The sequence below is a fragment of the Pongo abelii genome, chromosome 23 (genome assembly GCF_028885655.2).
Source record: "Pongo abelii isolate AG06213 chromosome 23, NHGRI_mPonAbe1-v2.0_pri, whole genome shotgun sequence".
Classification (NCBI taxonomy): Eukaryota; Metazoa; Chordata; class Mammalia; order Primates; family Hominidae; genus Pongo; species Pongo abelii.
The window spans coordinates 48,407,598-48,612,226 of NC_085929.1; the positions used below are offsets into that span (position 1 = coordinate 48,407,598).

The 204,629-nt window shown below is 48.3% G+C and overlaps 9 protein-coding genes, 2 long non-coding RNA genes, 1 other non-coding gene and 2 pseudogenes across 49 annotated transcripts; 5 read left to right on the forward strand and 9 right to left on the reverse strand.

The window, feature by feature from the left end:
• Nucleotides 1-597: 597 nt before the first annotated feature.
• CENPM (centromere protein M) lies at nucleotides 598-10,718 on the reverse strand. Of its 4 annotated transcripts, none has more exons than XM_002831196.5 (6): nucleotides 10,535-10,718; nucleotides 9,932-10,011; nucleotides 9,421-9,513; nucleotides 8,066-8,145; nucleotides 6,454-6,545; nucleotides 598-1,057 (listed from the first exon to the last, which is right to left on the reverse strand). In XM_002831196.5, exons 1-6 carry the CDS (start codon nucleotides 10,589-10,591, stop codon nucleotides 917-919), a joined length of 543 nt encoding a protein of 180 aa, XP_002831242.1. In that variant the 5' UTR covers nucleotides 10,592-10,718; the 3' UTR covers nucleotides 598-916. The 4 variants fall into 4 exon arrangements, with proteins under 4 accessions (XP_002831242.1, XP_054399502.1, XP_054399501.1 ...); XM_054543526.2 differs by lacking the exon at nucleotides 598-1,057 and adding an exon at nucleotides 5,622-5,753 and having other exon boundaries at nucleotides 10,535-10,686; XM_054543525.2 differs by lacking the exon at nucleotides 598-1,057 and adding an exon at nucleotides 5,622-5,777 and having other exon boundaries at nucleotides 10,535-10,686.
• A 5,824-nt stretch (nucleotides 10,719-16,542) lies between these two features.
• Nucleotides 16,543-23,192, forward strand: SMIM45 (small integral membrane protein 45). 3 transcript variants are annotated; one of them, XM_054543548.2, is made up of 3 exons: nucleotides 16,581-16,886; nucleotides 20,288-20,402; nucleotides 21,628-23,192. In XM_054543548.2, the coding sequence occupies exon 3, from the start codon at nucleotides 21,925-21,927 to the stop codon at nucleotides 22,129-22,131; it is 207 nt and encodes a 68-aa protein (XP_054399523.1). In that variant the 5' UTR covers nucleotides 16,581-16,886; nucleotides 20,288-20,402; nucleotides 21,628-21,924; the 3' UTR covers nucleotides 22,132-23,192. The 3 variants fall into 3 exon arrangements, with proteins under 3 accessions (XP_054399521.1, XP_054399523.1, XP_054399522.1); XM_054543547.2 differs by having other exon boundaries at nucleotides 16,593-16,886; nucleotides 21,911-23,192; XM_054543546.2 differs by lacking the exon at nucleotides 20,288-20,402 and having other exon boundaries at nucleotides 16,543-16,886; nucleotides 21,911-23,192.
• A 2,705-nt stretch (nucleotides 23,193-25,897) lies between these two features.
• On the reverse strand, nucleotides 25,898-33,419 carry LOC129052679 (uncharacterized). Its single transcript, XR_008517790.2, has 2 exons — nucleotides 32,979-33,419; nucleotides 25,898-26,210 (listed from the first exon to the last, which is right to left on the reverse strand). It is a non-coding gene; the product is annotated as an uncharacterized LOC129052679 (long non-coding RNA).
• Nucleotides 32,761-61,287, forward strand: SEPTIN3 (septin 3). Of its 4 annotated transcripts, XM_054543528.2 has the most exons (12): nucleotides 32,761-32,914; nucleotides 35,680-37,202; nucleotides 45,936-46,127; nucleotides 49,887-50,015; nucleotides 51,112-51,193; nucleotides 51,524-51,661; nucleotides 53,445-53,562; nucleotides 55,459-55,554; nucleotides 56,554-56,653; nucleotides 58,184-58,235; nucleotides 58,515-58,608; nucleotides 60,818-61,287. In XM_054543528.2, exons 1-12 carry the CDS (start codon nucleotides 32,889-32,891, stop codon nucleotides 60,881-60,883), a joined length of 2,616 nt encoding a protein of 871 aa, XP_054399503.2. In that variant the 5' UTR covers nucleotides 32,761-32,888; the 3' UTR covers nucleotides 60,884-61,287. The 4 variants fall into 4 exon arrangements, with proteins under 4 accessions (XP_054399503.2, XP_054399504.2, XP_024095771.1 ...); XM_024240003.3 differs by lacking the exons at nucleotides 32,761-32,914; nucleotides 35,680-37,202 and adding an exon at nucleotides 41,008-41,304; XM_054543529.2 differs by lacking the exons at nucleotides 32,761-32,914; nucleotides 49,887-50,015.
• On the reverse strand, nucleotides 53,040-62,649 carry LOC129052678 (uncharacterized). Of its 2 annotated transcripts, none has more exons than XR_008517789.2 (2): nucleotides 62,495-62,649; nucleotides 53,040-53,545 (listed from the first exon to the last, which is right to left on the reverse strand). It is a non-coding gene; the product is annotated as an uncharacterized LOC129052678 (long non-coding RNA). The 2 variants fall into 2 exon arrangements; XR_008517788.2 differs by lacking the exon at nucleotides 62,495-62,649 and adding an exon at nucleotides 55,094-56,559.
• A 4-nt stretch (nucleotides 62,650-62,653) lies between these two features.
• WBP2NL (WBP2 N-terminal like) lies at nucleotides 62,654-122,542 on the forward strand. 14 transcript variants are annotated; one of them, XM_054543538.2, is made up of 11 exons: nucleotides 62,668-62,812; nucleotides 83,081-83,189; nucleotides 83,434-83,575; nucleotides 83,775-83,867; nucleotides 85,950-86,057; nucleotides 90,478-90,848; nucleotides 93,810-93,895; nucleotides 94,588-94,694; nucleotides 104,774-104,871; nucleotides 107,422-107,514; nucleotides 107,768-107,916. In XM_054543538.2, the coding sequence occupies exons 1-6, from the start codon at nucleotides 62,751-62,753 to the stop codon at nucleotides 90,765-90,767; spliced, it is 804 nt and encodes a 267-aa protein (XP_054399513.2). In that variant the 5' UTR covers nucleotides 62,668-62,750; the 3' UTR covers nucleotides 90,768-90,848; nucleotides 93,810-93,895; nucleotides 94,588-94,694; nucleotides 104,774-104,871; nucleotides 107,422-107,514; nucleotides 107,768-107,916. The 14 variants fall into 14 exon arrangements, with proteins under 14 accessions (XP_054399515.2, XP_054399513.2, XP_054399512.2 ...); XM_054543537.2 differs by lacking the exons at nucleotides 107,422-107,514; nucleotides 107,768-107,916 and adding an exon at nucleotides 121,712-122,542; XM_054543535.2 differs by lacking the exon at nucleotides 107,422-107,514.
• Nucleotides 64,882-65,963, reverse strand: LOC103888982 (ADP/ATP translocase 2-like; annotated as a pseudogene).
• Nucleotides 121,794-134,312, reverse strand: NAGA (alpha-N-acetylgalactosaminidase). Of its 3 annotated transcripts, none has more exons than XM_054543531.2 (10): nucleotides 134,217-134,312; nucleotides 133,736-133,820; nucleotides 131,884-132,019; nucleotides 131,210-131,381; nucleotides 130,558-130,735; nucleotides 130,155-130,249; nucleotides 129,183-129,344; nucleotides 126,274-126,471; nucleotides 124,365-124,508; nucleotides 121,794-123,856 (listed from the first exon to the last, which is right to left on the reverse strand). In XM_054543531.2, the coding sequence occupies exons 2-10, from the start codon at nucleotides 133,749-133,751 to the stop codon at nucleotides 123,722-123,724; spliced, it is 1,236 nt and encodes a 411-aa protein (XP_054399506.2). In that variant the 5' UTR covers nucleotides 133,752-133,820; nucleotides 134,217-134,312; the 3' UTR covers nucleotides 121,794-123,721. The 3 variants fall into 3 exon arrangements, with proteins under 3 accessions (XP_054399506.2, XP_009232699.3, XP_009232700.3); XM_009234424.3 differs by having other exon boundaries at nucleotides 133,736-133,827; XM_009234425.3 differs by lacking the exon at nucleotides 134,217-134,312 and having other exon boundaries at nucleotides 133,705-134,195.
• A 4,252-nt stretch (nucleotides 134,313-138,564) lies between these two features.
• Nucleotides 138,565-144,037, forward strand: PHETA2 (PH domain containing endocytic trafficking adaptor 2). Of its 3 annotated transcripts, XR_653348.3 has the most exons (4): nucleotides 138,763-138,937; nucleotides 140,165-140,246; nucleotides 141,883-143,091; nucleotides 143,633-144,037. XR_653348.3 is itself a non-coding variant. In XM_002831201.5 (3 exons), exon 3 carries the CDS (start codon nucleotides 141,897-141,899, stop codon nucleotides 142,674-142,676), a length of 780 nt encoding a protein of 259 aa, XP_002831247.2. In that variant the 5' UTR covers nucleotides 138,565-138,937; nucleotides 140,165-140,246; nucleotides 141,883-141,896; the 3' UTR covers nucleotides 142,677-144,037. The 3 variants fall into 3 exon arrangements, 2 of the variants coding, with proteins under 2 accessions (XP_002831247.2, XP_002831246.2); XM_002831201.5 differs by having other exon boundaries at nucleotides 138,565-138,937; nucleotides 141,883-144,037; XM_002831200.4 differs by lacking the exon at nucleotides 138,763-138,937 and adding an exon at nucleotides 138,968-139,068 and having other exon boundaries at nucleotides 141,883-144,037.
• LOC112130706 (small nucleolar RNA U13) lies at nucleotides 140,653-140,756 on the reverse strand. Its single transcript, XR_002912937.2, has one exon. It is a non-coding gene; the product is annotated as a small nucleolar RNA U13 (small nucleolar RNA).
• A 95-nt stretch (nucleotides 144,038-144,132) lies between the features above and the next one.
• On the forward strand, nucleotides 144,133-204,364 carry SMDT1 (single-pass membrane protein with aspartate rich tail 1). Of its 12 annotated transcripts, none has more exons than XR_010139475.1 (7): nucleotides 144,133-144,553; nucleotides 146,463-146,603; nucleotides 191,816-191,899; nucleotides 192,290-192,332; nucleotides 192,639-196,620; nucleotides 203,357-203,623; nucleotides 203,868-203,952. XR_010139475.1 is itself a non-coding variant. In XM_054543550.2 (6 exons), exons 2-6 carry the CDS (start codon nucleotides 191,464-191,466, stop codon nucleotides 203,896-203,898), a joined length of 870 nt encoding a protein of 289 aa, XP_054399525.1. In that variant the 5' UTR covers nucleotides 186,229-186,479; nucleotides 191,304-191,463; the 3' UTR covers nucleotides 203,899-203,952. The 12 variants fall into 12 exon arrangements, 7 of the variants coding, with proteins under 7 accessions (XP_063578985.1, XP_002831249.2, XP_063578983.1 ...); XR_010139473.1 differs by lacking the exons at nucleotides 144,133-144,553; nucleotides 146,463-146,603 and adding an exon at nucleotides 191,355-191,571 and having other exon boundaries at nucleotides 191,816-191,974; nucleotides 192,639-193,167; nucleotides 196,384-196,620; nucleotides 203,868-204,364; XM_054543550.2 differs by lacking the exons at nucleotides 144,133-144,553; nucleotides 146,463-146,603; nucleotides 203,357-203,623 and adding exons at nucleotides 186,229-186,479; nucleotides 191,304-191,571 and having other exon boundaries at nucleotides 191,816-191,974; nucleotides 192,639-193,167.
• Nucleotides 150,083-158,502, reverse strand: NDUFA6 (NADH:ubiquinone oxidoreductase subunit A6). Its single transcript, XM_002831202.5, has 3 exons — nucleotides 158,193-158,502; nucleotides 151,623-151,738; nucleotides 150,083-150,875 (listed from the first exon to the last, which is right to left on the reverse strand). The coding sequence occupies exons 1-3, from the start codon at nucleotides 158,407-158,409 to the stop codon at nucleotides 150,744-150,746; spliced, it is 465 nt and encodes a 154-aa protein (XP_002831248.1). The 5' UTR covers nucleotides 158,410-158,502; the 3' UTR covers nucleotides 150,083-150,743.
• LOC100452446 (obg-like ATPase 1) lies at nucleotides 175,288-176,647 on the reverse strand (annotated as a pseudogene).
• Nucleotides 194,322-198,518, reverse strand: LOC100458527 (cytochrome P450 2D6). The gene is made up of 9 exons (XM_024239645.2): nucleotides 198,339-198,518; nucleotides 197,462-197,633; nucleotides 196,773-196,925; nucleotides 196,524-196,684; nucleotides 195,926-196,102; nucleotides 195,591-195,732; nucleotides 195,197-195,384; nucleotides 194,599-194,740; nucleotides 194,322-194,500 (listed from the first exon to the last, which is right to left on the reverse strand). The coding sequence occupies exons 1-9, from the start codon at nucleotides 198,516-198,518 to the stop codon at nucleotides 194,322-194,324; spliced, it is 1,494 nt and encodes a 497-aa protein (XP_024095413.2).
• Nucleotides 204,365-204,629: the final 265 nt, after the last annotated feature.

Below are 204,629 nucleotides of genomic sequence, written 5' to 3' on the forward strand. Positions count from 1 at the left end.
GCTTTTTTTTTTTTTTTTTTTTTTGAGACGGAGTCTCGCTCTGTTGCCCAGGCTGGAGTGCAGTGGCGTAATCTCGGTTTAACACCACCTCCGCCTCCCAGGTTCAAGTGATTCTCCTGCTTCAGCCTCCTGAGTAGCTGAGACTACAGGCCCGCATCACCATGCCTGGCTAATTTTTGTATTTTTAGTAGAGACAGGGTTTCACTATGTTGGCCAGGCTGGTCTCGCTTTTTTTTTTTTTTTTGTGGCAGAGTCTCACTCTGTTGTCCAGGCTGAAGTGCAGTGGCACAATCTCAGCTCACTGCAACCTCTGCCTCCCCGGTTCAAATGATTCTGCTGCCTCAGCCTCCCGAGTAGCTGGGACTACAGGTGCCCACCACCACATCTGGCTAATTTTTGTATTTTTGTAGAGACGGGGATATACCATGTTGGCCAGGATGGTCTCGAATTCCTGACTTCAAGTGATCCACCCACCTCGGCCTCCCAAAGTGCTGGGATTACAGGCGTGAGCCTCTGCACCTGGCCCACCTTGCCCTACTCTTAATTGTTCTGAGTCAGTTTCCTCATCTACAAAGTCAAAGTGGTGAATGAGACCAGTGATTTTTAAACTTTTTTTAGCCACAGACCTTTTGTTCAAAGGAAACCTTAAATGGAGATGTAACACGCCAGCTGCTTAAAGACACAAGGCTCTGCAAGAGTGAGTGTGGGATGGGAGGGGGCTACGGTCTCACCAGCTGGGTCCCCTCGCTGCTTCTGCCCAGCTCTCCCTGCTGCAGCACAGGCACTGCAGGGAACCTTCGCAACCACTGGGGGCTGAGCCTGGGCCTGTCAAGCCCTGACTGGACATCCTCAACAGAGAATGTTTATGGAGTCAGCACGAAGCCATGAGGAGGGGCAGCCCAGGGGCCAGCCACCCTCACAGGTCCTCCAGGGAGGGGCCCTCAGAGCTTCTCAGCAGGGACAGCAGGTTCAGAGCTGAGACACCGGGCACGTGGCCAGCGCAGATCTGCAGCACGCGCACCAGGCGCTGCGCCATGGTGGCCCGAAAGCCTTCCACCTGCGGGGAGAGCAGAAAACAGTAGTGAGACAGAATGCAGCAGCTGGCCCTGCTCCCTTACCCAGAGCAGCTGCAGGGGCTGCCAGAGCAGGGCTGGGGGCGGAGACTCGGGGGTAGCTCAGGTCACCACTGCCCATCACAGCCACGCCCTCATTCATGCCACACCTCAGAGTAGCTTCCAACTGCCTCAGCTTGCCCAATCCTTCAACCTCTGGAGACATCCAGAGCCTGACCTCCTGCTCAAGAGGAAATGAAGGCTTAACAAGGCTGGCTAGGTTGAACAAGCTGTCTAGGGTCACCCAGCTAGTGACTCCAGAGCTGAGCTCTGAACCAGGGCTACTTCCAACCAATGCCCGGGCAGCTCGGGCCACAGAGGCTCAAGACCAGGGAGCAGAAGATACTCACAGGGATAGGAAGGAGGGAGGGACAGCGGGTGGCCCTCACCATAGATAAGAAGGTGCCATCAAAAAGGAATGGGCCCAGGGGAGCTGTGGAGCCAGAGAGGGACAAGACTGCTCTAGGCCTGGGCACAGATGCTCTAGACACATCCGCTGGAAGAACACGATGCTGCCCAGTGTCTTCCCCTGGCCGACATGTGGCCTCAGAAGCATCTCGTCTTCTGTTTCCTCTCTAGCTGGGGGCAGGTTGGGGTGTCACCACCCACCCAAAGTACAACACTAGAGACCAGGGCAGCCTCAACTTCCCTGCTCTTACTCCCACCACTTGCCACCATGACCTCCTTGGTATGAGACCCAGTGGCAGCTTCTCAGTCCTCACTGCACTGGTGCTATTGACAGAGTCCAACACAGCTGTTTACTCCCTCCTTGAAACGTTTTTTCTGCCTGGCTCCCAGGCCCCCACACTCACCCAGGGTTCCGCTCCCACACAGGCAGCTCCCTTATCTTTGCCCAGTTATCTATATGCTGGGGCTCCAGAGCTTGGTCCTTGAATCTCTTCTCCCACACTCAGTCCCCCAGTGACCTCATCCAGTTCTGTGGCTTTAAAACCACCTAGTTGCTAATAACACCCAAATTACACCTCCAGGTCTTCCCTCTGAATGTCACACATGTATGCAGCTGTTTACTGGATTTCTCCACCTAGGTGACTAATAGAAGACCCCTTAATCTTTGCATGCCAAAAGCAGAGCCCCTGAAGCCCCCCAAAACCTGCTCCTCCTGCAGGCTTCCCTATCTCAGCCAAAGACAACTCCATCCTTCCAGTCAGCTGGCAAAACCTTCAGAGTCGGCGAGGACTCTTCTTTCTCTCATGCCTCATATGTTGGCCACAGAACGGTTGGCCGGCTCCATCCTGGAAACAGCCGGTGTCACAGACCATCCCACCATCCTCTTCCCTGGCCAGCACTGAGTCCACGCTTAACTCCCCTAGAAAGAGCCTCCAGGCCGGGCGCAGTGGCTCACGCCTGTAATCCCACCACTTTGGGAGGCCGAGGCGGGCGGATCACGAGGTCAGGAGTTTGAGACCATCCTGGCCAATACGGTGAAACCCCGTCTCTACTAAAAATACAAAAATTAGCCAGGCATGGTAGCAGGTGCCTGTAATCCCATCTACTTGAGAGGCTGAGACAGACAAATCCCTTGAACTCTGGAAGCGGAGGTTGCAGTGAGCCGAGATTGTGCCATTGCACTCCAGCCTGGGCAACAGAGCGAGACTCTGTCTCAAAAAAAAAAGAAAGAGCCTCCAGACCTGTCTCTATTTCTGCCCTAGTTTCCCTTCAGTCCACTCTCCTCCCAGCAGCCAGAGGCGTCCATTTAAAACCCAAGTCAGGCCACATCCCTCCCTGGCCCCGAGCCCTCTAGCAGCTCCCCACCAGGCTCCAATGATCCAGCCCCACCATTCCTGATTTCTACACCCCAACCCGCCCTTTGCTATTGTGCTGCAGCCACCCAGGCCTCCCTGCCAGACCTTGAGCACACCAGGCAAGTCCCACACTCGGCCCATGCACTTGCTGTTCCTCCTGCCACGAGGTATCTCCATGCCCTGCCCGCCTACTTCCTTCAGGTCTTTATTTATTTAAAAGTCCTGTTTGCAGGGGCGTTCCCTAGTTACCCTGCCTAACTCTTGCCTGTTTACCACCACCTGACACGCCACGCCTCCACTTTCCAGCACATCATTTACCCCATTTGTTTCCTTGACTAGAACAAAGCTGGGGCTTTTTTTGTTTTGTTTTGAGACAGTCTCGCTTTGTCACCCAGGCTGGAGTGCAGTGGCACCATCTTGGCTCGCTGCAATCTCTGCCTCCCAGGTTCAAGCGATTCTTGTGCCTCAGCACCCTGAGTAGCTGGGATTACAGGTGCGTGCCACCATGCCCAGCTAATTTTTGTATTTTTAGTAAAGACTGGGTTTCACCATGTTGGCCAGGCTGGTCTCAAACTCCTGACCTCAGGTGATCCTCCCACCTCAGCCTCCCTGGGATTACAGGTGTGAGCCACCGTGCCCAGCAGGAAGCTGGGGTTTTTGACTATTTTGTTCTGTGCTGTGTCCCTGGAGCCTAGAACAGTGGCTGGCACCACAGAAACTCAGGAAGTATTTTTTTAATAAATCCTCTAAGTTTGGTGGCCTTTGTTCCTGAACTCTATCTCTAGGCTGCTGAGGCTCAGGTTCCACAACCTGCCTCCTGCAGCAGCCTCGACCCAGCCTCCTGCCTCTGGCCAGGCTTCCTCCAATCCACGTCACTCCAGAGATGTGACCCAAATGCCCGGGTCTGACCACAATCATGACTTTGCTCATGACATCCAGGAAGAAATGACCTAATTCTACCGCCAGGTTCCCAAAGCTCAGCAAATCCTTCTGCTGTTGCATATGTTACATGTCTGCTTATTTCATGAGATTCTGAGAGGGCAGGGCCAATATCTGACTCATTTGTGTTCCCAGGGCCCAGCACAGAGCCCTACCAGCAGACCTAGGCAATTATTTCACTGGGCCAATCACACACCTTCCTGTGTTTCCTCATCTATAAAACGGGGCTGGTAATTCCTGCCACGCAAAGGCCTCAAGATATATGGTGGGGCTCAAACTCAATTATGAAGAAGAGTGTTCTGAAGAGGACAACACCAGCACGAAGAGGGAGGCCAGTTCAAACCCTGGATGCTCCATCTGAGGGATGCAGGCCTACGTTCTGAGCAGGCATTTCTGCAGCTCCTGCTGCGGCTGGAACCAGGCTGGGACCTCCTGCTTCCTGCCCGGGCCGTGACAGAACCCAGCACCTGGCCTGGCCCGCCACCTCATGGCCACAGACAGAATTACACCACTTGTCACAAGGTGAGTAGGCACCCCGTCCCCCACCAGCATCTGAACTACAGAGCAAAGATCGTGATTCCCCTTTAGAGATGCTTTGTGGCAGACAAAGTGACCTATTCAAAGTCACACGGTCAGCAGGCTAGGATAGGAGAACAGCTGGCTCTACCCCTCACTCACGAGCTGTCTGATCCTGAGCAAGTCGCCTCTTCTCTCTGGGAGGAAAGCCTGGCGGGGCAGGCACTTCAGGTGTGCCCAGGCCTCAGGGTACCATCTGTGAGATCAGAGTGCTGATCTGGTCAGGGGTTCAAAAAGTAGTCATCAAATAGGAAAACAAATGCGTGACAGAGTCAAGTGTGTATCACGATCGATGCATCGACCAAGGGGCAGGCCTAATGGCTGCTGCCACATGAGGCAGTGATGAGACCTGCCCAATCCTAATGTGGTATGAAAACATCCCCATTTCTACTGGCAACAGCCACAGACTGCTATCCTCTGAATTCTGCCCTTAGACCAGAGGAGCGCCCTGACACCAGGATAAGGGACCCCGGTCTAGACAGTGGTGACGGATTGGTGGTGGCAGATCATGTACTGACTCGGTTCTCCCTGCATTTCATCACTTTGCTTTCGGTAACAGGCACAAGACCCAGAACAGAGCAGAAACACAACTCTTCAAAATGTATCTCAAAACCAATAAACAGGTTTCCAAAGGAATGGAGCAGGCCTGGCACATGGGTGTGGCAGTGTGGGCCCTGTGACTCCTCAGTAGACCCATCGGGGAGAGCACATCAACTCCTGCTGAGGCCTCTTTAGCAAAAAGTCATCAGGATTTATCCTGCATAAAAAGCGGCTAAAGGCCAGGCTCGGTGGCTCACGCCTGTAATCCCAGCACTTTGGGAGGCTAAAGTGGGAGGATTGCTTGAGGCCAGGAGTTCAAAACCAGTGTGGGGAACACAGCAAGACCTCATCGCTATATTAAAAAGTAAATAAACGGTGGCCAGGCACAGTGGCTCATGCCTGTAATCCCAGCACTTTGGGAGGCCGAGGCGGGCGGATCATGAGGTCAGGAAATTGAGACCATCCTAGCTAACATGGTGAAACCCCGTCTCTACTAAAAAATACAAAAAATTAGCTGGGCGTGGTGGCAGGTGCCGGTAGTCCCAGCTACTTGGGAGGCTGAGGCAGGAGAATGGCGTGAACTCAGGAGGTGGAGCTTGCAGTGAGCCGAGATCGCGCCACGGCATTCCAGCCTGGGCAACAGAGTGAGACGCCCTCTCAAAAAAAAAAAAAAAAAAAAAAGTAAGTAAATAAATAAATACTTAGCTAGGTGTGGTGGTGCATGCTTGTAGTCCTAGTTACTCAGTAGGCTGAGGTGGGAGGTTCACTTGAGCCCAGGAGCTCGAGTCTGCAGTGAGCCATGATTACACCACTGCAATCCAGCCTGGGCAACAGAGCAAGATCTTATCTAAAACAACAACAACAACAACAACAATAAAAAGGCTACTTTCCTACACCTCGTGGTTAGTTTCACCTTGTGAGAAACACCAACAGAATCCAGTTGGGGCAGAACACCCTACATATGCATCCAACCATCTACCCACCTACCCAACAAACATCCCTACTGCCTGCTGGGGACCCTGGCTTGGGGTGAGACTAGACAAGATCTGAAATCCAGAGAGTTAAGGGCAAATCAGGCATTTTGACTCCCAGGGGACACAAGGATGCACCAGTTAATGAGACGGACATACGCCTGGCCTCACAATCACTTACACCCCAGCAGGAGAGTGGACTCACAAATACATACACATAAGACTTAGTTATAACTGAGTATGCAGAAACTCAGCAAAAGGAAAAGCAGGGCAGTACGTGCTAGAGCCTGGCATATAAGATGCACTCCAGATGAAAGCACATCACCCTCGCTTCACACCTGTGCACCCCAAGGCTCAGGGTGACCTGCCCAGGTCATAGCCAGTGAGCAGAAACTCCACTCAAACCAGGATCCTGTGTCTCCCTCCTCTTCAGGAGCTGCCTCGCTCGGATACTGAGTCCTTCTATAAGCATTCCCAATGTGCCCACTGTGTACTGACCACCCTTTCCCCGCACCCGAGTGTAGCGTTGGTCTCTGTGATCAGCATGCTCACCTCCAGGTCACAGTAGAGCAGGGGGCTTTGATAGGTGTGGGCCAGCTTCACCACGGTGTGCCGGTGAATGCTGCAGTGGCTCTCCCGCCCAGCTGGAAAGAAGCCATGAGTGCTATAGCTGCAATCTCAACCTTCCTGGCTGGAATTCAGGAAGTGCTGGGCAGAGTCACTCACTTCCCCACTCTAGGGCTCAGTTTCTAAGTCGCGAGGGTGACAGTCCTATTCTACTTTCTTTTCTAGGTAGTCAAGAATATCAAATTAGACAATGAAGATAATAATAGCTCCTACCCCACTGAGTCACTCTAGAGTCAGTGAATTCGCATCTAGAAATTACTTGGCCTGCATTTGCTCACCAATGCTTCTTGAGAATTATCTGTGCCAGGCATTCTGCTCAAGGAGCTAACAGTTCAGCTGGGAAGGCAGACAGGTTAGACACCTCATGCATGCCGGAGTGACACTGGGGCTGAGTTTTGAGTTATTTGTAGGGGTTAGCAAGACAAAGAAGAGGAAACGTATTTGACAGAAGCCTAGAGTAAACAAAAAGAGGAAGGGCTGGCCGGGGGCTGGGTGTGGTGGCTCACGCCTGTAATCCCAGCACTATCCACCTGTAAACCCAGCACTATCCGAGGCAGGTGGATACCTGAGGTCAGGAGTTCAAGACCAGCCTGGCCAACATGGTGAAACCCCATCTCTACTAAAATACAAAAATTAGCTGGGCATGATGGCGGGTGCCTGTAATCCCAGCTTGAACTGGGAGAATTGCTTGAACCCGGGAGACAGTGGTTGCGGTGAGCTGAGATCACACCACAGCACTCCAGCCTGGGCGGCGGAGTGAGACTCCGTCTAAAAAAAAAAGACGGGCCCTGTAACAGGTCTTACCTAGGTGTAAACCTTGGATCTACCACTTTTTACCTAGGGGCCTTGGGCAACTTAACCTCATGACTCTAAAATGGAGGTAATACCTACCTCAAACATTAATATGAAAACAAAGCAATTACTGTGTCTGCCTCACAGTGAGAGCTCAAAAGATGTTAGCCATTATTATTTTCACTGTTAATATTACAAAGTCTCAGGAACAGCAGGACTTTTTCAGAGAAAGATAAGCTGACCCAGAGAAGGAGAGTAACTGGAGATGAGACTAGCCCAGACGGCAGAGGCCAAACTGCAAAGTGCTTTGTGTCTTTAGAGTTTGGATTTTACTGAAAGTCACGGGCAACCACTAGGCAACTGCAAGCAATGGCAGAGTTATCTGCTCAGATTCACTCTTAGAAAGGCTGACAACAGGTCAGATTCCAAAGTATGTGTATATGTGTTCTTTCAGTTTTTAAATTTAACTTTTAAGTTCAGGGGTACATGTGCAGATTTGTTATGTAGGTAAACGTGTGTCATGGGGTTTGTTGTACAGGTCATTGTCACCCAGGTATTAAGCCTAGTACCCACTAGTTATTTTTCCTGATGTTCTCCTTCTTCCTGCTCTCCACCCTCCGATAGGCCCCAGTGCGTGTAAAATACATGCTCTTTCCATCACCCAGGGTGCCTCAGCAAGAAGCTACCGCTGCCCCAGCTTTCCCTTGGCTGGGGGTGGGCAGTAACAGGCGAGGAATGTACTTACCACCTGTGGCGAGGAAACACACCTTCCCCAAGAAGAAGCTGGCATCCACATGGCGCAGGGACTCCTCTGTGTTCTGGAGGCTGGGGTGGCCAGGCCAGGGTGAGAAAACAAACCAGAGAACAAAACTTTACAACAGAGAAAGCAGAAGTCCTTGCTTCTCTGATCCTAGAGGCCAGAGAAGGACAAGAGGGTGACTTTCTCTGGAGAAATACTTTGTCCTTTAATTTTTTTTTTTTTTTTTTTTTTGAGATGGAGTTTCACTTTGTCGCCCAGGCTGGAATGCAGTAGCGCGATCTTGGCTCACTGCAACCTCCGCCTCCTGGGTTCAAGTGATTCTCCTGCCGCAGCCTCCTGAGGAGCTGGGATTACAGGTGCATGACACCATGCCCAGCTCATTTTTGTATTTTTAGTAGAGACAGGATTTTGCCATGTTGGCCAGGCTGGTTTCAAACTCCTGACCTCAAGTGATCCACTGGCGTCGACCTCCCAAAGTGGCATGAGCCACCACGTCCCGTTATGTCCTTTAATGTTTTTAAAAAATAACTTCAACTTTTATTTTAGATTCAGGGGGTACATGTACAGGTTAATTACATGGGTATATCATGTGATGCTGAGGCTTGGGGTACAACTGATCCCATCACCCAAGTACTGAGCATAGGACCTAATCGTTTTTCAATCATTGCCCCCTCCCTCCTTCCCCGCTCTAGTAGTCCCCAGTGTCTATTGTTGCCATCTTTATGTCCATGAGGACCCCATGTTTAGCCCCCACTTACAAGTGAGAACATGTAGCACTTGATTTTTTGCTCCTGTGTTAATTCACTTAGCATAATGGCCTCCAGCTGCATATCCACAGTGCTGCAAAGGCCAGCTCTCATTCTTTATTACGCGTGTACTTTAATTTTTTTTTTTTGAGACAGAGTCTCGCTCTGTTGCCCAGGCTGGAGTGCAGTGGCCCAATCTCGGCTCACTGCAACCTCTGCCTCCTGGGTTCAAGCAATTCTCCCGCCTCAGCCTCCCGAGTAGCTGGGACTACAGGTACACACCACCACGCCCAGCTAATGTTTTGTATTTTAGTAGAGATGGGGTTTCACCATGTTGCCCAGGCTGGTCTCGGGCAATCTGCCCACCTTGGCCTCCCGAAGTGCTGGGATTACAGGTGTGAGCCACTGTGCCCGGCCGTTGTGTATTTTAAACATTGTGCACTGACCACTGGCTCCTCTCTCCTCACCTTACAGATTGACCTCAGCCAGCCTCTCCCATCCTCACCACTTCCCATCACAAGTTAGGTCACTGACCCAGCACAGTCCTGAGCCAGGCCTGCCTGAGCCCTGACTGCCCCTTCCTCTGGCTCTCACCTGTATTTGCTGTGAAGATTAACCACAAACACGATCAGGTCAATTCGGGGCCGATTCACACTGGAGGGCAAAGGGAGGGACTTTGCCAAGTGGCTGAAAAACAGGAAATTGCAGGACTCAAGATATCCGTACCCCCCTCACAGCGACCGTTTAAATGCTGCCCTTCATGTGGAAAGAGGCCGTCAAGGGCTCCCCACCTCATCCTAGCCACCCGAGGCTCTTGTGGCCACGACTCCTTGGGCCAGCACAGAGGAGGACAGGTCCGGTCCTATTCAGATTACTCCTGTCTGATTCCCTCTGCCAGAAAGGGGCTCTGTTTAGTCACCTAGTCACCACCTCGGCAAGGGGAGGTTGGGATATAAGACGGCATGGGACTAGCCAGCTACGCTGCATGCTGGGAGAAGGACCAGCCTCAGAGGAGGGGGCGCTGGGCTTCGGAGTTTAGCAGCTAGGACCGAATCCCTCTGGAGTGACAGACACGTGGGCCCAGGCCACAGCGGCGACTACTTACACCTTCAGCTCGGAGGCGCAGTCCTCCTTGAGCATCGAGTCCGCCAGCTGCTGCAGAAGAGCATCCTCCGTGCCCACCAGCTGCGCAGGGAGAGAGAGCGGACAGTCGAGCCCTAGGCACAGCACCCCCTGGGGAGGGCCTGGCCCTTCGACCCACTCCCAGGGGGATCGGGACACCGCCAGCAGGCGGCTCGGAGGACATTTCCCGAGAAGTGGACCCCGCGAAGCGGCACGGGCTGGGGGCCTGACGTTTGGACCCGCTGCAGGCCTGTGGGCACCGCACTCTCTACTATCCGACCCTCGCTCCGACCGCCGGCCTCTCCAGGAGGCCAGACCCCCAGACGCGGGAAAACCAATTCCAGGCGCTGGAACTCGCCAATCAGAAGCTGGGAAAGAGTCCGCCGAGCACCTATTGGTGGGTGCGTCCCTCAACCTCAGAGAGCGGCTACTCCAATTGGTTCAGAGCATGGCTCTCTGCCTATTCCCCGCCCCCGCCACGGTAGCGCGCGCTGGCTTGGCGCCTCAGGGAGCTCAGTTGACCTAGTGGCTGAAGCGCCGCCCAGGAAGAAAAGCCGGTGGGGGAAGCGGGGCCGCCTGCACCTACCAAGATGGTGGCCGTGTTCAGGCCGGGCAGCTTGTCCAGCGGCCTCAACACCGACATCCCAGCCGCAAGACCAACCGTTTCTCCTGCGGTGCGCGCCAATCTTTCAAACCGCCCTGAGTCCAGCCCCTAGAGCGCGGCTTGGGGGCACGTGCCTCCTTATAGGCGGGGCTTCGCGGGGCGGGGCGGGGCCTCTTAAAGGAACCGAACCTTTATCTCCTTTTCTGAGGGGCGTTCCAGCGCCACCCGTGGAACAGGCCTTTGGTTCCACGCTCCACAGTAAGCAGGTTTTTAGTGATTCCTTTGTTCACTTTCGTTCATTCATGCTCATACACAGTACTTTTTTTTTTTTTTTTTTGAGACAGAGTCTCGCTTTGTGGCCCAGACTGGAGTGCAATGCGCGCAATCTTGGCTCACTGCAACCTCTGCCTCCCGAGTTTAATCGATTCTCCTGCCTCAGCCTCCCGAGGAGCTGGGACTACGGGCGTGTGTCACCACGCCCGACTTATTTTTTTATTTTTAGTAGAGACGAGGTTTCTCCAAGTTGCCCAGGCTGGTCTCAAACTCCTGGCCTCAAGTGATCCCGCCTCGGCCTCCCAAAGTGAGTGCTGAGATTACAGACGTGAGCCACCGTGCCTGGCCTTTTTTTTTTTTTTTTTTGGAGTGTCACTTTGTTGCCCAGGCTGGACTATAGTGACATGATCATAGCTCACTACAGCTTCAAACTCCTGGGCTCAAGTAATCTTCCTTGCTTAGCCTCCTGAGTAGCTGGAACTACAGGCAAGTGCCACCATGGGGATCTGGCCATGTTGCCCAGGTGGGTCGTAAACTCCTGGCCTCAAGCAGTCCTCCTGCTTCAGCCTCCTGAGTAGCTGGGACTACCGGTGCACACCAGCAGGCCCTGCCAATTGACTGCTTTTATAGTGAGTGGTAAGCATGCTGTTCTTTGTCCAGTGGGAGACTTTACCTCATCTTTCAAGGTTCCTTGCTGCAAACACAGCCTGGGTACAGAGCTGTCAGGATCTTGCTTTCTTGGCATACCCAGCAAGAACATGCAGGGACGCTCAGGGCCCATAGCGAACTGGTTCTCTCAACAGTTATATAATAACTTGTTTACTGTCTCTACATCTAAAATGTAAGAAACAAGAGGTTAGAGACTTTGTCACTTTGTATGTCTAGCACTCTAAAAGTGCCTGGTACATCGTAGTTAATAAATATTTGTTGAGTGAATGGATGGATTACATTCATCCATTCATTCTCAGCAGTCATTCATTCATCATTTCCTACGCCCAGACCCAATGCCCTACCCTGGGAAGACAGTTGAATCAGACATTATTGATTAACTTAGTGTGATGGGGGTGGGATAGGCAATGATGACAGTGTGCTCATTGTTGTAGTATCTGGGAGAGCAGAGACACTGTCTAGCCGAAATCCTTCTTACTGCAGACTAAACTAACTATGTCTTGCTCAGAAAGATCGGGATGTAAATGGCCCCATAGAGCCACTGCCCTCAGCACAGATACGGCTTTGATTCCTCATGGCATGGGGTGTGGAGAGGACTTCCTGAAAGTCAAGCAGTAGTAGGCACTATGACAAGAAAATAAAGTAAGCTGAACGCTGTGGCTCACGCCTATAACCCAGCACTTTAGGAGACCGAGGCAGGTGAATCACTTGAGGCTGGGAGTTTGAGGCCAGCCTAGGCAATATAGTGAGACCTCATGTCTACAAAAAAATTTTAAAATTAGCTGAGCAGGGTGGGCATGGTGGTTCACGCCTGTAATCCCAGCATTTTGGGAGGCCTAGGCGGGCGGATCACCTGACATCAGGAGTTTGAGACCAGCCTGACCAGCATGGAGAAACCCTGTCTGTACTACTAAAAATACAAAATTAGCTGGGCGTGGTGGTGCATGCCTGTAATCCCAGCTACTTGGGAGGCTGTGGTAAGAGAATTGCTTGAACTTGGGAGGCAGAGGTGGCGGTGAGTTGAGATTGAGCCATTGTACTCCAGCCTGGGCAATAAGAACAAAACTCCATCTCAAAAATCATAATAGCCTGGGCGCAGTGGCTCATGCCTGTAATCCCAGCACTTTGGGAGGCTGAGGCAGGCGGATCACAAGGTCAGGAGATCGAGACCATCCTGGCCAACATGGTGAAACCTCGTCTCTACTAAAAATAGAAAAATTAGCCGGGCATAGTGGCGTGTGCCTGTAATCCCAGCTACTTGGGAGGCTGAGGCAGGAAAATCACTTGAACCCAGGAGGCGGAGGTTGCAGTGAGCCAAGACCGCGCCACTGCACTCCAGCCTGGCAACAAAGCGAGACTCCATCTCAAAAAAAAAAAAAAAAATTAGCTGGGTGTGGTGGTGTGTGCCTGTAATCCTAGCTACTCGGGAGGCTGAGGCAGGAGAATTGCTTGAACCAGGGAGCCAGAGGTTGTAGTGGGCCAAGATGGCACCAGTGCACTCCAGCCTGGCAACAGAGCGAGGCTCCATCTCAAAAAATATATAATAATAATAATAACTTAAAAAAATTATTATAAATAAATAAAATTAGCTGAGCATGGTGGTGTGCACCTTTGGTTCCAGTTACTCAGAAGGCTGAGGTGGGAGAATCACTTGAACCCAGGAGGCAGAGGTTGCAGTGAGCCTAGATGATGCTACTGCACTTCAGCCTGGGTGACAGAGTGAGACCCTGTCTCAAAAAAAAAAAAAAAATACTGGGCACGGTGGCTCACACCTGTAATCCCAGCACTCAGCACTTTGGGAGGCCAAGGCAGGTGGATCACCTGAGGTCAGGTGTTCGAGACCAGCTTGACCAACATGGTGAAACCTTGTCTCTACTAAAAATACAAAATTAGCCAGGTGTGGTGGTGCACACCTGCAATCCCAGCTACTTGGGAGGCTGAGGCAGCAGAATTGCTTGAACCTGGGAGGCGGAGGTTTGCAGTGAGCTGAGAATATGCCCATGTACTCTGGCCTGGGCAACAAGAGCGAAACTCCATCACAAAAACAAAAAACAAACAAATTAGCCGGATATGGTGGCAGTGGCGGGCGCCTGTAATCCCACCTACTCGGGAGGCTGAGGCAGGAGAATCGCTTGAACCTGGGAGGTGGAGGTTGCAGTGAGCTGAGATCGCACCACTGCACTGCAGCCTGGGTGACGTGTGAGACTCCATCTCAAAACAAACAAACAAAGAAAGATAAACTAAAGCTGGCTGGGAGAAGAGATGGATGGGAGGAGGCTACTTTAGAGCAGGGAGGCCTCCCTAAGATGACATTTGAGCAGATGCTTGAATTCAGTGAGAGAGGGGCCCCTTAAGTATGATGAAGAAGAGGCCTCAGGCAGAAGGCAGTGCAAGTGGAAAGCCCCTGAGTGGGAAGCACTCCTGGCACTTCCGAGGCGTAGCAAGGAGGCCGGTGGCTGTGGCAGATGGAGTAAGAACAGGGGAGGAGGTGAGGCCACGGAGGTGATTGAGCTCCAGGAGACTGAGGCCCTTAGAGAGCGGTGGGCTGGGAAAAGACTTTGGACTCTGGTGGGGACTTTCCAGGAGGGGCCGGGCTGAGACCCGTTGGGACAGCATGTGCCTGCCTCGGGGACCCTGGTCCCAGAGGGGCCAAACTGCTTCAGGGAGTTACCACTCGTAAAGAGAAACAAGGCACTGCAGCGGGGGAGGCCATCGGGGAGCAGCCAGGAGCAGCAGGAACCCAGGGGAAGCTGCTGTGTGTCCCTGGGGAGCCTGCACTCCACTTCACCGGGGCAGTGATCATTGGCTGAGACGTGGGCAGTGGGACAGAAAGTAGTTGTGTTTAAGATCCATACATGATGAAGGGTAGGGATGGGGAGGAGGCCACATAGAGGCCTGGAGGTTCTTACATCCTGAACACCCAAGCTGGCAGGGTCATCAGAGTCCTCTGGGCCAGCATTTTTCAAATCGGCTTCTGTGGAGCCCTGGGGAGATGACTTGGGGTCCTGTGACAGACGGGGGATTCCGAGTGGGTGGGGTCCAGAACCCACCCCCACCCAACCATTGAACCGAAGCAACCTTAGCTTTATCTCTGTTCTGTATTGAGCTTCCCATAAGCTTTTGTATGAATAAGGAGTCAGTGGCTAAAACAATGCCCACAGGCCATGGATCACATACTTTACAGATTTATTGAGGCATAAGGGACACATATAATCAACTACACTTATTTCAAGGATACAATTTGATAAGTTTGACATATGTATATACTTAAGAAGCCACCATCACTATTAAGACCCTGAACATACCCTTCACCCCAAAAAGTTTACTCCTGCCCCTTTGTGATTCTTCCGCCAACTCCTCTGCTCTCCCACCCCAAAATGTTAAGAAGCACTTTGGCCAGGTGGTGGCTCACGCCTGTAATCCCAGTACTTTGGGAGGCTGAGGCAGCAGGATAGCTTGAGGCCAGAAGTTCAAGACCAGCTTGGGCAATATGGCAAAATCTTGTTTCTACAAAAAGTACAAAAATCAGCTGGGCATAGTGGCATGCATTTGTGGTCCCAGCTACTCGGGAGGCTGAGGTGGGAGGATCACCTGAGCCCAGGAGGCAGAGGTTGCAGTGAGCCATGATCACACCACTGTGTTCCAGCCTGAGTGAAAGAGCAAGACCTTGTCTTAAAAAAAAAAAAGCAAAAGGCCAGGCGCAGTGGCTCACGCCTGTAATCCTAGCACTTTGGGAGGCCGAGGTGGGCGGATCATGAGGTCAGTAGATCGAAACCATCCTGGCCAATATGGTAAACCCCGCCTCCACTAAAATACAAAAAATTAGCCAGGCATGGTGGTGCGCGCCTGTAGTCCCAGCTCCTGGGAAGGCTGAGGCAGGGGAATCGCTTGAACCCGGGAGGTAGAGGTTGCAGTGAGCTGAGATTGCACCACTGCACTCCAGCCTGGCAAACAGAGCGAGACTCCGTCTCAAAACAAAACAAAACAAACCTTCTGTGAACTCACAGTCACCCCCCAGTCCCGCATATGCTGGAAAGGACCCATCATACCTGAAGAGCCCCTAGACGGCCCAGAGGTGTCTGTGTTGGGGGACCTAGGTCCTGAAGCCACCTCACCAGAAGCTTTCCCCCTGCCCATCCCCAGGTTTCTGGGAACAGATTCCCTAGGGAGGTGGTTCCTGGAAGCCCCATGGGCCCTAGGGGGCTGCTCTCTCCGCCTGAGACAATAGCCCTCAACACATGGCAGATACCTTGTCTATGGCTTAGGGGGAGGGGGAGGATCCATGCTTGCGAAGGTGGACCCACCCCCAACGCCAGCCCTTGGCTTTGAATTCCAGCTCAGTCACTGAGAAGCTGAGGGCTCTGGGAGAAGGAGGAGGCCAGCAGCTTCACCTCTCTGCCTCATCCCAAAATGGGGTCTCAACACCAATCCAGCTGGGAGGACTGCAGGAAGTGATGTATGGGGCCAGCTGGAAGATGGGAGTGCTCAATGCCTGTGCCGGCTGTACACCAGCCAGGGGTGCTGTGGGGTAGATGAGGCAGAATGGGGAGGGGGAGCCATTTGCGAGGGTCCTGAAAGCCAGGCAGGGCTCCGACCCTGGCATTGCTACTTTCTTGCTGTGTGCCCATGAATGAGAATTAAATGAGTTAATATAATCAAAGCGTTGAAAACAGTGTCTGGTGCATAGGAAATGTTACATTGAGCCAATGTGTCTGAACTCTCAGACTCAGTCTTGGTTCTTCCTTCTATAACATATGACCCCCTTGAGCTCTACTGGTCACTGATTCTGTGTCCCCACCCGCTTGCCAGTTACCCCAGTATCTGTCTGCTCCCCAAATGGCAGACCATCAAACCCTTAGAGTTATCAGCCACGGTCCTCTCCTCTCTAGGCCCACCAGGCTTGGGGTGCTGCAGCCTGCTGGGTGACTTGCCCTCCCCGCACTCCTCCAATCGTGCCACCCTGTCATCTGCTGTACCACGTGCACAGTACCAGGGATCCAGAAGAGAAGGCTGGTTGCCAGGGCAACGGAAGATAAAGCCCTTGCTCTGCCAGGCTGCTGATTGGCTAAGACAGGTCCCACCTCCTGCCATCCTGAGAGTGGGGGTTAGGGGGAAGGGTCTCTGATGGGCAGGGAGAGGTACCAGCGTGCTGAGCCAGTCCAGGACTGCCCCCTCCTGGCCCACTCAGAGCCCCCGGGTGTGAGAAGCTCCGTCTCCCGTGGGTAGCATTGGCCCTGCCCTATCTCTGCCTCCAGCACCCAGGGCGGCCGCAGATGGCAGTGTCTCTGGGGACAGCAGCTGCGAACGAGTCCACGGGCCGACGCTGAGCTGCTCAGGCTGAGGCGGTGTGCTCAGCACAGAGCCCCCGGAACTGGCATCTGCAGGGCGTGAGGTGGGTCTTTGGGCACACGGAGGGCACCGAGTGGTGCCAGTGGCTTGGGAGGTAGGGAGAGGGGCTCTGCAAACTCACACTGACTCAGGCAGGACATTGGCTGAAATGAGGCTGGAAAATTCCATATAGATCATCTGGTAACCCCATCCCCACCCTGTCACTGTGCACAGGGGACCCTGAGGCCCAGAGAGGGTAAAGAAGGGGCCAAGGTCACACAGGAGGCCAGTGAGTGTGTTGCTTTTCCACCTAGGTCAGTACCCTGAGAAATCAAGGAGAGACCACGGGGTCCTCAGTCAGCCTCAGAATGCCTGGGATTTTGTGCACAGGGCTGGAGAGATTGGGGGACCTTGATCTCTATTCCACACCCCCCAGCACTGTGGCTGAAATGGCTTCTGTTCTGCCCCAGCCCCCCATTCGCATGTTTAAGCTGGAAGGAAACTGGGGGGCCTGGCTGGGCCTGGATAGGGGGCACGAGTCACCTTGGACACAGTTAAGCCACACAGGGAGCAACCTCCCTGCCTGAGGTGCTCCTTCCCTACCTTTGCCAACCCTGGCAGCACCAGACAATCCTGCACTCTCTCCAGCTCACCAGAAAGGCAGCTGGGTAAGAGGTGCTGGGTCCTACATGCTCCCCTGCCCTGGCTGCACTAGTCACTTTGGACAATCAGTGCACTCTTCATTTTATTCCTTCACAAATAGGGCACTTTAAGACAATGTCGGTGCCTCAGAACAGCCAGTGAGGACCTTTGGGGTAGGAGAGGGGCTCCGGATGGATGCAGGACCAGGAAACAGCATCTTTCCCTCCCCTGGGGTCACAGCTCCCTTCACAGGCCCACCTGGGAGTAGAGAGACAAGAGGAGCTGGAGTTTGGAGACGGAGGTCAGAAAAGTGAGGGCTTCTCTCCGACCTACCTGGAGTTTTTCCCATCCATCCCCCTGCTTCCCTCCCCAGAAGCAAGGTGGGCATCTGCTCATTTCATCCTGCTCAGGTGCCTTTCCCTCCCCTGGAGGACGCAAGCCTCAGGGCATCGCTGGGGTTTGGCGTCTAGCTCTGCCACTTTCCAGTTGGGTAAGCCAAGGCAAGTTAGTGAGCCTGTCTGGGCCTCAGTTTCTTCATTTGTAAAATGTGGATACTGACACTTGCCCCATAGGCCTGTTGTGAGGTTTGTGGAAGAACTCAAAACAGTGCTCTACCTGCCGGGCAGGCAGAGGCGGGCTCCTCACGTCACCCCTTTCTTATAACTAGGGAAGGTTGGGGGTGGGTTCAATAGAGGAGATGATCTGTGATCTATGTTTTTTTTTTTTTTTGAGATGGAGTCTCGCTCTGTTGCCCAGGCTGGAGTGCAGTGGCGCCATCTCGGCTCACTTCAAGCTCTGCCTCTGGGGTTCACACCATTCTCCTGCCTCAGCCTCCCAAGTAGCTGGGACTACAGGCGCCTGCCACCACGCCTGGCTAATTTTTTGTATTTTTAGTAGAGACAGGGTTTCACTGTGTTAGCCAGGATGGTCTCGATCTCCTGATCTTATGATCCACCTGCCCCGGCCTCCCAAAGTGTTTTTTTTTTTTTTTTTTTTTTTTTTTTTTTTTAACAGTCTCGCTCTGTTGCCCATGCTGGAGTGCAATGGCACCATCTTGGCTCACTGCAACCTCCGCCTCCCAGGCTCAAGCGATTTTCCTGCCTCAGCCTGTCGAGCAGCTGGGATTACAGGTGCCTGCCACCACCCCTGGCTAATTTTTGTATTTTTAGAAGAGACAGGGTTTCTCCATGTTGGCCAGGCTGGTCTTGAACTCCTGACTTCACGTGATCCACTGCCTCGGCCTCCCAAAATGCTGGAATTACAGGCGTGACCCACCACAGCCAGACTGTGATCTGGCTTTCTAAGTATGAGTAGGAATTTGCCAAGTGAACAAGAATGCAAAGAACATTGTAGAGAAAATAAAAGCATATGCAAAGATGAGGACTGCATAATGTGCAGGCGCATGTAGGTGACGGACAGGCAGTTCCATGTGACCACACATAGTGCGTGAGGTGAGGAGGGGGAGGTTGGCAGGGAGCAGATGGGCACCTTTGGGCCATGCTAAAGAGTCTGGGTGGGCCGAGCACGGTGGCTCATGCCTGTAATCCCAGCACTTTGGGAGTCGGAGGTTAGGATCACTTGAGGTCAGGAGTTTGAGACCAGCCTGGCCAATGTGGCAAAACCCCGTCTCTACTAAAAAATACAAAAACTACCTGGGCATGGTGGCAGATGCCTGTAATCCCAGCTACTCACAAGGGAGGCTGAGGCAGGAGAATCGCTTGAAGGCGGAGTTTGCGATGAGCCGAGATCATGCCATTGCACTCCAGCCTGGGCAACAGAATGAGACTGTCTCAAAAACACAAACAATAAAAAAGAGTCTGGGTGTATATAAGGTTTGTGACGCACCTTACACCTGCTGCCTTCCACTTTCCTGCCTTCTCCGCCTCTGGTTCAATGGAAATAACAATAGCTGATATTGACCCAGTGCTGATTCTGTGCCAGGCAGAATGGTGCAAAATGCTTTTTTATTTTAATTTATTATTTTTTTTTGAGACAGAGTTTCACTCTTGTTGCCCAGGCTGGAGTGCAATGGCACAGTCGTGGCTCACTGGAACCTCCACCTCCTGGGTTCAAGCAATTCTCCTGCCTCAGCCTGCCGAGTAGTTCGGATTACAAGCATGTGTCACCACACCTGGCTAATTTTGTACTTTTAGTAGAGACAGGGTTTCACCATGTTGGTCAGGCTGGTCTTGAACTCCTGACCTCAGGTGACCCGTCCTCCTTGGCCTCCCAAAGTGCTGGGATTATAGGCATGAGCCATCTGCCCGGTCGCAAAATGCTCTTTAGGCATTGTCTTGCTAAAAATGCAAAGTACCCAGGCTGGGTGCGGTGCCTCACTCCTGTAATCCCAGCACTTTGGGAGGCCGAGGCGGGTGGATCACGAGGTCAGAAGATCGAGACCATCCTGGCTAACATGGTGAAACCCTGTCTCTACTAAAAATACAAAAAATTAGCTGGGCGCAGTGGCGGTCACCTGCAGTCCCAGCTACTCAGGAGGCTGAGGCAGGAGAATGGCGTGAACCTGGGAGGCGGAGCTTGCAGTGAGCTGAGATCACGCCACTGCATTCCAGCCTGGGTGACAGAGCGAGACTCCGTCTCAAAAAAAAAAATTCAAAGTACCCTTAGGATGTGGGTGCTATTTCTATCCCCATTTTACAGATAAGGAAACTGAGGCTCAGAGAATAAGAACAAACTTACTATGTAGCACTTGTTATGTGCCAGGCACTGGTTCTGAATATTTTACATAAATTAACTCATTCAGCAGACACAAAAGCCCTATCCCCTGGGTACTTGTTACCATTCCCTTTTTTTTTTTTTTTTGAGACTGGATCTTGCTCCAGGCTGGAGTGCAGTGGCGTGATCACAGCTCACTGCAGCCTCGATCTCCCAGACTTAGGTGATCCTTCCACCTCAGCCTCCCGGGTAGTTGGGATTACAGGTATGTGCCACCATGCTCAGCTAATTTTTTGAGTTTTTAGTAGAGATGGGGTTTTGCCATGTTGCCCAGGCTGGTCTTGAAGTCCTGGGCTCAAGCAATCCACCCGCCTTGGCCTCCCAAAGTGCTGGGATTACAGGCATGAGCCACCACGTCCAGCCCCATTCCCATTTTATAGATGTAGAAACCAAAGCTCTGAATATCTTGCCCAAGTGTTTTGGTGCTAGGGGCCGTGTCCTTATAACTATGAAACTGGACTTGTGTAGACTCCATTGATATCAACCAGGTCTCCTTCGATGGGTGTTTGTTCACTACACTTTCACCAGGCCACACTTGGCTAGGGCGTGCAAGTGGCTGGGAGAGCTACTCATCTCAGGGGCCGGTGCTGGCAATTGGCAGCCATGGCAGCTGCAGTCAGGGCTGGTCCCCGGGGCTCAGGGGCACAAGGAGACCAGAGGAGGCATCGCCCAACCTGTCCTTTACTGAGTGCCCTGCACAGGCCCCATCCAGGGATCAGTCACCGCACTGAATCCTCACTAGGACCAGTGTAGAGGTGTTGCCCCTTTCCCCTTCCATAGGGGAGGAAGCTGAGGCCCTGCGAGGTTAGGCAACTTGCCCAAGGGCACACATCCTGGCAAGAGACTGAACCAGAACTGCTCATGGCTAAGTTGCTCTGTTGCCCAGGCTGGAGCGCAGTGGCGTGATCTCGGCTCCCTGCAACCTCCACCTCCCAGGTTCAAACGATTCTTCTGTCTCAAATAGCTAGGATTACAGGCGCGTGCCATCACGCCCGGCTAATTTTTGTATTTTTAGTAGAGATGGGGTTTCACCATATTGGCCAGGCTGGTCTTGAACTCCTGACCTCAGGTGATCTGCCCACCTCGGCCTCCCAAAGTGCTGGGATTACAGGCGTGAGCCACCGTGCCCAGCCTAAGTCTCCTTAAAGGGTGAATAGGAGCTGGGTGTCCCCATGGCGTGGGGACAGCTGTGTGCTTGTCCATGAGGCCTGGGCTGCTGAGTCACCACGTGGTCTTTTTTTTTTTTTTTCTGAGACGGAGTATCGCTCTGTCACCCAGGCTGGAGTGCAGTGGCGCGATCTTGGCTCACTGCAAGCTCCTCTGCCCAGGTTCACGCCATTCTCCTGCCTCAGCCTCCGGAGTAGCTGGGACTACAGGCGTGCGCCACCACGCCCGGTAATTTTTTTTTCTTTTTTTTGTGTTTTTAATAGAGACGGGGTTTCACAGTGTTAGCCAGGATGGTCTTGATCTCCTGATCTCGTGATCCGCCCACCTCGGCCTCCAAAGTGCTGGGATTACAGGCGTGATCCACGGCGCCCGGCCTACCACGTGGTCTTGATCAGCCGCTTCCCCGCCCTTGCTCTCCTGGACCTCAGTCTCCCCATTTGTAAAGTGATGCTTGGGCCTCGGGCTCTGTGAAGCCTGAAGGTCTCCCTCTGGGTGGGCGGGACAAGGAGCACCTCTGCTGGCCCTCACCGCCCTGTGTCTCCGCAGCCAAGGCCGCCGCGATGCCGCACTTCCTGGACTGGTTCGTGCCAGTCTACTTGGTCATCTCTGTCCTAATTCTGGTGGGCTTCGGCGCCTGCATCTACTACTTCGAGCCGGGCCTGCAGGAGGCGCACAAGTGGCGCATGCAGCGCCCCCTGGTGGACCGCGACCTCCGCAAGACGCTAATGGTGCGCGACAACCTGGCCTTCGGCGGCCCGGAGGTCTGAGCCGACTTGCAAAGGGGCTGGGCGGGCGGCACCGGGCGCTCTCCCCCAGCCCGTCCAGCCCGGAGACCCCTAAGGCAGAGGGAGGCCGGCCTCTTGGCCCTCCACGCTATCCCTCTGCAGCCTGGGCCCTCCCGACAGAGGCCCCAGGTGCGCTGGCAGTGGAGGTGGGGCACTTAGGTGCCTGGCTGGCCCAGGGCTTGCTCTCCGTGTCAAGCCGACTCACCCAGAGCCCACCCTCCCAAGCTCAGGGGCATCCTCCGCTGGGCCCCAGTGCCTTTGTGCTGCGCAGCACTCTGCCCCTCCACTGGAGTCAGGCATGTCTATGGCTGCCTGTCCTGAGGCTCCCGAGCCCTCATTTCTTCGTGAAATCTCGGGTTTCCCCACTCAGCTCCCCTGCCTCCACTCAATGGCACCGGCCCTGCAGCTTTAGGCGGCAGGCGTTGAAGCCAGCCCAAGGAAAGAACCTAAGAACCTCGTTTGGAGGGATGTCAGCTTGGGCCAGCCCAGCCGCACCCCGCAGGGCTCAGGCTTGGAACTGGTGAGGGTGTGTGGTGGGGGTATGCAGAGGGGTAAGACCGTGGTAGGGGAGAGGGTTGGGGAGGAGAGAGAGAGAGAGAGAGAGAGAGAGAGAGTCTGGGGGGAGCGGGCAAGCACGGGGAGATGAGATGTGTATATGTGAGAGAGAGCGTGGGGGCCCCAGGCAGGGCAGGAGGTGGTGGAAACGGGCTGAACTCCGTGGGCCGTGTGAGGACTGTCTATAATGGGTCCCAATCCCCTCCCTCTGCTGGAGTTTCCTAGCCCTTCCCCTCCCCAAGACTGAGGCAGTAGGCAGGAGCCCCTGCCCTCCCTCCCTGTCCTGTGCCACACTTCTGGGGCCAAGCCCAGCCACCTTGAGCCAGGCCCTGCCAGACTCCAAGCCCACCCTAGAACCCTTCTCCTGTGCAGAGACTCTGTTGCCTCACTTTGGACACAGATTGGCAACCTGCCTCACCCTGCCCCCTTCGCTGGGGCTTCCATCTTAATTTATTCTCAATAATAAAGACTTCATGATGATCTCTGCAGGACTGTGTCTTTTCCTGAAAGGAGCATCATGTCTGTCAACTCACTGGGTCCTCATGAAAAATATGACAGCTCCATAGTCCCCATTTTAGGGATGGGAACACTAAATCTCAGGGAAGGTAGGCCAGGGCTTCCCAAGAGCTGCATTACTGACATTTTGGACTCGATCAGTCTTGGTTGTAGGGGGCTGTCCTGCCCATTGTAGGATGTTTAGCAACCCTGGTTTCTACCCAGTAGATGCCAGTTGCAATTGCCCCCTATCCTGTTAGGACAATCAAAAATGTCAACTGGGCTGGGCTCGGTGGCTCATGCCTGTAATCCCAGCACTTTGGGAGGCTGAGGTGGGCGGATCACCTGAGGTCAGGAGTTTGAGACCAGCCTGGCCAACATGGTGAAACCCCATCTCTACTAAAAATACAAAATTAGCCAGGTGTGGTGGCGCATGCCTGTAATCCCAGCTACTGCAGAGGCCGAAGCGGGAGAATTGCTTGAATCTGGGAGGCAGAGTTTGCAGTGAGCCAAGATCCTGCCATTGTACTCCAGCCTGGGCAAAAAGAGTGCAACTCTGTTTCAAACAAAACAAAACAAAACAAAAAAACCCCAAACTGTTAACTGGAACTCCTGGAGTAGATTACCAGTTAGGATACAAATTCAGGCACAACCAAGATGCAAAACAACAGAGCCTTACACTGTCAACAAAAAGAGTCCAACTCTTTTCGGCTGGAGCGCAGTGGCATGATCTTGGCTCACTGCAACCTCTGCCTCCCAGGTTCAAGCGATTCTCCTGCCTCAGCTTCCCGAGTAGCTGGGATTACAGGCGGCCGTCACCACGCCCGGCTAATTTTTGTATTTTTAGTAGAGACAGGGTTTCAATATTTTGGCCAGGCTGGTCTTGAACTCCTGACCTCAAGTGATCCACCCACCTCAGCCTCCCAAAGTGCTAGGATTATAGATATGAGCCACTGCGACCAGCCAAACTGCCTTAGTTTCTCAGAGAGTTAGGGGTGTGGGGCTGGGATTAGAAGCTCAGTACAGCCCCTGTTCATCCAGACAACTCTTTCCCAGCCATGGTCAGAGGCAGGACTGAAAAGGGCCCAGGCAAATCTAGTTAGGAGTGATCATTGCAAGGGACAGAAACTCGACTGTCCTAGCTTGGCCAAGGAAGGCCAGATACCATGAGGACACTGGGGTGTTCTGTCCCTTTAGGACAGGAAAGTAGTGGGCTTAGGACAACTAGAGCCAGGCATGCAGACCCCCTTAGGATTCTTTCTCCTGTTAGTCACCACTATCACACCCTCAGCATGGAAAACACAGCAGCCAGCTGCTGGCAATTTCTGTATCTCACAGCTCCATCCCCTGGAGCTACCAGTCCCTCGCTCTGCCCCCAGTGCAAATATCTCTGGGGTGGGATTCGTTGCCTCATTTTAGGTCAAGTGTCTATGTTAGGCCAGTCACCCAAGGCTGGGGCAGTGTCCTGTGGGTGGTTCAGCATGGGTCATCTCAGAACAAGGCAGATCCCTTGGGATGTAGGGAGAGGAAAAGGCAGGTTTCAGGAGAAATGATGTAAACTCCCCTATCCCCAAACCACAACAAACAGACTCTTTTGGAGGTAGATTAGGCTCAACTGGCTGAACGAGGGAGGGCCTCCAGGCATGATCTGGCCTGCAGCCAAGTTTGATTTGTCCCACATAGTGTTTTGAAAAAATGCAAATTAGTTGCCAATATTCACCAGTCAGGAGATTTCACACTAGAATCTCTTTTTCTGACTCCTCCTTAAAAATAAAAATTCTAGCCACACAGAGTCTGAAGTGTAAATGTGTTCATGGTCACGAGCTTCACAGCCTGGGCAGGGAGGGTGCTGACTGTGACCCTGCTGGAGGTCTCAAGGTGGCCAGTCCCCCTCTCAGGAGGGCCGCCTCCATTCAAGGGCTGTAGCAAGATTTCTCACCCTAGGCTGCCATCAAAGGAAGGGTGAGAGATTCATCCAAGCCCACTGCTCTTCAACCTGGATCCTTTCCCAGACTTCTCCCCTGGGCTCATTACATAAATGTTTATTTACACCTGTTCTTCCCCTAAAAGATTCAAGGTTTCAGTTGAAGGAGCCACATAACATGGGTGTAAGGAGGAAATATTTTAACTCTGACTCCTACTGTAATGCTGTTATTATTACTTGTTTCTAAGCCTCCTGGCAGCCAGAGGGAAAGGAGAAACACAAAGAGGTCTTTATTTGTTTATTTTATTTATTTATTTATTTATTTTTGAGACAGAGTTTTTCCTCTTGTTGCCCAGGCTGGAATGCAATGGTGCTCAATGCAACCTCCGCCTCCCGGGTTCGAGCGATTCTCCTGCCTCAGCCTCCCAAGTAGATGGGATTACAGGCATGTGCCACCACGCCCAGCTAATTTTGTATTTTTAGTAGAGACGGGGTTTCTCCATGTTGGTCAGGCTGGTCTCGAACGCCCGACCTCAGGCGATCCACCAGCCTCAGCCTCCCAAAGTGCTGGGATCACAGGCGTGAGCCACTGCGCCCAGCCTTTTTTTTTTCTTTTTTAGAAATGGGGTCTTGCTATGTTGCCCAGGCTGGTCTTGAACTCCTGGGCTCAAGCAATCCTCCCACCTCCCAAAGTGCTGGGATTACAGGCATGAGCCAGCACACCTGGCCCATCTTTTTATTGGTATGTCATAGAAGGGAGAGATTCAGTCTTCATGAAAGACAATTTTTTTCTGTTTTTTTTTTTTGAGACAGAGTTTCGCTCTTGTTGCCCAGGCTGGAGTGCAATGAGTGATCTTGGCTCACTGCAACCTCCGCCTCCCAGGTTCAAGTGATTCTCCTGCCAGTAGCTGGGATTACAGGCATGCGCCACCATGCTCAGCTAATTTTGTATTTTCAGTAGAGACGGGGTTTCGCCATGTTAGTCAGGCTGGTCTTGAATTCGTGACCTCAAGTGGTCCGCCCGCCTTGACCTCCCAAACTGCTGGAATTCCAGGAGTGAGCCATGGCACCCGACCTTTTTCTGGTTCTAAATATGAAAAAGAAATGCCTCAGATGGGATAGTAAAAACAACACAGTGGAGGGGAGGGAAGGTTTGACCCAGATGGCAGAGCCTACAGAAACAGGCCATTGCCCGTGGAGGCAGGATGTTTTTTCCATCTGCGAGGGGATGCCAGAGGACTGGACTAGGAGCGATTCGAGGTCAAGACCTGATAATAGTAAATCCTATAAAACCATTGATTTAAATTGCACATCCTTGGACAAGTTTCCTGAGCTCTCAGAAACACAACCAAACATTTTTGTGTCAGGCACTGAGAATCACAGATGATTAAAGCTCAAATAAATGTCCCCTGCCAGTGTCTGGCATTGTGCTCAGCTCCTGTCAGGTTCTCCGTATAGCCCTGTTCATTTCTTTTTTTTTTTTTTCTTTTTTCTTTTCCTTTTTTTTTTGAGACAGAGTCTCGCTCTGTCACCAGGCTGGAGTGCAGTGGCGCGTGGCGCAATCTTGGCTCACTGCAACCTCCGCCTCCCAGGTTGGAGCAATTTTCCTGCCTCAGCCTCCCGAGTAGCTGGGACTACGCGCCACCACACCCAGCTAATTTTTGCATTTTTAGTACAGAGAGGGTTTCACCATGTTGGCCAGGATGGTCTCGATCTCTTGACCTTGTGATCTGCCCACCTCGGCCTCCTAAAGTGCTGGGATTACAGGCATGAGCCACTGTGCCTGTCCAAGCCCCATTCATTTTCATATCACTCCTGCCCTACCTCCCTCATCGGGTGATGGCAAATGTTGGAGATAGTGGGGAAGAAAGCACTGTATAAACGCCATGTATCACATAGCTATCCTCTTTTTTTTTTTGAGTTGGAGTCTCGCCCTGTCGCTAGGCTGGAGTGCAGTGGCGCAGTCTTGGCTCACTGCAACCTCCGCCTCCCGGGTTCAAGCGATTCTCCTGCCTCAGCCTCCCAAATAGCTGGGATTGTGGGCACGCGCCACCATGCCCAGCTAATTTTGTATTTTTAGTAGAGATGGGGGTTTCACCATGTTGGCCAGGCTGGTCTTGAGCCCCTGACCTCGTGATCTGCCTGCCTCAGCCTCCCAAAGTGCTGGGATTACAGGCATGAGCCACTGCGCCCGGCCCATAGCTATCCTCTTGAACTCTACAGAGGCATGTCACGTACCTAGGCCTGGCACCAAGAATGTAATAGAGAAGAGGATGTCCCCGCATCAGAAGAGCTCACAAACTGGAGCTTATAGAGGTATAAACAGACGAACTATTATTATTAGTAGTAGTATTTTTTGAGAGGGAGTGTTACTCTGTTGCCCAGGCTGGAGTGCAGTGGTATGATCTCAGCTCACTGCAACCTCCACCTACAAGGTTCAAGCGGTCCTCCTGCCTCAGCCTCCCAAGTGTCTGGGACTACAGGTGCACGTCACCATGCCAGGGTTATTTTTGTATTTTTAGTAGAGACTGGATTTTGTCATGTTGGTCAGGCTGGTCTCAAACTCCTGACCTCAAGTGATCCACCCACCTTGGCCTCCCAAAGTGCTGGGATTACAGGCGTGAGCCATTGTGCCCGGCCAACAGACAAATTATAAAACTGTACCTGCAGCAAGAGAAGTATGTGTGCAGAACTGAAAACGGAACCGAAGAAGTGCCTAATTTTGGGGGAAGGGGGTTGTCAAGGAAGGCTTCCCGGAGGGTATGACTATTAATCTGGGTTCTGGAGGTGGAATAAGAGTTTTCCCTGCAAAGGGAAAAGAAGGCTGCAAGTGTTAAGCCATGGACTCCGGAGAGAACCTAGTCCTTTTTGAGGACTGTGAGTGGTGTGGCCAAAACACAGAATGCAAGTAAGCCAGTGGCAGGAGGGCAGGGGGATTAAGCAACCAGAAAGTGGCTTTTCAAGGAAGGCTTAGACTCAGACTGAGAACCCAATGACCTTCCCATTACCACCTACTCGAGGAAGCCTTCCCTGGCCCCACTAGCGGCTTTCCCCATTACAATGCTAATCTTGTGTTGTGATTTTGTTCACGTCAGTGGGGAGCAGTGACCACATCTTCTCATCTTGGCTTGCAGCCTTACTGGCACTGGGCAGGGCCTCCTTAAAAGCTTGCTTGTTGCAAGAATGGGGCTAGTTTCTTTGGAAGTCCTGCCAGGGGTTGCCTGTTTGCTTAGAAACCAAGATTTCAGAAAGGCTTGGAGGTTTCCTGGGCGTCAAGCTGTGTGCAGGTTTTTAAAATGCTTTGAGAGGTTTTGCAGAGTCCTGGGAGCTTTCCCATCATCTGAGAGCTGTCAGGATGGGGAAGGGCAGGTGTGTCAGGGTTCGGCACAGAACAGGAGGACAGGAGGCGGGAATGTACAGGGTCCCTGAGTAAGAATGGCTGCAATGTTCGGATTCCAGCCCTGGAGGGTGGCACAGGCTCCTCATTGTTCCGCCCCCTCAGTTCTTCACACTGGCTGAGCAGGAACGGCTTGGGAAGGCTGAGAGACCAGCTTTGGGAGAAGAGCAAAGGCAACAGGCTCCCTCAAAAGACTATCACAGTCTCAGTCAACCACCCTTACAGAGAACCCCTGGCAGGCAGAGCTTTTTTCTCCCTCCCTCATAAGGTACGAAGGGCTCAGTATCTGGAGCCTGGAGACCTAGGTGTCCAGCTACTGATTCACTGTGTGAACCTTGGCAGGTCCATTTCCCTCTATTTCTGCAGCTGTAAACAGCTGGAACTGATGAGAAAGTCAGAGGAAATCATGGAAGATACATAAAAAAGGAAATCCGAGTGCCAAGGCAACAATTTGAATGGCTAACATGGACTGAGCTCATGGACTAGCAATTGCCCATTGCATTTTTTTGTTTGTTTGGAGGCAGAGTTTTGCTCTTTCGCCCAGACTGGAGTGAAGTGGTGTGATCTCAGCTCATTGCAACCTCTGCTCCTTGGGTTCAAGTGATACTCCTGCCTCAGCCTCCCAAGTAGCTGGGATTATAGGCACCCACCATGACGCCCGGCTAATTTTTGTATTTTTAGTTGAGACGAGGTTTTGCCATGTTGGCTAGGCTGGTCTTGAACACCTGACCTCAGGTGATCTGCCTGCTTCAGCCTCCCAAAGTCCTGAGATTACAGGTGTGAGCCACCGCGCCCGGCCCCCATTGCATTTTGTGTGTGTGTGTGTGTGTGTGTGAGACAGAGTTTCGCTCTTGTCGCCCAGCTGGAGTGCAATGGTGTGATCTCAGCTCACTGCAACCTCTGCCTCCCGAGTTCAAACGATTCTCCTGCCTCAGCCTCCCAAAGTAGCTGGGATTATAGGCACGCGCCACCACGCCCAGCTAAGTTTTTTGTATTTTTAGTAGAGACAGGGTTTCACCATGTTGGCCAGGCTCGTCTTGAACTCCTGACCTCGTGATCCGCCTGCTTCGGCCTCCCAAAGTGCTGGGATTACAGGCTTGAGCCACCGCACCTGGCCCCCCATTGCATTCTTATGGCAGCCATGCAAGTGGGTCCTCATTGCTGTTCACCAAAGGTATCTGACTCTCCAGCTGTCAACACATGGTAGGATTAAACTTCCCTGCCTCCTTGTGATAGGTGGGGCCATAAGACTAGTTCTGGCCAATTCGTTGTAATTAGAAGTGAGTACAGGCCAAAGAATCTAATGGCTAGTCCACAATTTGTCACTCCTTCCTTCCCTCTGCCACATGACTAGCAATGCACTAGAAGGCAGCCTGGGTCCCAGAGGGAAGGGGGCACAGAGCAGAGCCTTAGTGGACCCAAATTACCGTGGACATGAGACATGGATGAGAAATCAATGTATCATTGCAGCCATGCGTGGTGGCTCAGGCCTATAATCCCAGTACTTTGGGAGGCTGAAGTAGGAGGATCGCTTGAGGCCAGGGGTTTTAGACCAGCCTGGGCAACATGGCAAAACCCTGTCTCTACAAAAATTAGAAAAATTAGGCTGGGCGCAGCTCACGCCTGTAATCCCAGCACTTTGGGAGGCTGAGAAGGGTGGATCACTTGAGGTCAGAAGTTTGAGACCAGCCTAATCAACATGGTGAAACCCTGCCTCTACTAAAAATACAAAATTAGTTGGATGTGCTGGCACATGACTCTAATCCCAGCTACTTAGGAGGCTAAGGCAGGAGAATTGCTTGAAACTGGGAGGCACAGTTTGCAGTGAGCTGAGATCATGCCATTGCACTCCATCCTGGGAAATAAGAGCAAAACTCCATCTCAAAAAAAAAAAAAAAAGAAGAAGAAGAAAAATTAGCTGGGCGTGGTGGCACATGCCTGTAGTCCCAGCTACTCAGGAGGCTGAGGTGGGAGTATCACCTGAGCCTGGGTAGGTCAAGGCTACAGTGAGCTGTGATTGCACTACTGCACTCCAGCTTGGGCAACAGAGTGAGACCCTGTCTCAAAAAAAAAAAAAAAAAAAATCAGTATGTTGTTATCAGCCACTGGGATTTGGGAATGGTTGTTACTGCAGCATAACTTAACTCATTCTGACTGATATAATCTCCGTTTTACAGATGAGATGGGAGCTCAGGGGGATTTACTTGTTTGAAAATCACATAGTTGTAACAAACCCAGGCTTGAAGGACTCCAGAGCCTATGCCACTTGTCTGGGAGGCCACCATGATGGTTTTGTGGTTGAGTGGAGGCCTCTGTTCTCTGAGGCCACTTCCAGGCCTATGGATATTTCCTTTGATGGGAAAGCACCATATGTATAGATAGGAGAGGGCCGTTGTCACTTTGGGCCCCTAGAGGGCAGCTGAACCTTGGCCTGTAATTACTGGGCAGGCAGTGTCCTCTAACCCTCTAAGCAGGGCACATGTGCAGGAGGATGAGGAGATGAACACGACTCAGGCCTTGCTCTCAAGGCCCTAACAGGGAGCAAGATGGAGGAATTGTAGATCTTGAAGTAGAAGAGACCGACCACATGAGGGCATCTGATCCCTATTTTAAAAGGCAACTGAGTCCCAGAAGCACAAGTTAATCTGATAGATGTTGCCTGATGAATCGTTGGCCAAAGTGGGGAGAGAACCCAGGGCCCCTGATTTCAGCCCAAGGCTGCTTATCTCACAGAGATCACGTAATCCAATGGGGCTGGGCCCAGGAAAGGCTCCCTTGCTCCAATCTGTCCAGGCAGAGCTGTGCCCTCTCCTTCCCAGCACCCTCTGTTCGTCCTTAAGTCAGGCCGGTTCTCAGGGCCTCAAAGCAAGGAAGCGCCAGATAGCTCCCCTCCCCCATCCACTGGGATCCCAGCACGTTGCCCTGGTAACCAGAGCCCAGCCAAGTTTGAGAACCTAAAGCTGTAAGGGGAGAGAAAGGATAAGAAGAGGGATAGGGGCCGAGCACAGTGGCTCATGCCTGTAATCCCAGCACTTTGGGAGGCCGAGGCAGGCGGATCACGAGGACAGAAGATCAAGCCCATCCTGGCTAACACTGCAAAACCCCGTCTCTACTAAAAATACAAAAAAATTAGGTGGGCGTGGTGGCGGGTGCCTGTAGTCCCAGCTACTTGGGAGGCTGAGGCAGGAGAATGGTGTGATGGTGTGAACCCGGGAGGTGGAGCTTGCAGTGAGTCGAGATGGCATCACTGAACTCCAGCCTGGGCGACAGAGCCACACTCCGTCTCAAAAAAAAAAAAAGAAGAGGGATGGGTGCTAGGCCCACACAATCACCATTCATTCATTCATTCATTATTTCTTTCTAAAGAAATTTACTGGTTGGGCACGGTGGCTCATGCATGTAATCTCAGCACTTTGGGAGGCTGAGGCAGATGGGTTACTTGAGGTCAGCAGTTCAAGACCAGCCTGGCCAACATGGTGAAACCCCGTCTCTACTAAAAATACAAAAATTAGCCAGGTGTGCTGGCACACACCTGTAATCCCAGCTACTTGGGAGGCTGAGGCAGGAGAATCCTGAGGCTTGAACCCGGGAGGCGGAGGTTGCAGTGAGCTGAGATCCCGCCACTGCGGTCCAGCCTGGGCGACACAGTGAGACTCTCAAGAAAAAGAAACTTACTGAAGCCAATTCTTGCCAGTCCCTGGGGCCCAGAGAAGAAGATCCAGGAACTTCAGAACTGAGCTATCCACCCAGGCATGGTGGATCATGACTGTAATCCCAGCACTTTGGGAGGTGGAGGTAGGAGTATTGCTTGAGCTCAGAAGTTCGAGACCAGCCTGAGCAACATAGGGAGACCCCCGTCTCTACAAAAAATAAAAACTTAGCTGGGCGTGGTGGTGCATGCCTGTGGTCCCAGCTACTCTGGAGGCAGAAGCGGGAGGATCACTTGTGCCCAAGAGGCTGCAGTGAGCCATGATGGCGAAACTGTCTTCCAGCCTGGGCTACAGAGTGAAACCCTGTTCAAAAAATCTAATAACAACAACAACAACAACAAATGAAACAGAGCTGAGCTAATATGGTAGCCACAAATTAAAATAAAATAAACTAAAAAATCCAGTTCCTTGGTCACTGTAGCCACATTTTAAGTGATCGGTAGCCATCTGTGGCTAGTGGCTACTGTACTGGACAGCACAGACATAGAACATTTCCATTATCACCGAAAGTTCTATTGCCCAGCGCAGCTCCAGAAGCTCACTCGCTAAAGAGAGAGACACACAGGAGAGCAGACCAGACAACACAGTGTTGTGTGGGCTGCAATGTCCTCCTCGGTAAAAAGCAGGTGATGAGGCGATTAAAGGAGATGCCAGGAGAATGCTTAGCCTAGTTCCTGACTCAGGGTGAGTGCTCGGAGGACATCTGCCATCACTGTACAGGATAGTACTATAGGATCTGTTTACATACCTATCTTCCTAGCAGACTGTGAGCTCCGTCCAGCCCTGGCATGGTGCCGGGCACAGAGCAAGTGCTCAGGAAATAGTAGCTGTTATCAGCACCATTGTTATTATCACCATTGCTATGACAGAGGCAGCCGAGGGCTTTGTGAACACAGAAGAGGGCTCCCATCCCAGCCCCAGGGCGAGGGGCTGGTGAGAGTCTGCATTGCCAGAGCCAGGCTGGGTGGCTTTGTGGTCCCCTCAGGGGCAGGCCTAGGGCGGGGTCCTCTTCACACCCTTAGGGTCTGGGTACAGGGTCCGGCTGGAGCAATCTGGGGCTCAGGGAATAGTTGTGGAAGGAGCTCTAGCCTCCAGGAACTCCAGCCCCCTTGAGGAAAGACCAGGTGAGTGGGCAAGATGGCCTGAGGGTTGCAGAGCTGAACAGGGCATGAAGGGCACAGAGGCAGAGCCGGAGGGAGATTGGCGCTGGGACCACCAGAGTGCAGCCATATTTGGAGTACCCCTGTTTTTACTGCAGACTCCCCAGGCATCGGAGTCTGTGGGAGACAGAGCAGACTTGGGGAGGGCAGGCTACAGGGAACCACCCCGCAGGTGGCCGTGAGTGCCAGCCTGGCCGTTACCAGCCTCCCATGGCTCTTCAGGATTCCAGAGGCTCAGAGCAGCCATTCACAGCCGCCCACTCCTAGGAAGCCAGCCCCTCCCTGCACCAGAGCCCAGCCCAGCACCGTCTCTGGGGATGTAGCTGGTGGGACAGTGAGCAGAGGGCTGGGCCCTGTGCCTGGGCACTGTGGCCTAGAGGCTGAGCAGGAGCTGAGGAGGGGACCAGAGGGACAAGGCCCCTAAGCTGGCCACCGTGGCCAGACTCTGGGTGCAGGGGAGGTGAGGGGCCTGCGTGTGCCTTATCTTCCCAGACCCACTGGATCCTTCTTGTCCTCTGATCAAGGTAGGTGTGTGGGGGGGTGGGAGGGTGTGGGGGTTTGGGGGGGGTGGGGTCGGGAAGGACCAAGCAATCCATGGAAGATGGGAGTGCAGTGAGGGGATGGGGGTCGGGTGATGCCCTCGGATACCCTGTCCTCTGGCCTGCTCTGTGTGTGGGTGTGCACACTGAGGGGAGCTGTTTGCGGCTAAGTGCAGGGTAAACGTGTGTGCCCAAGTGTATGTGGTTGTGCAGGAGGGGGCAGAAGTTCAGGACTCCAGCGATAGGCCAGGCGGGAAAGGCTTGGAGGCCAGGACAGTCTTGGATACAAATATATGGCTGGAGAGGGATGAGGGGCTGGGGGCACCATTGTGAGGGGTGATGCCTTCCCCGTCCAGTGTCCTGCCTTCCCCGTCCCTGCTGCAGACCTCAAGGACCTGGCTACATGATCACTCCCCTCCCCATGAGCCCTCTGGAACTGACTCCTCCCATCAGCCCTGGCCTTGTCCCCCAGCCTGCTGTGTTAAAAGCAACCAAACCAACTTTGTTCCAGAGGGTGAGTTACTTGAAGTCCAGAGTAGCAGGGAGTGGCCCACCTACTAAGACCACAGCCAGAGTCCTGAGCTTCATCCTCGACACCCCTTTGTGCCCACTCCCTACCCCTGGCAGTCCCGCTGCTTCCACCCCTGTGCAATGCAGCCTCCTCCAGCCCCAGCCTTAGCCCTGCCCCTTCCACATCCCACGGAGCAGAGAGTTTCAACTATGTCCTCATGGGATCCTTGCTTCAATTCTGTTCCCATCTGATCCCTCTGTCACACTGCCCGAGTGGCCGTTCCCACCTACAGATCGGAATGGGTCACATTCCCTGGCCTAAGTTTGCTGTAGCCTGGCCTGGACCCCAGCTCACCTGCGGCCTTGGCTCTCCCCTCCCTGCTAGATACAGCCTAGGAGCCCCTTTTTGGATTTTCAGAAAGATGCCACACTTTCTCACCTTTGGGTCTTCTGTAGGAATAGCCTCAGCTCAGGTCTAGCCTCCCGCCTTTCTACCCTTAATGCTTAGCTTGGCGGAGCCCTGCCTACTTCCTTGCCTGGCATCCCTGGGCATGGCAGGCTCTTCAAGGGTGGGGACCGTGGCTTGTTCACCAGATAAGCTCCTTCTGTGAACACTCACTGCCTCTCCATTTCCCAACCTCACCTTCTCCAGGGCTGGCTCTGTTTCTGACTCCAGCACTAGGCCAGCTCAGGGCTCTTTCTTGGTTCTGGGGCTCTAAGCCAAATTGGTCCTCTCTCATCCTGCTACCTGGACACCTGAGCTCCTATGTTGGCTGCTGTGGGTGGGAACCCATAGCCCTTTGGTTCTTTCTGGAAGAAAAAGGAAGAGAGTTCTCCAGTAAGCACCGCCCTCCTCTGGAGTCCCTGAACATGTATGTGACCTCCATAGAGCTGTCCGCAGAGACAGGGGCCATACTCAGGCCCAGGCAAAGGGAGACATAAGCCTGGCCTGAGATTCCCCATGCTGGAGGCAGACTGCTCACCGGACATGCCCACCCCACTGTGTGGTGGCTGGCCGGGGTGGGGTGGGTATGAGGTACAGGTCAGTCTGCAGCAGGTAGGAGCCGTAGGAGGACAGGAGGAAGTTACATGCGTCCTCCACTAAGGACTGGACAGTCCCCAGAACCAGGCCCCTTCAGACTTGCCATGCTCAGCTGCTGGTCAGGAAGGGGAGAGCTGAGACCTCCAGGCCTGAGCTTCTCACCCCTGCCTGGCCCCTTCTCTCTGTTGACTGCCTCAGGGAAAGACAAACGACCTGGATGGACCACGACTTTGCTCCTGCTCCTCCAGAGATGCAGTCGCATGGAGCTCCAGGCCCGGGAACTTCCTTCTCCCATAGCCATGTGCTGGGGCGCCCTATCCGCCCCTCGAGACTCCCTGGAGGAGGGTCCCCCCTCACCCCCGTCCTCAGGAAGACCATCCATCTGGATACCTTCCCCCAAAGCCATATCCCACAGACCTCCAGCCGGCTGGGCCTTGGAGCCAGGACCCGGAGTGTGCCCCCACAGGAGATGGGCAGTGCTCTGGGTGCTTCCTTGAGCCCCCTGCCCACTAGCAGCCTTGTACCCAGGAAGCTCAGCTCCATCTCCTTGACTCTCCGTCAGAACAGCCAGGCACGGTCCCTGGATCGCCCACTTTCTCACTGGGAAGAGTTGCCTACCCCAGGAAAGAAGGCTGCTCCCCATGAAGGAGGGAGGGTGTCCTCGCCAGGCTCGCCACCTGTGACCCTAGTGCCAGGGCGCAGGGTCCACTCTGAGGGCCCAGGGAACCCAGGTCTGACCAAATCCAGCAGGATGCTTGCCACGGAGAAGCCCCTGGTGAGTTCCTACCTAGCCTTACCTTTCCAATCCCGGTTAGCCCAGAGTGCACCAGTCCTTGCAGAGCCAGGCTCGTTGGGCCAGGGGCACCTTGTCTCAGTGACTGACCACATGCCTACCAGAGCTTCTCCAGGAAAAGGCAAGCCCCGGGTCAGGGGGATCCCCAGACCCCGGGGGCGTCTCCAAAGGGCCAACACGGCTGTGAATTTGACTGCTATGGACACAAGGACAGACCCAGCCAGACATTTAGCCCCAGTGGCCACCAACAGACCTAGCTTGGCTATCAATTTAGCCACACCAAACACATCTGGACTGGACACAGGCACAGAGTTCCCTGCTCTGGATATCAAGCTGGGCACAGCCAGAGACTTGTCTTTGGTAGGGACAGTCAAGTCAGGCAAAACCATGAACTTGGCTACAGCAAGCACAATCAAGCCGGGCACAGCCATGAATCTGACTACAGTTGGGACAACCAAGCCAGGGATGGTCATGGATTTGATAGCCTCAGAACCAGACAAGCTGGGCAAAGCCATGGCTACAAGAAGCACAGCCAACCCAGATATGACCACAGAGGGTACAGCCATGGATTCAGCAACATCAGACCCAGTCAAGCCAGACACAATCACAGCTACAGTGAGCATCAGTAGGTTGGAAACAGCCATGGCTTTGGCAAGAGTAAACAGAGCCAAGCTGGGCACGGCTATGAATTCCCTTCCCTTGGACACAAGCACGATGGGCACAGCTGTGGGTTCAGTTGTGCCAGTAACCCCAGACCCAGCCACTGGGAAGACCACACTGGGCAGTGTTAATAACCTAACCATATCAGACGTTGTTACATGCCTGCTAATGCCAAGCAGATCCACAGACCCAGCCCTCAACAACACTAACGCTGCCACGGACAGAGCCACAGAGCCTGCCTCACTGGACCTGGCCACAGAATACAAAGGTAAATGCAGAAACTTGGTTGGGGATGGACTAGGCTGCCGGGGAGGGGGAGGTGTGTGAGCTTGGAGATGGATCATGCTTGCATGGGTTGGGAAAGGGAGGAAGGACTCTAAGGTCAGGGTTGAATGGGTTGGGAGAAAAGGAAATGGGGATTGTAGGGACAGACATAGGGACTGTACCCTGAGCTGGGTTCTAACCTGCCAGTCTGAGGTCAGGCTGAGGGAAACTATCAGAAAGAAGGTTTTGGCCAGGTGTGGTGGCTCATACCTGTAATCCCAGCACTCTGGGAGGCTGAGATGGGAGGATTGCTTGAGTGCAGGAGTTTAAGACCAGCCTGAGCAAAATGGTGAGACTGTCTCTACGAAAAATAAAAAATAAGGGGCCAGCCACGGTGGCTCACGCCTGTAATCCCAGTACTTTGGGAGGCCGAGGCGGGCAGATCACGAGGTCAGGAGATCGAGACCATTCTGGCCAACACGGTGAAACCCTGTCTCTACTAAAAATACAAAAAAAAATTAGCCGGGCATGGTGGTGGGTGCCTGTAGTCCCATCTACTTGGGAGGCTGAGGCAGGAGAATGGCGTGAACCCGGGAGGTGGAGCTTGCAATGAGCCGAGATCGCACCACTGCACTCCAGCCTGGGCAACAGAGCGAGACTCTGTCTCAAAAAAAAATAAAAAAATAAAAAAAAATAAAAAATAAGGGTTGGGCACAGTGGCTCACACCTGTAATCCCAACACTTTGGGGGGCCAAGGCGGGTGGATCACTTGAGGTCAGGAGTTCAAGACTAGCCTGGCCAACATGGTGATACCCCGTCTCTACTAAAAATACAAAAGTTAGCCAGGTGTGGTGGCATATGCCTATAGTCCCAGCTACTTGGGAGGCTGAGGCACGAGAAGCACTTGAACCTGAGAGGCAGAGGCTGCAGTGAGCCAAGATCGTGCCACTGCACTCCAGCCTAGTGACAGAGTAAGACTCTGTCTCAAACAATGAAATAAGATAAAATAAAATAAAAAATTAGCAGGGCATGGTGGCATGCATCTGTGGTCCCAGCTACTGGGGAGGCTGAGGTGGGAGAATCGCTTGAGCCCAGGAGGTCAAGGCTGCAGTGAACCATGATTGTGCCACTGCACTCTAGCCTGGGTGACAGAGCAAGACCCTGTCTCAAAAAAAAAAAAAAAAAAAAAAGAAAAGAAAAGAAAAAGAAAGGTTAACAGGGTAACTTGTGGAGGAGCAATTATGGTGAGTCCTCCTTTTAGCATCTCCCGGGGTTGTTTGTTTCCTGAAGACCTGGAATAATCAGGTGATCAATAGGTGTGTCCAGCTTTAAAAGCAGTGGCTCACACCTGTAATCCCAGCACTCTGGGAGGCTAAGGTGGGTGGATCACGAGGTGAGGAGTTCAAGACTAGCCTGGCCAGGCCAGGCGCGGTGGCTTACGCCTATAATCCCAGCACTTTGGGAGGCCGAGGCAGGTGGATCACAAGGTCAGGAGATAGAGACCATCCTGGCTAACAAGGTGAAACCCCGTCTCTACTAAAAATACAAAAATTAGCCAGGTGTGGTGGTGGGCGCCTGTAGTCCCAGCTACTTGGGAGGCTGAGGCAGGAGAATGGCGTGAACCTGGGAGTCAGAGCTTGCAGTGAGCCGAGATTGCACCACTGCACTCCAGTCTGGGTGACAGAGCAAGACTCTGTCTCAAAAAAAAAAAAAAACAAACTAGCCTGCCCAATGTGATGAAACCCCGTCTCTACTAAAAATACAAAAAATTAGCCAGGTGTGTAGGCTGAGGCAGAGAATTGCTTGAACCCGGGAGGCAGAGGTTGCAGTGAGTGGAGATTGTGCCACTGCACTCCAGCCTGGGCGACAGAGTGAGACTCCGTCTCAAAAAAAAAAAAAAAAAAAAAGCAAGCCTCCTACCTCCTACGTGAAAATACTGACTAGTGCTTTAGGAAGTTGTGATTTGTCTAATAGGTAGTCTCTGCAGCCTCCTCTGGATGTGAGATAATGACCTCACCCGAGACTTTCCAAATCCATTTACACTCAGCCTTTTAGGAAGGTATCTGTTGCTTAAAAGTTGTCTTACCTGGATGTCTCTTTCTTGGTCCCCCACCCCCAGCCCTTTAATCCTGAAAGGTAAGTTGGAGCCTTGTATATATGGAAGTCCTACACAGAACTCTAAATAGGGCAACACAAGGGCTGGACATTCATTTGGTCTTAGAAAGCCTGTGACATGCCTAAAGTCACACCAAAGCTGGCTGGTGGCAGTAAGCTGATTGGAATCCAGATTGTTGAAATTTCTACTTTGGGCAGCCTCATTTCCAACATTTCAAGGGCTCAGAGTTTCTGGGTCTGGAAAGGTGCCTAGAAGGCATCCAGTCTAATGCCTGAATTGAGTCATTAGATTGTCAGACCCCTTTCCCTCCACCCTGCACACTCAGTCTGGGCACCTCACCTAAATTCTGGTCTTCACTTCTCCCTACGAGACCTCAGCACTCCCTCCATCTGCAGCCCAGCCCTGTCTCCTGAAGTGCAGATGTGGGCAGCCAGCAGCCTGCTAGGCTTATCTACCCGGATGTCTCTGGGGCATGTCCAGAGGTAGCCCTTTTCTTCTTGAACTGACTCCTGCCTCCCTGACCTCACTGTCTCAGCTGTAGGCATCACCTACCTCCTGTCAGGTGCCTAGAAACCCGGGTATCCTCTTCTTCCTCATCTCTCTCTTGCCATCTCATCCAGTCTACTTCCTATCTTGTTGGTTTACCTCCTCAGTACTCAACTATCTCTCTGGCTGTCCCCTCCTCTCCATCCTTCTGCCCCTGTGAGGCCACCTCCCACCCACCGGCTTGTTCCCTGTCCACACACAACTGCTGCAACGACTCACATATTGAATGGCAGCACTTTCGGCTTAATATCCGTCAGTGACTCACCATTACCTTCCATTAAAGTCCAGCTTCCAAGACTGCGTGCGGACTTCTCCAGCCTCTTATTTAGCTCTACACACCTGTCTGGAATTTTCTCTGCTTCAGCAACACCAAGGACTCTAGGCTGTCCACTAGCACCACGCAGCCCTCACCTCTGGAGCCCCTCACCTCCGCTGTCCTCTCTTTGCCGAATACCTCTCCCTTTCCATTCTTCCCTTCCACTCCCATTTGCCTTTCCATCTGGCCCTCATCTCCTCCAAGAAGTCTTCCAAGCCCCCTCTCCCCAGGGTGCCCACCTGCCTGCACCCTCAGTTCCCTGTGTGCACCCCAGCCCCTGCATTAGGACATTCCATCTTCCTGTTTCCTCCACTAGACCCAGAACCTTCGAGGGGAGGGATGGTTGTTCTTACCCCTGTGCTCCCAGGGCCTGGCAATATGCTGTCCACTAGCATCCACTGAATGCATGAAATCTTTTTCTAATGGGCAAATTGAGGCTCAGGGAAGTTCCTGTCTGGCTCAAGGTTATTGGTTCATCATCCTGGAGCAGGGCCTGGAACCCGGGCCCCTGACTCAGGGCTCTACAGGCACCCGCGCAACACCCCAGCCCCCGCGTGACTCACGCGCGCTCACGGCCGCCCGCGGCTGCCACTAGTCCCCTGCGCACCCCCCCGCCCGTCCCCGTCGCAGCCTAGCGGGTAAGGGGCGGGGAGCAGGTCCAGGGTGAGAGACGGGACTGGGATGCAGGCACCTTTCCGGGCCAGGCACCTGGAGCCCGCGGGTGCGGCTCCTGGACCGCCCGCAGCCTGGTTCCAGGGCCAGTTCCCGCGTGCGGGCGCGGGCACCGCGGGAAGGGGAGGGGCCCTCGGCGGGGCCGACGGGCGCGCGGTCACGTGGTGCGGGTGGCAGCGGCGGCGGCTGGCGGCGGCGGCAACGGTGCGCGCGGACAGGGGCGGCGCGGCGCCGAGCGAGCCGAGGCGAGGTCCCGGGGAGGGCGCGGCGGCGCGGGGCGCAGGGGCGGTGCGGCGGGGCCGCGGGCCGGGCGGGTGGGAGGAGAGCGCGAAGGGGCGAGGCCCGGTTGCAGGGGCCGCTCGGCCCGGGGGAGCCCGCGCCCCGCTCAGCCTTGCAGCCCCGCGCCCGGAGCATCTCCCTGGAGGAACGGAGACAAAGGAGGATTCATGTCCAAAGGTAGGGCGGCCGGCCAGGCCACCGGCACCCGCCAGGAGGAGGCTGCGGCCCCGGCCAGCGCGGCTGGAGGCGCTCCCGGGGGAGGGTTTCCGCGCCGAGGAGCCCACGCGCGGTGACAGATGCGCGGACACACGCACATACGGTGGCACCCACCTCGAGAGAGACAGTCTCGGAGAGAGGCAGACACAGGACGCGGGGAGACGCAGGGACCCACGGACAAGCAAGCAGGGACCCAGATGCGCACAGAAAGCCCCATGCTGGAGTACACCAAGACACGCACACACACACACACCACGCACAGGTGCCAGGGCGATGCCAGCCGGATGAGAGACCTGTGCACTGATACATACGTCCCCTCCCCCCCAACCCCCACAGGCACACGCTGAGACAGGCACCAGCTGGTGGTCTCCAAGGGAACCCGTTGGCCTCCAGAGGACTGGGATGGGGGAAGGGGTGTCCCAGGGCCCTCTGCTCCTGCGAATAGGAAAGGACCGAGAGAGCTTTCGTGATTCCTTTTTCCAGAGCCTAGGGCTGGAACTGGGGTGGGCTGGAATTGCCTCTGTGGGGGGTGGTGGGGTCTTGAAGGCTGCAGGGGGCTGAGGAAGATCCACCTTCAGGGTGGAAGGAAGAGGGGGGCCTACACTAAGCAGGTGCTATTTTGGAAAAGTACCCTCCCCCAGCTGCCACCTTCCTAACAGAGGGGTGGGGTCCCTGGGCCAGACAAAGCCAAAGCCATTCATTTGCCCGTAAAAGGAAGTGCCAGGGTCTTTGCTTAGCATGGGAATGGAGGGGCTGTTTCTGTGGGGGACTTGGCTGCACCGAGTCAGGTGGATGGTGCCTCTCCCTGGAGCACTGATGGGGCAGGTAGCTTCTGGCAGAGGGTGCTGCAGGCAGATTCCCCTTCTCCAGGGGCCCTGGGAGAGCCAGGAACTGAGGGGGGCCCCAAGGACCGTCTAGCCAGGATGGCAGACTTGAGCTGCACCCTGCTGTGACCTGAGCTCTTCCCCACCCTTGGGGAGACCCCCTCCAATCCTTGTTGCAGAGGAAGGAGGTGGTCTCAACAATTCTTCTCCCTGGACTGTGGCGGAGACAACAGCCATTGCTCACGGGGGGGTCATTGCTTACTGGGAGTCATTGCTCACGGGGGTCAGCTGCTCTGCACGGGGAGAAGCATCTGAGAGAAGAGAAGGGTGATGTCTCTGATACCTGCCTCACTCTGAAGCTCTCATTCACTCATCATTCATTCATTCATTTATTGAGGAGTGCCTGTGCAATGCTAGGTAGACTGGGGCACAGAGATCAATAAGACACGGCCCTGCCCTAAAGAAGGGTGAGAACTAGTACGTATTTGTGCCAGATAATTCACATTCTTCATTCTATATAACCTTCATAGCAACCCAGCAAGGTAGGTTCTATCCTCAGTTGTCTGAGCAGAAAACGAGGCTCATAAGGGTCACCCAGTCAGGATTCCAGCCTGGGTCACCTGCCCATCTGAGGTTGACATGGTGGGACCAGGGGCATTGTAGGGACACAGGGTGGAGCTACAGAATCCAGCTCCAGAGCAGCGTTGGTTCTGTGCCCCAGAAGTCTTTGTTTATTTGTCAGGCACCCTTACCAGACAGGGGGCCCTCAAGGGCAACAACCTTGTCTGGGGTACATAAGTGTCCTTGGAATTTAGCCTAGGGCTTGGCTGGTGTAGACCCCCATTTGATAGCATATGAAATGGCCTGGATGCGATGGAATGAATGAATGAGTGAATGTGATGAGTACCAGAAAACCTGCAGCGGGCACAGAAGAGGGCCATCCATCAGATGGCAAAGCAGAGGCTTTCCTGGGAGTAACAGTGGGGTTGAATGCTGGAGGAGGAGGAGGAGGAGGAGGAGGAGGGAGCCAGGGGTTGGAGCGGGAACAGGATCTTCCAGCAAAGTTTGTGGCACAGTGACCTGCACACATTTGCTGTACTTGGGGCTGATGGGTGGCTCGTTAGCATGTGACTGGCATGTGACTGGCATGTGACTGGCATGTCACTGGCATGTGGTGGGGAGGCTGACTTGCCAGCAGGCACTGTGTACGGTGCACACAATGGGTGCTCATATGTGCTTGCTGGAGGAATGAAAGTGAGATCTACCAGGTCCTGGTCCTGTAGCGGGCCTGTGGTAGCCCCTAGATGCTGCTTGGGAATCTGGTAGGACCCTCTCTCCATCAGGGTCTATCTTTTGGGAGTGCTCTTTTAGGATGCTGCAGTTGACAGGCCAGGGCTGAGCAGGCCATGGTGAGAACACACACTTTATAGGAATCTTTACACAACCTCTCTTAAGTAAATACAAGGCATACTTTCCAAGTCTGTAAAATGGAGATAAGACCACCCCCCTAAACCATGTGGCTCTATCTTATAACACAGGTTGAGACAAAATGGGCTCAGCTGCAGAGGCATAAGGGGCAAGGGAAAGGCCCAGCATGTGTGAGCAGCTGGGCAGGAAAAATGGGGCATTGGTCCCAGTGCAGGTGTGCTGAGTGGGGCCTGTGAGCCACGTGCAAGAGTGGAGGAGCAGGGCCAGGCTGCTGAGAGTCAGCTGCTGCAGGGCTGGGCCAATCTTGCTGCTGTGTGGAGCTGCCTGGCTGGGAACAGCTTCTTGGGAAGTAAGAGAGAGCCATGCCAGGCCCTGGGGAGGTCCTGAGGCTTTGGTAGATGTGGCTGTGCCTGGGAGTGACAGAAGAAAGAACAGTTTCCCATTGGGAGAGAGGGTCTTGCCAGTACCGGTGGAAGGACCAGGTGGAGGGAGATGAGAGTAGACTCCTGGCTGGGTTTAGGGGTGGGAAGGGAACACTTCTGTCCCCTCTCCCTCCCGCCCATCTGCTGCTCCATCAGGCCTCCCTGTAAGGTTGAGACTCTGCAGGGTATTAGTCATGAAACATAGGATTCTAGAACGGCAGAGCTGGAAGGTGTCCTCAAGAGCACATGGAGTCCAATAACCATGCTTGTGTAACTGGCATCTGGGAACACCTTCCTTCAACCAATGCTTTCACATGTACTGTTTCATTTCCCCTACAGACCTGAAAGGGGCTGGCGCAAAAGGGTCTGGGACTTTAAGATATTGCTCAGTGCCTTTTTTTTTTTTTTTTTTTTTTTTTTTTTTTTTGAGACAGAGTTCGACTTTTTTGCTCAGGCTAGAGTGCAGTGGCACGATCTCGGCTCACTGCAACTCCGCCTTCCGATTTCAAGCAATTCTCCTGTCTCAGCCTCCTGAGTAGCTAGGATTACAGGCGCCTGCCACCATGCCTGGCTAATTTTTGTGTTTTTAATAGAGACAGGGTTTCACTATGTTGATCAGGCTGGTCTCGAACTCCTGACCTGGTGATCCGCCTGCCTTGGCCTCCCAAAGTGCTGGGATTACAGGCGTGAGCCACCGCGCCTGGCCATCGCTCAGTGCTTCTAAGCATCACGTCTCACGAAAGCTCACCACAGTCTCAGTGATGATCTTTTCATTTTACAGAGGGGGATGCAGGCTCATAGTAGGGAGGTGGTCTTCCCAAGTCCACAAAGCTGAGAAGTAGCAGAGCCAGGCTCTTTCCACTTCACCCCACACCCCAGTCGTATGGATGGGGAAATGGAGATGCTCTATTCTGGAACCTGCCCTGGTGGACGGTGGCCTGATAAGGAAACCCACAGATTTCTCCTGTGTGTGAATACACCCATGATCCACTAAACCCAGGGGGATGTTTGCCCTTCCTCACTAGGGAAGGGCTGGTTCCTCAGCCTCCTCTTTCATCTGCCATCCACCACTCCAAGAGCACACTGTGTTGTCTTAGGCAAGTGACTACCCTCATCTGGTTCTCATCCCCTCCCCACTGGTTCCACATATTCAGAACAATGGCTGGGAGGGTGTCTGGGCTCCTCCAGGTACAGACACCCCTACTTTGCAGTGGTGCTCATGGTACACAGAGGACATCGAGGCTGGGAGATGAGAGTGATAGCCACTCTCCAGAGAAGGGTAGCCCTGTTTGCTTCTAAAAGATGAAGCAGCCAAGGTCAGTGACAGTTAATAGATGTTAGTGCAGGATCCTAAAAAATCTTTGCCCTTTATTCGGGGAGGGAGGCATGACTCAGGTCTGAATAACCCCAGACATTTCTTGGACCAGTGGTTCTCAGCCAGGGCAATGGTGCCTCCCAGGGGACATTTGGTACCATCTAGAGACATTTTCAGTTGTCACAAACTGGGGGGCTACTAAGGTCAGGGGTGCCACTATTCATCCTGTAATGCACGTGACAGCCTCCCACAATAAAGAATAACTCAAATGTCATTAGTGCCAAGATGGAGAAGCCCATGGGTTAGACGCACAGATGTGGGCTTCAGAGCAGTGAGGTGCATTTGAAAGTGCCCAGCAACCAGAGAACCTGGCACTGGCCCAGATTTTACCTCTGACCTGCTCTGTGTTCTTAGTTGAGTTCTTTCTCCTCCAGCCCTCAGTCTCTTTGTCTATGAAATGAGAGACCTGGACTGGATGATACTAAGATCCTTTTCAGGCCCAACTTTGTATGATTCTGTAGCAAGAGAAAAATACCATGCTTTCCATGTGACCTCTGCTGTCCTCCTGTTCACCCCTCCGACCCCCCCACTTTGGCTCTGCAGGGCTCCCAGAGACCAGGACGGACGCAGCCATGTCAGAGCTGGTGCCTGAGCCCAGGCCTAAGCCAGCGGTGCCCATGAAGCCCATGAGCATCAACTCCAACCTGCTGGGCTACATCGGCATCGACACCATCATCGAGCAGATGCGCAAGAAGACCATGAAGACCGGTTTCGACTTCAACATCATGGTCGTTGGTACGGAAGGCTGTGGGGCTGCTGCAGGCCTGGTGGTGGGCAGCACCAAGGATCCCATTTCTTTCCCCCAAATGGCTGTGACCCTGGCTCTTCTAAGATGAGCTGTTTGTAGAAGGGAGAATTTCACCATGCTGATCACAAAGGCCTGACCCCTGTCTCCCCTTAAGACTAGCTGACCCAGGGGTAGGAGCTTCGGGTGGATGCCAGCCCAGCCCCCCATCACCAGCTGGGTGTACACAGGCAGCGCCTTCACCACTCTGATCCTGCTTTCGGGTTTGTGACATGAGAGAATCAGCAATGTTCTTCCTTACCTCTGAGAGCTGGTGGGAGGATTGGATGAAGGGTGGTCTTATTTCTACTCTTTTGTAGTGCTTTAAAACTTTGAGAGAAGGCTGGGTGTGGTGGCTCACGCCTGTAATCCCAGCACTTTGGGAGGCCGAGGTGGGTGGATCACCTGAGAACAGGAGTTCGAGACTAGCCTGACCAACATGGTGAAACCCTGTCTCTATTAAAAATACAAAAAAATTAGCTGGGCATGGTGGCGCATGCTTGTAATCCCAGCTACTCAGGAGGCTGAGGCAGGAGAATCACTTGAACCTGGGAGGCGGAGGTTGCAGTGAGCCAAGACCGCACCATTGGACCCCAGCCTGGGCAACAAGAGTGAAACTCCATCTCAAAAAAAAAAAAAAAAAAAAAAGGGTAGGAAGGGACCTTTGCCCCGTCTCAGTGAGATGTCCAGTCAGTGCTGAAAAAGGAATCTGGCATCATCCTTTTGTCCTCTTCCTCCTTCGTCCCCCAATCAGTCATGCAGTCCTGTCCATTTTATCTCATACATATCTCTTATGTCTGCCCACTTCTCTCCTCTCTCCTGCTGCCACCCTATACTGAGCTAGGTCTCTCACCTGGCTTGCCGTGGCCGCCTGACTCTGTGCTGTCAAAGTGCTAACTGCAGCAAGATAAGCTCAGCTGGGGCTTGGGCCAGAGTATAAATCATCTGGAAAATCTTGCTATAAAAAACCTCCACTGAGCTAAACGGTGTGCTCAGTGACAAGGTAGATTTCTCTCCTGAGGCAGACTTCTTATCTCAAGAACCGGTAGCAAATGGTTCAGGGACCCTGGTAGCTGGGCTACTATGGGCCACACTCAGAGTGGCACCAACCCTCCTAGCTCTCTGTCGCCTTTCCTCTCCAATCCCTTGTCCACCAGTGACCAAATAATCTTCCAACCTTGCAAAACTTATCAAGTCACCCAACTTACTTAAAACTCTGTAATAACTCTCCTTTAACCTCAGGGTAAGTTTAAACTCACAGACTGTCCTGATGCTACCTCTTCAGCTCATCTCTGACTGCTTCCTATCTAGCATTCTACTCCTCACTCAGAAGAGGCAGTGCTCTTCCACATGCCATGCTCTCTCCTACCCTAGAGCTTTTGCATCTGCTTTTCCCTCTGGCTAGAACTCATGACTCTTTTGAAATCAACCTTCCGGTTTCAGCTTAGTTGCATTTCTCCAGAAGTCTTCTTTAGTCCCAGAGAGATTGGGTTGGATTCCCTTGGCAATGCTGTTCCAATACCCTGTGGCTGTTCTCTTTCACAGTGGTTATTGCAACATACCATAACTGTCTGCTTATGTTTTGGTCGCTCTCACACTAAACAGCTCCTTGAGGGTAAGGATGATGTTTTTTTCACCACAGTACCTCCAAATTTTAGGACAACACTTGGCACCTAAGAATAATTAATGAACGAATGTTCTTAGAAAACATCTCAGAGCAAGCATGGCAAATCCAAGACCCGTGAGCCACTTCTCTCCCCAGTGGTGCGCGTGGCAGACTGCTAGTCAGTCATGGCACATGTTCAGTGCTGAGCCCAGATGTAGCCTTTTTAACATAATGATCTAGGTGGCTACTACCAGATAAGCAGCAGGAATGAGAAATGCACCTTATTTACCATCCCTGGTCTTGTCCAATTTCCTCTCTCCTCACCATCCTATCAGTAAAGAAACCAAAGCATGACTAATCCAAAGGCATTCAGGGAAAACAACGCAGGTGGGTCTGGAACTCTAGGCCCTTGTCCCCCAGCATGGTTCTTTTTCTAATATAATCACAAGAATGCACCAGCCCAGTATTTCTTAGATCTTACTCTCCACAGGACTCTTCTGGAAGCCCAGTTAAAATGCAGATTCAGAATCATAGGTCTGGGGTGGGGCCTGAGATTCTGCATTTCCTACTAGTGTCCGGGCAATGCCAAGGCTGCTTGTCAATTGCAAGTCTTTCTTGTGGGATTCTTGTACGTGTTGAAGTTTGAGAAGCACTGCTCAGACCAGCAGGTTTCTTTCTTTTGAGACAGAGTCTCGCTGTGTTGCCCAGGCTGGAGTACAGTTGCGTGATCCCGGCTCACTACAACCTCTGCCTCCTGGGTTCAAACGATCCTCAGCCTCCTGAGTAGCTGGGACTACAGGCATGTGCCACCATGCCTGGCTAATTTTTGTATTTTTAGTGGAGACAGGATTTCGCCATGTTGGCCAGGCTGGTCTCGAACTTCTGGCCTCAAATGATCTGCCCGCCTAGGCCTTCCAGAGTGCTGGGATTACAGGCATGAGCCACTGCGCCTGGCCTGACCAGTGGTTTTCCTTTTTTTTTTTTTCTGAGACGGAGTCTTGCTCTGTCGCCCAGGCTGGAGCGCAGTGGCGCGATCTCGGCTCACTGCAAGCTCCGCCTCCCAGGTTCATGCCATTCTCCTGCCTCAGCCTCCTGAGTAGCTGGGACTACAGGCGCCTGCCACCACGCCCGGCTAATTTTTTGTATTTTTTTTAGAAGAGACGGTGTTTCACCGTGTTAGCCAGCATGGACTCTATCTCCTCCTGACCTCATGAGCTGCCTGTCTCGGCCTCCCAAAGTGCTGGGATTACAGGTGTGAGCCACCGCACCCGGCCTGACCAGTGGTTTTCAAATGCTCTTTAGCTGTGAAACTTTTCCTTGAAATGAAATCTTCTGCAGATATGCATCTGGAAAACAGGTGAAAGGGAGCCATAGCGAAGGAAGTGGATGCAGAGGCCCTGCCTGCCCAGCCTCCTCCTCCTCCTCTCACAGTGCCCTCTCTGGCATGTATCTTCACAGGACACTAAGGCTTCTGGGAGCACAATCTAAAAACCGCTACACTAGAACAAAGAGTGGATATAGAGCCAAGATGTTATTTGGGTTCGAGTTCCTGGTCTTGCATGTATTAGTTACATTGCTCTGCACATATTTTGTTAGAAGAGGATTCATCTCTCTAGGACCACCTCAACTGAGGATAAAGATAGTTCTGCTTCAGGGTCCACAAGGCTGATATAAAGATGAATCTGGCTAACAAATGTGAATGTACAATATGCACTGTGAGGCAGTATCAGGATGCAAAGTCATTCTATTTTTCCTTTTAGTATCATTAAAAAGTGAAAACCTAAGCAAAAAATGGAATCACAACAAAACAGAAAACCATGACACTAGACGTATGCAGAGGGTGTCCCTTTTCCCAGTAGTCCTGTGGCTCTGGGAAGGAGAGAATATGGAATCCAAGTGATGTTTCCCCAAGGCCCTCTGCAGTAAGCAGGAAGCCATTCCCACCTGCCTGCAATCCTCACTCAGCCTGGCCATCCCCCAGTGAGTGGTCAGACAAGGTGTTGGCCTGGATCATGGCTCTAGAATTCTGTAAGCTTATGGGGAAGTATTAGGCTCAGGAGGTGGATGCAGAGTCTCCCTACCTCCTCCTCCTGCTTTGCTGTAGGCCAGAGTGGACTGGGCAAATCAACGCTGGTCAACACGCTCTTCAAATCCCAAGTGAGCCGCAAGGCCTCCAGCTGGAACCGGGAGGAGAAGATCCCCAAGACAGTGGAGATCAAAGCTATCGGGCATGGTGAGGACCAGGCAGGGACCCTTATGGGCTTTGTTCAGTGAGTGCCTCTGCTGGAAAGGGGAAAGAATGGGGCTTATTGAAGAATAAGACCAATAAAAGGCAACCTTAAGAAAGAACAGACTTCAGCACTGCACTCTGAAGCAAACTCCTTAGACTGCAGGTTCAGGGAAGAGAGAGCAGGGAGCTCGAATGGAAGGAGGTGAGATTTGAGGTGGATGATAAAGTACAGGATTTAGACAGGTAGAAAGAGGTAAGGAGAGGGCAAGTATGGTGGCTCATGCCTGTAATCCCAGCAGTTCGGAAGGCCAAAGTGGGAGGATCGCTTGAGTCATGGAGTTCCAGACCATCTTGGTCAACACAGTGAAATCCTGTCTCTTTTTTTGTTTGTTTGTTTTTTTGTTTTTTGAGACGGAGTCTTACTCTGTCTGTCGCCCAGGCTGGAGTGCAGTGGCGCTATCTCGGCTCACTGCAAGCTCCACCGCCCGGGTTCACGCCATTCTCCCGCCTCAGCCTCCTGAGTACTTGGGACTACAGGCACCCACCACCACGCCTGGCTAATTTTTTTGTATTTTTAATAGAGATGGGGTTTCACTGTGTTAGCCAGGATGGTCTTGATCTCCTGACGTCATGATCTGCCTGCCTCGGCCTCCCAAACTGCTGGGATAACAGGCGTGAGCCACCGAGCCTGGCCTGAAACCCTGTCTCTTAAAAAAAAATTAGCTGCGTATGATGGTGCGTACCTGTAGTCTAGCCATTGGGGAGGCTCAGGCGAGAGCATCGCTTGAGCTGGGGAGTTCGAGGCTACAGTGAGCTGTGATCGCACCACTGCACTCTAGCCTGGGTGACAGAGTGAGACCCTGTCTCTTAAAAAAAAAATAAAAGAAGAAGAAAAAGAAATGAGTAGAGAGGGTATTCCAGATTCCAGGTACAGGGAACAGCATAAGCCATGATATTGAGATGGAGAAGACCCTAAATTTGACTTTTCCAATAACTGATCCTGAAGAAGAGGTCTGGGTCCCCCTAGCTAGTAGGCTGCCAGGTACCTGGGGTCAGCTGTAGGACTGACCTCTCTGATACATTTTCTTTTCACCCCCAGTGATAGAGGAAGGTGGTGTCAAAATGAAGCTGACCGTCATCGACACCCCAGGCTTTGGAGACCAAATCAACAATGAAAACTGGTATCTGTCTGCCTCTGAGATCTTTGCCCTAAAGACTCTGCTGGGAAGATACTTACTATGGTGCAGATTCATTCATGTTGAGAACCATCTGCACCCTCCATGCTCTGTAGTTCCCGGTAGCCCAGGCCAGGGCCCCTGGGGAGCTCCACCCCTGCTAACTAACCATCCAGGAAAGCCATCGGTGCGGGGGCTGAGGGGGAATCCAGCAGCAGGTATCCTAGGCCCACCAGGGAATGACATGAATGTAAGGAGATTGCTACCAGATCATGCCTAAGCTGAACCCTAGGTCTTGTTCTTCTGATGCATCTATCTACTTTCCCTCCCCATCAGCTGGGAGCCCATTGAGAAGTACATCAATGAGCAGTACGAGAAGTTCCTGAAGGAGGAGGTGAACATCGCCAGGAAGAAACGCATCCCTGACACTCGTGTCCACTGCTGCCTTTACTTCATCTCCCCCACGGGACACTCGTATGTACCAACCCTACCCCTATTGCCAGGCCTGGTCTGGTTCGCATCATCTGTGCCCATTCTGGATTGGATGATCCATACGTTGACTCAGCTAGGGAGGGCAGATGGGCTGGAACATAGTCATGGCCCATGACCTTGGGATTCCCCAGACTTTCCACGAGGAAGTTTGACTTTCTTGCTAGGAGGTTAAAGCTGTCCAACATCAGCCACCAATATCTGCCCACTGGTGTCCCAGCAGCATGGCACAACTGTATCAGCAAAGAGGACTTGGTGAATGTGAGCAGAGGGCACTTCATTTATTCACCAAATACCTGCTTTGGAAAAGAATTGGAGTTGAGGGGAGCAGCAAGAAGGGTGAAATAGGGCAGGGCAGGGCTCCTGGATTGGGGCTGGTGTTTGGAGGGTAGGGACCCAGTTGTAGGCATTTAGAAAGTACCAGCCTGGAGTGAGGCATTGTGTATCCAGAGATGAAGGCCAACCATTGTCATGAAGTACTATCTGATAGGCAGAATAAGACACACACAAGCATGTTGGGAACTCTGATTGTGAGTGACGGGTGGGCCCCATGAAGGAATTGTTGGGAACAGGCAGAGGATGGAGATCCTAGGGGGCAGGCCAGAAACCTTCCTGCAGAGACAGGGGGAGGGGGGTCCCATAACATTACTAAGCCCAGCTGCTGGGCCATAGTTAAGCTCTTCAAAGGATGGCACAAGCAAGGTAGGCCCCAAATTTTCTAGGAACCAGGCAGTGATGGTAGGGGGAGGAGAGAGATGAAACAAGACCCCTGGGCTAGGCCCAGGAACTCAACAGAAGGCTGGTTTTATCCCTCCCTAGGCTTCGATCCCGTGGTCAGAATGAACCATCAGACAGCCTGACTTAATGAGTCCCTGAGATTGCAAAATAGAGCCAAGTTGGGGTCTCAGAGCCTGAGGTAGGATGGGGGATAGACTGTCACATTGTGGGAAGGGCAAGGCCTCCAGCTTGGCCCTGCAGGACTAATTCTGGGGGCTAGGAGGAGACCTGTCAAGAAGTAGTCTGATAGGCAGAACAAGACATACACACTAGGCATGGTGGCTCTTGCCTATAATCCCAACACTTTGGGAAGCCGAGGCAGGAAGATTGCTTGAGTCCAGGAGTTCAAGACCAGCCTGGGCAACATGGCAAGACATTGTCTCTACACAAAATTTAAAAATTAACCAGACATGGTGGTGTGCAACTGTGGTCCCAGCTCCTCTGGAGGCTGAGGTGGAAGGATGGCTTGAGCCCTGGAGGTCAAGGCTGCAATGAGCCAATGACCATATCACCGCACTCCAGCCTGGGCGACAAAGTGAGACCCTGTCTCAAAAAAAAAAAAAAAAAAAAAAAGACACACACAGTGTTGTTTTTTTTCGTTGTTGTTGTTTGTTTTTTGTTTTTGAGACAGACAAAAAAGGAAAAAAGACACACACGCACAAGGACATATGAGTAGAGACAATAGTCCACAGATGCTCCCAGGAGAAAGAAATCCCTGAGTCAGAAAAGATGTCATGAAGCAGTGGTTTGTGGGGGGCTTAAAGAGAGGCAGGATCCGCATGGGGACCGAAGAAGAAAAAGGCAGGTGTTGAGGCTCCTCGGCAGATGGCAAGGCAGTGGGGCTGTGTTGGAGAGGAGAGGTAGCAGCCTCTTGGCTTCAGCCAGATGCCCAGCCCAGTGCTCTTCTCCTGTGGGTGTCCTGGAGTGGTGGCGGTGGCTGAGTTGGGGAGGGCAAGGTGGCTCTGATGATCCCGCCTTTTCTGTGCCCCAGCTTGCGACCTCTGGATCTCGAGTTCATGAAACACCTCAGCAAGGTTGTGAACATCATCCCTGTCATTGCTAAGGCTGACACCATGACCCTGGAGGAGAAGTCTGAATTCAAGCAAAGGGTGAGAAGGCCCCCCTGTCTTCTTTTCCTGTTCCCATCCCCTCCTTTCTCTCCGCTGGGTTCAGGCCATCTCCTAGCCCTCATCATTCTGCCTTCACCCCCACCCTCAACCCTCCCCCAATTCTCCACCCCAGCCCCCTTCTTAACCATTCAAGAGGCTGAGGTTGGTGGTATCTGGGGACTATGATGAAGAAAAGATGGCGCAGCTCCGGGCTGCCTTCTTCCCACCCTCCAAACCTACCTGTGAAGACCACTGAATACATGTATCACTGTGAACATAAGAAATCACTCCTCAAACGTTAGCCTAATTGAAGGACTAGACTAATTGACTAATTAGTGAGTCAGCTGGCCACTAGTCCTCACTGGCATCTTCTCTTTTTTTTTTTTTTTTTTTTGGAGTCTCTCTCTGTCGCCCAGGCTGGAGTGCCGTGGCATGATCTCGGCTCACTGCAAGCTCCACCTTCTGGGTTCACGCCATTCTCCTGCCTCAGCCTCCTGAGTAGCTGGGACTACAGGCACCCGCCACCACGCCTGGCTAATTTTGTTTTTTTCTTTTTAGAAGAGATGGGGTTTTACTGTGTTAGCCAGGATGGTCTTGGCTAGTCTCGATCTCCTGACCTCGTGATCTGCCCGCCTCGGCCTCCCAAAGTGCTGGGATTACAGGCATGAGCCACCGTGCCCAGCCCTCACTGGCATGTTCTATAAGCTCAGCCCTGTGCTGGATGTACAGGGTTGGGGAGGGGGGATTTGAGAGAAATGAAAAGACAATTGCTGCCTTTAAGAAATTTACAATCCGGTTGGGCGCGGTGGCTCATGCCTGTAATCCCAGCACTTTGGGAGGCAGAGGCAGGCGAATCACGAAGTCATGAGATCAAGACCATCCTGGCTAACACGGTGAAACCCTGTCTCTACTAAAAATACAAAAAAATTAGCTGGGCGTGGTGGCAGGCGCCTGTAGTCCCAGCTACTCGGGAGGCTGAGGCAGGAGAATGGTGTGAACCCAGGAGACGGCGCTTGCAGCGAGCTGAGATCGTGCCACTGCACTCCAGCCTGGGCGACAAACCGACACTCCGTTTCAAAAAAAAAAAAAAAGAAACTTACAATCAGCTAGGGGTGGTGGCTCACGCCTGTAATCCCAGCACTTTGGGAGGCCAAGGCGGGTGGATCACCTCAGGTCAGGAGTTCGAGACCAGCCTGGCCAACATGGTGAGACCCCATTTCTACTAAAAATACAAAAATTAGCTGGGCATGGTGGCATATGCCTGTAATCCCAGCTACTAGGGAGGCTGAGGCAGGAGAATCACTGGAACCCGGGAGGTGGAGGTTGTAGTGAGCCAAGATCGCACCACAGTACTCCAGCCTGGACAACAGAGCAAGACTCTGTCTCAAACAAACAAACAAACAAACAACAAACAAATAAAAGTTACAATCAAATAGAACAGTGAAGAGGTCCTGGATGGTTTCCTGGAGAAGGCAAGACTTAAGTCGACCTTGAAAGAGAGCAAACAGTCTCGGAGTAGGGGGAGCCTCACCTTTCTTCCTTCCAATCAGGAATATAACATGCAGGGGTCTAAGCACTCCCCAGAGGGCTCAGCTGTGCTGCTTGTGTAAATCCCAGTCTCGCGGATCCTGAGATGAGCAAGCTGGTTGCGAGGTGCCTGGGACCTGAAGTTGCACCTCCTGGCCTCTTCCTCCTCTCAGGCTAGGTTTTAATTGTATAGCTGGGGCTTGCATTTATTCACCTTCTTCCTGCTCAGGGTCTCAGAGTTCAGAGATGACTGTGGATTATCCAGGCTGGATTTGGCTCTCTGCCCTCAGCTCACGCACACAGGTGCACACACCCCTCTTTTCCATTACCCTGACACTTGACTACTTTGTTTCTTCTCCTCGCCTCTAGGTTCGCAAGGAGCTTGAAGTAAATGGCATTGAATTCTACCCCCAGAAGGAATTTGATGAGGATTTGGAGGATAAGACGGAGAATGACAAAATCAGGGTGGGTGCCTGGGGTACTGCTGCTCCACTGATGCCCCCTTGGGACCTCTGGGATGTGTATCGTGCACGTCCTCTGTCTTTTCCCTTTCTGTACTCCCCCTAACCTTGCCTGACCCAGACCAGAAGTGACATAGGGGGATGGGGAGGACTATGGCCCTGGACTGTGAACTCACAGAAGGGCTCCCTGTACCCAGAAAGCCTTCTATCCTCAGACCACACAAAAGCCTCCTTTTCCCCCACAAGTTCTGGCAAAAACAGTATGTGGGGTGATGGGAGGGGCAGCAGGCAGGAAGAGCATCAGGCTGGGGTCCAGGAGGACCTATGCTGTGGTCAGACCCTGCTTTAGTTTCCCGTCTATGAAATGCAGGGGTTAGACTAAGTGAGTGGCTTATAGGCTTTTACCCCCACTAGAATAACTTAAAAAAATTAAATTGGCTGGGTGTGGTGGCTCATCCCTGTATCCCAGCACTTTGGGAGGCCTAGGTGGGAGAATCGCTTGAGCCTAGGAGTTCACGACCAGCCTGGGCAACATGGCAAAAATTTATCTCTACAAAAACTGCAAAAATTAGCCAGGCATGGTGGTGCATGCCTGTAATCCGAGCTACTCGGGAGGCTGAGGCAGGAGAATTGCTTGAACCCAGGAGGTGGAGGTTGCAGTGAGTTGAAATCATGCCATTGCACTCCAGCCTGGGCAACAAGAGTGAAACTCTGTCTCAAAAAAGAAAGTACAAAGCGCTTTGCAGCTGAAGGAGAGCTGATTCCTGAGGCTAACCAGTGAGGCAGTGGTACAATTGGGACTAGACCCAGGACTCTTGAATCTCAGTCGGGTGCTCTTTTCAAGAGACTGAGCCTTGCCCTTGCCATCAGTGGTATCTCTGAATGAGCATCAGAAGTGTGTGGTTCAAGGCTAGAGGACCATATGCCGTCCTGCTCCTGAATGTCCATGTTGTTGGAGGATGATGGTGCACATGTGTCTGGTTTGTGTTTCTGCCCCGTACAGCAGGAGAGCATGCCTTTTGCCGTGGTGGGAAGTGACAAGGAGTACCAAGTGAATGGCAAGAGGGTCCTCGGCCGAAAAACTCCATGGGGAATCATCGAAGGTAATTCACTGCATCTTCTGGAAGAACTGGTTGCTGATCAGTTATTCAGTCCCATTTATTAAACATCTATAGATCAAGGCACTGTCTCAGGACATATGAAATGAATGCCAGCCAGATTCTGCCCATAAGGAGCTTACAGTCTCATTGAGAAGGCAATGCTCACAGGCAGGAGTAACAAGAGACTGATTTAGCACCTGACTGGGTGGCACTGACTTGGCGCATCAAAGGAGTTCAGAACACGGAGAGATTAGTAAGGCCTGGAAAAACTGAGAAAGGTTTTCACAGGAAGGGGGATGTGATCTGACAAACTGCCGGAGGGTTGTTCAGGTGTTGCCATTTCCATTTTATTATGAATGGATGTGACCTTGGGCGGGTCTTGATGATTCTGAAAGTGGTCAAAGAATCACTTTAATGACTTCATTCAATATGATAACCCTATGAAGGGAGGAGAGCAGGTGCTCCTGTTCTCAGAGTATAAGCTACCAAAGCACCGGAAGCTCAGGTTAAAAGCCTTGTCCAAAGTCACATAACTTGTTAGTGGTGAAACTTGATTTCAGACTCAGATTTTTTTTTTTTTTTTGAGATGGAGTCTCACTCTGTCATCCAGGCTAGAGTGCAGTGACGCAATCTCAGCTCACTGCAACCTCTGCCTTCCAGGTTCAAGTAATTCTTCTGCCTTAGCCTCCCAAGTATCTGGGACTACAGGTGCGGACCCTGATTTTTGTATTTTTTATTTAGCCCAAAAAATTAGCCCAGCTAATTTTTGTATTTTTCGTAGAGATGGAGTTTTGTCATGTTGGTCAGGCTGGTCTTGAACTCCTGACCTCAGGTGATCCATCTGCCTTGGCCTCCCAAAGTGCTGGGATTACAGGTGTGAACCACCATGCCTGGCGATTTTATTTTTATTTTTAATAGAGGTGGGGTCTCACTGTGTTACCCAGGCTGATCTCAAACTCCTGGGCTCAAGTAATCCTCCTACTTTGGCCTCCCAAAGTGCTGGGATTACAGGCATGAGCCACGGCACCCAGCCTCATGTCTTAATCCTCATTCTGTTCCAACAGTGCTTGGCCAATGATTTGCAAATACTAGGTATTCAATATATGTTGAATTGGATTTGTCATGTAGTGCATGACCTTTCTAAAATGGCTTAATTATTATTTTCTCTGTGTTACTTCCAATCGGATTATAAGCTTCGGAAGAATGGGAAGTGTATCTTAGGCCTTGGCCAGTTTCTCAGACTTGGTATTAGTTTTCTCTTCTATAAAATGGTAAAAATTATAGTCCCTCTTGGCTATTATTCCACAGCGTCTAGAAGGATGTTGTGCCCATTGTAGCTGCTTAATAAATATTTGTTCAATGAATCAAATCCAGTACACCCAAGTGAACAAACCTCTGGAAGGGTTACAAAAAATAACCTGTCCCATAGCTTTCTCCTAAATGCCTCCGTGACCCAAACAGAAGTTCACCTCCTGGGTGTTGCTGTATTAATAAACTGACTACTTGTTTTGCTTTGTTTTGTTTTGTTCATAGTGGAAAACCTCAACCACTGTGAGTTTGCCCTGCTTCGAGACTTTGTCATCAGGTAAGATGTCTCCCCTCCAGCTGTCCAGATAGCAGGTTGAATTATTTGGGGTCAGGGTCTATCTGTTCAGATTCACCTCCTGCATCTCCAGGTCTCTCTGACAGAGCTTTCTGCTCCAGTTCCAACTCCTGTTGCAAAATGGAAGGGGCTGTAGAAGAATCCTTAGCTCCTGGGAGTGGGTCCCATTCAGTGGGTCCAGTCCCTCGAAGTGATGTGTGTCACCGCCTCCTCTTCCTGCCCCTAATTGCAGCCCTCTTCTTCTCACCCTGTGTCCTCTAGGACCCACCTCCAGGACCTCAAGGAAGTGACACACAACATCCACTATGAGACTTACAGGGCCAAGCGGCTCAATGACAATGGAGGCCTCCCTCCGGTGAGCGTGGACACAGAGGAAAGCCACGACAGTAACCCATGACGACCACTTCTCTGTGTCATCACACATACCCACTTCACACACACACATCCCAAATACCACCACCAACCACCTTCTTCCTCTCAACTCTGTCCCACAGGCCTGTCTGGTATTTGTGGAGCATCTTGTCTGTGTGTGTGTGTGTGTGTGTGTGTGTGTGTGTGTTGTGTGTGTGTGTTGTGTGTGTGTGACAGAGAGAGAGCAAGAGAGCCTGTGTGTGTGCATGCAGGGGTGAGGTATTTTCACTGCCCTCCCTGGAGAGTCCCTTGTAAGTTTGGCTCCTCCATGCCTGTCCATTATCTGTCTCCTTTCCTTGTGTCCCAAAACAAAGCTGTTTGCCTCACTCAGGAGATCTGGGGGAGGTTTCATTTAAAAGTGTTGGGAACAGGTGAGCCACAGGCAACTCTTCTCTCGGAACCTGCACACAAACTGGGGCTATAGAGATTCTCCAAGGACAGATGGCAGTGGAGCTAGACCTGAGTAGGGGGCAGGGAGTTCAGGACAACCCTCCCTGTAAGTTGGGGGTGGTCTGGGGGTAAGGCTGGGGCTTCCTGGGAAAAGGAAGGCCATGAGAAGGCAGAGAAGTAGGCCAGAGCTGGCTTCTTGCAGAAAGCATCAGTGCCTACAAGTGGAGCTCCACCTTTCAGTCTGTGTCGTGTTCAGTGTCACAAAGCTACCACCTGTCACCAGAGCCTACTGCTGCTCTCCACTCAACTGGCCTCTGCTGCCAGGCCAGTGCCTGTCTCTGCTTCCGACTTTGTCTTCTTTCTCCCTTTCCCTCCCTCCCTCATACGTTGCTTTCTCTCCCTCTCCTGCCTGTCTCTGACATCTCTCACTTCCTTTTAGATGAATCTACTTTAGGTTCATTCCTATATTTAGCATTTATGCCCAGTCTACTTCCAGAAATGACTTTAGACTGCCTTCACATAAAATCACAAAAGTACAGGACAGTACAAACTGAGATTGCCAGAGAAATTTGGGCCAAAGAAAGGAATAGGAAAGAAAGTTTCTGTAGTCAAGCACCGGAACAGGCCCTGAGCTCATAGGCAGCCAGCGTAAAGAGGGAAACACAGTGAGTTATGCAGTTCCCAGTGTCCAATTAAAGGAAGCACACATGCTAGTCACGTGAGACAACCTTTTATGGGGACATCAGGTTCTAGAACTAATTCTAAAGAAGTATCAGAAACAATATACATTATTTGTCTTTCTTAGTAATTTGGCTTCAAAGACAAATTTTTGACCACACCTCCCTTTTCTCCGTCAGACTTCTCTCCCTTCTAAGCAGGCTTCTCTGTTGCTCCATTTGCCTCATACATACTAGACCTCTCTTTTCTATTCCCCATCACTTTTGTGCTGCAGCTAATTATATTTATGTCTGTCTTTCTCTATTTTTCCCTAATTCCCTCTCCTCCTGACTCCTGTAGACATTCCCAATGATACCCACCTTCATACATTTAGGCTTTTCTTGCCTTTCCCTGAAGCCCTGTATTTATTAATGCATATATTTCCCCTGCTTGTTGTACAAGTAAGTTACTCTTTTCCTTTAATCTGTAAGATTCATGAAATTTGGGGCCGGGGAAACAGTTTAGCCTTAGGGAAGGGAAAACACCAAGTGAAACTGTTTACAATAACCTCATACAACCTCCTGTCCCATCTCCTGGTTCAGCCTAGGTGTTTCACTGGTCCTCTATGAATCCCAGCACTTATAATCCCAGTCTTTTATCACTCAGGTGCTAGGAAAAAAACATAGACTCAAGACCCAAGATTCAATGGACCAGGAGAAAGGGGGGCGGTGATCAGGTCACCGGTGACCCCAAACCTATGGTCTCGGTCTTTCCTGGAGGCTGCCAACCCAGCCCTCATCCTCCCTTGCTCACAAAGTTACAGGGTAGGCACCTGTCAGGATAGAACAGCAGCAGCGCTACAGCCCAGAGGTTATACATTTCAACAGAACAGGGATCCTTGGCTGCTGTAGAAGCAGTCCTGTATGGAGACCTTGGACCAGCAGGAGAAGATCTATGGGCATGGGAGGTGGGCGTTGGAAAGGCTGAGTAGGAATGGTGCCTGGCACCCCTGAACCATGATCTCAGCCTCCCTGGAGAAGGTATTTTATATGTCTGCTGCCAGCTGCTGGTCTCCACACCCTCAACTGTTCTCAACCCCCCTGCAGGGAGAAGGCCTCCTGGGCACTGTCCTTCCACCTGTGCCAGCCACCCCCTGCCCCACTGCTGAATGAAGGCCATTTCAAGCGCTGCTTCTCCCTCCATTCCTCTCAGCTGTTATTGCTGCAGGGCCAAGCCCTTTTTAGTGCTGTGCTCGTCCAGCTCACCACCACAGCCCCTCTCAGCCCTCAATAGGTGGGAGGGGCCAGCTGCCTCTTTAGGACAGTTGCATCCTCCATTTATCCAAACCACTCCTCTCCTCCCAGTGGAGTGGTGTTCTGCCAGCACTGCCCTACTGCATCATCTGTGTCAGCCGGTCTTAGCCCATCTGCAGGGTGAAAGAACTCATCAAGAGCTCCTTCTGCCCTTGTAAGCCCATCCCAGCTACTTGTAACCATTTCTAAGGGCAATGGCATTGCTCCCTACCCATTCATCTGCATGAACTACTCTTGGCTTCCTTAAAGGGTCAAGAAAGCAATTTTTCTGCTTACTAGATTCATTGAGATCAGCTGTGTGAGCCCCAAAGTGGGACAAGGGTGTCTCCTTCATTACTTAAAGGTATTAATGAGGGTGGGTCACTACAGTTGTTGGGGAGCAAGGGCTAGGATCACTTTTTAAAAAATCACCACTTGTGGCTGGCCCAGAGTGCGGTTGTACATCCTCCCCAACTCATAACGCAGCCACTGAGGAAGAGTGGTTTTCCTAAGAAGACATTGCTGGAGTTGACTTTCTTCTGTCCAAACAAACAAACAAACACTAAACACACACACACAAACCCCCAGAAACCCACAATACGTACACGCTAAGGAAAAACTAGCACCCTTCTGTCCACTCAGCAATAAGAGGGATCTCTTCCCACCTACCCTACCTACTCCTACCCCCAACCCCCTTCCCCATTAATGTGAGTAATGAATTAGCCTGACCACAGGTGGTCACTGTAGGCTAATGGAAAATACCCAAGGGAGGGCAAAGCCCCCCCCCCCCCATCAGATGCATGAATGTTTGCGAATGTTGACTGCCACTGCCCCACATGCTGTGTCTTTATAGAATTCCCCTTTGCCCACCCTCTCCCTGTCTCCACCTGGACACAACTTGCTCAAAGGCTGGTGACTTGTGGGCCATTCATCTACAACCAAGTCCTGATGGAGCAAGAGGCCCACGCCTAGGGGATGCAAGAACAACCCATTTCTTAAATGTTACCAGTCCCAGCCAATCTTATGGTGACATCACAGTTAAATTTCCCAATTGAAAACAAGCAAACAGACACTCAAACTGGTCCTGTAATTGTTGCTAGACTTTATGTGTTGTACAACTAAACATTGCTGTTTGAACAGTAACTGCCTGGCCTGTCTTATTTGTGCTCCTTGACCAAATCAGCCATTATGTCATCTCACCCATGTGTGGAGGGTGAGACTCTCTTGGTAAGAAATAGCCACAGATATTAGAGATGAAAACACTTTGTGAGGTCAGTTCATCTTCAGTTGGCGTGAGGTCGGGCCTCAGTCATTATTTTCTAGTGTTTCATATCCAAAGTGAGTAATGGATGGGAGGTTGAGGTGGGAAGATGGCTTGAGCATGGGAGGTTGGAGGTGCAGTGAGCTGAGATCATTCCTGACGGTACCAACCCAAGTTCATACCTAAAGGCAGGGGGCTAAGGGGGCAGGTGAGGTCGGGAGGCCACTCACCTATCACTCACCCCTTCGCGCTCCGAGCCAATTCTCAGGGCCCGCCCCTTTCTCCCCTTTCTCCAGTGGGGGCCTTTATCCTGACTCCGCCCCGTCCCCCGCCCCCGGCACTGCCCCGTCACGTGACCCGCTCTCGCTCCTCCTCCTCCTCCTCCTTACGTCATAATCTCTGCCCTCCCCTTCAGAGCCGTGCCCCACGGCTCGGCGCAGGTCCCGCCCCTTTCCATCTGCGGGGCGGCAGGAGGCCCGAAGCAAGATGGCGGTGAATCAGAGCCACACCGAGAACCGCCGCGGGGCCCTCATCCCTAACGGTGAAAGGTGCCTGAGGGGAAGCACGGCGTGCTGTCGGAGGAGAGGAGATGAATGGGATAGACACGGCGGCTCGCAAACTCTGAGCGAATCAGGGACTTTGCCGCCTTTTTTGGGCGCGGCGCTCTAGCTCCGCCCCCGACTGTTGGGAGCGCGCGCCCCCTCACTGGTGTTCTGGCATGTGAAGGTGGCGGAGGCCGGAACCCGTGGCCTCGTGCGTTTGAGGGGCGGGGGTGGGAATGCGCCTCTTCAAGGCGCGGGGCCCAGACGCGTGTCTCCTCAGGGCGGGGTGGGGAGGGGGTGCGAGACGCGTGTCTCCTTCGAAGAAAGGCCGGAGCTGACCGGCGGTCGTGAGCAGCCGGGGGCCTTCGGTGGCAGCGCGGCTGCCCTTGGGTGCCTGCGACTTTGTTGGATGAGGACAGGTACTGGGTGTGCATCTCCTTCTACTCCCACGAACAAGGTGTTGCACTTTGGTAAGAGGGATGAGGTGGTGGAGTGTGGATCATTCTGGAAAGATCTCAAACTGTTGTGGGGCTTCTCCTTGGACCTCGGAACTTTCTAAAGCCCTGTTTCCTCCTTGCTCCAACCAGGGAGATGTCTGCTTTTAAAAACAAAAGATTGAAAAGATTGAGGCCAGGTGCAGTGGCTCATGCCTCTTATCCCAACACTTTGGGAAGCTGAGGTGGCCCAGGAGTTTGAGACAAGGCTGGGCAACATAGTGAGACCCCATCTCTACAAAAAGTAGAAAATTAGTTGCCATGGTGGTGCGCACCCATAATCCCAGCTGCTTGGGAGGCGATGGTAAGAGGATCGCTTGAACTCAGGAGTTCCGGCTGCAGTGAGCCCAGATTGTACCACTGCACTCCAGCCTGGGTAACAGAGCCAGATCCTGTCTTAAAATAAAAGATGGGACTGAACAGATGCCTGGGCACAATGAAGCACTGTTGGTCGCAGGAAGCTGTGGGGCTTACACCAGTTGCTTTGCTCCTTGCGGTGCCTGCTGCTGGCCCCTGAGCTCTCTACTGGAGCAGACTCAGCCAGAGGGGTGCCCATCTCCACCTTCAAGGTACACTTGTTCACTAAGGCCTGACTCCACTGCGCTCCCCTCTTTACCTCACACGCCCCCTTTCCCGTTTCCCACGTTCAATCTCCCGCGCTGTGCAGTTCTAAATTACGCTCCTTTCTGGGCTCTGACTTGCCCTCAATTTCCTTTTCTCCCAACCAGCATTGAAACTCAAGCTGGATGGTGTGCTTGGGGCCAGCACACTCAGGTCGGTTTGAATGCAGTTGTCAGGAAGATCGAAGTAGACATTACCACATGCTGATATCCAGATCTTTCTTCTCTCTTTCCTTCCTCCAGAAAGTTTTCTTGACAGATTTATATGGGCCTTAGGGGTTGTATGTCCTCACCTGCTTCTTACGTACCTCTGCTGCTTTGTTCCATTTTGTGGTAGATGATTGCTCACCACTCTGACAGTGGTGTCCCCGTGAGCACTTACTGAGAGCCATTTGAGCACTTGTCATTCCATGGTGTGAAGCCTTTTCTTTTCTTTTCTAAGATATTTTTGTTTCTCCAAATTTGTTATTTATTAGGAGTGACTGAAATAAAAAACATAATTGAGTCCCATCATCATCATCATCATCATCATCATCATCATCACAGAAATCGCTTTAAGAGAAAATGGTCAGATGAATATTATTGCTTCCCATTTGCAACCAGTAAATAGTTGCCACTGATAAATTGACAGCGAGGAGTCTGTCAAGAATGCTCAAGATAGCCGGGCGCGGGGGCCCACGCCTGTAATACCAGCAGTTTGGGAGGCCCAGGTGGGTGGATCACAAGATCGGGAGTTCAGGGCCAGCCTGGCCAATATGGTGAAACCCCGTCTCTACTAAAAACACACACACACACACACAAAAAGCCGGGAGTGGTGGCGGGTGTCTGTAGTCCCAGCTACTCAGGAGGTTGAGGCAGGAGAATTGCTTGAACCCAAAAGGTGGAGGTTGCAGTGAGCCGAGATTGTGCCACTGCACTCCACCCTGGGCAATAGAGGGAGACTCCGTCTCAAAAAAAAAGAATGCTCAAGATATGTTATATAATACAACATGCCTGTTCAAAGGGGGAAAAATCCTAGGAAATAACTTACATGTACTTCTTGGTTTCATCATACAAGACAAGCACAAAAGCACCACCCATGCCTCTGAGAACATTGGACCATGCACCCTTGAAAAAAGCTTTGCTTCCTTCATCATGAGTAATCTTCCTCCAGCAGTCAAATGTGCCTGTGTACATGATGTCAGTTCCTTTGCATCCTGACAGCATCATCATGCAGCGGCGAATGGTGTTAAATGGATAGGAAGTCCAGCAACGGCAGTGACAGTCTGTGCATCATCCAACTGATGACAGTGTGAGTGTTCTTGGGATCCGGAAGCATTCCCTTTGCAGTGTCATAGATACCGAAGTAGGCAGCAGGCAGCTCGGTAGATAATACCCTGCACAGACACGTTAAAGCCTTGGTACAGGCTCTTAATCCCATCAGATTTGTAGATCTTAACCAGGCAGTCACTGAAACCTCGGAATTCCCTTTCAGCTCCAGCTTTGCCCACATCAGCTGCTACACGAGTATGGGCAAAATCAGGAGGGTACACAAAACACAAGGATGTGGCCCCAGTGGCACCGCCTGATGCCAGATTCCCTGCAAAGTAGCACCAAAACTGGGACCTCTTGTCCACACCACCCAGGAAAATGTGCTTGTATTTATCTTTGAAGGCGAAGTTAAGAGCCTGGGTGGGGGAAGTATCTGATGACATTGGCCAGGTTACCGCACCAGAAGGACAGGACTCCATGCTCTTTGGGAATACAGACCATGCAGTCTCTAATGCCCTTGTATTGCTTATCTGCAGTGATCTGCTTGCTGGCATGCTGCACCTGTAGCAGCAGCTTGACCTGCTCGATGGGTGCTGCCGCTATCTTGGAGATGGCTGTGGCCACTCCACCTGCCAGGGAGTCCTTGACGAAGGACACAGCAGCCTCTGTCATGTTGAAAGAGGAGGTAGGCAGCTGTGGGATGGGACTGGTCCGGGAATCGGCTTTGACTCCGGGGCTGCCTGTGAAGTCATTTCTAATTTGGTGTTTGGGTGTCTTCTCACTCGGGCTATGGGTGTCTCTCTACTTTGCTGCTTGTGTGTTGGAGGAAGGGAAGGAAGCATGTTTTAAAAAACAAAACACAGAAACGCTGATTTTTGTCGTCCTTTGAATTACCTTTATGGGATCCATTTTGTGCTCCTGAATACTTAATAGCATTTATTGAACACTATTTCAAGTACTGTTCTTAGTTCTAAGAGCTTTATACTGTAGTTAAAACCACTTTACCGGCCAGGTGTGGTGGCTCACGCCTGTAATCCCAGCACTTTGGGAGGCCAAGGCCAGTGGATTGCATGAGACCAGGAGTTCAAGACCAGCCTGGCCAACATGGTGAAACCCCTGTCCCTACTAAAAATACAAAAATTAGCCAGGCATGGTGGTACACGTCTGTAATCCCAGTGACTCAGGAGGCTGAGGCACGAGAATTGCTTGAGCCTGGGAGGCAGAGGGGAGGTTGTAGTGAGCTGAGATCATGACACTACACTCCAGCCTGGGTAACAGGGTGAGACTCTGTCTCAAAACAAAACAAAACAAAAAAACTCAGTCTATCTACAGTGAAGATCAGTACTGTTTTCCCTCATTTCACAGGTGGGAAAACAAAAAGAAGTCATTTGCTTAAAGTACATGTGGGAGAGCTTGGATTTGGATTTGAACTTAGGTACTGTGCATAAACTCCTGTACTCCAGCTGTCCCTCTAAAAAGAAAAGGACTCTTTCTCTGTTTTCTTCTCACCAAAGAAGGCTCTATTAGTACCATAGCTTCCTGGATAGAAACTACTCTAAAGAACCAGAGATAGTGGTGCACATCTGTAGTCCCACCTATTCGAGAGTCTGAGGTGGAAGGATCACTTGAGGCCAGGAGTTCAAGACCACACTGAGCAAAATAGTGGGACCTCATCTCACAAAATGAAATTTAAAAAAAGAAAGAAAAAGAAAAAAAAAAGAAACTAGCCAGGCATGGTGGCACATGCCTGTAATCCCAGCTACTTGGGAGACTGAGGCCGGAGAATCGCTTGAACCCAAGGAGGCAGAGGTTTCAGTGAACCGAGATCACGCCATTGTACTCCAGCCTGGGCAACAAGAGTGAAACTCCATCTCAAAAAAAAAAAAAAAAAAAAAAAAGTGCTAGCTTATGAGGTAATTACATTGGTTCTCTGCAGAGGTAACCTGCCAAGAAGAGTTGCTATAGATGTTACTCTTATACTGTAAAACATTGTGAAATCAGATTGCTTTAAAATGATGTATTACAAAGTTATGGAAAAAAGCAATTGTGACTATGGAAACCCAAGGCTTATATCCTAGCTCTGTCTTACACTAAATATGGGTACAGTGTTCCCACTTTTTGTAAAATGGGAGCTAATATCCTCCAACCTGTGTGCCTGACATGGTGATTAAAAGGATTAAGCAAAACAATAGTTTGTAATTTATTCTGTCAGAGCAAACTGCTGATAAATAAAAGGGAGTAAGTTGACTAAAAATAAATTTTTTAAAAAAATAAGAAAAATCCGAATAAAGCAAGTTTGTACTTTATAATTGTATACAAATAAAAGATGTTATTAAAAAAAAGAAACTAAAAAAAAAAAAAAACGAGCAGGAGAAGATTCTTCAAAAAGGAGTCTTCAAAAAGATCATGGAAAATATGGGTTGTGAAAAAACTATGCATGGATTCCAGATTATTTTTCCACCAAAATTAACTCATACTAACTTGTTATAACAAGACTGAACAGAATTCAGTTTGAGGCACTAAGAAAGATAAGACATCAATTTGAAAAAGGGCTCCTATCAGAGCAACATAAATACTGCTAAAATTGAAGGAAGAACAAACATCAAATTTATGGTAAAGCTTGGGTGGAAGAATGGTGAAACCATTGATGCTTTGGGAAAAGTTTATGGGGAAATGGCCCAAATAAATCAGCAGTTTACAAATGGATAATGTAATAAGAAGGGACAAGAGGCCAGGCGCGATGGCTCACGCCTGCAATCCCAGCACTTTGGGAGGCTGAGGCAGGTGGATCACTTGAGGTCAGGAGTTTGAGACCAGCTGGCCAACATGGTGAAACCCTGTCTCTACTAAGAATACATAAAATTAGCCAGGCATGGTGGCACATGCCTGTAATCCCAGCTATTTGGGAGGCTGAGGCAGGAGAATTGCGGGAACCCAGGAGGCGGAGGTTGCAGTGAGCTGAGATCACGTGACTGCACTCCAGCCTGGGCAACACAGCGAGACTCCATATCAAAATAAGTAAATAAATAAAATTTAAAAAGAAGGAACAAGGGCTGGGTGCAGTGACTGATGCCTGTAATCCCAGAACTTTGGGAGGCTGAGGTGGGTGGATCACTTGAGTCCAGGAGTTTAAGACCAGCCTGGGCAACATGGTAAAACCCTATCTCTACTAAAAATACAAAAAATAATTGGATATGGTGGCATGTGCCTGTAGTCCTAGCTACTTGGGAGGCTGAGGTGGGAGAATCACTTGAACCTGGGAGGTGGAGGTTGCAGTGAGCTGAGATTGTGCCACTGCACTCCAGCCTCCAGCCTGGGTGACAGAGTGAGACCCTGTCTCAAAAAAGAGAAGGGACAAGATGATGTTAAAGATGAAGCCTGGGCAGGGCACAGTGGCTCATGGTTGTAATCCCAGCACTTTGGGAGGCCAAAGTGGGTGTATTGCCTGAGGTCAGGAGTTCCAGACCAGCTTGGCCAACATGGGGAAACCCCATCTCTACTAAAAATACAAAAAATTAGCTGGGTGTGGTGGTGGCACCTGTAATCCCAACTATTCGGGAGGCCGAAGCAGGAGAATCTCTTGAACCCGAGAGGCTGAGGTTGCAACGAGCCAAGATCACGCCATTGCATTCCAGCCTGGGCAACAAGAGCGAAACTCTGTCTCAAAAAATAAATAGGCTGGGCATGGTGGCTCATGCTTGTCATCCCAGCACTTTGGGAGGCCAAGGTGGGCAGATCACAAAGTCAGGGGTTCGAGACCAGCCTGACCAACATGATGAAACCCCGTCTCTACTAAAAATAAAAAAATTAGGCAGGCATGGTGGTGCGTGCCTGTAATCCCAGCTACTCAGGAGGCTGAGGCGGGACAATCGCTTGAACCCAGGAGGCGGAAGTTGCAGTGAGCCAAGATCGCACCACTGCATTTCAGCCTGGGCGACAGAGAAAGACTCCGTCTCAAATAAATAAATAGGCCGGGCATGGTGGCTCATGCCTGTAATCCCAGCACTTTGGGAGGCCGAGGCAGGTGGATCACCTGAGGTCAGGAGTTTGAGACCAGCCTGGCCAAAATGATGAAACCCCATCTCTACTAAAAATACAAAAATTAGTTGGGGGTGGTGGTGGGTCCCTGTAATCCCAGCTACTCAGGAGGCTGAGGCAGGAGAATTGCTTGAACTCAGGAGGTGGAGGTTGCACTGAGTGGAGATCTCATCACTGCATTCCAGCCTGGGTGACACTCCTGAGTGAGACTCCGTCTCAAAAAAATAAAATAAATAAATAAATAGATGAAGCCTGTAGTGGCAGACCATCCACATTAATTTGTGAGGAAAAAATTCATCTCGTTCGTGCCCTAGTTGAAGAGAATTCATGATTAACAGCAGAAACAATAACCAATACTGTACACATATCATTTGGTTCAGTTTACAGAATTAAAGTTGAGCAAACTTTCCATTCAATGGGGGCCAAAACTATAGTGCCCAGATCAGCTGCAGGCAAGAGCAGAACTTGCAGTGGAAAATTTAAATATGTGGGATCAAGATCCTGAAGCATTTCTTCAAAGAATTGTAACAGGAAATGAAACATGGCTTTACCAGTATGATTCTGAAGATAAAGCACAATCAAAACAATGGCTACAAAGATGTGGAAGTGGTCCACTCAAAGCAAAAGTGAACAGACAGGTCAAGAGCAAAAGTCATGGCAACAGTTTTTTGAGATGCTCAAGGCATTTTCTTTATTGACTTTCTGGAGGGCCAAAGAACGGTAACATCTGCTTTATTTTAAGAAAATTAGCCAAAGCTTTAGCAGAAAAACACCCAGGAAAGCTTTACTAGAGTCCTTCTCCACCATGACAATGCTCCTGTTCGTCATTCTCATCAAACAAGGGCAATTTTGCAAGGGTTTGGATGGGAAATCATTAGGCATTCACGGATCATTAGGCTCCTTCTGATTTATTTTGTTTCCTAATCTTTTTTTTTTTCGAGACGGAGTCTCACTCTGTCACCCAGGCTGGAGTGCAGTGGCACGATCTCGGCTCACTGCAAGCTCTGCCTGTCGGGTTCACGCCATTCTCCTGCCTCAGCCTCCCAAGTAGCTGGGACTGCAGGCACCTGCCACCACACCCGGCTAACTTTTTGTATTTTTAGTAGAGACTAAACCCACTGATGGGGTTTCACTGTGTTAGCTAGGATGGTCTCGATCTCCTGACCTCGTGATCTGCCCGCCTCAGCCTCCCAAAGTGCTGGGATTACAGGCGTGAGCCACTGCGCCCGGCCGGCTTTGTTTCCTAATCTTAAAAATCTTGATTGGGCACCCATTTTTCTTCTGTTAAAAATGTAAAAAAGACTGCCTTGGCATGATTACATTTCCAGGACCCTCACTTCTTTAGGGATGGACTAAACGGCTTGTGTCATAGCTTACTAAAGTGTCTTGAACTTGTTGGAACTTATGTTGAGAAATAAGGTTTATGTTTTTATCTTTTAATTCCATGAACTGTTCGGAGTTCCCATTATATTTTAACTCCTCTTGCCTATTCACAATACACAGTTGAGAAATGCATCACAGCTTGCTGTGTTTTGTACAGATTTTTTTCTGACCCCAGCTGAGAAGTCATGAACATATGGGCCAGACTTTACTGTAAAATGGGAATCATTGAGTTGTTTTATTTTATGCATTGTTAAAACGTGTGCTGGAAACCTGTCATTATAGAAAAATCAGAAAAAAAATCTGTTATCCCAAATTTTTAACAGTAATGTTTACATTTTGGTATATGTCCTTCTGTACTTTTCCACATGGAAATCAACAGTTTTTTTTCTCCAACTGCTTTATAACTTATTTTCCTCATTTACCAGTATATTGGGAATGTTTTCTAGTGTATCTACATCATTATTTCCAATGGCTGGTATTCCAATGTGCATAAATCTTTACTCAACCCCTAATCTGGAATAGTCTGGGTTTTTGTTTCGTTTTTTGTTTGTTTGTGGTTTTTTGGTCATTACTATAAACATTCCTGCAATGAACATTTTTGAAAACATAATTTTGCCTACCTGTCAAAATGTTTCTTTGGGATATATTCCCGAAAGGGGAATTGTGAGGTCAGAGGATTAGACTTTTAAAAAGAGATTAAAAATATTTATTGGAAATATAAAAATCATTGTTCAAAATATTAAAATATACATGACTATACATGAAAATATACTTATTGCAGAATTACCCTACAGAATTATATCAACTTACATTCCTCTCAGTACTCTGAGTGCCCACTTCACCATATTTTTCCCAACAATTCTGTTCCCATTAAACAATTCCCTCTATCCCTCTCCCCGTGACACCTAGTAACAACCATTCTACTTTCTGTTTCTATGAATTTGACTACTTCAGATACCTCATGTAAGTGTGATCACAATATTTGTCTTTTTGTGGTTGGTTTATTTAACTTAGCATAACATCCTCAAGGTTCGTCCATGTTATAGCATGCGACAGGATTTCCTTCTTTTAAGGTTGAAAAATATTCCATTGTGTGTATATGTCACATTTTGTTTATCCATTCATGCACTGATGGACATTTAGGTTGCTTCCACCTCCTGGTTATTGTGAATAGTGCTGCTATCAACATAAGTATTCAAATATCTATTCGAGACACTGCTGGCAATTCTTTTGGATGTATACCCAGAAGAAGGATTGCTAGCTTGTACGGTAGTTCTATTTTTAATTTTTTTGAGGAGCCTTCGGACTGTTTTCCATAGCAGCTACTCATTTTACATTTCTAGCAACAGTGCACAAGAGTTCCGGTTTCTCCACATCCTCACCAACACTTGTTTTTCTTCTCTTCTCTTCTCCTCTTCCTTTCCTTTCCTTTCCTTTCTCCCTCCCTTCCTTCTCCCTCCCTCTCCTCCTCTCCTCCCCTCCCTTCCCTTTTTTGACAGAGTCTCACTCTGTCACTCAGGCTGTAGTGTAGCCACAGGATCTTGGCTCATTGCAGCCTTAGCTTCCGGGGTTCAAGTGATTCACATGCCCTCAGCCTCCTGAGTAGCCAGGATTACAGGCATATGCCACTACACCCAGTTTTTTGTATTTTTAGTAGAGATGGGGTTTCGCTGTGTTGGCCAGGCTGTTCTCAAACTCTTAGCATCAAGTGATCCACTCACCTTGGCCTCCCAAAGTGCTGGGATTACAGGCATGAGCCACCATGCCTGGACCTGTTGGTTTTTTAAATATTAACCATCCTAATGGGTATAAGGTGATGTCTCATTGTGGTTTTGATTTGTATTTCTCTGATGATTAGTAATGACAATCTTTTTATATGCTCATTGGCCATTTGTGTATTATTGCTCTTGTTGCCCAGGCTGGAGTGCAATGGTGCGATCTCAGCTCAAGGCAACCTCCGCCTCCCAGGTTCAAGTGATTCTCCTGCCTCAGCCTCCTGAGTAGCTGGGATTACAGGCGCCCACCACCACACCTGGCTAATTTTTTTTTGTTTTTTGTTTTTTTTTTTGAGATGGAGCCTCACTCTGTTGCCCAGGCTGGAGTGCAGTGGCATGATCTTGGCTCACTGCAACCTCTGCCTCCCAGGTTCACGCCATTCTCCTGCCTCAGCCTCCTGAGTAGCTGGGACTACAGGTGCCCGCCACCACACCCGGCTAATTTTTTCTATTTTTTAGTAGAGACGGGGTTTCACCATGTTAGCCAGGATGGTCTCGATCTCCTGATCTTGTGATCCACACACCTCGGCCTCCCAAAGTGCTGGGATTACAGGGAGCTCTTTACATACTCTAGATATTAAGCCCTTATCATAAATACAATTTGAAATATTTTCTCCCATTCCATAGGTTGCTCTTTCACTCTGGTGATTGTGTCCTTTGATACACAATTTTTAAGTTTGATATAGTCCCATTTGTTTATTTGTTCTTTTGTTGCCTGTGCTTTTGTTTTCTTATCCAAGAAGTCATTGCCAAGTCCAATGTCACGAAGATTTTCACTATGTTTTTTTCTAGGAGTTTTATAGTTTTGGGTCTTATGTTTAAGTCTTTAATCCATTTTGAGTTAATATTTGCATACAATGTAAGATAAAGGTATGAATTCATTCTTTTGCATGTGGATATCCAGTTTTCTAAAAGGACATCAATTGTTAAATAGATTGTCTTTTCCTCACTGAGTCATCTTAGTACCTTTGTTGAAGATTATTTGATCAATTCTCACATATATGTGAGGATTTATTTCTCTCTATTCTAGTCCATTGGAGTGTTTATCTTTAATGCCAGTACCATGCTGTTTTGGTTACTGTAGCTTTGTAATATACTTTGAAATCAGGCAGTGTGAATCTTCTTTGTTCTTCTTTTTAAAAATTATTTGGCTTTTTGGGGTCCCTTGAGATTCTATATGAATTTTATGATGTCACTTTCTGTTTGTGCAAAAAGTGTTGTTGAGATTTGGTAGGGATTGTGTTCAATCTCTCAATCACTCGAGTAGCCTGGACGTCTTAGCCTTATTAAGTTTTCAAATCCATGAACATGGGATATCTTTCCATTTATTTATGTCTTCAATATTTTTCACCAATGTTTTATAGTTTTCAGTGTACAAACCTTTCACCTCCTTGGTGAGGTTTATTCCTAAGTATTTTATTCTTTTTGATGCTACTGTAAATGGAATTGTTTCCTTAATCTCTTTTTTGGATCATTCATAATTAGTGTATAGAAATGCAACTATATTTGTGGGTTGATTTTATATGCTGCCACTTTACTGAATTCACTTATTTTGACAGCTTTTTGGTGGACTCTTTAGGTTTATTTACATATAAGATCATGCCATCTGTGAACCGAGTTAATTTTACTTCTTCCTTCTGAATTTGAATACCATTTATTTATTTATTTTATTTTTTGCCTAATTGCTCTGGCCAGGACTTCCAATACTATGTTGAATAGAAGTGGTGAAAGCAGGCATCCTTGCCTTGTTTCTAATCTTAGAGGAGAAGTTTTCAGTCTTTTGCCATTCAGTATGCTGTTAGCTGTAGGCTTTTCATATATGGCTTTTATTATGTTGAGGTAGCTTCCTTCTACTTTTAGTTTGTTGAGTGTTTTTATCATGAAAATATATTGAATCTTTTCTTTTCTTTTTTTCTTTTTTTTTGAGACGGAGTCTCACTCTCTCGCGCAGGCTGGAGTGCAGTGGTGCAATCTTGGCTCACTGCCAGCTCGGCCTCCCAGGTTCACGCCATTCTTCTGCCTCAGCCTCCTGAGTAGCTGGGACTACTGGCACCCGCCACCACACCCGGCTAATTTTTTGTATTTTTAGTAGAGACGGGGTTTCACCGTGTTAGCCAGGATGATCTCGATCTCCTGACCTCATGATCTGCCTGCCTCGGCCTCCCAAAGTGCTGGGATTACAGGCGTGAGCCACCATGCCCGGCCAAAGATATACTGAATCTTTTCATATGCTTTTTCTGCATCGATTGTGATGATCACATGGTTTTTTTCCTTCATTTTGTTCATATGGTGTATTACATTGATTGATTTTCCTATGCTGAACCATCCTTGCATTCTAGGAATAAACCCCATTTGGTCATAGTGTATAGTCCTTTTAATGTGCTGCTGAATTTGGTTTGCTAGTATTTTGTTGAGGATTTTTTACATCAATATTCATCAGAGATACTGACCTGTAATTTTATTTTATTGTAGTATCTTTGTCTGGCTTCAGTATCAGGGTAATGCTGGCCTCATAAAGTGAGCCTAGAAGTGTTTCTTCCTCTTTAATTTTGGGGAAGAGTTTCAGAAAGAGTAGTTAATTCTTTAAATGTTTGTATAATAGAATTTGTTGAGAGGTTTTTTTTTTCTCTTTTTGAGACAGGTTCTCACTCTGTCACCCTGGCTGGAGTGCAGTGATGTGACATGATCACAGCTTACTGCCGCCTCAATCTCCAAGGCTCAAGTGATCCTCTCACCTCAGCCTCCCGAGTAGCTGGGACTACAGGTGTGTGCTACCACACCCAGCTGTTTTTTTGTATATTTTGTAGAGATGAGGTTTTCAAGTTGCCCAGGCTGGTCGGAAACTCCTGGCCTCAAGCAATCCTCCTGTCTCAGCCTCCCAAAGTGCTGGGATTAAAGGCATGAGCCACCACATCTAGCTGAGAGGTTTTTGGTTTCTGATTCAATTTCCTTACTAGTTAATTGCTCTGTTTATATTTTATGTTTGTTCATGATTCAGTTTGGTAGGTTGTGTTTTTCTAGGGATTTATCCATTTCTTCTAGGTTATCCAACTTCACATACAATTGTCCTTGGTTTTCTCTTAATAATCCTTTGTAACTCCTTGGCATCAGTTTTTTTTTGGTTGTTGTTGTTGTTGTTTTTTGGAGACAGAGTCTTACTCTGTTGCCCAGGCTGGAGTGCAGTCGTGCAATCTTGGCTTGCTGCAACCTCTGCCTCCTGGCTTAAAGTGATTCTCCTGCCTCAGCCTCCCTTGTAGCTGGGCTTACAGGCGCCCACCACCCTGCCTGGCTAATTTTTTTGTATGTTTATACTAGAGATGGGGTTTCGCCATGTTGGCCAGGCTGGTCTCAAACTCCTGGCCTCAAGTAATCCACCTGCCTTGGCCTCCCAAAGTGCTGGGATTACAGGCATGAGCCACCACCATACCTGGCTGGCATCAGTTTTAATATCCTCTTTTTCATTTCTGATTTTAGTTGAGACTTCTCTCTTTTTCTTAATCTAGCTAAGAGTTTGTCAAGTTTGTTGAACTTAAATTTTTTTTCTTATTTTTTTCTATTCTCGCTTTTATTTATCTCTGTTCTAATCTTTATTATTTTCTTCCTTCTGCTAGCTTTGGGCTTCATTTGTTTTTCTTTAGTTCCTTGAGATATAAAGTTAGGTTGTCGATTTGAGATCTTCTTTATTAAAGTACACATTTACAGCTATAAACATCTTAGCACTGCATTTACAGCAACCCATAAGCTTGGTATGTTGTGTTTTCATATTCATTTTTCTCTAGGTACTTTCTAATTTCCCTCTGATTTCTTCTTTGACTCATTGTTTATTTAAGAGTGTATTGTTTAATTTCCACATATTTGTGGCAGTTTTCCTTGTGCTGTTGATTTCTAGTTTCTTTCCATTGTAATCAGAAAACATATTATAAAATATGGCATTTCTTGTACTTCAAATCTACTAGTAAAGAACTTTCATTTTTTGTTTATTTGGTAATGTCTTAATTTCTCTTTAATTTTTGAAGATAGTTTTGCCACTTATAGAATTCTTGGTTAAGAGTTTTTTGTTTTTAGGGCTGGGCACGGTGGCTGTCCCCTGTAATCACAGCACTTTGGGAGGCCGAGGTGGGTGGATCACGAGGTCAGAAGATCGAGACCATTCTGGCTAACATGGTGAAACCCTATCTCTACTAAAAATTCAAAAAATTAGTCGAGTGTGGTGGCACGTACCTGTAGTCCCAGCTACTCGGGAAGCTGAGGAAGGAGAATCACTTGAACTCAGGAGGTGGAGGTTGCAGTGAGCCAAGATCACACCACTGCACTCCAGTTTGGGCGATAGAGCGTGACTCTGTCTCAAAAAAAAAAAAAAAAAAAAAAAAAAACGGAGTGTTTTATTTTTTACTTTTAGCAGTTTGAATATGTCATCCCATTTCCTTTTGGCCTCCATGATTTCAATAAGAAATCAGCTGCTGGCCGGGCGTGGTGGCTCATGCCTGTAATCCCAGCACTTTGGGAGCCCAAGGTGAGCAGATCACCTGAGGCCGGGAGTTTGAGACCAGCCTGACCAACATGGAGAAACCCCATCTCTAAACCCCATCTCTACTAAAAATACAAAATTAGCTGGGTGTGGTGGTGCATGCCTGTAATCCCAGCTACTCCAGAGGCTGAGGCAGGAGAATCACTTCAACCTGGGAGGCAGAGGTTGTGGTGAGCCAAGATTGCACCATTGCACTCTAGCCTGGGCAACAAGAGTGAAACTCTATCTCAAAAAAAAAAAGAAAAAGAAAAAGAAAAAGAAATCAGCTGCTAGTCTGAGGATTCCTTGTGCATGATGAGTCACTTATCTTGCTAATTTCAAGATTCCTTATATTTGGCTTTCAATAATTTGATTATAATGTATGTCAATGTGGAATTGAGTTTATTCTACTTGGAGTTTGTTGAGCTTGGATGTGTAGATTCATGTATTTCATTAAATTTGGGAAGGTTTTGGCCATTATTTATTTATTTTGAGATAGGGTCTCTGTCACCTAGGCTAGAGTGCAGTGGCATGATCACAGCTCACTGCAGCCTCTACATCCCAGGCTCAAGTGATTCTCTTGCCTCAGCCTCCTGAGTAGCTGGGGCTACTGATGCATGCCACCACACCTGACTAAATTTTTATTTTTATTTTTATTTTTTGAGACAGAGTCTCACTCTGTTGCCCAGACTGGAGTGCATTGGTGCGATCTCAGTTCACTCTAACCTCTGCCTCCTGGGTTCACGCGATTCTCCGGCCTCAGCCTCCTGAGTAGCTGGGATTATAGGCACGTACCACCCACGCCTGGCTATTTTTTGTATTTTTAGTAGAGATGGGGTTTCACCATGTTGGTCAGGCTGGTCTCAAATTCCTGACTTCAGGTGATCCACCTGCCTCTGCCTTTCAAATACTAGGATTACAGGCATGAGCTACAGCACCCCGCCGGCAAATTTTTAAATTTTTGGTAGAGGTGAGGTTTCACTATGTTGCCCAAGCTGTTTTCAAACTCCTGAGCTCAAGCAATCCTCCCGCCTCAGCCTCCTAAACTGCTGGGATTACAGGTATGAGCCACTGTGTCCGGCTCAGATATTCTTTTTTCTTATTTTGAGACAGGGTCTCCCTCTGTCACCCAGGCTGGAGTGCAGTGGTACAATCGTGGCTCACTACAGCCTTGACCTCCCAGGCTGAAGCAGTCCTCCCACCTCAGTGTCTTGGGTAGCTGGGACTGTAGGTGCACTCCACCATGCTTGGCTAATTTTTTGTATTCTTTGTAGAGACAGGGTTTCACCATGTTGCCCTTGCTGGTGTTGAACACCTGTGCTCACGCATTCTGGCCACTGTGGCCTCCCAAAGTGCTAGGATTATAGGCATGAGCCACCGCGCCTGGCCCCAAATGTTCTTTATTCCCCTTTCTCTCTCTCCTCTCCTTCTTGAATTCCCATTCTAGATATATTGGTATGTTTGATGGTGTCCCACAGATCTCTTAGACTCTGTTCATTTTTTCTTTGTTTTTTCCCATTTGTGTTACTCAGGTAGTAACCGTTATTCCCATTGACCTACTTCAAGTTCAATAATTCTCTCTTCTGCCTGCCAAAATCGGCTGTTGGGCCCCAGTGATTAAATTGTTCATTTCGGTTGTAGTCTTCAACTCTAGAATTTCTGTTTGGTTCCTTTTAATAATTTCTGCCTCTTTATTGATATTCTCTACTTCCTGAGACTTTGTTTGTATTCTTTCTTTTAGTTATTTGGACATGGTTTGCTTTAACTCTCTGAGTATATTTACAATAGTTTATTTAAAGTGTTGTCTGATAAATCCAGTGTATGGGCTTCCTCAGGGACAGTTTTTATTAATTTATTTTGTTCCTGTGTATTCCCATACTTTCTTGTTCCTTAGCATGCCTAGTGATTTTTGTTTTTGTTGAAAACTGGACATTTTGAATATTTTAATGTAGTAACTCTGGAAAGTAGAATCTCCCTCTTCTTCAGGGTATATTTTTGTTGCTTGTGGTAGTTGTTATTTGTTTGTACAGTGACTAATTTTGTAAAGTCTGTATTCTTTGTTATTTGTGGCCACTGGAATCTCAGTTCTGTTACCTCAGTGGCCAGCTAGTGATTTGACAGAAATTTTCTTATATGTCTAGAACAATAACAAAATCTCCCAGCCCTTGCAGATGGGCTTTGTGTGTGTTGGAGCATGAGCGTGCCTTTCTCACTCAGCCAGGCAGTTTACAACTCTCCCTTCACCTTCACTTCTTTTTGCATCATTTCCTTTTTTTTTGAGACAGAGTCTTGCTCTGTTGCCCAGGCTGGAGTGCAATAGCATGATCTTGGCTCACTGCAACCTCTGCCTCCTGGGTTCAAGCAATTCTCCTACCTCAGCCTCCCGAGTAGCTGGGATTATAGGCGCCCACCACTAAACCCAGCTAATTTTTGTATTTTTAATAGAGATGCGATTTCGCCATGTTGGCCAGGCTGGTCTTGAACTCCTGACCTCAGGTGATCTGCCTGCCTCAGCCTCCCGTAGTACTAGATTACAGGCATGAGCCACCGCACCGAGGCCTTTTTGCATCACTTCTAATTGTCAATCAGAGGTGAAAGCTTAGTGCCTCTTCAGTGTGTGTGTGTGTTTCATTTTTTGTTTGTTTTTAGTATGAATCTAGCCCTGGACATGTATGTGTATGGCTTCCTTGTTTCTCAGGAATATGTGTGAGCTTTTCAAAGCCTTTATTTCTCAAAGCATCTCATTGCTCATCCTTTCCTTTAGCTTTTCAATTTGTCTGTTTTTTTGCCCCAGTTGTCATCCCTTTTGCTAGGTAGCAGCAACTAATACATTGGCTTGGAAATTTTTTTTTTTTCTTGAGGTGGAATTTCGCTCTTGTTACCCAGGCTGGAGTGCAATGGGAAGATCTTGGCTCACTGCAAACTCTGCCTCCCAGGTTCAAGCAATTCTCCTGCCTCAGCCTCCCGAGTAGCTGGGATTACAGACACATGCCACCAGGCCCAGCTAATTTTGCATTTTTAGTAGAGACGGGGGTTTCTCCATGTTGGTCATGCTGGTCTCGAACTCCCGACCTCTGGTGATCCGCCTGTCTCAGCCTCCCAAAGTGCTGGGATTACAGGCATGAGCCACTGGACCTGGCCAGAAATGTTTTTGACAAATGCCCCCCGGTAGCCTCATCAGTCCCGGGAAAATTACAAATTAAGTACATGCCCTTTGAGCCAGTCCTTCAAGGAGCCACCAGACAAGTCAAACTACAATTTTTTAAAAATAAGTGTGTTCTGCTGCCTCCAGTACTTGGTATCTATCATGGGAATATAGATTGTTGTCTTCAAAGCTGCTGCCAAGCTAGTAGTGGGGGATGATACCAGGGAGGTTAAAATGTCATAAAGCTTACTTACTGAGATTCAGCTTTTTAAAAAAATTGTTTAAGCATTCTCCTAGTTGTCATAAGCTTTTGATTAGATTCTAGAGTTCTGAAAAAGTTGATTCTGACAGGTTTTCTTTTGCTTTATTTATTGCTTTTATGGCTAGACTGACATTTAAAGATTCCCATTCCACAGTTTTTTGCTAATGTCCTGTATTTTCATAGTCTTTTAAAAATCCTCCCCTTTTAATCTGCACATTACCACCCTAGTTCCAGTTTTTACCTTGCATCAGGACTATTTTAGGAATTCTTAAACTGATCCCTCCGATACACTACCTTCTTGATTATGTGACTTTCCTGTTGAGAAATCTGAAGCTCACAGTTTCTCCTTGCCTATCAAACAATGTCTTTAAGCTGTAGTTCCGGCATAGCTTTCCAACTTTATTTCACTGTTTCTCCTAACCTCACTTCCACGCTATGTTTTGATGAAGCCATACCACTAGGCTTCTCCCAAGTATGCAGTTTGCTTTCCATATCTGTTCCTGCACCTCCATGAATGCTGTTTGCTTCCCATCTGGATTGTCCTCTACCCTCACCTCTACCTACTGAATGCTACGCATCTCTCTCCCTATTTTTTTTTTTGAAACAGGGTCATAATCTGTTGCCCAGGGTGGAGTGCAGTGGATCACTGCAATCTGTGCCCCATGGCTCAAGCAATCTTCCCACCTCAGCCTCCCGAGTAGCTGAGATTACAGGCATGTACTACCATGCCTGGATAATTTTTGTATTTTAGTAGAGATGGGGTTTCACCATATTGGTCAAGCTGGTCTCTAACTCCCCAAATGATCCGCCAGCCTCGGCCTCCCAAAGTACTGGGATTACAGGCGTGAGCCGCTGTGCCCAGCCAGAATACTACCCATCTCTTAATCAGCTCAAATTGCAGTCTTTCTATTAGGTCATTCCTAATTACTTCAACTAAAACTAATCTCTTCTTCCACTAAATTGCTATGACATTTTGTTACCAATAAATGTATGACATACATTTATATTATGTATGACATACATTTATATTATGTATGTCATATATTGTTTGCATTATGATCTGTATTCATGTTTTCATTCATTCTTTTAATAACTATTTAGAGCACCCACTGTTTGCCAGGGCTAGAGTAGCAAAGAAGGCAGACATTGTACCTAATGATCATTATACATTGGATACATATATCATTAAGAAAGAAAAGGCTGGGGGACTGGGTATGGTGGCGCATTCCTGTAGTCCTAGCACATTGGGAGGCTAAAGCAGGCAGATCTTTTGAGCCCAGGAGTTTGAGACCATCCTGGGCAACATGGTGAAACCTCATCTCTACTAAAAATACAAAAAAATTGGCCTGGTGCAGTGGCTCATGCCTGTAATCCCAGCACTTTGGGAGGTCGAGGCAGGCGGATCACCTGAGGTCAGGAGTTCCAGACCAGCCTGGCCAACATGGTGACCCCGTCTCTACCAAAAAATACAAAAATTAGCCTGGCGTGGTGGCAGGCGACTTAATCCCAGCTATTTGGGAGGCAGAGGCAGGAGAATCGTTTGAACCTGGGAGGTGGAGGTTGCAGTGAGCCGAGATCGAGCCATTGCACTCAAACCTGGGGGACAAGAGTGAGACTTCTCTCAAAAAAAAAAGATTAGCCAGGCATGGTGGTGCTTGCCTATGGTCCCAGCTACTCGAGAGGCTGAGTGGGAGGATCACCTGAGCCCAGGAGGTGGAGGTTGGTGAGCGGAGATTATGCCACTGCACTCCAGCCTGGGCTACGGAGTGAGACCCTGTCTCAAAAAAAAAAAAAGAAAGAAGAAAGAGAGAAAAAAGAAAGAAAGGAAGGGAAGGGAAGAATGGAAGGAAAGAAGGGAAGGGAAGAAGGGAAGGGAAGGGAAGAAGGGAAGGAAAGGCAAAAAGAAAAGGAAAGGAAAGAAAAGAAAGAAGTGAGGGAAGGGGGCAGGGAGAAAGAGAAAGAAGAAATAAGAAAAAAAGAAAAGAAAGAAAGATAAAGTAAGAAAAAAACAAAAGAACCCAGCAGGATTTGATGACTGACAGTAAGGTGAGTCCAAGCTTTCCAGGTTAACAGTAAGGAGAGAGCACGACAGGCTGAGGGAACATGTCAGAGGGGGCTGGGGCAGTCTGCTGCCTTACCCTCTTTACCAGCGTCAAAGAACCATTTCTATTAGCACAGTGCTTTACACTTACCACACAAGAAGTATAAGAATTAATGAACACACATTGAGTATAGGAGTAGGTTTGACAAGAAAAAGAATCCAGTGATGAAGAGGGAGAAGAATAAGAGTAAATTGTCAGAGAATAAGATCATTTGAATTCCTTTTTATTTCAATAAAATAGTAGTAGTAGTAGTAATAGTAGCAGTAGCAGCAGCTAATGTTTATTCAGTGCTTACTCTGGAAAAAAAAAACCGCATTAAGGGCCGGGCGCGGTGGCATGCCTGTAATCCCAGCACTTTGGGAGGCTGAGGCGGGCAGATCACGAGGTCAGGAGATCGAGATCATCCTGGCTAACACAGTGAAACCCCGTCTCTACAAAAATACAAAAAAATTAGCGGGGCATGGTGGCGGGTACCTGTAGTCCCAGCTACTTGGGAGGCTGAGGCAGGAGAATGGCGTGAACCCGCCCAGGAGGCGGAGCTTGCAGTGAGCCGAGATCGTGCCACTGCATTCCAACCTGGGCTACAGAGTGAGACTCCGTCTCAAAAAAAAAAAAAAAAAAATTGCGTTAAGAACTTTATGTGTGTCATTTTACATACATTCTTTATTGTGTGCCATCTGTTCCTCATTTTCTACAGTCTCTTGAAGCAGTCTCCGAATGTGGAGCTCTCCTTCCCACAGCGATCAGAAGGCTCCAATGTCTTTAGTGGTACAAAGACGGGAACATTGTTTCTCACTTCATACCGGGTAATTTCTACTTCTACTTTAATCTGCTGATTAATTCTACATTTGTTTTCCTTAAAATGAAGAAAAGTTAAACATTGACTTTTGAAGTGTTTTTAAACATGTGCACTTTGGGATTTTCCACATTGAAGGGTGATGGAAGAAAAGATGATGTTTCTCAGTTAGACCTGAATGCACCTTGCTCTTGTAAGTGTCAATCCATGGACGAATTCTGCATTCCTTTTCCAAAGTTTCTGTCCTTGCGTAGGTGATTTTCATAACTTCGCGCTCCATCAATGATCCCATGTTGTCTTTTATGATGCCATTTGATCTGATGACGAACCTCACTGTTGAACAACCAGTATTTGCTGCAAACTTCATTAAGGGAACTATTCAGGCAGCTCCATATGGTAAGTGTTCCCTCAGAAGTGTGTATTTTTTTTCCCTCAAAATCTTCTAGAAGGTTTAAGATTCAAACTTGGGTCATGTTGAAATTCAAACAAAAGCTGCCCTACTTTGTCAGGTAGTGCTTCCCTTGGTGTTTGTGGCAGTCTTTCTGTTGTCAGCTATGCCAGTTTTTTGGTGAGTGTGTGCCATTTCTTCCCCCAGGTGGCTGGGAAGGACAAGCTACTTTTAAATTAGTCTTCAGAAATGGAGGTGCCATTGAATTTGCCCAGTTGATGGTGAGAGCTGCCTCTGCTGGTAAGTGATGCTGATAAAGATACTAAGCACTTTGGGTTTTTTTGTTTGTTTGTTTGTTTGGGTTTTTTTTTGTTGTTGTTGCTGTTGTTGTTGTTTTGTTGTTTTTGAGACAGAGATTTTTGTATTTTTTGTAAGTCGAGGTTTCACCATGTTGCCCAGGCTGGTCTCGAACTCCTGAACTCAAATGATCCTCCTGCCTCAGCCTCACGAAATGCTGGGGTTACAGGCATGAGCCACCACGCCCAGCCCACTTTGGGGTTTTAAGGCTTGTGGAATTAAAGCAGGACTTCTACTCAGCCAAGATTTGCTGGCCTCTGTGGCCAGGCAGTTGGTATTTGCACACATATTCAGCAGGCATTTCCTGGGCCTGCCTACAATTGTCAAGTACCATGTTACAGGGTAGGAACACAAAGATTATTCAGTCCCTTCCTATCCTGAAGGAGCTTGCAATCTAGTGGGAGCTTACAGCCAGACACCCAAGTGACTAATTATACCTGATAGTCTTTTGTCCATTTAAACACTGACCTCAGATATCTACTGAGCGTCTCTTCCTTGGGTCAGGGAGCCCTTAGTTATTCTTCCTTTGGTGTGGCTTTTTATTTTTTCTTCTCTCTGGACTTGTCTTTGCTTTTCTCAGGTTTTAGTCCCCATCTTACATGAGAGGGGAGTAGAGGTACTGTCAAGACTTGTAGCACTGATCTAATGGATATACCACAGAACTCTTTCAAACTGTGACTACAAATAATTTTTTTATCATATATATATATATATTTTTTGAGACAGAGTCTTGCTTTGTCACTCAGGCTGGAGTGCAATCGTGCGATCTCAGCTCACTGCAACCTCTACCTCCCGGGTTCAAGCGATTCTCCTCCCTCAGCCTCCCAAATAGCTGGGATTACAGGTGTCCGCCACCACGCCCAGCTAATTTTTGTATTTTTAGTAGAGACGGAGTTTCACCATGTTGGTCAGGCTGGTCTCGAACTCCTGACCTCAGGAGATCCACCCGCCTCGGCCTCCCAAAGTGCTGGGATCACAGGCGTGAGCCAGCATGCCTGGCCGGTCCTTGCGATCTTTAACCCATGGCTTCCATGGCCTCTTTGTACAGCCAGCAGATAAGGGAATAAAGATCTTCCCTGGGAAATTTTTATGGGCCAGGCCTGGAAACTGTGTACGTTACATCTGGTCACATGCCATAGGCAAAACTCAGTGTCGTAGGCCGATAATGGATCCACAGATACATCCCCATCCCAATCCTCAGAATCTGTGACTGTTACCTTATTTGTAAAAAGGGTGTTTGTAGATATAATTAAGGATCTTGAGATGACAAGATTACCCTGGATTATTTAGGTGGCCTCTAAATGCCATCACAAGTGTTCTTATAAGAGAGATTCAGAGGGGAGACAAGACAAAAGTGTTTTCTTCGGTACCACACTTCCTTACATTGGTCTTTAATGGCTATATCTTACCAACTTGGTAGAATCCTCAGAAGTTTTTTCTGAATATCTATTATGATTAGGTGCTATGCTAGGCCTGGAATAAGCACAGGCAAATGAGACACAATCTCTGCCCTTAAGAAACATGCCATTCAGGACAAGGGTCATATTTCTTTTCTTTTCTTTCTTTCTTTTTTTTTTTTTTTGTGAGACAAGGTCTTACTCTGTCACCCAGGCTGGAGGCTCCAGTGCAGTGGCACAAATAAGGCTCACTGCAGCCTCAAACTTCCAGGCTCAAGCAATCCTCCTGCCTCAGCTTCCTGAGTAGCTAGGACCACAGGCATGCACCACCATGCCTGGCTAATTTTTAAAAAACTTTTTGTAGAGATAGGGTCTTGCCATGTTGCCCAGGCTGGTCTTGAACTCCTGGGGTCAAGCAATCCTCCCATCTTGGCCTCCTAAAATGTTGGGATTACAGGTGTGAGCCACTTCACCCAGCCCATGTTTCTTTTTTATCTTGTGTCTCAAGAGCATTGTTGGAAACACATGTAAGGTGGTGATTAAATACTCTGTTAATTGTTCAGTTGATATCTGCTATATATCTGACTTAATTAAAAGAGTTCCTATTTTGCCAAATTTGTCTTTCCAGCTGCCCGAGGATTTCCACTTAGAACCTTAAATGACTGGTTCAGCTCTATGGGAATTTATGTAATTACTGGGGAAGGGAACATGTGCACTCCACAGATGCCTTGTTCAGGTAAGGTATGGCAGAGAGGTTCTTCCTGGAAGGTGGAAAATTATGCCAGAGGCTCAAAGATCTATCCCTTGCAGGCTTGCCTCCAGCTCCCCTGCAGGAGCAGCAGCAGAGGTTTAGGGGCTTGGAAAATGGTCGCATCTGTGACTTTGTTTCCAGACTGAAACCCAGTGGCAAAGTCAGCAAGTGACTGGGCTTTGGTTTCAGGCTTACTTTTAATGATATATACAAACCTGGAACATACTTGGCAACTCTTGTTAGTGGGAAGGGTCACTTCCTGTTTATAGCCTGAGCAGAAAATATATGCTCTTGCCCACTTCCTTGTTTCCATTTCACATAGCATAGTCATCGTACCTGTGTCACACCCTTCAACCTTACTGAGGACTCAAGCCCTGGGTCCTTTAACAGTTTGTGCTGTTAAAGTCCACTGCTACTGAATGGGGTTTCTGGAAAGTAATTCTCAAACATGGTCCACTGCCTACTGGTGGGCCACCAAGGGTCTCCTAATGCTGCCAACACACACAAAAATATGGGACTTTTCTTGAGTTCTCCTTGGAACTTGATATGCATGTCCATGGGCCTTTAGTTTTGTATGTAACTTAAAGGCTACTTATTTGTAACCTTGAAAGTTACCTTGGTTTTTAAAGGTTATTACAGTCTAATATTCAGAATCTAAAGAAATTGTTGCTAGGGTTTAACATTTTTTCAATTGGTGAAATTCACATAACATATAATTAACATTTTAATGTGTACAATTCAGTGGTATTTAGTGTAAAATTTAGCAGTATTTGACGTATTCACAATATTATACATCCACCAGCTCTCTCTAGTTTCAAAAGGTGGTGTTTTTTTTTTTTGGAGACAGGGTCTCGCTTTGTCACCCAGGCTGTAGTACAGTGGTACCATCATGGCCCCCTGCAGCCTTGACCCCCTGGGCTCAAGCGATCCTCTTACCTCAGTACCCCCCAACCAGAGTAGGCTAGGACCACAGGCGCAATCCACCATGCCCAGCTAATTTTTATGTGTTTTTGTAGAGACAGAAATCTCCCTATGTTGCCCAGGCTGGTTTTGAACTCCTGGGCTCAAGCCATCTGCCCACCTTGCCCTCCCGAGGTGCTGGGATTATAGGCATGAGCCATCCCTGGCAGCCTTTTTTGTTTTTGTTTTTGTTTTTGTTTTTGTTTTGAGATGGAGTCTTGCTCTGTCGCCCAGGCTGGAGTGCAGTGGCGCGATGCAAGCTCCGCCTTCAGGGTTCACGCCATTCTCCTGCCTCAGCCTCCTGAGTAGCTGGGACTACTGGCGCCCGCCACCATGCCCGGCTAATTTTTTTTTGTATTTTTAGTAGAGACGGGGTTTCACCGTGTTAGCCAGGATGGTCTTGATCTCCTGACCTCGTGATCTGCCCGCCTCGGCCTCCCAAAGTGCTGGGATTACAGGCTTGAGTCACCGCACCCGGCACCTGCCAGCCTTTTTTTAAAAAAAATTTTATAGATACAGGGTCTCACTGTGTTGCTTAGGCTGGTCTCACGCTCCTGGGCTCAAGCAAGTCTACTGCCTTGGCTTCCCAAAGTGCTGGGATTACAGGTGTAAGCCACAGCATCTGGTCTAGTTTCAAAACTTTTTATCACCTAATAGCCACTAAGAAGTTAGTCCCCATTGTCCCCTCCCTGATCCCCTGGTATCCTCTAATATGCTTTCTGTCTTTATTGATTCACCTATTTTGAATATATCTCATAAAAGAAATCATACAATATGTGACCTTTTGTGTTTAGCTTATCTCACTCAAGATAATGTTTTTGAGGTTCCTCCAAGTTGTAGCTTGTAGCATGTAGCAATACTTCATTTCTTTTCCTGGCTGAATAATACTCCATTGTACATATATACCACAGTTTGTATATTCATTCCTCCATTGATGGACATTTGTCTTGTTTCCACCTTTTGGCTATTATGAATACTAGCTGCTATAAGCATTTGTATATAAGTTTCTACGTAGACATATGTTTTCATTTCTCCTGGATATACATATTGGAGTGGAATTTCTGGGTCATATGTTAATTCTCTAACTTTTTGAGGAACCACCAACTATTTTCCAGTGCTGCACTATTTTACATTCCTATGTAAATGTAAGTGTTCCTATTTCTACACATCCTCAGCAACACTTATCTTCCTTTTTTTTAAAAAAAGTATATCTATATTAAAGCCATCCTAGTGGGTATGAAGTGGTATCTCATTGTGGTTTTAATTTGCATTTCCTTAATGACTAATGATGTTGAACATCTTTTAATGTGCTTTTTATATACCTTCGTTGGAGAACTGTCTGTTCAAGTCTTTTGCCTATTTTTTTTTATTATTTAAATCGGATTGCTTGTCTTTTTGTTGTTGAGTTGTAAGCATTCTTTATATAGTCTGGATATGAAATCCTTGTCAGATATATTATTTGTAAATATTTTTAGGTTTTCTTTCACATTCTTGATAATGACTTTTTTTTTTTTTTTTTTTTTTTGAGACAGAGTCTCCCTGTGTCACCCAGGCTGGAGTGCAGTGGCACCATCTTGGCTCACTGCAACCTCTGCCTCCCGGGTTTAAGTGATTCTTGTGCCTTAGCCTCCTGAATAGCTGGGACTGCAGGTGTGTGCCACCATGCACAGCTAATCTTGGTATTTTTAGTAGAGATGTAGTTTCACCATGTTGTTCAGGCTCATCTAGAACTCCTGAGCTCAAATGATCTGCCTGCCTTGGCCAGTGGGTTACAGGTGTGAACAACTGTGCCCAGGCAAAAATGGCTTTTAATGCACAAAGGTTTTTAATTTTTATCAAATTTCTCTTTTTTCCTCTTGTTGCTCATGCTTTTGATGTAAAATGTAAGAATTCGTTGCCAAATCCAATGTCATGAAGATTTATCCCTGTTTTCTTCTAAGGATTTTATAGTTTTGGCTCTTATATCAAGCTTGTCCAACCCATGGCCCAGGATGGCTTTGAATGCAGCCCAACACAAATTCATAAACTTTCTTAAAATGTTATGAGATTTTTAAAAATAGTTCGTCAGCTATCGTTAGTGTTAGTATGTTTTATATGTGGCCCAAGACAATTCTTCACCAATGTGGCCCAGGGAAGCCAAAAGATTGGCCACCTCTGTTTTATATTAAGGCCATTGATTCACTACAGGTTAATTTTTATCTGTAGAGGGAAGTGAGGGAAGAACCTCATTCTTCTACATGCAGATATCCAGTTGTCCCAGAATCATTTTTTGAAGAGACTATTTTTTTCCCATTGAATGGTCTTGGCATTCTGTCAAAAATCAACTGTTCGTAGATGCTTGGGTTTATTTCTGGACTCTTAATTCATTCCATTGGTCTCTAAGTCTATCTTTGTGCCAGTAACACACTGTCTTGATTACAGTAGTTTTGTAATAAATTTTGGATTAAAGCAAAATAACTTTACAGCTGTCCATTCACTTTATCCAGTTAAATCACTTTGGGGAATGTAACCCAAGGTAATAAGTAAAACTCATGTTTATTGTAAGGTTAATTAGAAAGTCAGAAACAACAAAAAGAGTCATCTATCCATATGATGAAATATTATCCAGCTTTGAATTTATGAAGTAAATTAACAATATGAAGACATTTCTTATAATATTAAGTAAAAGAGCCAGATTTCAAAAATCATATGGCTGGCCGGGCGCAGTGGCTCATGCCTGTAATCCCAGCACTTTGGGAGGCCAAGGCGGGTGGATCATGAGGTCAGGAGATCGAGACCATCCTGGCTAACATGGTGAAACCCTGTCTCTACTAAAAATACAAAAAAATAAGCTGGGCATGGTGGTGGGCGCTTGTAGTCCCAGCTACTCTGGAGGCTGAGGTGGGAGAATGGCATGAACCTGGGAGGCGGAGCTTGCAGTGAGCCGAGATCGCGCCACTGCACTCCAGCCTGGGCAACAGAGCGAGACTCCATCTCAAAATAATAATAATAATAATATGGCTGATATGATCATGATTATATAAAGAATATTCACAGAAATTCTACAAAGAAATACACCAAAATAGTAAGTGTTCGATGGTAGAATCGTAGATGACTTTTTTCCATTCCTCTTTTCTCTATTTTCCAAACGCATATTCCTCATTAAGCATGTATTACTTTTTTTCATAATCAAACTTTATTAAGTAAAACACATATCTGTGCATGAGTATAAGTAACGCACCGATCTATTGATAGGGTTGTTTTCATGTTGATTTGAATCCCTGCACAACAGGAAGTGATATGCCTTCAATTGGTGATAGCTGGAGGAAATAGCTTTAGCCTTATTCTGCCTGACTTCTCTTCTTGCGTCAGTTCGCTTCAGCATTATTTTTTAAGTTCTTCCTTCTCACATATTCCTTGACTTAAAGGTAACTGAATTTTTTTTCCTTCTCATTATAATTCCCAGTTATTGTCTATGGAGCCCCACCTGCAGGATATGGAGCCCCACCTCCCGGATACGGAGCCCCACCTGCAGGATATGGAGCCCCACCTCCCGGATATGGAGCCCCACCTGCAGGATATGGAGCCCCACCTCTCGGATACGGAGCCCCACCTGCAGGAAATGAAGGCCCGCCTGTGGGATACAGAGCCTCACCTGCTGGATCTGGAGCCAGGCCTCACGAATCTACAGCAGCCCAGGCTCCTGAAAACGAGGCTTCTCTTCCCTCTGCCTCCTCTTCTCAGGTCCGTTCTTAACCTTCTAAGATGTAAACCTTGAAGACTCACCAAGCAAAGAGGTACCCTAAAATTGAAGTCAGGATAAGGAGGAGGACTCAGGTATGTGATCACAGAGGCTTCTCGCAGGTAGTTGTTCCACCCTTTGGAAGGGCAATCTTATGGGGGAAGGTGAAGCTTTACTTCTGTGCCTAGATTTTAGAAGCAGAATCAACTCTTGATTAGCTGGCTAAAGAAAAAGTACCATTGTAGGGCTAATTCCCCAGTAATTTGGTTGACATTGGGTTGCATTTTTAAACATAACTTTTTCCACACTCGCATTCAGGGTTCCCGTCTTCCCATCCTCATTCAAGAAACATCTATTATGCTCTGTTTGCTAGGCACTAAGATGCGTGCTAAAAACGTCATGTTGAACACTTAGTTGTTTGAAAAAGCTAAATTTTCAATAGTGAGAGTATTATAAATTACGGTACATCCACAAAATGGAGTATTATACACCTGTTGAAAACTATGTCTAGAGGTACAGAAAGCCTTCTTTGAGGATGCCAAAAACAACAAATAAAAGCATGATAAATTGACTATATCAAAATTTAAAACTTCTCTGTGACAGAAGTTAAAAGACAGGCAACAGAATAGGAGAAAGTGATTTTCAACATATATATTAATTTATAGTCAGAATATGTGAATAACTACAAATCAGTTCTCCCCAGAATGACAGAAATATGAATTGCCGAATAACCAAGGCAATAGCATGGCCAAAAAATGTTTGAAAAGATGTTCAGCTTGACTAGTGTTAAGGAAATGCAACTTGAGATGAGAAAACATTTTTATCTCCAAAGATTTACAAATATTAAAACTCTTGATATGGCACTTTCACATCTTAAAATCTACCTCTGAGAAAACTTGCATGTGTGCACAAAGATGCATGTGGGAAGATTTCATTATATTCATTGTTTCTAACAGCACAAAATTAGAAATAACCTATATGTCCATTAATAGGAAATATATGAATAGGCTATGGTATGCCCATACTACGTATGCAGAAATTTCTAAGACTTGTTGATAAAGAGAAAAAGCAAGTTGTAGGGAGCATATACTATAGTGATTTTCAGCCTCATCAGACTGAATGCCCCATTTTATAACAAATATTTATATTTTATAACAAACGTTTATATTTGTATATTTATAACAAATATTTTGTAATGTCTCCTTCACTTCAGTGAAGTTTATAGATAATTGCATATGATTCCACACCATTTCAACCAAAATTAATAGGCCATAAATGTGATAGAGTAAATAAAAGGAGTTTGTAGTAAAATTTTAAGTGTTTTAATATATAAATGCTCAGATTCTACCACACTAGAAGACATACTGAAGTAATCAAGGGTTCACTCCCATATACATAGTCACCATAGGTATAAAGATTAGAAATGCTAACTGATATGAATATGTTGCTTTGGTGGCTTGAATACCATTGCTATTGGCAATATTGTTCTCCAAAATGGTGAACAACCTTTGAAAATTTTCCAAATAAAACAAAGTTTAGTCTTCCTTTGATTTACACAGTGGTTGAATTCCTGAAAATTTCTGTATATATTAAAGTCATATAAAACAGAGTTAGGCTGTAGGCTCAAATGATTATAAACACGCTTCACCTACATCACTGACTGGAGAGCCATTTGAAAGTCAGGAGACATAGGACAATTAAGGTACTGCCCTGTACGTGTCAGGATGTCTCGCATCTTTGACTCCTCACCCATTAAATGCCAATAATGGCCTCTAGTTGGGATAACCAAAAATGCTCCCACTTATTTCCTAATTGCTCCCTGGGGGGCAGTGCCATCCCTGCTGAGGCCCACTACTCTAGACTGTTTCAATGCTTTCAGCCCCTTCAGAGCTCACCATTCTCCCACTCCGGCAAGGTAGGCAAAGTTCTTAATTTCATTGGCCTTTCCTTATCTTATTGTAGGCTCATCAAGCCACCTAAAAGGGAGGCCTTAAAAATACAGGCCGGGCGCGGTGGCTCACGCCTGTAATCCCAGCACTTTGGGAAGCTGAGGCGGGCGGATCACCTGAGGTCAGGAGTTCGAGACCAGCCTCAACATGGAGAAACCCTGTCTCTACTAAAAATACAAAATTAGCCAGGCGTAGTGGTGTATGCCTGTAATCCCAGCTAATCGGGAGGCTAAGGCAGGAGAATCGCTTGAACCTGGGAGGCGGAGGTTGCGGTGAGCCGAGATCGCGCCATTGCACTCCAGCCTGGGCAACAAGAGCGAAACTCCGTCTCAAAAAAAAAAATTAGTATCCAGGTGTGGTGGCACATGCCTGTAATCCCAGCACTTTGGTAGGATAAGGTGGGAGAATCACTTGAGGCCAGTTCAAGACCAGCAAGGGGCAATATGGCGAGACCCTTCCTCTAGGAAAACAAAAAAAAAAGCCAGGTGTTGTGGTGTGCACTTGACCCAGAAGACATTTAAATCAATATATTTTCTATGCATTTTTTTTTTTTTTTTGAGACAGAGTCTTGCTTTATCACCCAGGCTGGAGTGCAGTGGCACAATCTTGGCTCACTGCAACCTCCACCTCCCAGGTTCAGGCAATTCTCGTGCCTCAGCCTCCTGAGTAGCTGGGATTACAGGCAGGTAACACCATGCCCAGCTAATTTTTTTTATTTTTAGTAGAGATGGGGTCTGGCCATGTCGGCCAGGCTGGTCTTGAACTCCTGGCCTAAAGTGATCTGCCCGCCTCAGCCTCCTGAAGTGCTGGGATTACAGGCATGAGCCACTGCGCCTGGCCTTCTGTGCATATTTCTTATATGTAGTTGAAATCATGCTGTATAATGTTTCACCAGATATTTTACATTTTCATAGGTTTTGAAGAAATGCTTGCAAATATTGTTAGTGACCACATAACATTCTGTGACACAGTCACACCATAATGTATTTTCTCAATCCCTCTTTTAAGGTATTTGAGTTGTTTCCAGGTTTTTGTTATTACAACTTCGTGATTAACTTCTTTGTATATGGAGCTTTTTAAAAGTTTTAAATGCTTTCCTTAACACAGCTTAGTCATTGATTGATCTGCATTGTGAAAATTAGGAAACCAGATGCTCCCATGTTCTCAAGGACAGCCTTTCTTAAGGAAGTCAGGTAGATATTAATGGGTTTTATGTGAAATGGAGTAACTGGGTTAAATATAATTGAAAAAGACAAGAAAACTGGTTTCTTTACAACTCTTAGAGCCTTGACTATACTAATGGACAATCTCCAAGAAGGAGAGATTTTCAAAATTTACAGTTTTTTCAAAATTATTTGATTTTGGAATATTCAGTAAACATTTTGTTCAGTGGAACAAACTTTGAGAAACACTTTCTGGAATTATGGGATATTAGAATTAGAATGGACTTCAGGTATCTGGAGTATGCTAGACCTTAAAGCTGTTTCCAAAAATGAAGACAAGTCAAAAGACCATTCTTCCTTCCATTCCAAAAAAAAGAGCTTTATGTCCAATTTGCAGAAAGCAGGGTGGGACATCTTGAAGATATAATATATTGAAAGTAGCTGCTGCTTCCTCTCAGAAATTACTGGGATAGAGTTACGGGTCTAGGAAGCTGGAATGTCAAAACGCAGGGACAGCCACTTTGCCCAGGCAACTGGCATGAAGGGAAGAAGTGAAAAGGCAAAGTGTGGCTGTAAACCTCTCTAAAGTTTCCAAACAGGGAATCCAGGCAATATTGGATCTCAAACATGGGTCATAGGATCTGGCGCTTTTAGCCCTAAAATTTTTGGAGGAAAATAGCCAGATATTTTAAGTTTCTTCTTTTCTTACTTCCAAACTACAGTACGTGGGTAACATTGACAAGGAGAGGAAGAGAGGAGAGACTCAACCAACTAGAGCAGGGATAAGGTTTCCCTTGTTCAACTTTTCAGTGTCTGCGGGAACGTGATGGTAAGTTGAGAACAGGGTGAATGGGTGAGGCCTTTTTTATATCAGAAAGTTTTCCGAGTAACTAATCTCTGGCAAATATTTGGGGATTAGAATTCTAAAATAATACAAACTAGACTTCTCTTCTGCTCTTCATTTTAGTTATACTTGTACCAGGTAGATTTGAGGTGGGGTCCAGTTACCTGAAAAGCGTAGCAGGTGCGAGTTTCTTAAAGGTGGAATTCCACCATGTTCTCCTGTGCAAAGGGTACCTGTTTACCTGGTCCACCAAACTGCCCCAGTACAACCAAAGGCTGTGACTGTGTAAGGATAGAACCAAGTGGAGCCACAGTTTGGACGCACGTGGTGCTGTGTGGCACACCTACTGTTAGCTCCCACTGTCTGGTACAGTTGTTTCCCCCTAAGGCTCAGTCCAGTTTGTTCTGTAAGAAGAGCTTTGTGTCCTGTATATTCAAAGGACCCTGGTTTTTGCTTTGCTTAGGACAAATCCAGTCAGAATTCAGCTGAGACTTCTGCATGCTCAGAGCACTCATGTGCTGAGTTCCTCAGCTCCTCACTGACATTTTGAGTAGTTTCTTTCTGACTCACTCACTGTGCTGGTGGATTCCGCTCTTCCTGTCTTCCCCAGCTGCAATACAGAAACTACACTCTGTTGTCTACTCTTTCATTTCCTATTAGAAATATAAAGGGATAGAAATAAGAAGACCTTTTAGTCCTGGACTATCTGGTATTGGCCCCTAAAATGAACCTCCAAATACTCCTTTTCATGGGTAAGTGGATGCTCCCCAGCCTGCTAGAGCAGAACCTTCCTGGCTCAGCTACCCTGAGATATCAGGAGAAAAACATATAGTTGGTGTGATTTCCTCTTTTTGTTTTTTTTTTTTTCAAGATAGAGTCTGGCTCTGTCCCCCAGGCTGGAGTGCAGTGGTGCGATCTTTGCTCACTGCAACCTTTGCCCCACAGGTTCAAGCGATTCTCCTGCTTCAGCCTCCCGAATAGCTGGGATGACAGGTGCCTGCCACCATGCTCGGCTAATTTTTGTGTTTTTAGTGGAGACAGGGTTTCATCATATTGGCCGGGCTGGTTTCGAACTCCTGACCTCAAGTGATCCACTCGCCTCGGCCTCCCAAAGTGCTGGGATTACAGGCATCGGCCTGTGCCTGGCCGATTTTTCAATCCATAGATTAATATGTTCAAGAAATATTGCATGTCTTTGTTTTCTGTAAATTTATTTCTGTTACCAAGATCCCCACCACCATCTGCTTTGTTGGTGGGCTCCTCACAAATCCTAACATTATGCAAAGGTATCTAGATTTTATTTGGATAAAGATGCTGAGAAGGTTCTTCTGGTCATCAGACTGCTTCTGAAACAGCCACTATCCAGTCCTTGCAGTCCCATCAAGTCTAAAAGCTTGTTTCCTTGGGACCCCAGAATCTTGGGTAGGGCTTAGAACCAGGTGTCAGAGATCCAACTCTGTGTACCATATTGCTCCTTAGAACTGGGGAGTAGGACCCCAAAGCCCTCTTTATCCTTGAGAGTCTGACAATTCCTTAAACTTCCAGATTCTGCCCTCTCAGCTGTGCTGTTGGTCTGCATCACCTCCATCTCTTAAGCATCTATCCTAATCCAAATCTCAGGATTTGGGTTTACCCAAAAGGTAATAGAAACCCTTTGCCTTCATGTTGACTTGGCTTTCCTTGCCTAGCACTTGGTTGCTTGCTTGAAAATCATGTATGTATATATATAAAATGTAGAAGCCCAGTTCAAATTAATAATGTAAAAAATTATTCTGTTACACAGATTACCTCATTGTCAGGTAGGAAGTGAAACATACGATATTCTTCCTGGCCTTTACCTTGAGAGTCTTCTGGAGCCTGAAGAGGGTGGGGCAGACAACCATGGACTGCTAGAGAATAAACTTTTTCTGAAGCTTCCTAAATGGATTGGAAAGAAGGGTTCTGTCAAAGGGAAAGGGTCTATACAGATGTGACTAGCAGTTTGATTAGTTTAGATGTATGATTTAGTAGCCAATATAAGAAACGTGTAATTTTTAGTAATTAGAATTTATTATAAATAATAAAACAGGGTATTAATTATTAATGTTATGGTATCTATGGGGTGTCACTTTTCTAGCCAGAAACCTCTGTGGACAAGTGGCACCTCTGCCCAAGTTTTGCTTGGGCCCACTGGGCTCATTCCACCCACCCGGCCTGGCAGGCTGCACTTGGCTCATGCTACCGGCCTGGATCCCACGCCTGCCAAGAGAGATTGCATGGAGTGACAAGGGGTGTGTGGAGAAGTGTGGGGTCTGGTTATTTTTCAGTCAGATGTGCCAGCTGCTGCAGTGGGGTGGTCAGCTCCAGGTACCAGCATGGGCACCAGCTCTCCCTGAGGCTGCAGCTGGACCAGTTGCACTCCAAGCAGCTTCCACAGCTGGCACCAGGGACAAGGTGGTGCCCAGAAGCTTGGAGATGCCAGGAACCATAGGGCCCCAAAGAGGGAGTCACAGCCCTGGCTCCGAGAGCTCCCAGGTCTGGGCTTCCCAAAGGGCTGCAGCTCTTCTTTTCTTCTCTTTGCCCACAACATGTTGAGCAAGGGGCATGTCTCAACCCTGTTTGTGTTACAGGTCTTTTAGCCTCATTTAGTGGGTCCAGAGTTCTTCAATGAGGTACACAGACAAGTAGAGGGTGAGCAATAAGAATGAGGTACACAGACAAGTGGAGAGTGAGCAAGACAAACAGGAGCTATTGAGTGACAATAGCTCAGAGGAGGCCTTGGAGTGGGTAGCTCCTATCTGCAGGCAGGTCTTCCTGTCATCTCTGCAGCTGTCAGCAGAGAGGAGGCCCTGGAGTGGGTAGCTCTTCACTGCAGCTCATTGTCCTGATGTCTGCTGCTCTCAGCAGAGAGGGGTCCTGGAATGGGTAGCTCCTCTCTGCAGCTGGTCTTCCCAGCATCTGCTTAGCTCTGGCTGAGCCCAGGGATTTTATGGGCCTCAGAGGGGAAGAAGTGCGTATCGATTGATCCATATGTGGCCATGGGCAGGCCCAGAAAAGGCACCACAAGTTCTCACTCCAGTCCATGGGACTGGCATCCTGGCCCCTAGCTTTCAAGCCCTCCCTGGCCTGAAGGTGGGACCTCACCAGGGACCCATCCTCTTCTACCCAGGAACCTGTCTGCCTCCTGCCGTTGATGGTACCCAGGCTGTAGGTGCCAAGCCAAGCTGCCCTCAGCTCCCTTCAGCTTCCTTCTATGTTCATTGTGCCCAAAATCTGGAGGGGGCTGGGGCAGCAGGGGGCTGGTGTGTCAGCACTGCCCAACTTTGCTCTGAGATCAGAGAAGGCAGGGAGAAGCTAGGCAGTAGGAACAGGCATTTCCATGCCTACAAGGGCAAGGGGGGGCCTTCCTGGGCCCCCAAGAGTGCAAGGATGCCTGGGTCTGCAGCCACGGTTTGGGCAGCTGGAGCTGTGCCTGGGAGGGTGGAGCTCCCACCTGCCCCTCTGGGCCCTGGGAGCACAGGGATGCCTGGGTCTGCAGCCATGGCTTGGGTGGCTGCAGGAGCATCCAGGGAGCTCCCACCCCAACTTGGAAGGGGCAGGTCTCCCGCTTGTCCCTGGCTTTTGCCTTCTCCATGGAGCATGCAGCCCTGGCCATGCCTAGTTGCTGCAGCCATCGTGATGGCAGCAGTTGCTCCAGATGGCCTGCTGCTGCCGTCATTAATATGTAGCTATTAAACACAGTTGGTGAATCACTTTTTTGTTTCTTAAATTATTTTGCAATAATTTAATATTTTGACATAAAAATTATATATATTTAATGTATACAACTGAATGTTTTTGTGAAACATTGTTAAATGACCATCACATTCCAACTAATTAACATATCTATTACCTGTATATAGTTACCATTTTTATACCCTTTGACCAACATCCTCCATTTCCCCCTCTTCCCAGCCCCTGGCAACCACCATCCTACTTTCTGTTTCTATCGTTTGACTATTTTAGATTCTACATAAAAGGGAGATCATGCAGTATTTCTCTTTCTGTGTCTTGCCTATTTTGTTTAACATAACTTCCTCCAGCTTCATCTATTTTGTTACAAATGGCAGAATTTTCTTTTTTAAAGGCTGAATAATAATCTGTTTTGTATGTGTGTATAATCACATTTTCTTTATCTGTTCATCCACTGAAGGACATTTAGGTTGTTTCCATATCTTGACTATTGTGCAAAATGCTACAGTGAACATGGGAGTACAGATATCCCTTTACTATCCTATAGGATTGTTTGATCATATGTTCTATTTTTTTTTTTTTCTTTGAGACCAAGTCTCGCTCTATCGCCCAGGCTGGAGTGCAGTGGTGTGACCTGGGCTCACTGCAAGCTCTGCCTCCTGGGTTCACACCATTCTCCTGCCTCAGCCTCCCAAGCAGCTGGGACCACAGGCGCCTGCCACCATGCCTGGCTAATTTTTTTTACTTTTAGTAGAGATGGGGTTTCACCATGTTAGCCAGGATGGTCTCGATCTCTTGGCCTTGTGATCTGCCCGCCTCGGCCTCCCAAAGTGCTGGGATTACGGACGTGAGCCACCGTGTCCAGCCGTGTGTTCTATTTTTCATTTTTGGGAACCTTCATACTTTTTCCATAATGGCTGTATGAATTTATATTCCTAACAGCAGTGTACAAGGGTTCTCTTTTCTCCATATCCTTGACAACATTTGTTATCTTTTATCTTTTTGATAATAGCCTAAAAGGTGTGAAGTGATATCTCATTATGGTTTTGATCTGCATTTACCTGATGATTACAAATGTTGAACACATTTTCATATGCTTATTGGCCATCTGAATTTCCTTTTTTGAGAATTATCTATTTTGGTTCTTTGCCCATTTTTTAATCCAGTTATTTGTATTTTTAGCATTCAGTTGTATGAGTTCCTTATATATTTTGGATATTAATCCCTTATGAGCTATATAGTTTCCAAACATTATTTTCCCATTCTGTAGGTTGCGTTTTCATTTTTTGGATTATTTCTTCTGCTCTGCAGAAGCTTTTTAGTTTGATGTAATCCCACTTGTCTATTTTTTCTTTCATTGCCTGTGCTTTTGGTGTCATATTGAGAAAATTATTGCAAGACCAATGTCAAGAAGGTTTTCCCAATGTTTTGTTCCAGGAATTTTGCAGTTTCAAGTTTTACGTTTGAGACTTTTGTCTGCTTGAGTTGATTGTTGTGTAGTATGAGATAGGGGTCAGATTTCATTTGTGTGTGTGTGTGTGTGTAGATACCCAGTTTTTCCAGTACTGTTTATTGAACAGATCATCCTTTCCCGATTGTGTGTTCTTAGCACCCTTGTCAAAGTAAGTTGTTCATTAGTATGTGAGTTTATTTCTGGGTTCTCTGTTCTGTTCCATTTTGTCTGTGTCTGTTTTTATGCCAGCACCATACTATTTTGGTGATAGCTTTGTAAGATAGATAATTTGTAGTCAGGAAGTGTGATTCTCCAGCTTTTTGTTCTTGTTGAAAATTGCTTTGCTATTCAGGGTTTTTTGTAGTTCCATATGAATTTTAGGATTTTTTTTTCTATTTTTGTAAAAAGTGCAATTGGGATTTTGATAGGGATTGCATTGAATCTGTAGATTACTTTAGGTAGTATGGACACTTAGACAATATTAATTCTTCCAATCTGTGAACATGAGATGTCTTTCCACTTGTGTTTTTATTCCATTTATTTGTGTCATTTATTTTGCTGAGTCCCGTAAATTCCTAAGTATTTTAAAATTTTTGTTGCTAAAGTAAATGAGGTTGCATTCTTAATTTCCCTTTCAGATAGTTTATTTTTGGTACATAGAGATGCTATGGAGTTTTATGTGTTGATTTTGTGTCCTGAAACTTTACTGGATTCATTTATTAGTTCTACCAGTTTTGAGGGGAGGTGCGGGGAGAGAGAGAGAGAGTGAGAGTGTGTGTGTGTGTAGTCTTTTGAGTTTTCTATGTATGTGATCATGGCATGCAAAAATAATCTTACTTTTTCCTTTCTGACTTGGAAGCCTCTGTTTTTCTTGCCTGATTGCCCTGGCTATGACTTCCAGTACTATGTTGATTAACAGTGATAAGAGTGGACATCCTTTCCTTATTCTGTATCTTAGAGGAAAAGCTTTCAGTCTTTCGCCATTGAGCGTGATGTTAGTTGTGGGCATTTCATAGGTGACCTTTATTGCATTGAGGTAAATTTCTTTCATACTTGTTTTGTTGAGTCTTTATCATGAAAGGATGTTGACTTTTGTCAAATGCTTTTTCTAGGTCTACTGATGTGATCATCTGTTTTTTGTGTTTCCTTCCTCTTATTGTGATTTATCACATTGGTTGATTTTCATATGTTAACTGACCTTGTATCCTATGGAGAAATCCCACTCTATCATGTTGTATAATCATTTTAATGTGCTGTTGAATTTGGTTTGCTAGTGTTTTATTAACGATTTTTGCATTTATGTTCATCAGGGATATTGCCTGGTAATTTTCTTATGTTACCTTTAGCTTTGGAATCAGGGTGATGCTGACTTTACAAAATGAGTTTGGGAGTGCATTCTCTTTTTTAATTTTTGGAAGAATTTAAGAAGGGCTAGTGTTCTTTGAATGTTTGGTAGAATTATTGTATGAAACCATCCAGTCCTGGGCATTTCTTTGTTGGATTTTTTTTTTTTTTTTTTTTTGAGACCAAGTCTCGCTCTGTCGCCCAGGCTGGAGTGCAGTGGCGTGATCTTGGCTCACTGCAAGCTCCATCTCCCGGGTTCACGCCATTCTCCTGCCTCAGCCTCCCAAGTAGCTGGGACTACAGACGCCTGCCACCACGCCCAGCTAATTTTTCGTATTTTTAGTAGAGATGGGGTTTCACCGTGTTAGCCAGGATGGTCTCGATCTCCTGACCTCAAGTGATCCACCCACCTCTGCCTCCCAAAGTGCTGGGATTACAGGCGTGAGCCACCGCGCCCAGCTGGATTTTTTTTTTTCTTTTTTGAGATAGGGTCTTACTCTGTTGCCTAGGCTGCAGTGCAGTGGTGTGATCATTGCTCACTGCAGCCTCAATCTCCTGGGCTCAGGTGATCCTCCTGCCTCAGCCTCCTACGTAGCTGGGACTACAGGTGCACACCACCATTCCTGGCTCATTTTTTTTTTTTTGAGATGGAATCTCACCCCGTTGCCCAGGGTGGAGTGCAGTGGCACCGTGTTGGCTCATTGCAACTTCCGTCTCCTGGGTTCAAGCAATTCTCTTGCCTCAACCTCCCAAGTAGCTGGGATTACAGGCGCCCACCACCATGCCTGGCTAATTTTTATATTTTTTTTAGTAGAGACAGGGTTTCACCATGTTGGACAGGCTGATGTCGAACTCCTGACCTCAGCTGATCCACCACCTTGGCCTCCCAAAGTGCTGGGATTACAGGCTTTTTTTTTTTTCAGTATCAGTCTCAAACTGATCTCAAACTGGTCTCAAACTGGTCTCAAACTGGTCTCAAACTCCAGAGCCCAAGCAATCCTCCTGGCTCAGCCTTCCAAAGTACTGTGATTATAGGTGTGAGCCGCCACGCTCAGCCTGGAATGTTTTTGATTACTGATTCAACTCCTGGTTTGTTATTGGTCTGCTCAGGCTTTCTGTTTCTTCTTGATTCGGTCTTGGTAGTGTGTGTGTTACTAAGAATTTATCCATTTCTTCTAGGTTATTCCATTTATTGGCATATAGGTTGTCATAATAGTCCCTTATGATCCTTTTTATTTCTGCATCATCCATTGTAATATCTCCTCTCTTATTTATGATTTTATTTATTTGAATCTTCTTTTTTAATCTAGCTAAAGGCTTGTTGATTTTGTTGATCTTTTTAAAAAGCCAACTTAGTTTTTTCTATTCTCTATTTTGTTTATTTCCGCTCTAATTTTTCTTATTTCTGTCCTTCTGCTAACTTTGGGTTGAGTTTGTTCCTCTTTTTCTAGTTTCTTGATTTGTACAGTTAGGTTTTGTTTGTTTGTTTGTTTTTTCCCCCGAGATGAAGTCTTGTTTTGTTACCCAGAGCTGGAGTGCAGTGGCTCAACCTCAGCTCACTGCAACCTCCACCTCCTGGGTTCAAGCGATTCTCCTGCCTCAGCCTCCAGAGTAGCTGGGACTACAGGCAGGCGCCACCATACCCGGCTAACTTTTTGTATTTTTAGTAGACATGGGGTTTCACTATGTTGGATAGGCTGGTTTCGAACTCTTGACTTCAAGTGATCCACCCACCTTGGCCTCCCACCATGCCTTGGCCAAAGTTAGGTTCTTTAATTGAGATCTGTTTTCTCTCTCTTTTTTTTTTTTTGAGACAGTCTTGCTCTGTTGCCTAGGCTGGAGTGCAATGGTGCGATCTCAGCTCACTGCAACCTCCGCCTCCTGGGTTCAAGTAATTCTCCTGCCTCAGCCTCCTGAGTAGCTGGGATTATAGGTGCCTGCCACCACGCCCAGCTAATTTTTTGTATTTTAGTAGAGACGAGGTTTCACCATGTTCTCCAGGCTAGTCTTGAACTCCTGACCTCAAGTGATCTGCCTGCCTTGGCCTCCCAAAGTGCTGGGATAACAGGCGTGTAAGCCACCTCGCCTGACCGAGATCTTTCTTCTTTTTAAACGTAGGTGTTTAATGCTATACATTTCCCTTATGGAACTGCTTTTGCCGATTCCTGTAAATTTTAGAAAGTTGGAATTTTATTTTTCTCTCAAGATATTTTAAAGTTCTCTCTGGATTTCTCTTTTATCCAGTTGTTCAAGAGTGTATTGTTTTTATGAATTTGTGAATTTTTCTATTTTCTTTTTGTTACCGATTTCTAGTTCATTCCACTGTGGCCTAAGAAGATACCAGGTATTATTTCAGCCTTCTTAAATTTGTTAAAACTTGTTTTGTGACTTAACATGTGATCTATCCTGGAATATGTTCCATGTATACTTGAGATGAAATTGTATTCTGCTGCTGTTGGCTAAAAAGTTCTGTATGTTAGGTCCATTTGGTGTATAGTGTTATTCAAATCAGTTGTTTTTTTATTGGTTGTCTGCCTGAATGTGCTATTCATTATTAAAAGTGGAGTATTGAATTCTCCTACTATTAAATTGTTTTTAACCTCTTTCTTCATATCTGTCCATATTTGATTTATATATTTAAGTGCTCTGATGTTCAGTACATACATGTTTATAATTGTTATAGCTTCCTGTTGAATTGAAACTTTTATCATTATATGACTTTCTTTGTCCCTAGTAACAGTTTTGGACTTAAAAGTCTGTTTTGGCTGGGCACGGTGGCACACACCTGTAATACCAGCACTTTGGGAGCGGAGGCTGAGGCAGGTGGATCACGAGGTCAAGAGAGCGAGACCATCCTGGCCAACATGGTGAAACCCCATCTCTACTAAAAATATATAAATTAGCTGGGCGTGGTGGCACACACCTTTAGTCCCAGCTACTCAAGGGGCTGAGGTAGGAGAATCACTTGAACCCAGGAGGCGGAGGTTACAGTGAGCCGAGATCATGCCACTGCACTCCAACCTGGCAACAGGGCGAGATTCTGTCTTAAAAAAAAAAAAAAAAAAGGTCTGTTTTGTCTGATAAAAGTATAGCCACTTTTGCTCTCTTTTGGTTACTATTTGCGTAGAGTATCTTTCTCTATCCCTTCACCTTTAGTCTGAATGTCCTTATAGCTAAAGTAAGCCTTTTGTAGACAGTATATTACTGGATCTTTTTTTTTTTTTTTAAATCCATTAAGCTACCCTATGCCTTTTGATTGGGGGGGTTTAATCCATTTACATTTAAAGTATTTATTGGTAGGTGAGGACTTAATGTTGCCATTCTGTTCATTGTTTTCAATCTGTTTTGCAGCTCTTCTGTTTTCTTCCTTTCTTTTCTTCTTTTGTTATTTGATGATTTTTTGGTTTGCTTTCATTCTTCCTTTGTCTATATCTTTCGTGTATATACTACAGGGCTTTTCTTTGTGGTTCCTATGAGGCTTGTATATATATTTTATTTCATTTCATTTCATTTATTTATTTTATTTTATTTAATGGGGTCTCACTCTGTCACCTAGGCTGGAATGCAGTGGCATGATCTCGGCTCACTGCAACCTCCACCTCCCGGGTTCAAGTGATTCTCGTGCCTCGGCCTCCTGAGTAGCTGGGACTACAGGTGCGTGCTACCACGCCTGGCTAATTTTTGAATTTTTAGTAGAGATGAGGTTTTGCCATGTTGGCCATGCTGGTCTCGAGCTCCTGATCTCAAGTGATCCACCTGCCTTGGCCTTTCAAAGTGCTGGGATTACAATCATGAGCCACCATACCTGGCTACATTTTCTTTCAGTTACAACCATCTATTTAACGATAACTTAAATTCAATTGCCTACAAAAACTTTACACTCATACTCCCCTCCACTATGTACTCTTCAAGTCAGAGTTTAACTTCTTTTTATATTGTGAATCTATTACCAAATTTTTTTGGTTATAGTTATTCTTGATATAACTATATCAACTTTTTGTTTTTCAACTTTTGTAGTGTTATGGGTAAATTGGGCACCACCATTACAGTGTTATATTATTTTGTATTTGACTATATATTTACCTTTGCCTGTGAGATTTATGCTTTCACATTGCTGATTAGCATGTTTTAAATTCCATTTGAAGAACTCCCTTAAGCATTTCTTGTAAGACAGGTCTAATGCTGACAAACTCAGTTTTTGTTTATGTGGGAAAGACTATCTCTCTTTCATTTTTAAAGGATAGCTTTTCAGGGTATAGTATTCTTGGTTGCCATTTTATGTCAATATTTGGAACATATTATCCCGTGCTTTCCTGGCCTACAAAATTTTTGTGGAGAAATCTGCTGATAGTCTCATAGGGATTCCCTTGAATGACAAGTTGCTTTTTTCTTGCATCTTTCAAAATTTTTTGACTTTGACAGTTTCATTGTGATGTGTCTTGTTGTACACTTGTGTTCAACCTATTTGGGATCCTATGGGCTTCTTCAGTCTGGATGTCTATTTCTTTCCAAAGATTTGGAAATCTTTTTAGTTATTTCTTCAAATACACTTTCTACTTCCTTCTCTCTCTTCTTCATCTCATAACCCCATAATGTGTATATTAGTTCACTTGATAGTGTCTCATAAATCCTATAAGCTTTCTTCATACATTTTAGTTTTTTTCTCTTTTCTCCTCCAGTTAGATAATTTCAAATAACCTGTTTTTGAGTCTGCGGATTCTTCTACTTGAGTCATCTTCTGAAGTTCTGTATTGCATTTTGTAGTTCAGTCATTATATTCTTCAGCTCCAGAATGTTTCTTTTTAATTTTTCTCTATCTTTGCTGAACTTCTCATTTCGTTCTTGTATTCTTTTCCTGATTTCATTAAATTGTTTATCTGTGTTCTCTTGTAGTTTGTGGAATTTCTCTAAAACAATTACTGTGAATTTTTTATCAGGCGGTTCATGGATATCCATCTCTTTGGATTATTTACTAGAAGTTTATTTTCTTCCTTTGGTGTTGTCATGTTTCCCTGATTCCTTGTGATCCTTCTAGGCTTGCATAGGTGTTTGCACATTTAGAGAAGTAATCATTGGCTGGGTATGGTGGTCCATGCCTGCAACTCCAGCATTTTGGGAGGCCAAGGTGGGCAGATCACTTGAGCCCAGCAGTTCGAGATGACCAGCTTGGGCAACATGGTTAAACCCTGTCTCTACCAAAAAAGATAGAAAAATTAGCCAGGCGTGGTGGTATATACTTGTAGTCCCAGCTACTCAGGAGGCTAAGGCAGGAGGATCCCTTGAGCCCAGGAGGCAGAGGTTGCAGTGAGCCAAGAAGAAAAAAAAAAAAGGAGAAGAAGCAATCCAACTCTTCTAGGTTTTATAGAGTAGCTTTGGTAAGGAAAGACTTTCACTCCTCAGGAGTGGGTGGGCAGCATGCTGCAGTGTGCCATGGCATTGGTTCTAGTGGTCCTCCACAAAGAGTAGGGGCATGTGGCAGCTCCAGGTTCATGGAGCAGTACAGTGTCTTATTGGCTCAGGGAGCTGGGTCTGTGATGTCAGCAACTGTGTGGTCCTTGGAGACAAGAGTTGTGGGGGCCTACAGTGGCTGCAAGGGCTGTTGAGGTTCTCAGCAATGCTTCCAGGTGCAGCAGCAAGGGACTGGAACAAGTTGCCGGGGGGGTCTAGGGCTGGTGGTGTGTATATGCTCAGTTATAGGAGCCAGCTGCTGGCACATGTGTGATGGCAATGGCTAGATTTGGGCATATATTGCAGTGAAGGCCAGGACCAACAGCAGGGGCTGGAGTCAACTCTAGGCACACACACAGTGGCAGTTATGTGTGTGTGTAGCTGTGGGGTTGGTAGTGTGCATCCTTGTGAATTTAAGGGCCAGTTATAGGCATGTGCATAGAGGGAAGGGCCAGCAACCATTCTGGATCAGCTGCATGCATGTGCACAACTGAGGAGAAGCAAATTGCTTTTAAAGTCCAAATGTTCTTTCAACAGTCTTTGACATGCTAGCCAAAACTACTGGAGCTAGATTTTTTTTTTTTTCTGAGATGGAGTCTTGCTCCGTTGCCCAGGCTAGAGTGCAGTGGCATGATCTAAGCTCACTGCAACCTCCACCGCCTGGGTTCAAGTGATTCTCCTGCCTCAGTCTCCCGAATAGCTGGGATTATAGGGAACTGCCATCATACCCGGCTAATTTTTTGTATTTTTGTATAGACAGGGTTTCATCATATTGGCCAAGCTGGTCTTGAACTACTGGCCTCAAGTGATCCACCCACCTTGGCCTCCCAAAGTTCTGGGATTACAGGCGTAAGTCACCTCGCCCGCCCTGCAGCTAGAGTTTTAAGTTGTTAACCAAAGAAAAGATTTCCTTCTCTGTTGCCTCAGAGAGGCAATAGTTGTCTTTTCAGTTTGGAGAAGAGTTACCCGAACGTGACTTGCTCTCCTGTTTCACCAAGTCTGTGCCTAGAATGCTTTCTATCCATCCCTGTCCCTATCCCACCAGGCGTGTGCCACCATGTCTGGCTAATTTTTTTTTTTAATCTTTTTTTTATCTCTACAGACAAGGTCTCGTTATGTTGACTAGGCTGGTCTTGAACTCCTGACCTCAAGCGATCCTCCCACTTCAACCACCCAAAATGCTGAGATTATAAGCATGTGCCACCGCGACCAGCTGGCCTTACCTTTCAATACAGCCCCACTGGGGATTAAGTTTCAACAATGTTGATTAAGTTTCAATTAATGTTGTCAGAGGGGACAAACATTCAAGCCATAGCAGGAATTAATAGAGAAAATCAACAAAACCAAATTTCGTTCTTTGAAAAGATCAATAAAAATTTTGGTTTTGGCTAGGTACAGTGGCTCATGCCTGTAATCCCAGCATTTTGGGAAGCCAAGGCACGAGGATTGATTAAGCCCAGGAGTTTGAGACTAGCCTGGGCAATGAGGGGAGACCCTGTCTCTACAAATAATAAAAAACTTTCACTGGGCATGGTGGTGTGTGCCTATAGTCTCAGCTACTGGGGAGGCTGAGGCAGGGAGATTGCTTGAACCCAGGAAGTCAAGGCTGCAGTGGGCCATGTTCATGCCACTGCATTCCAGCATGGGTGACAGAGACTGTGTTTCAAAAAATAAATTTTTAAAAATTTATTTTGTAGAGATGGATGTCACTCTGTCACCCAGGCTGGAGTGCAGTGGCTTGATCATAGCTCACTGTAACTAGGAACTCCTGGGCTCAAGTTGATCCTCCTGCCTCAGCCTCCTGAATAGCTGGGACTACAGGCACATGCCACACCTGGCTAATTTTTATTTATTTATTTATTTTTTATTTTTTTAAGAGAGACGGGCATCTCACTATGTTGCCCAGTCTGGTCTTGAACTCCTGGCCTTAGTCAATCCTCTTGTCTCAGTCTCCCAAAGCACTGGGATTAGAAGCATGAGCCACTATGCCCAGCCTAAAATCAATAAAATTTTAAAACCTTGGCTGGGCGCGGTGGCTCACGCCTGTAATCCTAGCACTTTGGGAGTCCGAGGCGGGTGGATCATGAGGTCAGGAGATCGAGACCATCCTGGCCAACATGGTGAAACCCCGTCTCTACTAAAAAAAATACAAAAAATTAGCCGGGCATGGTGGCGGGCGCCTGTAGTCCCAGCTGCTCTGGAGGTTGAGGCAGGAGAATGGTGTGAACCCAGGAGGCGGAGCTTGCAGTGAGCCCAGATCACGCCACTGCACTCCAGCCTGGGCGACAGAGCGAGACTCTGTCTCAAAACAACAACAACAACAACAACAACAACAACAACAAAAAACCTCTCGCCAGGCTAACTAACGAAAAAGGACAAATTTCTGTGAAGTGAAATTTCGTAGAAATGAAAGAGAAAAATCACTGTTGATCCCATGGGCATTACAAGGATTGTAAGGAATATTGTGAACAACTCTTTGCCCACGAATTCTATAACCTAGATGAAATGGACTAATTCCTTGAAAGATAAACTCACACAAGAAGAAACAGACAATCTCAGTAGCCCTATATGTATTTTAAAAATTGAGTCAATAATTAATAACCTTCCAAAAAATAAAGCACCAGGCTTAGGTGAGTTCACTGGTAAATTCAGTATGTTCCAGAAAATAGGAGCAGAGCCTTGCATGGTTCATTAAGGTTCAAATTATAACTGATTTACATTTTCAACTATATTTACTTTTTAAATGCTTGACTTTCTCATTTTAAAGTCTAAACTAGACATCTTAATTGGTGAAAGTTGTTTAAGCTACTTATTGTTGATAGACACATCCTGTCAAGTGAAGTAGTTTTATAGGTATGAGTTTTTTCTCACCCTCCACCAGGGTGGGTGGAATAAGTTGATTTGGCCAATGTGTAATATTTAAACTGTTCTATAAAATAAGTGTCTGGCCATTTGGTATGATTTCTGTGTGTGAAAGGTCCCAGAATCAAAATGGTACATCCATAATCAGCAACCATTTAACCTTCTTTGTTCTAAAACAAACAAAAACCAAAGGGCACTGGTTGGTAGGGTGAGGTGGGGGAGTATTTTAATTTTCGGAATTTGGGAAGCAGACAGCTTTACTTTATAAGGTTGGAACAGCAGCACTATCCATGAAATATAAACCAAAAATCTTTACTGTTTCTCAGTTTCCTAGATTGCTATTATTTGGTCCTAAGTTGAGTATTCCACAGAAAGTGGTAATTATCTTTTCTCTCTTCCTCTGTTAGAAAATTAGGTTAATAATGGATTCCTATAATGGGAGCATCACCACTTACTAAAACACACATAGAATGATGAGTAAAAAAAGTTTTCTAGGATTGTCTTTTATTCTGCCACATTTATTGATAAACAGTGAAGAAATTTTTTAAAAAGTTTTAAGAATTGTTTGTCACATCATTTTTAGAAATGTTCTACCTGTATATGGTAATGTCCCATTTTAAAAATATTGGATATCTTCAATCTTAAACATTTCTATTTAGCTGATTGGTTCTCACATATACTTCTAAAAGAGAAATTTTATGTTATAAGAGTTACTTTTTTGGATTAGATTTATTAATCTCAGTTACCTACTATTCTGACATTTTAGGAAGGAGGTAATTGTTTTTAATGATGGATAAACTTGTGCTGGTGTTTTGGATCTTATGATGCTGAGCATGTTCTGCACTGGTGCTAATGTCTAATATAATTTTATATTTACAAACATACGTGCTACCCAGAGATTAATTTAGTCCATATGAACTATTGACCCCTCTTGAGATGGCAACATACACACTCCTAAATCAGTGTGTTCAGACTTTTCAGGTATCTAACTCATTTCCAAACATGTACCATGTTTATAAACCTCTTGATTTCCAGCAACATACTCTAGAAAACACCTGCTATTCAAAACACAACTTCTACTCAGTGTCATCCATTGCTATCGTGAGAGACAACATAGCAATATCTGGTATGTTGCAAGCTTTCAAGATAGCCTGAACTTAAAAAGTTGGTCCATTAGTTGTATCTGATGGATATAAATTTGCCTCCTAGTTCACTTTGTGTCAAGAGCTAAAACTGTGAACCTAACTTTCTCTTACGGTGGGTAATAACTGAAAATAAAGATGTATTTTCAAGCTCAAAAAAAAAAAAAAAAAGAAAAAGAAAATAGGAGCAGAGAGGAACACTTACTGACTCATTCTCTGAGACCAAAAATATGTAAATACCAAAACCATGGCCGGACGTGGTGGCTCATGCCTTGAGACCAGCCTGGCCAACATGGTGAAACCCTATCTCTACTAAAAGTACAAAAATTAGCTTGGTGTTGTGTCGGGCGCCTGTAATCCCAGCTACTCAGGAGGCTGAGGCAGGAGAATTGCTTGAACCTGGGAGGCGGAGGTTGCAGTGAGCTGAGATCACACAGCTGCAGAGAGTGAGTCTCATCTCAAAAACAACAACAACAACAAACCCCCTGCCTCCCAAAAAAAAACCAATCAAAAAAATTTTTTTTTTCTTTTGAGGCAGAGTCTCACTCTGTCGCCCAGGCTGGAGTGCAGTGGCGCCGTCTCGGCTCACTGCAAGCTCCGCCTCCCGGGTTCACGCCATTCTCCTGCCTCAGCCTCCCCAGCAGCTGGGAGTACAGGTGCACACCACCACACCTGGCTGATTTTTTTGTTTTTAGAAGAGACGGGGTTTCATCGTGTTAGCCAGAATGGTCTCGATCTCCTGACCTTGTGGTCTGCCCATCTCAGCCTCCCAAAGTGCTGGGATTACAGGCGTGAGCCACCGCACCCAGCCTAAAACCAATCAATATATTTTAAGAAAGAAAATCTGCAGACCAGTATCTCTCATAAACATAGATGCAAAAATCCTCAAAACAAAATATTAATAAACTGAATCCAAGAATATATTAAAAATACACCATGACCAAGTAGAATTTATCCAGGTGTGCAGAACAGTTTCAACATTTGACATTAATATAATCCATCACATCAACAATCTAAAGAAGAAAAATAGGCCGGGCGTGGTGGCTCACACCTGTAATCCCAGCACTTTGTGAGGCCGAGGCGGGCGGATCACAAGGTCAAGAGATCAAGACCATCCTGGCCAACATGGTGAAACCCCGTCTCTATTAAAAGTACAAAAATTAGCCAGGCGTGGTGGTGCACGCCTGTAATCCCAGCTACTCGGGAGGCTGAGGCAGGAGAATCACTTGAACCCGGGAGGCAGAGGTTGCAGTGAGCCGGGATTGCGCCATTGCACTCCAGCCTGGCAACAGAGCGAGACTCCATCTCAAAAAAAAAAAAAAAAGAAAAATAATATCATATCAATAGATACAGAAAAAGCACTTAAAAAATCTAGCTTCTCTTCATGATAAAAACCCTCAGCAGGCCGGGCGTGGTGGCTCACACCTATAATCCCAGCATTCTGGGAGGCCGAGGCAGGTGGATCATGAGGTCAGGAGATCAAGACCATCCTGGCTAACACAGTGAAACCCCGTCTCTACTAAAAATACAAAAAATTAGCCGGGTGTGGTGGCGGGTGCCTGTGGTCCCAGCTACTCTGGAGACTGAGGCCGGAGAATGGCGTGAACCCGGGAGGCGGAGCTTGCAGTGAGCCAGGATTGCGCCACTGCACTCCAGCCTGGGCGACAGAGCAAGACTCGGTCTCAAAAAAAAAGAAAAGAAACCCTCAGCAAACTAGGAATAGAGGGGAATATCCTCAGCTTGATAAAGAACATCTGTACAAAAACTAAAAACCCTACAGGTGACATAAAACTCTGTGGTGGCAAAGGAGATGCTTTCTTGCTAAGATCAGGAACAAGGCAGTGTCCCCTCTCACTATTCCTATTCTATTGAACTTCCTGTTGGAAGTTCTGGCTAATCCAGTAAGATAAGGAAAGGAAATAAAAGCATATATATTCAGAATGAAGGAAAAACCTACTTTGTTCACAAGTGACCAACACAATACTGAAAAGAACAAAGTCAAAGGACTGATCCTTTAAGACTTGCTGTAAAGTTATAGTAATCAAGACAATGTGGTATTAGCAAAGCAGTAGACAAGTAGATCAGTGGAACAGAATAGAATCCAGAATGTACCACACAAATATAGTCAACATTTTTTACAAAGGGACACAGGTAATTCAATGGAGTAAGGATAGTCTTCCCAACAAGTGGTGCTAGCGCAATTGGACATTCATATCCCAAAAGAAAAAAAAAATCTAGACACAGACTTTACACTTTTCATAAAAATTAACTCAATATAGACCTAATTGTAAAACATCGAGCTATAAAAGTTCTAGAAGATAACATAGGAGGCCGGGCGTGGTGGCTCATGCCTGTAATCCCAGCACTTTTGGAGGCCAAGGTGGGTGGATCACGAGGTCAGGAGATCGAGACCATCCTGGCTAACACGGTGAAACCCCCGCCTCTACTAAAAATACAAAAAGTTAGCCGGGCGTGGTGGCGGGCGCCTGTAGTCCTAGCTACTCAGGAGGCTGAGGCAGGAGAATGGCGTGAACCTGAGAGGCGGAGCTTGCAGTGAGCAGAGATTGCGCCACTGCACTCCAGCTTGGGCAACAGAGCAAGACTCCGTCTCAAAAAAAAAAAAAAAAAAATTTTTTTGGCTTTTCCAGTGAGTCTTTAGAAACAACATCAAAAGCATGAAAAAAGAAAAAAATAAAAAATCAATAGGTTGAATACAAATACAAAATACAAATACAAAATTTAGCCAGGCATGGTGGCACATGCCTATAATCTCAGCTACTGGGGAGGCTGAGGCAGGAGAATTGCTTGAACCTGAGAGGCAGAGGTTGCAGTGAGCCAAGATTGTGCCATTGCACTCCAGCCTAGGCAAAGAAGCGAGACTCCGTCTCAAAAAAAAAAAAAAAAAAAAAAAAAAATGGCACATTTTGGTGTGGCACATTCTGCCATCTTTTATATCTAAAATTTACAGGTGGCTCATGCCTGTAATCTTTGGGAGGCCAAAGTGGGAAGATTGCTTGAGGCCAGTTTAAGACCAGTCTGGGCAACATAGTGAGACCCTGTCTCTACAAAAAACTATAAAAATTAGCTGGGCATTCCTATAGTCCTAGCTACTCGGGAGGCTTAGGTGGGAGGATTGCTTGAGGCTACAGTGAACAATGATTGTGCCACTGCCTTCTAGCCTGGGTGACAGAGCGAGACCCTGTCTCTAAAAACAAAAAATCCAACTCTTACAACTCAATAATTAAAAAAACAAAAAACAACAACAAAAAACAACCTGGGCCAGGCATGGTGGCTCACGCTTGTAATCCCAGCACTTTGGGAAGCCGAGGCAGGCGAATCACCTGAGGTTAGGAGTTTGAGACCAGGCTAGCCAACATGACAAAACCCCGTCTCTACTAAAAAAATATAAAAATTAGCTGGGTGTGGTGGCACCTGCCTGTAATCCCAGCTACTCAGGAGGTTGAGGCCGGAGGATCTCTTGAACCCAGGAGGTGGAGGTTGCAGTGAGCCGAGATCATGCCACTGCACTCCAGTGTGGGCAAAAGAGTGAGACTTCATTCCCCTGCTCCCTCCCCCAAAAAAAACTTAATTAAAAAATGGATAAAAGACCCAAACAGACACCTCACCAAAGAAGATAAACAGATGGCAGACACACGTATTAGAAGATGCTGAACATCATATGTCATTAAGGAATTGCAAATTAAAACAGATACTATTATACACCTATTGGAATGGCTAAAATCCAAAATGCTGACACCACCAAATTCTGGTGAGGATGTGGAGCAACAGGAACGCTCATTACTTCCTGGGAGTACAAAATGGTACACTTTAGTAAGAAACTGCCAAACTGTCTTCCAAACTAAATATACTCTTACCATATGTCCCAGCAATTGTGCTCCTTGGTATTTATCCAAATGAGTTGAAAATCTATGTCCACAAAAACCTGCACTCAAATATTTATAGCAGCTTTTTTCATAATTGCTGAAACCTGGAAGCAACAAAGATGTCCTTGAATAGTTGAATGGATAAACAGTGGTATATCTATACAATGGGATATTATTCATTTAAGTACGTTGCTTAAAAACTAATGTGCTATCAAACCATGAAAAGATATGGAGGAACCCTAAATTCATATTACTAAGTGAAAGAAGCCAATCTGAAAGGCTGTTTACTGTATGATTCAAACTCTGTGACATTCTGGAAAAGGCAAAACTGTGGAGACAGTGAAAAGATCAGTGATTGCCAGGAGTGGAGGAGAGGGAAGGGAGGGATGAACCAGGTGGAACAAGGATTTTTAGGGCAGTGAAACTATTCTGTATGATACTGTAACAGTGGGTGTGCCTCATGACACATTAGTGAAAACCCAGTGAATGTACAGCATAAAGAGTGAACCCTAATGTAAATTACGAACGTTTGCTAATAATGTATCAGTACTATCAATTATAACAAATCTACCACATTAATGCAGGATGTTAACAATAGGAGAAACAGTGAATGAAGAGAGGGTATATGGGAACTCTGCATTTTCTGCTTAATTGTTCAGGAAACCTAAACCTGGTCTTTAAAAGACTGGGGTCAGGGGAGGGATGGGAAGCCCATTTAGCGGGAGAGACTGTGATTTCCCACAGCTTTTTAAGTGTCTGAGGGTTCCCAAGCTAGGTGGCAAAAACCACCATGTAGAAAAGCCTGGGCCTGAATAACTACTTATTCAGGTGCCATTCTCAGTGCTTTACATAAATTAGCTCACTTAATTCCTGAGCGATAATCCCATGAGGTAGGAACCATTATCCCCACTATAAAGGAAGTAGAATATTATAATACATTATCCTCATTATAGAGGAAGTAGAAGCACAGAGAGATTAAGTAGGGTGCTCAAGATTGCACAGCTGTAAATGGAGCAAGGATTTAAATCTAGGCATTAGGATATATAACTAAATTACCATCTTATTCTCATTCTATAAACCAGTCAGTCTTTTTAGTAAGGAAAATCATCTCAATTTATTATTTTACACACCCCAAGTCAGTGCAGATAGCTTTGTTCCAACCCGGAGAGGTAAAGGGTCTTTGTAGAGGTAAAGATCTGTCTTTGTAGGCCTTCACACACAGCCTCTCCAGGGACTGTCTTGAGGAATAGTTTCTGAGAACTTCTTGAAGCTCTTTAAACAGGAACCAACTTGTTTTTTTTTTTCCCTCTTTCTTTTTTCTTTTTTTTGAGATGGAGTCTGGCTCTGTCACCCAGGCTGGAGTACAGTGGTGCGATCCCGGCTCACTGCAACCTCCACCTGGTTCCAGCGATTCTTGTGCCCCAGCCTCTCGAGTAGGTGGGACTACAGGTGTGTACCACCATGCCCAGCTAATTTTTTATATTTTTAGTAGAGACAGGGTTTCACTATGTTGGCCAGGCTGGTCTCGAACTCCTGACCTCAGGTGATCCACCCACCTTGGCCTCCCAAAGTGCTGGGATTAGAGGCATGAGCTGCTGTGCCAGGCCTGGAACCCACTTGTATTTTTTCTTTGGAGTCCAGAAATTCTAGACTGTTGCTGGAAGTAAGAGTGGCAAAATAGGTACTTTTCAACAATTTCCCCTCTAACACTTTTTGTCTATTTTACCAATGTGTCTTTGGCCTGTGCATATTGCCTTGGCAGCCCCTCCCAACGGTCACTGAGTCCTGGAGATCTGGCCAGTCCTTCTTCATCTTCACTGCGATCACCCCTGTCCCAGCCTCCCTGTCTCTCACCTGGATCCTTGAACAGCAGCTAATTGTAGGCTCTCTATATACCTGAAAGGCTCCAGTCAGGAGACAAAAGCCATGTGTTATTTGAACAGAAAGATAGGCAACTGTAAGTACTATAATTCCAGAACATTTTCATTACCTAAAAAGAAACCCCATAACCATTAGCAATCACTTCTCATTTCCTCTTCTCTCCATCCCTTGGCAACCATTTATCTACTTTTTGTCTCTGTAGGTTTGCCTATTCCAGACATTTCTTATAAATGGAATAATACAATTCATGTCCTTTTGTGTCTGGCTTTCACTTATAAAGTTTTCAAGGTTCAACCATGTTGTAGCATGTATCAGTATGGATATACTGTGTGGACTGCATGGATGTAACACATTTTGTTCATTCATCAGTTGATAGACATTTGAGTTGTTTATACTTTTTGGCTATTATGAATAATGCTATGAACATTCACATACAAGTCTTTGTGTAGGCATATTTTAAAATTTCTCTTAGGTATCTACCTAAGAGTGGAATTGCTGGATCATATGGTAACTCTGTTTAACATTTTGAGGAACTGCCAGGCAGGTTTCTACAGTGACTGATGACTAAAGATGTAACATGGGCATCGTTTTTTTTCTCTTTTTCTTTTTTTTAAAGACCAGAGTCACTCTCATCCAGGCAGGAGTACAGTGGCGCGATCTCGGCTCACCACAACCTCCACCTCCCGGGTTCAAGCAGTTCTCCTGCCTCAGCCTCCTAAGTAGCTGGGACTACAGGTGCATGCCACCATGCCTGGCTAATTTTTGTATTTTTAGTAGAGACGGGGTTTTACTATGTTGGCCAGGCTGGTCTCGAACTCCTGACCTCATGATCCACCTGCCTCGGCCTCCCAATGTGCTGGAATTACCGGCATGAGCCACCACACCTGGCCATTGTTGGGCATCTTTTCATGAGCTTATTAGCCATTTGTATAACTCTTTGGAGATATGTCTATTCAAATTCTTTGCCTGTTTTTAATTAAGTCATTTGTCTTTTTATTAAGTTGTATATATCTGGATACTAGAACCTAATCGGAGTATATGATTTACAAATGCTGCATCCCATGCTGCGAGTTGTCTTTTAACTTTGTTTATTTTTTATTAAAAAAAAAATAGAGACAAAGTCTTACTATGTTGCTCAGGCTCTTGAACTCCTGGCCTCAAGTGATCCTCCCATCCCAGCCTCCCAGTGTGCTGTGATTACAAGTGTATGTGACTGTGCAGGGCCTCTTTTAATTTTCTTGATAGTATACTTTGACACAGAAAAGTTTTGAATTTTGATCAAGTCCAACTTACCTATTTTTTTGATTGCTTCTGATTAAAAAAAATTTTTTTTTTTGAGACAGAGTCTCACACTGTCACCCAGGCTAGAGTGCAGTGGCACGATCACTGAAACCTCCACCTCTCAGGTTCAAGCAATTCTCCTGCTTCAGCCTCCTGAGCAGCTGGGATTACAGGCACATGGCACCATGCCTAGGTAATTTTTTTTTTTTTTTTTTGTATTTTTTAGTAGAGATAGGGTTTCACCTTGTTGGCCAGGCTGGTCTCAAACTCCTGACCTCAGGTGATCCACCTGCCTTGGCCTCCCAAAGTGCTGGGATTATAAGCATGACCCACCATACCCAGCCTGTTTCTGATTTTAGTGTCCTATCTAAGAAACTGTGGCATAATGTAAAGTCACTAAGATTTACACTTATGTTTTATTCTAAGAGTTTTATAGTTTTCAGTCTTACATTTAGGTCTTTTAACCTTTTTGAGTTACATTCATTTTTTTTACATGTGGATATCTAGTTGTCCCAGCACCATTTATTTAAAAGACTATTTTCTAATTGAAGGGTCGTAGTACCTTTGTAAAAAAAAAAAAAGTCAATTAACTGGCTGGATGCAGTGGTTCATGCCTGTGATCCCAGTGCTTTGGGAGGCCAACGTGGGAGATTCGCCTGAACCCAGGGGTTTAAGCCTGCACTGAGCTATGTCACACTAGTACACGCCAGCCTGGGCAACAGAGTGAAACCTGGTGTCTAAAAAAAAAAAAAAATCAATTAACTATAGATGTATGGGTTTATTTCTGGACTCTCAACTGTACGTCTGTTGTTATACCAGTACCACACTGTTTTTATTACTGTAGCTTTTTGGTAGATACTGAAATTGAAAGTGTGTGTCCTCTTTTTCTTTCTTTTTTTTTTTTTTCCTGAGACGGAGCTTCGCTCTGTCACCCAGGCTGGAGTGCAATGGTGTGATCTCAGCTCACTGCAACCTCTGCCTCCTGAGTTCAAATGATTCTCCTGCATCAACAGGCACCCACCACCACACCCAGCTAATTTTTTTTTTGAGACTGAGTCTCGCTCTGTCGCCCAGGCTGGAGTGCACTGGCGCAATCTTGGCTCACTGCAACCTTCACCTCAGGGTTCAAGTGATTTTCCTGCCTCATCCTCCAGAGTAGCTGGGATTACAGGCACCCACCACCAAGCCCGGCTAATTTTTGTATTTTTAGTAGAGCCGGGGTTTCACCATGTTGGTCAGGCTGATCTGGAACTCCCAACCTCAGGTGATCTGCCCGACTTGGCCTCCAAAAGTGCTGGGATTACAGGTGTGAGCCACCGTGCCTGGCAATTTCAGTCTTTTACAATTTAATGATACTTATTTTATGGCCTAACATATGGTCTGTCCTAGAGAATATTCCGTTTGTACTGAGAAGAATGTATATTCTGCTGCTATTGGGTGGAATGTTCTGTAGATGTCTGTTAGGTCTAATTGGTTTATAATTAGTATTGGTAATATAATTGGTAACACTTATTGTTGAATTATCTATTTCTCTATTCAATTGTGTCTGGTTTTGCTTTATATATTTGGACTCTTGTTAGGTATACTAATGTGTATAATTATATCTTTTTTGGTGGATTGATCCTTTCAATGTTATAAAATCTTTTGGATCTATTAACAATTTTTGTCTTAAAGTCTTTTTCTGATATTAACATAGACCCCCCCCCAACCCTAGTACTTTTGCTACCATTTGCATGGTGTATCTTTTTCTGTCCTTTTACTTCCAACTTATTATGTCTTTGAGTCTAAAGTGTCTCTTAAACAAAGCACATTTTTGGATTGTGTGTGCACTTCTGTGTGTATGTTTTAAATGCATTCTGTTGATCTATGTTTAATCCATTTACATGTAATTATTGATAAGGTTTACATTTGCCATTTTACTATTTGTGTGTTATGTCTTAAGTCTCTTTTATTCCACATTTCTTCCATTACTGCCTTTTTTTGTGTGTTTGACATTTTATTTTGTACCATTTTATCTCTGTCATATATTTACTAGATTTTTAAAGTTTTTTTGTGGCTGCCATAGGGATTACCATTAACATCTTATTCTGAACTATCTGATTCTGATTAATACTAATTCATGCCACTTGTATACAAAATTTTGCTTCTTATATAGCTGTTCCCCTCCTCCTTTATGCTGTTATTGTTACAAATTACATCTTTATACATGGTCTACCCATCTTAGTTTATAATTACTGCATTTAAGTTACCTTTTAAATCAGATGGGGACAAAAAATGAGTTACAAACCAAAATCATTTATATTTACTTATGTGGTTCTATTTACTGGTGCTCTTTATTTCTCCATGTGGATTCAAGTTACTAGTTTCCTTCCATTTTGGCCTGAAGGACATCCTATAGTATTTTATGTAGGGCAGGTTGGCTAGAGATGAACTCTGTTTTTGTTTATCTGGGAATGTTTTCATGTTGCCTTCATTTTTGAAAGATAGTCTGGCCAAATACAGATTTTTTCATAGTCTTTTTCTTTCAACACTTTGAATATGTCAACCCACTGCCTTTTTTTCATTTTTAATTTTTGTGGATGCATAGTTGGTGTATATATTTATGGAGTACATGAGATGTTTTGATACAGGCATTGCATTCCTGTAATAATCACATCATGGAAAATGGGGTATCTAGTGCCTCAAGAATTTATCCTTTGTGACAAACAATCTAATTATACTTAGTTATTTTTAAATGTACCCATTGCCTTCTTGTTTCCATGGTTTCTGATGAGAAGTCAGTTATAAATCTTATTGAGACTCCCTTGTGTGATGAGTTGCTTTTGTCTTGCCTCTTTCAGAACTGTCTTTTGAGGGTTTGATTATGATATGTCTAGGTATGGAGCTCTTTGAGTTCAACCTACTTGGAGTTCATTGAGCTTCTTGGATAGGTAGATTAATATTTTCCATCAAATGTGAGACATTTTCAACCATTCTTCCTTCCAATATTCTGCCCCTTTCTCTTTTTTTATGTGTATTGGTACATTTGGTGGTATCCCAAAGGTTTTAGAAGTTTTGCTCATTGTTCTTCATTCTTGTTTCTTTCTTTTTCTCAGAGAGGTTAATTTCAACAGATCTGTCTTCAAGTTTGCTGATTCTTTTTCTGTCAAATCTACTATTAAACCTCTTCAGTGAATTCCTCATTTCAACTATTGTACTTTCCAACTTCAGAATTTGTGCTTTCTTCCCCACTATAGTTTTATCTCTTCTTTGTTATTCTGTTTGGGCATCATTCTTATTCTTTCCTTTATTTCTTTAGACCTGGCTTCCTTTGGCTCTTTGAACATGTTTAAAATAGCTGATTTAAAATCTGGTAATAAGGTAAAATACCACATAGCTTGCTGTTCCTACTAGAATTCAACTTTTTTTTTTTTTTTTTTCCCCCAGTTGAAGTTTTCTGGGTTGCTGCAAGCTTTTGGCTAATTTCCAGAGTTCTGTGAAAGTTGATTTTGATAGTATGTGGCAGGTTTTTCAATGCTTTTATGAAGGGAGCAAACTTTCAGTAGTTCATATTGGACTATTTTACTGGATCTTGATTTAGACAAATACATATATATGTGTGTGTGTGTATATATATATATATATATATTTTTTTTTTTTTTGAGATGGAGTCTGGCTCTGTCGCCCAGGCTGGAGTGCAGTGATGCCATCTCGGCTCACTGCAACCTCCACCTCCCAGGATCACGCCATTCTCCTGCCTCAGCCTCCCGAGTAGCTGGGACTACAGGTGCCCACCACCATGCCTGGCTAATTTTTTGTATTTTTAATAGAGTTGGGGTTTCACCGTGTTTGCCAGGATGGTCTCAATCTCCTGACCTTGTGATCCGCCTGCCTCGGCCTCCCAAAGTGCTGGGATTACAGGCATGAGCCACTGCGCCCGGCTCATATATGTATTTTTAAAGCCCTTATCTGTTAGAGACATGGTGATTTTTAGGGTTTTCTGAAATTTCCTTTCAGATACTCTAGCTCACACATCAGAAGAGCATGTGCAGGAAGAGAGATGAAATAATGGTACACGTTGATGGTTATTGGAGCTGGATGCTGGGTACATGGAGGTTCACTCTACCATTTTATTTTTGTATTTGAAAGTTTTCATGATAAAAAGTTTTTAAAAAGAGAAAGGGTACCTTGGGTCCAAACAAGTCTGTATTGAACTGAAAAAAAAAAAAATTGCATTCCTAACTGGCCTTGAATAGAAGGGAATAAATGTCCTGGGAGATAGATGGCATGTTTGTTGAAAGAATGAAGGGTGAAGAGATAGGATCAATCAGGCACCCCCAGGACAAAAGGATAACTTATACAGCAAGTAAAGACATGTAGCTATCTTGGGCTGAAAGGTAAGGGAATTAATTGGTCAAGTCCAGGCTCAACTCTGGCCCCCAACTCCCAAGTCCATGGTCTCAACTCATTTCCCACCACATCCCAGAGTGGTGGGAAAGCCTTCCCGGAGCTGGCAAGAGAAGGTGTTCCCAACTGAGACTGTTCCATTTTGCCTGAGCAGCACTTTGAACAAGACCCAAAGGCAGAGCTATGCACAGAGGGGCAGGCCTTCAAGGACAGAGGCCTGGGATGAGGTAGGCTTCTGTCCTAAGTTTCTCAACAGCCTCAAGACATCAACTGGGGAAAGGAACTTTCTCTGGTGACCCTATACTTAACCAGTAAAGCTCCAGTAATCTTAAATGATGTAACAAAATGTGCATATGTAAGTTTTTACACCATACTCTAAATACAAGGACCTCAGAATCCTGAGGAGTGTGGGAGATCTACCCAGAAAATACTCCTTGGGCAGCACAGTGCAAGGCCTGGGGCACTGGGTGCTCCTACATTCAAAGCCCAGGGAGGACCTAGCTAGGTTGCTCTGCCACTAGCTCTCTCCAAAGGGGAGAGAGCCACCAGGGAAGACAAGTGCCCTGTAGCCTTGGCTAAAAGAGGAAGGCTTGGGAAGTAAGGACCAAAGCAAGATAGGCAAGAACCCATCATTCCTTCACTTTGACTGTTACCCCTGTCCTTAGGAAGAGGGACAGGAAATCAGTTTTAAGACCCAACTCCTGGACAGGTTTGTGGACACATCTGGGGAATATGAACCTCCTTTGCAGCCAGGTTGGGAGAGAAATAATAAAGGAAAAGAAGTAGGGGTGGGGGTGGAGCCACCAGAGAGAAGAGCAGGCCGAGGTGCTGGGCCAGGGGCACTGCTGGGCAGAGCACAAGCTGCAGGACCTGGGAGCATTGCTACTTGGCCTCATTGTGTTGTCACCATCACCACTGCCAGCATACCAGGCACAGCAGGGGCAGCTCCTGGGTGTGAGGCCAGTCTGGCATCTCTAGGAAGTACAATCTTCCGGTCACTTTGGAAAAGGAGGGGCCAGACGATGCCACACATCATCCATAGTGGTGAGATTTGAATCCAGCACCCTGTGTAGTGCCACCAGAGTCCCTCACTAAAGGTACCCCAGGTCCATATTACAACTACTTGATTAAAGAACAGGTTTATTGGTGACCTGAAGGAGCCAAGGTCTCCTTTGTGACCCTCACTCCCAGGTGGTAGCAGCCTGCAAGGCCCTCTATGGTAGAAAAGCCAATCACATGATTCAGGGGCATTCCTGGCAAGAGGTCAGATCTCTCTACTCCTAATTCGGAAAATTCCAAATCCTGATTTCAGAGTCAACAGCAAGGTCAGAGGCTGGAGTCTTGATGGGCATGGGGCTCGGGAGGCTGGCGAGTTGCTGGGCAACGTCTGTGGGGGCTGCCAGGGAGGCCACAGGAAAATTGCCCCAAAAGAAGTTGCCGAGAGGGTTTACGCTTGGACAGGGCATAGAAGCTGGCCCTGAGATTGCACTTTGGGTATGATGGGGTCGGTCACCGAGCAGGCCTGGGGAGCAGAGAACCTGCTCACTTGCCCTGGGCATGCCAAGGCTCCATGTTCCAGGCTCACTGGTGCCACCACAGCCTGTCACATGTCCCAGCTCCTCACTGCTGGGACATCTCCAGGTTCTTGATGGGATACAGGTACCACATCACTACCCCTGAAGGGTTGATGATCACTGTGAAGTTGGTTTCATCTCGGAGGCCACTGATGATGTCACCTGAGTAGACGTCCTGGGCCTGCAGTGGGGAGGGACATCACCAATGCCACCATGAGAGTGGCTGCACAGAGACCCCTCCCTAGAGGATGTAGAAGCCTTCTGCCTGGACTTTGGCCTGTCTGTGCTGGGCTTCCAGTATGCCCTACAGAAGTGGGAGCCCTGAATCCCCATCACTTCACCAGCAAATCCAACAGGTGCCCAAGCACAGGCAGTGGAGAAAGCCCCAGCCCATGGAAAACTGTGAGGAACGTGCCAGCAAGGGCTGACCCTTGGGAGGAGGAGTACAGCCCTAGAGGCTAATGGGATTCATATTTATATGCAGTAGCTCTGTTTGCATGGGTTGAAAATACTGGTGCAGAGCACGGCACTGGCTGCAGCTCTCAGTGCCTGCAGCTCCCCATGGGCACCTGCCAAAGGCCCTAAGCCCATGGCTCAGGGGAGGCCACGTATGAACAACCACCCCCCATAATACCCTCCCACAGAAATCTGAAGCCCAGGCGGGTGGCTGCAGGCAGCCAGGTGCTCACCTCATATGTCACAGACCCGGTGAAGTTCAGCTGGCCAAGGGAGGACTGGTAGCGATAAGGCATATCGGTCCTGCGGCTGAAGAAGACTAAGGCGCTGGCCTTGTTGGACAGAGGCCGCATGTACACTTCGATGAGAGATTTTTCCTGGGCACAGAAGGTGGCTACTGGCTGGGGTCCCTTGCTCAGACAGGACCTACCGTTGCCTCGCTGGCCCTCCCTGAGTTCTGGGTTCCCCAGTTCACAGCTCCATGTCACACAGGTTTAGGGAGGATGCCACGGGCCTCCAGCACCCCAGCTTATCTAACCCTATCTGCCCACCTTCCCTGACTCAGCAGATACTCATCAACACCTACTCTGAGCCCGGCCCCTATGCTAGCACACTGAGATAAGTGCTGCATGAGGCCCTGTCCCAGAAACTCATAGGACAACGGGAGGGATAAACGCAGAAACAGGGAAACAACAACAGTACAGCGTATGAGTGCCGGCCCCAAACAGCTGCCAGTGCTGGCCTGGAGGGTGCTGTCCACTGGGAACAGTGAACTCTGTTCCAGGAGGGTGGAGAGTGGAGCTGGATGTGAACTCCCATCGTCCAGAAGATTCTCCAGGCCCAGCTCCACCATCAGCCCCTCTGGCAGGGAATTGTTACTTCCTCTGGGCATCACCAGTTCTATAGGTGCCTTCTGTAGTTCTGTAGGTTTCTTTTTACCAGAGTCCAGGATTTGGTAAAGAGTAAAGGCAGCCGGGCACAGTGGCTCACGCCTGTAATCCCATTACTTTGTGAGGCCGAGGCCAGTGGATCACCTGACGTCAGGAGTTTTGAGAGTAGCCTGGCCAACATGGTGAAACCCTGTCTCTATTGAAAAAAAATACAAAAAAAATTAGCTGGGTGTGGTGGCACACACCTGTAATCCCAGCTACCTGGGAGGCTGAGGCAGGAAAATCGCTTGAACCTGGGAGCCAGAGGTTGCACTGAGCTGAGATGGTGCCACTGCATTCCAGCCTGGGCTACAGAGTGAGAGTCCATCTCAAAAAAAAAAAAAAAAAAAAAAGAAAAAAAGGCTTTGAGGTGACAGTGAAGTCCAGTCTTGTTTGTACCAATTGTGTAGCCTTGGGATAAAGTTACTTAGACTCTCGAAGTTTCATTTTTCTCATTTGTAAAACGGCAAGATACCTACCTTGCTGAGAAAAAGTATCTAAAACTCCCGGCACATGGTAGGTACTCAATAAATAGCAGCCACTAGTAGTCGTAGTATTCCTTGACTATAACAGCTTCTCCTGGCCGAGTGCGGTGGCTCATGCCTGTAATCCCAGCACTTTGGGAGGCTGACGCGGGTGGATCACCTGAGGCCAGGAGTTCGAGACCAGCCTGGCCAACATGGTGTCTCTACTAAAAATACCAAAATTAGCTGGGCGTGGTGGCAGGCGCCTGTAGTGCCAGCTACTCAGGAGGCTGAGGCACGAGAATTGCTTGAACCCGGGAGGTGGAGATTGCAGTGAGTCGAAATTGTGCCACTGCACTCCAGCCTGGGTGACAGAGTGAGACCCTGTCTCAAAAACAAACAAACCAGCTCCTCCTGCTCTGGAGGGAAGCCCAAGCTCTCTGCAGGCCATCACGGGTGTATAGAAGCTCTGTGCCTCACCCTTCCTGTGTGCACTTATGTGGCTGACACCTCTCATCCCCGACTACCTTGAGCTGTCCTGCTCAGCCCTGCTCTCACCCAGCAAGAGGACAGTTGGAGCAGCTCCCATAGGAGTCCTCAACCATAAGCAACCAGAAGGGGTAGCCCTGGTTGGGGACTGGGCGACTCCTGTACCTCCCCAGGTGTTGCCCCCAGGGAGGCTGGCAGCCTTTCTCTCAGGAGAGCCCAGTTCCTCAGCCCTCCCCTTCCTTCCCTCCACACCCTAGTACCTTGTGAATCCTGCGTCCCTGGATGCCTAAAGGATCCTGGTTGATTTTGATCATGAGTGGATTCTGCAGAATGTCCATGTTCTGGGGGGAGATGGTACGCAGGTCTGTGGACATCAAGAGGGGGGCTGCCAGCACCGTCCACAGGGCCATCTGGGCCCGGGATTGCTCTAAGCTGAGACCGAAGTTCCCAATGAGCAGCTGGGGGCAGAGAAGAGGAGTAGTCAGCTCTCATCTCCTCAAGGAGGTAGACACAGGGACCATCCCCAAACTTGTAGCCGAGGAAGAGCAATTAGGGATTAGGGAAAGATGGCTGTATGTGGAGGAGGCCTGGTTCAGCAAACACCATTCCCCAGCCCTGTGGCCTTGGGGGAGTTAAGTCACCTTCCATCTGAGCATCAGCTTTTTATTTTCCATCAAGAACACAGAGTTGGCGGTAGGGGGTGGGCAGGTGGCCAGGTGCGGCGGCTCACGCTTGTAAATCCCAGCACTTTGGGAGGCTGAGGTAAGGAAGGAGACCACTACTACTCCTGTTGCCCTCCTCCCCCAACCTTGCCTAGTTCACAAGACAGGAGGAGAGAAAAAGCAAAAAGTTGAAATAAACAAAAGTAAGATAAATAGCCAGACAACCTTGGCACCACCACCCCGCCCTAGGACTTAAAAAAAGTAATAATAACATCAACCCCTGACCTAAACTACTTGTGTTATCTGTAAATTCCAGACATTGTATGAAAAAAGCATTGTAAAACTTTTTGTTCTGTTAGCTGATGCATGTAGCCTCCAGTCATGTTTCCCACGCTTGCTTGATGTATCACGACCCTTTCACATGGACCCCTTAAAGTTGTAAGCCTTTAAAAAGGCCAAGAATTTCTTTTTCGGGGAGCTCGGCTCTTAAGACATGAGTCTGCTGACGCTCCCGGCCGAATAAAAACCTCTTCCTTCTTTAATCTGGTGTCTGAGGAGTTTTGTCTGTGGCTGGTCCTGCTACAGACGCAGGTGAATCACTTGAGCCCAGGAGTTAGAGACCATCCTGGCCAACATAGCAAAACCTCGTCTCTACTGAAAATATAAAAATTACCCAGGCGTGGTGGTGAACACCTGTAATTCCAGCTACTTGTTCAAGCACAAGAATCACTTGAACCAGAAGGTGGAGGTTGCAGTGAGCTGAGGTTGCACCACTGCACTCCAGCCTGGGCACAGAGCGAGACTCTGAGTCAGAAAACAAAAGGCCAGGCACGGTGGCTCACGCCTGTAATCCCAGCACTTTGGGAGGCTGAGGAGGGCAGATCACCTGAGGTCAGGAGTTCGGGCCAGCCTGACCAACATGGAGAAACCCCATCTCTACCAAAAATACAAAATTAGCCAGGCGTGGTGGCGCATGCCTGTAATCCCAGCTACTTGGGAGGCTGAGGCAGGAGAATCGCTTGAACCTGGGAGGCGGAGGTTGCGGTGAGCCAAGATCATGCCATTGCACTCCAGCCTGGGCAACAAGAGCAAAACTCTGTCTCTAAATAAATAAATAAATAGGCCGGGCGTGGTGGCTCACACCTGTAATCCCAGCACTTTGGGAGGCTGAGGCGGACAGATCATGAGGTCAGGAGTTTGAGACCAGTCTGGCCAACACGGTGAAACCCCATCTCTACTAAAAAAAATACAAAAAAAAAAAATTAGCTGGGTGTGGTAGCAGGCGCCTGTAATCCCAGCTACTCGGGCAGCTGAGGCAGGAGAATCACTTGAACCTGGGAGGTGGAGGTTGCAGTAAGCCAAGATTGCGCCATTGCACTCCAGCCTGGGCGACAGAGCAAGACTCCGTCTCAAAAAAAATAAAAATAAAAAACAAAAACCCCACGGGGCTGATGGGGGTGGTAATATGCCCTGGCTACATCACAGGTTGTTCAGATGATCAAATGGGCTCCTGTTGTCAAGAAGCTTATAAACTAGGTCAAGTCAATAAGGGTTCCAAGGTGAGACTGGTAAGAAACAGAACTGGACAAAGTTCCTGTACCTACCACTGGCCACACCCACCTGCCCTAGCCACAGCTGAATGGACCAAGGGGGACTCCTGACCCCAGGGCAAGCAATCCATAGTCAGCACACAAGTTACAGGCTTAGTGACAACAATTTAAGCACTGTGTGCCCATCACTGTGCCAAGCATTTCAGAGTTATTTTAACCCTCAACTCTATAAGGTAGCTACTATTCTTATTTTCCAATTGACAAAACTGAGGCACAGAACAAATTAAGTTACTTGCCCAAGGTAAAGTGGCAGAGCTAGAGCTGGGACTCCACAGCAGGCCAGTTCCTGCTCCTCCAGGTTGCTCCCTCCACCTGGCTTAGCACTTGTAATTCTTATAATCATCATAGGATCAATCAGGTAGTAAATGCTTGTTGACTAACAGATAACTATAAAGCTATAAATTGCAACAACAACAAAATGTCACAGGGCAATGACCGAGATAGAATGGAAGGGCTAGAAGCAGGACTGTGAGGGCCAGTCGTCCCTGTGGAGGATGAGGCAGGGAATTGTCAAAAGGATCAGAGGCAGACGGGGGAGAGCAGTCCAGGCACTAGGAATAGCAAGGTCATGATCTTCAACCTGCACAGCAATAACATCTTATTCCAGGGTCACTACAGACCCAAGTTCTTGAGCTTTCGACAGAATTGCCTGGGGAGATGGTTAACAGTGGGCATTCCCAGGTTCTTCCCCTGAACATTCTGATGCAAAACATGGGGGATGGGGCCCTGGAAACCAGCTTCTAAGTCAAGTCTAAAGCAACCAGTTCAGGGACACATTTCAGAAGCGCTGACCTAGAACCCGGCAGTGAGCCTCCAAGAAGGAAGAAAGCACAGGGCAGTGGGGAGCAGGGTCGTCACAGATGGTGGGCCTGGGGACATCCCCCTCCATCCTGGTACCATGTCAGGGTCATTCCAGTGCCCAGGGCCGGCCACTGGCTGCAGTATGTCCTGGTGCTCCACGAACCAATTCAGGATGGAGAGCACGCTCCACCAGGAGTCCTGGATGTCATCATAGTTACGCCAGAGGTTGCAGATGTCTGCCAGCAGACTGTAGTTCACCTGGATGTCGAGGGGAAGGCAGAGTCCAGCACCAGAATCACACACTGCAGCCCAGAGACCCATACAGGAGTTGAGGAGGCTCAGCAGGAGACACAGAGAGTGGGGAAGAGGGAAGAGAACAGGCCCCACCGGCTTGCTCAGATGAGGAGGGCCTCAGAGGGTGGCCCTGCTCTGGGGCTACCGGGGTCTCCCTTCTGTGCATGCTGGTGCCAGGAGCCTACCCTGCCGTCTCATGCCAGCTTGGGTCAAGCCCAGGGTGTGGGCCCAGGCTGGTGCACCCACAAACAACCCTCCCTGACACCCACCCACCCCCATGTTCTCTCAGTGAGAAACTGCTGTCTGCTGTCTTCTCAGCTCCACAGGCCTGAGCCCACCCTTTTTGGTGTCAAACATGCTGAGGGACCCCTCATGAGCCCACAGGCTCCTCCCAGGCTTGGCCCCACCTGCCTGGCCTCCCCAGCCTTCTGGGTCTCCTTGCCCAGTGGGCACCTCCTGGAATCCTGGGCACTGTGTGCCAGCACAGATGGCTCTCATGCCTCTGATGCCAACTCCTTCAGCCCACTTCACAAGGGCCTCTTCTGTAAGGCCCACCCCTCCCTCCAACACACACACCTCTCTGGGCTGGCTGAGCCCACCCGCTCTTTGCAGCTACTTAACGTAGGTCTCTAGACACCTACAAACCACCATATGGGCACCTGTGGTGAGAGCAGCCCTGGCTCTGGAAGGCCCCGTCCCTGAAGCCTGGCACTCAGGGAGGTAAGGAGGCCTGGGTGTGGGAAGCGCCATCCGGCAGGGGGCAGAATGGCTTACCTTTGGCGGGAGGCCGCCTTCATAGGCTGGCCAGCTGCAGGAGAAGGCGATGGGGCAGCCTGTGGCATTCAGGGCAGCAGCCATCTTGGGGTACCCTAGAGAAAGCCCAACCCGTTTCAGTCCTGAGGAAGTGCAGGAGGCAGTCTGGGGCCTTAGCCTAGACCTTTTCCCAACAGATGTGAAGAAACAAGCTCCAAAGAGTAGGTGCCTCCCCACATACCCAGAGCCTCAAATGCTTCCAGGGTGGGCTATGCTGCCACTGATATTTAGGGAGCCTGGGAGCCACAGTCCCCCTAACCTCTGGGTGGGGGGAATTGGGAAGCTTAGCCAGGTGGGCGCTGGGTGGATCTCCATGGACACCCTCCCCGTCTGCCTGTGTGCCCCAGCCAGCTGCGTAACTCACCCTGGGCCCGCTCCTCGGTGGTGGAGAAGCAGCCATCCAGCTTGAGCATGTCTACCTTCCACTCGGCGAAGGTCTGAGCATCCTGGACCACCTTGTCCAGTGTGGTGCCTGGGTAACCCATGCAGGTGAAGTTGCCCATGTCTGCGTAGATACCCAACTTCAGGCCCAGGGAGTGAACCTGTGGGGGTTTGAGGACACAGTGGGCTCAAGCAGGACCCTCAGGGAGCCTCCTCAAGGCATATCTGACCCGGTCCCATTAAACCTCCAGTGGCTCCCACGGACCAAAGGAGATGGTCCCAGCATGCTGGCCCGGCCTCTGCCCACGATGGGCCACCTCTCCCCCAACACACACCTCCCAGCAGCTGTTTCTTGCCCCTAGGCCTTTGCTCCTGCCATCCTCTCTGCCTCCAATGCCATCTCTCTGGGCTCAGCTCAAGAACTGCCTCCTCCAGGGAACCTTCCTGGAATACCAGGCTGCGTGAGATGCCCTTTCTGGCTCTCACTCAACAGAGTGGGCCAAAAGTCAGTGTTCATTTGTCTGTTTCCCCCACTAGACTGTGAGATCTCAATCATGTAAATGAGCCCTAAGCAAGGTAGGGTGAAAGGAGTGGTCTAGCCCTGAGGCCAAGGGCAGGGCTGGGGTGCAGCTCACGTAGTCAGCCAGGAAGGGAATGCCATGAGGGAAGCGCTTGGGATCTGGCATCAGGCGGCCACTGGCATCACGCCCACCGATCCAGCAGTCGTCAATGTTGAGGTATGTGTAGCCCATGTCCCGCCATCCATCCTGTGCCATCCGGTCAGCCATCTCCATGAAGAGCCGTTCACTAGTGAGGGGCAGGGGGATGGGGTAGCTCAGGGACCCAGCCCGGCCCTCACCCACACCCTGCCTCAGCTGTGATTGAATCTGGGCTATAAAAACCATGACCTTGCTGAACCCTAAGCCAGGTATAAGTGTAAATGACCACCAGGGATTGTGCCATGAGCCATAAGCAAGCTGGCTTGAAAGGAGTGGCTGGCCCCAGGCCAAAAGGCAGGACTGGGTCAGGGGAAGTACAGGGGGCATGGCCTGACCGTCTAACAGTTATCTTCGGGGCTGGGTCCATGTAAGATCCCTGCCTCGTGACCAGGTTGGGGCCTGACAGTCCCTACAGAGGCTCCAGGCAGGTCACGGGGCTAGGCGTCAGACAGTCCGAGTGACTTCTGGCTGCAGTCTCTGGGATGGAGAACTCTGACCTTGCCCTCTTTTGTAGTGGACCCTCCACTTCCTGCCCCCGACTCTGCAGGGCCCTGGGCAAGGCTCATCAGGTGAGTGTGGACCTTACTCACCTGATGCAGTTCTTTGGGTCCTCATCACAGTTAATGTTGCAGCGGAAGCGTTCCCAGGCCAGCCAGCCCATGGGTGGTGTCTGCAGGAGCCCATTGTCCAGCATCAGCACCTGGGCCACATGTCCCAGCAAGAGCACTAGGGGGCAAGGGAGGAGGGGATGGTGACTGTCAGTTGCCCCCACAGCTCCAGCCCTCATCCCACCCCATCGGTATGTTGCTCAGCCCTACAGAGGCTGCCTGCCTATATATAAGGGAAACTGGACTCCTGGGTTTAGGGTAGAATCGGCTCTTCCTGTAAAGGCTGGCTCTTGCAAAGCAGTAAGTGGGAGGATGGTGCCTGGGCCAGGCAGTGGCTTGAGGTCTGGCCATCACCACAGCAGTGCTGGAATTAGCAAAACTAACACCTTATGTCCTTCCCTTCCTATAACCCCCATCAGTAACTCCCATCCCATACATAGAACTTAACAGTACAGATGCTCCTAGGCCTACCATGGAACTACGTTCTCATAAACCCACTGTAAGTTGAAAATATCACATCAGCCAGGTGCAGTGGCTCATGCCTGTAATCCCAACACTCTGGAAGGCCGAGGCGAGTGGATCACTTGAGGTCAGGCCAACATGGTGAAACCTTGTCTCTACTAAAAATTCAAAAACTTAGCCAGGAGTGGTGGCATGTGCTGTACTCGGGAGGCTGAGGCAAGAGGATCACTTGAACCCCAGAGGCGGAGGCTGCAGTGAGCTGAGATCGTGCCACTGAACTCTAGCCTGGGCTGTGACAGACGGCGACCCCATCTCAAAATAATAAAAAAGATAATATTATGTCAAAAATGTACTTAACACACCTAACCTGCCAAACATAGTAGCTGAGCCTAGCCTACCTTAAAAGTGCGGACAGGCCAGGCACGGTGGCTCACGCCTGTAATTCCAGCACTTTGGGAGGCCGAGGTGGGCGGATCACCGTAAGTCAGGAGTTCAAGACCAGCTTGGGCAACATGGTGAAACCCTGTCTCTACTAAAACTACAAAAAAATACCGGGGTGAGGTGGCGAGTGCCTGTAATCCCAGCTACTCAGGAGGCTGAGCAGGAGACTTGCTTGAATCTGGGAGGTGGAGGTTGCAGTGAGCCAAGATCGCGCCACTCCACTCCACTCCACTCCAGCCTGGGCGACAGAGTGAGACTCTGTCTCAAAAAAAAAAAAAAAAAAAAAAAGTGCGACAACGCACATTAGCCTACAGCTGGGCAAAATCATCTAACGCAAAGCCTATTTTATAATAAATTGTTGAATATTTCATGCAATTTACTGAATACTGAAACACAGTGGTTGTATAGGTACTGTAGTTTATACTGAATGTGTGTCGCTTTCACACCACAGTAAAGTTGAAAAATCGGTAAGTTGGACCATTGGCCAGACTCCAGGTCTCCTGAGCCCCAGTCCAGAGCTCTTTGCTCTCTACCACAGACCCTCAAGAGGCCTCAGAGAGGCTTAAGAAGTAAGCCAGCCAGGATGGGCACCCAATCAGCTCACCTAAGTGAGCCCTTTCCCCCTCGGGCCTCAGTTTCCTTATCTGTAATATGAAGTTACTGTAGGGACTGCACAGGCGGTTCTCCGCACATGTTGATATCACATCAGTTAGGGCCTCTATGCTTGAGGGAGAGGAAGTGAGAAAGAAAGGGCCCCTTTGAAGGAGAAATGATTCCCGTATGGGGAAACATCTCCTCCCTTCCTGCCCAGCTCTAAGTAAAAGAGAGAGGAACCTGTCTCCCCACATACCCACATTAGGGAAGAAGCATCAAAGCACTCCTTGTAGCACTCACCCCTACCTTTCCAAGCCACCCCAGCCGGTGTAGGTACCTGTCTTCAGCAGCATCGCGCTGGACTCAGCTTCCGAGGACCTGACCAGATCTGGTCTGCGGTTATCAGCTGTATGTGTTGGGCTCTGGAAGCTAAGAAACGTCTGAAAAGCACTGGGGTCACGGCTGCCTGGCTAGCTCGGCCGCCCTCAACCTCGGGCGTGGATCCTACACTCGGTCCCCAAGTTGCCCGCCCCATCCCCAGCCATCACTTCCCGGAGCTTGAGTTCTTCCTTCAGAAATACTAAACAACGCGTCTTGGATGTCAGACCTCACACCCTCTGCAGTGCTGGGAGTCCAGAGGGCCTACGGGCCGCCTTCGGCCCGGCCCGGACTCAGAAAAAGGCAGCGACTGGCTTAAGATCACCCAGAAAGAGCGGAGGGGCGAGGCTGCGTCCAGGCTCCGGACTCCCAGCCGGGTCCGGGTTCCCGCCCTGGGCCCCCCAAAACCGCAGAGCCCCCTCCCGCCGCACTTATCCTACCGAAGCGTTCAGACCCGCTGCCGCTTCTGACTCGAATCCGGTAACCTGATAAGTCCGAAGCGTTCCAGTGAGGGCGGGGCCTCACGAAGGCAATCCTTCGCGCAACCTATCAGAATCCCCCCTAGCAACGCTGTGCCCCGCCCATATGAGCCCGGCCTCCCAGCCTCCCTAAGCCCTTCCCCGCTGGGCTCCCGCCCTGCGTGCTAGCGAGGCTGACATTGGCAGAGCGGGCTCGGGGCTGTCCTTCGTGGCCCGGACCCCGCGAGGCCTGTCCTTCCACCTACTGTGGGGACCAAGAGGGCGAGGATCGTGCCAGGCTCACCCTGGGCGCTCAGTAAGCGGCCGTGCAGTGAATATCTGTTGAGGCCTTTGTGCAGAGGAAAAGAGAGACTGCTCTGAAGCAAGGCCCCCCAGTGAGCTGCTAGGAAAGTGGAAGTCTGGGATTAATCGTCTCTACAAGGAGGGTGCGTGGGGGGCAGCAAAGCAGGCGGTCACAGCTCCCGCAAAGGCAGCCGGCTCCCCTTCCCCGCATGACGCTCAGGGACTGCTGGCACAGACTGGGCTACTTCCTTCTTCATTCATTCATCAAGTATTTATTGAGAAACTGCTAAGTGCCAAATGCTTTGTTCTGGTCATTGTAGGGGCAGAAAGGTGTGATATTTTCCCTTACTCATCCCAAAGGTCACAGCGGACACTCCTATAAACAAGATATAGCTTAGCAAGAGAAAAGCATAATAGATTGATTTACTCCATGTTTTATGTGACTTGAGAGCCTTCAGGAATGAAGACACAAATACTCAGGGAAAACTTTATTTTTATGTCTCGGTTTGATGAAGAATGCACAGCCCTGGCCGGGTCTGGTGGCTCATGCCTGTAATCCCAGCCCTTTGGAAGGCTGAGGCAGGAGGATCGCTTGAGGCCGGACATTCAAGGACAGTCTGGGCAACATAGTGAGACCCCATCTCTACAAAAAATTAAAAAGCCAGGCAGGTGCCTGTGGTCCCAGCTACTTGGGAAGCTGCGGTGGGAGGATTGCTTGAGTCCAGGAGGTAGAGGTTGCAGTGAGCTGTGATTGTGTCACTGTACTCCAGTCTGGGCAACAGAAAAAAAAAGGAATAAGGAATGGACAGCCTCTCCCTCTCCCTCTCCCTCTCCCCCCCATTCTTTCTTCGGTTTCCCTCTACTTCTTTCTTCCGTCTCCCTCTGTTGCCGAGGCTGGACTGTACTGCCGTGATCTCAGCTCGCTGCAACCTCCCTGCCTCGGGCTCCTGTGATTCTCCTGCCTCGGCCTGCCTGGGAGTGCCTGGGATTGCAGGCGCGCGCACCCACGCCTGACTGGTTTTTGTATTTTTGGTGGAGACGAGGTTTCGCCGTGTTGACCCGGCTGGTCTCCAGCTCCTGGTCTCCAGTGATCTGCCCGCCTCCGCCTCCCGAGGTGCTGGGATTGCAGACGGAGTCTCGCTCACTCAACGCTCAATGTTGCCCAGGCTGGAGTGCAGTGGCGTGATCTCGGCTCGCTACAACCTCCACCTCCCAGCAGCCTGCCTTGGTCTCCCAAAGTGCCAAGATTACAGCCTCTGCCCGGCCGCCATCCCGTATAGGAAGTGAGGAGCGTGTCTGCCTGGCCGCCCATCCTCTGGGATGTGAGGAGCGCCTCTGCCCGGCCGCCCCGTCTGGGAGGTGAGGAGCGCCTCTGCCCAGCCGCCACCCCGTCTGGGAGGAAGTGAGGAGCGCCTCCGCCCCGCCGCCCCGTCTGGGAGGTGTACCCAATAGCTCCGAAGAGACAGTGACCATCGAGAACGGGCCATGATGATGATAGCGGTTTTGTTGAAAAGAAAAGGGGGAAACTTGGGGAAAAGAAAGAGAGATCAGATTGTTACTGTGTCTGTGTAGAAAGAAGTAGGCATAGGAGACTCCATTTTGTTCTGTACTAGGAGAAATTCTTCTGCCTTGGGATGCTGTTGATCTATGGCCTTGCCCCCAGTCCCGTGCTCTCTGAAACGTGCTGTGTAAACTCAGGGTTAAATGGATTAAGGGCGGTCCAAGATGTGCTTCGTTAAACAGATGCTTGAAGGCAGCATGCTCGTTAAGAGTCATCACCACTCCCTAATCTCAAGTACCCAGGGACACAAACACTGCCTAGGAAAACCAGAGACCTTTGTTCACGTGTTAATCTGCTGACCTTCTCTCCACTATTATCCTATGACCCTGCCACATCCCCCTCTCTGAGAAACACCCGAGAATGATCAGTAAATACTTAAAAAAAAAAAAAAAAAGGAATGGACAACTGTGTATAAACGCAATTAGACAAAAGGGAATGATTTAATGTTAATAGCTGAGTGTGGAAACCCAGCAGTGTCTGTTCAGATTCAGATTCTTCTTGTTCTCTCTGTGTGGCATTCCCTCCTGCTGGGAAGAGGGCAGGACCCCTTCTGGAATGAGAGTCTTACGACCTAGTATCAGACAAGGTAGGTCAGAGAATTCCTTTATGGCCAGGCCCGACACAGAAAGGTGGGGGATGTTTCCAGTAATATTTGCAGTTTCTTTTTTTTCTTTTGAGACAGAGTCTCCCTCTGTCGCCAGGCTGGAGTGCAGTGGCACAATCTCTGCTCATTGCAACCTCCGCCTCCCAGGTTCAAGCGATTCTCCTGCCTCAGCCTCCCAAGTAGTTGGGACTACAGGCGCACGCCACCACACCCAGCTAATTTTTGTACTTTTAGTAGAGGTGGGGTTTCACCATGTTGGCCAGGATGGTCTCAATCTCTTGACCTCATGATCTGTCCACCTCAGCCTCCCAAAGTGCTGGGATTACAGGCATGAGCCACTGTGCCCGGCCAATATCTGTAGTTTCTATAACTCACCTTAGGGAGGAGGAATTTTAGTTTCTATGGCCTGCCTTGCAGGAGAAAAACGGGAGCAAGAAGGGGGCAGGAGAAGGTCAGAGAGATACTTTGCTTCTGAGGCTCTTCCAGTGTCCTTTGGTTCAAAGTACTCAGTATGCCCAAGTGCCATATTTTTAGGCATTGCTTTCTGAGCCCCAACAGCACCTTCACTCAGATGGCCACTGGGTGTCTCAAACATAACCCAGACCAAGCACCGGCCACCTTCCACATCTCAGATAATGACAACTCTCCTAGGTGCTCAAGTCAAAACTGTGCAGTCCTGCCTGCTCTTTCCCTCACTCCCCACATCCAACTCCTCAGCAAATCCTGTGTTCTCTACCTTCAAAAGCCATTCTAAATCTGGCTGCCTCTCCCTCCCTGCTCTTGCCACGTTTGTGACATCTCGCCTGGATAGTGGCAGCAGGCTCCTCACTGGTCTCCAGCCTCCACTGACATTGATTCTCGCCACAGAAGCCAGAGTATGCCTTGAAATCGCTCAGGTCCCTCCTCACAGCCCTGTCTAGAGTAACAGCCCTCCCAGATTTACAGAGCCCCATCCCACACCTTCCACCCCCACCTCCTACTGTCTGCACCTCCCCAGGCCTCCCAGCCTCACTGGCCTTGTTGCAAGTCCTCAAACACAACAGGCCTGAGGGCCACTGCGCTGACCGTTCCCTCTGCCTGGAATTGGCATGGCTGGCTCCCTCATTTTCTTCAAGTATTTGTCCAATGTTACTTTCTCAGTGAGGCCTACCCTGACCACTCTATTTGCAATTGCAACCTCCCTACTCCCACAATTTCCCGTCTCTCTTACCCTCCTCTGTTTTTCCATGCCACTTATTACCTTCTAACACATTTATTATGGTGTACAGTATTAACTGAATAAAATTTAGTAGGGGAGACAGGCAATAAACAGGAAAATAAAAGTATGAGCATAGGAAAGTTTACTCTAGCAGTGAGTGCTCTGATGGAAATAACACCCCAGGGATGGGACAGAGACTGCAGGGTAGGTTGCTTTACAATGGTCCCAGAGGGGACCACTGAGCAGAGACACAAATCTGCGTCCAGAGGCGTCCTGAGGAGTGGAGCTGCGGTTGGGGGTGGGAAGGAAGGCCATTCTAGGCTGCAGGAACTGCAAGGGCAAAGGCTCTGAGGTGGGAGCCAAGCTCGTGGGCAGATGTTTGAGGACACTTCTGGCTTCCAGGGCCTTCCAGAAGCTCCACTCTCTTGGGTTTGGTTGTGCATTCCTGTGACCTTCACCGCAGGCCTCCTCCTCGACCCGCTAGTGCAGAGCCTGGGGGCTGCCCTGGGTTTCAGGCCAGGGAAGCAGAAATGGGTAATTTCCAGAGGCAGAAATCAGCCGACCCCGGCGGCCCGGTGGGTGGCCAAGGAAGCTTGGCTGGCTCTCGCGGGCTGTGTAGGAGCCCACCCTTAGGAGGTGCCCAGAGACATCCCTGGTTTGGCTCTGCCGGGGAAGTGGGCCGAGCAGGGAGAGGGGGACCAGAGAGGAAGAGATGGACTGAGTTTTCCGGACGGTGGGCTGGGTCCGAGGCCCGTGGACCGTCCGATGGGGGCCTCTGGGTTCGAGGCCGCCCGCACCGACCAGTGCTGTGGCTCGGGCAGTTCACCGCCCTCTCGGGCCTCAGTTTCCCGCCCTGGCAGATCCCGAGGCGGCCTCGGAGATCCCGGGCCTGGCGAATACTGGGCGGGGAGGGGCGTTAACTCCAGCCTCCCGGGCGGGGTCTCCCGGCTCCCGCGGCCACGTTGCAGCCCAGGCGGAGGCGCGGGGTCTCGAGCCGGGATCGCCCTCCTGGGCTTCCGTGCGATCGGCGGCGGGAGGTGAGAGTGGGCCCGGCGGGCTCCGGGAGGAGGTGGCCCCAGGGAAGGCGTGGCCGCGGGGAAGCGGCGGGGAACAGCCCCGACGCGAGGACGGGGAAACCGAGGCGGCAGCCAGGGAGACCCTGACCGAGGTGACCTCTGTTTAGGGCGACAGCCGGGTTGGGGATCCCCGCAGTGGCCACTGGCCCGGCGGTCCCGCACCCCTAGCGCGCCTCTCCTCCAACAAAAGAATCCAGGAAGACGCTGGGGCGGGCGGGAGGCCGGGTGTGCCGCGGCCTGGCCCCCCTACTGGTGGAGAGGAGGGAGCGCCCTTCCCCAGACGCGGGGGAGGGGAGAGGTCATGGCCCCACGGGCTGCCCACCCCCTCCCTGTGCCCCAGTGCTGGGCCCAGGACCCCCAGTGAGGCCACTCCTCTGGCAAACATCTGTGATCTCCTCCCCCTTCCTGGGCCACCCCTACTGGAATGGCCTCTCTCCTCATCCAGGGGCCTGGCTTGTTTTTCTCCATAACCCTTAGCATTACGGGTCCTTATGTTATCTCTTATTTCACTAATTATTCTTTCATTAATTTATTAGTGTTTATTTTGTTTGTCTACAGTGTGTTTCCCCCTGTGGGAATGTAGGCTCCAGGGGGGCGGGAGACTTCGATTTGTCCACTGATGTATCCCCATTAATTCAGCAGATCCCTCCTGAGGGCCTCTCTGAGCCCTGCACAGTGCTGGGTATTGGGGTTCTCCTGGGAACTTAGCCGAGCCCCACCCTAGACATTCTGGGGCTGGGAACAGTGCTGTAAACACATAACATCATCGTGGGATGAAGGAAACAAACCAGAAATGGGGGGGTCTACTGGTCAGGTGACCTTAGGTCAGGCCACCTTGGTGGTCAGGGCCACCTTAGATGATATGGTGATCATGGAAGGCCTCCCAGATTAGGTGACTTCAGTTAAAGCCAGGAAGTGCTAGAAGGGAAAAGCTAGGAACCATGAGGGCACGTGTAGCTCTGACCTGGACTCAGGCAGGGAGCTGGGGTCTGAAGAGTAAAGGTCAAGACAAGGGGACTCAGCCCCTTAAGCTGCTCAGGGGTTCCTGGCTGGGTGGATGGGTCGGGGGATTCTCAGGGGTCAGGGAAGGCTTCCTGGTGGAAGCTGTGGTTTCATTAGGCCTCGAAGGTGGAGTAGGAGTTCTCATTCTTTGGGATAAGCTGACTGGGCTTGAGAATTGTTTTGCAGGATCCCTGGGAACCAGGTGGTCGAAGGGCTGAGCTGTGTGGCCAGACAAGAGGTCCCTGCCCTCCCCCATTGAGCCCTGCTGGTAAGTGGGTACAGTGTGAGGGATTTGGGAGACGAAGCTCTGCGTCTCATTGGCCATGTAACCTTGGGCAAGTTCCCCTCACTGTGCTGGGCCTTGGTTTTCCATGAGTAAGGACAGTTGGACTAAGTGCCGTTCATGATGCTGGGGGCACCCACATTCAATGGCTGCGGTTAGCTCTTCTCAGCTGTACTCTGGGTTTGTGCCACACTCTTGTGTACAGAGTAGCTCCCCATCTGGCCCTGAAGGCTGCACATTGAGACAGAAAAATAATGTTTTATCTGAGGAATTGGAGCCCCTTTAAATAATCAGGCCCAGACATATTGAAACGCAACAGCTGTCAAGTCTTACTCCTCCCTTGAGCTAAAGAATTATCTCTTTTTCTTTTTTTTTTCTTTTCTTTTCTTCATGTCAGATCGGTAATGTGCCCACATGGTAACAAGGTTCGAGGGTGGCACAGCTCATACATGCACGTGAACACCCAATCATCACGCTCACGAACTACAAAAGGATCAAGAATTACCTCTTGAAGCCACTTGCTACGTGGCTCTAGAGTGACAGCAAGTAGCCATAAAATGCTATACACTGGACACCCTATAGTTCATACCCTATAGTTCAACAATGTATAGCCAATAACTAATCAATGTTATTTCTTTTTTTTTTTTGAGATGGAGTTTCTCTCTTGTCACCCAGGCTGGAGTGCAATGGCACAATCTTGGCTCACTGCAACCTCTGCCTCTTGGGATCAAGCAATTCTCCTGCCTCAGCCTCCCGAGTAGCTGGGATTACAGGCACCCGCCACTGTGCCTGGCTAATTTTTGTATTTAGAGACGGGGTTTCACCATGTTGGCCAGGCTGGTCTCCAACTCCTGAGCTCAGGTGATCCACCCACCTCGGCCTCCCAAAGTGCTGGGATTACAGATGTGAGCCACCGCACCCCACCCCACCAATCAATGTTATTTCTATAAAGCAAGGAGAATTCCTGCCAAACAACTTTGTCATCCTTGCCCCCTTCTGCCTATAAAAACCTGATTGTAGGAAAGGCCCAATGCAGCACACCCCACGGCAACTTAGAAGTTTGTTCTGGGCAGTTGTCGTTACTCTCGCTCAAGTAAACGCTTTAAAGTTATATTTTGTGCCTCAGCTTCTGCCTGTAGGTCAATAAGATTCAACTGCTATATGCAAATAAGAGGCCACTAGAGGCCCAGGAGGGTCATGGAAACCCTGGAAGCTTGGCCTCAGAGTTGGAGTTGAGAGGACCCCAGATTAGGGGATAGTTTAAGCACAGTGGTTTCAATGGGTCTGGGGTCCATTCAGCTCAGCTGGGGCCTGTTTCTTTGGATTTTAGAAAGCTGTGCCCAGGTCCTGCCATACCTCCTGTCTGATGCAATCTCGTTATTCTTTTCTCCAAGTCCGCCAATGTCCAGTTTTTTTTCCATGATCCTCACAACATCCCTTTGAGAGAAAAGGAAGGAAAGACGAGCCCACTTCTTAGGAGACTTTAGGGGACTTAGGGACACAGCAAGTGAGTAGGAGCCCCAGGGCTGGGGTCCAGGTTGCCTCCGGAGCCAGTGCTGTTCCCCGGGGGGCACGGAACCACCTCCCTCTCTGATCTGCTGCCATCTCTCTCGCCTCACAGTTCCCGTGGGAGCCATGAAGCTGAACGAGAGGAGTGTAGCCCACTATGCACTCAGCGACTCCCCAGCAGACCACATGGGCTTCCTGCGCACCTGGGGGGGCCCAGGGACCCCACTGACCCCCAGTGGCACTGGCCGAAGATGCTGGTTTGTCCTCAAGGGCAACCTGCTATTCTCCTTTGAGAGTCGCGAGGGCCGGGCTCCACTGAGCCTGGTGGTGCTGGAAGGTTGCACAGTGGAACTGGCAGAGGCTCCCGTGCCTGAGGAGTTTGCCTTTGCCATCTGCTTTGATGCCCCTGGAGTGCGCCCACACCTGCTGGCCGCAGAAGGGCCGGCGGCCCAGGAGGCCTGGGTGAAGGTGCTGTCCCGGGCAAGCTTTGGCTACATGCGCCTGGTGGTACGCGAGTTGGAGAGCCAGTTGCAGGACGCACGCCAGAGCCTGGCTTTGCAACGCCGCTCATCCTGGAAGTCTGTTGCCAGCCGCTGTAAGCCCCAGGCTCCTAACCACCGAGCTGCGGGCCTGGAGAATGGCCACTGCCTCTCCAAGGACAGCAGCCCTGTGGGCTTGGTTGAAGAAGTGGGCAGCAGGTCTGCAGGGCAGGGGTTGGCTGAGTGGGAGCTGCAGGGCCCTGCCAGCCTCTTCCTAGGCAGGGGGCAGAGCCCTGTGTCCCCTGAGACCTCCTGCTTCTCTACCCTGCATGACTGGTATGGCCAGGAGATCGTGGAGCTGCGGCAGTGTTGGCAGAAGAGGGCCCAGGGGAGCCAGCCAAAATGTGAGGAACAGGATAGGCCCTAAGTCTGGGCCCTTTGAGTCAGGAAACCAGGGCCAGTTCTTTTTCAGGAGTTAAATGTTTACCCATTTCCAAGGTTGCATTTTGGGAGGGGACATGGGTTCTCTCCTTCTTGCTATTTAGGCATTCTCCAGGTTCCAGATCCACCCGTGTGTCTGGAAGGGACTGAGGGACCATTCCTTCCATCCTCTTTATTTCCTGAGGTCCAGAGAAGGAAGGAGACTTAGCAGCCACAGAGCAAGACCCCAATCTCCTGACTGCACTGGCCTGACTGCCCCCTCCCAGGGGATGTTAATGAAATGAAGGAAGTGGGGAATGTCAACCGAGACTGTCACAGGCTTGCCCTACCTTTGACCTACACACCAGGCTCTAGAACCATAATTTCCAACCTGGGGAGTTTCCTGTGCATTTAAATCCAAGGTAGGCTGCAGTATTGGCTTGAAGCTCTGACACTGTCAGAGAAAGTGGATTTATTGTGTCATAGGAGTTTCTGGGACCCAGCTCTTCCTGAGAGGGGTGGGAAGACTGGGGATGGGATCCTCACTCAGCAGTTTGGGTAGGGCCCTTTGAGGCAGAGGGTCTTCGGCCAGTGAAGAGAGATTTATTCTGCTCAGTGCTGGGGTCCCATCCTTTCTCCCTGGCTGCCCTGTTAACAGATGGTGCTGGACCTTGCCCCGGAAGGGGCTTGTAGCTTTTTTATGTCAACGAAATGCCCTCCTGTACTCTGTCTTCAGCAGCCAACTCCTGGAGCTGCCAAGTGAGGGGTTAAAGAAGAGGTGGGGAGGCAGTATGGCTCCCTGGGGAAAGTCTGTTGCTTTGGTTCTCAGTCCTGGGTATTCTAGGAGCTTGGACACGGGATTCCTTTTCCTGTGCTAAAATTCTCTCTCCTGGTTGGGCTCCGGTAAACTGAAGCTGCTGGAGAAACCACCTGGGAACTCTCATAGCCCTGTTTGTCACCCAGGGTGTACTTGCCAGAACCTCTCCTTGCTACTCTGCCCAACATCGGGAGGCAAAGCGGCTGGGTCACCAGAGCCTGACCATACGCCCCAGGGGTAAGACGCAGAGGCCGGGAAGAGACACCCCCTCCCAAACACAGAAAACTTGCCCCTTCCTAGCCTCGGCTCCCCTGACTGGGGCCTTGGGCAGGACCGACCCGCATCCAACTAGGCCTAAGGGGTAGGCTCTGAGCCTCTTACCCCTAGGAGGCGGAGATGCGCCCAAGACGGGCGCCCGGCCTGTTCCCCAGCCCTGCCTGGAAGCCCCGCAGCCACTGCATTTTGTTTAAACACAGATAGCACGGGCCTTTCTCTTATTGCTACAGTGTTTTGTACACGGTTAAAACACTAGTAAAGCTTTTTCGTTATTACTCCTTCGGCTCCCTGGGTTTATTTCCACAGCCGGCCGCTGAGGCGTGTTCTGACCGCCGGGCAGACCCAGGACCGCGGCCACGCCCAGCAGGACGCGGACTGAGGGAGCCCGGGCGGCGCCGCCGCTCTCGTGACGCCACCACGCCGGCCAGTGACAAACACCTCCCTCCCGCCGCCCCAGGAGCCGTCCGCACTGCACGAGTGGGAGGGCTGGGCTTCTCGTGTACTCCTCAAACTCTCGCGAGGCTTCGGGCGGCTTTCTTCCCGAGGGCGGCACCAGGGCCGGGCGGTGGGGTCCGGGTGCTCGGGTGAGGGGCGGAGCTGGGGGCATGGCGTCCGGAGCGGCTCGCTGCCTAGTACTGGCACCCGTCAGGTCCGGGGCTCTCCGGAGCGGGCCTAGCTTGAGGAAAGATGGCGATGTCGCCGCCGCACGGAGCGGCTCAAGCCGGGGCCTGGTACCGTCGAGGTCAGTCATCGTTACCCGCAGCGGCGCCATTTTGCCCAAACCGGTGAAAGTGAGTGTCTTCCTGGAGACGCGGCGAAGGGGCTGAGGCCAGTCATTGTGGGGAGTGCGTGAGGGCGGCGCTGATTGAGAGAAGGCGAGGCCAATCATAACGATTACTGTAGACTGAAAGGCGGACCAAGAATACGCTAATGAATTGCTAATTTTGACAGGTGTGGAGAAAATGGTAGGTAGACAGAAGATGGGGGGCAAACGCTGAGGAAGTTGGCCTTTTACATTAGTTTGTCCTGAGAGGTGCGGTGCTCTGCTCCTCTGGAGTCAAAAGACTAGGCTGTGTGCTTCTAGCTTAGACCAGTCCTGTAATCTCTGCCCTGCCTGTCTCCTAGTTTATGGGATGAAATATGAATTTTGAAAGGACTCTGTAAATAAAGGGTACGTGGGACGGGCCTCATCTTTTTATTAGTTGTCACCTAGTATTTAATTCATGTGATTTACAGTCCTGATAGATGTGCAGGGAATTATTACAATCACGGTTTTTCAAATGAAGAATCGGGCTAGAGCGGTGAAGCTAGTACCCAAGGCCAGCGCTGAGGCCGCAGCATCCGGGTTTCTTCCTGGTACCGTCCCCACCAGGTCCTATCTTTTTCCAACACTGAACGCTATCACATGCTTGAGTTTTTCTAGGGAAAACGGAAACAGTCCCTTATATCAAGCAAAAGTTTGCTTTACGACTGCAGGGCTGTGTGGTGTGGGAGTTAAAAAAACAAGTTCTCTTAAAGCTAGTCTGGCCTATGCTAACTCACACAATTGACTGTAGGTCCATGTTGGGAAAGACCTGCCTTATCAAAACAGTTGGAAAAATTTTTTTTTAAATTCTAGGAATATGAGAGAAATGTTGCTGAGATTTTACTGACATTCTCCCAATTCATCTAAATAGTCTTTGAGTGTAAATAATGCCCACTTTTAAATACATCTGTTTCTAAAATTTTTAAATCAAATTTCTCAGGCATCAGGGAACCTGTTACTTAGTGAACTGTATAGAATATCCCTTCACTGTACATCTTTCTGTCATCGGTTTTCGTGTATTTCGTGTTCAGGTAGAGCTCACTGTAGTCTGGCCCTCCTAGGGTGCCTTAGACTTTTCTTTCCAGTGGACTTTTCGTCCACTTTGATGGCCATAACAGTCATTTTATCTCCTTTTCTTTTTTTTTTTTTTTTTGGAGACGGAGTCTCACTCTGTCATCCAGGCTGGAGTACAGTGGCACAATCTTGGCTTACTGCAACCTCCGCCTCCCGGGTTCAAGTGGTTCTTCTGCCTCAGCCTTCTGAGTAGCTGGGACTACAGGCGTGTACCACCACACCCGGCTAATTTTTTCTATTTTTAGTAGAGACGGGGTTTCACTATGTTGGCCAGGCTGGTTTCGAACTTCTGACCTCGTGATCCACCCGCCTCAGCCTCCCAAAGTGCTGGGATTACAGGTGTGAGCCACTGCGCCTGGCCTTTTTTCTTTTTTTTAGACAGAGCCTCACTCTGTCACCCAGGCTGGAGTGGAATGGTGCAATCTTGGCTCACTGCAACTTCTGCCTCCTGGGTTCAAGCAATTATCCTGCCTCAGCCTCCCGAGTAGCTGGGATTACAGGCACGCACCACCATGCTGGGCCAATTTTTTGTATTTTTAGTAGAGACGGGGTTTCACCATGTTGGCCAGGCTGGTCTCAAGCTCTAGACCTCAGGTGGTCCACCCACCTCGGCCTCCCAAAGTGCTGGGATTAAAGGTGTGAGCCACCCCGCCTGGACTTCTCCTTTTCTAATTACTTTTCTTGCCCTGAATTTTTCCAAGGACTTTAAAATCAAGTTGCTTATGATGGGTCTGAGGGTATGTCCGTGAGAGGGCCAGGTCTTCTTTGGTCCTGCCAGAGTGGGCTCTGGAGCTCACAGCTGCCACTCTGACCCTCTGCAGATGTCCTTCGGCCTTCTCCGTGTGTTCTCCATTGTGATCCCGTTTCTCTATGTCGGGACACTCATTAGCAAGAACTTTGCTGCTCTACTTGAGGAACATGACATTTTTGTTCCAGAGGATGATGATGATGATGACTAACAGGTAAGACTTGCTTTACCCTAGATGGACCAGGAAGCAGGGTGGAGCATCTGTCTGTGATGCAGTCTGGCCTGGTAGCAGCATTTGGACACTGGGGGCAGAAGCATTAATGAATTGACCCACTTGGTGGCTAATGTTTTCATTTGTTTGTTTGTTTGTTTTTTGAGACAGAGTTTTGCTCTTGTTGCCTAGGCTGGAGTTCAATGGCATGATCTCGACTCATTGCAACCTCTGCCTTCCAGGTTCAAGCGATTCTCCTGCCTCAGCCTACTGAGTAGCTGGGATTACAGGCATGTGCCACCATGCCCGGCTAATTTTGTATTTTTAGTAGAGACAGGGTTTCTCCGTGTCAGGCAGGCTAGTCTCAAACTCCCGACCTCAGGTGATCCACCCACCTTGGCCTCCCAAAGTGCTGTGATTACAGGCGTGAGCCACTGCGCCCAGCTGACTTCATGTGCTCTAATATGTGCTGCATGGCATTCTGTCAGAGATGAGGACACTCCTGACTCCTTAGCTTGGCATTCAAGTCTTGCCATAATCTGGTCACACCTCTTATTCCAGTCTCATCTTCCATATTTCCAGCCACACACCGATTTCCAGTATTCACCATTCCTTGAGTTTTCACACTCATACCCACCCCCAAACATTGGCTCATTGTTCTTCCCACATGGAAGGCTCCTTCCCAGAGCTCTGGGTGTTAATTCCACCCATTCTACGTGTCTTTGAAGTCTTCCTTCCTCCTTTCATTTGAAAGTTGACGGCTCCTTCCTCTGAGCAACCAGTACCTCTCTTCAAATACTCGGTATTATGTGGCTAAACACACACAAACCAAAATTTTACTAGACTCTGAGCTTCCTGCTGGCAGGGGACGTTTTTTATACATTTAGGCCCCCAGTGCCTGGCCCCTGGTGAATGCCCAGTTAACGTGCGCATAAACAATCAAACGTGCTCAAAGCTGCCTTTCTCCTGCCATGTTTGATAGAAGCACTTTGTGGAATTCTTTCAGTCTGCGGATGGAAGACTATGCTGTTGTCCAGTTCACTGCTGCTTTCCTTTCTTCCAGGAATTACAGAAAGGAGAAAGCACTAACTGAAGAAATGGTGATGCTCTCAGCTTCTCTGCCTTCCCTATCAGCAGAAAGGCTCAGGGAAGGCCCTCAGCCTCCCAGTCTGGTGAAGCTTCCTGTATGGTCCATGACCATATCCCACCCCAGGCTCTGGGAGGCTCCCTGAGATGTGCTGTCCACTAAGCACTGCACAAACAAGCAATCAAATTATGAATAAACATAATATCAGCTGTGTGTGACTGAGTGATGGCTGCAGTTTCTCAGTATGCCTAGGTTCTAGTTGGTGCAGTTGTCTCTGCTGTCCTTTATTTATGGGAGAAACACAGGCCCAGGCTATCCAGGCTGCAGTGGAGCCTGGTGAACTATTCTGGGGGCCCTGGGAACTATTTTCATTGTTTACAAAAGCCCAACAGAAACTCTGCATTTTCCCTTAAGAAAGCTACATGGGCTAACTAAAGCCTCATGCCATTCTGTGTTCAGTGCCAGTCATGACAGCTCTGCTTGTTAGCATACTACTTAAATATAACTAGAATGATTCAAAACTTGGGTTCTGTGATATGAGGATATATATAGGTTTTCATCTATTTCCTGGCTTATAACTCCCAAAGCCCTTGTTTTAGTCTTTTGTTATAATGTTGGGCACTTCGGGCCTCAGCAAACAGCAGTCTCTTTCTCAGACCTTCTCCTGACCTCCTTTCACCCACTGCTTTTTCTCCCCAAGGCAGGCCATAGAAACTGAACGTATAGTCTTCCCTTGCCCGTCTTTGAGCTGGCCATAAAAAGAATCCTCTGACCTACCTTGTCTGATTTTAGGTCATGAGACCCCCATTTCAGAAGGGATTCTGCCCCATACCTGGGAGGAAGAAATGTGGACAGCCTTGTTGGACTTCCCCACTCCATCTGTATTAGATTATGCCTCTTTTGTCCAATCCCATTTCTCCACCGCTGTCCATGCTTCAATCATCCCTATCCAATGAGGTCTCCATAAAAGCCCAAGAAGACAGGTTTAGAGAGCTTTTGGAGAACAGAACACTTGGCTTTGGAAAGTGGCACGCCTGGAGAGAACTTGGAAGCTTCATGCCCCTTCTTCTATACCTCACCCTATGCATCTCTTCAGCTGTATCTTTTGTGATATCCTTTATAATACACCAGTAAACGGACCTAAGTCTTCCCCTGAGTTCTGCAAGCTGCTCCAGCAAATTAAAAAGAAGGGGTCGGCCGGGCGCAGTGGCTCACACCTGTAATCCCAGCACTTTGGGAGGCCAAGGCGGGCAGATCACAAGGTCACAAGATCGAGACCATCCTGGCTAACACGGTGAAACCCCGTCTCTACTAAAAAATACAAAAAATTAGCCGGACATGGTGGCGGGCGCCTGTAGTCCCAGCTACTCGGGAGGCTGAAGCAGGAGAATGGCATGAACCTGGGAGGCAGAGCTTGCAGTGAGCTGAGATGGCGCCACTGCACTCCAGCCTGGGCGACAGAGCGAGACGCCGTCTCAAAAAAAAAAAAAAAAAAAGGAAAAAGAAGGGGTCATGGGAACTTGAAGCTCAGAAGTTCTGGAGGCTTGGACTTGCGAATGTTGTCTAATGGGGGCGGGAGCAGTCTTGTGGGACTGAGCCCCAAACCTGTGGAATCTGTTGCTATCTCCAGGTAGATAGTGTTCAAAGAGAATTGGAGGACAGCCAGCTGGTGTCTGCTGCAGAACTGACTGCTTGCTTAGTGTGGGGAGAAACCCTCATACGTTTGATCACAGAAGTCTTATGTGTTTATTGTTATTGAGTGAGAGAACACAAAAACACTTTTGAGTTTTTCCCTCAGGTTCCTTAGGTGAAAAGATTATAAAGGGATCCTTGGTGCCATAAGGTTTGGGGCCATGCACAATGGCTGATGCCTGTAGTCCCAACACTTTGGGAGGCTGAGGCAGGAGCATCACTTGAGCCCAGGAGTTCAAGACCAGCCTGGGTGCAGTGGCTCACGCCACCACTTTGGGAGGCCAAGGCGGGTGGATTGCTTGAGGTCAAGAGTTTGAGACCAGCCTGGCCAACGTGGTGAAACTCCGTCTTTTCTAAAAATATAAAACTAGCTGGATGTGGTGGTCCATGCCTGTAATCCCGGCTACTTGGGAGGCTGAGCCAGGGAGAATCACTTGAACCGGGAGGTGGAAGGTGCAGTGAGCCAAGATCCCAGCACTGCATTCCAGCCTGGGCAACAACAGCGAGACTCCATCTCAAAAAAAAAAAAAGAAAAAGAAAAAGACCAGCCTGGGCAATGGAGAGACCCCATCTCTCTAAAAAAAAAAAAAAAAAAAAAAAGTATGGGAGTCCTCAGTGATCATACCTATAGATTCCAAACTCCCTTCTCCATCATTTGCATTGCCCTGGGAAGGACAAGAGAAGACCACCATCCAAACAGACATTAGTTCTTAAACCTGGGTTGATGTTTATTCTGCCACTGAGAGGTACACCAGAGTTTCCAAAGACAGTAGGAATATTTCTGTTCTCTGTGTGTATATTGAACAGCTGTGCACCTAGCAGGGTGCCTGAGTAGGAAGTTAATTTCACTTTAAGGGCTGGAGCTTGTTACAAGTAGCGGAGCCAAGGCTTTGCGCATCCATTTTCTTCAGAACCCAAGGAAAACTAGCCCATCTTGACAGCTCTACTTTTGTGCCTGTTAGTGCTGCTCTGATCCCTCTCTGACAGCAAGAGCTGGCTAATTTTGGATAATCTGTGCCCTGACACTAAGGTGTCTAATCATAGGGGCTATAGAAACAACAACATTAACAAGTCATCGAGCCTCTTGCCCAGTGTCACAGTTTTTGAACAGATGGCCTCCTTCTTTCCTGTTTACTGACATGCAAGGCTCTGAGAAAAATAATTCAATCCAATTTACAGCAAACACCACATTTCAAGAAAAGGGAAAGAACAGGTGGTGTGTATACCAAGTCCCACTTGCTCAGGCAAAAAGAGGCTGCAGAAAATTGGTTCATCAATGGAATTCTATCACAAAGTGACCATCGTATAGTGAGTTTATTTGTGCTCTAAAATAGTATCAACGTGCATCTTTCCACTGAATGACTTCATGGATCGTGGCCAACATAGAACTTGGATAGGAAATCCTTTGGCCTTGGTGCTTCTGTTTCATGGAAGAACCGCATAACATGTGTCTGCTGCTTCCATACGTTAATTGTTTCTTCCAGTTCGATCTTTCCCTGAACAGTGAGGAGAGAGGTCGTCAGTCAAAGTGGTCAAGTTGAAGGCATATGACACTGAAGGCCAGGATTCTGTTCTCTGCTCAGCATGGACTTGTTGAATGATCTTGGGCAAGTAACTACTCTGTCTGAGCAAAGTTTCTATGTCTGGACAATGAGGTGGTTGGGGTAAATGATTTCTGAGACTTTTCAAAGATTCTTTAACTCTGTGGTTAACTGGTACCAAGAGGAGAAACATATAGGTTAACAGGCTCCTATCCCATGACTACCTAACCTGACTAGCTTAACTTATGTTTCTGCTTATCATTTCTTCTGTTACTGACTGGTCTATGCTGAAGCTCCCATTGATGCTAATGTGACCGGCCAGGGGGACAGAATCAGCCCCAGGATTTGACCCCATTTATACAGGACTCATAACCAGCCTAACTGCCTCTTCCAGCTGTAAACTGGCATTCAGATGAAGTGGTAACTTCTAGGGATGAGGTTCAAGAAGAGTTCAAACTTTCCTCCCTATATCTTTTCTTATGGTTATAAAATGCAAGTCCTAGTGGATGTTCCCTTGATGAATCTTATCTATTTAACCAGATGATAACATCCAAGTTCAAGTATTTCTCTGAAACACAACAATAATCACTGCTGAACCAGTAGCTGCTTTCTAAACTTGGAGACAAAATGTTCATTTGGAAAGACTGAGAAGTAGTGGACAAGTTGGGTGATCTTTTAAATTGGTCAGGGAGGGTCAGTTACCTTAATGACCAGAAGATCAACCACCCTGGGGTCTGTAACGTGGGCATTCTTCATAAACATTTCTCGGACTTTATCCCGTCCCATTTTCACAGTGATGTCTAGCTGGAATTGGTGCACTAGAGAGAAAAACATGACTCAGGGTAGAAATTGTATGGTTAAAACATGTTTTTAAAACCTAGAGTCAAATGATACTCATTGAACACATACAGGTTGCCCATTCATTTCTTCACCAAAAATTAGCCTGACCCTAGGCTAGGTGCCTGAGGATGAGACATGTGATTCATGGTATTTGCTCTCAAGGAACTTATTATTTGTTTGGGGAAAAAGACCACTGAATTTGAAGAGGCAGTAAAGCATTGTTCAAGAGTTTGAATAAGCTGGGTTCAAATCCCAACTTCTGTTAGCTATATGATCCCGTGTAAGTTAACTTTCTTGTGCCTGAGTATATTTTTTAAAAAATTATTTTATGGGACGGGCACGGTGGCTCACACCTGTAATCCCAGCACTTTGGGAGGCCGAGGCAGGTGGATCACCTGAGGTCAGGAGTTCAAGACCAGCCTGGCCAACATGGTGAAACCCCGTCTCCACTAAAAATACAAACATGAGCCGGGCATGGTGGTGGGTGCCGGTAATCCCAGCTACTCGGGAGGCTGAGGCAGGAGAATCACTTGAACCCGGGAGGCGGAGGTTGCAGTGAGCTGAGATGGTGCCACTGCATTCCAGCCTGGGCGACAGAGTGAGACTGTGTCTCAAAAAAAAAAACAAACAAAAAACTATTTTTTTAGAGACAGGGTCTTGCTCTGTTGCCCAGGCTGGAGTGCAGTGGTGTGATCATAGCTACCTGCAGCCTTGAACTCCTGGGCCCCCGTGATCCTCCTGCCTCTCAGCCCGGCAAGTTGCTGGGATTACGTGCATGAGCCATTATCCTGGCTGAGTGTATTTATTTATCAATAAAATGAAGACAATAACAGCACATATAACTCCAGGGCTGTTGTGGAGATGTCATGAGACATGCAAAATGCTCACAACAGTGCCTCACATGGAATAAGTTCTCAATAGACATTAGCATTATTTTTATATGGAACAATCAGCAAAAGAAAACAGGATTGAAATTAATATAAAATGGTGTGGCCTAGGCTATTAAGTACTACACAAACTTTGAGTTAAGGGAGACTGCTAGGGGTTTATGCAGGTTAGGGAGGCTTCAATCCAACAAGCAATTAATACCATCTTAGGTTACTTGGAGGAAGCAAATTTTAAGATGTAGTTCCACTTGTCTAGGTGTTAAATTCTGACTGGAGGGACAGCCAGCTATGAATATAAACATAAAATCATAATATTCAACAATCCCTGATTAAGCTCCTAAAATAGTGACAAAGTCTCAGTAACCTGGAACTTCAGATGAGACGTACGGATGTCCTTTGAAAATTAGGTTTTAGTCGCCTGCATTATCACCCTCTGGGGCGCTCAGCCATCAGTGGATGTGTTGATGACAAGGTCATGAACAGGGTCTTGTGTGTTAGGTGGGATACACATAGGGTGACAGAGACACACTAGGCTGTGGGGACAGCAAAATCAAGGCTCCCAGGCTAGAATGAGCACTGTAGTGAAGGAAACCAGTGTATTCCTTTGGAATATTTTGTCTTGTGGCCATTCCTGTGACATGTCCACTCTGGCTTACAGAACTATCATAACCAGCTCTGAAAACGATGAAGGCCATTTTGTGACTGAATTAACAATAAAGTTTGAATCTTAAAATTTTTTTTTTTTTTTTTTTTTTTTTGTAGAAACAGGGTCTCACTATGTTGCCCAGGCTGGTCTGGAACTCCTGGCTTCAAGCAATCCTTGACCTCCCAAAAAGTGTTGGGATTATGGGCATGAGCCACTGCACCTCACCTGAATCTTCATACTCCTAACTTAGTGACAGTGATAGGAAAATAAAGCCTCTGCTGAGGGACGTATCAGGCCATGTTGCAAAGAAAACAAAGTTTCTGATCCAACCAAGGAAAAAGCAACAGCAGAAATCTACTAGGAGAACTGGCATCTCAGCTTGATAGGTCAATGTTAACACCACAGAGGACAGAGGATCATTCACTAGAAGTAAGTGTCCAGGGTGTGCCGGAGCAGGCTTTCATGGAGAGCCTGTTATACATATCTCTTCCCAAATCCGTACACACTGACTTCACTTAAAAATCAATCATGGCAGGAGTATTTATACCACGGAAAATGGCAAACACTATAAATTTGAGTTCTACCCCCCACAGAGCTGTCCACCAACGTATATTAGGAGTTCCAGTAAAGAGCAGACAAAGGGCAGTAAGAACAGATGCAAAAATAAATGCAAACTAACACGGAACCTGAATTTATTTTGTTATTATTTTTTTAAGACAGGGCCTTGCTCTATCACCCAGGCTGGAGTGCAATGGCATGATCACAGCTCACTGCAGCCTCAACCTCCCGGGCTCAAGCAATTCTCCCACCTCAGCCTCCCAAGTTGCTGAGACTACAGGCACGCACCACCAGGCCCATACTTTTTTAGTTTTTTATGGAGACAGGCGTCTCACTACATTGGCCAAGCTGGTCTTGAACTCCTGGGCTTAAGGGATCCTTCTGTCTCTGCCTCCCAAAGTGCTGGGAATACAAGTGTAAGCTACCACACCTGACCAAACCTGTCCTTGGTACACGTGTGCCTAGAATCCAGGGTTGTTTTTTTTTTAATTTACAATCCAGTGCTCTTTTAAGGAAGGGACTATGAGGAATCTTCCCCTAGTATCAGTGCTTATCTTTCCTGCATTTTTTATTTTAGATTCCTGCCCAACCTTGGGAATAAAAAACAAGATTTCTCTGGGCATACGGGAGCTTGTGCCCATCAGCTCCCATTCCTCATTATCTCCTGAACTGCTACACAGCAGGGCACTGGGTGATGAATCTTCTCTTCAGCAAAATGCTCACATGCATAAATGCAACATTTTACTTACAGTTTCAGGAGGTTACAGATCCTTGAGTGCCCATCCTCAGATTAAGAACCCTTGTCTCTAGAAAGACAAATTCCATAGGTCTGTCCCAGGCTTCCTCCTCCCATCCCAACACTCTGAATGCACCCCCCAACCAGTGAGAAAGGCTGCAGAAAAGCAAATGGAAATAGCCTAGCTGTAGACTGAATTGTTCTTTGGTCTAAATCCGAGGCAAACCAGCAATGATTTTGCCCCCCAGAACATTTGGTAATGTCTGGAGGCATTTTTGGTTGTCACACCCATGGGGTGGGCACTACTGGCATCTTGTGGGTGGAGGCCAGGGATGCTGCTAAACATCCTACGATGCAGGGGACAGCCCTGCACAGCAATCGTCCAGCCCAAATGCCACTGTTGAGAAACCCTGGTGTAAATCAGTTCCAATTGTTCTTTCTTAGCTCACAGATTCCTGGCTTATTCTTTGAATCCTGAGTACTTCTATTTCAATTTGAAAAAATCTGAGAGGCTCAAAAGGAAGTACCCCTTTTGGGTGAAGGTAACTTTTCCACAGTCTCTGTGTGCTTTTCTGAAGTTATTGTTAAGGCTTTCCTGAGTCCAGAAGGCTCTGACAGATTCAGAAGGACAATCCCATACTGCTCTTAGCTATTTGCTCCAATTCATTTTGGTTGCATTCATACAAGGCACAAGACCTGTATTCTTAGATGGGAAGGCAGCATGGTATAATGGAAAAGAACATGGGATTAGGAGTCAAATAAGCTGGGTAAGGTCTCCAGATCATTATAAATCATGATCTTGCCTGGGGTACAGCCTCCTTAGCCTGTCATCTCATCTAAAAAAAAGGAAAGAAAATAAACTCTAACCTAATTCTTTTACAGGAATATAGTGAAAAATCAAGTGACACCTTGTAAAGCATGATCCAAATGCTGGCTGTTAAAATTGTCACACCTTTTCCCCATATCTCTATAATACCTTGGGTTTAATTATGTGGTTATATGCCTATAATAGACTAGACCACAAGACTAGACTATCAGACCCTTGAAGGCAGGGTTGTGTTTTTTTCATTTTTGTATCTCTCTAGGCATCTAGTACTGACTCTGAAGTACAACAGATACTTAATGAAATGTAAATTAAACGAATGAACTGTTTCTATAGAAAGTCTCCTGTTATCTTACAGCCAGCAATTTTTTCAAAGGAAGGATTCAAAGGCAGTTCTATCCCTGTGCTCCCATGCAAAACTGGGCCCTGGGAGATTGAGGGAAAACTGCAGTAGGAGCTAAGAGCTCGGTATTAGGGGTTTACAGGCAGGCTCTTCTACTTCCTAATGATGTCATCTGAGACAAGTTTATGTGCCTCAGTTTTCTCATCTTCAAGGCAGGGAAACTACTAGAGCCCACCCTAAAATAAGGCATAGTGCTGAGTCATATGTAAGCATTTCAATAAATGTTAGTTATTGGCCAGTCACAGTGGCTCATGCCTGTAATCCCAGCACTTTGGCAGGTCCAGGCTGGCGGATCACCTGAGGTCAGGAGTTCAAGACAGCCTGGCCAACAGGGTGAAACCCCGTTTCTACTAAAAATACAAAAGTTAGCCAGGTGTGGTGGCATGCAACTATAATCCCAGCTACTTGGGAGGCTGAGGCATGGGGAATCGCTTGAACCCGGGAGGCGGAGGTTGCAGTGAGCCGAGATCGCGCCATTGCACTCCAGCCTGGGAGACAAGAGCGAGACTCTGTATCAAAAAAAAAAAAAAGAGTTATCATTACCATTTTTTTCATTAAATACTTAAAATTTTACTTTTGTTTTTTATTAATGCTCAGGCTGATCTAAGTTACCAACACTATTACTTATTCCCCTTCCTTGATTTGATTCCTCAGCTAGAGTCCTGATGATGGATACCATAAAACCCGTGTGGCCCAGGTCTGAGTAACTGGCCAGCTACAGATCACTGATCTTCCCCATAGGGATGCACACTCCTTGATCCCTTCTTTTCTCTCCTCTTCCCTTGCTCTCTAGGCTCCTGTAACCCTCTGCCTTCTCTTCCTCCTCTCAAGACCCTTCTGACTTCCGGACTTTCCTCCCAAAACAGAATTTGAGGGAAGGTCTTGGGAGGGGTCAGTTTAGAAAGAGCTGGATCCTCAGAGTCAGGATACCTGGGTTCTGTCTTCTACTTGGCCACTGATTTACCCTTCACAAGCCACCCTTTTTGAATGTGGTCCTCCTTCCCCCAGCACCTTCCTCCTGCAACCAGAGAGGGTTCTGGGTACTCCTAGAAGTATTCTGCCAGGCAAACATTACGTTTTCAAACTTCTGAATTTGAATGCACCACTCCGAAACACACACACGTACTGCTACAGTCACTCCCCACACACATCTTTTATCTGCCTGCCCCTGAAGGCATCTGAATTTGCAGTCCCTGAACCAGCAGATCACTCAAGTTTCTCCTTCTCGCATGGGTTTAAGTTCTGGTCAGTAGCAATTTTTCCAAAAGTCAGCTTGAAGACAGGGACTCTGTGGAGCAGACGCAGTTCTCATATGTCAAAGAACCGGGTTCTGCTTGGAAGCTGCTGCTAAGGTAAGCCCTATAAATAACAAAAATAACAACAAAAACAACGGCAGCAGCTAATATTTAATGAGTTAAATATGCATCAAGCCTTGTTCTAAGCACTCTAGATATTTTAACTTAATACAGTAACTTTCTGAAGAAGGAATTATTATTCCCATTTTAAAGACGAAGAAACTGAGGAATAGATGAAATAACTGGCCCAAGGTCACATAGCTAGTTGAGGGCAGCGCCTGAAGAAAAGTCCGTGCTCCTAACCACCACATTCTACCGCCTTTTCACACACACAAGCAGGGACTCGACAGCCCTGAAGAGTGGCACCGTGCTCCAGCTCACTCAAAAACACTTCTTTCTCGCATTTTGGGAGGCCGAGACGGGCGGACCATGAGGTCAGGAGATCGAGACCATCCTGGCTAACACGGTGAAACCCCGTCTCTACTAAAAATACACACACAAAAAAATGCCTGACGTGGTGGCGGGCGCCTGTAATCCCAGCTACTCGGGAGGCTGAGGCTGAGGCTGAGGCAGCAGAATGGCGTGAATCCGGCAGGCGGAGCTTGCAGTGAGCCGAGATCGCACCACTGCACTCCAGCCTGAGCGACACAGCGAGACTCTGTCACAAACAAAAAATCCAACGGGCATCTATAATTACACTCTGCAACTCTAGACTTTGGGTTCTGGGTACACCAGTGGCTCGGCCTGGGCCCTAGGCACATCACTTCACCTCTCGGTGCCTCCGCTGCCTCACCCACAAAGTGACTGTGTCACTGACAGTCATCGTCCTCCCGCCAATTGCGAGGGACAAAAGAGACCAAAGCTCCGAGGGCACGTACGAATGCCGGGCACGGCCGGTCTGACCACCGCGCCGCCGCCGGGTCCGGCCCATGGTAGGCTCGGGTGACCCTCTTCCCCTGTAGCACCTGCAGTCGCCTCTGCCCAAGTTGGTGACCTCAGCTCGGCCCATGAGAAACCCCGGCCGGGCAGGCTACGACCTTGAGCGTCTGGCCTCCGGGTCCCCACGTAAGCCGCTACCTCTCACCAGTGTTCGGCACCTCCCGATACCAGGCGCGGTAGAGCTCGCGCACCCTCCGCTTGGCCTCGTTCATGTCCCGACTGAAAATGGGCTTCACGAAGGTGCTGGCGGTAGAAGCAGCTTGGCGGACGCCGCTCCCCGCCATCTTGCCAAAGCATCCGCTCCACAACCCCACCCCTTTGCAAGCAGCGCGTGCGGACCGCGGGCGAATGTCTTTTCCCATTCGCTAAGGAGGAACGCCCCGCCTGTATGCTGGGTGGGCGGGAGGATGACTCTGAGGCTCTCGGATTGGCTGAGAAGCCTCTCTCTGGCTGAGCGAACGGTGGGGGCTGCGCATGCTCATCTGCAGAAACGCTGCTTGGCCTTTGGACTACCCCATTTGTCGCTCTAACGAGCCGGCCTCGCCGCCAGGGGACGCTTGGGCCGCAGGAAGGTCGCTGGGTCGTGAGCTGGCGCCGGGGACGCCAAGCGACTGCGGGGCTTCCCTCAGCGTCCTGCTATCCGGCTTCCCGCCGCGCTCCCTGGTAGTGTCCGTGGGCGCGCAGGCCTTGAAGAACCTCCTCGCGGCGGGCCGCCGAGGTAACTGCTGAGGCAGATGATGGCGCCTGGGCTGCGGTGGGGCTTGCCGTGCCGCCTGGCGGCTTTCTGCAGGGCCAGGATATACTTATTTTTCTGTAAACCAACTCTTCCTTAGCGCAGGAGAGGTGTCAAAGCGCTGGCGCGTCTCCAGAGCCCCGGGAGGAAGGCTGTAACGGCAGCCCCATTGTAGACAGGGACATTCGCATCCCGAGCCCTGGATCTCTGAAAAGCAGCCCAGAATTTGGAAGCTGGAAGGAACTTTAGATCGTCCATTCTGGGTGTCTCTCTTCGTTGGCGTTTTCCCACTGAGGTTATGTAAACATGAAGAGGAGCCTACAAGTGTCAAGGAAAAAACGACAGCTAACCACAGGGCAGGCCATGGCCAAGATAGCTCAGTGTTCTCCGCTCTCATAGGTCAGGTAGGTACCATCAGCATCCCCATTTTACGGTTGAGGAAACTGAGGTGGCCCAGAGTCTAGGTCACCTGACAGATCGCCCCCCACCTGCCTGACTCCTGCCTAAGAGTCTCCGTCTTTTTCTGAAGGTGCAGTTGACAGGAGCCTGTGAGTATTGGGGAAGGGCCAGGGCTGAGCATCTACTCCAAACTTTCCCATTTCGAAGGGTTAAAAAACCAGATATACTTTTTTCTTCCTTATTCTAAAATGTATATGTATATTCAAGTGAACTATACAAAAGAAAGCACGTAACATATATAAATTATAAAACATAATAATAAAATGGAAGCTTTTGAACCTCAGTACTGACTTAAGTTGTAACACAGTTAAGGTTTGTATAAAGTGTCCTTAGATGTCATTAGTAGCCACTGTTCTCTAGTTTTCTAGGTACATTAACTTGGCTAGGCCTCACAACACACCAGTGAGATAGTGTTGATATACCCTTTTTTTTTTTTTTTTTTTTTTTTTTTTGAGACAGTGAGACTCACTTAGGCTGGACTGCAATGGTGCAATCTCGGCTCACTGCAACCTCCGCCTCTCGGGTTCAAGCCATTCTCCTGCCTCAGCCTTCCGAATCGCTGGGATTACAGGTGCGCACCACCATGCATGGCTAATGCTTGTATTTTAGTAGAGACGGGGTTTTGCCATGTTGGCCAGGCTGGTCTCGAAGTCCTGACTTCAGGTGATCCACCCGCCTCGGCCTCCCAAAGTGCTAGGATTACAGGTGTGAGCCACTGCCCCCGGCCGATATACTCATTTTATAGATGAGAAAACTGAGGCACAAAGAGAGTAAGTTACTTTACAGCATTGGGGTTGAAGCCCAGGCAGCTGGTGCCAGAGTCAGTTTTCTGACTCTCGCAGCACCTATACCATGATATCTACCTGTATGATTCTAACCTTGTCTATACCCCTGCCTCCTTCAGAAGTACCCACTATCATGATAAATTCATTGTGTTCAACATTCCTTTTCATTGTGTTCAACATTCAAAAAAAAAAAAAAATGGGGCGCGGTGGCCCACTCCTGTAATCCCAGCACTTTGGGAGGCCAAGGCAGGTGTATCACCTGATGTCAGGAGTTCGAGACCAGCCTGGCCAACATGGTGAAACCCCCATCTCTACTAAAAATACAAAAATTAGCCGGCATGGTGGTGGGCACCTGTAATCTCAGCTACTCGGGAGGCTGAGGCAGGAGGATCGCTTGAGCCTGGGAGGCGGAGGTTGCGGTGAGCCAAGATTGCGCCACTGGACTCCAGTCTGGGCGACAGAGTGAGACCCTGTCTCAAAAGAAAAAAAAAAAGACCTCTAAACAACCCACAAACTGGGAGAAAATTTTTGCAAATCACATGTTCCATAAGGGACTTGTATGTAGGATACATAAAATTCTTACAACTCAGTAATGAAAAGACAAATAGCCAAGTTTAGAAATGGGCAAGGGTGACAACACCAAATGCTGGTGAGGATGTGAAGCAACAGGAACTCTCCTTACTGGTAGGAATGCAAACTGGTACAGCACCTTTGGAAGACAGTTTGGCTTTGTTACAAAACTAAACATACTCCTATCAGAAGATCCAGCCATTGCACTCCTTAGTGTTTACCCAAATGAGCTGAAAACTTATGTCCACACAGAAACCTGCATGTGGATGTTTACAGCAGCTTTTTTTTGTTTTTGTTTTTGAGACGGAGTCTCGCTCTGTCACCCAGCCTGGAGTGCAGTGGCGCAATCTCGGCTCACTGCAAGCTCCGCCTCCTGGGTTCACGCCATTCTCCTGCCTCAGCCTCCAAGTAGCTGGGACTACAGGCGCCCACCACCACGCCCAGCTAATTTTTTATATTTTAAGTAGAGACGGGGTTTCACCATGTTAGCCAGGATGGTCTCGATCTCCTGACCTCGTGATCCGCCCGCCTTGGCCTCCCAAAGTTCTGGGATTATAGGCGTGAGCCACCATGCCCAGCCAGCAGCAGCTTTATTTGTAATTGCCAAAACTTGAAAGCAATCAAGATGTCCTTTAGCAGGTGAATGGATAAATAAACCTCAGTATATCCAGACAATGGACTGTATTCAGCACTAGAAAGAAATGAGCTATTAAGCCATGAAAAGGCATGGAGAAACCTTAAATGGATATTGGTAAGTGAAAGAAGACAATCTGAAAGAGCTGCATACTGTATGATTCCAACTATATTACATCCTGGAAAAGGCAAAACTATGGAGACAATAAAAAAGATGGCGGGGGCTGGGAGTGGGGAGAAATGCTCAAAGGTGGTGCACAGAGAATATTTAGGGTAGTGAAATTACTCTGGGTGTTATAATGGTGGATACATGTTATTACACATTTGTCAAACCCTACAGGATGTACAACACCAAGAGTGAAACCTAATGTAAACTATGGGATATGGGTGATACTGGTGTGTCAATGTAGCTTCATTGCTTATAACAAATATATCCTCTGGTGCCTGATGTTGACGGTGGGGGGAGGCTATGAGTGTGTGTGGGGTGGGGGAACCCTGTATTTTCTGTTCAGTTTTGCTGTGAACTCGAAACTGCTCTTAAAGATGAAATTTTTATTTTAATGGGCAAAGTATTTGAATAACCATTTCTCCAAAGAGGATATACAGATGACCAATAAGTACATGAAAAGACATTCAACATCATGAGCCATTAGGGAAATACAAACCAAAGCCCTCATCAGATACCATTTCTCACCCAGTAGAATGGCTAGAATGAAAAAGACAGACACAGCCAGGCACGGTGGCTCACGCCTGTAATCCCAGCATTTTGAGAGGCCAAGGCCAGTAGATCACTTGAGTTCAGGAGTTTGAGACCAGCCTGGCCAACATGGTGAAATCTCCTCTCTACTAAAAATAGGAAAATTAGCTGGGCATGGTAGTGCATGCCTGTAATCCCAGCTGCTAGGGAGGCTGAGGCAGGAGAATTGCTTGACCCAGGAGGTGGAGGTTGCAGTGAGCCAAGATCACGCCATTGCACTCCAGCCTGCGTGACAGAGTAAGACTCCATCTCAAAAAAAAAAAAAAAGACAAAAGATAGTGTTGGCAAGGATATAGAGAAGTTAGAACTTTCATACTTTGCCGGTGGGAATGTAAAATGGTGTAGCCATTTGGGAAAACAGTCTGGCAGTTTCTTAAACAGTTAAATATGGCCAGGAGTGGTGATACTCACTTGTAAGAGGCTGAGGCAGAAGCATTGCTTGAGCTTAGGAGTTTGAGACCAGAGTAGGCAAAATAATGAGACTCTATTTAAAAAAAAAAAAAGTTAAACGTAGACTTACTATATGATCCAGCAATTCCAATCCTAGGTATTTACCCCGAAGAAATTTTTGTCCACACAAAGACTTGTATGCAAATGTTCATAGCAGCATTATTCACCATAGCCAAAAACTAAAAACACCCAAATGGCTATCAGTTGATAAGTGGATAAACAGAAGGTGGTCTGTCACCCAGGCATGGTGGCTCATTCCTATAATCTCAGGATTGCTTGAGGCCAGGAGTTTGAGAACAGCTTGGGCAACGTAGTGAGACTGCATCTGTTGCGGGAAGTCAGGAACCCAGAACGGAGGGACCCGCTGAAGCCATGGCAGAAGAACATAAATTGTGAAGATTTCATGGACATTTATTAGTTCCCCAAATTAATACTTTTATAATTTTGTTACACCTGGCTTTACTGCAGTCTCTGAACATAAATTGTGAAGATTTCATGGACACATAACTTCCCCAATCAATAGCCTTGTGATTTCCTATTCCTGTCTTTAATCTCTTAATCCCGTCATCTTCGTAAGCTGAGGAGGATATATGTCGCCTCAGGAGCCTGTGATGATTGCATTAACTGCACAAATTGTAGAGCATGTGTGTTTGAACAAATGAAATCTGGGCACCTTGAAAAAAGAACAGGATAACAGCAATGTTCAGGGAACAAGAGAGATAACCTTAAATTCTGACTGCCGGTGAGCCGGGCGGAACAGAGCCATATTTCTCTTCTTTCAAAAGCAAATGGGAGAAATATCACTGAATTGTTTTTCTCAGCAAGGAATGTCCCTGAGAAAGAGAATGCGTCCCTGAGGGTACGCCTCTGAAATGGCCGCTTTGGGGATGGCCGTATTTTACAGTCACAGCTGTAGGGATGAAATAAGCCCCAGGCTCCCGTAGTGCTCCCAGGCTTATTAGGATGAGGATATTCCCACCTAATAAATTTTGGTCAGATCGGTTGTCTGCTCTCAAACCCTGTCTCCTGATAAGATGTTATCAGTGACAATGCATGCCAGAAACTTCATTAGCAATTTTAATTTCGCCCCGGTCCTGTGGTCCTGTGGTCCTGTGGTCCTGTGAACTCACCCTGCCTCCATTTGCCTTGTGATATCTTATTACCTTGTGAAGCACGTGATCTCTGTGACCCACACCCTATTCGTACACTCTCTCCCCTTTTGAAAATCGCTAATAAAAACTTGCTGGTTTTATGGCTCAGGGGGCATCACGGAACCTGCTGACATGTGATGTCTCCCCCGGACACCCAGCTTTAAAATTTATCTCTTTTGTACTCTGTCCCTTTATTTCTCAGACCGGCCGACACTTAGGGAAATAGAAAAGAACCTACGTGAAATATCAGGGGTGAATTTTGCCCGATAGCATCTCTACAAAAATTTGTTTAAGATAGCCAAGCATGGTGGTACGTGTCTATAGTCCCAGCTACTCGGGAGGCTGAGGTAGGAGGATTGCTTGAACCCAGGAGTTCGAGGCTACCATAAACTGATCCTACCACTGGACTCCAGCCTGGGTGACAAACAAACCTAAACAAAACACAAAATATGGTGATATGGTTTGGATATTTGTCCCTTCCGAATGTCATGTCGAAATGTCATCCCCAGTGTTGGAGTTGAAGCCTGGTGGAAGGTGAATGGATCATGGAGGCAGATCCCTCATGAACGGCTTAGCACCATCCCCTTGGTGATGAGTGAGTTCATCTGTAATCTGGTTGTTAAAGGTGTGTGGCATCTCCCGCTTTGCTCTCTTGCTCCTGCTGTCACCATGTGACATCCCTGCTCTCCCTTTTCCTTCTGCTGGGATTGGAAGCTTCCTGAGGCCCTCACCGGGAGCAGATGCTGGAGCCATGCTTGCACAGCCTGCAGAACTGAGTCAATTAAACCTCTTTTCTCTCGCTCTCTCTTTTTTTTTTTTTTTTTTTTGAGATGGAGTCTCGCTGTGTCGCCCAGGCTGGAGTGCGATGGCACGATCTCAGCTCACTGTACCCTCCGCCTCCCGGGTTCAAGTGATTCTCCTGCCTCAGCCTTCCAAGTAGCTGGGATTATAGGCGTGCACCACCATGCCCAGGAGACAGAGGTTGCAGTGAGCCAGAGATTGCACCACTGCCCTCCAGCCTGGGTGACAGAGCGAGACTCCGTCTCAGGAAAAAAAAAAAAGAAACTGCCAAATTGTTTTCCAGAATAACTGTATCATTTTACATTCTCATTGGCAATTCATGAGTGATCTAGTTTCTCCACATCCTCTTCTACATTTGGTGTAGCAACTTTTTACATTTAGCCATTTGGATAAGTGTACAGGGATAGCCCATTGTAGTTTTAGTTTGCATTTCCTTAATGGCTAGTGATATTGAACATCCTTTCCCAAGTTTATTTCCAATCTGTATATTCTCTTTACTGAAGTGCTTTTTCATGTCTTTTGCACATTTTTTATTTAGATTATTTATTTTTGAGTTTTGAGAGTTCTTAATATATTCTAGATACTAGTCCTTTATCAGATATGTAGTTTGCAAGTATTTTCTCCCAGTCTATGCCTTTTCATCCTCTGAACAGGGTCTTTCACGAGTAAAAGTGCTTAATTTTGATGAAATCTATTTTATTATTTTTCCTGTTATGGATTGTGCTTTTGGTGTCAAGACTAAAAATGCTTTGTGTAGCTCTAGGTCCAGAGATTTTCTCTTAAATGTTTGATGATTTACATTTAAGTCCATGGTTTGGTTTGCTTTTTGTTTTTTGTTTTTTGTTTTTTTTTGAGACAGAGTCTTACTCCCTCACCCAGGCTGGAGTGCAGTGGCATGATCTTGACTTACTGCAACCTCTGCCTCCGAGGTTCAAGTGATTCTAGTGTCTCATCCTCCAAAGTAGCTGGAATTATAGGTGCGCACCATCACGCCCAGCTAATTTTTGTATTTTTAGTAGAGACAAGGTTTCACCACGTTGGTCAGGCTGTTCTCGAACTCCTGACTTCAACTGATCTACCTGCCATGCTGGAATTACAGGCATGAGCCACTGCACCTTGCTGTAATTTTTGTATATAATGTAAGACTTAGTTCAAGGTTCATTTTCTTGCCTATGAATATCTGATTACTCCAGAACCATTTGTCGAAAAGCCATTTTTCCTCCATTGAATTGCATCAGCACCTTTATAAAAAACCAATTGGGCATATTAGTTGGTGACAAATTCTCTTAGTTTTCCTTCCTTTGAGAATTTTCCAATTTCCCCCAGCATTTTTGAAGGATATTTTCATTGGATATAGGATTCTGAGTTGATAGTTTTTTTAACAATGGAAAAGTGTTGTGTCACTTCTTTCTGGTTTCTATTGTCTCTGATGAGAAATAAGCTGTCATTCAAATTATTTTTTCTATATAAGTAACATATTGTTTTCCTCTGGCTACTTTCAAAAAATTTTTTTGTTTTGTTTTCAGAAGTTTGACTATAATGTGTCTTGGTGTGAACTTCTTTGGGTTTATCCCAATTGGAATTCTCTCAGCTTCTTGAGTCTATTTTATGCATTTTGCCAAGTAGGAAAGTTTTCTTTGAATATTTGTTCATTTGATTATTTATTTATTAATGTATTTTTTTGAGACAGGGTCTTGCTCTGTTACCCAGGCTGGAGTACAGTGGCAGAATCATGGCTCACTGCAACCTAGACCTTCCAGGCTCAAGCATTCCTCCCACTTCAATCCCTAGAGTAGCTGGGACCACAGGTGTGCACCACCACACTCATTTTTTTTTTTTTTGAGGCGGAGTCTCGCTCTTTCACCAGGCTGGAGTGCAGTGGCATGATCTCGGCTCACTGCAATGTCTGCCTTCCAGATTCCAGTGATTCTCCTGCCTCAGCCTCCTGAGCAGCTGGGATTACAGGTGCCCGCCACCATGCCTGGCTAATTTTTGAATTTTTGGTAGAGACGGGGTTTCACCAAGTTGCCCAGGATGATCTCAATCTCTTGACCTCGTGATCTGCCTGCCTTGGCCTCCCAAAGTGCTGGGATTACAGGCGTGAGCCACCACGCCCGGCCCCCTCCTATGTTGTCCAGGCTGGCCTCAAACCCCTGGGCTCAAGCAATCCTTCTGCCTCTGCCTGGGATTACAGGGATGAGCTATCATGCCCCACTCTGATCTTTTATTAATAGTCTCACAGGCCCTGAGGTTGTGTTTATTATTTGTTTCTTTTCTTTTCTTCTTCTTTTTTTTTTTGTTGAGATGGAGTCTCGCTCTGTCGCCCAGGCTGGAGTACAGTGGCATGATCTTGGCTTACTGCAAGCTCTGCCTCCCGGGTTCACGCCATTCTCCTGCCTCAGCCTCCCGAGTAGCTGGGACTACAGGCGCCCACCACCATGCTCGGCTAATTTCGTTTTTGTATTTTTAGTAGAGATGGGGTTTCACCGTGTTAGCCAGGGATGGTCTCGATCTCCTGACCCCATGATCCGCCCACCTCAGCCTCCCAAAGTGCTGGGGTTACAGGTTTGAGCCACTGTACCCGGCCTCTTTTCTTTTCTCTTTTCTTTCTTGTTTACTTTTTCCAGTCCATTTTCTCTCTGTTGTTCAGATTGGGTATTTTCTGTTGTCCTGTCTTCCAGTTAACTGCTTGTGTTGTCCTCTTTTACACTTTTGAGCCCATTCACTGAGCTTTTTATTTCAGTTGTTGTATTTTCTATTTCTAAAATTTCTATCTGATTCCTCCTTATATCTCCTATTTCTATGCTGAGACTATTTTTTATTTTTTCAACATGTTCATAACTGTATTTTTTTTTTTTTTTTTGAGATGGAGTCTCACTCTGTCACCCAGGCTGAAGTGCAGTGGCACGATCTCGGTGCACTGCAACCTCTGCCTCCCAGGTTCAAAAGATTCTCCTGCCTCAGGCTCCCGGGTAGCTGGAATTACAGGCATGCACCACCACACCCAGCTAATTTTTGTACTTTTTGTAGAGACGGGGTTTCACCACGTTGCCCAGGCTTGTCTCTAACTCCTGGACTCAAGCAACCAACCTGACTTGGCCTCTCAAAGTGCTAGGATTACAGGCATGAGCCACTGTGCCCGGCCTGAGTTGCATTCCTCTGTGAATTTTAGAAAAAGCAATCAATTTCAACAAGAAAATTGCTGGAATTTTTATTGATTACACTGAATCTATAGATTAATTTGGGAGGAACTGACATCTTTAAAATGTTGAGTCTTCTGATTCATGACCATGGTATGGCTCTTCATTCATTTAGATCATCTTTAATTTCTCTCAGCAATGTTTTGTAGTGATTAGTGTATGATTTTGCATGTAGCTTTTGTTATATTTTTTGTCTATGTATTTTATATTTTGGATGCTGTTACAACTGGTTTTTAAGAAGTTTTAATTCCCAATTGTTTATTCCTATTATATAGCAATATAATTGATTTTAATACAGTGATCTTGCATCCTTCAGCCTTGTTACCTGTAGTTGCTTTTTGGATGATCCCACAGGATTTTACACACAATCATGTTATTTGAAAATAGAGTTTTATTTCTTTTTTTCCAATCTGATTGCCTTTTACTTCTCTTTTTTGACTTAGTTCACTGGCTAGAGCTTCTAACACAATATCATACAGAAGTGATGAGGGTAGACCGGGTGTGGTGGCTCATGCCTGTAATCCCAGCACTTTGGGAGGCCAAGGCAGGCGGATCACCTGAAGTCAGGAGTTCGAGACCAGCCTGACCAACATGGTGAAACCCCTGTCTCTACTAAAAATACAAAAATTAGCTTGGCATGATGGTGCACACCTATAATTCCAGCTACTTGGGAGGCTGAGGCAGGAGAATCGCTTGAACCTGAGAGGCAGAGGTTGCAGTGAGCTGAGATCATGCCGTTGCACTCCAGCCTGGGTGACAGAACGAGACTCTGCCTCAAAAAAAAAAAAAAAAGAAAGCAATGAGGGCAGACTTTTTTTTGCCTTAAATTAAGACATTCCTGGCCAGATGTGGTGGCTCATGTCTGTAATGCCAATACTTTGGGAGGCCAAGGTGGGTGGATCACCTGAGATCAGGAATTTGAGACCAGCCTGGCCAACATGGTGAAACCCCGTCTCTACTAGAAATACAAAAATTAGCTGGGCGTGGTGGCGGGCGCCGGTAATCCTAGCTATTTGGGAGGCTGAGGTAGGAGAATCACTTAAACCTGGGAGGTGGAGGTTGTAGTGAGCCAAGATTGTGCCCTTGCACTATAGCCTGGGTGACAAGAGTGAAAGTCTGTCTCAAAAAAATAAATAAATAAAATAAAAATAAATAAATAAATAAATTAAGACATTTCTGAACTTAGGAGCAAAGCATTTAGTATTTTACCATTGAATATGTTGCTAGCTGTAGGTTTTTTGCAGATACCCCTCATTGGATTGAAAATGTTTCCATGAATTCCTCGTTTGCTGGGAATTTTCTTTTCTTTGAGGATCAGATGTTGATTTTGTGAAATATATTTTATGCATCTATTGATATAATCATGTAATTTTTCTTTTTCTGTCTGTTAATATGGTTAATTTCATTTATTGATTTTTGAATGTTGAACCAACCTTGCATTCCTGGGAGTAAATGCTATAGATAATGTTGTATATATTTACATATTATTTTCAATGTGATAAGATTTTGTTAATATTTGCATCTGTGTTTATGAGGGTGTTAATCTGTATCATCTTTCCCTGCTTTTTTGTTTGTTTGTTTGTTTTTGAGATGGAGTCTTGGTCTGTTGCCCAGGCTAGAGTGCAGTGGCACGATCTTGGCTCACTGCAACCTCTGCCTCCTGGGTTCAAGTGATTTCCCTGCCTGAGCCTCCTGAGTAGCTGGCATTACAGGTGCTTGCCACTATGCCCAGCTAAGTTTTGTATTTTTAGTAGAGATGGGGTTTCACCATGTTGGTCAGGCTGGACTCGAACTCCCGACCTCAAGTGATCTGCCTGCCTCAGCCTCCCAAAGTGCTGGGATTACAGGTGTGAGCCACCGTGCCTGGCCCATTAAGGTGCATATGTATTTAGGATTGCAATATTTTCCTGCTGGACTGATCTTTTTTTTTTTTTTTTTTGAGACAGAGTCTTGCACTGTCTGCCCAGGCTGGAGTGCAGTGGCGTGATCTCAGCTCTCATCTCACTGCAAGCTCCGCCTCCTGGGTTGACGCCATTTTCCTGCCTCAGCCTCCCGAGTAGCTGGGACTACAGGTGCCCACTACCACACCCAGCTAATTTTTTTGTATTTTTAGTAGAGACAGGGTTTCACCGTGTTAGCCAGGATGGTCTCGATCTCCTGACCTCATGATCTGCCCATCTTGGCCTCCCAAAGTGCTGGGATTACAGGTGTGAGCCACTGCACCCAGGTGGACTGATCTTTTATCGTTATGTAATGTCCCTTTTTGTCTTTTTTTTTTTTTTTGAGACAGAGTCTCACTCTGTTGCCCAGGCTGGAGTGCAGTGGCGCAATCTCGGTTCACTGCAAGCTCTGCCTCCTGGGTTCACACCATTCTCCTGCCTCAGCCTCCAGAGTAGCTGGGGCTACAGGCGCCCACCATCACGCCCAGCTAATTTTTTTTGTATTTTTTAGTAGAGACGGGGTTTCACCATGTTAGCCAGGATGGTCTCGATCTCCTGACCTCATGATCCGCCTGCCTTGGCCTCCCAGAGTGCTGGGATTACAGGTGTGAGCCACCACCCCTGGCCCCTTTTTGTCTTTTTTTAACTGTTGTTGCTTTAAAGTCTGTTTGTGTGATATGGGAATAGCTACTCGGAAAGGCATGGTGGCTCACGCCTGTAATCCCAGCACTTTGGGAGGCTGAGGCAGGCAGATCACAAGGTCGGGAGATGGAGACCATCCTTGCCAACATTGTGAAACCCCATCTCTACTAAAAATACAAAAATTAGCTGGGTGTGGTGGCATGTGCCTGTAGTCCCAGCTACTTGGGAGGCTGAGGCAGGAGAATCGCTTGAACTCAGGAGGCAGAGGTTGCAGTGAGCCAAGATAGCGCCACTGCATTCCAGCCTGGCAGCAGAGCAAGACTCAGTCTCAGAAAAATAAAACAAAAGAAAACAAAACAAAAACCATAGCTACTCTTGGCCGGCTCACGTCTATAATCCTAGCACTTTGGGAGGCCAAGGCAGGCAGATCATGAGGTCAGGAGATCGAGACCATCCTGGCTAACACGGTGAAACCCTGTCTCTACTAAAAATACAAAAAATTTAGCTGGGCATGGTGGCACATGCCTGCAGTCCCAGCTACTTGGGAGGCTGAGGCAAGAGAATCGTTTGAACCCAGGAGGCAGAGGTTGCAGTGAGCTGAGATCGCGCCACTGCACTCCAGCCTGGGCAACAGAGCGAGACTCCATCTCAAAGAAAAAAAAAAAAAGAATAGCTACTCTTGGCTTGCTTTTGGTTTCCATTTGCATGCAGTATCTTTTTCTACCCCTTTACCTTAAGTTTACCTGAGTCCCTATGCATTAGATGAGTCTCTTGAAGACAGCAGATGGTTGGTTGGTGAATTTTATCCATTCTGTATCTTTTGAGTGGAGCATTCAGGCCATTTACATTCAATGTTAGTATTGAATTATGAGACAGTGTTTTATTCATAGTGATAGTTGGTGCTTTTTTTTAATTGTGTTATTGTTTTATAAGCCTTTTAAAACATATACTTAAAGGAGGTTCTATTTTTGTTTCAAGATTTAGAACTCCTTTTGACATTTCTTGTAGTGCTGGCTTGCTAGTGGCAAATTCTCTCAGCATTTATTTGTCTGAAAAAGACTTTATCTCTCCTCATTTGTGAAGCATAGTTTTGCTGGATACAAAATTCTTGGCTGGCAATTATTTTGTTTGAGGAGGCTAAAGATAGGACCCCAATCCCTTCTGGCTTATGGGGTTTCTGCTGAGAAATCTGCTGTTAATCTGATAGGTTTTCCATTGTAGGTTCCCTGATGCTTTTGCCTCATGGCTCTGAAGATCTGTCCCTTCATCTTGACTTTGGATAAGCTGATGACTGTGTGCCTAGGTAATTATCTTTTTGCAATGAATTTTTCAGGTGTTCTTTGAGCTTCTTGTATTTAGATGTCTAGATCTCTGGTGAGGGCAAGGAACTTTTCCTTGATTATTCCCTCAAATAAGCTTTCTAAATGTTTAGATTTCTCTTCTTCCTGAGGAACACCAATTATTCTTAGATCTGGCTGTTTAACATAATCCCAAATTTCTTGGAAGCTTTGTTCATTTTTAAAAATTCTTTTTGGCTGGGCGCAGTGGCTCACACCTGTAATTCCAGCACTTTGGGAGGCCGAGGCAGGCAGATCACAAGGTCAGGAGATTGAGACCGTCCTGGCTAACACGGTGAAACCCCATCTCTACTAAAAATACAAAAAATTAGCCAGGTGTGGTGGTGGGCGCCTGTAGTCCCAGCTACTTGGGAGGCTGAGGTAGGAGAATGGTATGAACCCAGGAGGCGGAGCTTGCAGTGAGCCGAGATCACGCCACTGCACTCCATCCAGCCTGGGCAGCAGAGCGAGACTGTCTCAAAAAAAAAAAAAATTCTTTTTTATTTGTCTTTGTCTGGTTGAGTTACTTCAAATGCTTTGTCTTCAAGCTCTGAAGTTCTTTCTTCTACTTGTTGGAGATAAATGCTCAGTGCCACAAAGTGAAACCAGCACTCAGGCAAAAGTTTTCTCAGCAAGGCAATTTACTTTTGCAGAAGGGTGCTGCTTGTGTCAGTCACGATTGCAAGAGCACACTGAACAAAGGAAAGCAGGGGTTTTTATTCCTAATGCAGTCCCTGCCTCTTTGTCATTCCTCCATGGGCTGTGGTTGGACCACACAATCTAAACTGACCCAATTGGCTATTTGTGAATCCTTTCCCAAATAAGGAAGGGAAGGGAAATGTGAGTTACAGTGGTGGGACGTGCGGTTTCAAAGGGAGGAACGGGTGAAGAGCAGGTAACCAAGGGAACAGATGTGAGTTATTGATTAGGGCTGACAGGAAAGTTGTTTACAGTTACAGTAACTAGGGGCAAGGAGGCATAAAGAACAAGAAAGTTGAGTTTGAGAACAAAGACCAAGGAAGTTAACAGGCTAAACCTTTGAAGAAGAATTTTATTGTATCCTACAATTTCCCCCTTTTAATTTTTATAGTTCTTCCTCTTCAAACCTTTTTAAGATGTCTTGGCTTTGCTGTTTGACTTGATCGTCTGAAAGGAAAAGCTTATCTGAATAAGGTGGAGGAGAGCTAAGGGAGGTTTTAGTAAGTGCTGTTTCTATAAGCCTTTGTACTAGCCCATGGATGCATGGTATGACACAACACCCAACAAGAATGAGTACACCTATTACGACTGCAAGAGAAGTAAAAATTGAGGCTATGATTCCTTTCCATTTACCAAGCCACCTGTCTAGCCATCCTGAAGAAGGGTTATTGACTCCAGAATTTTTAGCTAATTCATTAGATAAAATGGTAAGTCCTTGTAAGGCTTTTGTTATGCTCCCATCTGGGGCAGTATGGTTCGGGATGAAGATATGACACTGAGTTTTAATCATAACACAAACTCTACCTTTTTCAGCTAATATCATGCCTAGGGCCATTCTGTTTTCCCAAGCCATCTGGCTGGTCGGCCCTAACTGCTCAGCTATTCCTTTGACAGCATCCCTGGTATAATTAATAAACTGCTGTTGGTTATAATAGATGTAATTTATACAGTCTACATTTTTATTAATAGTTACCCATGGAAATATTGATTCAAATACTGCAGACTATTTGGTCCCGGGCTTTTAATTTCTCAGGTACTCCCCATGGGACTCCAATTGCATCTAAATAAACTTGAGAGTCAAAAAACCTATAAGGGGCTTCTCTTGTTTTATGGTGTTGTGGCTTTTCTTTTTCTGGTTGATGAAATGCCAGGGTGAAAGGGATAGCCAACTGGACAAGAGTGCAAGTACTACTCCAGTTACTTGGCAGAGTGTCCAGTAAGGGTCTGCCACAATTCCAGCATACATCTGCTTGAGGATGACTAAGGGCAGACTGATGGGTAAGATCTTGGAAAGGCTTAAGCTCACTGCATCCTGTTAAGCTTCCAAGGAACACCAAGTTTTCCCCTTGTCATGAGAGACAGGAGGTGAAATTGACGTTGGGAGACGGAAGCTGGATGGCCCTCTGGGGCTGACCTGCAGGATGTTGAACTTTGGGATAGAGCAGAGAGAGAGCTTGGCATGATTGATTGCCCCAAGCTATAGAATCCTGGAAGAGAGCTACCATGCTGCCCATACCTGGTTGACTGGGGGACCATCCGAGTGGAAAGGGGTCAGTCTGGGTCTCTGGCCGGCCGTGAGCACAAGCATAACAATTGCTTTTGTTTCATGTGTGGACAGAATATTTGATCCATTCCAACCAGGCATTTGCATCTTGATATTTTGTTTCAATTGCTAAAGTTTGCCTTAGATCATTTACTTCTACAATATCTACTTTAGTCTTATCATTGGGTATAGAAGGTATGGCAGTCTGATTAGAAGAAGACTTAGAAGGAGAAGAGAGGGAAGGGGGTGAAGAGGATGAGGGATTAATAAAATGCATTTCAAAAGACCCTATGAGGTCTGTGCCGTATTGGTCCCTATGCCATGGAAGCGACTCAAAGGTCTAGAGGGTCGGTAGAGGCCGGAGTGAGAGTAGAAATCTGCACTGGATTACATTGGTTATACTGAAAATCGAGGGGAGGGGTGCTTCCTTTAGTAAAGTGAATGTATGGTTTTAAGTATATACAGCCACATGTTGATGAGGTCCAGCCTTGATACTCAGTTGTCCACAGAACACCATTCCAGCTATGGCAGACCTGTTTCCCTGTATTTGATGAGAAGCAAGAGTCTTGGTAGGGGGAGCCTCTTATTTTAAAGCGGCAGAGATACTTTTCTGAGGCTGAGAGTTGCCTTTGACTTTGGAGATCTCTGCAGGGTATGACTAAACAGGCATCAAACATAATAACTTGGGGTGAGTTTGATTTAGTTACATTGATAACAAGGTGGTCAGCAACAGAATGAGGAAAGAAGAAAGAGTAATAGAATAGATGAAAGAGAGTTAAACTTGTCTTAGCTTTAGTTTGAGGGGGTTTTCCCCTGGGATAATGGCCCATGACTCTGGAGGTGGCAGTGCTTTCTTGACTCGGGTGTGATGGGTCTATCCTTTTTCTGCTGTCCGGACTGCAGTTTCAGTGGTTAGAAGCACCAGGTAAGGTCCTTCCCTGGCTGGCTCAAGTTTCTCCTCTTTTCAGCTCTTGATAAGGACGTGATCCCCAGGCTGATGTTGATGTACTGGGAACTCCAGAGGCAGAGCCTGTGCTAGGAGACCTTTGGTTTTAAGAAAAGAGAAAGTAGGGGAGAGACCAAGAATGTAATTCCTGAGGAACTGGTCTTTTTGGAACATCAGCAGTGGAGTGTAAATAAGGCAATCCATAGAGCATCTCATAAGGGGAAAGGCAAGTATCTTTTTGAGGAGCAGTTTGGATTCTTTTTTTTTTTTTTTTTTTTTGGTTTTGTCAAATGTTTTATTGAGTGTAGACATCTGGAGTACTATAAAACATGCATTATCTGTAGATTCAAAAAGGAGCAAGCCACATTGTCCTCACTGTCAAATGTGTTAGGCTTGGCATACATGATGGAGATTAATGAAGTATCATGAGAGTAATATGGTTCCTGAAAAGCTTCTACAATTTGGAGTAGGATCTTAATCCTGTGAAAAGCAAAGGTATTCACATTTAGTGAACTTGCATTTCATTGGGGGGGGGGGAGGGTACACAGTATTTTAATTTTAAAACAAAAATAATTTGTTTGTCAAAGATTCCCATCTCCCCAACTTTATTTGTCCCGTTGGTTTTCAGAAATTTTAATTTAAAAAAAATCAGATGCCTTTTGGAAGTTGTATGTTTATCTGAGCAATAACTAAATTTTATTTCTTCTTCGGTTGTTGAGGTGTGTTAAATTTGAAGAAGATAATATCTCCATCTTCAACAATATAATTTCTGCCTTGTTGTCTGTACTTTCCAGCAGCCTTGACTGCATTTTCAGAACCTTCCTCTTTAAGATCTTCGTATTTCATTACTTCAGCCATAATGAATCCCTTTTCAAAATCTGTGTGAATCTTTCCTGCAGCCTGAGGAGCCTTAGTCCCTTTCCTGATGGTCCACGCACGCACTTCATCTGGGCCTGCAGTGAAAAAGTATTCTAGTTGGAGTGCTGCAAACCCAGCCTTAATGATCTTTGGCAAAGCACTTTGTGTCATGTTCGCTTCCAGATACTTCTGTCTCTCCTCAGCACTAAATTCTTGCAACTTGAGTTCCAAGGCCCCACTAAAAGGAATGACCAAGGCACCTGGGTCATACTTGTCCACCCACTCTTTAATTTTTATCAACCATTTGTTTTTCTTTCTTTTTCAGAAAGATTAACCAAGTAGACCATTGGTTTTGAAGTCAAAAATAAGTGTTTATTCAACACTTCAATCTCTTTGTCATTCCAATCATGATAGAAGTGAACAGGTTTCTTTTGATCTATAACCCAGGATTTTACTTTGCACATTATATCGTATTTAGGTTTTAGTTTTTTATCTCCTCCTCTCACAGCCACCTTTTCTAGTTTATCTATAATGGACCTAATCATTTCCTCATCTTTAAGCTGAAGCTCTTCATGTATTATTTCTATATCTCGAACAGGATCTACACTTTCTTCAACATGCGTGATATCATCATCTTGAAAAGCACGTGTTAGATGAAAGATGCCATCACAAGCACTAAAATGAGATAAAAAAGCATTCCCCAGGCCCTGCCCATTGTGAGCTCCTTTCACAAGGCCAGCAATATCCACTACATTTAGAAAGGTAGGAATTTTGCTTGCTGGTTTGTGATGTTGGCAAAGAAAGTCAAACCTTTCATCTGGCACAGGTACTCTGCTCTCATTAGGATCAATAGTGCAGAATGGAAGTTTTCTGCTGAAGTCTGACTATTGGTTAATACATTGAAGAAAGTAGATTTCCCAACATTTGGCAATCCAACAATACCAATTTTCAGTGAGTTTCCAAATCTTCCAATAATTGGGGGTGGTTTAATTCCATCACCTCCCTTTTTAGGGGGTATCGTGCTCGGCCTGGGCTGTGACATGGGGTCCCAGCGGCAGCGAGAGAAAGGTCCTGCCGGCAGCCAGAGGCGGGGAGGAAGGAGGAGAGAACGCAGGCCTGGCCCCTCCGCCGAGCGGCACAAGACAGAAACGCAGTTTGGATTCTTAACAAGGCAATAGGAAGACATTTGGTCCATGGCAACCGAATCTATAGAACTAACTTGGTTAAGTGGTTCTTTAAGGTCTGATTCATCCTTTCTACTCTCCCTGATGAAGGTGAGTGCCAAGGAGTATGATATTTCCATCTAATGTCTAGCACTTAGAATAGCTTTTTAATGATATGTACTATGAAATAGGTTTCACTGTCTGAGTCAATATTTTCTATTAGCCCAAACCTGGGCACTATATTTTCGATTAATGCTTTAACTACATTATTGGCCATTGCATTTGAAAAGGGAATAGCTTCGACCCAGTGAGTGAGGTGATCTGCTATTACTAAGTACTTTAGGCGACCGATTGGGGGCATTTCAGTGTAGTCAGTTTGAACACTTTGGAATGGTCTTAGCCCTGAATCCCTCCCCGCCCAGGGATGATTTCTTTATAACTTGTTTGTTGGTTTTCTTAAATATTAAGCAACTATCCGTAACCTGTTTGGCTAGGGTATACACCCATAAACCCTGAGAACTATGTCACACATGGTTTGGGGTCCCCAGTGGGTCCCTTGATGCAAATGGGTAGGATTTCTCTCATGAGGGGTTTGAATAGCATTTCTCTTGGATCTGGTAACACCTATTTTCCCTCTGAGTTTTCTTTGGCTCCATTTTGAAGGGGTGGGTTGCCCCTCCACACCTGTGGGTGTTTCTTGTTAGGTGAAACGAGAGACTTGGAAAAGAAAAAGACACAGAGACAAAGTATAGAGAAAGAAATAAGGGGACCCAGGGGACAAGCGTTCAGCATATGGAGGATCCCGCCAGCCTCTGAGTTCCCTTAGTATTTATTGATCATTCTTGGGTGTCTCTCGGAGAGGGGGATGTGGCAGGGTCATAGGATAATAGTGGAGAGAAGGTCAGCAGATAAACACGTGAACAAAGGTCTCTGCATCATAGACAAGGTAAAGAATTAAGTGCTGTGCTTTAGATATGCATACACACAAACATCTCAATGCTTTACAGAGCAGTATTGTTGCCCGCATGTCCCACCTCCAGCCCTAAGGCGGTTTTCCCTTATCTCAGTAGATGGAACATATACTGGGTTTTATACTGAGACATTCCATTGCCCAGGGACGGGCAGGAGACAGATGCCTTCCTCTTGTCTCAACTGCAAAGAGGCATGCCTTCCTCTTATACTAATCCTCCTCAGCACAGACCCTTTACGGGTGTTGGGCTGGGGGACGGTCAGGTCTTTCCCTTCCCACGAGGCCATATTTTAGACTATCACATGGGGAGAAACCTTGGACAATACCTGGCTTTCCTAGGCAGAGGTCCCTGCGGCCTTCCGCAGTTTGTGTCCTTGGGTACTTGAGATTAGGGAGTGGTGATGACTCTTAACCAGCATGCTGCCTTCAAGCATCTGTTTAACAAAGCACATCTTGCACAGCCCTTAATCCATTTAACCCTGAGTTGACACAGCACATGTTTCAGAGAGCACGGGGTTGGGGGTAAGGTTATAGATTAACAGCATCTCAAGGTAGAATAATTTTTCTTAGTACAGAACAAAATGGAGTCTTCTATGTCTACTTCTTTCTACACAGACACAGTAACAATCTGATCTCTCTTTCTTTTCCCCACACCATTTTTATTAATTTTTCATTTTCTGCAGCAGACAAGGTAGGGGTTGCAGCAGGGGGAGGAAGACAAGGGGTTAAGTGAAAGATAGGTGTTTCAGATGAAATGGCAGCCTGTTTAGCCACTTGATCTGCAAGGTTATTTCCCTGACTTGTAAAGGAAAAGTCGTTTTGGTGTCCAGGGACATGTACAATGGCTATTTCTTCTGGCAACTGGAGATTGTTTAAAACATGGACGATTAGCTCTTCGTGGGTAAGGTATTTTGGCCTTTAGTTTTTTGTTTGTTTGTTTTTTGGTATTTTTTTGAGACTTGCTCTGTCGCCCAGGCTAGAGTACAGTGGCACGATCTCGGCTCACTGCAAGTTCCACGTCCCGGGTTCATGCCATTCTCCTGCCTCAGCCTCCCAAGTAGCTGGGACTATAGGCTCCCACTACCACGCCCGGCTAATTTTTTTGTGTTTTTAGTAGAGATGGGATTTCACCATGTTAGCCAGGATGGTCTTGATCTCCTGATCTCGTGATCCGCCCGCCTCAGCCTCCCAAAGTGCTGGGATTACAAGCATGAGCCACCGCGCCTGGCCTGGCCTTTAGCATTAATAAGACCTTGCTCAGCCCAAATTTTTCCAAATATATGAGCTACTCCAAAAATATACTTAGAATCAGTATGAATAGTTCCTTTCTTGCTCTGTAAGTGTTTTAAAACCTGGCTGAGTGCAAATAGTTCACATGCTTTGGCAGACCAACTATTGGGCAACCTGACTATTCTTCAAGAGTTTCTCCATCAATTACTGAATACCCATTGTGTTTTTCTCCTTTAATTGCTTGGGATCAACCGTCTATAAATAAGTGTCACCCCATTTTGAAAGGGGTCTCTCGTAGATCTGGCTTGACCTTTGTTTGGTAGTCAATTAGATCTAGACATAGGTGTTCTCTTTTTAGATTTGGGTCCTCTGTTAAGAAACCTCTCGGATTGAGTGAATTATCAGTAGTCAAGGTTAAATCATCTTTTTAGTAAAATAGCCTCATATTTTAAGATTCTGGAGTCAGTGAGCCACCTTCCTGCTTTTTTATTTAAAATAGCTCTAACTTGATGGGGTGTGCTTACAGTCAATTTCCCCCCAAAGGTTAATTTTCTACTTTCTTCAACTAATACTGCTGTAGCTGCAACGGATTGGATGCACTGAGGCTACCCACAGGTGACTGGGTCTAAAATTTTTGATAGGAAGGCTATGGGCTGCCAGCGACCACCATGTTCTTGAGTAAGCACCCCTAAAGCTACCCCATTATTTACATTAACAAAAAGATGAAATGGCTTTTCTAGGGAAGGGAAGGCTAAGACAGGGGCAGTTATGAGTTTGTATTTCAGCTCTTCAACCTGATTGACTTCCTCAGAAGTCCACAGGAGACGGTCCAGTTTCCACTGAGTAAGCTTTTCATATAAAAGTTTACTTTTTAGGGCATATGAGTCAATCCATAAGTGTCAATATCCAACTAATCCTAGAAATTTTCTGAGTTATTGCTTAGTTTGAGGCAAGGGTAAGGACACGATGCCTTCAACTCGTTCAGGTCCTATCCTTTGCTTACCTGCACTTATTAAGTGGCCTAAATATTTAACTTCAGGCTCCACATACTGATGCTTTCCCTTTAAGAACCATAAACCCTTGAACTCCAGATGGTTAAGGATATGTGTAGAGAAGCCAGCTACTTTCTCTACATCTTCAACAGATATGAGAATATCATCCATGTACTGGAGCAGGCATATTTGCTTTGGGATGACAACTTTTTCTAACATTTGTTCTAAAATTTGACCAAAAAGCTTTGGAGAGTCTGTAAGCCCTTGAGGTAAAACTGTCCATCAATAGTGTTGTTTTCACCCTGAATGGGGATCCTCCCACTCAAAAGCAAATATGTCTTGGCTGTCTTTAGCCAAGGGGCATGCCCAGAAGGCATCTTTTAAATCTATTACTGTAAACCACTGATGGTTATATGGAATTTTGCTGAGAATGGTGTATGGGTTGGGGACAACAGGATGGTTAGTTTGGACTATTCGATGGCTTTAAGATCTTGTACCAAGTCAGTATGATCCGTCTAATTTCTTGACTGGAAATATTGGAGTGTTATACGGGGACATACAGGGTTCAAGGAGCCCATCTTTAGTAAGACTTTCAATTATAGGCTTTAATCCTATCCTGCCCTCTAGGGGTTTGGGGTATTGTTTCCTCCTTACTACTTCCCCGGGGGTTCTTAACTTGATGTGGATTGGAAGGATTCAGAGTTTCTCCTGGTTTCCTTCCCTTGACCAGACACTAGGATTAATGTATTTTTCATCTGTGGTGGTGAGTAGGTTTAATGAGGTAAAGAATCCTTTAGGACCAACTTGTAAGCCTGTGCCTAATTCTAGTATTAAGTCTCTTCCTAATAGATTAGTTTCTGCCTCAGGGATCAACAAAAATTGGATATGAGTCAACCGATCTTGGTATTTAACTTCTGTACTTTCTAAGATTTTTGCTTTAAATCCTCCTTTTACCCCAGAGACTAAAAGTTCTTCTGAAGAGCAGGCAGTGTTGGATGGGGGGAAGCAAACGGAGGAGCGAGCCACTCCTGAATTGACTAAAAGGTGATAAGCTCATGTTTGGTTCCCACCTCTAAATTTATCAAGGGTTCCTGGTGGGACTCGAGATAAACAGAGTCCCTGACCTCCCTATTCTTCCTGAAAAGTCATGAGTTGAAGGGCTTCTTTCTCCTTTTCCAGTTTGGGACATTCTCTTTTGAAGTGGCCTGCCCTTCCGCGTTTATAGCACCTATCCTGTCCCTCTTCTCTCTCAGTTCTGAGATTCTTCAACTTTGCCCCCCCAAATTCTTTAGAGGGTCTGGTAGACAAGGGCCTGCGTCCTCTAGAAGGAGGCTTGGGTCCTTTAAACGAGGGTCTGGACCTTTTATAGTTTCTGGCCCCCTGGAAGCTTTGTTTAGAAGCATGTGGGTTTGGGGCCACCTGATGGAAAGTGGATAACATGAGTTTTGCCTTTTGTTTTTGCTTCTCTCCTCACGTACATTTTTTGAGCTTCTCCAAGAAGTTCACTTAGAGGTCGGTTTTCCCAATCTTCTAATTTTTGTAACTTTTTTGAAATATCTGGCCGACTTTTAGTGACAAAATGGAGCTTTAACACTCCCTGTCCAAGGGGATATTCCAAATTTAGGCCTGCATATTGTCTCATTTGGTCCTTTATTCTTGTCTAGAAATTTCATAGGCCCCTCATCTTTTTCCTGTTGTATATCAAATGCTTTAGAGAGGTTTTGGGTACAGGGTACTGATTCCCTAATTCCCTTTATTATCATTTCCCTTAGGTCTTGCATATTTTCCCAGTGAGCTGCATTAATATTGTCCCACTGGGGGTCTTGGGTGGGAAACTTTTGATCTGTGGTAAGTATGTTTTGACCAGGAGAGTGTTCATGTTCCCAAATTGCCATAGCAGCCCTACAGATCATGCTTCTTTCCTCCCCTGAAAAGAGGATGCCTAGGATGGACATTAATTTGACCCAAGTGTATAATTGAGGTCCCAAGAATTGATCAACCTGATCTGTCACCCAATAAGGTCCAATAATGGCTTAAGTTCCTTCTTCAAACTTCAGACCTCTGAACTGGTTAAGGGAGCATTCACAAAACTAATAGCCCCCTCTCCTTGTGGTACCTCTTTTAAGGGGAAGTTAGGGCTGACTCCTTAGATGTGGAGGGAAATGGGAAATTTTGGATATTGTTTTTACGTTGTTTTACCTTACGTTGGAGTCCTTTTAGGGAGGGGTATTTAGGCTGAGAAGGAACAGGCTAATGGGATGGTGATTCCCAAGAATCAGGATTGTAAGGAGGAGGAATAACATGAGCAGGAGAAGGATCTGGAGCAGGAACGGGGACAGTAGCTGCTACCTGAGGGGAAGGGTTAGGGGCACTGAGTGTGGGGGAAGATGGTCTAGAGGATCCCATGTGCTGGAGTCTTTAGGCATGGGGACTGGCTTTTCTGACTCTTCACTTTGAGGTGCTAGATTGGGTTTTTCCCTAGTTGTCTTTAAGGGAAAGAGGAGGACAGGTCCCTGCCTCCAACAAAGAGCATAGGCCAGTTCTTCTTGAGAAACTGGACTTTTATCATTTACATATTGAATTAGAAGTTGACACATCACATCCTTGTTTGACCCAAACTTTGGCCAAAAGATTGAGGGTTTGAGGATGGGTCCCTGAGTCCAAATAAAACAGCAATATTTTGTCATTTGTTGCTTTTTCTTATGTTTAGTTCTGTCATTATCTTTCCAATATTTTAACATGAGACCTAGGGGACTAACAGCAGGAATATCTTTATTGCTATCTTTATCCTTTTTCCTCCGTGTCCTGCTTGGGGTATTTGCCATGTTGGGTCCTAGTTAGGCTCAATCCCTCATACTAGAGATTTCTTGCCTATCCTTTTCTGGAGGCTTATTGAGGCTCAATTCCTCATACTAGAGATTTCTATCCTTTAGCCCCACCTGCTGGAGGCTCCTTTCACCCTTCTTTTGCTTCATCCACTCTGGTCGCTTCCTGGAGGAGAATTTAGGTCCCTCTTAGCATTGGCATGCCAGTATAAACCCCATGGCAGGATCTGTCCTAAGCCGTATGAGGTGACCATGGAACCTCAGATAGGACACACTCACTCTGCACAGCAGTAGTGCTTAGTACCATTCACACAGGCAGCACCGCAAGCAGTAATGCTTGTGATCATTCACGTACACTTTCAAGTGTACTCCAGAATATCCTGACCACCAAGGAAATGCTTTTTCACCCCTGTGACGTTTCTTACCTTGGTCTGTGCACAAAGGTACCTGGTCACCATGGTGTTGCAAGCCTTTTTTTCTCCACATTGCTGAGAGTCTGGGTTTATTTGTCACACTGGGTGGGTTCCGATCCCTCACCCTGAGGCCACCGCAACGAGGCAGTGGGATGCATCTCCTTATGAGAGATGACCAGAGACCCCTTCCCCGGAGGAGAATGGGAATCCTGGATGAGCCCCAGATTTGTTGGAGATAAATGCTCAGTGCTGCAAAGTGAAACCAGCACTCAGGCAAAAGTTTTCTCAGCAAGGCAATTTACTTCTGCAGAAGGGTGCTGCTTGTGTCAGTCACGAACAAAGGAAAGCAGGGGTTTTTATTCCTAATGCAGTCCCTTCCTCTGTGTCACTCCTTCATGGGCTGTGGTTGGACTGCACAATCTAAACTGACCCAACTGGCTATTTGTGAATACTTTCCCAAATAAGAAACGGAAGGGAAATGTGAGTTACAGTGGTGGGACGTGCAGTTTCGAAGGGAGGAATGGGTGAAGAGCGGGTAACCAAGGGAACAGATGTGAGTTATTGATTAGAACTGACAGGAAGGTTGTTTACAGTTACAGTAACTAGGGACAAGGAGGCATAGAGAACAAGAAAGTTGAGTTTGAGAACAAAGACCAAGGAAGTTAACAGGCTAAACCTTTGAAGAGGAATTTAATTGTATCTTACATACTTGTTCTAGTCTGTTGTTGACACTTTGCAGTGCATTTTGTATTTCTCTAAGTGTGTCTTCCGTTTGCAGAAATTGTGATTTTTTTTCTTTATAATATCTATTTCTCTGGATAATTTTTCATCCATAGCCTATATTTTTTGTTTTTTTCTTTCTTTCTTTTTTTTTTTTGTTTTTGTTTTTTGGGACTCTGAGCACTCTGTTGCTCAGAGTGCAGTGGTGCAATCTCAGCTCACTGCAACCTCTGGCTCCTGGGTTCAAGCAGTCCACCTGCCTCAGTCTCCCAAGTAGCTGGTATTACAGGCATGCACCACCATGCCTGGCTAATTTTTGTATTTTTAGTAGAGATGGGGTTTCACTATGTTGGCCAGGCTGGTCTCAAACTCCTGACCTCAAGTGATCAGCCCGCCTCAGCCTTCCAAAGTGCTGGGTTTACAGGTGTGAGCCACTGCGCCTGGCCAATCCATAGCCTGTATTGTTTTTTAAATTTCTTTGTTTTCACTTTTGTCTGGTCTCTCCTTGAGTAGTTTAATAATCAACCGTCTGAATTGTTTATTTGGCAATTCAGAGATTTCTTCTTGATTTGGATTCATTGCTGGGGAGCCAGTATGGTCTTTTGGAGGTGTTATAGAACCTTGTTTTGTCATATTACAATTTTTCTGATTTCTTCTCACTTGGGTAGACTATTTCAGGGGAAAAATCTGGAACTCAGGGGCTACTGTTCAGATTCTTTTGTCCCACAAAGTGACCCCTTGATGTGATGGATTCTCACTTCCCCTAGGGATGGAGCTTCCTGAGAGCCAGACTGCAGTGATTGCTATTGCTCTTATGGGTCCAGCCACCCAGTGGGGCTACCAGGTTCCACGCTGGTGCTGAGGAATATCTGCAAAGAGTCCTGTGATGTGATCCGTCTTTAGCTCTACTGGCCATGGATACCAGCACCTGCTCTGGTGGAGGTGGGAGGGGAGTAAAGTAGACTGTGAGTGTGAGAGTCCTTGCTTGTAGTTTTGTTTACTGTGCTGGCTTTCTCAAATGCTGGTTATGCTAGCAGTGAAGTTGTCACATGGACAGACTCAGGAGCTCTGGTTAGCCAGGATGTTGCAGGCAGTGGAATTAGCTGTTGTTTCTCATTTCTTGGAGCAGGGTTATTCTGTTGTGAGTTGCTGTAATGTCCTGGCTTGGTTGGCCTCCAGCCAGGAGGTGGCGCTTTCAAGAGAACACCAGCTGCAATACTGGAAGGGGGATATAAGCTTGCCCTAAGTTGGTCAGGATAAGTATTAGGATTTCTCAGGTGATGGACAGGGCCATAAAGCTCCCAAGAGTTTATGGCTTTTGTGATCAGCTACCAGGGTGGGTAGAGAAATACCGTCAGGTTGGGGCAGGGTTAGGTGAGTCTGAGCTCAGACTCTTTCCAGGAATCTTTCTGTTACTGATTTCTAATTTTTAATTCCACAGTGGTTGAAGGACATACTTGAAATAAATTTAAAATCCATTGAGATTTGTTTTGTGGTCCAGAATATGGCCTATCTTGTTGAATGTTTCATGTGTATGTGAAACTGAGGCATCCATCCCTCAGTTTCAACCACCCATAGATTTGTAATTATTGTTACATTTACAGAAATTTGGAGGAAGGTAGAAGTTATTGTCTTGAACCATAAGATGTCTGTTTGAAGTCTTTGAGCTCCTCAAGGGTAGGCTCTATGTCCTGTTTACCTTTGATCCTCTCAGCATAATGCTTGGACCAAAATGGAAGCTCAGCAGACACTGGTTGAATGAATGAATAGATGACATTCAATTGTTAGGCTGTGTTTTTGTTTTGGATTTAGAAAATATGCTTATTGTGTTATGCAATAAGACTGAGTCTTGGCTGGGTGCAGTGGCTTACTCCTGTAATCTCAATACTTTGGGAGGCCGAGGTGGGTGGATCACTTGAGGCCAGGAGTTTGAGACCAGCCTGGCCAACATGACAAGACCCTGTCTTTACTAAAAATACAAAAAAATTAGCTGGGCATGGTGATGCACACCTGTAATCCCAGCCACTTGGTAGCCTGAGGCATGAGAATCTCTTGAACCCGAGAGGTGGAGGTTGCAGTGAGCCACGATCATGCCACTGCACTCCAGCCTGGGTAACAGATCAAGACTCAGTCTTAAAGAAAAAAAAAAAGACTGAGTCTTACACACCTTCGCGTCTTTGTGTCTCAGTGGGTCTTCACACAGAGCTTGGCACATTGTAGCTGCTCAGTCAGCACTGTTTGTGCTGAATTGAACCAACGAGATACGTACAAAGGGGCTGTCTCTCACTACTGGGGATTTAAAGCCACCCCGAGGCATTTGACAAGCTGTTCTCGCCAAGGTTGAAGAGGTTGTCCTGTCATAAAGCCCCCCTAAGACATGATGTCACACATAGACACCACTCTCCGTGCAAAAGGGGAGGCCTGTGCACTGAACTCCCAGACTTAGCTGGGCCTCAGTGCTCTTCTCGGGTTTGGTCGTAGAGCCCAAGAGGAGGTGGATAAGCTGCCTGACACTGATATAGTAAAAGGATTATCTGCAAATTTCTAGCATCATCAAGGTTGGCCTCTTTGGTAAGCAGGCCTAAAAGGCTGCCCTCAATAAACCACCCAAGCAGGTGAAAATTATCTTTTTACCCCAAGCCTACCTTTTCTGCATCCTTTTCTACTTGGCATGCCCCTTCTACTCCTCTTCTCTCCTTTAGGACTCATTCTCTCTCCTTTCCTCCTCTAAACCTCCTCCCAGAAAAAGACCTGATAACTTCACTTACACCGGGTTATAGATGACTAACAAAGCTTACTATTGAATATATTGCTAGCAGAAATCTGAATAGGATACAGCAACTTTTCAACTCTGATCAGGGCTTTAAGCACTAGGATGAACCACAGCCATGTGATCATTCATTTGGTTACTGAGCTCTTGCTGTGTCCCATGCATAGGGGCAGCTACTGGGGGTTTGACAGTGGACGGACCTAAAGTGGTCCCTCAGTCAGGGGACAGTACAGTACCCTAAGAGCACTGAGGCGGGCCACCCCACCTGAACTCGGGTAGGCAGGGAAGCCTTCCTGAAAGCCATGGAGAAACACATTCTAGGTAGAGAACAGCACATGCAAAGGCCTAGAAGTGAGTGTCTGAGGTGGAAGTTTGGAGTCTTTGTCGTCAGCAGGACATGGAGCAACACTGACACTGAGATTTAGGCAGAGAGAGACAGAGACAAAGCGACAGAGATAGAGAGAAACAGAGACAGAGATAGAGATAGAGACAGAGTTAGAGATACAGAGAGAGAGAGACAGAGAGATAGAGTTACAGAGAGAGAGGCAGAGACAGAAATAGAGAGACAGACAGAGATAGACAGAGACTGAGAGATAGAGAGGAGTGGGAGGCGGGAGGAAAACCAGAGCATGAGAGGTCAAACAGCCAAGAGAAAAGGCGACGTCGTTAAAGAAAGGGTCAGCTGGGGCCGGGCGCGGTGGCTCACGCCTGTAATCCCAGCACTTTGGAAGACCGAGGCGGGCAGATCACGAGGTCAGGAGATCGAGACCATCCTGGCTAACATGGTGAAACCCTGTCTCTACTAGTAAATACAAAAAAAATTAGCTGGGCCTCGTGGCGGGCCGCCTGTAGTCTCAGCTACTCGGGAGGCTGAAGCAAGAGAATGGTGTGAACCCGGGAGGTGGAGCTTGCAGTGAGCCGAGATCATTCCACTGCACTCAAGTCTGGCTGACGGAGCAAGACTCCGTCTCAAAAAAAAAGAAAGGGTCATCTGGGTTTGGTGACTAAGAGTGTACTGATGACCTCAGTGAGAGGGGTTTCAGAGGCTTATGGGGACAGATACAGGTTGGAGTGGGTTGTGGAGTGCAGGAGAGGTAGAAAGCAGTAAACACACCTCCCTGCCAACACCGCTCTCAGGAGACTGGTGTGAAGGGTAGGGGTCAGGATACTAGCTGGAGAAGGAATATGGTTTCAAGGGAGAAGGGCTTTTTTCTTTTTAATAGAAGAGATCAGCAATGTGTTTAGATGCTGATGGAAGGAGCCAGAAAAAAGGAAAAGGAGAATATTGAGGTGAGACGAGATCTCCAAATGCCCAGGTGAGAAGACCAGATGAAATGGGGCACAGGAGTAGGGCTAGCTTCGGAGAGGGAGGGCAGCCTCCTCCCCTCCTCCCCTGGAAAAGGAAATGGCCTATGAGAAGCTGGTGAGTGAATGGGTTTGGTGGCAGCAAGTTGAGGAAATGCCCATCTGATGGTGCCTATGCGCTCTGCTGAAAGTGAGGAAGACAGGGTGGAGTTAGAGGTTAAAGAGAGAATCTAAGGGCCGGGCACTGTGAGGAGGGCAAGGCAGGAGGATTGGTGGAGCCCAGGAGTTCAAGACCAGCCTGGGCAACATAGTGAGACCCTGTCTCTACAAAAAAATTGAAAATTAGCTGGGCGTGGTGACGTGTGCCCGTGGTCCCAGCTACTCAGGAAGCTGAGGTGGGAGGATCACTTGAGTGCACGCCACTGCACTCCAGCCTGAGTGACACAGCAAGACTCTGTCTTAAAAAAAAAAAAAAGTGGCTGGCCTCGGTGGCTCACGCCTGTAATCCCAGCACTTTGGGAGGCCAAAGCAGGTGGATCACCTGAGGTCAGGAGTTTGAGACCAGCCTGGCCAACATAGTGAAACCCCGTCTCTACTAAAAATACCTTAAACCCAAGAGGTGGATGTTGCAGTGAGCCGAGATCGTGACAGTACACTCCAACCTGGGCAACACAGACTCTATCTCAAAAAAAAAAAAAAATCCTCCATAGTCACCTGTAGTCACCCCTTCCTCCTACTCCCACACCCTGGCAATCAGTGAACAGTTTCCTGTTCCTGTAGTTTTGCCTTTGCAAGATTGTCATATAAATGGAAACGTATGGTAGCCTTTTCAGTCTGGTTTATTTTACTTAGCACAAAGCATTTGAGATTCATCTAGTCGTGTGTATCAGTAGTTTGTTCCTTTTATTGAGTGGTGGTCCATTGTATGGATGTGCCAGAACATTTGGACTGTTTCTAGTTTGGGGCATAAAATCACTATTAATATTCACATACAAGTTTTGTGTGGACATAGATTTTCCTTACACTTGAGTAAAGAGCAAGCATTGGAATTTTTGGGTCATATGGTAAGTGTAAGTTTAATTTTGTAAGAAACTCAAACTTTTTCAAAGTGGCTGTCTCACCAGCAATAACCGAGAGGTTCCAGTTGTTCTACATCCTCTCCAGCATTCGTTATTTTTGAAAGCCATTCTAAAAGGCATATTTCAATTTTTATTAGATCAGTATTAAAGATTTACATTATTAAACTATGTAAACAGGCCAGGCGTAATAGTTCACGCCTGTAATCTCTGCACTTTGGGAGGCCAAGGCAGTAGGATCACTTGAGCTGAGAAGTTCCAGACCAGCCTGGTCAACATAGTGAGACTCTGTACAATAAATAAATAAATAAATAAATAAATCAGAAAAAAATTAGCTAGGTCAGGCACAGTGGCTCATGCCTGTAATCCCAGCTACTTGAGAGGTCAACCTGGGAGGATCGCTTGAGTCCAGGAGTTCGAGACCAGCCTGGACAACATTGGGAGACACTGTCTATTTAAAAAAAAAAAATTAGCTGAGTGTGGTGGTGCCCTGTGATCCCAGCTACTAAGGAGGCTGAGGTAAGAGAGTCACTCACTTGAGCACAGGTTGTGGAGGCTGCAATGAAACGTGATCACTGCACTCCAGTCTGGGAAACAGAGCAAGACTCTTTCTCAAAACAAAAAATGGAGACAGTAGTCCCAGTTGAGTCATGATTTTAGTTTTTCTTCTTCTCTTTCTTTAGTTTTCTGTGCATGTATTATATAATTAATTCATCCAAATTTTCTGCCAAAAATAGAAATCTCTTTGCAGTACATTTAGCCAGATCAGGTCATTTCTCCATATGATCATTTTCATGGAGACATATCTCAGGAGCCCTCCATCTCCCTGATTCCATCTGGATGGGGCACCCTGGAGGTCTGCTGCCCAGTTGTCCTCCTGAGCTCGCCATTCACCCTTATGCTCGGGGGCTCTCCCTGTCTGTTATGCTGGGTCCCATGTTATCTTCTTTTCTATTTCTCCTTTATTTTAGTGAAGTACAACCTCCGGTTGCTTTCTGAGGGGTAGTCTTGAGACATTTATGTATCCGAAAAGACCTCAATTCATACTTGCATAGCATTTGGCTAGGTATAGAATTCTACACTGGAAATATTTTCTGTCAGATTTTGAAGGTCTTCATTATCTTATAGCTTCAAAGGTTGGTGTTGAGAAGTCTGATGCTCAGACTTTTTTATATCTGGAAGTTTTTAGGTTCCGCTCTGTCCTCAGTGTTGTGAAATTTCTTGACAACAAAATTGGGGCTGGGTCCCCTTCATTCATTGTTGTGAACACTTGGTGTTTCCTTCTCTACTGGAAACTCATGTTCTTCCTCTGTGAGAACTTGTCTTGACAAAAAAGAAACGTATGTATTAGATATCTCTCCCTGCCTCCTAGTCTGTTGTCTCTGCTGCCTCTTTCAGAAACATCTAAACAACAATTTAGCTATTGGAGCTCCTGACCTCTTCTCTGTTCTTTCTGGAAAATATTTTTTTCAAGTTTAGCTTCTATACTTTGATTAGATTTTGCATTCCTATTATTTTTTATTTTTAAGGCAAGGTCTTTCTCTGTTGCCCAGCCTGGAGTGCAGTGGCACAATCACAGTTCACTGCAGCCTTGTTCCCGGATTCAAGTGATCCTCCCACCTCAGCCTCCCAAGCAGATGGAACTACAGGTGTGTGCCACCACACCCAGCCACTATTTTAATTTTTTGTAGAGATGGGGTCTCCTTAGGTGGCCCAGGCTGGTGTTGAACTCCTAGGCTCAAGCAATCCTCCTGCCTTAGCCTCCCAAAATGCTGGGATTGCAGGCATGAGCTAAGGCACCCAGACTATATTTTTGTCAAGAATTACTGGTGGTGGGTGTTTGAACATTTTTATTTTAGAGCCTCCTATTCTTATTTCATGAATGCAAAGTTTTATCTTTCTGTAGATATCAATTATAGATTTTTTTTTTTAAAGACAGTTTCACTCCTGTTGACCAGGCGGCAGTGCAATGACGCGATCTTGGCTCATTGCAGCCTCCACTTCCTGGGTTCAGTCGATTCTCCTGCCTCAGCCTCCCGAGTAGCTGGGATTACAGGCACCCGCCACCACACCTGGCTAATTTTTTGTATGTTTAGTAGAGACGGGGTTTCACCATGTTGGCCAGGCTGGTCTCGAACGCCTGACCTCAGGTGATCCACATGCCTCAGCCTCACAAAGTGCTGGGATTACAGGTGTGAGCCACCCTGCCCAGCCCAATTATAGATTTTTTAGGTTTAGGTGTTGACAGTAGCTCTTACCTCAGCCTTTTCTCTCTCCTTGTCATGCAGCCCACAGGGGAGACTTGTCAGGCCAGTGTGGGGGCTAATGAATAAATGCTACACTGTGCCCACTCAGGTGGGTAAGGGCTGGCACTCCTCTTCCCCTGGAGTGGGGCGGCTGTGCTGGCACCCTTCGCAGACACACTAAGGGGAACTGCACCTGGAGAGGATGGGCCAGTCGGGGAAAGACTGCTCGTCACTCATAGCTGTGTGTCACCCCTCCCACCTCCTTGTGTGGAGACACAAAGTCAAGAGTAGGAAGAAGCCAACCTCTGAGGTAAGGCTTCCCCTGGAAGGCCCAGGGCTGGGGCTCTCTCCTTTCAGAGCTCAGTTAGACCCAGACACACGGCAGGGAGTCCCAGGGGTAGTGGCAGGCCCCCTCCAGGAAACTCACAAGGTTACCACAGCTCAACTGAAAAGGAAGAACTTCCCAGGACTGTGACACCCCAGTGTGAGAACAGGAGGATGAGGTGCTGTGAAGGCCTGTCTGCCCACAGTCTGCCCTCTTATTCCTCCTGCAGGTCACAACCCCCAGGAGACCTGGAGAACTGAATGCTGCTGCCCCCAAGGAGGAGGCTGCTGTCTTATCCCAGGAGGGAGAGCAGGTGAAGTCCCCAGGGGAGGAAGCACCTAGCCCCATTCCTGCTGAGCAGGAGGTGGCAGGTACCCCAGACTGGGAGGTAAGGACAGCCCGGGGCTTCAACTGGAACGTCTCCAGCCTGGGTCCGACTGAGCAGCCATGGAGCATTGCAGAGTGGGAGGCAGCAGGGCAGGGAGGCAGTGCTGGAGGCTGGCTCAACCCCAAGACCAGCAGGCCAAGCTGCCATCCCAGGGGAGCCGGGACGTCTGTGCAGAGCTGAGAGGCAGCAGCCATGTGTGAACAGACTGGGCCTCATCCTGGCCCCCCCGACTTCTTGTGGACAGAGCCTGTTTCCCTGTCTGTGCAACACAGAACCTGCCTGATCTCACTGCTGGATCCCTCTTCTTCCTGCCAGGAAAATAAAAAGGTTCAAAAGGAAGTTGCTGCGTATCCATCTGGTAAGACCACTGGCCCAGCGTGCTGCAGGGGGCTGCTTCCACCCTGCTTCTCCGTGACTGCCAGGTCACAGACACCCCAGCCCTTTCCCAGCTTCCTGACCCGGGGAGGGGAGGGAAGTAGCCCAGGAGTCAGGTGCCTTGACCTTCCTGGGAGCCTCCTTGGGTAGGCAGGAACTCCGGGCCACTCCCCTGAGCTGGCTGCATCCCTACCTTTTACCACAGCTGACCTGGCCCCGGGGCATCTCAGAGGGAGGGTTGGTTGCTCCCAGGAGGGGACTCACAAGGCTGCCGGTTTCTACTTTGCAGAGGCCTCTGAGGACAGCAAAGAGCAAAGGCCCTGGGAGCGGGTCTCCGTACCCATGACAGAGCTCTGGCTGGACTGGTTCTCAGCCTCTAACACCCCCAACACTCAGAACCGTGAAGAAAAACTTTCCAATAAATCCAAGAGTTGCTGCTGCCATAGGCCAGGCTGCCGCCTTTCGGGACCTCCGTCTTCAGAGAAACCCAGCCTGGCTTCATCCACACTCCCTGTCCCCACAGCTGCAGGAACAGCACTTCCTGCCACCGAGCCGTGTGACCACAGTGGATTGTCTCCGGAGGGGCCCAAGGGGGCCCTGGCCACCCTTCTGACTCGGTGCCAGGGGACAGACCAACGTCCCTCTCGTGCTGACAGCCGGGCCGCACCCTGGCGTGAGGGCATTTACAGAAATGCTGGCGGAACTGCTGCCAGGGAGGCTGTAGGGTCCTCTGGCAAAAGAGGCCTCAGGTGGCTCCTCAGAGCGTCTGTGGTTCTCTATCCCAGGCTGTTCCCTAAGAAGGTCTGCCCAGGACTCAGGTAATCATATGCTCATTAGAAACTCTTGGGCACTGCCTGTGTGCCCAGCCCAGCCCATTATGTCAGTGAGGACTGACGTGGAGGACAGCGGTCCCTGCCTTTGGTTGGGGCTCCAGGCCAGCAAGGGCCACAGCCCCAGAAGGCAGAGCAGGAAGACAGGACTCATGGCAGCTGAAGCAGCCTTCTCATTGGCAGAAGGGAAACAGAAGCCCAGGGTGGGGAAGGGTGGGGAAGGGTGGGCCCGGGGTCACACGGGGTAAGGGCAGAGCCAGGACTAGGGTCAGGGTCTCTGGCTCTCAGCTCCCCATGCCACCACCTCCTCCTCTGCCCGCCCCAGTGCCTCATGGGCCCAAGGTTGACTCCTGTCCCTAGGGCAGGCCTGCGGGCCCTGGCCTTACCCCTACCAGGAGGATGGCACCTAGGGTTGGAGCCCAACAAGTGTCCTCCTCCAGCGCCAGCCTGGCCCCGAGTGCAAACTCGTCACTGGTCAGGGGTCTGTACAGCAGCATCCCTGAGGGCCCAGAGAGGTAGCCAGTGGTGTGGTGAGATGACGGGGCTGAGGGCGGTGGCTCAGTCCCTGGGCTTCCATGGGGCCTTCCCAGGGAACGTTCTGGCACCTGCCGACTGAACCCTGGGAGGTAGCCCTGGCATATAGCTCCCTGATGCCATGATTTGTCTTCCTTTTTGGGGTGTCATATATGAAGGGAGGTGACTGTTGTGATGGTGCTGGCAGGACTGCTGCCCCCGATGTGGGGTGGGCTGAGTTAGGCCTGAAATGTGGGCCTCCAGGCTGAGTCCTGCCCTCTCCACCACATCGAGGGCTGACTGACACCTCTAGTCAGTCCATTCTGGCCCCTTCCCCAGATGCCAGGACAGTGTAGTCCTTGTCACCAATCTGGGCAGTCAGAATTGGGACAGTGGGGGACATGGGATTATGGGCAAGGGTAACTGACATCTGCTCAGCCTCAACATACCCCTGTCTCAAACGTGGCCAGGCGGTGGGGTAAGCAGGAATGAGGCAGGGGTGGAGTTGCCCTGAGGAGGATGATCCCATCAAGGGTCTGGGCGGGGGACCCAAGTTGGAACTACCACATTGCTTTATTGTACATCAGGGCCCCTGGCTAGGGAGCCAGCTGGAGACTAGGTACCCCATTCTAGCGGGGCACAGCACAAAGCTCGTAGGGGGATGGGGTCACCAGGAAAGCAAAGACACCATGGTGGCTGGGCTGGGGCTGTCCAGCGGGCACCGAGAAGCTGAAGCGCTGCAGCAGGCAGGTGAAGAAGAGGAAGAGCTCCATGCGGGCCAGGGGCTCCCCGAGGCATGCGCGGCGGCCTGTGGGGAGGGGAGGGGCGTCAGTGAGCCTGGCTCCTGGGCGATACCCCTGCAAGACTCCACGGAAGGGGACAGGGAGCCGGGCTCCCCACAGGCACCTGCTGAGAAAGGCAGGAAGGCCTCTGGCTTCACAAAGTGGCCCTGGGCATCCAGGAAGTGTTCGGGGTGGAAGTGGAAGGGCTTCTCCCAGACGGCCTCATCCTTCAGCACCGATGACAGGTTGGTGAAGAGCGTCGTCCCCTGGGCAGGAGATGCAGGGCGAGAGTGGGGACTGGGCTCTAGGATGCTGGGACCCCTGCCACCAAACACACGGGGGACACACACTGCCTGGCACACTGCTGGACTCTGTCAACTAGTCCTGTGCCTGAGAAGCTCCACAGTACCCTCTCCGACTCCATAGCAGGGCACAGTCACACCTCTCAGAGGCACCCACACTGCCCCCTCTCCCTGCAGGCATTGGGTCCTCCCAACATTCTGGCAGGTCCTGGTCTGTCTTCCCCACTAGACTGGGGCTCTGGATGGACAGGCCAGTCCTGCCTCTATTCTGGACCCCACACCCAAGTGGGGACAGTCGATGTGGTGGCATTAAGGACTGGGTAGCCAGGGTTTCTAGACTGGGCCCACCTGGCAGTGGCCATCCTGGGGCTACCACCAGGGGCTGGTGCTGAGCTGGGGTGAGGAGGGCGCCAGCCCTACCTTAGGAATGTGGAAGCCCTGTACTTCGATGTCACGGGATGTCATATGGGTCACACCCAGGGGGACGATGTCCCCAAAGCGCTGCACCTCGTGAATCACGGCAGTGGTGTAGGGCATGCAAGCCTGGTCACCCATCTCTGGTCGCCGCACCTGCCCTATCACATCGTCGATCTCCTGTTGGACACGGCCTGGACAGACATGCGTCCCCACAATGGGTCAGCACCCAGGGGACCAGCTCTGACACTCCTTCCTGCCTCCTATGTTAGAGGAGGTCAGGCTTACAGGATCCTGGTCAGGCCTGTGCTTGGAGCCCCGGGTGTCCCAGCAAAGTTCATGGGCCCCCGCCTGTACCCTTCCTCCCTCGGCCCCTGCACTGGGTCCCAGATGGGCTCACGCTGCACATCTGGGTGTAGGATCATGAGCAGGAGGCCCCAGGCCAGCGTGGTCGAGGTGGTCACCATCCCAGCAGAGAACAGGTCAGCCACCACTATGCGCAGGTTCTCATCATTGAAGCTGCTCTCAGGGTTCCCCTTGGCCTGAGCAGGGCCGAGAGGATAACTCAGGGGACAGAGCGGGGTAGCCCCCAAATGACCTCCCATTCTGCATCTGTCAGCCCAGATGGGGCTCGCCGGGTGATGCACTGGCCCAACCTTTTGCCCAGCCTCCCCTCATTCCTCCCGGGATGCTCAACCCACCACCCTTGCCCCCCACCGTGGCAGCTGCTTTCACCTTCTCCATCTCTGCCAGGAAGGCCTCAGTCAGGTTTCGGGGTGGCTGGGCTGGGTCCCAGGTCATCCTGTGCTCAGTTAGCAGCTCATCCAGCTGGGTCAGGAAAGCCTTTTGGGAGCGTAGGACCTTGCCAGCCACCCCAGGGATGCGCAGCAGGACGGGGACAGCATTCAGCATCTACACCAGACACAACGGGGTCTCAATCCCTCCTATGCTCTGCGTTCACCTGGACCAGTCTCAGGCCCCAGCCATCTCCAGGAAGACCCAGGGCCTGCCTGTCCTTACCACTGACCTCCCCAAGTGCCAGCCTCCACCCTCTCTCCTTGCCCAGAGGAGAAACCTAAAATCGAAATCCCCAACGTGGACAGGGGGTACAGAGTCCTTGGCCTTTCCTGGTGCCCCCTGACCTGGGCACACCTCTCCCACGACCATGTCTGAGATGTCCCCTCCTCCTCCAGGCCCTTCTTATAGTGGGGTCTCCTGGAATGGCCTTTCCCAAACCCTTCTATGCAAATCCTGCTCTTCGGAGGCCCCAGTGCAGCCCCAGCACCTCTCAGGAGCTCGCCCTGCAAAGACCCCTCGGTCTCTCGCTCCGCACCTCGCGCAGGAAGCCCGTCTCCTCCTTCAATCCCTCCTGAGCTAGGTCCAGCAGCCTGAGGAAGCGAGGGTCGTCGTACTCGAAGCGGCGCCCACAGGTGAGGGAGGCGATCACGTTGCTCACGGCTTTGTCCAGGAGGTTGTTGGGGCGAAAGGGGCGTCCTGGGGGCGGGAGATGCGGGTCAGGGGTCGCCTTCCCGGTCCTCCACCTTCCTAGTTCCCGCTTTGTGCCCCTCTGCCCATCACCCACCGGAGTGGTCAGCGAAGGCGGCACAGAGGCAGGCGGCCTCCTCGGTCACCCACTGCTCCAGCGACTTCTTGCCCAGGCCCAAGTTGCGCAAGGTGGACACGGAGAAGCGCCTCTGCTCGCGCCACGCGGGCCCATAGTGCGCCAGGAACACCCCTGGGGGTGGGACAGGCACATGCACGTGGCCATGAAGTCATTGGCCCCACCCTCCACCACCCACTCCAACCCTATGCTCCTCCTGGTCTCCCGCAGTCCCTAGCCCTGTCTAGCTGGGCACAGGGCCCACTTTTTGTGCACCCACCTTGCTCCCCTGGCTGGGGCAGGGCTTTGCCCCACCTCGTCTCTGCCCACCCTGACCGCCTTTCCACTCAGGGAAGATCCTGCGTGCCCCGCGCTACCCACACTGAGCCTACAGCACAGGTGCAGTCCCCGCCCCCCACTTCGACACCCGATTCCAGCTGGGAAATGCGCCAGCCTCTCCCACTGGACTCCTGGCAGGTCTTGGCAGCGGCCCCGCCCTCGTCCCCAGGCTCCCACCTCCCCAGTGCAGGTGGTTTCCTGGCCCGCTGTCCCCACTCGCTGGCTTTTCTGTTTCACGTCCACGACCCCACGCCCTCTCCGCCCAGCTCGGACTACGGTCACCGCCCACTCGGGTCCCACGGAAATCTGCCTCTGTCCCCACCGCCGCTTGCCTTGGGAACGTGGCCCGAAACCCAGGATCTGGGTGATGGGTGCAGGCGGGCGGTCGGCGGTGTCCTCACCGCGGGTCACCAGCGCCTCGCGCACGGCCGCCAGCCCATTGAGCACGACCACCGGCGTCCAGGCCAGCTGCAGGCTGAACACGTCCCCGAAGCGGCGCCGCAACTGCAGAGGGAGGGTCAGGGCCTCTGTCAAGCCAGGGTCCCCCCAGACTACAGGCCCTAGTCCTATTTGAACGTTGGACGACCCCCGGGGCTACCAGGAGTGAGCAGGTGGGAGGGGGAGACCCGGTCTCCTGATCCTGGGGCGAGGGTGGGAGGTCACACCTTCTAGGATGGAGGAACTCAGTTTGGATGCGTCACCCAGGTATGACCTTGCAAGAGTCACCAAAACTGCTGATAGGCCCCAGTTAGCATCCCATTTTACAGATGGTGGTCCATGCCGGTGAGCAGTGAGGCCCGAGGACCCACAGTGCACAAGGTTTGAACCGGGTCACTGCACTCCCTTCATCCTTGATTTCCTGATTTAAACGACACTCAGGACCCTGACTCGTCTTCCATTCCCAAGGCCTTGCCTTCTGGTGTCAGCAGAAGGGACTTTGTGCTCCATAACATATGTTGCCCAATGGGCTGGCATGCCCACTGCCAAGTCCAGCTCCACCTCCAGGCCCTTGCCCTACTCTTCCTTGGCCTTTGGAAAATCCAGTCCTTCATGCCATGTATAAATGCCCTCCCCCAGGAAGTCCCCCAAACCTGCTTCCCCTTCTCAGCCTGGCTTCTGGTCCAGACTGTGGTTTCACCCACCACCCATGTTTGCTGGTGGTGGGGGATCCTCAGGACCTCTGCCGCCCTCCAGGACCTCCTCCCTCACCTGGTCAAAGCAGTATGGTGTGTTCTGGAAGTCCACATGCAGCAGGTTGCCCAGCCCGGGCAGTGGCAGGGGGCCCGGTGGGTAGCGTGCAGTCCAGCGTTGGCGCCGGTGCATCAGGTCCACCAGGAGCAGGAAGATGGCCACTGTCACGGCCAGGGGCACCAGTGCTTCTAGCCCCATAGCTGCCTCACTACCGACTGGGCTTCTTTGGACACACCTGGCACCCCCACCCCACCAGACAGAGGACCAGGCAGGACACACTCAGCACACCGAGCACGTGACCGTTCCCTTATAAAGGGAGCTGATGATGGCCTTTGCCCTCTGCTGTGAGCCAACCTACTGTGTTGCCAGTGGGTGCAGGGTCAGGCCAGAGCGGGTATGGGCTGCTCCAGAGGTCCTTGCCCCTGCTTCCTGCTCCAGGCCCTTACCCAGGGTAGGCCAGTGGAGGGGCCTGGTTGGAGAAGTCACACCCTCTCCCCACTCCAAGCTCCTGAAGCCTGCAAAGGCTTCTGGGATAACCAGGGTTTCAGTGGACCTGGCCATCCACCTCCCAGCTAGGCTCACACGCCCTAATGTAGTCACAACCCCTCCTCCAGAACATGGCCTTGCTCATTCCTTACCCCCACCTACCCATTCCAGAGTGACCTTCAACACCCTTATCTGTCACTGGCATTTACCTGGGGCCTTAGGGAGCTCCTGATGACGAGAGGCGTCATGGGCCTGGTCCCTTCACTTCACACTGCACTCTTGACATGCACAGATGCTATGCACACACCTGATGGTGCACAGACCTCTTGTCCACTCCCAGACACTTGTCCACTTGTTCACACTTGCAGGGACACGATCACACACCCACAAAATCACCCACACAAAGACAATATTCACATGTACACAGACTCACACTGAACTCGGCACACATTCTCTCTCACACACACATACAGACCCAGCACCAAGTACCGTGCTTCCCAGCCACGCCTGAGGTTTCCTGGATGGGACCTCTCCTGTCTAGAGGCTGCTCCCAGCCCAGCCCACATTCCTGGGCTCCGGCTGGGCCATGGCTTCTTGTTTGCAACAGGGCTGTTCCCAGAGCTCCCAGTTGGTAGCCTGAAGGCCCTTGCCCCAGCCTGTGACAACATCCTCCAGGGCTGCCTGAGGGTCGCTGTCCTCCACTGCTTTCTGGCCTCCATGTTTCTGATTAGAAATCTGGTGGGAACGTTATGGAAGATCCTTTGTTCAGGATATGTTGCTTTTTTTTTTCTTTAGACAGGGTCTCACTCTGTTGCCCAGGCTGGAGTGTAGTGGCAGGATCATGGCTCACTGCAGTCTCGACATCAAGTGGACCCCCTGCCTCTCAAGTAGCTGGGACTACAGGCACCACCCAGCCCAATTTTTTTTTTTTTTTTTTTTTTTTTTTTTTGGGAGCCGGAGATTTGCTGTTGTTGCCCAGGCTGGCGGCTCCCCTCCATTGTGCAATGATGCAACCTCTGCTCACTACAACCTCCACCTCTAGGCTTCAAGCAATTCTCCTGCCTCAGCCTCCTAAGTAGCTGGAATTACAGGTGTGTGCCACCACGTCTGGCTTTTTGTATTTTCAGTAGAGATACGGTTTCACCATGTTGGCCAGGCTAGTGTTGAATGCCTGACTTCAGGTGATTCAGCCTCCCAAAGTGCTGGGATTATAGGCATGAACCACCGCACCCAGCCCCAGCTAATTTTGTATTTTTTGTAGAGACTGGGTTCTTCCAAACTGTCCAGGTTGGTCTTGAACTCCTGGGGTGAAGCGATCCTCCCACCTGGGCCTCCCAAAGTGCTGGGAGGCCTGAGCCACTGTGACTACCTGATATGTCTCTTCTCTCTTGCTGCTTTCAAAATCCTGTCTTTTGTGGGAGGGCAGCCGCCGGGCCCTGGACTTCTATGGGGTCATCCACTGAGGACAGGAGGACCGGGCCCTGTACAGGTGGATCGTGTGGCGGCTGCCATGCTTGGAGCCAGTGCTCACCGAGCACTTGGCAGCTGTGGAGCTGGACGCGGGGTTGATAAGTCCGCTGGGGATGACAGGCTCATCCATGAGTGGTACTTGACGTGGCTGCAGAAGGCAGATGTGGTCGTGGCAGGAGTGACACAACTGTCCCTGGGTATAGGCTATGAACTGGGCCAGGCCACAGCCCTCAATAAGTGAATCCTGTGCCTGCTCCAGCCGCAGTCTGGCAGAGTGCTGTCGGCCATGATCTGGGGAGCAGCAGATGGTTCTGGGTTCCAGGTGTGGGACTACGGAGAGGGACAGGTGGAGGCCCTGCTGCATGGATAGGTTGAGGCTGATCCTCCCGAGCAGGTTGCCTCCCCTAACCCAACCGTTGGACCTAATCCCATTTTATTAAATTCTTTTCATCCCAGACACTGCTCTAGTACCAATCCTGGCTCTTTGCCCCAGGAGCAAATTAAAAGGTACATTTAAAATTCTAAAAAAAGAAAAATCTGTCTTTTGACAGTGATTATGATGATGCGTATGGCTGAAGATCTCTTTGAGTTTACCCTACTTGGAGTTTGTTGAGCTTTTTGGATGTACAGATTAATGTTTTTCATCAAATGTGGGAGGTTTTCAGCCATTAATTCTTCAACTATTCCTTTACTCCTTTCTCCCTGTCTTCTTTCCTGGGACTCCCATTGCGTGTATGTCGGAAAGCTTGACGGCGTCTCCAGGTCTCTGGATCTCTGTGCATTGCTCTTCATTCTTGTTCCTGTTCCTCAGAGGGGACTACCTCAGGTGGCCTCTCTCCATAGTCACAGGCTCTTTCTTCCAATTGTTCTAATCTGCTCTTGGGCCCCTGGGATGAATTTTCATTTCAGTTATTTTACCCTACAACTCCAGAATTTTTATTTGGTTCCTTTTTACAACTTTTTGTTTTTTTTTTGTTTTTTGGAGTATCACTTTGTTGCCCAGGCTGTAGTGCAGTGGTGCAATCTCGGCTTACTGCAATCTCCAGCTCCCGGGTTCAAGCGATTCTCCTGCCTCAGCCTCCTGAGTAGCTGGGATTATAGGCATGCGCCACCATGCTCGGCTAATTTTTGTATTTTAAATAGAGGTGGGGTTTCACCATGTTGGCCAGGCTGGTCTCAATCTCTTGACCTCGTGATCTGCCTGCCTCAGCCTCCCAAAGTGCTGGGATTATAGGCATGAGCCACCATGCCTAGCCCCTTTTTATAAGGTTTATCTCATTATTGATATTCTCTAATTGGTAAGACATTGTTCCCACACTTTCCTTAGTTCTTTTGACATGGTTCTTTTCTTTTTCTTGGGAGAGGGTCTCTCTGTCGCCCAAGCTGGAGTGCAGTGGTGCAATCATGGCTCACTGCAGCCTCAACTTCCTGGGCTGAAGTGATCCTCCTACCTCAGCATCCTGAGAGGCTGGGACCATAGGCAGCCAGCTAATTTTTTAAATTTTTTGTAGAGATGGGGGTCTCACCACATTTCCCAAGCTGCTCTCAAACTCCTGGGCTCAAGCAATCCACCTGCCTCAGCTTCCCAGAGTGCTAGGATTATAGGTGTGAGCCACCGCACCAGGCCTACACGTAGTTTCTCCCTTTGAAGTACTAGCGAGGCCTGACCATGCTTAGCTTCCGAGATCAGCAGGTTCCAGGCGGTGCAACCTTAGATGCAACATGTTTTATGTCTTTGAACATATTTAAATGAGCTGATTGAACGTTTTTGTCTAGCAATTGCAGCATCAGGTACTGGTCCCATTGGTGGCTTTTCCCGTGTCTACGCCGTCCTTTCGGGTTCCTTTCCATGTCTCATAATTTGTTGTTAAAACCTGGACATTTCACGGGCGATAATGTGGCAACTCCGGAAGTCAGATTCTCTTCCCTGCCCAGGGTGTGTTGTTGTTGTTGCCTGTTGGAGCTGTTTCTTTGCTGGGTGACTTTCCTGAACTAATTCTGACTAAGCATTAATGTCTCCATTGCCTGCGAGGTGTGGCCACTGAAGCCTCTCTTCAGTTACGGCAGTGGTCAGCTAATGACTGGTCAGAGAGTTCCTTAGGTGCCTGGAAGTGAAGTCTTTGCCGAGTGTGTGCCGGGCATGGCTTCAGCGCTCGGCTAGGCAGTGCTCAACTTTCCCTTAGCCGTCACGTGCTGTCTGCACAGCACCTCAGGTCAGTCACGGGTGAGGGCTCAGGGCCTTGCCGGCCTTCCTGAATATGGGCACAGCTGCAGACAGCCTTACACACGTGCAGGGCACCTAGATTCCCAAGAAGGGGCAAGAGCTGTTCAAAACCACTACAAGCTGGACATGGTGGCTCACACCTGTAGTGTCAGTGACTCAGGAGACTGTAATGGGAGGATCACTTGAGGCCAGGAGTTTGAGACCTAGCAAGACCCCATCCCTCACCCAAAAAAAAAAAACAACAACAAAAACTCACTGTGGGCAGCTCATGCCCCAGCTGCTGCTTTGTAACCCCAGCTGTTATCCATCACCACAGGCAGCTTCGATTTTCAACCATGGATCTGATGACTTTCAACAAACCTTCCTGAGAAAATGCTGTTCCCACCAGAAGAGATCTCAGGACAAATGTAGACAGCCCTGGCAAGTGGGGTCTGCCTGGGAGCTAGCAGACAGGAGAAAGAGTGACAGTTCTTGGGGAATTAGGTTTTTGTTTTGTTTTAGAGATGGCATTTCACTTATCACCCAGACTGGAGTGCAATGTGTGATCTTGGCTCACTGCAACCTCTGCCTCCCAGGTTCAAGCAATTCTCCTACCTCAGCCTCCTGAGTAGCGGGGATTACAGGCGCCCACCACCACGCCCAGCTAATTTTTTGTATTTTTAGTAGAGACGGGGTTTCACCATGTTGGCCAGGCTGGTCTCATACTCCTGACCTCAGGTGATCCACCCGTCTCGGCCTCCCAAAGTGCTGGGATTACAGGTGGGAGCCACCCTGCCCAGCCCAATTATAGATTTTTTAAGTTTAGGTGTTGACAGTAGCTCTTACCTCAGCCTTTTTCTCCCTCCTTGTCATGCAGCCCACAGGGGAGATGGTCCGGCCAGTGTGGGGGCTAATGAATAAATGCTACACTGTGCCCACTCAGGTGGGTAAGGGCTGGCACTCCTCTTCCCCTGGAGTGGGGCGGCTGTGCTGGCACCCTTCGCAGACACACTAAGGGGAACTGCACCTGGAGAGGATGGGCCAGTCGGGGAAAGACTGCTCGTCACTCATAGCTGTGTGTCACCCCTCCCACCTCCCTCTGTGGAGACGCAAAGTCAAGAGTAGGAAGAAGCCAACCTCTGAGGTAAGGCTTCCCCTGGAAGGCCCAGGGCTGGGGCTCTCTCCTTTCAGAGCTCAGTTAGACCCAGACACACGGCAGGGAGTCCCAGGGGTAGTGGCAGGCCCCCTCCAGGAAACTCACAAGGTTACCACAGCTCAACTGAAAAGGAAGAACTTCCCAGGACTGTGACACCCCAGTGTGAGAACAGGAGGATGAGGTGCTGTGAAGGCCTGTCTGCCCACAGTCTGCCCTCTTATTCCTCCTGCAGGTCACAACCCCCAGGAGACCTGGAGAACTGAATGCTGCTGCCCCCAAGGAGGAGGCTGCTGTCTTATCCCAGGAGGGAGAGCAGGTGAAGTCCCCAGGGGAGGAAGCACCTAGCCCCATTCCTGCTGAGCAGGAGGTGGCAGGTACCCCAGACTGGGAGGTAAGGACAGCCCGGGGCTTCAACTGGAACGTCTCCAGCCTGGGTCCGACTGAGCAGCCATGGAGCATTGCAGAGTGGGAGGCAGCAGGGCAGGGAGGCAGTGCTGGAGGCTGGCTCAACCCCAAGACCAGCAGGCCAAGCTGCCATCCCAGGGGAGCCGGGACGTCTGTGCAGAGCTGAGAGGCAGCAGCCATGTGTGAACAGACTGGGCCTCATCCTGGCCCCCCCCCCGACTTCTTGTGGACAGAGCCTGTTTCCCTGTCTGTGCAACACAGAACCTGCCTGATCTCACTGCTGGATCCCTCTTCTTCCTGCCAGGAAAATAAAAAGGTTCAAAAGGAAGTTGCTGCGTATCCATCTGGTAAGACCACTGGCCCAGCGTGCTGCAGGGGGCTGCTTCCACCCTGCTTCTCCATGACTGCCAGGTCACAGACACCCCAGCCCTTTCCCAGCTTCCTGACCCGGGGAGGGGAGGGAAGCAGCCCAGGAGTCAGGTGCCTTGACCTTCCTGGGAGCCTCCTTGGGTAGGCAGGAACTCTGGGCCACTCCCCTGAGCTGGCTGCATCCCTACCTTTTACCACAGCTGACCTGGCCCCGGGGCAT

Coding starts and splice junctions, on each gene's coding strand:
- SMIM45 (XM_054543546.2), top strand. CDS start 21,925: ATGCCGCACTTCCTGGACTGGTTCGTGCCAGTCTACTTGGTCATCTCT.
- SMDT1 (XM_054543550.2), top strand. CDS start 191,464: ATGGGCCAGTCGGGGAAAGACTGCTCGTCACTCATAGCTGTGTGTCAC. Junction 191,975..192,289: donor CAGGTACCCCAGACTGGGAG/GTAAGGACAGCC, acceptor TCTTCCTGCCAG/GAAAATAAAAAGGTTCAAAA. Junction 192,333..192,638: donor AGTTGCTGCGTATCCATCTG/GTAAGACCACTG, acceptor TCTACTTTGCAG/AGGCCTCTGAGGACAGCAAA.
- LOC100458527 (XM_024239645.2), bottom strand. CDS start 198,518: ATGGGGCTAGAAGCACTGGTGCCCCTGGCCGTGACAGTGGCCATCTTC. Junction 197,634..198,338: donor CACCATACTGCTTTGACCAG/GTGAGGGAGGAG, acceptor CTCCCTCTGCAG/TTGCGGCGCCGCTTCGGGGA. Junction 196,685..196,772: donor CGCCTTCGCTGACCACTCCG/GTGGGTGATGGG, acceptor TCCCGCCCCCAG/GACGCCCCTTTCGCCCCAAC.
- NDUFA6 (XM_002831202.5), bottom strand. CDS start 158,409: ATGGGAAAAGACATTCGCCCGCGGTCCGCACGCGCTGCTTGCAAAGGG. Junction 151,739..158,192: donor TCGGGAGGTGCCGAACACTG/GTGAGAGGTAGC, acceptor TTTTCTCTCTAG/TGCACCAATTCCAGCTAGAC. Junction 150,876..151,622: donor TTGATCTTCTGGTCATTAAG/GTAACTGACCCT, acceptor CTCACTGTTCAG/GGAAAGATCGAACTGGAAGA.
- WBP2NL (XM_054543540.2), top strand. CDS start 62,751: ATGGCGGTGAATCAGAGCCACACCGAGAACCGCCGCGGGGCCCTCATC. Junction 62,813..83,080: donor CTCATCCCTAACGGTGAAAG/GTGCCTGAGGGG, acceptor CATTTTCTACAG/TCTCTTGAAGCAGTCTCCGA. Junction 83,190..83,433: donor TGTTTCTCACTTCATACCGG/GTAATTTCTACT, acceptor GTCCTTGCGTAG/GTGATTTTCATAACTTCGCG.
- SEPTIN3 (XM_054543528.2), top strand. CDS start 32,889: ATGCTTAGCCTAGTTCCTGACTCAGG. Junction 51,662..53,444: donor ATCTCCCCCACGGGACACTC/GTATGTACCAAC, acceptor TCTGTGCCCCAG/CTTGCGACCTCTGGATCTCG. Junction 58,609..60,817: donor ACAATGGAGGCCTCCCTCCG/GTGAGCGTGGAC, acceptor ACCCCCCTGCAG/GGAGAAGGCCTCCTGGGCAC.
- NAGA (XM_054543531.2), bottom strand. Junction 130,736..131,209: donor TTCCCTTCCTGGCTGACTAC/GTGAGCTGCACC, acceptor AAACCCCCACAG/GTTCACTCCCTGGGCCTGAA. Junction 130,250..130,557: donor CACCGAGGAGCGGGCCCAGG/GTGAGTTACGCA, acceptor GGCTTTCTCTAG/GGTACCCCAAGATGGCTGCT.
- PHETA2 (XM_002831201.5), top strand. CDS start 141,897: ATGAAGCTGAACGAGAGGAGTGTAGCCCACTATGCACTCAGCGACTCC.
- CENPM (XM_002831196.5), bottom strand. CDS start 10,591: ATGTCGGTGTTGAGGCCGCTGGACAAGCTGCCCGGCCTGAACACGGCC. Junction 8,146..9,420: donor AATCTTCACAGCAAATACAG/GTGAGAGCCAGA, acceptor TGGCCACCCCAG/CCTCCAGAACACAGAGGAGT. Junction 1,058..6,453: donor TGCTCTACTGTGACCTGGAG/GTGAGCATGCTG, acceptor CTCTCCCCGCAG/GTGGAAGGCTTTCGGGCCAC.